At 54.9% G+C, this 276,419-nt stretch overlaps 12 protein-coding genes across 30 annotated transcripts; 7 read left to right on the top strand and 5 right to left on the bottom strand.

Moving 5' to 3' along the window:
• The first annotated feature begins 5,418 nt into the window (after window positions 1-5,418).
• On the top strand, window positions 5,419-12,680 carry LOC134526489 (tRNA-dihydrouridine(47) synthase [NAD(P)(+)]-like). The gene is made up of 4 exons (XM_063358409.1): window positions 5,419-5,613; window positions 9,968-10,405; window positions 11,080-11,121; window positions 11,220-12,680. Exons 1-4 carry the CDS (start codon window positions 5,419-5,421, stop codon window positions 11,418-11,420), a joined length of 876 nt encoding a protein of 291 aa, XP_063214479.1. The 3' UTR covers window positions 11,421-12,680.
• On the top strand, window positions 11,493-25,070 carry PRR22 (proline rich 22). Its single transcript, XM_063358408.1, has 4 exons — window positions 11,493-11,585; window positions 20,725-20,848; window positions 21,104-21,765; window positions 22,075-25,070. The coding sequence occupies exons 1-4, from the start codon at window positions 11,493-11,495 to the stop codon at window positions 23,083-23,085; spliced, it is 1,890 nt and encodes a 629-aa protein (XP_063214478.1). The 3' UTR covers window positions 23,086-25,070.
• A 31,798-nt stretch (window positions 25,071-56,868) lies between these two features.
• Window positions 56,869-137,117, top strand: DOT1L (DOT1 like histone lysine methyltransferase). Of its 9 annotated transcripts, XM_063357793.1 has the most exons (29): window positions 56,870-57,255; window positions 76,329-76,372; window positions 78,941-79,015; window positions 81,240-81,303; window positions 82,857-83,085; window positions 87,055-87,149; window positions 89,754-89,816; window positions 97,902-97,957; window positions 100,707-100,786; window positions 102,427-102,495; window positions 105,456-105,562; window positions 106,543-106,584; window positions 108,008-108,091; window positions 108,817-109,051; window positions 109,783-109,896; window positions 111,308-111,399; window positions 114,225-114,326; window positions 114,920-115,057; window positions 115,704-115,829; window positions 116,650-117,131; window positions 117,397-117,520; window positions 118,280-118,426; window positions 119,783-119,909; window positions 121,343-121,956; window positions 122,683-122,888; window positions 123,658-123,722; window positions 124,205-125,176; window positions 126,302-126,926; window positions 129,269-137,117. In XM_063357793.1, the coding sequence occupies exons 1-28, from the start codon at window positions 57,175-57,177 to the stop codon at window positions 126,889-126,891; spliced, it is 5,223 nt and encodes a 1,740-aa protein (XP_063213863.1). In that variant the 5' UTR covers window positions 56,870-57,174; the 3' UTR covers window positions 126,892-126,926; window positions 129,269-137,117. The 9 variants fall into 9 exon arrangements, 8 of the variants coding, with proteins under 8 accessions (XP_063213865.1, XP_063213864.1, XP_063213863.1 ...); XM_063357795.1 differs by having other exon boundaries at window positions 56,869-57,255; window positions 118,280-118,300; window positions 126,302-137,117; XM_063357794.1 differs by having other exon boundaries at window positions 56,869-57,255; window positions 122,767-122,888; window positions 126,302-137,117.
• Window positions 137,118-138,099: 982 nt separating this feature from the next.
• On the bottom strand, window positions 138,100-146,739 carry PLEKHJ1 (pleckstrin homology domain containing J1). Its single transcript, XM_063358200.1, has 6 exons — window positions 146,587-146,739; window positions 145,567-145,634; window positions 143,679-143,745; window positions 141,964-142,054; window positions 141,707-141,770; window positions 138,100-141,099 (listed from the first exon to the last, which is right to left on the bottom strand). Exons 1-6 carry the CDS (start codon window positions 146,678-146,680, stop codon window positions 141,034-141,036), a joined length of 450 nt encoding a protein of 149 aa, XP_063214270.1. The 5' UTR covers window positions 146,681-146,739; the 3' UTR covers window positions 138,100-141,033.
• Window positions 146,740-146,759: 20 nt separating this feature from the next.
• On the top strand, window positions 146,760-152,637 carry SF3A2 (splicing factor 3a subunit 2). 2 transcript variants are annotated; one of them, XM_063358196.1, is made up of 9 exons: window positions 146,760-146,828; window positions 147,962-148,128; window positions 148,604-148,675; window positions 149,002-149,048; window positions 149,735-149,844; window positions 150,492-150,541; window positions 150,853-150,993; window positions 151,508-151,576; window positions 152,158-152,637. In XM_063358196.1, the coding sequence occupies exons 2-9, from the start codon at window positions 148,003-148,005 to the stop codon at window positions 152,488-152,490; spliced, it is 948 nt and encodes a 315-aa protein (XP_063214266.1). In that variant the 5' UTR covers window positions 146,760-146,828; window positions 147,962-148,002; the 3' UTR covers window positions 152,491-152,637. The 2 variants fall into 2 exon arrangements, with proteins under 2 accessions (XP_063214266.1, XP_063214265.1); XM_063358195.1 differs by lacking the exon at window positions 146,760-146,828 and adding an exon at window positions 147,700-147,865.
• A 1,906-nt stretch (window positions 152,638-154,543) lies between these two features.
• AMH (anti-Mullerian hormone) lies at window positions 154,544-159,180 on the top strand. The gene is made up of 5 exons (XM_063358199.1): window positions 154,544-155,388; window positions 156,419-156,597; window positions 157,596-157,719; window positions 157,887-158,079; window positions 158,245-159,180. The coding sequence occupies exons 1-5, from the start codon at window positions 154,815-154,817 to the stop codon at window positions 159,161-159,163; spliced, it is 1,989 nt and encodes a 662-aa protein (XP_063214269.1). The 5' UTR covers window positions 154,544-154,814; the 3' UTR covers window positions 159,164-159,180.
• A 1,111-nt stretch (window positions 159,181-160,291) lies between these two features.
• Window positions 160,292-195,443, bottom strand: LOC134526371 (nucleolin-like). Of its 6 annotated transcripts, none has more exons than XM_063358194.1 (7): window positions 195,272-195,443; window positions 163,806-163,852; window positions 162,840-162,960; window positions 162,164-162,316; window positions 162,010-162,072; window positions 161,722-161,864; window positions 160,292-161,588 (listed from the first exon to the last, which is right to left on the bottom strand). In XM_063358194.1, exons 3-7 carry the CDS (start codon window positions 162,934-162,936, stop codon window positions 161,046-161,048), a joined length of 999 nt encoding a protein of 332 aa, XP_063214264.1. In that variant the 5' UTR covers window positions 162,937-162,960; window positions 163,806-163,852; window positions 195,272-195,443; the 3' UTR covers window positions 160,292-161,045. The 6 variants fall into 6 exon arrangements, with proteins under 6 accessions (XP_063214264.1, XP_063214262.1, XP_063214261.1 ...); XM_063358192.1 differs by having other exon boundaries at window positions 162,840-163,002; window positions 195,272-195,441; XM_063358191.1 differs by lacking the exon at window positions 195,272-195,443 and adding an exon at window positions 190,585-190,926 and having other exon boundaries at window positions 162,840-163,002.
• A 217-nt stretch (window positions 195,444-195,660) lies between these two features.
• On the top strand, window positions 195,661-199,872 carry OAZ1 (ornithine decarboxylase antizyme 1). The gene is given in 6 exon segments (XM_063358197.1): window positions 195,661-195,866; window positions 198,261-198,318; window positions 198,320-198,406; window positions 198,537-198,709; window positions 199,220-199,305; window positions 199,440-199,872. Coding segments are annotated over 6 exon segments (651 nt in total). The 5' UTR covers window positions 195,661-195,750; the 3' UTR covers window positions 199,571-199,872.
• Window positions 199,873-203,574: 3,702 nt separating this feature from the next.
• Window positions 203,575-207,831, bottom strand: PEAK3 (PEAK family member 3). Of its 3 annotated transcripts, XM_063358041.1 has the most exons (5): window positions 207,548-207,831; window positions 206,648-206,775; window positions 205,736-206,385; window positions 204,853-205,164; window positions 203,575-204,753 (listed from the first exon to the last, which is right to left on the bottom strand). In XM_063358041.1, the coding sequence occupies exons 1-5, from the start codon at window positions 207,652-207,654 to the stop codon at window positions 204,163-204,165; spliced, it is 1,788 nt and encodes a 595-aa protein (XP_063214111.1). In that variant the 5' UTR covers window positions 207,655-207,831; the 3' UTR covers window positions 203,575-204,162. The 3 variants fall into 3 exon arrangements, with proteins under 3 accessions (XP_063214111.1, XP_063214110.1, XP_063214112.1); XM_063358040.1 differs by having other exon boundaries at window positions 203,575-205,164; XM_063358042.1 differs by having other exon boundaries at window positions 203,575-205,164; window positions 206,648-206,889; window positions 207,548-207,622.
• A 5,992-nt stretch (window positions 207,832-213,823) lies between these two features.
• LINGO3 (leucine rich repeat and Ig domain containing 3) lies at window positions 213,824-241,511 on the bottom strand. 3 transcript variants are annotated; one of them, XM_063358186.1, is made up of 3 exons: window positions 240,846-241,511; window positions 228,786-228,889; window positions 213,824-215,824 (listed from the first exon to the last, which is right to left on the bottom strand). In XM_063358186.1, the coding sequence occupies exon 3, from the start codon at window positions 215,785-215,787 to the stop codon at window positions 213,970-213,972; it is 1,818 nt and encodes a 605-aa protein (XP_063214256.1). In that variant the 5' UTR covers window positions 215,788-215,824; window positions 228,786-228,889; window positions 240,846-241,511; the 3' UTR covers window positions 213,824-213,969. The 3 variants fall into 3 exon arrangements, with proteins under 3 accessions (XP_063214256.1, XP_063214255.1, XP_063214257.1); XM_063358185.1 differs by lacking the exon at window positions 240,846-241,511 and adding an exon at window positions 239,491-239,691; XM_063358187.1 differs by lacking the exons at window positions 228,786-228,889; window positions 240,846-241,511 and adding an exon at window positions 239,491-239,691.
• Window positions 241,512-259,832: 18,321 nt separating this feature from the next.
• Window positions 259,833-264,995, bottom strand: LOC134526361 (uncharacterized). Its single transcript, XM_063358168.1, has 7 exons — window positions 264,708-264,995; window positions 262,500-262,586; window positions 261,856-262,078; window positions 261,541-261,683; window positions 261,085-261,201; window positions 260,634-260,903; window positions 259,833-259,954 (listed from the first exon to the last, which is right to left on the bottom strand). Exons 1-7 carry the CDS (start codon window positions 264,714-264,716, stop codon window positions 259,937-259,939), a joined length of 867 nt encoding a protein of 288 aa, XP_063214238.1. The 5' UTR covers window positions 264,717-264,995; the 3' UTR covers window positions 259,833-259,936.
• A 13-nt stretch (window positions 264,996-265,008) lies between these two features.
• LOC134526362 (C2 calcium-dependent domain-containing protein 4C-like) lies at window positions 265,009-266,058 on the top strand. Its single transcript, XM_063358169.1, has one exon. The coding sequence runs from the start codon at window positions 265,017-265,019 to the stop codon at window positions 265,866-265,868; it is 852 nt and encodes a 283-aa protein (XP_063214239.1). The 5' UTR covers window positions 265,009-265,016; the 3' UTR covers window positions 265,869-266,058.
• Window positions 266,059-276,419: the final 10,361 nt, after the last annotated feature.

Raw genomic sequence — 276,419 nt, 5'->3', positions numbered from 1 at the left:
CTCGGGGCCAAGAGCGCAGGAGGTGACCATGGCTCCTGTCTCTCTTCCAGGCGCAGCCACCCTGTTCCCATCGACCGGGCAGCAGCTGCTCTTCCCCACGGCCTGGGCACCCCCAGTGGGGGCGGCCCCACAGGCCTCACCACCAGGTATGGCACCCCTGTCCCCTCTGCCACCCCAACACCATTGGTGTTCAAGAACCCTGGGCACCTTCAGCCTCCCCCTCCCCTCTCCACGATCACCTTCACCATCCCACCTCCCCTGTTCCCCCCCCGGCAGTTCTGGCACGGGGGCGCAGCAAGCCCGGCTGAGTGTCCTTGCCCTCGCCTGCCCAGTGAATCCCAGTTCCTGAGAATTTCCACAATACTTGGGGCCACCTCTCGGGGACGAGAGCCCAGGAGGTGACCGCCGGCCATGGCTCCTGTCTCTCTTCCAGGCGCAGCCACCCTGTTCCCACTGCCCGGGCAGCAGCAGCCATTCCCTGCAGCCTGGGCACCCCCACTGGGGGCAGCCGCACAGGCCCCACCACCAGGTATGGCACCCCTGTCCCCTCTGCCACCCTGACACCATCAGTGCCCTGATGGCCACGGGGGGCGGCTTGGAGGGTGCCCCGGAGGGTGCCCCCGGCCCAGCACGGCTCCCTCCCACCCACACAGGGCTGCACAGGGCCCCATGCGGCTGCTGCTGCTTCGACCCACGATTCCTCCACGTCGAGTGCACCACCACCAACGGGCCAGCACCAGCCACCGCCACCCTTGGCCACGGCGCCACTGTTCCACCAGGCACTGCCCTGTGGGGCCCCGGGGGCTGCAGGACCCTCCCGGCCTGGGCAGCCCCTGGCACCCCCCAGGGACAACACCCACTGCCCCAACTGATGCAGCACCCAGCCTACGGACACCAGGGCACAGCGGTGCCCACAGCATCCCCGCTGCTGTTCAACTCCATCCCCGGACGCCAGCACCTCGAGGGACAGCCTGCAGGCAACAACAGCTCCGGCACGGCCACACCTGCGCAGACACCCCCTGCCTGCCGCGTCCCCACGGGCACCTGTGTCCCCCCCAGACCTGCTGCTGCCCCCCAGAAAGAAGCTCCTGGCGACCCGGATGCCAACATTGATGTGACCGAGGACGTGCTCCCCCAAGAGCCCCTCAGGCTCTTGGGTTCCTCCCCGAACGCAGTGGAGGATGACCAGGACCCTGACACCAGTGTCCCCACGCCTGGGGACCCTGGTGGCACTGGCAGAGAGGGGAGAGCGGTGGCCCCAGCACCCACCGAGCTGCCAACCTCCATCCCTGCCTCTGAGAACGCAGAGGAATGGTCTTCAGAGACCAACAGCTCCAGCAGGGCCTCCTCCGCGCAGACACCCCTAGGCAGCGACATCTCCTGGAGCACCATCAGCCTCCCAGGGCGTGACATCTCCCCAGGGCGTGACATCTCCCCAGGGCGTGACATCTTCTCTGCGTTCAACATCTCACCAAAGAGCAACATCTCCGCAGAGTGTGACTTCTCCCCAAAGAACAACATCTTCTCAGCGTTCAACATCTCGCCAAAGAGCAACATCTCCTCAGGGCGTGACATCTCCCCAGAGAGTAACATCTTCTCTGCGTTCAACAGCTCGCCAAAGAGCAACATCTCCTCAAAAAGCAACATCTCAGAGAGCGACATCTCCCCAGCATTCAACATCTCCCCGAAGAGCAACATCTCCCCAGAGCGCGACATCTCCCCAGAGCACGACATCTGCTCACAGTGCGACATCTCCCCAGAGCACGACATCTGCTCACAGTGCGACATCTCCTCACAGTGCGACATCTCCCCAGAGCACGACATCTGCTCACAGTGCGACATCTCCCCAGAGCACGACATCTGCTCACAGTGCGACATCTCCCCAGAGCGCGACATCTGCTCACAGTGCGACATCTCCCCAGAGCACGACATCTCCTCTGCATTCGACATTTCCCCAGGGAGCAACATCTCCTCTGAGAGCGACATCTCCCAAAAGAGCAACATCTTCTCTGCATTCAACATCTCGCCAAAGAGCAACATCTCCGCAGAGTGTGACTTCTCCCCAAAGAGCAACATCTTCTCTGCATTCAACATCTCACCAAAGAGCAACATCTCCGCAGAGTGTGACTCCTCCCCAAAGAGCAACATCTTCTCTGCATTCAACATCTCGCCAAAGAGCAACATCTCCGCAGAGTGTGACTTCTCCCCAAAGAGCAACATCTTCTCTGCATTCAACATCTCGCCAAAGAGCAACATCTCCGCAGAGTGTGACTCCTCCCCAAAGAGCAACATCTTCTCTGCATTCAACATCTCGCCAAAGAGCAACATCTCCGCAGAGTGTGACTTCTCCCCAAAGAGCAACATCTTCTCTGCATTCAACATCTCGCCAAAGAGCAACATCTCCGCAGAGTGTGACTCCTCCCCAAAGAGCAACATCTTCTCTGCATTCAACATCTCGCCAAAGACCAACATCTCCTCTGAAAGCGACATCTCCCCAAAGAGCAACATCTTCTCAGCGTTCGACATCTCTCCAAAGAGCAACATCTGCTCAGATTGTGACATCTGCCCAGAGCGCAACATCTCCCCAGAGAGCAAAATCTCCTCAGCGTTCGACATCTCCCCAGGGACCAACATCTCCTCTGAGAGGGACATCTCCCCAAAGATCCACATCTCCCCAGAGGGCAAATTCTCCCTAAAGAGTGACATCTCCTCAGAGCACAACATCATCTCCTCAAAGAGTGACACCTCCTGCAGCAGCGACACCTCCTGGGAGAGCGACGTCCCCACCAGCCCCTCTGCTGTCCCCCACAGCCAAGCCCTTGGGGACGCGGCCGGCCACCTTGCCGTGCCCCACAAGGTGCCCATCGAGGAGGCCCTGAGGCTCTTTGACTGCAACCCCAGTGGCACTGGCACACCTGCGCCGCTTTGTGAGGTCGCCTCCCTCTCGCTGCCCGAGGAGCTGCTGACGCCCTACTACAGCGTGGAGGAGACCATGGAGGCTGTCAGCATCCTGGAAGAATTCCGCTCCAGGACAGAGTCCCAGGAACCATGCGGGGACGCGGGGATGGAGCTGCCGCCAGCCCAGCCCACCATGGCAGAGAAGCGGGGGACGAGCCCCCTTTCACCACCACCCAGCAAGCGCAGGGCTCTGGCAGGCAGCCCGGGGGTGGCAGGGGGGAAGAGACCCCCCCCAGCGAGGAGACAGAGATGATGGGGGGCCGAGATGGGGTGCATTTAGGGGGTGGGGGGAGGGTTGTATTTAGGGGAGGGGACTGTATCTGGGGGGGTGGTGTGAGGGACATGTTTAGGGGAGGGAGGGTTAGAGTAGCTTCAATAGGGCCTTTTCTCTCCTGTTTTTCCATTAAAAGTCGTAGCGGGCAGTGTGTTTGGGGAGGTGGGTGTGTTTAGGGGAGGCAGGTCTATTTAAAGGGGGGGGGTAGTGTATTTTGAGAGATGGGGGGGTGAGTTTAGGGGAGGGGGGCATTAGAGTAGCTTTGATAGAGACTTTTCTCTCATCTTTTTCCATTACAAGTTGTAGCAGGCAGTGTGTTTTGGGGGAAATGAGTTTAGGGGAGGGTGGGGCATTTGAGGAGAGGGTATTGTATTTGGGGGTGGGTGGGGGGATATGTTTTGTGGGAGGGGGGCGGATTTGAGGGAGGGGGGCTTAGAGTGGCTTTGTTAGGACCGTTTCTCTTGTGTTTTTCCATTAAAAGTTGTTTCTCCAACCCCACTCCGTGCCTGTCTGGGAGGGGAGGGAGCACAGGGGGGCAGTGGGAATCGGCCCCCACCAGGTGCCACAGCCCCGCTGAAGGGGGATTTTCATTCATACTTGGCCCTTGTTTAACTTGGACGTTCAAACAGCTGAACTTTTTCTGACTTAGTTCTCCCTGTGTACACATCACACTTTCCTGCAATCAGCCTTTCCTCTTCTCCTGACTTGGCCTTTCCCAGCGAGTTCTTGGGTAGTGGTTTTCTTCAAAGCTGCTTTAGTGCTGCTGAAGGATGTTGAAGCGACAGCTCTGGCGATCCAAGCACTCTACTCGCCCATGAAAGCCATCCAGCTCAGGCAGCCGCAACGCAGGACTCACAGCTCCTCGCTCCCCTGGACACGCTTCCAACCTTGCTATGACCCGATTCTATGACTATGGAGCTGGAGAGGCTGCAACCAGGGTCCCAAACACATGGGGAAGATGTGGCAGCTAGAGGGGAGGAAGCAGAGGTCAGCGAGTGCCATCTCACACCAAACACCCCACACTTGTCACATCACTCTGTCTTTCAGTCTGAACTCCCACCCACACACCAAACACAAGGGCAGACTTTGCACTCTGGCCACTCTCATGAGCACCAGCCCTTGCTCGCTGCATTAGCAGCACAGCCTCCTTCATACACCCACCAGGAACGTGTGGCAGCACCAAACATCTGCAGTGAGTTTTGTGTTGGCTACAGCCCATGTCAGAGAACGACCCCAGCCCCCAGAGACAAGGGGGCTTTGTCCCACGGCTCCTCCATCCATCCCGCAGCCTGCCCACAGCAGGAAGAAGGCACAACGGCCTGCACCAAAGGAGGAGCAAAAAACAGTTCCTCCCATGGGCCACCAGCAGCCAAAACACAAAGCCCTCTCACACCTCTGCTGGGCTGAGCTTGAAAATCCTTCCAAGGGGTAATGTGGAAAACCCTGTTGCCGGAGCAGCCACAACAGAATTCTGCCCACGGGACAGCTTCAAGCAGATTTACACCTCTGTGCAACGGGAGACGGCTGAGCCCTGAGCAACCAGGCCTTGCATTTACTGCTTAAAAAAACCACACATTAAAAAAGCCCACACCAAGCGCCCTGCATCTCTGCAGAGAGCTCCACCTTCTCCAGCTGACAGCCAGCAGGAGGCAGAAGAGCCAAAGCCCCAAACCCCAGAACCCCTCAGAGGTCACCAGATGGGGGCCTCTAGGGGGGGTGTTCTGTCCCTCGAGCCAGGATGAGCCCTGCTCCCCCGGCACAGCAGCTGCTGCTCATCCCCAACGCCTCACAGGTCAGCACCCAGGAGGTGCCCCAAAACGGGACGACACCTCTACCCGGTGCAAGGCCCACACACCGGCCGCCCCTCCCCACACGGACAGCCCCTCCCCCGGGGGTCCTGCCCCCACGGCCAGGCCCTTCCTGAGGGCCGCCCCCAGCCCACAGGCCCTGCTCCCCCGCAGAGCGCTCAGAGCCTCCCACAGGCGGACGGACACTGACCTCAGCGGCGCTGCGACCCCTCACACAGCCCGCCCGGCCGCCGCCCCCGGCCCCGACACACACAAACCCCGGCCCCGCCGCCGCTCTGAGGCGCCCTGGCCGCCGCCGGGCCTTTTCTACCCGCCCCGCACACGCGCCCCCGTCACGTGGCCCGCCCGGCCCCCGGCGTCATCCCCGCGTGCGGCAGCATGGCGGCGGCGCGGAGGCGGTCCGCGCCCGGTGAGCGCGGGTCCCGGCTCGGCCCCGACCCTGCTCTGGCGGCCCCCTGGTATGTGCCCCGACCCCCCATAATCCCTCGGTACGTGCCCGGGCTCCCCCATAACTCCCCTCCGATACGGGGAAAAAGGCAAAGGGCGGGAGTCGTCTTCGTAGGAGCCCTCGCGGTGCGGGAATGTCCAGGATGAGGTTGAGAAGGGGCGGCCGTGCCCACCCCACTGCCGCTTTTCCCAGCAGCCGTCCCCCTGCCTCTGCCGGCTGCTAGTGCCCCTCTCCAAGGGACTGCGCCAAAATACTTGGGAAAAGCCCTAGTTTTAACCCAAACCATTTCAGTGGCTCACTTGAAGCCCAGGCCCGCACACCGTCACACCCGCGGGACAGGCCCCGGCTGGGAGATGCAACACCGCAACTTCCCCCCCCGCAACACCAGTAACGAGCCCCGTGCCGCGGGGTGGGAGCTGGGCAGGAGAGAAGCACCCAGAGCAGGGTGCTGGGCACCGAGCGCGTGGGGAAAGCCTCCTACAGACAAACTTACGCCCAGGACTTGATCCCCCCAGACTGAGTTTCCAGGGATTTCTCCTCCTGGGGTGGCCTGACTTGGTTCAATCTCAAAAATTCGCGGCAATAATGACTTTTTCACTCTTCTTCCTCCAAACCCCGGAGGGTTTGAAATTCCCTTATGGTCACCCTTAATTAAAAGCACGGCTCTATCCCTAATCGTTGCCGTAGGGCATATCTAAAGCCCTTAAAATTCCCAGTTGCTTGACTCTTATGGCTTTCGCAGCTTGGATTTTTTTCTTTTATATATATATAAATAAAAATAAATAACTCCACCTCCTGTTTTTGCTTGTGTAATTTTGCAGGCGGCTTTCTCAGGGGAGGAACTTTCCCACTGGCAGCTGCGTCTCCTCCTGCTGCTGGCAGCGAGCATCCCTAAGGGATGCTGCGCCACGGGAGAGCTCTAGCCATGGGCTACCGAGTCCCGGTGCCTGTCAGTGGGAAAACCCAAGCCATGGCACCCCCGTGGAGCTGGACCTGGGCTGCTCCATTCAGGGCCTGACCCCCGCTTTCCCCCCAATGGCAGCACCTCGCTGAATTTTCTCACCATCTTGCGGGGCTCCCCCATCCCAGCTTCACGGGTTTTGCTGCCCAGACTCTGTCCCGACGAGGTTTAACGAGATTTGGTTTGAGTTAACATTAATTGCTACCTTTTGTAAACTGATCCGGGGGAAGGAAATGTGAAATTGGTGCTATTCAGCTTCCAAGGGCAAAAATAGGATTTTCTACAAAAGCTGAGCTCAGGCTGGGCTCCAGCAACTGCTGTGGCCACGGGAGCGCGATGCTGAAGTGGCCAGGCATGGTGTCACCGGTCCCAGGGCCATGTGCCTTCACCGTCCTGTCCCCAAATGGGAGGCAGAAGCGGGCAGGATTTGCCCAGTGTCCAGCCAAGGCCAGGGGCTGCGGCAGCCTGAGCGCAGGCGGCACTTCAGGGTGCCAGGTCTCACAGCGTCACTGCCCCATGGCACGTCCCTGCCCCTCGCCGCTGGCCCAGGGACAAGCGGGGCAACGGGTGCCTGAGCTGGGGCGATGGGTGCCCACGCTGGGGTACCCGTGCTAGTGTGCCTGTGTTGGGGTGACCATGCTGGGGTGCCCATATCGGGGTGTCCCCTGTTGGGGTGCCCTTGTCAAGATGTTCATGACGCCACGCCTGTGACGGTGTGCCTGTGTTCAGGTGACTTCGCTGGGGTGCCCCACGCCAGGGTGCCCCATGTTGGGGTGTCCTTGACAGGATGCCCGTGATGGGGATGCCTGTGCCAGGGTGCCTGCGTCAGGGTGCCCTGTCCCCAGGTGACCATACTGGGGTGCCCATGTTGGAGTGCCCATGCTGAGGTTCCCATATTGGGGTGCCCCATGTTGAGGTCCCCATGCTGAGGTTCCCATATTGGGGTGCCCGTGTTGAGGTCCCCATGCTGAGGTGCCCGTGACAGAATGCCCACGGTGAGGTGCCTGTTTCGGGATGCCCATGCTGGGGTGCCCATATTGGAGTGCCCATGACAAGGTGCCCAGTTCCAGCGTGCCCATTTTGGGGTGCCCTTGCTGGGGTGCCCCATGCCTGGGTACCCTGTCCTGGGGTGCCCGTGTTGCTCCGGCACAGCCCCCATAGCGGCCCCCTCTGTCACCTATCCCGGCCGGTGGACCCTCACCCACCCTGCCCACCCCTGCCCGATCCTCCCCACCCCTGCCCATCCTGTCTGATCCTCCCCACCCCTGCCCACCCTGTTTGATCCTGCCCACCCCTGCCCATCCCTGTCCATCCCTGCCCATCCCTGCCCACCCCTGCCCACCCCTGCCCGATCCTGCCAACTCCTCCCCATCCCTGCCCATCCCTCCCCACCCCTGCCTACCCCTGCCTACCCCTGCCCATCCCTGTCCAGCCCCTACCACCCCTGCTCATCTCTGCCCGCCCCTGCCCGATCCTGCCCACCCTATCTGATCCTGCCCACCCCTGCCCATCCCTGTCCATCCCTGCCCACCTTGCCCACCCCTGCCCGATCCTGCCCATCCCTCCCCAACCCTGCCTACCCCTGCCCATTCCTGCTCACCCCTGCCCATCCCTGCCCACCCCCGACCACTCCTGCCCACCCCTGCCCGATCCTGCCCATCCCTGCCCATCCTTACCCCATCCTGACCACCCCTGCCCGATCCTGACCACCCTGTCTGGTCCTGCCCGTCCCTGCCCGTCCCTGCCCGTCCCTGCCCGTCCCTGTCCGTCGCTCCGCTCCGCCGCCTCCCGCTCGGTCCCCGCGAGATGGCGCCGCCGGCCCGGGAGAGCCGGGGCGGGGAGTGGCGGGGACAGGGACACACACGGCGGGACCTGCCGGGAGTGGTTGGCCCGCATGGGGTGCCCTGTGTCAGGGGACAAGGGGGGACCCGCCTTTGGACGACGGGTGCCCCGCGTTTGGGCGGTGGGTGGCCCGTGTTTAGGTGATGGGTGCCCCATGTTTGGGTGGGGATGATGGGTGCTCATGTTTGGGTGATGGGTGCACATATTTGGGTGAAGGTCGGCCCACATTTGGGTGATGAGTGAGCTGTGACCAGGTGGGTGTAATGGGTGCCCCATGTTGGGGTGATGGGTGCCCCATGTTTGGGTGGGGATGATGGGTGCTCATATTTGGGTGAAGGCTGGCCCACGTTTGGGTGATGGGTGAGCTGTGGCTGGGTGGGGATGATGGGTGCTCATGTTTGGGTGATGGGTACCCCATGTTTGGGTGGGGGGGATGGGTGCTCATATTTGGCTGAAGGCTGGCCCATGTTTGGGTGATGGGTGAGCTGTGACCAGGTGGGTGTAATGGGTGCCCCATACCTGGGTGATGGCTGCCTCATGTTCAGGGCACCTGAACCCATGTTACGGTGCGGGTGATGGATGTCCCATGTTTGGGTCACCCATGTTAGGGTGTGGGTGGCAGGTGCCCTGCGCTGGGTGACGGGTGAGCTGTGGGGTGGGGTGTGGGGTGCAGCTGGTGTCCCCGTGGGCCAGGCACGGAGCAGGGCACCCAGCCAGCCAGCGCTGGGGGACAAGGGACCCATTCAGGCGGCTGCATGCGCCGCGGCTGCTTTCGACTGCTCCGGGCCCCGCGTTGGGTGACTCGGGTCTGGCACCGCGCTGCACACACAGCTGGCATGGCCCCCTTGCCCCCAACCCTCCCAGCGCCTTCACCCCCCCCCCCCCCCCCAGTCTCCTCAGAAATGGGGGTGCAGAGCTGGATGCAGCGGGGACAGTGCCATCCCGGAGCAGGGATGGAGCCCAAGGATTAAATACCACAGCTTCGTGCTTAAAGATGCCACATTTTATTCCTCGCTTGAAAACGGTTGCAAACGATGCCAGGCTGGAGCAGGCGCGGCCTGACAAGCTGGAGGCTGGGGAGACCCCGCCAGACTCTGCGGAAAGCTCAGCACTGGGTGTCCCCAGTGTCCCCACTAGCCCCATCTGCCTTCTGCAGTGCGGGCAGGGGGGGCAGGGGGTGCTGGGCACAGCCGAGAGGCGCGTTGGGGACAAAAGCTGCCCAGCTGCCTGAGCCAACTCCGAGCTGGCAAGCCCGGGAGCGAAGAAGGGTGATGGAGGTGGGAGGCAGGTGCGGGGACCCCCCAGCCCTCCCATGGGACCTGGCTTGGCCTCTGTCCCTCTGTGGGGTCACGGCTGTGCCGGGGGCCGGGGCAGGGCAGAGGGTCCTCGCATGGATCCCGCAGCCCCAGGAGCTCTCCGGTAGCGTGGCGTTGGCTAATGCACGTCAGGGCCGTGGCGCTGGGTGATTCACGCTCCAGCAGAGCCTAAAAGGATGGAATTGGGATTGGCCACTTTAGTGGCCGCACAACCGGCACAGGCGAATTTTGGCCCTATCCCTCATGGGGGCAGCTCCAGAGGCTGCCGCCACCCCACAGGGAGCGAGTGCCACCCTCCGTGACCGCTCACAGTCACTAACACTCGTGGGGACTCATAAATACAGTCACCCGTTTCCTTAGGTGGCAAGTGGCAGTGCGCACCTCGGGGATGGCTACCAGAACATCATCAAGACGGACCTGGCCAAGCAGTGGGAGGGGAAGTCGCTGGTGAGGAACAACCTTTCCAAGGAGCTCCAGCACCAGCTGCGCAAGAGGAAGTTTAGCTTCAGGAAGGCTGACGAGTACCTCCGTGGTCTGGGCAAGCCCCACGGGGATGGTGGGAAGGGAGGCAAAGCCACGGAGCGTTCCACAGAGGAGCAAGAGGTGTCCAACTGCACAACAGCCCAGGAGGGGCTGGGAGACGGTCCTGAATGTCCTGCGCTACCGGAGCAGGGGGGAGATCCCAAACCAGACGCCTTGCAGAGTCCCACCGCCGGTGAGGAGGCTTCCTCCGTGAAAACGGTGGGCCCGCTGACAGAGGAAGATGTTATAAAGCTGCGGTCATGTGAGAAGAAGAAGGTGAGCAGGGAGAGTTTGGCTGAGGGCTGCCGTCTCTCGTGTCCCTGCCGAGTGGTTGAGATTGTGCTTGGGAAGGCAGAAGAGACCTGTTTGCTGGGTGAGAGGCAGGCAGGGGACAGAGCTGCCTGGGGACCGTGTTACTGTCAGGAGAGGGGAAGGATGCGGGACGGTGAGCTCCTGGGACTGTGGTGGTGTCCTCGGAGGGGTGAGAACCAAGAGAAGCTGCAGCCCCTTGCACGGGAAGGAGAGCAGGGGCTCAGTTGTCATGAAGGTGGAAATGATCTGCAAGGAGAGCTTAGTCTGGGGCTGGTTGGTTTGTGAGTACTGCACAGTGCTCTCCTGGGGTGAGAGCATTGCCTCCTTCCTCTCCTCGTCACCTCCGTCCTTGCATCCTTTAGCCAGTCTTGCATCCCTCTAGATCTGTAACTGCTTTGAGTTTTCTCCAAGCTGAGCAGCGAAAACAAACGGAGCGGTTCAAGTTTCTGGTTCTTTTCTCCAAGTGATACATTCTCTTGGAATAGTTGGGGCTCTCGAAGAAAAACCAGTGATTTCCTGGGTTTCCCACTGACATTTAGCCAAGGCAAGTGCTACAATTGCTACCTGGAATATCCTTCTGTTTAACCACTGCTGCTTCAGCTCTCCTAACGTGCTCCTCCATCCTTCTTGTTTTCCAGTTGGAAATCCAAGGCAAGCTCTACTTGGCTCCGCTGACCACGGTAGGTGGATAATTCTCTCCTTTTGTCCAAATTTGCCATTGCCACATCTGGAACAGAGCAAATCTCCTGACAAACCATCTCTCTGCTGTCTCTGTCAGTGCGGTAACCTCCCTTTCCGAAGGCGATGCGAGCGCTTTGGGGCAGACGTCACCTGTGGAGAGATGGCTGTGTGCACAAACCTGCTTCAGGGCCAGTCCTCCCAGTGGGCTCTCCTCAAACGGCATCACACCGAAGATATTTTTGGGGTACAGGTGGGTGCTGTCATCTTGAGAACCAAAGAAATGATAACTCGCTTCTGAGGAGAAAAGCTGCTGCTTGAATTCATGCAACCTGTCCCCCTCTGGCAGCCGGAGGGAGCGTTTCCAGACACGATGACCAAATGCGCAGAGCTCCCGAACCTGACAATTGAAGTGGACTTTGTGGACATCAATGTCGGGTGTCCCATTGACCTGGTCTACAAGAAGGTAAGAAGACGTTCTGCAGCGCATTTTCCCTCCTTCAATAGATGCTTGTCTTTTGCCTCATCTCCTGTTACCCGATCTGCTCCTGCCAGTCTGATCCAGAGCTCCCGGTTCATTTCTGGGCACTAGACCTCAGCGAGAAGGCAAATAAGCTGATCAAGGAGCAGGGAATGGTGAGCTGTGTCTCCCTGGCAGCAGGCAGAAGTTGGAAGGGAAGGGGCTGTGGGGTTTTTTTTGAGTCCCTTTTCTGCAAGTCTTGAGGTGCTGCAAGTCTTGAGATGCCAAGCAGGAAGCGGTGCCCATCCCCAGGTTAGGAGAGCTGAGCGTTTTCCCCATTTTTCATTACCCGATTTCTGAGTTCGCGCAACACAGTGCAGGGAACTGTTTTTCTCCCCACCTACGAGTCCTCAGGCACTGCCTTGACATGACTTCGCAAGCTCAAAGGCAGCTAAAAGGAGAGCTGGAGCAGCCAGCTGCTATTTCCCGTCTCACGGAAACAGAGACTAGCAGAAATAGAGCATGGCTACGGCCTTCTCTGGTTTTGCCAATCCTCATCCCTTTGGTCAGTGCTGGCAACAGCTGCCTGAAACCACGTTACCAGTACATCGAGCGGGATCCGGATTCTTAAATGTCATTTTCCAATGCCCAGCAATAGGGGCATTGTCCTTATCGGGAGGCTGCGTCCCTCCAGTGCTGGGGTTCAGGGTTAAAGCAACCAGGTCTGTTAGCAACCGGATCATTTTAAATCCTTGTTGGGATCCGGTGCCATGAAACCAATTAAACCTTGCAGCGGATATGGGAAGTTGGGATTGTGAGAAACAAGTTCCGGTCCGAATAAAATAGGCTCAGGCAGAATCCTCTGTGAAGCACATTTTTATTCACGTTCTTGCAAGAGCGGGTGACCTAGCAAGTAGGCACACTTCCCGTTCTTGAAACACACCTTTTTATTCCCTAATCCCGGCCGAATTTTTCCCTCCCCTGTTTCCCATTGGTTGGGTACTCCAGGGTTCACAGTCTGTCCGAGGCGCCTAAAATTCTTCCCGCATGTCCTGCCTCTGTTTACTTCTCTTTATGCTACACCTAGAGGGATTATCTGACTAGTTTATTTCTTTCCTTTTTGGTAAAAGATTGCTCAATGTCATTAGCCCTGGTTAAATGTTTGACTCCCCTTCTAGACACTAATCCAGTAGGAATCAGTTTGTCCTTTTGTCTGTGCGATAAGAGATGTTCTACAAGCCTTTGCTGGAGCCTCTTGGTGTTAGTCATTCCCTTATCGTGTCACCTCCGATGGAAACGGCTTTTCTCCTCTGCAAAAGCAATACCTGCCTTTCTTACAGGATAGAGCAAGGATGGACCCTCCGGGCTGGGATCCTGCATGGCTTCATTAACGAGAGGAACCCAAATTAATACCGGACAAGTTCATTTTTTCATTGCTGCTGTTGGATAAAGTTTAGCTGGGAGGACTTTTTAACCTTAAAGCAGATGTCTTCAGGTCAGGGCTAAATTATGCCTCCGCAGGCTGTCATTATATCATGACAGGGGCAGGTCAAAGCTCAGCACCGGAGGCGGTTTTGTGCAGCAGCCCTACATTTTCGGGAGGGTAGAGGCTTGGTTTGACACATCTGACTGCCATCACCTTCGCTGTAGAGCCACAGGGCGACGCAAGAGTGTACAGGTGGCTCTATTGTACTGGACACAAACCTCTCCTTGGTTTTTTTTTGTTTTGTTTTTGTTCTTTTCTTTCTTCTAGTGAGCTGCTGCTGGGAGCCGAAGCTACCAACTTCACCTTCCTGCCTAAACACACGGCAAATTCCTACAGATAGGGCTGAGGAGGCCCTTTCCTGTAGTGTCGGGTCAAGAGGAGGCGTTAGGACGATGCGTGTCGAGGAACGGGGTTGTTCAGCTGCGCTTTGAAATGAAATGAAAGTTTTATGTTTTTTAGAAGTTGCCTTCACGCCCCCAGCATCGGTCCCTGCCACAAGTTACACAGCAGATGGTCTCACGCGATCTTGCAGCCAGAGGTGCCTCGCTAACAGAGAGCAATCTGTTTAATGAACAGGACACAGGCCAGGAGGGATCTCTGGCCTCCAGCTCACGGCAGTTGTCCCGGCTCCCCCACGCCACACGCTGTTCACGTAGCGGGAGCGAGAGGCCTCTGTTCCTACCGGGGTGTCCTCGGTAGTGCCAAATCCTCCCCAGTGCCAGGAGGGGATGAACTAACCCAGTCCCTGGGGTCCTGCAGAGCACAAAGAGACCCAGCATCTCGTCATGGGATGTTGTGCAGAATCCCGGCCTTTTCTGGGAGCATGCAGCGGTGGGTACCGTCTCCTCCCGGTGTCACGCACCCAGGGGAAGTGCAGCCCCCTCCGAGGGGGACCCAGAGCTGCTTGTTTCCCAATGAGGAGACTAAAAGACCCGAGAGCAGGATTTGAGGGAGGGCTGGGCAGGGGAGCGTGCCACCGAGGGATGCTGCGTGACCTTCCCTCGCACCCTCCAGGTCCTTGTTCCTGTCTCTGCGTCACTCCAGGCAGCGCAGCACAGGCGACAGTCACAGAGGCATTTGCCGAGTGGCACAAGGAGGCTGCGGGTGCAGCTTCGTCCCCACAAAGCTCGGCTGAACCAACTTGGTCCTTTCGCCCCCTGAAAAATACTGTTGAAAGCAAAAAGCACTTGCACACAGAGCCCCTGGTAGGAGCCGGGGACACCCAGCCCCCCCCGAGCCCCTTCCCTCCCCAGCAGGAGCTGGGGGGGCTGTTGGGGGGGCCGTTGGGAGGGGGCGGAGCACAGGGAGCCCCAACATTCCATCCTGGAGACGCCAAAGAGTCCTTAGCAGCGGAGAGACTGAGGGGACCCACCATGGCGCTGCCACCTCCGTGGCTCCCACTGCGCGGCCCCCGTGCTCCCCCGGCGCCCCAGAGCCATCAGGCTTTAATGCTCCCACAAACCTTCTACCCCCAAGGCAGGGAACGACCCTGACCCGCAGCCCGGGGACGCTCTTGGGGCCAAGAGCGCAGGAGGTGACCACCGGCCATGGCTCCTGTCTCTCTTCCAGGCGCAGCCACCCTGTTCCCACCGCCCGGGCAGCAGCTGCTCTTCCCCACGGCCTGGGCACCCCCAGTGGGGGCGGCCCCACAGGCCCCGCCACCAGGTATGGCACCCCTGTCCCCTCTGCCACCCCAACACCATTGGTGTTCAAGAACCCTGGGCACCTTCAGCCTCCCCCTCCCCTCTCCATGGTCACCTTCACCATTCCACCTCCCCTGTTCCCCCCCCGGCAGTTCTGGCACGGGGGCTCAGCAAGCCCGGCTGAGTGTCCCTGCCCTCGCCTGCCCAGTGAATCCCAGTTCCTGAGAATTTCCACAATACTTGGGGCCACCTCTCGGGGACGAGAGCCCAGGAGGTGACCGCCGGCCATGGCTCCTGTCTCTCTTCCAGGCGCAGCCACCCTGTTCCCACTGCCCGGGCAGCAGCAGCCATTCCCTGCAGCCTGGGCACCCCCACTGGGGGCAGCCGCACAGGCCCCACCACCAGGTATGGCACCCCTGTCCCCTCTGCCACCCTGACACCATCAGTGCCCTGATGGCCATGGGGGGTGGCTCGGAGGGTGCCCCGGAGGGTGCCCCCGGCCCAGCACGGCTCCCTCCCACCCACACAGGGCTGCACAGGGCCCCATGCGGCTGCTGCTGCTTCGACCCGCGCTTCGGGTCCATCCAGTGGACCGTCACCAACGTGCCTGCGCCGGCCACTGCCACCCTCGGCCACGACGCTGCTGCTCCGTCGGGCGCTGCCCTGTGGGGCCCCGGGGGCTGCGGGACCCTCCCGGCCTGGGCAGCCCCTGGCACCCCCCAGGGACAACCAACACCGCCCCAACTGACGCAGCTCCCAGCATACGGCCACCAGGGCACAGCGGTGCCCGCAGTCCCCCCGCTGCTGTTCAACTCCATCCCTGGACGCCAGCACCTCGAGGCCACCTCCGCGGGAGCACCCCCTGCCAGCCGCGTACCCATGGGCACCTACTTCCCCCCCAGCCCTGCTGCTGCCCCCCACAACGAAGCTCCTGGTGACCTGGATGCCAACTTGGAAGTCACCGAGGACATGCTCCTCCAAGAGCCCCTCTGGCTCTTTTTTTCATCCTTGGACACCGTGGAGGTCTCCCAGGACCCCGACACCACCATCACCACACCTGGGGACCCCGGAAGCACCATCAGAGAGGGGAGAGCGGTGGCCCCAGCACCCACTGAGTTGCCGACATCCATCCCTGCCTTCAAGAACACCAAGGAATGGTCCTCAGAGACCAACAGCTCCAGCAGGGCCTCCCCCGCGCAGACACCCCTGGGCAGCGACATCTCCTCGAGCACCATCAGCTCCCCAAACAGCAACATCTCTCCCAGGAGCGACATCTCCTCCGAGAGCGACGTCTTCCCAGAGCTCACCTCCTCCCCGAAGAACATCACCTACTCAGAGCAGGACATCACAGACTACGACACCATCTCCCTAAAGAGTGACACCTCCTCGAGCAGTGACAACTCCTGGGAGAGCGACGTCCCCCACAGCCAAGCCCTCGGGGACGCGGCCGGCCACCTTGCCGTGCCCCACGAGGTGTCCCTCAAGGAGGCCCTGAGCCTCTTGGACTGTGACCCCGGTGGCACCGGCAAAGCCGCCCCCCTCTGCGACGTCGACTCCCTCTCGCTGCCCGAGGAGCTGCTAATGCACAATTACAGCATGGAGGAGCTCCTGGAGGGTGCCTGCATCCTGGAAGGATTCCTCTACGGGACAGAGAGTGACATCCCCAGCAGCTCCTCTGCTGTCCCCAATTGCCAAGCCCTCGGAGACACAGCTGGCCACCTTGAGAGTGATGTCCCCAGGAGCCCCTCTGCTGTCCCCAACAGCCAAGCCCTCGGGGACACAGCCGGCCACCTTGCAGTGCCCCAGGAGGTGCCTGTCAACGACTTTGGCGTGGAGGTGACCCGGAAGGCCGTCGTCGTCCTGGAAGATATCTTCTCCAGGACGAAGTCCCAGGAGTCGTGCGGGGACACGGGGAGGGAGCTGCCGCCAGCCCAGCGCACCATGGCGGAGAAGCGGGGGACAAAGCGGGGGACAAAGCGCGGGACAAACTCTCCATCGCTGCCACCCAGGAAGCGCAGGGCTCTGGGGGACAGGCCGGGGGTGGCGGGGGGGAAGAGACGCCCCCCAGCGAGGAGACGGAGATGAAGGGGCACGGGAGGGGGGGCATTTGGGGGGTGGGGGGGAGGGTTGTATTTAGGGGAGGGGACTGTATCTGGGGGGGTGGTGTGTTTGGGGGGGGTGGGGAGAGGGACATGTTTAGGGGAGGGGGGGTTAGAGTAGCTTCGATAGGGCCTTTTCTCTCCTGTTTTTCCATTAAAAGTCGTAGTGGGCAGTGTGTTTGGGGAGGTGGGTGTGTTTAGAGGAGGCAGGTCTATTTAAAGGGGGGGTAGTGTATTTTGAGAGATGGGGGGGTGGGTTTAGGGGAGAGGGGGGCATTTGAGGGAGGGGGGGTTAGAGTAGCTTCGATAGGACCTTTTCTCTTGACTTTTTCCATTAGAGGTTGCGGTGGGCAGTGTAGTTGGGGGGAGGGATGTGTTTAGGGGAGGGGGGCGCGTTTGAGGGAGGGGGGGTTAGAGTCGCTTTGATAGGGCCTTTTCTCTCCTGTTTTTCCATTAAAAGTTGTTTCTCCAGCCCCGCTCCGTGCCTGTCTGGGAGGGGAGGGAGCGCAGGGGACAGCGGGAATCGGCCCCCACCAGGTGCCACAGCCCCACACGGGACCCCGAAGGGCACCGAGCCCCCCGCCCAGGGCCGAGTCACCATCACCAGGGTGGCAGTGGTGGGGGGGGGACTCTCCTGTCCCCTTCCCCAGGGGCAGCCAGGACAGACGGGTCCCCGCCGGACCCACGGACACGGCCCCACGCAGAAAGTAGCACGGAGCCCCCGGGACAAGGTCAGACCTTGGGGAGCGGGAGGGGACGGACACACACGACCACAAGGGCTGCCAGGCCTTCGGCTGGACCCCGGCCAGAGTCCCTTCCCGCGGGGACAGGGCTCGGGGCAAAGCCCCCAAAGCCTCGGCACAATCACCCCCATCCGCGGCTCCGCAGCCCGGCTTTGCCTCCCTGCGCTGCCCAATCACCCCAAATCACCCCCACAACGGCCAGGGGGGAGCTGCCGGCCAGGCAGGGACCCTCCTCCCCTTCTCTGCCTGCGCCTTGGCCAGCCCCGACACCAGCCGGGGGGGGAAATAAGGAAAGAAATAAACAAAGAAATCACGGCGGGGGCCAAAAGTGCCTGGAAACCCCATCTCTTTATTGCCCGTTCCCCCTCCCAGCTCCACAGCCCGGGGCCAACGCAGCCAAGGGCGCCTTCGGGCAGCGGCCGCCCCTCTGCGGGTCCGGCGCGCAGAAGGTGTGGGGGGAGGTCCCCGGTCCCCATCAGGGCACCCCCGGTGTCGGGGGGAGCCGCTGCGGGCCCCAGGCGGGCGCAGTCCCCTTGGCCTCGGCAGGGCCCGGCGCAGCTCCTGGCACCGCTGCTGCTCCGCGTCCGGCCTCCCAACCCCCCGCCCCGAGCACCCTCCTGCACCCAAAACTCCCGTCCCCTGCAGCAGCTGCACCGCCACCGCCCGCAGCTCTCGGGGGCCGCGGGGAGCTGCTCTGCGCCAGAGAAGGCGGAAAAGGGAAGAGAAAGACCAGAACCCAAACTGCAGGGCTGACCTCGAGTTAACTGCAGGGCTGCCCAGCACCGCACACAGTGCTCCAGGTGAAGCCGCGCCAGCGCTGAACACAGCGGGACAATCCCCTCCCTTGGCCGCCTGCTTCTACTGTCTTTGATGCCCCCCACGATGCGGCTGCCCTCTTGGTGCCAGGGGACACTGCTGGCTCCTCCTGAGCTGCTCACCACCCCCACCCCCCTTTCTGCAGGGCTGCTCCCCAGACGCACCCTCCCCATTCCCACTGGTGTCGCCGTTACTCCCTCCCTCCCACCTGCAGAACGCGGCACTTGGACTGGTTCCATTTCACGCTGGTCAGGATTGCCCAACGCTCCAAGCCATCTAGAGCCTTCTGCAAGGCCTCTTGGCCCTCAACAGACTCAACAGCACCTCCCAGTTTGGGATCACCAGCAACCTTCCTAATGGGGCATTCAGCTCCCAAAATCCAGGGGAGCAACTCTGCCCACCCTTTTTCTGACAATTTGAAACTCAACCATTTCATGATGTCTGCAGCCGAGACCTTCCCGTCTCCCACGAGTCCTTCTCCGCTCACAACCACCAGGTCTCGGAGGGCATCTTTCCTTGATGGCCCCCCGAGCGCTGCTGACAAGAAGTTCCCATCTCCCACAAACTGCAGGAACTGCCCAGCCCTGCTCCTCACAGCACCAGGGGCTTCCCACATGCTGCCTGGGAAGATGAAATCTGCCAGAAGGAGAAGGGCTCCTGACACAGAGGTGTCTCCTCAGCCCCTAGAGATTCAGAGACTCACGGCCTCAGTGCCAGCATCCTGGCTGGGCGATGGGTCGCAGACCCCCACTGCACCATCGTGGCTGGACCATCAAACCTCTCCTTTAGGTACGGTGCGACCCCTCCACCCCTGCCCTGCCACCCCCCCGGCACAGCCCGGCACCTCCAGCACGGCCCCCCAGCTGTGGGACCGTCCCACCGAGCCCCACTCACCCCGAGGATACCCCAGCTCTGGGAACACGCCAAGGCTCCAGCCAAAGGCACTTGCACCTACAGCCCCCGGTAGCCGCCGGTAGGGGCTGCAGGCCCTCAGCCCCCCCGAGCCCCTTCCCTCCCCAGCAGGAGCTGGGGGGGCTGTTGGGGGGGCCGTTGGGAGGGGGCGGAGCACAGGGAGCCCCAACATTCCATCCTGGAGACGCCAAAGAGTCCTTAGCAGCGGAGAGACTGAGGGGACCCACCATGGCGCTGCCACCTCGGTGGCTCCCACTGCGCGGCCCCCGTGCTCCCCCGGCGCCCCAGAGCCTTCAGGCTTTAATGCTCCCGCAAACCTTCTACCCCCAAGGCAGGGACCGACCCTGACCCGCAGCCCGGGGACGCTCTCGGGGCCAAGAGCGCAGGAGGTGACCATGGCTCCTGTCTCTCTTCCAGGCGCAGCCACCCTGTTCCCATCGACCGGGCAGCAGCTGCTCTTCCCCACGGCCTGGGCACCCCCAGTGGGGGCGGCCCCACAGGCCTCACCACCAGGTATGGCACCCCTGTCCCCTCTGCCACCCCGACACCATTGGTGTTCAAGAACCCTGGGCACCTTCAGCGTTCCACCTCCCCTCTCCACGGTCACCTTCACCATCCCACCTCCCCTGTTCCCCCCCCGGCAGTTCTGGCACGGGGGCTCAGCAAGCCCGGCTGAGTGTCCCTGCCCTCGCCTGCCCAGTGAATCCCAGTTCCTGAGAATTTCCACAATACTTGGGGCCACCTCTCGGGGACGAGAGCCCAGGAGGTGACCGCCGGCCATGGCTCCTGTCTCTCTTCCAGGCGCAGCCACCCTGTTCCCACTGCCCGGGCAGCAGCAGCCATTCCCTGCAGCCTGGGCACCCCCACTGGGGGCAGCCGCACAGGCCCCACCACCAGGTATGGCACCCCTGTCCCCTCTGCCACCCTGACACCATCAGTGCCCTGATGCCCACGGGGGGCGGCTTGGAGGGTGCCCCGGAGGGTGCCCCCGGCCCAGCACGGCTCCCTCCCACCCACACAGGGCTGCACAGGGCCCCATGCGGCTGCTGCTGCTTCGACCCACGATTCCTCCACGTCGAGTGCACCACCACCAACGGGCCAGCACCAGCCACCGCCACCCTTGGCCACGGCGCCACTGTTCCACCAGGCACTGCCCTGTGGGGCCCCGGGGGCTGCGGGACCCTCCCGGCCTGGGCAGCCCCTGGCACCCCCCAGGGACAACACCCACTGCCCCACGTGACGCAGCACCCAGCCTACGGACACCAGGGCACAGCGGTGCCCACAGCGCCCCCGCTGCTGTTTAACTCCATCCCCGGACGCCAGCACCTCGAGGGACAGCCTGCAGGCAACAACAGCTCCGGCACGGCCACACCTGCGCAGACACCCCCTGCCTGCCGCGTCCCCACGGGCACCTGTGTCCCCCCCAGACCCGCTGCTGCCCCCCAGAAAGAAGCTCCTGGCGACCCGGATGCCAACATTGATGTGACCGAGGACGTGCTCCCCCAAGAGCACCTCAGGCTCTTGGGTTCCTCCCCGAACGCAGTGGAGGATGACCAGGACCCTGACACCAGTGTCCCCACGCCTGGGGACCCTGGTGGCACTGGCAGAGAGGGGAGAGCGGTGGCCCCAGCACCCACCGAGCTGCCAACCTCCATCCCTGCCTCTGAGAACGCAGAGGAATGGTCTTCAGAGACCAACAGCTCCAGCAGGGCCTCCTCCGCGCAGACACCCCTGGGCAGCGACATCTCCTGGAGCACCATCAGCCTCCCAGGGCGTGACATCTCCCCAGGGCGTGACATCTCCCCAGGGCGTGACATCTCCCCAGGGCGTGACATCTTCTCAGCGTTCAACATCTCACCAAAGAGCAACACCTCCTCAGGGCGTGACATCTCCCCAGAGAGTAACATCTTCTTTGCGTTCAACAGCTCGCCAAAGAGCAACATCTCCTCAAAAAGCAACATCTCAGAGAGCGACATCTCCCCAGCATTCAACATCTCCCCGAAGAGCAACATCTCCCCAGAGCGCGACATCTGCTCACAGTGCGACATCTCCCCAGAGCACGACATCTGCTCACAGCGCGACCTCTCCCCAGAGCGCAACCTCTCCCCAGAGCGCAACATCTGCTCACAATGCGACATCTGCTCAGAGCGCGACATCTCCTCACAGCGAGACATCTCCTCAGAGCGCGACATCTCCTCAGAGCGCGACATCTGCTCACAGTGCGACATCTGCTCAGAGCACCACATCTGCTCAGAGCACCACATCTGCTCAGAGCGCGACATCTCCTCAGAGCGCGACATCTCCTCAGAGCGCGACATCTCCCCAGAGCACGACATCTGCTCACAGTGCGACATCTCCTCAGAGCACGACATCTGCTCACAGTGCGACATCTCCCCAGAGCACGAAATCTGCTCACAGTGCGACATCTCCCCAGAGCGCGACATCTGCTCACAGTGCGACATCTCCCCAGAGCACGACATCTCCTCTGCATTCGACATTTCCCCAGGGAGCAACATCTCCTCTGAGAGCGACATCTCCCCAAAGAGCAACATCTTCTCTGCATTCAACATCTCACCAAAGAGCAACATCTCCGCAGAGTGTGACTCCTCCCCAAAGAGCAACATCTTCTCTGCATTCAACATCTCGCCAAAGAGCAACATCTCCGCAGAGTGTGACTTCTCCCCAAAGAGCAACATCTTCTCTGCATTCAACATCTCGCCAAAGAGCAACATCTCCGCAGAGTGTGACTTCTCCCCAAAGAGCAACATCTTCTCTGCATTCAACATCTCGCCAAAGAGCAACATCTCCGCAGAGTGTGACTCCTCCCCAAAGAGCAACATCTTCTCTGCATTCAACATCTCGCCAAAGAGCAACATCTCCGCAGAGTGTGACTCCTCCCCAAAGAGCAACATCTTCTCTGCATTCAACATCTCGCCAAAGAGCAACATCTCCGCAGAGTGTGATATATCCCCAAAGAGCAACATCTCCACAGAGTGTGACTTCTCCCCAAAGAGCAACATCTTCTCTGCATTCAACATCTCGCCCAAGAGCAACATCTCCTCTGAGAGCGACATCTCCCCAAAGAGCAACATCTTCTCAGCGTTCGACATCTCTCCAAAGAGCAACATCTGCTCAGATTGTGACATCTGCCCAGAGCGCAACATCTCCCCAGAGAGCAAAATCTCCTCAGCGTTCGACATCTCCCCAAGGACCAACATCTCCTCTGAGAGGGACATCTCCCCAAAGATCCACATCTCCCCAGAGGGCAAATTCTCCCTAAAGAGTGACATCTCCTCAGAGCACAACATCATCTCCTCAAAGAGTGACACCTCCTGCAGCAGCGACACCTCCTGGGAGAGCGACGTCCCCACCAGCCCCTCTGCTGTCCCCCACAGCCAAGCCCTTGGGGACGCGGCCGGCCACCTTGCCGTGCCCCACAAGGTGCCCATCGAGGAGGCCCTGAGGCTCTTTGACTGCAACCCCAGTGGCACTGGCACACCTGCGCCGCTTTGTGAGGTCGCCTCCCTCTCGCTGCCCGAGGAGCTGCTGACGCCCTACTACAGCGTGGAGGAGACCATGGAGGCTGTCAGCATCCTGGAAGAATTCCGCTCCAGGACAGAGTCCCAGGAACCATGCGGGGACGCGGGGATGGAGCTGCCGCCAGCCCAGCCCACCATGGCAGAGAAGCGGGGGACGAAGCGGGGGACGAGCCCCCTGTCACCACCACCCAGCAAGCGCAGGGCTCTGGCAGGCAGCCCGGGGGTGGCAGGGGGGAAGAGACCCCCCCCAGTGAGGAGACAGAGATGATGGGGGGCCGAGATGGGGTGCATTTAGGGGGTGGGGGGAGGGTTGTATTTAGGGGAGGGGACTGTATCTGGGGGGGTGGTGTGAGGGACATGTTTAGGGGAGGGAGGGTTAGAGTAGCTTCAATAGGGCCTTTTCTCTCCTGTTTTTCCATTAAAAGTCGTAGCGGGCAGTGTGTTTGGGGAGGTGGGTGTGTTTAGGGGAGGCAGGTCTATTTAAAGGGGGGGTAGTGTATTTTGAGAGATGGGGGGGTGAGTTTAGGGGAGGGGGCGTTAGAGTAGCTTTGATAGAGACTTTTCTCTCATCTTTTTCCATTACAAGTTGTAGCAGGCAGTGTGTTTTGGGGGAAATGAGTTTAGGGGAGGGTGGGGCATTTGAGGACAGGGTATTGTATTTGGGGGTGGGTGGGGGGATATGTTTTGTGGGAGGGGGGCGGATTTGAGGGAGGGGGGCTTAGAGTGGCTTTGTTAGGACCGTTTCTCTTGTGTTTTTCCATTAAAAGTTGTTTCTCCAACCCCACTCCGTGCCTGTCTGGGAGGGGAGGGAGCACAGGGGGGCAGCGGGAATCGGCCCCCACCAGGTGCCACAGCCCCGCTGAAGGGGGATTTTCATTCATACTTGGCCCTTGTTTAACTTGGGCATTCAAGCAGCTGAACTTTTTCTGACTTAGTTCTCCCTGTGTACACATCACACTCTCCTGCAATCAGCCTTTCCTCTTCTCCTGACTTGGCCTTTCCCAGCGAGTTCTTGGGCAGTGGTTTTCTTCAAAGCTGCTTTAGTGCTGCTGAAGGATGTTGAAGCAACAGCTCTGGCGATCCAAGCACTCTACTCGCCCATGAAAGCCATCCAGCTCAGGCAGCCGCAACACAGGACTCACAGCTCCTCGCTCCCCTGGACACGCTTCCAACCTTGCTATGACCCGATTCTATGACTATGGAGCTGGAGAGGCTGCAACCAGGGTCCCAAACACATGGGGAAGATGTGGCAGCTAGAGGGGAGGAAGCAGAGGTCAGCGAGTGCCATCTCACACCAAACACCCCACACTTGTCACATCACTCTGTCTTTCAGTCTGAACTCCCACCCACACACCAAACACAAGGGCAGACTTTGCACTCCGGCCACTCTCATGAGCACCAGCCCTTGCTCGCTGCATTAGCAGCACAGCCTCCTTCATACACCCACCAGGAACGTGTGGCAGCACCAAACATCTGTAGTGAGTTTTGTGTTGGCTACAGCCCATGTCAGAGAACAACCACAGCCCCCAGAGACAAGGGGGCTTTGTCCCACGGCTCCTCCATCCATCCCGCAGCCTGCCCACAGCAGGAAGAAGGCACAACGGCCTGCACCAAAGGAGGAGCAAAAAACAGTTCCTCCCATGGGCCACCAGCAGCCGAAACACAAAGCCCTCTCACACCTCAGCTGGGCTGAGCTTGAAAATCCTTCCAAGGGGTAATGTGGAAAACCCTGTTGCCGGAGCAGCCACAACAGAATTCTGCCCACGGGACAGCTTCAAGCAGATTTACACCTCTGTGCAACGGGAGACGGCTGAGCCCTGAGCAACCAGGCCTTGCATTTACTGCTTAAAAAAACCCCACATTAAAAAAGCCCACACCAAGCGCCCTACATCTCTGCAGAGAGCTCCACCTTCTCCAGCTGACAGCCAGCAGGAGGCAGAAGAGCCAAAGCCCCAAACCCCAGAACCCCTCAGAGGTCACCAGATGGGGGCCTCTAGGGGGGGTGTTCTGTCCCTCGAGCCAGGATGAGCCCTGCTCCCCCGGCACAGCAGCTGCTGCTCATCCCGAACGCCTCACAGGTCAGCACCCAGGAGGTGCCCCAAAACGGGACGACACCTCTCCCTCCTGCAAGGCCCACACACCGGCCGCCCCGCCCCTCCCCACACGGACAGCCCCTCCCCCGGGGGTCCTGCCCCCACGGCCAGGCCCTTCCTGAGGGCCGCCCCCAGCCCACAGGCCCTGCTCCCCCGCAGAGCGCTCAGAGCCTCCCACAGGCGGACGGACACTGACCTCAGCGGCGCTGCGACCCCTCACACAGCCCGCCCGGCCGCCGCCCCCGGCCCCGACACACACAAACCCCGGCCCCGCCGCCGCTCTGAGGCGCCCTGGCCGCCGCCGGGCCTTTTCTACCCGCCCCGCACACGCGCCCCCGTCACGTGGCCCGCCCGGCCCCCGGCGTCATCCCCGCGTGCGGCAGCATGGCGGCGGCGCGGAGGCGGTCCGCGCCCGGTGAGCGCGGGTCCCGGCTCGGCCCCGACCCTGCTCTGGCGGCCCCCTGGTATGTGCCCCGACCCCCCATAATCCCTCGGTACGTGCCCGGGCTCCCCCATAACTCCCCTCCGATACGGGGAAAAAGGCAAAGGGCGGGAGTCGTCTTCGTAGGAGCCCTCGCGGTGCGGGAATGTCCAGGATGAGGTTGAGAAGGGGCGGCCGTGCCCACCCCACTGCCGCTTTTCCCAGCAGCCGTCCCCCTGCCTCTGCCGGCTGCTAGTGCCCCTCTCCAAGGGACTGCGCCAAAATACTTGGGAAAAGCCCTAGTTTTAACCCAAACCATTTCAGTGGCTCACTTGAAGCCCAGGCCCGCACACCGTCACACCCGCGGGACAGGCCCCGGCTGGGAGATGCAACACCGCAACTTCCCCCCCCGCAACACCAGTAACGAGCCCCGTGCCGCGGGGTGGGAGCTGGGCAGGAGAGAAGCACCCAGAGCAGGGTGCTGGGCACCGAGCGCGTGGGGAAAGCCTCCTACAGACAAACTTACGCCCAGGACTTGATCCCCCCAGACTGAGTTTCCAGGGATTTCTCCTCCTGGGGTGGCCTGACTTGGTTCAATCTCAAAAATTCGCGGCAATAATGACTTTTTCACTCTTCTTCCTCCAAACCCCGGAGGGTTTGAAATTCCCTTATGGTCACCCTTAATTAAAAGCACGGCTCTATCCCTAATCGTTGCCATAGGGCATATCTAAAGCTCTTAAAATTCCCAGTTGCTTGACTCTTATGGCTTTCGCAGCTTGGATTTTTTTCTTTTATATATATATAAATAAAAATAAATAACTCCACCTCCTGTTTTTGCTTGTGTAATTTTGCAGGCGGCTTTCTCAGGGGAGGAACTTTCCCACTGGCAGCTGCGTCTCCTCCTGCTGCTGGCAGCGAGCATCCCTAAGGGATGCTGCGCCACGGGAGAGCTCTAGCCATGGGCTACCGAGTCCCGGTGCCTGTCAGTGGGAAAACCCAAGCCATGGCACCCCCGTGGAGCTGGACCTGGGCTGCTCCATTCAGGGCCTGACCCCCGCTTTCCCCCCAATGGCAGCACCTCGCTGAATTTTCTCACCATCTTGCGGGGCTCCCCCATCCCAGCTTCACGGGTTTTGCTGCCCAGACTCTGTCCCGACGAGGTTTAACGAGATTTGGTTTGAGTTAACATTAATTGCTACCTTTTGTAAACTGATCCGGGGGAAGGAAATGTGAAATTGGTGCTATTCAGCTTCCAAGGGCAAAAATAGGATTTTCTACAAAAGCTGAGCTCAGGCTGGGCTCCAGCAACTGCTGTGGCCACGGGAGCGCGATGCTGAAGTGGCCAGGCATGGTGTCACCGGTCCCAGGGCCATGTGCCTTCACCGTCCTGTCCCCAAATGGGAGGCAGAAGCGGGCAGGATTTGCCCAGTGTCCAGCCAAGGCCAGGGGCTGCGGCAGCCTGAGCGCAGGCGGCACTTCAGGGTGCCAGGTCTCACAGCGTCACTGCCCCATGGCACGTCCCTGCCCCTCGCCGCTGGCCCAGGGACAAGCGGGGCAACGGGTGCCTGAGCTGGGGCGATGGGTGCCCACGCTGGGGTACCCGTGCTAGTGTGCCTGTGTTGGGGTGACCATGCTGGGGTGCCCATATCGGGGTGTCCCCTGTTGGGGTGCCCTTGTCAAGATGTTCATGACGTCACGCCTGTGACGGTGTGCCTGTGTTCCGGTGACTTTGCTGGGGTGCCCCATGCCAGGGTGCCCCATGTTGGGGTGTCCTTGACAGGATGCCCGTGATGGGGATGCCTGTGCCAGGGTGCCTGCGTCAGGGTGCCCTGTCCCCAGGTGACCATACTGGGGTGCCCATGTTGGAGTGCCCATGCTGAGGTTCCCATATTGGGGTGCCCCATGTTGAGGTCCCCATGCTGAGGTGCCCGTGACAGAATGCCCACGGTGAGGTGCCTGTTTCGGGATGCCCATGCTGGGGTGCCCATATTGGAGTGCCCATGACAAGGTGCCCAGTTCCAGCGTGCCCATTTTGGGGTGCCCTTGCTGGGGTGCCCCATGCCTGGGTACCCTGTCCTGGGGTGCCCGTGTTGCTCCGGCACAGCCCCCATAGCGGCCCCCTCTGTCACCTATCCCGGCCGGTGGACCCTTACCCACCCTGCCCACCCCTGCCCGATCCTCCCCACCCCTGCCCATCCTGTCTGATCCTCCCCACCCCTGCCCACCCTGTTTGATCCTGCCCACCCCTGCCCATCCCTCCCCACCCCTGCCTACCCCTGCCCATCCCTGTCCAGCCCCTACCACCCCTGCGCATCCCTGCCCGCCCCTGCCCGATCCTGACCACCCTATCTGATCCTGCCCATCCCTGTCCATCCCTGCCCACCTTGCCCACCCCTCCCCAACCCTGCCCATCCCTCCCCACCCCTGCCTACCCCTGCCCATTCCTGCTCACCCCTGCCCATCCCTGCCCACCCCCGACCACTCCTGCCCACCCCTGCCCGATCTTGCCCATCCCTGCCCACCCCTGCCCGATCCTGACCACCCCTCCCCACTCCTGCCCACCCCTGCTCATCCCTGCCCGATCCTGCCCGCCCTGTCTGATCCTGCCCACCCCTGCCCATCCCTGTCCATCCCTGCCCACCTTGCCCACCCCTGCTCATCCCTGCCCATCCCTCCCCACCTCTGCCTACCCCCGCCCACCCCTGCCCATCCTTGCCCCATCCTGACCACCCCTGCCCGATCCTGCCCACCCTGTCTGGTCCTTCCCATCCCTGCCCGTCCCTGCCCGTCCCTGTCCGTCGCTCCGCTCCGCCGCCTCCCGCTCGGTCCCCGCGAGATGGCGCCGCCGGCCCGGGAGAGCCGGGGCGGGGAGTGGCGGGGACAGGGACACACACGGCGGGACCTGCCGGGAGTGGTTGGCCCGCATGGGGTGCCCTGTGTCAGGGGACAAGGGGGGACCCGCCTTTGGACGACGGGTGCCCCGCGTTTGGGCGGTGGGTGGCCCGTGTTTAGGTGATGGGTGCCCCATGTTTGGGTGGGGATGATGGGTGCTCATGTTTGGGTGATGGGTGCACATATTTGGGTGAAGGTCAGCCCATGATTGGGTGATGAGTGAGCTGTGACCAGGTGGGTGTACTGGGTGCCCCATGTTGGGGTGATGGGTGCCCCATATTTGGGTGATGGGTGTGCCATGTTTGGGTGGGGATGATGGGTGCTCATGTTTGGGTGATGGGTACCCCATGTTTGGGTGGGGATGATGGGTGCTCATGTTTGGGTAATGGGTACCCCATGTTTGGGTGGGGATGATGGGTGCTCATGTTTGGGTGATGGATGCCCCATGTTTGGGTGGGGAGGATGGGTGCTCATGTTTGGGTGATGGATGCCCCATGTTTGGGTGGGGATGATGGGTGCTCATGTTTGGGTGATGGGTGCCCCATGTTTGGGTGGGGAGGATGGGTGCTCATGTTTGGGTAATGGGTACCCCATGTTTGGGTGGGCATGATGGGTGCTCATGTTTGGGTAATCGGTACCCCATGTTTGGGTGGGGATAATGGGTGCTCATGTTTGGGTGATGGGTGCCCCATGTTTGGGTGGGGGGGATGGGTGCTCATATTTGGCTGAAGGCTGGCCCATGTTTGGGTGATGGGTGAGCTGTGAGCAGGTGGGTGTAATGGGTGCCCCATACCTGGGTGATGGCTGCCTCATGTTCAGGGCACCTGAACCCATGTTACGGTGCGGGTGATGGATGTCCCATGTTTGGGTCACCCATGTTAGGGTGTGGGTGGCGGGTGCCCCGCGCTGGGTGACGGGTGAGCTGTGGGGTGGGGTGTGGGGTGCAGCTGGTGTCCCCGTGGGCCAGGCACGGAGCAGGGCACCCAGCCAGCCAGCGCTGGGGGACAAGGGACCCATTCAGGCGGCTGCATGCGCCGCGGCTGCTTTCGACTGCTCCGGGCCCTGCGTTGGGTGACTCGGGTCTGGCACCGCGCTGCACACACAGCTGGCATGGCCCCCTTGCCCCCAACCCTCCCAGCGCCTTCACCCCCCCCCCCAGTCTCCTCAGAAATGGGGGTGCAGAGCTGGATGCAGCGGGGACAGTGCCATCCCGGAGCGGGGATGGAGCCCAAGGATTAAATACCACAGCTTCGTGCTTAAAGATGCCACATTTTATTCCTCGCTTGAAAACGGTTGCAAACGATGCCAGGCTGGAGCAGGCGCGGCCTGACAAGCTGGAGGCTGGGGAGACCCCGCCAGACTCTGCGGAAAGCTCAGCACTGGGTGTCCCCAGTGTCCCCACTAGCCCCATCTGCCTTCTGCAGTGCGGGCAGGGGGGGCAGGGGGTGCTGGGCACAGCCGAGAGGCGCGTTGGGGACAAAAGCTGCCCAGCTGCCTGAGCCAACTCCGAGCTGGCAAGCCCGGGAGCGAAGAAGGGTGATGGAGGTGGGAGGCAGGTGCGGGGACCCCCCAGCCCTCCCATGGGACCTGGCTTGGCCTCTGTCCCTCTGTGGGGTCACGGCTGTGCCGGGGGCCGGGGCAGGGCAGAGGGTCCTCGCATGGATCCCGCAGCCCCAGGAGCTCTCCGGTAGCGTGGCGTTGGCTAATGCACGTCAGGGCCGTGGCGCTGGGTGATTCAAGCTCCAGCAGAGCCTAAAAGGATGGAATTGGGATTGGCCACTTTAGTGGCCGCACAACCGGCACAGGCGAATTTTGGCCCTATCCCTCATGGGGGCAGCTCCAGAGGCTGCCGCCACCCCACAGGGAGCGAGTGCCACCCTCCGTGACCGCTCACAGTCACTAACACTCGTGGGGACTCATAAATACAGTCACCCGTTTCCTTAGGTGGCAAGTGGCAGTGCGCACCTCGGGGATGGCTACCAGAACATCGTCAAGACGGACCTGGCCAAGCAGCGGGAGGGGAAGTCGCTGGTGAGGAACAACCTTTCCAAGGAGCTCCAGCACCAGCTGCGCAAGAGGAAGTTTAGCTTCAGGAGGGCTGACGAGTACCTCCGTGGTCTGGGCAAGCCCCACGGGGATGGTGGGAAGGGAGGCAAAGCCACGGAGCGTTCCACAGAGGAGCAAGAGGTGTCCAACTGCACAACAGCCCAGGAGGGGCTGGGAGACGGTCCTGAATGTCCTGTGCTACCGGAGCAGGGGGGAGATCCCAAACCAGACGCCTTGCAGAGTCCCACCGCCAGTGAGGAGGCTTCCTCCGTGAAAACGGTGGGCCCGCTGACAGAGGAAGATGTTATAAAGCTGCGGTCATGTGAGAAGAAGAAGGTGAGCAGGGAGAGTTTGGCTGAGGGCTGCCGTCTCTCGTGTCCCTGCCGAGTGGTTGAGATTGTGCTTGGGAAGGCAGAAGAGACCTGTTTGCTGGGTGAGAGGCAGGCAGGGGACAGAGCTGCCTGGGGACCGTGTTACTGTCAGGAGAGGGGAAGGATGCGGGACGGTGAGCTCCTGGGGCTGTGGTGGTGTCCTTGGAGGGGTGAGAACCAAGAGAAGCTGCCGCCCCTTGCACGGGAAGGAGAGCAGGGGCTCAGTTGTCATGAAGGTGGAAATGATCTGCAAGGAGAGCTTAGTCTGGGGCTGGTTGGTTTGTGAGTACTGCACAGTGCTCTGCTGGGGTGAGAGCATTGCCTCCTTCCTCTCCTCGTCACCTCCGTCCTTGCATCCTTTAGCCAGTCTTGCATCCCTCTAGATCTGTAACTGCTTTGAGTTTTCTCCAAGCTGAGCAGCGAAAACAAACGGAGCGGTTCAAGTTTCTGGTTCTTTTCTCCAAGTGATACATTCTCTTGGAATAGTTGGGGCTCTCGAAGAAAAACCAGTGATTTCCTGGGTTTCCCACTGACATTTAGCCAAGGCAAGTGCTACAATTGCTACCTGGAATATCCTTCTGTTTAACCACTGCTGCTTCAGCTCTCCTAACATGCTCCTCCATCCTTCTTGTTTTCCAGTTGGAAATCCAAGGCAAGCTCTACTTGGCTCCGCTGACCACGGTAGGTGGATAATTCTCTCCTTTTGTCCAAATTTGCCATTGCCACATCCGAAGGTAATTTTTGGGGTGCGGGTGGGTGCTATCATCTTGAGAACCAAAGAAATGATAACTCGCTTCTGAGGAGAAAAGCTGCTGCTTGAATTCATGCAACCTGTCCCCCTCTGGCAGCCGGAGGGAGCGTTTCCAGACACGATGACCAAATGCGCAGAGCTCCCGAACCTGACAATTGAAGTGGACTTTGTGGACATCAATGTCGGGTGTCCCATTGACCTGGTCTACAAGAAGGTAAGAAGACGTTCTGCAGCGCATTTTCCCTCCTTCAATAGATGCTTGTCTTTTGCCTCATCTCCTGTTACCCGATCTGCTCCTGCCAGTCTGATCCAGAGCTCCCGGTTCATTTCTGGGCACTAGACCTCAGCGAGAAGGCAAATAAGCTGATCAAGGAGCAGGGAATGGTGAGCTGTGTCTCCCTGGCAGCAGGCAGAAGTTGGAAGGGAAATAGATTAGCAGAAATAGAGCATGGCTACGGCCTTCTCTGGTTTTGCCAATCCTCATCCCTTTGGTCAGTGCTGGCAACAGCTGCCTGAAACCACGTTACCAGTACATCGAGCGGGATCCGAATTCTTAAATGTCATTTTCCAATGCCCAGCAATAGGGGCATTGTCCTTGTCGGGAGGCTGCGTCCCTCCAGTGCTGGGGTTCAGGGTTAAAGCAACCAGGTCTGTTAGCAACCGGATCATTTTAAATCCTTGTTGGGATCCGGTGCCATGAAACCAATTAAACCTTGCAGCGGATATGGGAAGTTGGGATTGTGAGAAACAAGTTCCGGTCCGAATGAAATAGGCTCAGGCAGAATCCTCTGTGAAGCACATTTTTATTCACGTTCTTGCAAGAGCGGGTGACCTAGCAAGTAGGCACACTTCCCGGTCTTGAAACACACCTTTTTATTCCCTAATCCCGGCCGAATTTTTCCCTCCCCTGTTTCCCATTGGTTGGGTACTCCAGGGTTCACAGTCTGTCCGAGGCGCCTAAAATTCTTCCCGCATGTCCTGCCTCTGTTTACTTCTCTTTATGCTACACCTAGAGGGATTATCTGACTAGTTTATTTCTTTCCTTTTTGGTAAAAGATTGCTCAATGTCATTAGCCCTGGTTAAATGTTTGACTCCCCTTCTAGACACTAATCCAGTAGGAATCAGTTTGTCCTTTTGTCTGTGCGATAAGAGATGTTCTACAAGCCTTTGCTGGAGCCTCTTGGTGTTAGTCATTCCCTTATCGTGTCACCTCCGATGGAAACGGCTTTTCTCCTCTGCAAAAGCAATACCTGCCTTTCTTACAGGATAAAGCAAGGATGGACCCTCCGGGCTGGGATCCTGCATGGCTTCATTAACGAGAGGAACCCAAATTAATACCGGACAAGTTCATTTTTTCATTGCTGCTGTTGGATAAAGTTTAGCTGGGAGGACTTTTTAACCTTAAAGCAGACGTCTTCAGGTCAGGGCTAAATTATGCCTCCGCAGGCTGTCATTGTATCATGACAGGGGCAGGTTAAAGCTCAGCACCGGAGGCGGTTTTGTGCAGCAGCCCTAAATTTTCGGGAGGGTAGAGGCTTGGTTTGACACATCTGACTGCCATCACCTTCGCTGTAGAGCCACAGGGCGACGCAAGAGTGTACAGGTGGCTCTGTTGTACTGGACACAAACCTCTCCTTGGTTTTTTTTTGTTTTGTTTTTGTTCTTTTCTTTCTTCTAGTGAGCTGCTGCTGGGAGCCGTAGCTACCAACTTCACCTTCCTGCCTAAACACAAGGCAAATTCCTACAGATAGGGCTGAGGAGGCCCTTTCCTGTAGCGTCGGGTCAAGAGGAGGCGTTAGGACGATGCGTGTCGAGGAACGGGGTTGTTCAGCTGCGCTCTGAAATGAAATGAAAGTTTTATGTTTTTTAGAAGTTGCCTTCACGCCCCCAGCATCGGTCCCTGCCACAAGTTACACAGCAGATGGTCTCACGCGATCTTGCAGCCAGAGGTGCCTCGCTAACAGAGAGCAATCTGTTTAATGAACAGGACACAGGCCAGGAGGGATCTCTGGCCTCCAGCTCACGGCAGTTGTCCCGGCTCCCCCACGCCACACGCTGTTCACGTAGCGGGAGCGAGAGGCCTCTGTTCCTACCGGGGTGTCCTCGGTAGTGCCAAATCCTCCCCAGTGCCAGGAGGGGATGAACTAACCCAGTCCCTGGGGTCCTGCAGAGCACAAAGAGACCCAGCATCTCGTCATTGGATGTTGTGCAGAATCCCGGCCTTTTCTGGGAGCATGCAGCGGTGGGTACCGTCTCCTCCCAGTGCCACGCACCCAGGGGAAGTGCAGCCCCCTCCGAGGGGGACCCAGAGCTGCTTGTTTCCCAATGAGGAGACTAAAAGACCCGAGAGCAGGATTTGAGGGAGGGCTGGGCAGGGGAGCGTGCCACCGAGGGATGCTGCGTGACCTTCCCTCGCACCCTCCAGGTCCTTGTTCCTGTCTCTGCGTCACTCCAGGCAGCGCAGCACAGGCGACAGTCAGAGAGGCATTTGCCGTGTGGCACAAGGAGGCTGCGGGTGCAGCTTCGTCCCCACAAAGCTCGGCTGAACCAACTTGGTCCTTTCGCCCCCTGAAAAATACTGTTGAAAGCAAAAAGCACTTGCACACAGAGCCCCCGGTAGGAGCCGGGGACACCCAGCCCCCCCGAGCCCCTTCCTTCTTTTCCCTGGGAAACCCCATCTCTTTATTGCCCGTTCCCCCTCCCAGCTCCACAGCCCGGGGCCAACGCAGCCAAGGGCGCCTTCGGGCAGCGGCAGCCCCTCTGTGGGTCCAGCATGCAGAAGGTGCGGGGGGAGGTCCCCGGTCCCCGACGGGACACCCCCAGCGTCGGGGGCTAAGCCCCTGCCCCAGGGCAGCCCCAGGGACGCCGCTGGGGCAGGGGGAGCCACTGTGGGCCCCGGGCGGGTGCAGTCCCCTTGGCCTCGGCAGGGCCCGGCGCAGCTCCCGGCACCGCTGCTGCTCCGCGTCCGGCCTCCCAATCCCCCGCCCCGAGCACCCTCCTGCACCCAAAACTCCCGTCCCCTGCAGCAGCTGCACCGCCACCGCCCGCAGCTCTCGGGGGCCGCGGGGAGCTGCTCTGCGCCAGAGAAGGCGGCAAAGGGAAGAGAAAGACCAGAACCCAGACTGCAGGGCTGACCTCGAGTTAAAGCGTGTTCTTAAGGGCATTGTCCAAGTGCCTCTTGGGCACAGAGAGACTTGGGGCACCAACCACCTGTCAAGGACGCCTGTTCCAGGGTTTGACCACCCTCTTGGTGAAAAAACGCTTCCTAATGCCCAGGCTGAACCTCCACCAGTGCAGCTTTGAGCCATTTCCACGCATCCTATCCCTGGATGCCCGGGAGAAGAGCTCAGCACCTGCCTCTCCACGTCCCCTCCTCAGGAAGCTGCACAGAGCCACGAGCTCGCCCCTCAGCCTCCTGCTCTCCAGAGGAGACCAACCCCCAGCGCTCAGACGCTCCTCAGAGGACATGCCTTCCAGCCCTGTCACCACCTTGCTTGCCCTCCTCTGCACCATCCGAGGACCTTCCCACCCTTCTCCAACGGTGGGGCCCAGCACCGCACACAGTGCTCCAGGTGAAGCCGCGCCAGCACTGAACACAGCGGGACAATCCCCTCCCTTGGCCGCCTGCTTCTACTGTCTTTGATGCCACCCACGATGCAGCTGCCCTCTTGGTGCCAGGGGACACTGCTGGCTCCTCCTGAGCTGCTCACCACCCCCACACCCCTTTCTGCAGGGCTGCTCCCCAGACGCACCCTCCCCATTACCACTGGTGCCGCCATTACTCCCTCCCTCCCACCTGCAGAACGCGGCACTTGGACTGGTTCCATTTCACGCCGGTCACGATTGCCCAATGCTCCAAGCCATCTAGAGCCTTCTGCAAGGCCTCTTGGCCCTCAACAGACTCAACAGCACCTCCCAGTTTGGGATCACCAGCAACCTTCCTAATGGGGCATTCAGCTCCCAAAATCCAGGGGAGCAACTCTGCCCACCCTTTTTCTGACAATTTGAAACTCAACCATTTCATGATGTCTGCAGCCGAGACCTTCCCGTCTCCCACGAGTCCTTCTCCGCTCACAACCACCAGGTCTCGGAGGGCATCTTTCCTTGATGGCCCCCCGAGCGCTGCTGACAAGAAGTTCCCATCTCCCACAAACTGTAGGAACTGCCCAGCCCTGCTCCTCACAGCACCAGGGGCTTCCCACATGCTGCCTGGGAAGATGAAATCTGCCAGAAGGAGAAGGGCTCCTGACACAGAGGTGTCTCCTCAGCCCCTAGAGATTCAGAGACTCACGGCCTCAGTGCCAGCATCCTGGCTGGGCGATGGGTCGCAGACCCCCACTGCACCATCGTGGCTGGACCATCAAACCTCTCCTTTAGGTACGGTGCGACCCCTCCACCCCTGCCCTGCCACCCCCCCGGCACAGCCCGGCACCTCCAGCACGGCCCCCCAGCTGTGGGACCGTCCCACCGAGCCCCACTCACCCCGAGGACACCCCAGCTCTGGGAACACACCAAGGCTCCAGCCAAAGGCACTTGCACCTACAGCCCCCGGTAGCCGCCAGTAGGGGCTGCAGGCCCTCAGCCCCCCCGAGCCCCTTCCCTCCCCAGCAGGAGCTGGGGGGGCTGTTGGGGGGGCCGTTGGGAGGGGGCGGAGCACAGGGAGCCCCAACATTCCATCCTGGAGACGCCAAAGAGTCCTTAGCAGCGGAGAGACTGAGGGGACTGACCATGGCGCTGCCACCTCCGTGGCTCCCACTGCGCGGCCCCCGTGCTCCCCCGGCGCCCCAGAGCCTTCAGGCTTTAATGCTCCCGCAAACCTTCTACCCCCAAGGCAGGGACCGACCCTGACCCGCAGCCCGGGGACGCTCTCGGGGCCAAGAGCGCAGGAGGTGACCATGGCTCCTGTCTCTCTTCCAGGCGCAGCCACCCTGTTCCCATCGACCGGGCAGCAGCTGCTCTTCCCCACCGCCTGGGCACCCCCAGTGGGGGCGGCCCCACAGGCCTCACCACCAGGTATGGCACCCCTGTCCCCTCTGCCACCCCAACACCATTGGTGTTCAAGAACCCTGGGCACCTTCAGCCTCCCCCTCCCCTCTCCATGGTCACCTTCACCATCCCACCTCCCCTGTTCCCCCCCCGGCAGTTCTGGCACGGGGGCTCAGCAAGCCCGGCTGAGTGTCCCTGCCCTCGCCTGCCCAGTGAATCCCAGTTCCTGAGAATTTCCACAATACTTGGGGCCACCTCTCGGGGACGAGAGCCCAGGAGGTGACCGCCGGCCATGGCTCCTGTCTCTCTTCCAGGCGCAGCCACCCTGTTCCCACTGCCCGGGCAGCAGCAGCCATTCCCTGCAGCCTGGGCACCCCCACTGGGGGCAGCCGCACAGGCCCCACCACCAGGTATGGCACCCCTGTCCCCTCTGCCACCCTGACACCATCAGTGCCCTGATGGCCACGGGGGGCGGCTTGGAGGGTGCCCCGGAGGGTGCCCCCGGCCCAGCACGGCTCCCTCCCACCCACACAGGGCTGCACAGGGCCCCATGCGGCTGCTGCTGCTTCGACCCACGATTCCTCCACGTCGAGTGCACCACCACCAACGGGCCAGCACCAGCCACCGCCACCCTTGGCCACGGCGCCACTGTTCCACCAGGCACTGCCCTGTGGGGCCCCGGGGGCTGCGGGACCCTCCCGGCCTGGGCAGCCCCTGGCACCCCCCAGGGACAACACCCACTGCCCCAACTGATGCAGCACCCAGCCTACGGACACCAGGGCACAGCGGTGCCCACAGCGCCCCCGCTGCTGTTTAACTCCATCCCCGGACGCCAGCACCTCGAGGGACAGCCTGCAGGCAACAACAGCTCCGGCACGGCCACACCTGCGCAGACACCCCCTGCCTGCCGCGTCCTCACGGGCACCTGTGTCCCCCCCAGACCCGCTGCTGCACCCCACAAAGAAGCTCCTGGCGACCCGCATGCCAACATTGATGTGACCGAGGACGTGCTCCCCCAAGAGCCCCTCAGGCTCTTGGGTTCCTCCCCGAACGCAGTGGAGGATGACCAGGACCCTGACACCAGTGTCCCCACGCCTGGGGACCCTGGTGGCACTGGCAGAGAGGGGAGAGCGGTGGCCCCAGCACCCACCGAGCTGCCAACCTCCATCCCTGCCTCTGAGAACGCAGAGGAATGGTCTTCAGAGACCAACAGCTCCAGCAGGGCCTCCTCCGCGCAGACACCCCTGGGCAGCGACATCTCCTGGAGCACCATCAGCCTCCCAGGGCGTGACATCTCCCCAGGGCGTGACATCTCCCCAGGGCGTGACATCTTCTCTGCGTTCAACATCTCACCAAAGAGCAACATCTCCGCAGAGTGTGACTTCTCCCCAAAGAACAACATCTTCTCAGCGTTCAACATCTCGCCAAAGAGCAACATCTCACCAAAAAGTGACACCTCCTCAGAGCGTGACATCTCCCCAAAGAGCAACACCTTCTCTGCGTTCAACAGCTCGCCAAAGAGCAACATCTCCTCAGGGCGTGACATCTCCCCAGAGAGTAACATCTTCTCTGCGTTCAACAGCTCGCCAAAGAGCAACATCTCCTCAAAAAGCAACATCTCAGAGAGCGACATCTCCCCAGCATTCAACATCTCCCCGAAGAGCAACATCTCCCCAGAGCGCGACATCTGCTCACAGCGCGACCTCTCCCCAGAGCGCAACCTCTCCCCAGAGCGCAACATCTGCTCACAATGCAACATCTCCTCACAGCGCGACATCTGCTCACAGTGCGACATCTCCCCAGAGCACATCTCCCCAGAGCACGACATCTCCCCAGAGCACAACATCTGCTCACAGTGCGACATCTCCCCAGAGCACCACATCTGCTCACAGTGCGACATCTGCTCACAGTGCGACATCTCCCCAGAGCACGACATCTGCTCACAGTGCGACATCTCCTCACAGTGCGACATCTCCCCAGAGCGCGACATCTGCTCACAGTGCGACATCTCCCCAGAGCACGACATCTCCTCTGCATTCGACATTTCCCCAGGGAGCAACATCTCCTCTGAGAGCGACATCTCCCAAAAGAGCAACATCTTCTCCGCATTCAACATCTCGCCAAAGAGCAACATCTCCGCAGAGTGTGACTCCTCCCCAAAGAGCAACATCTTCTCTGCATTCAACATCTCGCCAAAGAGCAACATCTCCGCAGAGTGTGATATATCCCCAAAGAGCAACATCTTCTCAGCGTTCAACATCTCGCCAAAGAGCAACATCTCCGCAGAGTGTGACTTCTCCCCAAAGAGCAACATCTTCTCTGCATTCAACATCTCACCAAAGAGCAACATCTCCGCAGAGTGTGACTCCTCCCCAAAGAGCAACATCTTCTCTGCATTCAACATCTCGCCCAAGAGCAACATCTCCTCTGAGAGCGACATCTCCCCAAAGAGCAACATCTTCTCAGCGTTCGACATCTCTCCAAAGAGCAACATCTGCTCAGATTGTGACATCTGCCCAGAGCGCAACATCTCCCCAGAGAGCAAAATCTCCTCAGCGTTCGACATCTCCCCAAGGACCAACATCTCCTCTGAGAGGGACATCTCCCCAAAGACCCACATCTCCCCAGAGGGCAAATTCTCCCTAAAGAGTGACATCTCCTCAGAGCACAACAGCATCTCCTCAAAGAGTGACACCTCCTGCAGCAGCGACACCTCCTGGGAGAGCGACGTCCCCACCAGCCCCTCTGCTGTCCCCCACAGCCAAGCCCTTGGGGACGCGGCCGGCCACCTTGCCGTGCCCCACAAGGTGCCCATCGAGGAGGCCCTGAGGCTCTTTGACTGCAACCCCAGTGGCACTGGCACACCTGCGCCGCTTTGTGAGGTCGCCTCCCTCTCGCTGCCCGAGGAGCTGCTGACGCCCTACTACAGCATGGAGGAGACCATGGAGGCTGTCAGCATCCTGGAAGAATTCCGCTCCAGGACAGAGTCCCAGGAACCATGCGGGGACGCGGGGATGGAGCTGCCGCCAGCCCAGCCCACCATGGCAGAGAAGCGGGGGACGAAGCGGGGGACGAGCCCCCTGTCACCACCACCCAGCAAGCGCAGGGCTCTGGCAGGCAGCCCGGGGGTGGCAGGGGGGAAGAGACCCCCCCCAGTGAGGAGACAGAGATGATGGGGGGCCGAGATGGGGTGCATTTAGGGGGTGGGGGGAGGGTTGTATTTAGGGGAGGGGACTGTATCTGGGGGGGTGGTGTGAGGGACATGTTTAGGGGAGGGAGGGTTAGAGTAGCTTCAATAGGGCCTTTTCTCTCCTGTTTTTCCATTAAAAGTTGTAGCGGGCAGTGTGTTTGGGGAGGTGGGTGTGTTTAGGGGAGGCAGGTCTATTTAAAGGGGGGGTAGTGTATTTTGAGAGATGGGGGGGTGAGTTTAGGGGAGGGGGCGTTACAGTAGTTTGATAGAGACTTTTCTCTCATCTTTTTCCATTACAAGTTGTAGCAGGCAGTGTGTTTTGGGGGAAATGAGTTTAGGGGAGGGTGGGGCATTTGAGGAGAGGGTATTGTATTTGGGGGTGGGTGGGGGGATACGTTTTGTGGGAGGGGGGCGGATTTGAGAGAGGGGGGCTTAGAGTGGCTTTGTTAGGACCGTTTCTCTTATGTTTTTCCATTAAAAGTTGTTTCTCCAACCCCACTCCGTGCCTGTCTGGGAGGGGAGGGAGCACAGGGGGGCAGCGGGAATCGGCCCCCACCAGGTGCCACAGCCCCGCTGAAGGGGGATTTTCATTCATACTTGGCCCTTGTTTAACTTGGACATTCAAGCAGCTGAACTTTTTCTGACTTAGTTCTCCCTGTGTACACATCACACTCTCCTGCAATCAGCCTTTCCTCTTCTCCTGACTTGGCCTTTCCCAGCGAGTTCTTGGGTAGTGGTTTTCTTCAAAGCTGCTTTAGTGCTGCTGAAGGATGTTGAAGCAACAGCTCTGGCGATCCAAGCACTATACTCGCCCATGAAAGCCATCCAGCTCAGGCAGCCGCAACACAGGACTCACAGCTCCTCGCTCCCCTGGACACGCTTCCAACCTTGCTATGACCCGATTCTATGACTATGGAGCTGGAGAGGCTGCAACCAGGGTCCCAAACACATGGGGAAGATGTGGCAGCTAGAGGGGAGGAAGCAGAGGTCAGCGAGTGCCATCTCACACCAAACACCCCACACTTGTCACATCACTCTGTCTTTCAGTCTGAACTCACACCCACACACCAAACACAAGGGCAGACTTTGCACTCTGGCCACTCTCATGAGCACCAGCCCTTGCTCGCTGCATTAGTAGCACAGCCTCCTTCATACACCCACCAGGAACGTGTGGCAGCACCAAACATCTGCAGTGAGCTTTGTGCTGGCTACAGCCCATGGCAGAGAACGACCCCAGCCCCCAGAGACAAGGGGGCTTTGTCCCACGGCTCCTCCATCCATCCCGCAGCCTGCCCACAGCAGGAAGAAGGCACAACGGCCTGCACCAAAGGAGGAGCAAAAACCAGTTCCTCCCATGGGCCACCAGCAGCCGAAACACAAAGCCCTCTCACACCTCAGCTGGGCTGAGCTTGAAAACGCTTCCAAAGGGTAATGTGGAAAACCCTGTTGCCGGAGCAGCCACAACAGAATTCTGCCCACGGGACAGCTTCAAGCAGATTTACACCTCTGTGCAACGGGAGACGGCTGAGCCCTGAGCAACCAGGCCTTGCATTTACTGCTTAAAAAAACCCCACATTAAAAAAGCCCACAGCAAGCGCCCAGCATCTCTGCAGAGAGCTCCACCTTCTCCAGCTGACAGCCAGCAGGAGGCAGAAGAGCCAAAGCCCCAAAGCACAGAACCCCTCAGAGGTCACCAGATGGGGGCCTCTAGGGGGGGTGTTCTGTCCCTCGAGCCAGGATGAGCCCTGCTCCCCCGGCACAGCAGCTGCTGCTCATCCCCAACGCCTCACAGGTCAGCACCCAGGAGGTGCCCCAAAACGGGACGACACCTCTCCCCGGTGCAAGGCCCACACACCGGCCGCCCCTCCCCACACGGACAGCCCCTCCCCCGGGGGTCCTGCCCCCACGGCCAGGCCCTTCCTGAGGGCCGCCCCCAGCCCACAGGCCCTGCTCCCCCGCAGAGCGCTCAGAGCCTCCCGCAGCCGGACGGACACTGACCTCAGCGGCGCTGCGACCCCTCACACAGCCCGCCCGGCCGCCGCCCCCGGCCCCGACACACACAAACCCCGGCCCCGCCGCCGCTCTGAGGCGCCCTGGCCGCCGCCGGGCCTTTTCTACCCGCCCCGCGCACGCGCCCCCGTCACGTGGCCCGCCCGGCCCCTGCCCTCATCCCCGCGTGCGGCAGCATGGCGGCGGCGCGGAGGCGGTCCGCGCCCGGTGAGCGCGGGTCCCGGCTCGGCCCCGACCCTGCTCTGGCGGCCCCCTGGTATGTGCCCCGACCCCCCATAATCCCTCGGCACGTGCCCGGGCTCCCCCATAACTCCCCTCCGATACGGGGAAAAAGGCAAAGGGCGGGAGTCGTCTTCGTAGGAGCCCTCGCGGTGCGGGAATGTCCAGGATGAGGTTGAGAAGGGGCGGCCGTGCCCACCCCACTGCCGCTTTTCCCAGCAGCCGTCCCCCTGCCTCTGCCGGCTGCTAGTGCCCCTCTCCAAGGGACTCCGCCAAAATACTTGGGAAAAGCCCTAGTTTTAACCCAAACCATTTCAGTGGCTCACTTGAAGCCCAGGCCCGCACACCGTCACACCCGCGGGACAGGCCCCGGCTGGGAGATGCAACACCGCAACTTCCCCCCCCGCAACACCAGTAACGAGCCCCGTGCCGCGGGGTGGGAGCTGGGCAGGAGAGAAGCACCCAGAGCAGGGTGCTGGGCACCGAGCGCGTGGGGAAAGCCTCCTACAGACAAACTTACGCCCAGGACTTGATCCCCCCAGACTGAGTTTCCAGGGATTTCTCCTCCTGGGGTGGCCTGACGTGGTTCAATCTTAAAAATTCGCGGCAATAATGACTTTTTCACTCTTCTTCCTCCAAACCCCGGAGGGTTTGAAATTCCCTTATGGTCACCCGTAATTAAAAGCACGGCTCTATCCCTAATCGTTGCCATAGGGCATATCTAAAGCCCTTAAAATTCCCAGTTGCTTGACTCTTATGGCTTTTGCAGCTTGGATTTTTTTCTTTTATATATATATAAATAAAAATAAATAACTCCACCTCCTGTTTTTGCTTGTGTAATTTTGCAGGCGGCTTTCTCAGGGAAGGAACTTTCCCACTGGCAGCTGCGTCTCCTCCTGCTGCTGGCAGCGAGCATCCCTAAGGGATGCTGCGCCACGGGAGAGCTCTAGCCATGGGCTACCGAGTCCCGGTGCCTGTCAGTGGGAAAACCCAAGCCATGGCACCCCCGTGGAGCTGGACCTGGGCTGCTCCATTCAGGGCCTGACCCCCGCTTTCCCCCCAATGGCAGCACCTCGCTGAATTTTCTCACCATCTTGCGGGGCTCCCCCCCCCATCCCAGCTTCACGGGTTTTGCTGCCCAGACTCTGTCCCGACGAGGTTTAACGAGATTTGGTTTGAGTTAACATTAATTGCTACCTTTTGTAAACTGATCCGGGGGAAGGAAATGTGAAATTGGTGCTATTCAGCTTCCAAGGGCAAAAATAGGATTTTCTACAAAAGCTGAGCTCAGGCTGGGCTCCAGCAATTGCTGTGGCCACGGGAGCGCGATGCTGAAGTGGCCAGGCATGGTGTCACCGGTCCCAGGGCCATGTGCCTTCACCGTCCTGTCCCCAAATGGGAGGCAGAAGCGGGCAGGATTTGCCCAGTGTCCAGCCAAGGCCAGGGGCTGCGGCAGCCTGAGCGCAGGCGGCACGTCAGGGTGCCAGGTCTCACAGCGTCACTGCCCCATGGCACGTCCCTGCCCCTCGCCGCTGGCCCAGGGGCAAGCGGGGCAACGGGTGCCTGAGCTGGGGCGATGGGTGCCCACGCTGGGGTCCCCGTGCTAGTGTGCCTGTGTTGGGGTGACCATGCTGGGGTGCCCATATCGGGGTGTCCCCTGTTGGGGTGCCCTTGTCAAGATGTTCATGATGCCACGCCTGTGACGGTGTGCCTGTGTTCAGGTGACTTTGCTGGGGTGCCCCACGCCAGGGTGCCCCATGTTGGGGTGTCCTTGACAGGATGCCCGTGATGGGGATGCCTGTGCCAGGGTGCCTGTGTCAGGGTGCCGTGTCCCCAGGTGACCATACTGGGGTGCCCGTGTTGAGGTCCCCATGCTGAGGTGCCCGTGACAGAATGCCCACGGTGAGGTGCCTGTTTCGGGATGCCCATGCTGGGGTGCCCATATTGGAGTGCCCATGACAAGGTGCCCAGTTCCAGCGTGCCCATTTTGGGGTGCCCTTTCTGGGGTGCCCCATGCCTGGGTACCCTGTCCTGGGGTGCCCGTGTTGCTCCGGCACAGCCCCCATAGCGGCCCCCTCTGTCACCTATCCCGGCCGGTGGACCCTTACCCACCCTGCCCACCCCTGCCCGATCCTCCCCACCCCTGCCCATCCTGTCTGATCCTCCCCACCCCTGCCCACCCTGTTTGATCCTGCCCACCCCTGCCCATCCCTGCCCATCCCTGCCCACCCCTGCCCACCCCTGCCCGATCCTGCCCACCCCTGCCCATCCCTCCTCACCCCTGCCCACCCCTGCCCATCCCTGTCCATCCCTGCCCACCTTGCCCACCCCTGCCCGATCCTGCCCATCCCTCCCCACCCCTGCCTACCCCTGCCCATTCCTGCTCACCCCTGCCCATCCCTGCCCACCCCCGACCACTCCTGCCCACCCCTGCCCGATCTTGCCCATCCCTGCCCACCCCTGCCCGATCCTGACCACCCCTCCCCATCCCTGCCCACCCCTGCTCATCCCTGCCCGATCCTGCCCGCCCTGCCCGATCCTGCCCACCCCTGCCCATCCTTGCCCCATCCTGATCACCCCTGCCCGATCCTGCCCACCCTGTCTGGTCCTTCCCATCCCTGCCCGTCCCTGCCCGTCCCTGCCCGTCCCTGCCCGTCCCTGTCCGTCGCTCCGCTCCGCCGCCTCCCGCTCGGTCCCCGCGAGATGGCGCCGCCGGCCCGGGAGAGCCGGGGCGGGGAGTGGCGGGGACAGGGACACACACGGCGGGACCTGCCGGGAGTGGTTGGCCCGCATGGGGTGCCCTGTGTCAGGGGACAAGGGGGGACCCGCCTTTGGACGACGGGTGCCCCGCGTTTGGGCGGTGGGTGGCCCGTGTTTAGGTGATGGGTGCCCCATGTTTGGGTGGGGATGATGGGTGCTCATGTTTGGGTAATGGGTACCCCATGTTTGGGTGGGGATGATGGGTGCTCATGTTTGGGTCATGGGTGCCCCATGTTTGAGTGGGGGGGATGGGTGCTCATATTTGGCTGAAGGCTGGCCCATGTTTGGGTGATGGGTGAGCTGTGACCAGGTGGGTGTAATGGGTGCCCCATACCTGGGTGATGGCTGCCTCATGTTCAGGGCACCTGAACCCATGTTACGGTGCGGGTGATGGATGTCCCATGTTTGGGTCACCCATGTTAGGGTGTGGGTGGCGGGTGCCCTGCGCTGGGTGACGGGTGAGCTGTGGGGTGGGGTGTGGGGTGCAGCTGGTGTCCCCGTGGGCCAGGCACGGAGCAGGGCACCCAGCCAGCCAGCGCTGGGGGACAAGGGACCCATTCAGGCGGCTGCATGCGCCGCGGCTGCTTTCGACTGCTCCGGGCCCCGCGTTGGGTGACTCGGGTCTGGCACCGCGCTGCACACACAGCTGGCATGGCCCCCTTGCCCCCAACCCTCCCAGCGCCTTCACCCCCCCCCCCCCCCCAGTCTCCTCAGAAATGGGGGTGCAGAGCTGGATGCAGCGGGGACAGTGCCATCCCGGAGCAGGGATGGAGCCCAAGGATTAAATACCACAGCTTCGTGCTTAAAGATGCCACATTTTATTCCTCGCTTGAAAACGGTTGCAAACGATGCCAGGCTGGAGCAGGCGCGGCCTGACAAGCTGGAGGCTGGGGAGACCCCGCCAGACTCTGCGGAAAGCTCAGCACTGGGTGTCCCCAGTGTCCCCACCAGCCCCATCTGCCTTCTGCAGTGCGGGCAGGGGGGGCAGGGGGTGCTGGGCACAGCCGAGAGGCGCGTTGGGGACAAAAGCTGCCCAGCTGCCTGAGCCAACTCCGAGCTGGCAAGCCCGGGAGCGAAGAAGGGTGATGGAGGTGGGAGGCAGGTGCGGGGACCCCCCAGCCCTCCCATGGGACCTGGCTTGGCCTCTGTCCCTCTGTGGGGTCACGGCTGTGCCGGGGGCCGGGGCAGGGCAGAGGGTCCTCGCATGGATCCCGCAGCCCCAGGAGCTCTCCGGTAGCGTGGCGTTGGCTAATGCACGTCAGGGCCGTGGCGCTGGGTGATTCAAGCTCCAGCAGAGCCTAAAAGGATGGAATTGGGATTGTTTTTCCCTGCCAAAGCAGAGCTCTGTTAGAAACCTCCCAGGGCAGGGTGGGAGGGAGCTGTGGGGGGGGAATCCTTCGGCTCCAGGCTGTGCCGCAGCCCCTGAGCAAAGCCCGGTCCAGCTCTGTGAAGCCTGGTCAGCATCTGCTGTGCCGGCACCCGGGCAGAGCTGGATTTTCCAGCAACAACTGAGCAAGTGGGTGTGAAGGGACACAGACACGCACCCAGCAGACGCCTGGTCCACAGATTCCGGGGGATGCACACGCTGGTGAGCCCTGGGCTCATTGCGGATGCTGGAGCCACTGTTTTGTGCCTGCACGTTGCCCTCCACGGCGAGGGAAACCCCTCTGGGGTTTTAACTCCAGCTCAGATGGGTCTGGGCTTTCCCAGGCTGCCCGGCCATGCCACCGCTCGCCCACTGGGTTAATTCCCCACCCATGCGGGGCAGAGCCCCGGGGGTGGCCGTTCGCTCTTGTCCCCACATCCCGCTGCAGCCTGGCTCCTGGCCAGGCCCAGGTGCCACCGTGCGGTGACTCACCGGCACCCGGGCAAGCCCACGCGGCGGCCGGAGGCAACCAGAGAGCACGGAGCCAGGACATGGCTTGGGTTCAGAGGTGCCTTCCTTCGGGCTGCCCAGTACAGAGGGATGGAGCCCGGAGGAGGCTGATGGGAGCAGGGGACATTTTCCTCCTCCCTGTCCCCCTGGCGCCCAGCCCAGCCTGGCAGTGACTCCCCGCAGGAGCAGAGCCCTTAATCCTGGGAGTGCGGATCTGCCCTAAGGCAGTGGAAAGGGGAATGCTTGGGGGGGTCACTGCAGGCTGAGGGGATGGGGACCTGGGGGGACAGCTGGGACACAGGATTCACTGGCAGCCAGGGCAGTGCACAGGGAAGGGCAACAGGAGAGGATGGGCTCAGCAATCATAGAATGGTTTGGGATGGAAGGGACCTTAAAGACCACCCAGTGCCACCCCCTGCCCTGGGCAGGGACACCTCCCACCAGCCCAGGTTGCTCCAAGCCCCGTCCAACCTGGCCTTGAACCCCTCCAGGGATGGGGCAGCCACAGCTTCTCTGGGCAACCTGGGCCAGGGGCTCACCCCCCTCACAGAAAACAATTTCCTTCTGTCCCCAGACTGGGGACATTCATGGCCACAAAGGGCTTTACCCTGCCCAGACCTCTGCTGGCACCAGCGCAGCCGTAGCACCTCTCGCCCTCCCCGGTCCCCGCGTTCACGCCACTTCTGCATCCCGAGAAGAAACTGTTGCATCATTTTGTTGTTGTGGCAACTGCAGCCAGAGCATCCCCGGAGAGATTTGGCCCAGGAAGCTGCCGGGACAGATGGAAAGGACAGATGCTGCTCCATCATGTGGAAGGGAACTCACCGGCGCGACGCAGGATTGACCCCAGGAAATTAAAATGGGGCTTGGAAAATTGCACGTGGGCCACTTTGCAAGGAGGGGAAGGGAAGCTCTGCACGGCCGGGCTCGCGCTCGTGTGGTCAAACGTCCTGCCCTGTTTCACGGGACCACTGAAAGGCTAATGGGGGACTGAGACATGCAATTCCAGCTGGGGTTAAACAGCTTAACGGCTCCGTGAAATGAGCTGTGCAACGGGAGCCATTTGCAGAGCCCGAGTTTTATTGGTCCTACCACGAAACACTGAACAGAGCTTGGCCGTGCTCCAGGCTCCGGGGGGAGAGAAGGAAAAACCACGGACCACGAAGGGCACCAGTAACCCCGTCCCAGGGGAGCCCGAATTAGAAATAAACAAAAAGCTGTGGGCTCCCGGAATGAGGGAAGCATTTTGCGGGGCTGGGGCATCAGAGCGGAGAGCCGGTGTCAGAGCGGGGCGCTGCCCCCCTTCCCTGGGGCTATGGATCACCAGCATCCTCCCCGCCGGTACGGGGGCAAATGCGCAGGGCTCTGGTTGGAATATTTAATCTGATGGGAACAGACTTGCCCGCATCAACCCGCCTCGTGATCCAACTTGTTATTGTCAACTAAATTGGGTCAATACTCGAGATGAGACATCGCTGAAAAGGCAAGTTTCTGGAGAAGCCAACGTGCACCTCCAGCCCCCCGCGCCCACCCCGGCGCCCACCCCGCGGCCAAGTGCCACGTCGGCCACCAGGGTCGATGCGCCCATGAGCACGGCGGATGCCGGGAGCCGATCCCGCAGCCCCGAGGGGAATAACGACAGGGTGGGGGTGAGCTCAGGATGTGCCTTTGCACGTGGCTTGTGCAGGGCGTGCTGGGAGCATGGATTGTGCAATTAATCCTAGAATTATGATGCATTGGTGCATTAACCACAGAATCGGAGAATAGTTTGGGTTGGGAGGGATCTTTAAAGATCATTTAGTCCAACCTCCCCTGCAATGAGCAGGGACACCTCCCACCAGCCCAGGTTGCTCCAAGCCCCGGCCAACCTGGCCTTGAACCCCTCCAGGGATGGGGCAGCCACAGCTTCTCTGGGCAACCTGGGCCAGGGGCTCACCCCCCTCACAGCAAACAATTTCTGCCTCACATCTCATCTCAATCCCCCCTCTTCCAGTTTCAAACCCTTCCCCCTCATCCCGTGGCTCCCCTCCCTGCTCCAGAGTCCCTCCCCAGCTTTCCTGGAGCCCCTTTAGGGACTGGAAGGGGCTGGAAGGTCTCCGCGGAGCCTTCTCTTCTCCAGGCTGAACCCCCCCAGCTCTCTCAGCCTGTCCTCCCAGCAGAGGGGCTCCAGCCCTCCCAGCATCTCCGGGGCCTCCTCTGGCCCCGCTCCAACAGCTCCGTGTCCTTCTGCTGTCGGTGCCCCAGCGCTGGAGGCAGCACTGCAGGGGGGTCTCCCCCGAGCGGAGCAGAGGGGCAGAATCCCCCCCTCGCCCTGCTGCCCACGCTGCTGGGGATGCAGCCCAGGCTGCGGGGGGTTTCTGGGCTGCCAGCGCACGGTGCCGGGGCGTGTGGAGCTTCTCCCCCACCGACACCCCCGAGTCCTTCTCCTCAGGGCTGCTCTTCATCCCTTCATCCCCCAGCCCGGGTTTGTGCTGGGGGTTGCCCCGACGTGGGTGCAGCGCCCTGCACTTGGCCTGGTTGTACCTCAGAAGGTTCACATGGCCCCACCTCTGCATCCCTCTGGATGGCATCCCGTCCCTCCGGTGTGTCAGTCACACCTCACAGCTTGGTGTCATCCGAAAATTTGCTGAAGGTGCGCTCGATCCCACTGTCTATGGCACTGATGGAGATATGGAACAGTGCTGGTCCCAGTACGGACCCCTCAGGGACAACACTTGTCACCGACCTCCATCTGGACATTGAGACATTAATGCCCTCGCTGCGTCCCCCCGTGCCCGCAGGAGCCAGGACCCCTGTTCCGTTCACTCCCTGCCCCCGGGATTTCCTGGCTGCTGGGTGGGAGCCGAGGTGGGACGCGGGCGCTGTGGGGCAGGAGGGGCTGTGAGCCCCCGCAAGGCCGGCTGCCAGCCCCACACCGTAGCTGGTGCCTGCCAGGGAAACCTCCCTTCCCCAGCGCCCCAGGACCGCGGGGAGCCGCACAGCGCTTCCCCGTCCCTCCCTCGGTCAGACCTGGTTTACTGGAAAAATAATTCAGCTCTGAATTGCGCCGGCACGGAGCTGGGAGCTGCAGCCGGAGGGGCCAGATCCCAGAGAAGAGACCGGCACCTCTCCCCCCGCAAACCTCCGCTCCGGCAAAGCCCGACGGCTGCTGATTTCGAAGCCGATTTGGTGACGCTGGAGCAGGTCGGTGCCTGATGCTCCGGAAAGATCCTCGGCTCGTGGAGCCCCGGCAGCACCTGGCACGTCCTGCTGCAGTGTGGGGCCGAGCTGTGGGCAAGCACGGGGGCCAGCAGGCAAAGAAAACCCAAAAAAGCAAAATTTCAGAGGTGTGGGAGGGGACAGAGCGGCTCCCACCTCCCGGGGGGGTGCTCCCGTCTCTCGGGGGCCAGTTCAGCTCACTGAACCGGCGGAAAACAAGCCGCTGCCCTTCGCTGCCCTTCGCTCACTTCCCTCTCTGCCCAGATGGAAAAATCAGAGAAATCAGTGAAAAAAAGGATGTTCTGGTGAGGGCGGGCGTTTCAAAAACGACCTGCCGTCCCCTGCCTGCCGGAAGACACCAGCGCCGGTGCCGAAGCCCCGCCTGGCAGCCGGGCACCGGCTGGGTCCGTCGGGAAACCCTTGTAGCTTCCATTACTCTCCATTAGCAGCCCTGCCTGGGCCACACAAGGACTTTGACGACAAACTGATTAAAGACCAACCTAACGAACTCAAAGAGAATTCTTTAAACGGAGCCTGCTGTGCCTCGGAGAACTCCTGCCATGTCTATTTATTTAAATTTAATGGAATTTTTGTGGTAAGCTAATTAAAAATGAATTGATTATTTAAGAGGCAGTCAGAGCAGTTTAAGCACTGCTGACTTGATGATTTTAGTGTTTTCTTTAGAAAAGTGTTCCGAATTATGTAGCTTTCTGCACGTACGGACATTCAAGGGGGAAAAAAAGGGATGCAAAGAGAAGAGCGGCCACGTTTGGACCAGGACTTGGAGGCGTTTCCGGAGGAGGGGGCAACCTGCGGTGGGGACGGGAGCAGCGGCACGTCCCAGCCCGATGTCCCCGTCGCAGGGCCGTGCTCCAGCAAACGGCCGCTCGCCCCAGCTGAAGGCGGCGACCTCTCAAGAAATACAGGTGTTAAATAACGCACAAAATTCCTTGCCAGGAAATATCCCGCTCCGGCAGTGGTGGCTGCGGGACGTGTTTCAGGCACGGCGCACCCCCTGCCCTCCCATGCCGCGCTGGCGAGACGATGGCAGCAGGAGGGTGACAGCCGCAGGCTGCCACCCCAGCCCCGATGACAGTTTTCAGCCCAAATATTGGACGGCTCCGTGCACCACCGAGGCGGAGGGAGCAGGATCCCGAGGGACTTTGCAGACACCCACCGGACACGGGTGGCCTTGCCCGGCCCCGCAGCTGCAGCCCAGCGCAGGAGAGGGTGGGATGGCACCGAAGCCGGGGCACCGCGGGCTGGTGCCTGCACCCAGCTCCGTTGGAGGCGGCCCCCAACCTCCCCAGCGTGTTCGCGGCTGACCCACATCCTCTCCATCAGGATAAAAGGAAGATGAGATTAACAAACTGGGGGACAACAGCCAGAAGAGACAGATGGCCAAAGCATCCCGCCACGAGCTGTGTTTACCTATCTCTGGCTGAGAAAGTGCGAACGCAAGCGGGGGTGTCGCCAGCCCCAGGCCCGCATTGCAGGGCAGCAGCTCCCAGCACAACTTCCGCCGCTAGTTTGATGGGGAAAGGCTGGTTTTCCTTCCAGAAGCCGTCTGGCTCTGCTGCACCTGGCTGTGCCACGGTGCCCGGGCTCCCCGATGCCTGACCGGGATGTGGCCACCTCCTCGGGATGCTCCTGCCCCGCAGGGATGCTCGTCCCCGGCAGACGTGGGCTCAACTGCTCAACTTCCAGCCCTCAAATGGAAACCAGCACCCGGCACGGCACGGCCGTCCCCCGGCCCCATCCGGCAGCAGGGTGCGAGCGGAGGCGGGTGTGAGGGTGCGGGTGCTGCAGTGGCACTGGGTGCTCTTCCCTTGCGGTCACCTGCTGCCAAGCCGGGGGCCGGAGAGCCCCCATGAGCTGGGCGTTGCAGCCTGGCAACGCACCGGTGCCCCATGGTCTGAGAACCTGCAAAAAAATCACAAATCACCTGCTGGGAAGAAACTGGCTGCTTTCGAAGGTGACAGAGGAGCCTGCAGGGCTCCCAACCGACCTCAGGGTTCAGGTGCTTCACCTGCGAGAGCTCAGGGTACACTGACACGCGCCCCGATAGAATGAGGGGGGGACGGTTTTAAATTGGAAGAGGGGAGATTGAGATGAGATGTGAGGAAGAAATTTTTCACTCTGAGGGTGGTGAGCCCCTGGCCCAGGGTGCCCAGAGAAGCTGTGGCTGCCCCATCCCTGGAGGGGTTCAAGGCCAGGTTGGACGGGGCTTGGAGCAACCTGGGCTGGTGGGAGGTGTCCCTGCCCAGGGCAGGGGGTGACACTGGGTGATCTTTAAGGTCCCTTCCAACCCAAACCATTCTAGGATTCTATGGCACTACAAGGCTGGAAACGCTCCTCTGCCAGAGCAAGGATGGTCTCTGACAGCTCAGACTGGCTCAAGCTGTCACCATGCTGCAAGAGCAGTTGCTGAAGCCCTGCTTCAACCTTCCGCATGGACTCCACCTTCTGGGGACAGGTATTTCTCCGGAGGGTCCCACATGTGCGCCCCAGAGGACCCCGCGGGGCTCTGCAGGCAGACACACGCCCTGCGAGGCACCGGCATCTCCACAGAGGGTGGCAGAGCCATCAGTGGGTGTCGGGGTGCACCGTCCCTTTGCTGAGGTGCAAGCGTGGGGCGAGGTGACACCCATGTCACCCGCAGCCATGCCTGCCCATGTTTCCAGCCCTGCAGGGCTCGCAAGCCACAGCTTATCTGAGGGAGCAGCGTGCAGCAGCATTTCAGCAGCATTTCCTCCTGCCTGAATGATCTCGTCCCTGCAAGCAGAGGAGCCTCGGGAGCAGGAGGCCCCTCGGTCCCAGACAGGCATGGGGCCATGTCCCTGTGTCCCCGCTGTGCAGGGGGATGGAGCTCCGAGGCTCTGCTAGCAGGGGGAGGGAGCCAGGGCCCGCACCCCAGGGCAGGATGGCAAGATGTCCCCGCACCCCAGGACAGGGTGGCAGGGCCCCCAGATGTCCCTGCACGCCAGGGTAAGGTGGCAGGGCACACAGATGTCCCCGCAGCCCAGGATAAGGTGGCAGGGCAAACAGATGTCCCCGCACCCCAGGACAGGGTGGCAGGGCACACAGATGTCCCTGCACGCCAGGGTAAGGTGGCAGGGCACACAGATGTCCCCGCACCCCAGGACAGGGTGGCAGGGCACCCAGATGTCCCCACACTCCAGGGTAAGGTGGCAGGGCACACAGATGTCCCCGCACCCCAGGACAGGATGGCAGGGCACCCAGATGTCCCCACACTCCAGGGTAAGGTGGCAGGGCACACAGATGTCCCCACATCCCAGGACAGGGTGGCAGGGCACACAGATGTCCCCGCAGCCCAGGATAAGATGGCAGGGCACACAGATGTCCCCACACCCCAGGACAGGGTGGCAGGGCACACAGATGTCCCCACACCCCAGGACAGGGTGGCAGAGCCCCCCGATGTCCCCACATCCCAGGACAGGGTGGCAGGGCACACAGATGTTCCCACAGCCCAGGATAAGGTGGCAGGGCACACAGATGTCCCCACACCCCAGGACAGGGTGGCAGGGCACCCAGATGTCCCCACACTCCAGGGCAAGGTGGCAGGGCACACAGATGTCCCCGCACCCCAGGGTAAGGTGGCAGGGCACACAGATGTCCCCACATCCCAGGACAGGATGGCAGGGCACACAGATGTCCCCGCAGCCCAGGATAAGGTGGCAGGGCACACAGATGTCCCCACACCCCAGGACAGGGTGGCAGGGCCCCCAGATGTCCCCACATCCCAGGACAGGGTGGCAGGGCACCCAGATGTCCCCGCACCCCAGGACAGGGTGGCAGGGCACCCAGATGTCCCTGCACACCAGGGTAAGGTGGCAGGGCACACAGATGTCCCCGCACCCCAGGATAAGGTGGCAGGGCACACAGATGTCCCCACACCCCAGGACAGGGTGGCAGGGCACACAGATGTCCCCGCACCCCAGGACAGGGTGGCAGAGCCCCCCGATGTCCCCACATCCCAGGACAGGGTGGCAGGGCACACAGATGTTCCCACAGCCCAGGATAAGGTGGCAGGGCACACAGATGTCCCCACACCCCAGGACAGGGTGGCAGGGCCCCCAGATGTCCCCGCACTCCAGGGCAAGGTGGCAGGGCACACAAATGTCCCCGCACCCCAGGGTAAGGTGGCAGGGCACACAGATGTCCCCACATCCCAGGGCAGGGTGGCAGGGCACACAGATGTCCCCGCAGCCCAGGATAAGGTGGCAGGGCACACAGATGTCCCCACACCCCAGGACAGGGTGGCAGAGCCCCCCGATGTCCCCACATCCCAGGACAGGGTGGCAGGGCACCCAGATGTCCCCGCACCCCAGGACAGGGTGGCAGGGCACACAGATGTCCCCACACCCCAGGACAGGGTGGCAGGGCCCCCAGATGTCCCCGCACTCCAGGGCAAGGTGGCAGGGCACACAAATGTCCCCGCACCCCAGGGTAAGGTGGCAGGGCACACAGATGTCCCCACATCCCAGGACAGGGTGGCAGGGCACACAGATGTCCCCGCAGCCCAGGATAAGGTGGCAGGGCACACAGATGTCCCCACACCCCAGGACAGGGTGGCAGAGCCCCCCGATGTCCCCACATCCCAGGACAGGGTGGCAGGGCACCCAGATGTCCCTGCACACCAGGGCAGGGTGGCGGGGCACATAGATGTCCCCACACCCCAGGGCAGGATGGCAGGGCACACAGATGTCCCCGCATCCCAGGGTAAGGTGGCAGAGCCCCCAGATGTCCCCACATCCCAGGACAGGGTGGCAGAGCCCCCAGATGTCCCCACATCCCAGGACAGGGTGGCAGGGCACACAGATGTCCCCGCACCCCAGGGCATCCGCATGTCCCCAGATAAGGGAAATTAGCACCCAAAAGGCCTGATTTTATCACTCAGCTGCCAGGTGCCTATAGACATGCACTCAGGTGCCTGGGCACCTATAGACATGCAAAATGGAATCGCTCTGCTCCCGGCCACTGCTGGGCACCTATAGAGATGCAAAGTGATGTCGTTGAGGTCCGCCCATTCCCGGGGGGGACACAGGATGCGTTCCTGCACCTATAGAGATGCAGGATGGTGTCACTCAGCCCCTGGCCACCCCCCGGGCAGCTTCCCAGGGCCAGCACCACAGGCTGGGAGAGGGGACAGGGGGACGAGAGGGGACAGGGAGATGAGGATGGACAGGGAGATGAGAGGGGACAGGGGGACGAGAGGGGACAGGGGGATGAGGATGGACAGGGAGATGAGAGGGGACAGGGGGACGAGAGGGGACAGGGGGATGAGGATGGACAGGGAGATGAGAGGGGACAGGGGGACGAGGAGGAGGGACAGGGGATGAGAGGGGACAGGGAGATGAGAGGGGACAGGGGGACGAGAGGGGACAGGGGGATGAGGATGGACAAGGAGATGAGAGGGGGACAAGAGGGGACAGGGGGATGCCAGCCCTCACCCAGGACACTGCCCGGCTCCCTCCGTGCCCACGTGGCACGCTCGCCCATGTGCAAGGGGAAGCCCCCGGCCGTGTCACGCCTTTCGCTGTGACCTTGCGGCGCCGTGCAAAGCTCACACGGTCTCTTGCGTGCGGACTTTGCACCAGCAGCCATGTGGCACACGGGCTCCTTCCGTCGTTTTAGTGAACCGTGCGCACCTTGTGCTGTCACATGCCGAGCTCCAGCCTTGCATGGCTGCCCAAATGCTGTGTGCCAGCCTCGTGCTGTCACATGGAGGGTTCCAGCCTCGCACCGTCACCTGAATGCGGTGTGCCAGCCTCACACCATCACATGGGTGCTCCAGGTTTGCACGGCCACCCTCAGCGCTGTCTGCCAGCCCCATCCCGTCACATGAAGGGTTCCAGCCTTGCAGGGCCACTCAAGCGCTGTGCCAGCCTTGTGCTCTGGCCTTGCACGGCCACCTGAGCGCTGCGTGCCAGCCTTGCACCGTCACACGGGAGCTCCATCCTCGCACCGTCACACGGGAGCTCGGTCCCTGCACCATCACACGGGAGCTCCAGCCTCACACCATCACACGGGAGCTCTGTCCTCGCACCATCACACAGGAACTCCATCCTCACACCGTCACACGGGAGCTCAGTCCCTGCACCATCACATGGGAGCTCCGTCCTCACACCGTCACACGGGAGCTCCATCCTCGCACCGTCACACGGGAGCTCCATCCTCGCACCGTCACACGTGAGCTCGGTCCCTGCACCATCACACGGGAGCTCCGTCCTCGCACCATCACACGGGAGCTTCGTCCTCACACTGTCACATGGGAGCTCGGTCCCTGCACCATCACACGGGAGCTCCAGCCTCACACCATCACACGGGAGCTCCGTCCTCGCACCATCACACGGGAGCTCTGTCCTCGCACCGTCACACGGGAGCTCGGTCCCTGCACCATCACACGGGAGCTCCGTCCTCGCACCATCACACGGGAGCTCCGTCCTCACACTGTCACACGGGAGCTCCGTCCTCGCACCATCACACGGGAGCTTCGTCCTCACACTGTCACACGGGAGCTCGGTCCCTGCACCATCACACGGGAGCTCCAGCCTCACACAATCACACGGGAGCTCCATCCTCGCGCCATCACACAGGAACTCCATCCTCGCACCGTCACACGGGAGCTCAGTCCCTGCACCATCACACGGGAGCTCCGTCCTCACACCGTCACACGGGAGCTCCGTCCTCGCACCATCACACGGGAGCTCCGTCCTTACACGGTCACATGGGAGCTTGGTCCCTGCACCATCACACAGGAACTCCGTCCTCGCACCATCACACGGGAGCTCCATCCTCGCACCGTCACACGGGAGCTCGGTCCCTGCACCATCACACGGGAGCTCCGTCCTCGCACGGTCACACGGGAGCTCACACGGCCGTGCGAGCGCTGCGTGCCAGCCGCGTGCCAGCCCCGCGCCGTGCCATGGAGCGCCCCGTCCCCGCACCCTCACCTGGACGCGGTGCCCCGTCCCCGCACCCTCCCGGGGGTGCCCCGTCCCCGCATCGCTCCGTTCCCGCCTCGCCCCCCCGCTCCCGCTCCCCCCTCCTCCATCCCCCCGCCTCCCCCCCCCCCCCCCCCCGCGGGCGCGCGCGTGGGTGGCGGCGCGGGCTCGCGCGCGCGAGGGGCGGGTGCGCGCGCGGGGAGGGCAGCTGAGGACAGGGGGAGGGAGCGCCAGGCCGCGCCCGCCCCCGCCCCCCGCGTCTGGCGCGTCGGTCGGGCCCGGCCCGGCCCGGCCCCGGCGCCTCATTGTGCTTCGCCTCACGCCGGCCCAAGATGGCGGCGGCGCCGGAGAGCCCCGCGAGCCGCTAACGACAATAGAGGGAGGCTGAGGGGAGCGGGCGCCCCCGCCGGCACCGGCCTCCCCTCCCCGCCTCTCCCCCCTCCCGCCCCCCGCAGCCGCCGCCGCCGCCGCACCTCGCACACGCCCCCCGGCCGGGCCCGGCCGCCACACCCCACCCCGGCCGGCCCCTCTAGCATGGTGCGGGGCCGCCGCCGCCTCCTCCTCCGGCTGCCGACATGGGCGAGAGGCTGGAGCTCCGGCTGAAGTCGCCCGTGGGAGCCGAGCCCGCTGTCTACCCCTGGCCGCTGCCCGTCTACGTGAGTATGGCCCCGGCCCGGCACCTGCCCCCCGCGCCCTGTCAGCGCCGCCCGCTCCCCGGGCCCGGCCGGCCCCGATCAGCCCCGCGGGCCGCCGGCCCCAGCCCGCCTCCCCCGGCCCCTTCCCTTCCCCAGCCCGCCCCGGCTCCCCCCCGAGCGCTTTCTGTCACTTGTTAATCAATCTGTTAATGGGGGTCCTTCCCCCGTTGGAATTGGCGTTATTTATCCGGTAGCGCTTCCCCGGCGGGAGCAGCCCCCCGGCGGCGGAGGGTGAGGGGCTGCCGGGCTCCCCCGGCCCGGGGGGCTGCTGCTCGCCGGGAAGTCAAATCCCCAATTTCTTTTTATAATTGGTTGACTAAACTTAAGGGCGGGGAGGAGGAGGACTGGTTAATGAAAAGTTTTCGTGTTTTCCTGAGCTCGGCTCGTGTAACTGGTTAATAACCGGAGCGGGGTGGCATCGAGAGGGCTTTCTGGCGGATAAATATCGCCTAAATTATCGATGGTTTGGGGTGGTCGGGGCGGGGGGGGACGACACCCCAAAAAAGCAGTGCGAGGAGTGGAAATAAGCAGGGGAGAAGCGTTAATTGTGGTGGGGACCGGGCTGGTGGGGTCGGTGCTGCTGCCTCCCCCGAACGGGTGCCCTTGGAGCTGCTCTTATTTCGCCTGAGCAGAATTCAAGTCAGGTTTGTCAGTTGATGGCAGCCGTATTCCGCATGCTTTCAAATAAAATGTCACTTGTCCCCGCTTAGTTACGTGAGCGGCAGTTTTTGGTGGTTTTTTTTTTTTTTTTTTTTTCGAACTTGCCTGACTTTTCCCTGAGCTCCGAGCGAGAGATGTGTGACCTTGATAACAATGTCCGTGTTCGAATTAGTGAAAATCTCACGAGAGGCAAAAGGCTTGAGAGGGTTGGTTTTTGTTTTTTTTTTTTTTGTATGAATGTAGGGTTCGTGCCAATCCTTGAACGGTTTCTCACCCTATTTGTAGCACCTTTGAGAACAGTTTGTAAAGGGAAAAAATTCTCTCTCTCTCTCTCTATATATATTTTACTTGGCCCGAGTCCTGTTGATTACTCCTTGTGTTTCAGGCTTTGCTGTTGTACGTGTGCTGCTTCGCGGGGAGAACGTGCTGGGACACACAGGCTGGGGCAGCTGATATTGCTGATATTGTTGCTCACTTGGCAATCGTAACGCGCTTGTGTGTGTCAATGATTAGAAATATATCGCTTGTGGCAGGGGAGAGATGGCTGTGCCTTCATGTCTGCTGCCTGCCTTTTGGTGCTGTTGCTGTATCCGTGGTTTCCAAAACATCCTCCATGTACGCTGGCGTGCTATTTTCATCGGCTGCTCCCGGAGCCTCCAGCACACACTGGTTAATGCAGCCTTTCCTGTTTGGGCAGCTCTGTCATTCGTGTCTGCGTGTTGGCGGGCGCGCGCTCTGCTTAAATTGACAGAAACTGAAAGTATAACGATGACCGGTTCAGTTTTCTTCATGCCGTCAAATATTAACTTGTGTCTCCAAGCGGGTTGTGTGAAGCGTAGGTTAAAGATTACATAGGTTAGGGATTAATCTGGAAGGAAGGAATGGCTTTATGTTTATTCACAAAACTTCCTACAGGCTTAAAAAAAAAACCCAACACCCCCCCACCCCTTAAAATGTGTGTTTTAATGCTGTTTGCAGCGTGGGAAATCAGGATTTAGTTAATTTAGGAAAACTTGGGCAGACGGTTCTGGAGATGGCAGAATACATAGATTTTCTTTTCCAGTTACTCACAAATGCAACGGGCAGGGGCGCTTATCCATATGTGCTATCTGCGTGTATTAGGAAATACCACAAAACCCGAACATCCTGCCCATTAAACTGGCCTCTTTGCCTTGCAAATTTTTCCACCGTCGTACAGAAGTGGATGGTTCATCTGGAGCCAATCAATATTCCCTCCTGCAGAAATTTGGTGAGAAGATCACGCCCGCGTCCTAGAGAAGCGTGCGCTTGCGTGCGGGGGCAGGCGTGCATCCACACACGCACGCCGCTCGCCAGCGCTGGCCTTTGCAGCAGCAGCAGATGAACTCTGGAGCTTTAGAAATAAATCCTCCTCTCTACATGGCAGCGTTTGGCCTGCTAACATTGTACTCTGCTGAACCGGAGACTTTCTTTCCCTCGTTGGCTCAGCCTGGAGTTGGCAGCAAGGCTGTATGTACCGTTGTGGTTTTAGAGCTTAGCTCTGTTTGACGTAAGCAGAACATTTCTTAGTTTCACCACTCTTTCTGCTGCGCGGCTCCTAGGAAGCAAGGTGGGATACCTGTGTGTGTGGGTAAAAAATAGCCTTCAAGTAGTTTTATTTAGCAACATTCTTGCTGCTTTTTGTTGTATGCCGTGAGATATGTTTTTCCAAAGAGAGCTGGAGAGAAAGGGGAGGGGAAGCTCCCAGTCCTTGCTAATTATTTTTGGTGAGAGGGCCAGGAATGGCAGGGAATCATCTCTCCTAACGTCAGAGGCTGAGTGGTGTTGTAGACCTGCTGTGGATGGGCGCCACTGCGTGATGTAACCCTGTATTGAGTAACTTGGTTATTTTTATGCTTTTACTACATCTTAAATTAGCGGCATCGGTATTGCTGCGTAAAAGGCTAAGGATCTAATCTCGTATTAATGGATGCCTGGATTAATAACGTGTCTGTTTATTGCAGGACTGCTGCTTATTTCATGTTTAATAGGAAAAGTGGGGTCTCTTCAGACTGCTGAGTTTGCATAATAGCTCAGCTGACAAACTGGTGCTTGTTGGGATGCTAAAAGAGCCTGGGAGGGTGATGTGAAACATGTATTTCCCTCCGAGTCTAATTAGGGCCGTGGGAGGAGAGAGCATTGGTGTTGCAGATACAGCCTCCCACTGGCTTACACACAAAACTGAAAGTATGACTCTTTCCCCCGCCTTCTGCTTTTCTCAAAGGAAAGGCCACGGTTTCCTAATGAATACATGGTGAGCAGTTCTGTCCGTAGCACACTGTGATGAGTAAGTTGAATAGTGCATGGTGAGTAATCTCTCCTCATGACTCACAAAATATTTTCTGATGTTGACCTCTGTTTTTATGAGTGCCCCGCTTAATCAGAGCTGCAGTGAGTTTATTCTTTTGTATGCCGTTTAACTCCTTGACTCCCACATACCTGCTCCATTTTTCCCTTGTGTTAGGTTCTCAGAAACCTGTGATGCTGCGTTAAAAATTTCGATTTTGATATCGGGTGAGATACAGGCCTGGATAAAAGGAAGTACGCGATGTGCTCAGATGGGTGAGCGAGCAGAGTTAATGGATCTAAGTAGTTGTAAATAGGCTAATGCCAATAGGGTATGGCATTTGTAGTCATACTTCAGGTATTGATGTGCACGACTCGGTACTTAGTTCTGATGGATACAAGGGGTGAATGCCCCTTATAGTTCTAAGACTTTCAGATGTTCAGGTTTATTCCAGAGAATTGTCCTTAAATTGGTTAATTCTCTTGTCTCTGACTTTTACTGTAGTTAAATATGCATCTGTACTAGATTTGAACATTGGGATTTTTCATACCATGATAAATTCTGCTTAATCTGTGAATTGTCTGAGGTTGTACTTTGAACTCCCCTTGACAACAGTTGCTGCTTAAAGAATCCCAGCCTACTGTGTGTGTGGGGAAAAAAAGGTGTGGGGGGTGTATTTCTTATTTCTTCATTATTTTTTAAAAAATCTGGATCAGCTCTGCAATCTGATCTGGCATGGTTCTGCTGATATATCTCTGGCAGAGGGATTGCTTTCATACAGAACTGAGCGACAGGAGGCTTCAGAGCTGCTGAAGCTGATTATTGTCACCAAAATCGATGTTTGCTGAGCTGCACCCCATTGCCACGTAGGAGTTTGTGAATGTGGAAAAGCCTGTTCTCTGGTAGCACGTGCATCAATAAGAGGACACTGTGGCTCATTTATCTCCTCTCCTTTAGGCTTGCGCTGAATGGGTTTGCAGTGTGATCAAAGTAAGCATTGGTGACAAAGGGGGGATGGGGAGGCACAGCCAGGTGATGAGAGCAGGGTGCGACTGGTGTTGACTTTGAGTGGCTGACACTGTCGTGGCACTGTGTCCTTCACCTGGATGGCTGCAAATGACTCGCTGCCTGTCATGTTAAGTAGTGTGCAAGTCCTTTCAAGTTCCAGAATTAGACATCTGCCTGTCTTGCCTTGCTCTTTTCTCCTGGTAGGCCTTCCTGTTGTTCGCCTGCTGAATAGCATTCCCCTGAAAGATAACTGCAAACCTCCCTGTGTGTCGGGTTTTTGTTTGTTGTGTTCCCTCCCCTTCCTGTTTGACTTCTTGTGATAGTGCCTGGGAGCTCCTCCTGCAGCCCAGGGCACTGATGGGCAAGCCCCTGTGGAACTCGGTAGGCTTATGCTCCAGTATCTTCTACCATCTTCCAGCCTGGAAATCTCAGGCCCTCAACTCTGTCCCAGGAGGGGACAGTCCCGGTTGTGCACATCTTACCAGGGTGAGGTACCTCTGCCATGAGCTGCTGAAGCTTAAGCCTCCAAATTAGTAACTGTGATGCTAAGTCTGGCTTGAATAATTCATTGATTTGTCTGTGTTCCTTCTCTTTGCTGCTGACTTTCCACTCAGCTGTAATGGCAAAAAATTCTCATTTGCTAATTGAGCGTTGTCCAAGCATCACCCTGCAGCTGTTTGAGAGGTGTACGTGTGTGCTGCTGAGGAGGAATGGGTATGAGCCTGAGAATACTGGACTTTGTACAGGTGGAAGGGCGCAGAGCATGTGTGTGGGGTGGGGCTTTTTCTTTTCTTTCCTCTCTCCACTGGTGGGTGATACAGCTGATACCGTTCTGTCACCAAAGGAATGCGCTGTGCTCAAAAAGCTCAAGGGCAGGCAGTGATAATGAAAATCACAGCCCAGCAGGGAGTGTCACCTTTAAAATTAAAGATCAACGGTAGAGGCGAATAACAAACCTTGTTTAAGAATTTAATGTGTTGTATGTGTGTGTGTCACTCAGCTTTAGTGGGAATAGTTTTTCTGATGACTAGCTTTGACTTTGGAGACAGTGAGGTAGATGTGGGAGCGGTCACTGAAGTTGAGTGCCATAGCACAGTGCAGTAAGATCAATTTAGGAAGATCCTAAATTGGACCTAATTGATCCCTTCAGTGTGTCACCCAACCTGCTGGAGCTGCAGGCCGCTGCTGAGGGCGGCTGCTCTTCCTTTCCCCCGGCCGCTTGCTCTTGCTGTTCCCCCTGCACGGATGCGGCCCTTCCTTAGCACACACTCTGTTACACCCCGGCAGGATGAGCTGCTGGAAACCAGTTTCACATTTTGCAGATGTGTGTGGTTTTTCCCTTTGGATCAGTTTGAGCTGCAGGACTACAAAGATGCTGAGGGGACTGGAACATCTCTCCAATGAGGAAAGGCTGAGGGATTTGGGTCTTTTCAGTCTGGAAAAAAGACGACTAAGGGGGTATCTTATCAACGCTTATAAATACTGAAAGGGGGGGGTGTCAGGAGGATGGGGCCAGGCTCTTCTCAGTGGTGCCCGGGGACAGGACAAGGGGTAACGGGCACAAACTTGACCATGGGAAGTTCCATCTCAACACGAGGAGGAACTTCTTTGCTGTGAGGGTGGCAGAGCCCTGGCACAGGCTGCCCAGAGAGTTGGTGGAGTCTCCGTCTCTGGAGACATTCCAACCCCACCTGGACGCGTTCCTGTGCCACCTGCTGTGGGTGACCCTGCTGTGGCCGGGGCTTGGACATGATGATCTCCAGAGGTCCCTGCCAACCCCTATCATTCTGTGAGAAGGTGGGGTGTCCCTTTGCCCGCTGTCCCCAGCCGCCACACGTGGTGGCATCCCCTCTGTGGTGCTGCTGCTGTGAAGCTGTGTGTGGGGTGTCTCTGCGAACTGGATCACTGAAAATATCTGGGCTGGAAAAAAATGTTCCAGTGTTTTCACAGCCGGCCCCCCCTCCGCCCTGATCTGTAATCTGACTCATGCTGCCTTCCCAGGGCAGCCCCGCTGGTACAAAGGAGGGGGTGGTGAGCGGAGGAAACTGCGGAGCTGACTTTGCCAGGCAAAACCTCCTCACACCCTGAGTAATCGCCCAGATATTCGGCAGTGGTGGCAGAGGTTAGGGGATTTTCTCTGATTTAATAGATGCTGTCGATGCAGCTTGTTGGGAAATGTTTGTGGGGATGACTAATTACTTACAGAAACTTCTCTAGTGAAGAAAAGGTTTGAAAATTTTAGCAGACTTCCGATTTCTCAACACTCCTCTGCCCTCCCCAGTTGTAGAAAAACCTGCAGTGGGGAGAGTGAATAGTGTAAAACTGGGAAATAATTGACTCAGTCATTTCAGAAGTACTCGAGTTTCTCTGCTGCCCGGCAGATAAACAGAAGCAAATGACAGAGTTGGCACAGTTGCATCATTTTTTTCTGTACTTTTCTGCTCTCACAAATGGCAAAGGGAACCCAGCAATGTGCTGCTGGGAGGTGAGGTGGCCTCACAAGGCGAGGAAGACCGTAACCGTACAGCGTTTAATTGCCTAGCACGTGGTTATTACAGAATAGCAGTTTTCTTCTGGGCTTTACCCTTTGAAGTGTAACTTGCCATGAGTGACAATCAGTACTTGTTCAGTTTTGAGACTGGCTTTTGTTCAAAGCTCTGACCCGTTGGATACAATATAAATCATGAGTTCAGTTAACGTATGCTTCTTTCCTAGTATTTCTGTATGAAAAGTAAAGGTTGTTCTCTTGTATTGCATCTTAAGACCACAGTACTCTTTATCTCTTTATTTTTCATATAACCGAATTATCTGGAAGGTGGCTGTTGAAAGACAGAGTAGCTGTTCAAGATTGCTTTTTTTTTCCCCCCTCCTCTTTTTCTATCAGCAGATGAGTGAGGATGAATGTTCCTGTCCTGGCCAGAGTTCCAGCTCAGACAATTCAAATTTATCTACCTAAAATTCACCCATCAGTTACAGTTGGACACAGCATTGAAAGCTTTTAGTGTGCCAAGGGAAATCCATGCCACCATGTCCAACTCCAACTCTTGTCCTTCATGGCAGCCTTAATATATATGGAGATGATTATCCTTTCAAGTCTCAGATATGTGACTGAATTGTGTTTCTCCTGGGAATTTAGGCAAAATATCTTACCTCTTGGTATGCAAGATTTATGGGAAATTTAATCACCCTTCTCCCCAGACGTCCATATGTCTACTTTTCTACTCGTCCTTCTTTCTTTTTTACCCCTTTCATGCTGCCTTGCTTTTTTTCTTCCTGCTTTGAGTTAACCTTTGACTGTCTGATTAAAGCTTTTTACTGTAATGATCAAGACAAGGACCAGAGGTGGGGTGCCTTTTTTCCCCTTACAGTGTATTTGTCACAGATGGATAATCATAAAATGTCTCAACACATTTAAAATATTTTTCCTTAATTTATTTTCTCCTTCCTAACAGAAGGATCCACAGGAGCAAGAGAAGTTCATGTTAGGAATCATGAACATAATGTATTTACTTTTGTAATACTTATTAAAGATGATACAAAACTAACTCTGAAGAGGAACAAGAAATAAAGCTGAACATACGATAATATTTGCCACATGCTGCTATAGATATCAAATTGAGTAGGCGCTATTTTTAGAGCATAGGAAGAGGGTGAGTATATTTTACAGCAGGAAATGATGGCTTCATAGATAGGAACAGATCTATGAATAACGAAAAAGTTCCTGTTCTGAGTATTTTGTTTTGTTTCATTTCATGAGTGAATGAGAGTTTCCTAAAAATCTACACTGAAAGAACTTTTTAGTGGTAGATACAAAATCTAAGGAACTACCGAAGACAGCTAAATGAAGCATTGGAAACTTAAAGTTTAAAAGAACAAAACACTATGGAAAGTTCTGAATAAGGTTCTTAGTAAAAGTTTTAATACTGTTTCTGTGATTGAGAGACTTTCTGATATTTTCTGTGTAGTGTGAAGGGCGGTTTCCTGAGGTTTTGGCATTAACTTATCATTTACTTCTTAGAGCTCAGCCGTATTATTAGCGTTTGACAGTGTATACTTCTGAAATCCTAAAAAGTCTGAGCTTTTGAGGCTGCATTTTCATTCCTCAGCGGGGTTTCTGTGGGGGTGCGGGTGATTCCTGCTTGTTTGCCTGTCTGGTGGCAGCCAAGCCCTTGGGTACTGAGAGATCGGTGCTGGCGCAGGGTGGTCCCCAACCCGCTGAAGCTGGGGATGGAGTCTGCCTTCATTCTGCTTATTCGAACAAATAGTCATTTGCAGTGTAGGAAGCATATGTTGTAATATTGTAGGGTCATTTACAAGTCTTTAAAATGGAAGCTTTTAAAAGTGGTTGGCACTTGGAAGTTCATGTGTACGTTTCAGAATCTGCGCTGGGCGTAGCCCGTGTTGCTGCTCTGCAGCACATGTTGAAGCGTAGGGGGGGCACACCATAACCATTCGTATTCTCCTTTTGTACCTCACAAACCAGCTTTCTTTAGGAACTCAGTGGTCTTCGGAAAGAATGCAAGGTTTTATTGCGAGCTTCTGTTAAGTAGAATATTTATGCGTGTTAAGCAGGAGCCGAATTTCTAAGCTGCCCAAGACTGAGTATCTTTACAGAATGGGAAGTGGTTGTTCAAGGCGGTGTTGTCCTACAGGATGCTTCCCCTTGGCCGGCTGGTTTTCCCTGCAGGAGGTGGGGACCTGCTGTTCAGACAGCAGATGCTGACCCAAGAGCCAGGCAGTGCCATGAGCTTCCTCCCAGCACCCACCAGCGATGCGGGAGGACTCTGGGCTTGAGAAAAAGATGGTAGCCACTTTTGGCAACGGCAGTTTTGGGACCGGGTATTCATTTCTACCAGCAGTAACCCTTTGCTTAGGTTTCATATAAAGGTTTGTTTCTGGCAGTGGGGGTGTATATGGCTGTTTTCTTTTCTGCTTCTCCCACCCATGCTGCATTTATTTGCACAGATCGTGGTTCATGGTTATGTGAAAGTTTGAAACAGCATGCTAAGTCTGCAAGTCAAAATAACGCTTGCCATCTCTGTCCACTTGCTGTTGTGTCTTAAGCTGCTCCCACACTTACAACAGTGCATCTGTACACTGGTGCGGTGAACTGGTCTGCTTGAAAGGTAACTGAGCCTTTAATTTTAGCTCAGGCCTCCCCTGAATTTGCTGTGCGTGTGTGCGCAAGCACTGCTGGCCCAAAGCAAGAGGTGGCTTTTGGGGAGGTACTGGCAAAGCAGGGGGCTGTGTTGGCTTAAACTGTTTGTGAAATGATGGTAGGGCCACCTTTCTTGTTGGCTCGAGTGAAAGCCCAGCAGCCCACTCCGTCCCAGAAGAAGCAGCCACTGGACTCCTTTGCTTGCACACATAGTGCTTCAGCATCCGCATGCTCCCTCCAGCTGTCCTCATGTGGGAACAGTTTATGATTGCCTAAAACTTAACTGAAAGGGCAATAATACATACCAGTGCAAGGTACCATTTTACCAAAATGGCCTTTTACCAAGGCCAATTGTATGAGGTTTAATAAGGCTAAGTGCCGGGTCCTGCAGAGTCTGGGACCAGAGTCCTGCTGGTCTGGGGCAGAGTGGCTGGAAGGCTGCCCAGCAGAACAGGACCTGGGGGTGCTGGTGGAGCCAGCTTAACATGAGCCAGCAGTGTGCCCAGGTGGCCAAGAAGGCCAACAGCATTCTGGCTTGTGTCAGGAGCAGTGTGGGCAGCAGCAGCAGGGAAGTGCTGGTGCCTCTGTGCTCGGCGCTGGTGAGGCCTCACCTCGAGTGCTGTGTTCAGTTCTGGGCCCCGCTGTACAAGAGGGACATTGAGGTGCTGGAGCGTGTCCAGAGGAGAGCGACCAGGCTGGGGAGGGGTCTGGAGACCAGGGCATGTGAGGAGAGGCTGAGGGAGCTGGGCATGTTCAGCTTGGAGAAGAGGAGGCTGAGGGGAGTCCTCCTTGCCCTCTACAGCTCCCTGAAAGGAGGGTGCAGAGAGGTGGGTGTTGGGCTCTTCTCCCAGGGGAATAGTGACAGGACCAGAGGAAATGGTCTGAAGCTGCGGCAGGGGAGGTTTAGATTAGATATCAGGAAGAATGACTTTGCTGACAGAGTGGTCAGGCACTGAACAGCCTGCCCAGGGAGGGGGTTGAGTCACTGTCCCTAGAGGTGTTTGAGAAATGTCTAGATGTGGCACTTCAGGGCATGCTCTAGTGGCACAGATTGTAGGGGGTTTGGGTTTTTTTGTGTGTGTATGGTTGGCCTTGATGATCTCAAAGGTCCTTTCCAACCATGAAGATTCTATGATTCTGTGATTTTAAAATAGTTGCATTCCCCTATGTATTCTATTATAAATATTTTGGATTTTTTTTTAACTAGTCTGTCTCTTTGCGTAATAGAACTGCTTCTTACTTACATCTGGGCTGTGTCTGGGTTACGCAGACTAAAGCTGGTAGGTCATCCTGCTGTAACTGTCCCATGTGGATGTGGCCTTACACACTCCTGCAGAGCGATTGCACGTCAATATATTTATCCAGCCCCTCCTCCACTCGATCATGGGAACCATTCCCTCTGGTGTTGGTGCAGTGCCTGTAGCCACAGTTGGAACTGCTGTGTGGAAAGGCAGAACGGTTTTATTGTGGTTTAGGTACCGCAATGAAAGCGCGAATCCCTGTTGCAAACAGATCCACAACTGTCTTGTCAACAAATTCTGGATCACCTGTCCTCGCAGTATACGAGGATTACTCGGAGCAGTTTGGACCTTCTTTTCTAATGCCTCTTTCCTTTGTTAACTTGGTAGTTTGAGTTTATTTTGAGTATTGGGCCAAATGTGTGAGTGTGTGTTTTTTTTTTTTTTTTTTTTTTTTCTTTCCCCTCTTTAGAAGTCCTTGTGTAGCCATTATGGAGGCCATAATGCCCTTCACGTTTTCCATTTAGTTTTGTGTGCCAGTAAACTTACAAACTACTGAAACTGCTTCAAACTTGTCTGCTCTTGCTGTGTGGGAGATGCGTTTCAAAATACAGTCTTGGTAGCTCTCGCTTCCCTCGCTGCTTCTCTGAGGCTGGGAGGGAAAGAATGGACACAAGCTGTTCATTGTAGATTTCTTTTTATACATACTGATATATATGTATACTTGTGAATGTCCTTATGCTTTCTTGATGTAAGGCAACAACAGTAATCGGATGCTTCAAAGAAGGTTTTTGGTCCTTGTCTCACTCGGTAAGAAGGCTTGTGCTTTAGCTTGTGGAAGCTAAATGATGCTATCCTGATTTAGGATGAAATCAGATAATATTAAACAAAGTCTAGCTATAACGTATGAAATACGGCACAGAGCAGACTTTCCCTTTTCCTTACTCAAAGTGTAACGGGCATTTGAGCATGAGGCAAAGACTTTAAAATGTGAAGGGATTGAAGGCACACGCTGGCAGGACTGTGGATCTTGAGATCATTCCCACTGTTCAGCTGGCCCACAGGCAGCTCTTTGCCACTGCAGCAGCTGGAAGTACTTTGGTTTCAGCTCTTCATGGGCTCTTGTCACCCACTGTTTGCAGGTGTATGGAATATGGATGTGCTCTGGACATAGAAGCTGCAGTGGCGGATCTTTCTAGACAGGGTGTAAATTAAGCGAAGCCCTGGGGAAGGAGGAATGCGAACTTCTGAGAGGCTGCAGGCGGTGGTTTAGAGAGGGCACCCGTGTGCCACGCAGAATGCTGGATGCTTTCCGGGCTCCTGGGGGGAAGCTGCAGTAGCTCACGTTGCCTTTCTTGGTGTGTAGAGAAACGCTTATCGTGCTCCACAGATGGAGGAAACCTAGGGGACGTTAGAGGCACTTGTCCCACTAGTCTTCTGCAAGATTGATTGCCTTTTCCTAATCCATCTTTTTGATCTCTGCTAACCATCTTGTCTCCAGCTGTAACATCCTCTGCTTTGGATTTATGGACCCCTGCCTGGGGAAAGAGCTGCCACTACAGGCAACCAAGCTGTTCTCCAAAACCAGGGGCTATCGACACTGACCTCTTTTGTTCTGCAAGTTGAATGGATCAGTTGCAGATCAGAATTTGGCAAATTAAAATGACTTCTGTTAATACTTGAGTGGAGTACTCGGGAGCCAGTGTTGGATGGTTGGTGTTGGAAACAGAACAGTATCTAAAGACAATCATTAAAAGGTACATGAGTGTTGCCGTTGATTTATTTTCAACTAGCTTGTTTCAGGTTTTGTTTTCTCTGAATTGTTTGGACTCGTGTGGTGGACAGTGGAAATTGTAGAACGTCTCTTCCTCCTGCTTTGTAAATGCTTGACCACAGCTTGTTCACACGTTTCTGAAGAGCTGCTTTGGTCACCTGCCCTGTTTTGGGGGGAGGAAGTGTGGTCTGGCGAGTCAAATGCGAAACGGGCTCTGCAAAGGTAAGAATTGCTTTTGCTGTGGGACAGTTCAATCCTGGGCAGTCAATTCTATGCACAAAAACGTTCATGTCGATCACGAGTAGCTAAGGAGTCTTAAAGTTCTGCAAATGATGCTTCGAGAGCTGTTGACTGAAGATCAAGAGAAATACAGCTTATGCATAGCTGTATTTCTCTTTTTCAAGACCACATCCAGATTTTCAAACCATTTGTTCTCTCAGGTTTGCAGGTTTGGGCTCTGTAGCACTGTGGAGACTGATCAGATCTCACACGGATCCTGCTTTGCAAGTGGGGAAATGAAGTTCAGAAAAATGCAGTGTTCGCTCCCAAGCCCCAACTTAACCTTATCCCCAAGAATAAGCATAGTTTCATAAGAAGAACCTAAATATAAAAAGATATGAATTTGGAAGGGCACTAGGGTGTTGTTCCTTGCTGCAGGCGATGACGGCTGCCCAATTTAATTCAACATGTTCTTTGTGTTTGAGGAAGAAACGTATAATGTTTAAATCTGTTGCTTTAGGTTAGGGATTCACTTTAGAGTATGAATCGTTGCAGTGTGAGGTAACTAGTCCGGGACTAATACACCCGAGAGTCTAGGATACAGGACCGAATACAGAATTATATCAAAATAAAGCCATTAATATATCCTAAGGGATGTTAACTTGGAAAAATAATGTAGCCAAACCAGCCATGCTTGGTGGAAGAGTGTAGTGCTTTGTATTCAGTGTGAATTACAAGCCGTGACAACAGCTAGCTCGTGTTGTGGCAAAAATGTAGCAAATTGTCATTTTCACTTCCCCTGGCTCTCGTGGAGCCTGCTGCAAAAACTTCGGCTTCAGCTGGTTTTATTAGAGATTTGGTGCTTCATAGAACCAAGTTATGTGTGGATAACTGAAACCTGCCTGGTGCGGTTCGTGTGATGCACAGTACGACCGCGCGTCCTTTAGTTTTCTTGTGTAAGTGTTACAGTAATAGCGGTGATTACTACTGAGAACTTATAAATTATGGTCATATTAATGAGGTTTTTTTTAACTTGGATTAACAGAGTATGTGATCATAGAAAATGATAGTGATTGCACAAAAGTACATATTTGGAAAGAGCTTTTGGGCACTACTGTCTTATTTAGCCTTTAAAAACTAGTGTAGGGCTTCTCCTATCTGCAAACTACAAAATGTCTTTGTGCAAAGAGAGCTAGCTGACCGAGTATTGAAGCGTGCAGAAACATTCATTACCCCTTTTTTTCTTTTCTTTTTTTTTTCCTCCCTGTGATCAGAGAGCTGAGCCTAAACTGCAGGAAAAGGTCCTAAAAGAGAACCATCAGGATGGGGTACTTTTGGAGAAGAGGTGAAAGGAAAGATCAAACTCTTAAAAATCGCTTGGTGGCCAAACCTCTGTGCCCTAAAGGGCAAAACCGCTAGTGCAGCTCGTTGGCTGCTGCGGCAGGACTCTGTCTGCTCGGCAGGGTGTGTAAGCAGGAGTCGGGCACGCTGGTAGGGCTTCTGGGCACTAGTGTGCTAAGAGTAATAGCGGTGGGTGTGTTTCTGGCTTCAAACTTGAAACTCCTGTGATTAGAGTTGTAGTAACATGTGGATGGAGAAATCTGTTGTAAGAATTGGAACTGTGAAGCTATTCAGTTGTGCTGGCTGAAACTCTTCTCCACTGTTTTCCATAGAAAATTGGATTCTCTTATAAGTGACTTTTGGGGAAAAAAAAAAAAGAAAAAAGAAAAGGTCTGCTTTCTTTCCATTATTTTTCCAATGAAATGTCGTGGCAAAAACTACTGAATTTTCTCTGGGAGCTCACGTTTCAGTTTTAAATTGAACGTTTAGGTTGAAAATAAGAACCCTTGATTATAAAGTTCAGCTGGAGAGAACTTACTGCAATAACTAACTTTTAATATGTGTTTAGGGTTTTTTTTTTATAAACTTGTTATGAATAGCTTTGGGCATTCTCAATAATTACAATGGACTGCAACTTTTTACTTTAAATACTTAGTGCGTAGACCACATTAAAGAGATAAGGTCTTGTCTCATGAAATAGCTTCCATTTATGTGGCCCAGAAGGGCCTCTCAAACGGCATAAATATAAGAAGATTGCAAAAGTACAGCCAGGCCAAGGAGCAGCACGTAGTTGTGCTTCACATCAGTGTGCAGGGGAGGAGGGGGGGGGGGGAGGGAGAAGAGCTTGGAACAGACTCGGGAGGATGAATGGAACTGCTCTTCGTGACAGAGAGTACCGTGGCATCATCTCGTGACTGCGAACATGCTCCTTGAGACCGGTCCAAAAGGCTTCTGCACAGTGTATTTCATGATTGATGGCCAGTCGGGTTGTAGGAGGCTCTTTACCGGGATACCTTACTGACGAAGCATTGCAAGCGTGGGTGCAGATGCAGCGTAAAGCTGTGCTCTCCAGTATAACACAACGTGCTTGTATGAGGTGCCTGCCCCAGAGGTGTAGCTGGCATGCTGGTGTTGGTCACTGCAGCTTGAAAAATTAAAAATAGTAGATGTCTGAATTTGAAGAGCTTCAGGCGGCCTTTGAGAGTGTTGGGCTGTCTGTTGCTGCGGGGCTCAGGTGTGTCACCCTGCTGAGGCTGCATCAGAGCCACTGGGAACTACTGGCGCTCCCTCCCAACCTGCTGGTTTCGGTGTTCATGCTCCGGGTCTGTGAAAGGATCTGGGTTAAACCTGCTGCACAGAGCTCAGCTGTGTGTCTGGCCAAAACCAGCACATCTGCTGGAAGGGCTGATGGGCAGAGGCTGGCGCTGGTCAGAGTGGAGCCTGTGGTTTTGGTGAGGTTTCTATTCAGCTTGCTGTTGGAGCTGCTGAAGACTCTCTATCAGTGTCATAAACTATTGCATGAATACAGATGTGATGACTGGTGCTGTTTAATGTCTATTCTTATTAAATCTTACAACTGTAATGTTGAAATGGGACCAAAAGTGTTCTCTAAAGAAGGGGAAACCGCTCTGTATTTCCTTTAGATCTTCTTCCCCCCTTCCTCCTCCATTTTCCATGGCCACCTCTGCTTTGAAGAAATGTTAGGAGATCATCTCTGATTTTGTTTGCAAGACTTGCACGAGATCGTGGGAGCTCTGCCCAGACGAAGTCTGTTAGTTATAGAGTATAGCAAATTTGCTAAGTATTTCAACATGAGCAGATTAGCAGCAGTAAATGTGGAACTTCAATAAATGTGGTCTTCAAATTCGTTATTCCTAGGTAATGCCTCAGAAAGGACCCTTCTGGCTGGAGTTTCCACTTGAGGTTGTGTTAGTAAACTCACTTGCTTAAATTGGATGATTTGTAGTTGTAGATGTGCATTGTGGGTTTGTTTTTTTTTTTTTTAAATTTAATTTTCACTTCTTAACCCAAGACAAAGGACTCTGTTAATTAGAGCATTTTTGGGCATTTTCATGAAGACCTATAGGACAAGGGGTTTCTCCATATGTTCTGCTAGCACTGTCACTGGCCAAAACCATCAATGAAGAATATAACTTCTTTGGAGAAAATGGTTATGCCAGAATAAGCGTGAATTCACTTTTCCGGTATAATGTGCTTATGTTGATAAAGCACATTCTTACTATACAGGAACACCGTTTACTGGAAGAGCTAGATCAGCCCAAGGGGTTTCTACTGTGATAATTCTGTGTGTAGCGAAAGGTGAAAATTTATAGGGGATGTTTATGGATGAGCTGACTGTCCTGGGTTATTTTTATACTTTGCAGATAAGAAATGAGAAGAAAGAGAAGTCCTCCTCCTCTATGCTCTTTCTTTTATATGTGCACTGGGAGTCAGGGGCAGGTTTTAGTTCTGTTGCTTCCCTGTTTTCTAGGCCAGGATTTATCAGTAGAATGAGTTACCTGACATTTCTGAATTTAAATTGGGTTTATTGGTGCTGTTGGTTCCTGTTGGGTTTGGGCTGTCCCAGTCCAGACCCTGAGCAAACCCCGTAGATGGGAGGAAGCACAACCCCAGATCTGTTCCGCATGGCTTGTGGTGTTCAGGGTGTTTGCGTAGCATTGGCACGTTGTTAGGAAACATCCCAAGTGTCCCCACTGCTTCTATGTTGTCTTTTTCTCCTTTTTGAGACTGTAACTGGAATGGTTTGTTTTTCTTTGGTCAGCCTCTCGTGTGACTCCTAGGTACAGGGTTAACTTTTTGCATTCTGAAAATAAAAGCTTTTCCTAGTAAAAATACAACATGTTCCTTCATACCTTTACTGTAACAGACTTCAGAAATGTTTGCCTTATTTCTATCCCTCCCAGTCATAGAATCATAGAATCATAGAATCATAGGGTTGGAAGGGACCTCTGGAGATCATCTAGTCCAACCCCCCTGCCAGAGCAGGGTCACCTAGAGCAGGTTACACAGGAACACGTCCAGGTGGGTTTTGAATGTCTCCAGAGATGGAGACTCCACCACCTCTCTGGGCAGCCTGTTCCAGTGCTCTGCCACCCTCAGGGTAAAGAAGTTCCTCCTCATGTTTAGGTGGAACTTCCTATGTTCCAGTTTGTGCCCATTGCCTCTTGTCCTGTCCCCGGGCACCACTGAAAAGAGCCTCGCCCCATCGTCCTGACACCCACCCTTTAAGTATTTATAAGCGTTGATAAGGTCACCCCTCAGACGTCTTTTTTCCAGACTGAAGAGACCCAAATCCCTCAGCCTTTCCTCATAAGAGAGGTGTTCCAGTCCCCTAATCATCCTCGTAGCCCTCCGCTGCACCCTTTCCAGCAGTTCCCCGTCCCTCTTGAACCGGGGAGCCCAGAACTGGACACAGTACTCCAGGTGCGGTCTCACCAAGGCAGAGTAGAGGGGGAGGATGACCTCCCTTGACCTGCTGGCCACGCTCCTCTTGATGCACCCCAGGATGCCATTGGCCTTCTTGGCCACAAGGGCACATTGCTGACTCATGGTCATCCTGTTGTCCACCAGGACTCCCAGGTCTCTTTCCACAGAGCTGCTCTCCAGCAGGTCAGCACCCAACCTGTACTGGTGCATGGGGTTGTTCCTCCCCAGGTGCAGCACCCTACACTTGCCCTTGTTGAACTTCATAAGGTTTCTCTCTGCCCAGATCTCCAACCTGTCCAGGTCTCTCTGTATGGCGGCACAGCCTTCTGGTGTGTCAGCCACCCCACCCAGCTTGGTGTCATCAGCAAACTTGCTGAGGGTGCACTCTATCCCCTCATCCAGGTCATTGATGAATATGTTGAACAGGACTGGACCCAGTACTGACCCCTGGGGAACACCACTCGTCACTGGTCTCCAACTAGACTCTGTGCCCCTAATCACAACCCTCTGAGCTCTATCTTTCAACCAGTTTTCTATCCACCCCACTGTCCATTCATCTAACCCACACTTCCTAAGCTTCCCTATGAGGATGCTGTGGGAGACCGTGAGATTTTTATCCGGGTATCTTAAGGGCTGTGTGGAAGTTTCTTGGAATGAGAACATCTGCAAGACTGGTTGATCTTGAGTATATAAACTGGTTATACACGGGGAAATCTGTTTCCTCGTGCAAATATAAAAGCTGTGATACCTACGGAAAAAGCTTCTATTTGGCTTATATCATGTCCTTCCATGTCCTGAAGAAATAATCCCAGCCGTTTTCTGTCATCTGTCCATTAGTGCTTCTCTCCTCCCATTCCCTTCCTTCCCCTGTCCCCAGTCCTCTGCCTTCTGTGGCCTGTCCCTACCCTTTGCTGTAGAACTGCCCACGGGTAACTCTACAGAAATGACATTTCTGCATTAGAAGACAAGGGAAATTATTTGAGGGAGAGTGAGCCTTTACACTTCCAACTCCAGAAGGTCCCTAGATACTGGACTGCTAATTAAAAGGTCAAAGCGACTTGAAGAAACAAATGTCTGGTAGCTAAGGCTTCACACGATGGATACAACAATATATACAGGAGCTCTTGGAACTTCCCTAAAATAGATTTTTTTGTAGCATGGTGCATATACGAGCAGCTCCAAGGGCTTTATTAGTACGAGTTTGGAATGGCTAAACTTGCTTGTGCTCCTGAGTAAACTCCCAAATGAAAGTCGACAAACATCTGTGCCTCACAGTCTAGCTTATACTTGTAATGCACAAGGTTTAATGTGTTTTGTGGATGTGTCTCTTGTTTTTCCGTTCATGAAAAGGTCCGAGTATGCAGACCCCCTTTTCTTTTTTGTGTACTGTGAGGTGGTTTTTTTCCCTACGCTGATACCCACTCCTGCTGCTTATTTGATGCTTTATTTTAGAAAGCCATTTGCGGTGCTAGAATCGTAGTGCCCATATGGAGATGTGAGCACGTACCAGATGCTGGGGCCATGAAATCAGCTGTTCATTGTGGAACTTGCAGTCAAGTACCTACTGCATACCAATAATCCTCAAGGGTATCAGCTACACAATTCCCGATTTCAGAAAATGACAAAGAAATAAGTAGAATGACAGTTCCTTCATGTAAATCTTCTGCTACTCCATAGAAACTTGACAAATGTATTTCCTTAAGCCTTATTTTTTCTTAGAGGGCTCGTTTTAATGGGTTTAATGGCCTGGGTGGCAATCAAAGACTCCTTTCCTAGTATGCCTGCCATTTATATTCTTAAAAAGATTGTGATTCCTGTAATCTTCTGAAACACGGCACACCTGATGTCTCTTTGAAAATGTCTCTTCTTTTCTTTTTATTTCAGGACAAACACCATGATGCTGCTCACGAAATTATTGAGACAATTCGGTAAGTGTTGAATGCAGACATGGCTGGAATCCTTTCCTGTGTCTTACTGCATCTCTGTCAATGGGTGTCTTGAGACAAGATATAAAGGAGAGCAGCAGTTATAATTGTAATTTAGCAGCTCTGAATTATTTTCTAAGCGGAATTGATATTGTTGCAATACAAATCTCCCTGTCAAATAGACTTTTTTTAACTTGCCATATTCTGTTCTTTTTTGAACAGAATTAAAAATGAATAGTGATATTCAACTTCTGGGGCTGCATGTAATGAAGATTACAATGCTTCAAGGAAGCTCTGCGTCAGTAACCAGAGACAGCAGGCTGTATTCGATCTTTAGAAAAGCAAGGTTAAGAAAACCTCATTGGCATGATGTCTTAAGTTCTGGTCTTGCATATCCTCTTCCCCACCCTTTTCTTTGCCCTTGTTGCTGTGGTGTTGCAGCATTGTTAGCATTTGCATTAATTTGCAATGATGTCCCTATTAGCATTCCTCTTAATTCTACTGGTAGGGTTGGACAGATGTGGGGAAAATGGGAGGATAAAGGTGAAAAACAGATAAGAGAGGAAGTCTGAGCATTTCCCAACACAGGCAGTGGTTATGCCATGGCTTGCTGTTATTTCAGCAGGGATAGGAGGTGACTTGCTGTAGAACTTTTATTAAATGCTAACACAAACTCCCCAAACACCTGAGGTGTGTTAATGTATTATCCACATTAGGTTGTTTTAAAGCTGCTCTTGATAACTGTTTTAGATGCTTACCATACAGGCTTCCCTTGTCTGGGGGCTGTATCTGCAGCAGGATTTAATGGTTGGATGGTGCAGATAGAGGTGGGGTACAAAGAAGGGTGTTTTGTCTGCAGAGCCTCCTGAGCTTGAAATTGGGTCGGTCACGTAGGGCCTACGGAAAGGTAGTGAATCTTGTTTGCTCCCAGCACAAGTGTGAGAGACAAGTCCTTGCACGGTGGGGTGGATAATATCACTTACATACATGAAATCATAGCGTTTTCCCATGGGCTGTGGTGGGAGGGAAAGTGTAATGGGGATTAGGGGCTAAAGCTGAGAATTTTTCTTAGAAATTTCTTTTTCTAACTACAAAGCCTTGACACAAGAGGCACTGCCACTTCCAGTTCGCTTGTACCGATGTTGCTAAGGTTCTGTGCCTTGGGAACTTGTGGCATCATTTGTCAGTCTGATTATTGAGAAGACCGTTTCTGAAGGGATTTAAACAGACGTGGTGCCAAAAGGGGTTGCCGGAGTCCTCGGTGCTTTCCATGCCACGCTGGCTGAAGGCGAGGGGAAAACTGTGTTAGAAAGCGGTTGGGCCAAAGTAATGTTTCACAACTGCGTTTTAAGCAGGATTGCAGCGAATGCAGTGTGTTAGCAGGCTTTCACGCTGCCTTGGCCTGCCTTGTGCAAAGTAACCGCAGTGCGGTTATGAAAGCGGTGGTAGAAGAATGCAAAGAAGTATTTGTCTCGTCAAGGCAGTGGTAAACAGCTGCTGACTGTCCATTTCCCTAATATAAGAGACAAAAATTTGCGGAGATCAGACTCCTAACAATTTTAGGGAGATGGGAGGTATTAGTCAGAAGAGACTCAGTCATAGATGTAGAAGTTCTATTTTTTACTTGCCTATATATTTCTTTGATAAGAGCGAATCAGCCAGAAGGAACCAGAACTGTTGGATCTTGAGTGATTTTTTTTTTTTCTGTTTTCCCCCCCATTTTAAACGTGAAGCATGCATCAAGGTGCGCCAATCAGGAACGCTGCCATTCCTACTGGAATTCATCCTGTGACATGCTCTGAGGTTTTTTGATGATGGTAGTGCTCTCCCGTTTCGATGCTTTTGGAAGAAAGCGTGTGCAAAGCTTACGTTGTCGTTGAAAGGAATTAATCTTCCTACATTGCAAGAGCAAAGATCTGCTCTTCTCTGAGCTGCCGTTGTCAGCTGGCTGCAGGCGGGTGCGTGCTTTGCCATTTCCGATGGCAACAGCACACGGGGCTTTGTTAACTCCGCAAGTAAAAGGGATCTTTTCTCCAAATGACTTTTGAAAACCTGTTTTGGGTTGGGTCATGGGAGGTGTAAGAGCAGTTTAGAGCACTACCCAGAGGGGAATATCCTCGCAATGCTGGCATTGTTTTGGGGTGCTGTTGGAAATGTCTTCTCTGCATTCCGCTTTCTCAAAGCTTGTTACAGTATCAGAATTCTTTCAGAATTTTGCACCTCTGCATTACCTTTTGTGTTAGATTAGCATCAGCCATGGCTTTTGAGTATTTTTAGACACATTGAATACATTTATCACCTGGTTTTGAAGTTGTGCCATTTCAAGAGCTTTATACTACTGCTAGTGTCTGCAGGCACCTCACTGTTTCTTCAGTACAAATGTGAACTATTGCAGCTTTCCAATTAGCGTTTTGTCCTGTCTGCTTTACTCCTAACAATATCGTGATTTTTCAGTATGCTGCTGCAGTATACCGTCTTAACATATAGCAGTGCCAGTCTAGAATTGAGACAGACTGCCTTATTATACTTAATTGGAGATATTTTTATTCATTAGTTCTTCTCTTGTTGCAGGTGGGTCTGTGAAGAAATCCCAGATCTCAAGCTTGCTATGGAAAACTACGTTTTAATTGACTATGATACAAAAAGGTGAGAGGAATATTTTATTTCCCAGCAGGAGGACAGGCCAGCACGGTTTATAGTGAGTCAGTTTGTAACTGGTTATTCTTAGACACTATGAACTGAAGTTTTTCTTTTAGAACTGGCTTCAGACTCTGCAGAGTTATTTTGGTAGGAAATGTGTAACAGCAATATTGGCAAAGGCTGTTGGATTAAGGACATAATTGGAAACTCCACACAGCAGAAAGTTGAGCTCTGGTGTACGTTGGAATTACTCACTCCGAAACAATGATCGGTATCTGCGCCATTGGACTGCGTCCAGTCTTAGGAATCTGAATGGCACTGAGGTTTCTACTTTTGTAGTAACTAAGAATTCCTGTTCAGAAAGTGGCATGCCAGAGCTGGCTGTCAGCGCCACGTCCTCCGCCTGCGCTGCTGGGGGGAGGTTAGCCTTCCCCGTCCCTCCTCTGGGTTCAGCGCAAGTGGGATGCGGTTTAGGTGGGGGGCTAAATTAAAAGGCAAACTACTCGTACCGCTCTTCTGGGCAGTTAGAAATAATTTTAAGATACCTGTAGTGATATGTGAACACCTTTTCCACAAACAGCTTACAATGAATGTGGCATTCACCTTGAGGCCGGGAGAGGCAGCTCCTGGCCTGCAGTCTATCTGTGGAGAAATCTGAGGTTCTGCGTATTGACTTGGCTCCACTGAGACTGGAAAAAGAGATGACCCTCAAGCTGCAGTTTACAAAAGCCTCCTTAATTGGCTTTCATGGCAAAGACTGAATTTGTTCAAGTCCACAGCCTGGCTAAACTTCTCGAATGAGGTTTACAGATGAAACTGCATCGCTCTAACTAATAACTGGCAATTGTCCTGAGCACAGACACTTGTATCATGATCTGCTTAAGCTATTGCTTCCTCCTCTCCTAATATTGTTTTAGTTGCTTCAGTGCAAGACTTGGTAGTCCCTCTCTTCCTCCTGAAAAATTCAAAAGGAGAAATCGGGGTTGAGCATCCCTTGTCATCAAATCCATTAATTCAGATTTGTGGATTACTCGCAGTCACTGCAATACTGTACTGTTGTAGTTCTGGCACCCTCACCGGGCATGTTGGACTGGGTAGCATCAGTGTGGTCGGCAGCAATACCGAGTAAAGGAGAAACCCATCTGTTCCCCAGAGTCACACCCTGCACCTTTCTGCTTCTTTTCAAGAAGTTACAAACCTGTAATTTTGGTAATGATTTTAGTCTTTTTACTTCCTTTGAAAAAATTTGTCAGAAAAATTACTTGTGATAGGTACTGATGCGTGGATGAGAATGAAAAGCAGCAGATTATAGAAGCGCAGGTGCTGTGCAGACAAAAACCCATTTCGGCCTCTTACTTTGCCGTAACGTGGAATTGACCGTGGGCAGCTGAAAGCTTGTGGTGGGAGCCAGCCACGCGCCTCGGAGAGCGTCCCAGCCAGCACAGAGGCAATGGGGGTCACAAGAGACTGCAGAGCCACTTCCTTCTGATGTCCCCTGGTCCCCCTGCCCCTTCCTGATCTGGGGATGGCCGTGATTTAATTATCTTGCTCCTGCAACTCCTTGGATTGTTTTTGGTTTTTTTTCCCTGCTGTTTTGTGGGTCTGATTACGTAGCAGATGATGTTCCTGGTAATATCTTCTCTTTCCTGGCCTGAGATGAATTTGTTTAATCCTCTCAGCTGCTGTCATTAAGGCATCTGCCTGAATTGCTGTAATCCCAGCCAACCCCTGAAGCAGTCGGTATGTGTTTCTGGTGGGTGAAACTTCAGATTGTGTCCTGGGTCTGCCTGCATTTTCAGTCCCAGAGTTAATTTCTAGAAAAGCATCTACTTGTCCCGGGACTGATTATCATGGAGAGATGATAGAACAAAGGAGAAAAATTTACAGATGTCTTAAATTTCTGTGCAGTTGAGAATCTGGAAAGTAATGGACTATAAGAATACAAGCTTTCTAATAAGTTGTGCTTTGAGTTCAGTCCTTTTTCCCTTAATTAAAGAAACTATTATTATTTGTTGTATGCTCCTGGTCTACTGAGGAATTTTTTTAAAGGGGACAGTATGCAAAGTCCTAAAGCTGTGTATGTAATTACGTGTTCTGCAAGAAACAAACCCTAAATAGCCACCTACTTACAGCAAGTGCGATGACAAGAAAACCACAAGGTTGTACTTTCAAACCTGCCTTTTGGAGTTTTCTGTTTTTAACTGACCCTGGGTTCTTTCTCCCCACACAGCTTTGAAAGCATGCAGAGGCTTTGTGACAAGTACAACCGAGCCATTGACAGCATTCATCAGTTGGTATGTGTTTACCTTCCTTACGTGCCGTGATGTTTCTCTACCTGGTTTGAATTCACAGAGAGTGAATAACAGCCAGAAAGCAGTGAGCGATTGAGTGCTGGATGCTGGTGTTAGCCTGGTTGCAGCACCAGTATTCAGCGCTTCCATACTTTCAGAGATTTAATAAGTTTGATATTAAACCCTGTGTTCCTGATCCCACCTGGGCAGTCAAGGAGTTGGTATTGGAGGAGCATTCTTATAGGAAGGAAGGAAAAGAAAAATATTTTTTCCCCCCAAACTGCAGATTTGTAAGCTATTACTCTTTAGTGCGCACTTCTGGCACCGTTGTTTTGGCGCTTTGAAACAGCTGAGTTATCTTTAGGGGGAAGAAAAGGTTTCTCCGCATTTAGCGTGTAGATGTTTCACGGGGATTTATCATATAGATTTACGTTTGCATGGGGAAATCTGTGGCTTATGGGTACTTAAATAATCCATATGAACTCTCCTGTGTATTGTGGAAGTGATCCACGGCTTAGGAATTTCCTCGCTTGCCACTCAGTTCTGCGGGATCACTCTGGCAAACTAGAATGTAATCTCTTTTCAGACCAATTTAACAAGCTTTTTGGTTTTCCCACCTCTATAAAAGGTTGAACTGGAGGAAGCGAAACATGAATGATGAATGAATGTTACTATTCTGTTTAATTTTAAAAGTATGGGTGGTTTATTTTCTCCGCTGTGCTTGTGGGAATTATTTGAAGTGTGCAGTATTAATGGCAACAAGACTTTTTTGCAAGGATTTATTTCACTTTGGCCTACAACTCCTCCAAAGTTGTGCTTGTTTGGATTCAGGCATCTTCATGTGTATATCAAGTAATAACTAAAAATTTGAAGGTACTCGGCATTTGCAATTTCTGTCTGAAGTGGCAAACCTGCCTGGTTTCTTCTTGCCATCTGAATCTCAAATAGAGGAATGCTTAGGAGGGATCCTGGAGTTGTCCATTTTCTGCTTGTTTTTCCTTATCAAAGGGAGAAGTAAACATTTTTAAAACTTAACAACTTTTATATTTAGGACAGTTTTTTTTTTTTCTGAAGAAGAAGAAAGGAAGCTTGATTTCCATCTCTTTCCTGCCGCTCCCTGTTTGAGTACATCTGATCCCTCCCATCCCATGGTTCCTGCAAGAAAATGAAACTGCTCTTACACTGACAGCACAGTCAACAGCACTCCAGTGGGGACCAGTAAATACAAAATGAGTGAACAAGCTTTTACAGCTACTCCAGCTATATTCAGTATTAAGCTTTACATTGCCTGTTGATTTTTACATCTCTTTAATTTCCCCTTTACCTCCTATTTCCAGCAGGCGTATTTGGAGTTACCTATTGGTTGAGGTGAGACAAAGTACAGAGCAGTCGGTGTTGCGTAATTTCTTTAGTTTCGTTCACTGGTTTTACCTTTACAGAGCACGTGGGAGGGAATTTCTCTCAGTTCTTCGTTACGCCAGTGCAGACTTGGTTTTGGTGATAATTCCCTTGTCCTCATCTCGGGTTCATTTCTTCTTCCTCCTCTTTACCTTTAGTGGAAGGGAACCACCCAACCGATGAAGCTGAACACTCGTCCCTCCAACGGGCTCCTCCGGCACATCCTGCAGCAAGTGTATAACCACTCGGTGACCGATCCAGAGAAACTCAACAACTACGAGCCCTTTTCCCCAGAGGTTTACGGAGAAACGTCCTTTGACTTAGTGGCCCAAATGATAGATGAAATTAAAATGACAGAGGATGATTTGTTTGTTGACTTGGGCAGTGGTAAGTGACCAATAATTGTTCCTCTTTTTTCTTTCTGCTCACTGTTTTTTTCCTTTCTTTAAAAAAAAAAAAAAGTGAAATTCATATTTGGAAAGTAAACCAGGACTAAGGATTGTGTTACAGGGTAAGCACCTTTTCTAGATAATCCCCACTGATGCTCTTGCTTTTTACGACAAGATTAAATACACCAAAGGGACATCCCAGACATTCTTCCCCGTGCCGTTAGTGGATTGTCAGTCTACAAATGCAATAAACCCTTATGATAGAAAACTCTTGTTTTCTGTTGCTATAACACTTATAAAGAGGAACAATATTAAAAATGATGCTTGAAAGATAACAGTAGCAGTTCCCTTTCTAAGGTTTCTTCTGTTTTCAATGGATTCAGTTCATGCCCTTCATATCTGAAAATGTGGGATCTTGACCCTTCCCGTGCCGGCCTGAAACGCTTGGTACGGAATCTGAAAATTAAACAGTTTTTTTTCCTCTGACATACTTCTCATCTGCCTTGTGAGACCCCACAAAATCTAGCTTACAACTACAGCTGCGCATCGTGAACAAGTTAGGGTTTTAAAAGGAAATAGATGTTTCTAGTTGGTAAAGAAACTAGATGTGACTCAAACACATGTGGAACAGATATACTGAGTAAGAAGACGATGTTCTTCTTTTTGTTGCTAAAATCTGGTTCAGAGCAGGAAAGGAGTAATGAGAATTTCCCCTTTTACTGGATGAGTTGTAAAGTTTTAGATGAAGTATGTTTTGGTTTTGTTGCTGGTATGATGCAGGACTTCTGGGGAAAAATATTTTAAAATCTATTCAGTTGTTAAAAACCAAATATATTTTTAAATTTAAATATAGCAGGACTGTGATTTCCTCCCCCCCCTCCCCGATTTAATATATCTTCAGTGATATCTTTTTTTTAAAATTTCTTCTTCTTTTTTTTTTTTTTTTTTTTACCCCCCTTCCTCAGTGGAACTTTTGTCTGAAGTTTCCTGTTTGAATGACTTGTGTTCAGTCGAGACATTTAGAAAGGCATCAGATCTGACAAACTGTTTTCCATCTGGAAGAAAAAAATTGCCATAGATGCTGGCAATTGTTTGTTCAGGAAGGTTAAAGAAGATCATATCTGAAGTTCTGCTGATTATATAAGAAGCTCAAATGTTAGATGCTTTTACCCAGTATCACCAGAAATAAGTAGTATTTATTGCTAACCTCCCCGCTTTCATCTTGGAGATTGACCAACGGTATAAAAATCTGCAGTCTAAAAAGCCTGTGTGAAAGAAATGGTTTAAATTCAGAAGTCTTTGACTTTTAATGTTTGGAGCGCTGAAACAATTAAAACCAGAATATTGTTGTTGAGTCTGTGCTGAAGGAATAAACTTGTTGTAAATTGTAATCGGTGCGGTATTGAGTGCCGTGTAAATGAAAACACTGTCACAGCGTATTATTTCTATCAGTAAATTTAATGCCGTCCCAATAACTCCATGCGTACGGCAGGGCTAACACCCCCCGGCCGCCGTGGCTGCTTTTCTTAGTTTTGTGTGTGATGCCAGGAATATGGGGCTTGTTGGAGGAGGAATTTCGGGAGGTATGCATCATCATTAGGCAACTGAAATGACAATATGGTTAAGTTCTTGCAAAAAGAAAAGCCAAAGACCAATGAGATTAATAACTTCTTATGCCATATCATGTGATACCTGACAATGCAGTGTGTTCTTGATTGTCCCTTTAGTCTTCGTCCTCCTTGCTCTTCTGCAAGGTCCTGCTCTTGGGATATGTGATAGAGAGCAGCCCTGCAGAAGAGGACTTGGGGGTCCTGGTGGGTGAAAAGCTGGACATGAGCCAACAATGTGCACTCGCAGCCCAGAAGGCCAATGGCATCCTGGGCTGCATCAATAAAAACCGTGGCCAGCAGATCCGGAGAGGTGATTCTGCCCCTCTGCTCCGGTGAGACCCCACCTGGAGTGCTGTGTCCAGCTCTGGAGCCCTCAGCACAAGGAGGACATGGAGCTGTTGGAGCGAGGCCAGAGGAGGCCCCGGAGATGAACAAAGGGCTGGAGCCCCTCTGCTGGGAGGACAGGCTGAGAGAGCTGGGGGGGTTCAGCCTGGAGAAGAGAAGGCTCTGGGGAGACCTTCCAGCCCCTTCCAGTCCCAAAGGGGGCTCCAGGAAAGCTGGGGAGGGACTGTTTGCAAGGGCATGGAGTGACAGGACAACAGGCAATGGTTTAAACTAGAGCAGGGCGGGTTTAGATCAGCCATTAGGAAGAAGTTCTTTACACTGAGGGCGGTGAGACACGGGCCCAGGTTGCCCAGAGAGGGGGTGGAGGCCCCATCCCTGGAGACATTCAAGGCCAGGCTGGATGAGGCTCTGAGCAACCTGATCTAGTTCAAGCTGTCCCTGCTCACTGCAGGGGATTGGACTAGGTGGCCTTTAGAGGTCCCTTCTGACCCAACACATTCTATGATTCTCTGATTCATAAATAAGAAACAATAAAACAGTTCTGTCTCAGATCTTTGATTGTCCATGTTCCCTGCCACCCTGAAACTTGTACATCCATATTTCCATGTCTATAAAATATGCATGTGTATGCAAAATGGGAATTGGTAAAAAAAAAAACCAACCAAAAAAACAAACCCAAACAAAAAACCAACCCAAAAAGCCCCAACAACGAACCCCTCTGTCAGCACTGCAGTTCTCATTGTGCCAGACAACGTTCTAGTGGGGATGGTTTGAATGCAGGAGTTCCACCCCTGCAATTACCAGCGCCGCTCCCCGCCGGCAGCCAACGACATGGAAAACGGCAAGATGTTTTCTGTGCGACTGGGCTCTCCTCTCCCCTTCCCTCTTCTCTCCCATGTGGTCATCTGCGGAATGATTAAGTGCCCTGGTGAGATGAGAACGCGGTTTGTGTTAGTCAGAGACAAAAAGTGATGCATTAACGGACTATTGATGAATACGGGATGTTTTAAGAAAATCTGAAGTGACTGCTGTAACAAATGTGGAACGACGTTGCTGTAGTGTGCGCAAAATGTGGGTTGCTCACACAGAGAGAAATCGAATGAATATTTTGTCTCTTTTCTGTTTAACATAAGCTGGGATGGGGGAGAGGGAATGCATTCCGGCAAGGTGTAGAAATGGCAGCTAATTATACTGCTGCGTCTGATGCAGGTAGAAGTTCATGCATTTTTAAGTACTGCTCAGCTTTGCCAGGGTGGTTCCTTTGAAATCTTGAGTGTTGAACCCTGTACTATTTTCTGCAGTAGTATTCTAAAGTAGCTCATATATAAATAAGCTTTACGTGTTCTCAGACTTTGTGCTGCGTTTCATGGTGAAAACCAGTGCAAATATTGCTAGATTATGACAAACATTTTACCCAATCTTTAAATTAATGGCATAGGTACGTGACCAACTAGTATTTCTTTTGAGATGTGGTAGGGTTTGTCTGACTCTCTGATTAACTAAATAGTGAATTGCAACGTAAAACCCGTAGATTTGATGAAATGCATATAAAATTTGTGGATAAAAACGCAGCTATTCTGAAACCTGTGTGAATTTGAAAAAATGAGCCTGTAATATTTAATAGAAATCGCCATTAACAATACAAACCTTGCTGTAACAGTTGTAGTCTTTTGCTATTATCATAAAAAGTGCTCAATATATTGAAAAATGTAAACCTCAGGACTACAATGCTAGAAATTCTTTTCTGTTAGAGAAGTGGAATTGCACTGCTTGCTTTCCCGTTAGGATGTAAACCCTTTTTACTGAAAAGCAGGCTCTTAACATTTCACATCTTGTAGGAAAATGGGACTGACTTTATTAATGCACCCTGAAGCCTAGTCCTGCAGATTTACCTGTATTTTTCCTGGTGGCCTTTGCTCCAAAAGCCCTTCTCTCCCCTTGCAGTGGTTTTCTACTGAAACTTCTTCTCAGGTTTGTTTGTTTTTCTTTTTTTTTTATTTATTTTCCTGCAGGTGTGGGTCAGGTGGTGCTTCAAGTGGCTGCAGCCACAAACTGCAAACATCACTATGGTGTGGAGAAAGCTGATATTCCAGCCAAATATGCTGAGGTGAGGTGTTTTTGAAGCGAGCTGTGTGTATACGCCTTATTTGCAGGCTGAGTGGTTCAGGATTACTGTTAAGTGCTGTGTTCAGTCCTGGTTGCTTTTGCTTCTGGGGTCAGTAAGACCTGGAGCACGGCATGCTTGGGGAAAGAAGCGTATCTATCTAATCATTTGCCAGCGGTGCTTGCGGAGGGCACAGAAGGAGCATTACCATGTTTCTGAAGTGATTTCAGGACCGGGAGACGTAAAGCCCTTTTCACGGGGATGGCGTGGGACCTATTCAAGAGGAAGCGCAGTCTAAGCTTCACCTAAACACCCGCAATCATTCTGTGTCTGAAATGGCTCTAATAGGCGGCTTCCAGAGACCATAGCGTCAAGCAAATCTAGGAATGAATTCACCAAACAAATAGTTCTTAAAGGCTATTTTCTGCTTACGTCAGCAATGCCCCTTTTTGCGGTCCTAAATCTGAAGTTCAGCTTAGTTATTAAACTGTTGGAGGCTAATTGATGAGGCCTGCGTTGGGTATCTGGTTAATAACTGCTTAGTAGGCACCTAACTGAAGTCTTGCTATAAGAAAACCATAATGTTTAGGCAGACAGTTTTCTTTACACCTCTAATTCTGTGCCAATGGAGACACACAAAGGTAATCGGTTCCAAGACAAACCTGGAAGGCAAACAAGCTACAAGCAAACAATAAAGGTTAGTCAGGCCTTACCGTAAGAAGTTGACTTTCTTCAGTAGACTGAACAGAAACTTATCCCTCCGTATTGTTAAAACAAGCTGACTCAGCCTCTCCAGGCTGGAAAATTACATCTTATGAAGGGAGGGGGAAAAAAAAATACAAATCCTTGATCCTCCTTTTCAGTGGTGTGGGCAGAAATGCATAAACAGTGGCGAAGGGGATCAGACAAGCGTCTACAAATCCATTTTGTTTCCCCTGCCATGACCCAGTGGAAATTTCCAACTGGAGCGTGCTTTGTAGTCCCTCTGCCTGAGTTTTGTGGTTTCATTAGGGAGTCCCTTGCAAGGCCTGGACTCCCGCCTGTGTTTACTAGTAAACTAAAAGATCAGTGTTAAAGAGGGAAAGTTAAATTGTCACTTTGACTAATACCCCTTCGTGTCACCGTGCAAACACAAGGCTTTAGTAAAAATGGTTAGCAATCAAAAAAAAAATTACACAGAAATACGAGGAGTGTTAACTCATGGGGTACCTTCAGTTTCAGAAGTACACTGGTATTTCCTAAGACTGCTGGCGGAACAAAATATACCGCATTATTCTTCTGGTTACAGACAATGTCCTGTCAGGTTTAACAACTAAACCGCTGCTGCAGTGTCAGAGGGTGTGAAGCTGCCTGCGTACAGCTGATCTGCCTTGTGCTGGGTGTAATGGAGCAGTTTTCCTCCCCACCTCTGACAAACATGGGTGGAAAGGATTGGATTAAGTTGCTAGTTAAGATTGGCTGTAGCAACACATCTCTGGTTACTATGATAATTAATGCAGACGACTTTGAAAAGCTTCAGTAAAGAGGAAGAACGTTATGGATTTTAGTCAAGTTGTCTTAAAAAAAATATAATATTAAAATGTAAGTTCACACAGCATAGGAAAATACTGAAGATTTTTTTTGTGAGCTATCCTACTAAGCTTTGGAGTGCTTTTGAAACATAAAGAATTTAAAAACGCATCTGTCAGCACACACTGTTTTATTGACCTGCTGATGGAGGTCCCCACCATCTCCATGTTGTCAGCAAAGCCAGAATTCCTGCTCTGCTGCTCTCCCTTCTCTCCTTTCCCTGCTGCCTCCAAATTTGGGCCCTCCCGTATGTGGAGTCAAATCTTAAAGATCCAGGAGGGGTTTTTTTTTCCGTCTTCCAAGGCCTTTGAGTTTCATTTTCAAATGTGTTGGTGTACAGGTGTAGCTGGACCCTCACTGCCACTCCGATGATTTATGCTGCATATTATTGTCAATTGATATTGAGGACAAGATTTTGTAAATGTGGAGATGCATACGTACATCAGATCTTGATGTATGGGGCTTGGGGTTCCTTTCTCCTGTAGTTGGGTGATGGAAATCTGGTGCCAGCTCCCTGGTTGGGTAGTAGCAGCCTTCCGTTCTCTGCAGCCCTGGTCTCTTCAGATGTAGTTTGAAGCGTTCTTCCTGGCGAGCGCGATGCTCTGCATGCTGCTTTCTGTTTCTCAGTCACCCGACCAGACCTGTCTTTATCCCACGTCTTCCCTTGCTCTCTGGGCTTAGACTGGGCTACATTCGGTGCCTCCCACTGGCTGCGGGATTACGTACCACAACGCAGCAGCTACTTAAGGTTGCACAATTTTTAGTGTCAACCCAGATTGCCTGGTTTATAACGTGTAACTTTGATACCAAGGTGGGAGAGAAGAAGCTTTGTTTTTAAGGAAACTAAACTAAGTTGTCTGTCTGCGTATCCTTTGAGTGCTAATGGTAAAAAAACCCCAGCGCCAAAACAAACAAATAAAAAAAAAAAAAGTCTTGGGGGTTAGTGAACACTGTCAGAGCTGCATCTCCTTTTATTGCGATGTGACTGGTAACACAAGATGTCCTAACGGGTGGTTTTGTTTTTCCTCCCTCTTCTAGACGATGGACAGAGAGTTCAGAAAGTGGATGAAATGGTATGGGAAAAAACATGCAGAATACACAGTGAGTGAAATTCAGCTGAAAAACTTTGTGATCCATGCTGATGTCCAGAATTTGCAAAGTCCTCTTCAGCCTGGCGCCAGCCAAGCAGCAGCATGGCTGCTGTCGTATCTGCTTCCTGGCTTTTGTCTTGATCCTGAGGATGGTGTTCTCTGAGGCATCCTCCCGGGCTCCTCTCTTTGTGTTGCTTGACATGTGATATGGTGTTATTGGGAGCACTTTCAGGTCTTTTCAGAAGCTCTTGGAAGATTTATTCTTCTAAAACGTTGTCGTTTTAACTGGAGCTGCCATGTGTCTTTTGTTTGTATTAAATCTCCTTTATTTTTCTCCCCCCTCTCTCTCTCTCCATGGTGCGGGGGTTCTGCTGGGTAGACTGTTGAAAATGGCAGCTCCTCCTTGGGTTTCTGAAACCTCCTGCTAGAAACAAAAGCTGAAGCTTGGCTTGTGCAGGCAGGTGGAGGTGTGGTCGCCTGGGACGGGTGGTGGAGCAGATGGGATGGCCGGGGTTTCCACGCTGGGGAGCACGGGGCTGAAGTTCTGGGTGAATGCCAGCTCTGTGAGATGAGAGCAGAAAACCCCAGCCCCAATTAACAGGGTAGATGGTTTGTGGTTGGAGGTAAGGGGTGGGTTGTGGGCTCAGGAAGGATGGTGGGTGTTTAGCTCTGACTTGGGAAGGTTGGGAATTACTCCTGGAATTTACTCCTGGGAAGGAGTAAAGGGGGCGTCACAGGGCATCTCTCTACCTGGGGCTAGGGACACATAGCTTTCCCCTTCCTCTGGATGCTATTTCATCATTGTGGATGTGTTTTCCACTCTGTAATGATAGTTTAAAGCATATGTGGAGTCATACGCAATCTTGCGTCATTCCTTCCCCTTTTCCTTTTCTCCCCCTTCTTAAAAGTCATCAAGAAAATCTACTCCCTAGTTAATCACTCCCCAGTGAGGACACGTATGTAATTGTAGTACAATAGGAACCCACTGGGAGTTCTGAAAGTACATGTATTTATGCTGCTCCTACCACTTCCCGATGGTCAGGGAAGAGGCTGGATGGATGAGGGTTGTTCTTCCGTGCCCAGAGAAGTTGGGTCACTCTTTCCTGCTCAGAAGTAGCAGCTGGCAACGTGTGCCGCAGTGGAAGTGCGAGTGTTTGGGGAACTACTACTTCATTTTCCTTTTGCACAGAGCCATTATTGCTCCATTACTGGAATGGTTTAAACTACAGCGTTCCAGCAGTGTGGGATCAAATGGCACGTCCTTGATGGCTAGCCTTTATTTCCCAGTTTTCTGTGTCTGCTGGGATCCCTGGTGCTCTTTAGAGGGCTTATCTTATAACGAAGGATGCTACAGCTTTCCCTTCGGGAGGCAGGCAGGCGAAGGTGACGGTGCCACCTGCCTCGGTGCGCTTTCTTCCCGAAATGCCTTTACTCTACAGCACGATTTTCTTCAGAGGGATGCTGGGCCTGCTGTGGGACTAGTTTGTAGCAGGATTGATATCAGGCTGCTAACTCTTTCCTGCTGTGGAAAGACTGTGAATGCTTTACTTTTCATGAAATGGCCATATGGCATTTTTCCATTGTGTCACCCAGCTGGCATTACATGAAAGGAATTGTTACTGAAGATACTCCGCTTATGAGCTGTGTAATTTAAAGAATAGGGTAGGAACTTGGACTAAAATATTGAAAGCATATTGATTGCTGTAGGCAGCGAGCATTTCCATATTGTGCATTCCAAGTGACAGAGTCTGGTGCTATATGGAAAAAAAGCTACTTCTTTCTTGCTTAGGTTCTTTGGCTTTTATAACTCTGTTTTCTGAAAAGTGTTTAGAGTAAAATTTCTCTCTCTTAATTATGCAGTCTGCTTTTCTGGGAAGAGTTGAACGCTTGCAGCACTTCTTGTCTTAGGGGAAGTTGGTTTCTTATCACCTTTCATGGTGATGCTCGAAGTTAGATTTTGGTCTGTTACACAGACACACAGGGCAGATGTTATTTCGTTTTTATTGCTTCAGCGAACATCCTCGGCTTACATTTGCTCTTTCTTGCCAAACAGTGTATTTTCTTTAGTAACTCCTTAGACAGCATCTTCTATAGGTGACTATCATTAAACGAAGAGCAAACTTGTCTCATAATGCAGCTAGAAGACACTGGAAGGCACGGAATTAAAAGCTTGGTATCATTATCTTTCTGGGAAACAACTTTGTCTGTGCAGAATGCTTAGTGGGGTCCCAAAATTGCGAATGTTGGAGACAAAATAAGCACAAATTGAAATAGTCTGTTATCAGCAGAGCTTAACTTGTGAATTCCACCCTAATGTTTTAGGCAGTCGTATGAAAAATAAATATTTTGAGAAGAATAAAGTGTGGGAGGAGGGACACTTGGCAGAAGTTCAGTGGGAAGAAGTCTCAGATCTTAACCTGCAGCTTTGCCTGAATAATGTAGACAGTGGGTTTGACTTCATGCACGTAACGGCTGCCTTGCTGTAAAAGCAAAAACTGTGGTCCATGAGGCAGCAGTAAATCCTGGAGCTGGGCCTGCAGGGTTGTGATGTGGTGGGTTTCTTTTTTGTTTTTTTTTTCTTTTTAACAGCCAAGAGCCTAGTACAGTTATAGGTTTCCAGTACAAATGGATTTTTGCGTTCTCACTGAAAAGTGATCTGCTGCTTGTCTTAAGTCTTGTCACTGTTTTGGTGAGGCACCAGTTGATGCCATTACCAGCGCTGCAACCATTGGATTCGCTTCCTTGCCTTCCCCACCGGAATGTTCTTGTTACTGCTGGAAGTTCTGAGCTTGCACACATGAATTCTGATGGGCACAGTCCAGTGACAATATTTAAAATAAACCCTGATTGTCCAGGTATATTTCCAATCTGTTTTGCCCACAATCATAGAAGAAGAGGCTCCTTTGAGAAATGGTTCCATACAAAATACTCAGTCACACACATGTGCAGATCTTTTCAGTAAAACAAAACGTGGTTGCGTAGTCCCTTTCAGGTGATAACTCTCCAGTAGCTGATGGCAAAGTGTCCTGAGGCATGTTGGATACCTGAGGCTCCTGCCAGCAACAGGTCATGGCTGCAGCGTTAGAGTGGGGAGGTGCATGTGGGGCACGAGAGGAGCGGGAGAAAGGTTGCTCATCATACATCGGCCTGTAAGTCTCCTGATCTCCAGCTGTCGTAGGAAATCGTATCTCATAATCCTGTTAAATGAACTGAGTTTCATTTTAAATGACAGGCTGTTCAATCTCGTGATTCTAACTGGGGGGGAGAACCCAAAAAGAGAATAACACCTTCTGATAAGAATCTTTCTTAGTTTTTATATCCAATTGATATGGTTCAACTTGCAATATTTACATTCCTGTGCTAGTGTTTAGGTTCAATTGCTCCTCAACTTCCCTGATGTCTTAATTCCTGATGGGTTTAGGGATAATCGTATTCTTTGCATTCTCTGTTGTATTCAGAGGGACTGCGTTATATGACCATCATCAGCTGCTTCAGCTTTTTGGCCTAGAATGTCCCACTTCCAACACATCTCACTTTATTTCAACTCCTTTGATCTTCCTGTTTCTCTTCCCATGGAACTCAGTTTCCAAGATTAGCCTTACCCCCATTCTTTTCAAGAAAACTGTTGTCTGAAGGAAACAGGAGACTTTTCTTAGGTCGTTAGGCCTAGATAATTAGAGAGTCTGTCTTGGGGAATTTCTGCACATGTGCAGTCATCAAATTAAAAAGCGGTATTGCAATTAAGAGACAGATGGGGTTTCATGGTTTCTAACTGTAAATATCCTCATGTGGCCTCAAAATCAGAGCCATCTCCAGGTATGTAGGGCACGATGCTGAGATTGCTGTGAGCAGTAAGTGCTTCAGCGTTCTTCCCGGCGTACTCTTGAAGAAAGTTTCCAGTGTGTCCTCAGTCCCTGTCGTCCCCTTCTGCTGGGGGAAGGTATTGCCCAGTCATCTGTTAGAGCAGGTCTCTGCAAGAGAAGTTGGTGGAAGCTGCAGTCGCACACTGGACTTCTGCTGAAGACAGGGATTTGGTTTTGTTTACTCGGGGTTCTTATAACAGAATACCTTCCTCTCTTCCATAAAAGCTTGTTCTAGCAGTAGGTGGAAATCATCCACAAGTCTTCAAAAGAAGTGCAAGAACACACGGGTCGCCGTTGCTAAATGCTGGCTGGACATCTGACGCGCATGCTGTCTGCTCAGAGGAACCCCAGTAGCTTCTGCTGCTGCAGGTGCCCCGTGGCTCAGCCCCGTGCATTAGAGGTGATTTTTGCTGAGCACAGATGAGTGGAAGCCTGGCATCTGTAAGCGCGCAGGCTTCCCTCTGTTTGGGGTGCCCTGTCTGGCTTGTTTTCCCGGAAATCTCCGTTCTGAGCAGAAGCAGAATGGTTTGTGTAGGAGTAGCATTGTCTCTTGTTGCCCGATAGCAGCTGATGGTTTGTGGGGATAACTGACATCACCTGTACTTAAAATCTTCCACTGCTTACTGGTACACCGCAGCTGAGGAAAGGGCGAGATAGCTGTTTGTCCCAGATATTTTTGAATGCCCTATTTCAGCGGGAAACTTGTTGTTTTGGTATTTGAAAAGCCCTCCAAACGTCCCCTGTGGCTTTGAAATGATGCCACATTTCGGAGGTTTGGATTCATGCCTCCAGTTATTTTTGAAAAGAACAGGAACCTAAAAATAACCATGTGTACTTTTCCAGGCAGAAATGACTGGGGGTTTTTGGTGAGCCAAGAGTTTGCAGGGAGGCTGCTGGAATGAGACATTCTGTGTGTGAATTTATGGCTTTGTGTAGCCAGTCAAACGGAGCGTTACCGGAGAGATCCCAGCCCAGCGCGGGGGCGAGGATAAGGACGGAGCCCTCCTCTGCCGCCGAGGGGCTTGACCTTCACAAACTGTTGCTCTGCTACGTGATGAATGTACTCGCTGGAGTCCACCTCTCCTGCTTCCCCCAGGCAGTGACCTGCTGCTTTGCTTCCAGTTACAGGGATCGGATGCCGTTGAACGTATTTCTGCAGTCTCTGTCGAGCAAATTTATCTGTTTAAAAAAAACCCACCCTGAATAAAAACCTGTTTTGACTTCTAAATTTAGAAACAATGCAGGCTGGCAGCTCTCTGAAGCGGATTTCACTGAGCTAATTATCCTTTTAGATAAAGCAGGTCTCCTGCATTGTCTAATCAGATGAAAATATCTGCATTACAGATGGTCCCTTCCATTCATTATTCACTAAGGAGATTAAGTTTCGCAGAGAGAGGAGGAACACGACGGGGGTGGGGACACTGGTGGGAAGAGATTGAGTCCCCGTAGCTGTCACTGCCGCTTTGCATGTGCCACCACCTCCCTGCGTGACCATAATGGACCATGTTCTTCTACTGGTTTAGCTACTGCAGCCCTTGGACTCCAGTTAGCTGGAATTTCCTTACCAGTTCTTGTTTCACTCTCAAAATTACTGTCAACCACAGAATTGACTGGGATTTTGGGGGAATTTTGTTGGATTCCCTGTGTCAGTAGATGGGGAAGACCCTGCTTTCCTCTTTCTTGGCTACCATTTATTGATTGCTGCTTCCCAAATATAGTAGGCGAAGAAACTGGTTGTGAGTAGTCAATCAGGTAGCTTTGTACTCTGTTTTGAATTCAGCAGACCGCTGGTCCAGGAATCACCATCTTGCTTCCAGAGGGGAAAAAATAACCAATTTTCTCCCAGCCACGGTTGACCATCTGATTATTTCTGTATCCCCCGCTATTTTTCTTGGTGAGATTTTTCCCTCAGCTATTGGCTAAGGATGAGCTAGGGCAGCATTACAATATAAAAATAGATGGGTTTAAACAGGGCTGTGGTTTGTTTGAATTGTAACACGGCTATATCTTGCAAAAGTAGATGGGGGAAAAGTCTTCAGCCTCCATGTATTATACCAGGTTAAAGCACAGAGGTTTTGGTTATAACTGGGCTCTTCCTAACCACAGAGCCAAGACAAACATATAGCGTAACTGGATGCCAATAAAGTATAACAGCCACTTAGCTTAGATTTCAAGACCTTTATACGAAGCTTAGTATTTCAAAATACTCTCATGTTACGCTGGTTCTTTGTTCTCTTGTTAGACGATGGCTTTGTAATCGTGCTTCCTTATTTCTCAAATGTTTTTCTTTCTCCTGTTAGCATATGAAAACCTCATGTAGATGTTAGAAACTGACTGTGTGGTGTGGAGGACTGCGATATAGGAGCTGACTTGCAAAACTTGTAAAATAAGTATCATTGCCTTGCCTGTGGCTTTTCTTCTACTACGTCTTGGTTACTCAAGCATGAAACTATTTCCTACAAGAACAGATAAGACTTTGAGACAAAATTCTCTCTTAAAAATAATCTTGAGATGGTCTCCGTTCACAAATGGGGCATCTAGAGACCCAGAAAAAATGTTTCAGTTTATGAGGTGAGAAGAACTCAGTACTCTTTAGAACTGTTCTGATGTTTCATTGAGGTTCTGCTTCAGATTTTGAAAATACCTACTAGTACATTGTTAGGTTGGATCTCTCTGAACTTGGTCTCCAACGTGTGCTTTGTTTTTCCTATGGTGGGGACATCGAAACACGCGTCCCCTCCCAGCAGGCAGGAGAGCACAGGTAGTAATTCTCTTTTCAAATTTTATTTCCACCTGGCTGTTTGACGGAACAGATAACTCGGACTAACTTCAGTTACTCTAACCTGCCATTTTCAGCGTGTTTAGCTTCTACGACTTAAGGCTCTTGGCAAAGTTCTTGATCTCCTTCCTGAGAACCGTAGGTGTTCACTTCTCTCAGACCTCTTGCGCAGCGTGTAGCAGCAGGGCATTTAGGGCATTTGGACAACTTCTTTTTTGTTTTTCCTCCTTTCCTCCCAAGAAGCAGACCCGCTCCTGCTGGCCACTGTGGCTTTCTCCTCCGCAATGGCTCAGGCAGGTTTACCTCCATTTGTCATCCCTTCTGTGGCTCTGAGCGGCGTTGGGTGCTCCGCTGGGAAGAGAAAGCGATGGCGGGAGACGCCGGGCTCCGGTACTTTGCTGGGACGGGGATCCTGGCTCAGCGAGCGAGGTGTGGAAGTAGCTGGAGCGTGTCCGCATTGCAGCGCAGGCACCTCTGTTGGAGTTGTCACTGAACGAGAACAAGTGCTGGCAGGTGAAACGCTCACTTCTCTCTGTACAAAGGAGCAGACGCAGAAAAAGGATGCTAAGCAGTCACCGTCGTTGCTTTGATGTTCCTGAGGTTCTAATATAAGCCATCATCTTACTTGCCCCTTCAAAGTGCGTCATCATCATTAATTACAGTCGCATATTATTTTTTCTCTCCTCTTATCTTCCTCCCCCAACCTTCCTTCTGCCTCGCTTGTGGCACAGCAAAACAGCATGGCCATAGATTCCGCTCTCATCTCGAAAAGAGCAAGTGTTAATCTGTAGGAAAAGCTTGTGGGTATTAACCTGGCACTTGATGTGGGTTCATCAGAAAGGCAGTGTATAACTCACTGAAGGCATAACTATAAATATTTTCAAATAAGGCCTTTGTGTTAGTTGTTTTCCAACTTGAAAGTGTTAGAAGCATTCAAGGTTTATATTTAGCACCGCAGAAAAATCAGATGCTTGTCTGCCTGTTGTACTAAGATGTTTCAAGGCGGTGTTTCCCGCACGTGCTGTGCCGAATCCCCGCCGCTATCGGAGCTGGCTGGACCTGGGGGCCAGCGGGGATGGGAGGGGGCATGGGGGACCGTTTGTGGGACGGGTGCTGTATGGCATTGTCCCGTGGAGCACAGTCTCCTTGGGCACGGCTGATCCCCAGAGACCCTTCCCCGTTCCTGCGGTGGCAGGGGAGCGGAGAGGGTGGGAGCAGGAGGGGGGGGGGCACCTCTGGGATGGGCAGAGCCAGCGGCCGAGCTCTGGGGGCTTCGTCTCCTCAATATTTCCTAAAAAATTCATTTGCCCTTATTCGTAGCAGTATCACTGAGTTGGTACAGAGTGTTTGGCTCTCTCCAAAGGAAAAGGGATACGGAGCGGAAAGGAACAATGTTAACTCTTGTGTGTGTGTGTTTTTTTTTTTTTTTTTTTGTTCTTTGTCTTTTTTTAAGCTGGAAAGAGGTGACTTCCTCTCGGAAGAATGGCGAGAGAGAATTGCAAACACAAGGTACAGTACAGCCATTGAATGCTGCTTTATGAACTGAATATTTGGGAGTTTATATAATGGAAATTGGGAGGCTGGCCAGCTTTTTATATAGAATTTCCATAGCAAATACCGAAAGCCTATCTGCCAACTTTTGTACTGGCCTCTTTAGATCCTGTTTTCTGACGAGAAGAATGGGTTTAAATGCACGTCCCATGATGTTACATGCAAGGGTGTATCCAAGATAAATTCTGGTTATACAGAGAAATATAAACCTCTGTTTTGCATATCCTTGTAGTTCGTGTCAGTGATTCTAGCAAAAACTAGTTATCTTGGCTATTGGTGCATACAGCTAAGCTTGTTTTCCATTCAAAAAAAAAAAAAGAGACCCAAGTGAGTCTGTTCCAACTTAAATTGGGAATTCATTTAAGCCGAGTGTCTTGAGGATTTATTTCTGTGAAGGTCTGTACAGAGCGTCAGACTCCTTTTTGATGGTATCAAAAAGGGAGTAAATTCGTTAAAAGCAATAAAATACTCTTCTGTATTTTTCAAGGCTTTGCATCCTTTCAGCCTTTATGGACGGAAAATGAAGTCTTTATTTTTATACGACCTTCTGGGCCACGCAGTTACGTGTGGGAATGGAAGCCTGTTGTCAAAGAGGGCTCTCTGAAAGTCTTCAGCCTTGTGGCAGTGTATGGATTGCTTCCAAGACACTGGTTTAAGAGTACTCCATCAGGAAGGCGTCTGCCGGGCTGATGATTTTTGTGTTATTATGCACCTCGGTTAAACTTCTGGAGGTGCCTTTTAATTTGTGGACAGCCTTGTCCCAGCCTGGCGGCACAGGGGGTTTTGCTTTGTTTGCTCTTCCGAGTGCACACTCCTCTGCTGTCTCTGCAACTTCCCTTGGAACAAATTTAATTATTTTTTTTTTAATTATTATTTTTAGCTGAAGTACATGCAGAAATGCCGGTAGATGTTTATTTTGTTATGGTATGCGGCTAATTGCACGCCTACCGCTCCACAGCCACCTTGCTCTCTGATACAAAAATTCAAAGAGAAGTAGGTTTTTGCACACAACTGTTAGCTGTTGGTGTTTGTTCCGAGCCTGCCAACCGTTCAGCGTCTGCTCTCTCTGACGAGGCTGCAGGTTGGCTGCTCAATTCCCATCGGGGCCACCCGCTCTCAGCATGTAAGTGGAAGCGTCACCCTTCCCGTGAGCGGGGACCGATGGCCAGGCTCCGGGGAATGAGGCGCTTCTGCCCGGCTGAGTGCTGGGATGTGCGCAGGCTGTTAATAACTGTACATTACTCTTGTTAGTAATTGTACATTATTCCTCTTAATAACTGTACAGTATTCCTGTTAGTAACCATACATTATTCCTCTTAATAACTGTACTTGTGGCTTAGCAATACGTGCTGGAAAGAGAGCTGGAATCGAGGTGGACCGGGGGCTCCTGTGCTACTGTCATGTGCACACAAAATACTCGGCCAGAATGAACACTTACAAAAAAATAAATCTAGCTGGCAAGCTACGTCTTTTTCCCTTCCTTTCCTGGATGTTTTCTAGTCCCGTTAATATGCTTGGCTCTTCTGCAAGGCCCTTTTTGGCACATGCTGGGAGGGAGGAGGAAGAAACCCCTGCTCGCCTGACTTGCCAGGCAGGGTTTCCCAAATTTCCAAGAGCAAGGCATAGCAAGAATAAATTATTATTTTTTTTTTTTTCTTGGTGTATAAACATTTTTTTTTTCATCCGTGGTTTTTAATAGCTTTGGCTGCTGCTCTTAAACTCAGTGTCCTTGTTGAACATGTTTAATGCGTGGAGGCACTGGGAAGGGAATTTTCTTGCGAAGAAATGAGTTCTCCATGTTGAAGCAATACGTGGGGCTGGCGCTCACGGTTCCCGCGAGCGGGGCCTCAGCGGCTTCCAAGGGATGTTGAGGACTCTTGTTGGAAGCTGGTAGGAAACAGGCACCAGGGACCATTAAATCCCAGGCTCTTAAAAATAAAGGGATATTTCTTTTTTAATCTGTGACGTGTTCTGTTTCTTTCCCAAACATTTTTGTCATTTGGGTGATTCTACCCATGTGCAGGTTTCTTTGTGTCCATGTGACTGGGATTTTTTTTTTAATCAGGAATAAACCCCCCCTCATTGGATTTCTGAACACAGAAAGATGCAAACCCTCCGTTGTGGGTCAGGGTGAAGTGCTGGGGTTAGGACAGGGAAAACCTGCTGGGAGATGTCAACTGCCGCCTTGCAGTATGGGGGAATTCAGAGCTAGAGGAGAAAATATATTTTGCTGCAATATTTTAAATGCATGTGAAGAAGGAATGGGATGAAACGTGTGTCTGTTGTGTTGGAATATTGCTTTTCCTGTGCGGATTAACTACTCTAAGTGTGTTGGTGTTTGATCTCACCATGGCAGAGGGGTGAAAACATTTTGCACCTTGTTTTTATGTTGAAACTTACGGTGCGAAACTCAGCCGAGTGCTGAGAGGAGCCGTCGGAGCAGGACGCCTTCCACGTTTCATAGGTGTAATGACGTGGGCAGTGTCTGCGAATGCTTAAGGTGAGGTGGTTTGTGTCACTGTGCAAGGAGAAAGCGTTTTGTTAGATGGAAATAGCTGTGCATCAGGGACAAGCAGCGCTTTGCAGTTTCCCAGGTGGCTGTAAAGGCTCTGAGTGACCGTGACTTGTGGTTCTGGGGGTAGTTGTGTGTCTTTACTTGGCTGCTGTTTGCCCGTCCCTGTTTATTAACAAAACCATTATTTTGCAGTGTTATTTTTGTGAATAATTTTGCCTTTGGTCCTGAGGTGGATCATCAACTGAAGGAGCGATTTGCGAACATGAAGGAAGGTAACAAATCAAACTTAAAACCTTTTTCCATTGCTTTCCTGCCCTTTTTTTTTTTTTTTTTTTCCATTGGTTTTCCAGCTGCTGGTGGTAAGGGCTTAGTTACAGCCGTCAGAAGCCAGATGGGTTTCATTTTGTGCCTTGCGGGCAAGTGTCTGCACTGCGATGGTTATTTCTTGGACTTTTTATTTCCCATCTACTCTGACCTACCCCATTACTGAAAGAGGGGAGATTGAGATGAGATCTGGGGAAGAAATTGTTTGCTGTGAGGGGGGTGAGCCCCTGGCCCAGGGTGCCCAGAGAAGCTGTGGCTGCCCCATCCCTGGAGGGGTTCAAGGCCAGGTTGGCCGGGGCTTGGAGCAACCTGGGCTGGTGGGAGGTGTCCCTGCCCAGGGCAGGGGGTGGCACTGGATGATCTTTAAGGTCCCTTCCAACCCCAACCATTCTGTGAATCCTGGGAGGTAGCTCTGCATCTGCAGACTGTCTGCGGGGCTCTGCTGGGACAGGGGGAACTCTTGGTCCTTTCTTACCTCTTACTGGAGCCAGCAAAACATGCAACGGTCAAGACTGCAGAGCTTCCTGACTGCACAGGCATGGCTTTGTGTATCCAGTTTCTGTAATTGCATACCGAATTCAGTTACTGGATTCTCCTGTTTAAAATTGTCACATTTAGTACTGGATGTTACCTAATAAGTATTAAAATGGGGACACTGTCACTGGGTGTCTTGTTTACTTCTTGAGACGCTGCATTGCGGACACTAGTGACTAGGGATGTTCAATAACCCCTCTGTGGCCCTTACGTTGCCCGAGGTGTCTTTTGTCTTTCCTCTTAACCGCTTGGATAAGTAACAACTTCATTTGGTTATGGCAGAAATTACAAAAATAAGGATTTCTGAAAAGAAAAATGTGTGGCACGAACAAAGCAGCTGTGGCTTCCCATAGCATGGCCTCGTGCTGAAGTAAATAATGTGACTTTTGGGCTCTGATGCAAACTGTAAAACCCCAAAACATAAGCTGTTTTCATTAACTGTAGTGGTTGATTTTTTTTGTTTTGCTTTTAAAAACTGTTGTTTAGCGGTGGCTGGAGAGGATTGGCCAGATGGGGAAGGTTCAAGAGCTCTTTACAAAATGAAGAAACCTGAGTTCTCTTCCCAGAAGGTGCTCGGGCTCCGTGCCCCGGGCTGAGGGACCACAGGGAGCTGGGACGCGGAGACTGGCCCTTTTTTAAATAAAAGGGCTTTGGGGGCTTGTGTATAAAAGGCACTAACTAGGAATGAGATAGCAGTGTTCCTAATTGAAATTTCTACAGATTGCCACTGAGAATTAATGCACTCCTTTTTTTTGGAAGTGTTTTAAGATCTGTCACTTCAAAGTGATCCTTGAGGTCACTTGAGGTCCATAGCTACCTGAAGGAGGAACAGATTGACTTTCTTGGATGCTGTTGGAATGAGCTTTAAGTAATGTATATTTTTCTTTATAATGATACACAAGTAGTAGTTTTATTAGGGCTGCTCTTTAGGGCTCTGTACTGGGTTATATTTAATAAGTAGTCATTTCTAGAAGAAACACTCGTAGCTGACTTTGCTGGTTTTGACTTTCTTTTTTCTTTTTTTTTTCTTTTTTTTTTTTTTTTCTTTTTCCAGGTGGGAGAATTGTGTCCTCAAAACCTTTTGCACCTCTAAATTTTCGAATTAACAGTCGAAACTTGAGTGGTATGATGGCCCTTTTCATTCTTCATTATAATTGTGCTGTATTCATTATCTGAACATGTCTGGAGCGGGGGTTTGTTGCTCTTCAAAGAGTTGTGTAAGCAAGTAGAAAACTGCTGTTGTATTATTACACTATACGTGCCAAAGCGACATGAATTTAAAATCACACAAACACAAAAACCCCACCCAGCACTGGAACAAACAGCCTCTTTTTATGGGGTTCATCCCACGGTGGTTAGATGTCTATAAAGTTGATGGTTCCCTGGCCGGGCATGTTCTATAGTTGAAAAAGAATAAGGTGTTTCGAGGGCGTGATTCATTTCTTTAAGTACAAAGAGCTGCAGTGAGTAACTTGTGGGCAGGTTCCTTGTACCGGAGCTGTCTGAATTTGGACAGGTAAATCCTCTAGTTGTGATTTGCGAGGCTCAGAAGCTGAAACGTTCAACTTCGCCTTGTCTTCTGTACTGTAAGCTGCTCAAACAGACCTATCCCACAAACGCCCAGTTGCTGTGTCTGTTTTATTGCCAACGAAGTTTTGTGTTTCTCTTCTCTTCTGACCGTAGTAGACTTGCTATTTGCCAATGTTGTCCTTTGCGAGTGTGGGAACTGCAGCTTAACGAGCTTTTGAGATCACTAATACCCTGCGTTGTTGGTTTTGCTTCTGACCCTTTTTTTCAATTTTTATAGTTGAAATTTTTCAAACAAAAGAATGATCCAAGCTGGGTTTTTACGCGTGTTTACTGTGTCCAGTGCAAAACATTCCCTAAATTTAAAAACCGCCTTATTCCCCTCCTTGTGCAAACATGGCAAGTAACACACTGAGTTACAAATCTCAAGCTGTGCTTTCTGTTTTGGCCTGACGCTCATGGCAAACTGCTTTTCAAGAATAGTAGTTTGAAGACTGTCGTTAAGGCGTTTCACTGAAATAGTGCTATTGTGAGTTATTTTTACTAAGGTTTGAATTGTTGTGAATGTCCCGTGCATCGGACACCCAAAACTGCCCTTTTCCTTCCCGTTTGATACTTTTCTCTGTGGCATCTAATTGTTTGGAACCTCATTAACCATTGGGTCCTGGTTTGCCAACCCTTTGGAGACAGGTACTTGAAAATAAAAGGGGGGAAAAAAAAAAGGCAGAACGGTACTTGTGGAAATCCTCGAACCTCCAGAGAGCTGGGATCAGTCTGTCAGTTTGCTGACAGACAAAGAGCCCCTCAGTAAAGCTGCTGCCTCTTCTGCGGCGCACTAGGACTAGATGAAATAATAAGGCACTTCTAAAGTTTCAATTAGACCTGCCCACGTAAAAATACATTTTTTTGGCCTCTGAAGCCTTTTCTTTCCTGGCTTCTGACCATTTATTTATCTCTTTTGCTAGGTTTGGGCGACTGCTGTTATAAAAAAAGTGGGGGGAGGCAAAGGGGCCAATGTGTTTTAGTTTTAGTTTTTTCACGTAATAAAAGCCCTGATTCTGACTATCAGTTGAGCCAGTTCTTTATCCCGTTTCAGCTTTCACCCCCGTGTGCATTCAGTGGGAATAGTTTTCTAGAATGATGAAATTTTATATATCAACAGTTATTCAATGCTTAGCGTGAATGTTGATGTTAAAATTATATAGAGAATTGGGAGAATGAGATTGCTTGGCATAAGAACAGATAATAGCTTCGGCTAATAGGAAACTCTTCCAGGGATTCAGATAAAAGGTCCTGAAAAGAAATTACCTTTGTGTGCTACAGACAGGGGGGGGAACAATTGTGGGAATAAATTTTAGGTCTTAATCCCATTCTGTGGCCATCTCGTACTTGGGAAATACCAGTATGAAATGGAGAGGCCTGGGATGGGATGGGCCTGGGGCTTGTTCCACTCTTGATGGCCCGGTGTAAGGGCCACTTCCAGGGACACGTCATCCTCAGGGAGCTTGTGGCATCGAATGTGGCCGAGAGCCATCACGTTCAGAGGAGATGTCACTCTGCTGCGCCAGCATTACGCTGCTGCCCTGTGAGGTTTTTCATAATGCTTTTATTCAGCAGAGGGTTTTTTTTTTTGTGCCTGAGCATGATTGGAGTCCCGTGGCTTGCCTGTCTATCGAATGTTGCAATCTAAAGTACGAACAGTTATGCAAGTAAATAATTTAATTAAATTACAATTTAAATAATTTAACAAATACAGTGGAGAAGATAAAGTTTTAAGAGGCAGGCAGCCTTTTTTTTTTTTCTCCTCAATGCCATTTTTGTCCGTAGTAGTTCCAGCTGGAAAAAGGAATGGAAATGTGGAAAGAGTTGGGACAAACCAAAACAAGTATTAAAATGTGGTTAAAATGGTGGTTGAGGTTGCTGAATCCTAAACTTTGCTTTTTGACTCTTCCGGGTAATTTTCTATTTAATTAGAAGTGTGCCATGATTTCTTCGGCAGTCTTGCCACTCACTGAGTGCGCGGTGCTTATGGAAATGCTTAGACACATCCCATACCTATTAATTCTAGGGAACAAAACAAATACAGGCAAGAAAGCAAATATAAAACATGTTTGTCCCCAGTCCAAATATAGTGCAGTTACAGTTTACATGGCTTGGCTCTAATGACGCTCGGTTACTGGTTCTACCTAATTAAATCCTGCCTGTTACTACAGATGTGTTGTCGCTGGGCTCCTCGTAAACGTTGTCTCTGAGACACGGGAAAGTTCTGTTTGTTAAAAGCTTGCGCTAGCCCTTAATTTTACTCTAGAATGGCTGACTCTGAAGAGACAGAAGGTAGATCTTTCACATTTCTGAAGTTTTCTGTAGGGTGCGTGTCGCAAGAGAATCAGAAATTGCTTTTTAAACTCACTGCAGTGCTTTCTTCTGGGACGTTGCTATCCGAATACCAAATTTATCTGTTTGGTTTGAGTATGCCTGTCCTGTTGCATGGCTGGTTTCAGCCGAGTAGAACTGAGTGGCAAACTTTGGTTCCGTAACCTGACTTTTTTCCTTTAGACATTGGCACTATAATGAGAGTTGTGGAGCTATCACCACTGAAAGGGTCTGTGTCGTGGACCGGGAAACCAGTTTCTTACTACCTGCATACTATTGACCGAACCATAGTGAGTATAAACACGAGCCAGTAGATCTCGGGCTGCCTTACCTGCTCTGGAATCAACATGCCAACTTCAGATCCATTCTTCTCGGGGATTGTTTTCACATTTGTTTGCGCACCTAATTAGAACGGGTGCATTTCCCCGTTACCTGTTCAGTCCCGCTGAACGTGCAGATGGTACCACATGGCGTAGCCTCTGGCTGCTTCGGGGTAATTAGGGGCGGTGCTACGGTAGTCTGTTAATTAATTGAAGGTGCATAGATTTGCTAATGTAATTCCTTCTTGTGCTCCGGAATATGCAGCTCTGCAGAATGGTGGTTTTGTGCTACAGCTTCCACACTGAGCAAAGACGCGGTGGGTCTTGAATTCTTGAGTTTGCTCTGTGCTGCACAGACCATGCCATTCTGTGCTATTCGAGCAGTAAATCTCAATTTTAGTTGAACTTTCAGTTGCTGTAGAACCAGCTAAAGCTCCGTAACAATGCCGGTGCACTCACTGTTGGGTTGGTTTTTTTTTTTTCTGGTTAAAGAAAAAGAAACAAGCCTGTAGAACTGTAAACTTTTGTGGAGAAACAGTCAATTCCCACACCGAGTTTTTTTGCAATCCGATAGTAAGACTATTTTTCGAAGTCTGCTTTTTTTAAAGAATATGCTGGAGCGCAGATAAATATTTTAGTGGAGTACAAGAGTGAAGTAGCTTCATTGAAAATTACCTTCTGCTGGGTAGAGATATATGACACAAAAAGCTTTAAAACAAGGATAGGCAGTGGTGAGATGATAAAACCTTGTTGAGGCTTGGATTATGTCTGGCTACACAAAGTGTCTGTGTCGCTAAAAAAAATTAATGTAAACGGCTTCTTGATGAAGCTTATCAGAAGAAAACCAGTCAGAATTTCTGCAGTTCTGCATTTGTCTTAAGCTGATATTTCGTTTTTATGTATTCTTCTGTCGTGACTTTGAAAATGACTATCTTATCTTCTATTTTCAGCTTGAAAACTATTTTTCTAGTCTCAAAAATCCAAAACTCAGGGTAAGTTTCAGTCATTTTCTGTAGAAAACTCAAAAGTACTGGAGTAGCCACCGTGAGGAATTTAGTCGCTTGTTAAAGATGTTAATTGGTAGAAAGTCAAATTTCCTTGATAAGCAAGGAAAAGGTGGGTGTGGAGCTAATTGAAATGAAGCATCACTTGCCATCGAGCACTAATACAGTCGTGTTCAAGAGCTTTCGAGTAGAGAATTAATGGGGCAGCCACAAAGTGCATTGGGGGTCTATAAAGAACTATTAGTTCATTAAAGAATTGAAGTTAAAGAAGGAAACGATAGTTTGAATCGGTCCCAGTGAAAATGAAGCGGAAGAGCACTCTGGGATGTTCCTTTTGGGACACGAAATGTGTTGTCACTTGCTGCAGTCTGTGCTATCACACGTGGAATTAAAATGCCAGAGGATTTTTGAGCCTGTGCTGGGCTGGATTAATCTGAACCAACCCATGGGGCTGGTATTCCCAGTAAGAGAATTAAGTGAGGCCACTTAAAAAGTTCAGGTGAATGTTACTCTTCAGAGTGACTTAGTGTTGAAAACAGATTAACGGTAGCTTTGAGATGGGGTTTTTCAGATGGCTGAATTCAAACTTGGGAGGAAAAAAAAAAAAAAAAAGACTTTTTAGAGTCAAAAGAAAAAATGCAGCGTGGCATCCATATACTCTTGAACTTCTCTGCTTGTCATGGTGAGACTATTAAGTCTTCCATTTCCACGGTCTGGTTGATAACGTGCTTAAATTGAAGAGGGGTTGGAATTGCCAGAATTTTTATGCAAATGAAACCTCACCTGGAAGGTACAAGAAAGGCTTTGAGTGAGCTTTTCACCATTCTGTGTCCTTACTGCCTAGTAGAAAATCAAGCTTAAAAGCTGCTGCTTGTGTTGTTTTTAGTCTCCTCTACAGAATTGACTAAAATTGAATTTGATGATAAATGGCTTTGCCATTTCAAGTCATGTAAGATTTTTAAAGTGATGTAGCAACACATGAAACGTTTGGGATATAGGTGAAGCTACTGAAATACTTTATACTTTTTTTTTAAAAAAAAAGCCAAACCCAAACGTATAACACCGGTGTGTGATCTGGGGGTGGGACTGGGGGGGGCAGAACAAGGGAAGAGGTTGGGGGTTAATCCCCTTTGCCCTGTGGCTGCGTGTTTGAAACCTATTTGTGTAGGTAACGTGCAAAAGGGGGACTTCCATTTATCTTCCTTTTTCCCCCCCGTGTTGCCTGGGGCAGGGTAAGCTTTTTCCCTTGCTGGTAACAAAAGGGAGGGTTGTTTTTTTTTTTCATTAGGCATTATATGATAAGAGCACTTTCACCTAGCTCTTGTGGAAGTCTAAGCAGAGAAACACAGTGGTCTGTGTTAAGTGATAAATATATGAGCAAATTATTAAGTCTATTAAAACATTTATCCAGGAGGAACAAGAGGCAGCTAGACGTCGTCAACAAAGAGAAAATAAGAGCAACACAACTACTCCAACGAAGGTTCAAGAAAACAAGGTGAACGTCCTGCATTTTTGTAGAGTGAATGTGTGTTCTCTTTAGCTGTGCATGAACTCAGGATCTGTCAGGAAAAGCCTGGTTCTGTGGGAAGACTGTCTGTGTGTGTTCTGAACACGCAAACTGGTGTAGCTGCTGCTGTAGACAAAAATACGATGGAGTGACTTAAAAGCTGCACTTGGGAATTGCACCACTAATTCTGGAAAAAAGGGGTTTGGAAGATGAATAGAACAGTTGGGCGTCCACCCTCGCGTACCTTCAGCACCAGCTCACTGAGCTTTCCCTGAGTCATAACCCATTGAATGGGGTTCAAAGTGTGCTGAGTCTCTTGCAAAGACTCATTTCCTTTCTCATTCTGTTGCATAATACTCTTAGCAATGCAGGGACTCTTCAGGCATAGAGGTATCACGTGTTGAATGTGCTTTGACTTTTTGATGACATTCAGTTGAAGAATACAGGGTGAGTGATCAGTTTTTCTTAGACAACAGTTACAGATTTCCTTTTCTGGAATGAGTAAGTCCAGAAGACAATGAGCACAACTCCTTGGGTGTTGGGGACAACTCTTACCCCAAGCAAGTCTACTTCCCTGGCAAGTTATTTAACTACAGTGCATCAGTTTTCTTTCATAATATTATTAAACAAAGTTATGAACGCTTACTTAAAAGGAATGCTGCAGATGTCGGTATAAATGACTATTGAGCTTTTGGCTTTTAAAAATCTCGTAGGATTCTGGTGCTGAAGAAGAAAAGGCTGGGGCAAATTCTGTTAAAAAGCCATCTCCCTCCAAAGCACGGAAGAAGAAGTTAAGTAAAAAAGGAAGGAAAATGGCAGGCAGGAAACGAGGACGTCCCAAGAAAATGAACACTGCAAATACAGAGCGCAAGACCAAGAAGAACCAAACTGCACTAGAACTTCTGCATGCTCAAACTGTTTCACAGACATCTTCATCCTCTCCTCAGGGTGAGTTCAAGGCTGAGGGTGGAAGAAGCCTCTCCAGGCCATATGCAAGGGCATGTAGCGACAGGACGAGGGGCAGTGGTTTAAACTAGAGCAGGGCGGGGTTAGATCAGCCATTAGGAAGAAGTTCTTTACACTGAGGGTGGTGAGATACTGGCCCAGGTTGCCCAGAGAGGGGGTGGAGGCCCCATCCCTGGAGACATTCAAGGCCAGGCTGGATGAGGCTCTGAGCAACCTGATCTAGTTCAAGCTGTCCCTGCTCAGTGCAGGGGGTTGGACTAGGTGGCCTTTAAAGGTCCCTTCTGACCCAACACATTCTGTGATTCTTCTATGATTCTATATGAGTGTAGATAAGCCTCTGAGGCTCTGAATGCGTGCTTGGAAGTTGTTCTTCCTTCCTTGCTGGGTTGAGTTTGGTTTTGTGTCATAACTTCTCCCTTGCCACCAAAGCAAAGCTCCCTTTGAGGTGGGGGGATGCCTCTGTGAGAAGATGGTGCTTGAATCTGTCTGTAGGTACTTGGCCAGGAGCTGGAGCTGAGCCGTGGCTGATTACTTGTCTCTGCTGCTGCTGGTGGCAGGATAAACTGTAGATATCCTTCCAGACTCTTTTAGTGTGTTGATCTAGCGAAGTTACTGAATCTTGCGTTGTAAACGACATGCTTTCTAGTGGTAAAGTACTTGCCAGAAACACTGACTTCCATAATCTGAAGGGTTTTCTCTGTTTGCCTCTTCAGATGCATACAAGTCACCTCATAGTCCATATTACCAACTACCTCCTAAAGTGCAACGGCATTCATCTAACCAGCTACTGGTGACACCTACCCCACCCGCACTACAGAAGCTGCTAGGTAAGACTGTAACGTCACCGTCTTTGTCATGGGAACCTCCACTTCGAGGTTTCTGAACGCACGGTAAATCAAAGGGCTACTTTCCAGCCACTCTGGAAAGCTGTGTATTGAACAGGAGAGGGGGACAGCTTCTCCCCCGTCTTCCCCCCCACGCCCTACTTCTCTTGGCATCACCACGAGGTCTCTTCTCGTGCTTGCTGCTGAAGCTGATGTCTTGGTCTGCATTTGTTTTTTGACATTGTTTCAGCTCTCGTTTGGCACAAAAGGAAATAAGCTTGGGTTTAGCAGAGATCCAAAATAACTTTAAATGGAAATGGCTAGTCAGAAATAACTTTATTTTAAATGAAACCATTCTCTTATTCTTAAATGATACAATCTTGGAGAACACCACTCCGTTTTCTCTGCAAAGCAAAGTAAATGAGATGTTGCCTGAGTTTTTGAGGTCACAAAGGTGGTGTGGTTGGAAAATATGCTCCATGTGCAAGAGGTGATTTAAGGGAAAACTTGGGTGTTTTTTTGGGTCTTCTGGTTCCTTCCCCCCACAGCTGTTTCTGGCCTTTGGCATTGGGCGTGAGCCAAACTGGGATCATCTGGGAAATTGGTGTAACGTTCCCATCTGTGTAGAGACCAAGGGCATCTGTGATGTCCTTAACTCCTGCTCTCTTGCTGTGGTGTCTGATTGAGTGAGTTAGAGGGATGTTTCATTGTGGGGGGTGGGGAGAATGACACTTGTGTGGAGTAAACCTCGCTGCAAAAGCCCGTCTGCCGGCTCGTACACGTTTTGGCTGCCTGTGATTGCAGCAGACTGGGCTTAATCCTGGGGTTGGCTTTATGCTGAGAGGGCCCCGGTGGTGAGGGCTGGGGCGAAGGAAGGTTCACTGTGTAAAAGGAGACTGGAGGTAGAAGGACAATGAGAAACAAGCGCTTCTTGGAGGTAGAGTAGATGTGGGTGGAGAGTACATCTGTCAGGAGGTCGGAGGAGCACAGCAAGCCGAGTCTTGTGGCTCTGGGAGAATGAGTGTTCTGAGCTCAGGGCTGATTTTGGCTGTTAAAGCTCATCTCTCGTATTGTTTCTACTTACATGGCATTAAAAGCTGTTCAGCTCCTCTTTCATCATGCAAACGCACCATTAGCACCCATCATCTTCCTCTGCGGTTTTGAAGGCGTTGTCATGGCTTCCATCGGGGTACCTGTCAGGGGTAGCTAATGGATCCAAGGGTTCAGCTTGCATCAGAAGATGGATTTTCAGCGTGCTCTAAATTGATCTTTAATGGCTTGGGCTGACCTGCAGTCCAAATAAAAAGCAAGAGAGAGCAAAGGAGGGAGAGGTGTCAAGGGAGCAAACAGGGGTAAATAGGAGCATTGCGCTTTCGCTCACTTGAAATGTATCATCTCCTTATTTATTTCGCAGACTCTTTTAAGATCCAGTACATGCAGTTCATGGCATACATGAAAACTCCTCAGTATAAAGCAAGTCTGCAACAGTTACTGGAGCAGGAAAAGGTAGGTCTCACTTTTAACATTTCTAAACAAAATTGCTTGGCTACCAGATACCTTCGATGTGGGGGGGAAAGTGCTGGAGATGGGAATTGTGTACACTTCACACCAGTGCTGCACGAGGCCAATTACAGAGACTCCACCGGAGTAACACTTAGGCTGAATGACTGTCCCTGGGGATTTTATTGATAACTTGGTCAGTCGTTGCGTGCTTCAGCTTCCCATCTGCAAACTGGGAGAGACGTACCTTCCCTCCGGTGCCCCTCCACCTGGTATGTCTTACTTCAGTAATTTGTTTTTTTTTTTTTTTTTTTTTTTCTTTATTTTGACATGAAGCTGTGCACACCTACGCAGGAAGCTGGTGTCTTGAACCCTCTCCTTTTCTCCCATTTGGGATTGGCAGCTGCTTTTCTTCTCGAAATGTCTCTTGGGTCAGTGGAGCAGAGGCGGTGGCCATCCTCTCCAGCAGCATGCCCTGCCTGAGGCCATTCCTGCCCTCCGCTTAGGGGTGGCTTCCCTGCAGGGATGCATCCTGCGCGAGCTGCTGGCCAGACTGCTCTTAGATTATTAAATTGTCCTTAATCTGGCTAAAGATTTTAGCAACTTTGAATGACCACCTTGAAAAACACACCGATACTAATTTCTTGGAGCTGAATTTTTTGGTTTTTGACATCCTATTCTTTTCCCACTGTAGGAAGGGCTAAATGAATTGAGTGCTCTGGCATCAGGATGTCTCACTACACTTTTAACAAATTCAAGTATGGGATTAAAAAATCCAAACAGTCATTACTGACTTAATGAAGCATCCTTAGTATTGGTAATCTTAACGTCTTACGGTTACACTGGTGAACAAAGTGTAAATTTACCAAGTTGGGGGTTGAAATACATGGAAAGATGAAGAAAACCCTGCAGCTGTGAAGCGTGGCGTTTTTCTCTGCTATGGAGCCATCTCCCCAGCAGAGGGAGGAGACTGACTGGCTAAATGCTTTTTCTTCTTGTGTTGCTTTACCTCAATTAATGAGTAATTTAATGATGAGGGAGACTGTGCTTGCTACTTCTGCGGAGGAAGCTTTACCCATAGAACTCAACAAGAATCTTTGACTTCTGGCCAGTTCTAGCTTTTGGTAGCCCCCGTGGAAGCTTTCCTTTGCTCTGTGGCCTTTGTGAAAGTGTCAGTGTGAAGCTGTAGCTTTGTTTCCTGGGGCTTTCCATAATGGGAACTCTTTTTCCAGATGAGAGAAACTAACTTTGTTACTGAGAATTGCTTCGTGCTGATGTGATGTTCATGCAAACCTTTTTTCTAGGGTTGTTCCCATTTGTTTTCACTGTCAAACAGCACTTTGACTTTTCAACTTTTTCCTTAAGCAGCATATTTTTCTGCTTGTTCTGTATTTGTGTGGAAAGTCAGCATAAAGTTAATTTATCTCCTCACACAGAAAATAGCATGAGAAATGATAGCGTGCAAAGATTGTGCTGAACGCTGAAAGTATAAATTGAGGGTGTGGAAAAGTAATCACTTCGTCTTGGTGTCTGACAGCTGGTTTGTGCTTTGAGACATTCGGAGGAGGGATTCAGTATGAGAATAGTTTTTTAATGGAGTGTTACGCTGAGAGCACGGCGAGTTAAACTTCACTAAAGCAGAAGCAGAAGTTTGCTGGAGGAGGTGCTGTTGTATGTTCTATTTAAAGAACTCCCTCTTTACCTGAAGGCTTTTCAAGTACAAGAGAAACACTTCTGGAATAGGATTTTAAAATACACAAGGTGCTGTGGGCTGCCAGTTCACCACATTACCCTTAGATGGAGCTGTCAGCTCCTCCAGGGCTCCCAAAGGCTGAGTGAAGGGAGTGATGCTGAAAAGCATACATGATTTTTTTCAGCATCACCTATGGCAGCCCCGTTAGCATTGCAGAGACTCAACTGTTTGCCCAAGTCCTTGGCGTAAGAGGCAAGAAAAACTGTATGCCAGGCCCTGTGTTTGCTGACACACTGGGCTGCTTGGAAGATCAAGCTGCTTTTTGCCCTTGTCCTCCACTTTTTTTGGAGTGATGGCTCAGTTTCTGCAAGATTCCTGTTTGGCTTCAGCAGCAAAAGTTGGAGAAAAGCGTAATCTCCAGAGCCTGCTCCTCTCACTGTGCTCGTCTTTCAACTGGGAACTGAATCAATGAGACTTTTAGCCAGTCCTACCCTTGCCCTTGCTGCTCACGTAGCGCACGACCATGAAATGAGTAATCAAGTATCTAGTTAAGGGACGTTATGGACAGGAAATGTTCTGCGAGTGGAGGGGTTGGGTGGGCTGCTGAAGGAATTTTGGCATTAGAAGTACAAGTGGTTTGTCTTATTTATGACTTTCTTCCTACCTCCCCCACAGTGTATTTTCATTTACTGCGTGTCTTCCATGAGCATTGTGTAGGAAAACTCTGAATTGGGACTCTGGAGATTTAGATTCTGTTCCCAGTTTAGTAACAGATTTCATACAGATAATCTTTTCCAGTTCCATTTCTGCTCTGTAGGATGTGATTATTACTACCTCTTTACAATGTGCTAGGAGGATAAAAATGAATTCTTAAGACTGTCCTGATTATATTTTACCATATAGCAGAAAAAACGACTTAAAAGCTCTTCTCAGCTTAATTAACTTCACCAAGCGTTGAACGCTAACAAATCCCGGCCCACAGAAGTCTGAGACAGAGCTGGATTAGTTCATACAGCTCCCCTCAGAGCTCAGATTCACTCCCAACTTGTGATACCAACTGGGTGTAAGCATCTCACTGAGATGGGACCGTGCTGCAGTTGATGCTAAAAGTGTATTTTCTCACTCTTCCCTCTTCCAGGAAAAGAATGCTCAGCTACTGGGGACAGCACAGCAGTTATTCACCCACTGCCAGGCACAGAAAGAGGAAATCAAACGGCTTTTTCAGCAGAAACTTGATGAGGTAGCCCTGATCTGGTGGAAGTGGATGTTTGTTAGTCATCTGCACGCAAACGGTTTTGATAAAAATAAGTGAGACCAGAGTAAATCTCAGGTCTTCGGCCTCCGTTTTGCAGCAGATCGTGCTAAGTAATGTGGAATCTGTATCACTCTTTAGCTGGGTTTTTTCCTTCGTTGTCGGAATTGTTGTGTGCCAGTCTGTATCCAGGGGAAGGGGGTGACAGGCCACAGACACGGTGGTATTTTAGTGAAGGATGCATCCCCTGTGGGTTGAATGGGCCCTGTGTTGCTAATGCGAGTTCAGAAGCGCAGAAGGAAACGTGGTGGCTCTCTACAAAAATAGTGTTCTTTTGGCTGGCAAGCAACTAAATGCCAGTTTTAAAGTTGAATTGGAAAGGCAGATCCAAGTGAGGCATTTCTGTCCTTGTTATCCCCTAGCAATGACAAAGTGCCTGTGAGGGTGCTGTGGGACTTCCTGTGAGCTGCGTAAGTTCTGTGGATCTCCTCAATGTCACTTTTGAATGTGACAGTCATCTGGAATTAGGGTGTCAAGGCCTTATTGAATGAGCTCTTACTTTCTCACCCTTCGTCTTGTAGTTGGGAGTTAAAGCTCTGACATACAACGACCTGATTCAGGCTCAGAAGGAAATCTCTGCTCACAATCAGCAGCTGAAAGAACAGACGAAACAGCTGGAGAAGGACAACAGCGAACTCAGGAACCAGAGCTTACAGCTGGTGCGTACAACGCTGGTGTCCAAGTAGCGGGGTGATGCTCCCGTTTGTGTAAGGAGGACAGGTCAGGAGCCACGGGCTGCCCCTGTCCTCAAGGTATCTTAATGAATAAAAAATTATCCAGCTGCTGTAGCTCCTCTGTACCAGAGGAGAATGATGGAGGAAAGAATGAAGGTGGTCCTTTTTCTTGGTGACCTTTATTTACCTCTAACCAAATGCTGAGGTGACAGTTGGCTCTGGCCTCAGCCCTGTCCCGTCAGCAGCTGAATGTGCACTTTGTCACTGAATCTGGATCTCGCTGGCCAAGAAGTCTGTCCAGTCCTTGCTTTGTGGTGGCCGTAACTTGTGCTGTTCATCCTGGTAACTCAAACTCTTAAGGCAGGTGAGGGGGAAATCTGGATGTGGGAGCCCTCGGGGAGGCTGGGTGATAATGCTGTTTTCAGAAAGAACGAGGCCACCTCCTGCCACGTTATGTGGTGACCACAGGACCGTTTTGGTGGCATTTGGCTTAAGCTGAGAGGAGTTTTCAGTGGGCTGAGAAGCTTCTTGCACGTATCCAGTTGAAAGGTGCGTGGCTTTCAGCTTGCACCTTGGGTGGTGTGAAGTGGTTAAAGTTGTCTTTTGATCTGTTTGTCCGGTGTCTTTGCAGCTTAAGGCACGGTGTGAAGAACTGAAGCTGGACTGGTCAACATTGTCACTGGAGAACTTGCTGAAAGAGAAGCAGGCATTGAAGAATCAGATTTCTGAGAAACAAAAGCACTGTTTGGAATTGCAGGTAGAGAGCCAGAAACGAATCTAGAGTCACCAGTTTGGGATAGCTCTTGGGCAATGGGCCAGTTAAGGGTATTTGGCGAAATATGATGTTAAAGGATAAGCTGGGTGACTGCTTTTCTTCCCCAACACCTCTCCCCCAGAGACTATTTTTTTGTGCTTCTGGGTTTTGTTAAGCTGGAGAGATAAGGATGTAAATAACTTTTAAAGGAAGTAGGTGCTATGACCTGATTCCTTGGTAATGCTGTGGAAGAAGGAATCATGGTTTATCATGAAATAGAATTAAAAAGCATGACTGGGTGAAAAGAAAGGTCCTGCTTGTTTGCATAATATGTGGCTTCACATTGTCTTCTGTGTGCTCTGATATCTTGAGTCAGGAATCGTTTCCCACAAAATGTCACTTTCCGCAGTGAAAAGAAATTAAACTCCTGTGACTGAAGAACTTCTCTTTCCCTGTGAGATTAGCACTAGAGCTAACCCAGCCTTTGGCTGGATGCCTTGCCGTGGAGTGACTGTTTCCTTCAATGGCTGGCAGTACCGAGTTACTCCATACTCTCTATATAAGTTGGTGATATTTTATGTTTGCTCTCGAGATCGGAAAGGTGCTTTCTAAGAGTCTCCGAGCCATTCCCCTTACCTGCGCCTTTTGGTCTCAAGCTCAGAGCAGCATGTTGAAATTTGTTTCTCAAGTTTTGGGTCAATCGTCCTGCCTTGTTCCCAGAAATGGGGCCGCTTTTCCTGAGAAGCACATCTAGGCAAAACTCTGTAATGTGATAGAATTGTTAAGTGTGGTCATTAATCATTGTCCTCCTCTTCGTTTAAAGATCAGCATTGTGGAACTTGAGAAAAGTCAAAGACAGCAGGAGCTCATGCAGCTGAAATCGTACACGCCGTCTGATGAGTCACTGTCAGTACAGCTACGCAATAAAACCCATTTGAGCCGCGATCCTGAGCCTGATCACGGCAGGTTCCAACTGGAGCTTGAATGCTCTAAGTTTCCTATGCCCCACATCAATGGCATGAGCCCCGAACTGTCCATGAATGGCCATGCTACTCCCTACGAAATCCATAACACTTTTAGCAGACCCTCTTCCAAGCAGAACACCCCGCAGTACACGACCTCTCACCTGGACCAAGAAATAGTTCCGTGTACCCCAAACCACAGCAGCAGACAGAAGGCAGACAAGATGACGAGCTTGTCCTTACCTGATTACACCAGGTTTTCCCCAGCTAAAATAGCACTGAGGAGACACTTGAATCAAGACCATGCAGTCAATGGAAAAGCAACAACTAATGAGATACAGAGGTGAGAGTGACCATTTCCTGGGATGGGAAAGGAGGGGTAATACTACTGCTTGTTTTTAATAACAGTGGTTTGCTTGGATTGTGGAAAAAATATTTTAAAAGTGGTGTTTTTTACATTTTTGAAAGTTTTGCGTCAGGAAAACCAGCAGTGGCAGCTGATTGGGTAGATAAGGTGGTACAGCGCCTTGGGTTTGGTGGAGGAATTCCTTGCGAAAGAGAAGTCGTTCGCTTTTGTATCCTAACCGTCGTAATCATCTCTGTTCCAGAGCTGACCATGTCAAAGAGAATGGCCTTACATATCCAAGCCCTGGTATTTCAAATGGCATAAAGCTGAGTCCTCAGGAAACTCGGCCCTCTTCCCCAGCGGCCTTACCAGTTGCAAGCGAGAAGGTAAGAGATCTGCGTGTGCTCGAGTGCGGAGATGGTAGAACAAAGACAAAGTTGGCCACACTAGGGGATGCGGGCAGGCTCCTTTCTGTGGTCAGCTTGGCGTGGAAAATAACACGAAATACAATAGGTGTGGTACAACCAAAAGAAGGAGCTGGCTAGAGGAAGAGAACACTGTGCTCGTGAAAGATGTGCTTACCTCTGAGTTACTGGTTTGCGTGTGAACTGGACCAGTAATGCAGTAGGACTTCTTTTTGATCTGGTGTGCGTCTACGTGAAGTTGAAAAGTAGACTCCTTCATGGTTTAAAAAAGTAAAAATAACACAAAATTGTCCATGTAATTGGTCCAGCCATGAATCATATTGGTGCTCATCTCAGAGCAAGCAGGTGCCCTCCGATAGGAGGTTACCATGGAAATATTTCTGGCTACTGCGTCTTCTGCGTTACAGAGGGCCTCAAGATAGGAATTCTGTCAGATGTGTGCTTTTCACAGAGCTCTGACAAAGACACTGGGAAATGCACTTGCCTGAGGCAGCCTTTTCCTTGTGCTTGGGGCCAGCGGTAGCTTTATTTTACATATTGCTCTGCTGTTGGATATTGCTGTCCGAGCCAACTTTGCTATATAATCATTACACTTAATCGTGCAATTCTCTTTTTTAAAAAAAGGGAGGGAATATAAATGAGCAGGTTACCATTAATTTCAAAAGCCTTTTCAGTAATAGCATGTCGCTAAGATCATTACTGTCTCTTCTGCGTTTACAGGTTTTGAGAGAGAGAACCTCTGTGAGTAATGGAGAAACTATCACCAGCCTACCTATCAGTATTCCTCTCAGCACAGTGCAGCCCAATAAACTCCCTGTTAGTATCCCTCTGGCCAGCGTAGTCCTACCTAGCCGTGTTGAGAAGGTGGTGAGTAAGGGATTGTCAACACTTTCCATCCCTAACTAAAAATCACACCGGGCAGTAACGGGGTGCCGTGCACCAGGATCCTTAGTGGGCTGCTAATCTCGACTGTCCATACTTCGGGGGAGGCTGCTGTTGGGATTCGTCCTCTTGGCTCTTAGTCATTCTGTAGATTTTTACTCTCTTTTGTCGGTGGGGTGGTGGGATTTGAGCCAGGAAAGGGGAGTAAAGTTACATGCCTCAAGAGATCCTAGGCTTAAACGTCTGGCCAGGTGGAAAAGCCACAGAGCCTGAGAGTTTGTGGCAGTGGAAGCAGAGAGTCACATGTGTCAGTTTGTTCTTAGCCCCTGCCTCCTTATGTCACCCTGGGAGACACATTGGTCATTTAAAATTGTCTTTCTTTATCACGTACGTGTGTAGGATGAACTTGAGTAGTGCCTTCAGGCTGTAAAGCCTAATGTGCGAGTGACTGCTCTGTAGCAGCAGAGAGCAAGTAGAGAACTTTTGGGGCCATCTTTTTTTTGAAGTCCTGATAAGTCTATGCTACTCAGAGTTTAAAAAAGCCTGGTCCAGTTTCTCACAAAAATTTGTCACAAAAGTGTTACAGTAGAGAACTGAGAAACATTTGCTGCTTTCGCGTTAGAGCTGTGAATTTAGAATCCATCCAGAAGCGCCTGCCTTAACAATCCCACATTTGGAAAACTGGAGTTGTTTCATAGTATTGAATCCATTATCTTTTCCCAGCTGCGGAGTTTTAATTGTAGCAGAACTATAGTCTGCCTGGCTCCGAGCAGAAGCCCTATGTCCTCAGCGAGAGAGAATGTTAGCGCTGCATGGCATCTCTCCCTGCAACACATTGTTTATTCAGGCTACCACTTCACATTTGTTTTCCTGCTTTAGGAAAACGCCGCTTGTTGGTCATGCCCTCAGATAGCGTACCAGAGAACACAGCCTAATGCATTTCATGTTCCGTTTGGGGTTTTTTTTGGAGAACTTTGTATGCGCAGGCTTGGGGACATGATACAACCATTTCTTTCCTTTCCGGCTGTCCGTGAAACAGGCATTTGTTCTCTGATCGCAGTGCTGTCCTGAGCCTAAACTTACTGGGACGACGGGCCTCTTGTCCCTCTGTCTGCATGGTGTCTGCTGTGTGCTAGATACTATTGCAGTGTAATTAATCATATATTTATTTTTGTCCCATAACATGGCGATCTATGGTTTTCTCAAAGCAAGCAAAATCTAGGACACTGAGCAAGTAGAGCCACTTTCCTTGGGAGATCTACTAATGCATGTGAATTTTGTTTAAACTGTTGGCTTTTGGGTATCCTTCCTGTACTAAAATGCCTGTTTCTCTTCCCCCAGAGAAGCACACCTAGCCCAGTTCATCAGAGTAGAGACTCGTCGACACTTGAAAAGCAGTTTGGTGCTAGTTCTCATAATGGCGTAAGCAATGCTGCTGGAAACAAGCCACTGGCTTTGGCTACCTCAGGTAACAGCCTCATCTACGCGAGGGCGCGCTGGCCTGTCGTGACAGCACCCCACGTGCACGCGGCGGAGTTTTCTGAGCACTTCTTGTCAGGTCATTCAGGCAGTAGAGGGCTAGATAAATGGGTGTTTTGTAACGAGACCAAAGAATCGTGGATGATGATGCTTTGAGACAGTATGTGCCTACAGCTTTGATGCATCCTGGCATAAAATATTGGTTTGACGTGCCTCTACCTGAACGGCGGCACCTTGCAGTATAAATAAATAATTGCTTTCAGAAATTCTCCTACGTGGATTAAGAGACTCCTGCCTGTACAATGTGGCAAACCAGCAAAGTGTTGCATGGCTATGCTATGAGCTGATGATCTGGCTTTAAAAGTTTTATTTTACAGGGTGGTGGAGATTTTTATGATAGCAAAATTAATTGCTTGATGGAGGTCACAATGGTGCCTCGTGAGCAGCTGTGAAGGCACAAGTACGTGGGTAGGAAGGAAGGTGAAAGGGGAGAGGGCGGGGATACCTTTAAGTCCAGACGTTGCTTCTGAACTCACTCGTCTGTTGAAATTGTGGCCCTTAGCTGTTCAGGCTGTGGAAACGTCGTGGACCAGGCAAAGCAGGTTCTGGCATACAGCAGCTATTCCACAGCCGATCCCTCAGCAGAGAGTGCGTTCCTTCTTAGCATTTACCACCTCGAGGGGCTTGTGCTGTTTCTAGCATCTGTTTTGCAAAGAAGAGCTTGGCTGCAGTTTTCTAGAAAACCAACAGAGTATTTAACAAACCCTTGTTGTAAAACAATACCATGTTCCTTCTACCCCTTTCATTTAGACAGCCCAGAGACAAGGCCTTACTAGAGCACTAAAGCCATTTATGATACACCATGACAAATACTTAATTCTCTTTCCAAGCGTCTTCCCATGTGGCATTCTCCTGCCACAATTTCTCTGAAGATCCCCTGTCACTTCCTAAGCCACAGCCTTTTGTTTAATTTTGAGAAGGAGGTGGGCTGTATAGATGACACAACCCCTTCTTTTTCGGGGAAGGGAACAGGCTGAATTTGGCCGTCTGTTTCCTTGACGGTAGGAAGGAGTTGAGAGAAGAGGAGCCCTGATTCCAAAAGGTGTAATAGCTCAAAAGAAACACACTTGAATTCCATTTAAAAACGTAGCAGAGCATAGGGTATGTCCATATAACACATGAATTTTCCTGAATTGGCAAAAGAGTAGTGAAAATCGTTCGCCCTTGACTGAAATTGTCAGCGCACAGAGCCACGTTCTCAGCTGCACCGTGTAAAAAGCAGCCGTGCAGTTCCCGCGTAACGCCCGGCTGCTGGCTGCTGGAACGCAGGTAGAGCTGAAACCGCTCCCGGTCATCCCAGCAATCTAGCACTGTGAACTATCGCTCAGCAGAAGCAATGATGTATACTTTCCCTTTCAACAGGTTTTTCTTACTCTTCTGGCTCCGTGGCAGTCAATGGAAATCTTACAAACAGTCCAGCCCATCTTAACCATAGTGTTGATCAGGCAGCTCTGGACGACTCTGGGAGTCTCTTTAACTCAGTAGGGTCTCGGAGTTCCACTCCACAACATCCTTTGCTAATGATGCAGTCAAGGAACTCTGGGCAAAACTCCCCTGCTCACCAGCACTCAACAAGCCCCAGGTTAAATGGCACCTCCCAGAGCCTGGTAGGGGTATTGCAATATGCAGATGCTCAGAAGATGTTTGCCGAAGGAACAAAGGGGGATCTTCAGTCTGATGCAGCGTTTTCAGATCCTGAGAACGAGGCCAAGAGAAGAATCATCTTTACAATCTCTCCTAATACAGGACATGTAAAACAATCCCCTTCCAACAAGCACAGTCCGCTGCCCACGAGCGCTCGGCTGGACTGTGGCCAAGCACACGCGCAGGATGGGAAGAAGCGAGGCCGGCGGAAGAGATCCTCCACCGGGAATCTCAGCGGGAACTCCGGGGTCTCCCCTAAACGCAAATCCTTACCTACTGTGTCTGGACTCTTTACGCAACCGTCAGGTTCACCGCTCAATATCAACTCCATGGTAAGGGCAAAAAGAAGAGCTCTGGCAAGCGAGAAGGGCTTGGGAAGCTCTTTGAATTAGAAATAAGCTTTAACTCTTCTGTTCTTTAGCATACTCTCAGGCCGTTGGAGTGCTAGTAGCTAGAATTGGTGTGAGGACCCTTTGTGAAAACGGCCCCTCTGAGAGGCGAGAGAATTGCTGAAAAATTGGGGAACTATTTCTGTATAGGTGGAACTTCTGCAAAGAGTTCTTTGCTGTCAGAGCATTACAAATGAAAAATAATCTCTTATGACAGAAAGCTTGTTTCTGCAGTGAAGTTGATTTTTTTTTTTTCTTTTTTTAGGCTGTAGGTTAAATATTTTGAAAATAGTTTAAATGAAGATCGACTAAATAGCATAAGAGTGCCAGAAGCATATGGCATTCTTGCATAATTAAGCCAGCTATACAAGTTGTGTTCATGTGATCCTGTACTTGGAAAAGAAACGTGATTATCCAATGCCTTCATTTCTGTGTTTAAACATAAAATCAAAGAATGAAAACTAGATATTTTTCCAAGCCCTATTTAAGCTTTCATCCCGGGCTGTAACGCAGGGTGGTGGGGTATAACAACGGCAGTGCTAAACGAGCGGCTGTTGGCATGTCCTGAAGCCGAGCAAGTTAAAAGCCTGCTTTTAATATCCTCAACAAGATGCCTTGTTTCTAAAGGGATGCTCTCATCTGTAACTGCTTTCTTTCCTTCTTGCCCAGGTCAATAACATTAACCAGCCTTTAGAAATAACAGCCATTTCCTCTCCTGAAAACTCCCTGAAGAACTCTCCTGTTCCTTACCAGGACAATGACCAGCCCCCGGTGCTGAAAAAGGAAAAGCCCCTCATTCAGACCAACGGCGTTCATTACTCTCCTCTAACGTCAGACGAAGAGCAGGGATCTGAAGACGAGCACAATAGCAGCAGGTGAATACCCAGGCATAGGTTTCAGGATGAGATTTCTCTGAGAGTCGGTAACGGGGCTCTATAAACCGGAGAGGTGCGCGAAGCCGCCTTTGTCCCCTTTGCCTGCAGAGCGATTCCATTACGCTCCGCCTCTTACGCGGCTGAAACGGCGAACCGGGAAGGTCCTTGAATGTGGGAACCTGCTGTTGCTGTGTTTGCAAGGCTGACAGAGTCTGCCTTCTGAAAGAATTACTGTAGAAATGATTGTTTTTTTTTTTTTTTTTTATTGCGTTGCTTTGTAGGAGTACTGAGGCTGTGCGTGTAATCTTTAACTAAGAATCTGTCTCCCCTTCACTCCCAGTTTCAGCTTGATTCAAAATTCCTTGCTTCCTGCCCCAAACTGTTGACGTGTGGCTCTGAAAATTGAGCATTTGCCACCCTTTGCCTGCCTGTGGGGTGCAGTTTTTTTACTTGTTTAAGGTGCTGGCAAAGTAACTGCTGTAGAAATGTGAGCAACAGCCTACTGCTTCTTGATAAAGAGCAGCAACAGTGAAGTCCTGTGAACATGCACTAGTCTTGGCAAAGAGCACAAATTCTGTAATAGCTTCTACTTAAAGTTTGTGGTGGATTTTTTAAGTTCCTTTAGTAACATTCAGCTTTCTGGCCGACTTGGCTTTATATGCTCTAGTCAGCTGTTAAGACGTGAACGTGCGGAAGATGAGGGTTGTGAGGGGGAATGTGCAACGAAAGGTCTGCAGTGAGTGCTATAACCTTTTTGTTTTCCCACTAGAATTGAAAGGAAAATTGCAACCATATCATTGGAAAGCAAATCTCCACAGAAGACTGTTGAAAATGGTAGGTGTGAGGAACATTAATGACTTGTTGTCGCGGTTGAACTTGGGAACGGGTGTCTGCCACTGACTGAAGTTGTTAGTCAGGAGCGGGCTCTTCTGTGCTGCTGAGCAGAGTGCAGTTCTGCCAGGGCTTTGCATAATCATAATTAAGACAGGGCGCTGATAATTACAGATTTTGGGGTCGGTTCTTTCTGTAGTCACAGGTCACCAAAGATCTGACCAGTTTTTCTCCTGGCTCGGGGTGTGGGGAGGGACGAACAGTACAAAGGCTGAGGAAAGAGTAGCTCAGCGTTCTCAAATGCTTTCAGGGCATGAAACTAAATTGTAAAGACTTTTGGAGGCTTCACAAATATTTCTACCTTGGGATCAGAAATAGAATTACAGACTGATAAAATGTGGGTGTTGAAAGATAAACCCCTGTCCTTAACGAGCAGGTTCAGTGAATGCTGGTTTTTGATGTTTATACATTTTCTTCCAAATTAGGCGGCAGCTTATCTGGGAGGAAACAAGCACAAAGCAACGAGAACATGAACAGCAGTAAATGGAAATCTACTTTTTCACCAATATCTGACATCAACCTGACCAAAACTACAGATAGTCCCTTGCAGTCGGTTTCATCTCTGAGCCAGAACTCGCTGTTTGCCTTCAGGCCGTCCTCCGAGGATGGCCTTGCCATGGACGCCAAGATCACCGCACACGCGAGGAAGAGCATCGCCGTGCCCTCGGCTGGGGCAGACGGGCTCAGCCCCGGTACAAACTCCACTAACGGCTTCACATACAATGGTGGACTGTCAACAGACATTGGTTTACACAGCTTTATCGATGGTGCTTCTCTTCCGCATAAAGCTTCAGACGTGACGACTTCCAATTCCTCCCTGGGTTTCCAGTCGCAGCGAAGCAAAGATGTGGGGGTATCGGAAACGAATCCTTTTTTGAACAAGAGGCAACTCGAAGGCCTCAGCGGCACGAAAGGAGAAGACTTAAATCGGTCGGGGGTCAAAGGCAAAGAGCTCGGCGAAATAAGCATTCGTGCTGGGGGTTCTTCGGAAAAAAACTCTTTGCAGCATAACGGAAAGGTCGGCAAAGGAAGGGACCGAGATGTGGAGTTTAAAAATGGCCACAACCTTTTCATTTCTGCTGCTGTTTCGTCTGGTGGCCTTCTGAATGGTAAAAGCCTTTCTACTGCTGTTTCTTCAGCAGGCAACCCAGCATCTTCTGTTCAGGCGCACCATCCTTTCCTAAACACTTTGACCACTGGATCGCAGTTTCCCCTCGGCCCCATGGCCTTGCAAGCAAACCTCAACTCGGTGACAAATTCCTCAGTATTGCAGTCCTTATTTAATTCCATGCCAGCTGCTGCCAGTCTGGTCCACGTGTCATCAGCTGCAACCAGACTGACTAATTCTCACACTATGGGGAACTTCTCTCCTGGGGTTACAGGTGGAACAGTTGGAGGTAGGCAGAACTCTTTCTCTGGTATAAGACAGGGCCTAAAGGAAAGTCTGACACTGCCTCTCCAGGGGTGAAACCCTTTCATTTCTGCAGGATGTGAAGCAGATCTGTCCCACATAACCGGTCTCCTCTATCTCTTGGAAAAATGCTAGGATGAGTTCAGTTCCCCACAATGCAATCTCATGAGCTTTGTCTACTAGATGAGCTTGTTGTATCACCTTAATGAAAGAATACACCCAGACTTTGTGATTTCATAATGTATGCTTGTTCAGATGTTGCTGTGTTGGAACCAACTTAGGTCCGCCGGCAGGTAAAAGATTTCGCTTGTCTCATGGTACCAAGTTAAGGATCTCTAACTTGTCAACTTGAGTAAAGGTTGAGCTTAGGCCTTGAATGGATTTAGCATGATCCAGGAAGAGCAAAACATCAGTGCCTCTTCAGAGGAGATGGTGTTGAGAATTGCGTAGCATTCTGGCTCTTGAACGGACACGAAGAGCGTTTCTTTGCCAGGAAGGGCAATGCCATATGCACCTTGCGCTTCTGGGATTCTGCACAAGCTTGGCTTCAGTGGCCCAAACCGGAGACAAGCTGGCAGGACTAGAAGATAGTCTGAACCTGCCGTTTACTAAGTGTCCAAGGCAGTTTTTCTTACCTGTCCATAATCATTCAGGCACCATGTCGGGAAATCCTAACTCTCACATCTCTCAGCACGTAGATTTGCTGGAAATACAATCTCCCCCCTGCTGCCCTGTAAGTGGGGAAGCAGGAGGGTGGGGAGGGAAGAGCAGCAGTTTGAGTCTTCAGATAAACAACTCTAGAGACCACGTAATCTCATCAAAAGTCTACCCGTGTGGTGTAGAACTGACAGTTCTTGGGTCTGACCATTTTTCCTCGTGGCATTTAGAGGTTGGCAGTAGGAAAGGTAAGTGAAACCTTTTGTACCTCCTGGCCTGCACCATTATCTCTCATTGCTTGCTGCCTTCTCATGCTGCATATTTTTGTATGGGGCTGTAACTATTATAATTTTGCTTTTTTCTTTTTTTTTTTCTTTTTTGTTTTGTTTCTCTTGTCACTTGAGACTGTACAAAGCCCATCTGTTGAAGCTGAGTTTTTCTCTCCTGTTTGCAGGTATTTTTAACCATGCGGTGCCTTCTGCCTCCTCTCCTCATCAATTTGGAGCCAGTTTCAGCAGCAGTGCTGTCTCTAGCAGCACAGTGCTAAGCTTAAACCCTCTGCAGGCTGTTGCCAGCACCTCATCCTCATCCTTCCCACCCCCTTCCTCTAATTTAGTAACATCTAGTGAGACTAGATCTGCTCAGCACCTCAACAGAGCGCCAGTGCAATCTGTTTTCCATTCCCCTCCGCCCCCTCCTAACGTTTCCTTGCCCCCACCTCCTCCATTACTTGCTTCTAACTCCGAGCCTGCGCTTCTGCAGAACCTGCCATCCATCCCACCTAGCGACGCTTTTTTGCCATCCTCTTCTGCCGCTTCTGTCCAAGCTGCTAACGCTTCTTTGTCTATTAAGCTAGCTTCTCTCCAGCACAAAACCTCCCGCCCCTCCTTTACAGTCCATCACCCGCCTCTGCCCCGTTTGGCGCTGGCCCAGTCCGCGCCCATGATCACGCAGTCCAACGCAGCCGGCACCTCCGCTATGTGGGTTACACTTGGCATGCAGTCTCCTTATGCTTCGCACCTTTCTGGGGTTAAGCCACGATAAAGAGCTTGCTTAGCTAACAGTTCTTATTTTGTAAGGTAAGGCTAGAGAACAAAAAAGAGGAGTTTTGTACGAGATGCTGAATGATGCTTCTTCCTTTGCAGAGATAGGTTGGGGGTGGGCTCTGTGAAACAGAGAAACCTCTAAAATGTGGGAAGCAAATGATCTGATGGCAGAGGATGGAGAGTCTTAACGCTCTCTGTTCTGGGAGTCAGGATTTCTCGACAAGGAGTGCTTGCAATGGTAACTCTGCTCTGGCTCATCTGACATTAGGATTGTGTTCAGGTTGGGATCACTTTATGAAAATGTTTATTTCCAAAGATCAGCAATCAGGAGGAAATGTCTATTTTTAAGTATGGTTTTATACACTTACGGGAAGTGGCTGTTGCCTACTTTGATTCCCCCCTCCCCTCTCCGACGCAGACTGTTGCATTTCCACAAGCCCATGTTCGCGTAGCGTTGGGACGCGGGATGGTGCTGCTTTGTGACTGTACGTGGCAATGTGGTGGTCTTGTTTTCACCCTCAGCCAACAACAGCTGCTCTAAATAATCCTAACGTCAAAAATCTCTAGGTTACAAGCTGCAGCTTTGTCTTGGAGAGCAAATGCACTGATCTTGCGTTGCAGTTAATGTGCCCCCTGCATCACTGGAACACACAACCGCAGGTAGCAAAGAGGGGTTGTAATTTCTCTGTGCACTGCAGCTGTATCGGACTTGCCTGCTAGGGCTGACAGAAACCACCAGATGCTGTATTTATGCAACCACTGGCTTACTGGGTAGACTGTGAATGAGAACGCAGGGAATCTGCAGGGTTAACTGGTCCATGCTTCATAAAGGCTGGGGCCGTAGAAGAGAGGAGAGTTTCCGCAGACTGTATGCGTTTCTACTGAAGCAAGTATTTAAATGCCTTTAGAGCAACTCCCGAATAAAGTGTACCACCACAGAGTTGGGTACTGTTGTTAATGAAAATACTCTGTGGCATCCCGATGTAACGGCTTGCGCTTGCGAAGTTCAATCAGTGTGTTAGGCCCCAGAGCTTGCTCCATGCTTTTCTTGTAGGTCTTTGATGTTGTTGCTGTTCGCTGATACCAAAGCTACGTACAATTTATGGTTGAATACTCTTTGCCGCTTATAAAAACGTATGACTCAAATTACAATATACCTGAGAGATTCTTTTGACTGTGCATTGTGTATAGTGTCTTCATCATCAAACTGCTCCATGAACAAATCCTTGTTAGGCTTTTGTGAGGCACGTAAGTATTATCTCCGCCCTCCTGTGCAAGAAAGTGAGGCTGAGGAAGAGTTTTGAGTAACGTGGTCCCTGTGTCCCTGTGTGATGCCGTTACAGAAGGGGCATGGAACACCCCGAATAGAAAGAAGACGGGGGAGAAACTTGACCATGGGAAGTTCCATCTCAACATGAGGAGGAACTTCTTTGCTGTGAGGGTGACAGAGCCCTGGCACAGGCTGCCCAGAGAGGTGGGGGAGTCTCCGTCTCTGGAGACATTCCAACCCCGCCTGGACGCGTTCCTGTGCCACCTGCTCTGGGTGACCCTGCTCTGGCAGGGGCTTGGACTGGGTGATCTCCAGTGGTCCCTGCCAACCCCCACCAGTCTGTGGTTCTGTGAGAGGGGAGAGGGTTAAGCTCGGGGCCTTGTATATGTGAGCAGCTCAAGTGAGAGAAGAGCGTGGAGCCTTCTGCTGAAGCAGTTGCCCTGCCTGGAACTGGGGTCGTATTGGGCTGGACTCCGTACCATCGGATGGGACAGTCCCTGTCACAAAAAAGTTCTGAGTAAAATAGGCACAAAAGTGACACGCGGAGAAAAGTAGCCGGATGACAAAGCTGGATTGTGGAGCAAAGAAGCAGAAATAACGCTGCCAGGAGACGGTGCGTGACAGACGTACTGTCCCGCTGCCTGTGACTCTTGAGCATAGGTCAAATATTTGAGCAGTTTCACTGACTTTGGTGTGAATACGGGTGCTCAGAGTCCTTGATGAACCAGGGTTGAAATCCGGAATCAGGGGCTAAACTGAATTTCTCATAATGTTGCTCCCTCAGGTTAATAAAAAATTCAAAGCAGGTTAGTGTGTGCTAGAAAAAGGTGAAGTACTGAGTGGAGGAATATGTTTTCCCCCCCGACTCGAGGGCCGTCACAGGAGGACAGAGTTCAATACGGTGACACTGTCAGAAAGCTCTAAAAACTGCAATAGCCGGGAGGGGCCGTGCGTCACGTGGAGACATCCTTTCTGTCTAATTGCGGTTGGGTCGAGAGTTGCTCCCGAGGCCTTGGAGCAAAGTAGAAATGATTAACGCATCTAACGCACAGCAGATTTTTCTCTTTTATTTAGATGAGTCTCTTCCTCTCCTCCTGTTGTGCAGGTAACTAGGATTTCTACCTCAACCCAATGTGACCTATGCAAGGACAACGTGGACCAACTTCACTCGGCTTCCACTGAAAGGTGCTCACCTGGCCTGTGCAGGGGTTTCTACTCTCTTACTACTGGACAAAATAAAAACATGAAAAGACCTAAACGACAGAGAAAATATTTACTGTGAATCTGAGTTTAAAAAAAAAAAAAAAGGCAAAAAAAAAAAAAAAAAGGCAAAAGAAATGCTTAAAGCTCCAGTTTGTATTGTTGATAGTTTAGATAAAGTATTTATCTTTTTTTAAAGTGAAAACAATTTTGACTTATTTTATTCCACCTAGAATCATAAATACAACTTATTATTAAATTCTCTGAATAATAAAGGACTGGCACACCAGCAGAGACGTAAAGAGCCTCCTCTCGGTGCTATTTCATCCGTCAGAACTGTGCCTCTAGTTTGAATCCTGGTGCTGAATTCGGAGGGTTGACCAACGCCAAACCCAGTTCTCAGAAAGGTCTGCAGTTTATTTATTCAACTTAACTCTGTTCATATACCAAAATCCACCTGGCTGGCAGCGGTGTGAGCTGCAGGGAAAGGCAGTTCTCTCTCGAACGCTTTGTTTTAATCTGAACTGAGCCAGGCGCTCTGTTAACTGGGTGGGTTTGAATGGTGTCCGTTCCGAAGGAGGACACGGGGCTCCCCTCTGGAGTGGCAGCTGGAGTCCCTGGGGTGGCCCTGGGCGACTGGGACGGCGCAGGCACAGTCTGAACACAAGAAATGCAAGTCCTGCCCCATTGGAACTACTTCACTGGGCCATTTGCAGTTGCTGGTGGCACTCAAGTCACTGTGAATTTTGGTAGCTTGCCTGGGAACTGGTTTTGGGATGTCATTGGCATACCAGGGTGCGTAATCCCTGGTGTTGGTCAGGCCCTTGTTACCGACCTTGGGAAGACTGAACGTCGCGCTTCTGTACTGGTGCAGGTAGCAGAATTTCTCAGCTTGTTGTTTTCGTTCCAAGTACGATGTATTTTGTTAGTAGGGTTTTGATACTTGATTCAGAAATGGCTTGGCCGTGTACATTTATTGACAAAAGTGCGTTTTGCTTTTGTATTCCTTTGCTTTAAGTAGGTCTAAATGGTAGTTCACAAAAACACCGCAGTCTGGCTTACCGTGCTGCCACGCTATCAAACTGGTGCAGTTAATTGTATTGTGACTTGGTGTTCTGTGTACAGAAAGCGCCGCTCGCGGCAGCGGCTGTATTTTATAGAGATGTGATGAAAATTTATAAATTTCATATACTTTATTTCATTTATTTTTTAGATTGTACAATGCACAGTAAACTTGTAAAGACTTATTTATTCAAGTGCACAAAGTGAGGAGAAGGATGATCCGTTAAGTAGAAATCACGCTGGTCTGTAGTTCAGCCTGGACCGAGCACCGATAAAGGAAACTACAGTAAAAGAAGGGGAATTGCAACAGCAAAATGACTAGAAGAAAAATACGTTTAGGTTTGGGGAAACATCTGCCTGCTGGCCCTGGGCTCGGAGGGGCGGCACTGACCGCTCCGCGTCAGGCGCTCGCTGGCCTCAAATCCCTTCCAGGTCGCTAGAGCTCCTGAAGGAGTCTCCCACCTCCAGCAATGGGGCAGTCACCTTAGACCGGAGCCCTGCCCCGCCAGCCCCCTGATGGAGCATCCCGCGGGCACAAAAAGCTGGGCATTTCAGTAATTGCTGCGTTAAACACGCAGTAGGTGTTTAACTCCTGCCTCTGTGCTTGAAGTCGGCAAGATACCTCTGCCCTCGGGTGCTCTCTCCTGCTCCCGGGATCCGGGAGGGAGGGTTGTGAGCGCGATGCTGGTCGTGTTCTCGAGAGCGGTGGGGGAGAGGTGCCGTAGCAGCCCCCGCCCTCTGCAGACGTCACTTGAGCCCTTTTCTCTTGTACCTCATCCATCGTAGTAGAGATTTAGGACAAAGTGCAGTTATTTTGTTGATTCCGAAGCATGTCTTCCATAGGCAGCCTTTGTGCGCGGAAACCGTTGATCTAACCTTGCCGCCTTCTTCACTGGGAAGGGATTGATAGCCCTGGAAATTAGGGACACTTTGGAACTGTTTTCTGCTTGGCGTGTGGGAGAGGACTTGACAGCGGTGCGTCCTGCTGAGTTATTAACAGCAAGATGAAAACCTGGAAAAGGCCAAAAATGCTCAGAGGGTGAGAGCTGAGAAACATCCAGTAGCTTCTAGTGGAAGCCGTACACAGTTTATGTCCTGGAATCCAGGAAGACAATGTAACCCAGATGTTTTGCAGCTGGGAGTTGGGCAGCTCCAGCTTCTTCCAGATCCTTAGGTAACTGGAAGTTGCGGAGCTGCCTTAGCATCCTTCTCAGCAAGCGGCAGAGCGCTCGGGTCTCGGAAGGCTTTAAATCGGTCGGCTGTGCCTGAGCAATTGCTGGAGGGGCAGCAGCCTTAATTGTGTCTCCCCCCTACTTTTATACCCCCGGTGAGAGAGGTGAGCAAATACAAGTAGAAGCTTTACTTCCCCTGCTTTTATCAGATCCTTTTCTGAAAAGGGACCAAGATACGGTGCTCCGTGGGCCTCTTGTGCCCACCCTTTCATCTGAAACCACAGAAGACATCCAACGAGAGAACTCGGCCGCCATCCCTTTCTCCGTATGGGGAAGGTTCCCTGCTGCTCACACCCAAGGTGCTCACAGGACACGGCCAAAGATGTCCTGTTTGGAGGAGGAAGCGATGTCCAGAGCTCTGTGGAACCTGCTGTGCTCTCCGACACCTGCTGGAGGCCGGTATCGCCCCGCTGCTGCCGGGGATGGCCAGGTCCTTGCTGCAGGAATGACTTGCTTTGCCCCGAGGTTCACAGCGTGTCAGGAATCGGTGTCTGCGGAGCAAGACAGACAAGGATTAGTGGTGGACTTTGTAGTGTCAGGTTTACGGTTGGACTCGATGATCGTAAAGGTCTTTTCCAACCTAAATGATTCTATGACCCCTCTGAACAAAGGCCCCAGGCAAGGAGTTTGTCATCTTCTCGCTGCTGGATGTTGTGGAAAAGCAAAACCCCCTCTGTCCCGCAGTGTCCCCTGTGGTAGCGGGTGCCTTGGCGATGGGTGGTCACCTGGGGTCTGTTGCAGGACTTGCTCAGGAGCAGCCACCCGGGATGGGCTGCACGAGCCGCTCAGCACGCGTGCGCTATCAAGGCATTTTCAATGACCCAACATTTTGGAGCCTGTGACTCTCCAGCTGTCAGCTGGGAAGGCCAGAGGAAACCAGACGCTGACCCAAGAACAAACGTGTACTTGGGACGTACTTGAAAGGGATTTGGCCTGCTGGCCAACCTGCTGAGCATCTGCTTCAGCCTCCCGGGGTCCGCTGGGACCGGGCCTTCATCTACCTCTGCATCGCCTCAGTGCTGTCATTCCCAGTGACCTGACGTTTCCATCTTGGCAGCCCATGCTGCAGGAGCCTGGGGCTGCTCTGGCCTGGCCAGTGTCTTCCACCCTGGCCTGACCCCGTTGGCACCTTCGCCTTGTGATCCCCACTGAGATGTGCTTCCAGGAGCTAACGCTTGGAGGGAGCAGCGGGAGATGGGACGCCAGGCGAGTGCTGGTTTTGGACCGATGTCTTAGTGTTGCGTTAGCTGGGAGATGTCGCCAAGAGATTTGTGTTGTCGTCTGCCCCACTCCCTGATCTTTTATCGCTTTACCATGATCTTGAGCAAGTTCAACTTGTTTCTCCTCTGTCTGCAACCCGGGGAGAGCCTTTACCTCGCTGTAGGGCTGTGGAAGGAGCAGCTCTTTGAGATGTGAAGATCTGATCCATATGGCTACAAGAACAAGACCCTCGTGACACTACTGTAGGAGCGCCCTGCCAGAGGTCTGAAACCTGTTTTCAATAATTGGGAGATACTTTTGAGTAATCAAAGCCAAACAGCCAGTTCCAAAAAGGAATTCCTTCTGTGTTACCACATCCTGCCGGGTCCAGTCCTTTCGTGGCTGTCACACGTGTTCCCTCTCCTCCACGCCGCCGCTGCCAGCGAGGGACTCATCAGGAAGCTAAAATACATCTTGTAGCGTGTACGTTGCCAAAAAAAATTGGAACTTCCTGAGCGTTGTGCTGAGCAAAACCTGTGCCCCGCTGCTAAATGTCAGCCCTGGGGAACGAGCCTCCTGCGCTCTTCCTTTTTTGGTGATTCGCTACCTCTGGCTGGAGCTTCTCGGGTCGGGTCCATCGAGACCCACCGTGCTGTGAAGCTGGGAGAGCTCCAAGAGCACTGAACCGAAACTCCCCGTCTGCTGCCGATTAGTCACTCGGCAACAATCCCTCCGTTAGCCAGGGGCTGTGGGGCACCCAGCAGTCACATCTCGCCGCTGTGCAAGGGGGCTGAAGGAGAAAGCGGCCGGGAGAGGTGGAGGGTTGGGCTGCTGAACCCGAGCTGGTGTGCAGGGTGACGACGGGGAAGTCGAGCTGTCCCGGTGTCACCTCTTGTTTTGGGGCGAAGAAGGCTGTTTCCTTTAGGAAGGCATGGATCGGGCTGGACAACCGGAATGATGGGAAGCATCTTCACCCCTCCTCTTCCGGTTGTGGGTGCAATAGGAGAGAGGTGGAGCTGCTTTTTGGAGAAGCTGCCGACAACAGGGCTGTAGCCCATCCTAGATGTATGTGACACTTGGAGACAGAGCGCTGCCTCCTACTAATTTCTTCTAATAGCAGGAACTCCTGTCTCCTTGGCCAAAGAAGTATTTTTTTGTGCTCCCGTCTCATGTCCTTCCTTGCTCGTGGCGATAGCCGCTTTATCTTTTAGCGCATGGTTTGTGGTCACCCTGCTGTTGGCGGGGGTTTGGCTCGGCTCGGCTCGGCTCAGACTGGGTGGTGAACCCCGAGTTCCCCCGGTGCCAGGACTCACTGGTGGGATGGGGATGTGGGGATGGAGATGAGCTTGTAGGGTCTGGATCTGCGATTGAACCTACAGCCGCTGGAGTACCCCGGGCAGGAAGGTTGTATCACTTGGTCGTGAAGGGATCTACCAGTCACTGGTTTTGTGACTCAAGAGCTTTATGCTCCTCAGCCTGACACTCACCCACCTGTTCGTCACATGTTGAATCTCAAGTCAAAGTGTTGAGTAGCTTTTTTCTGTCTTTGGTCAAACTTAACCAAGCGAGTAACTTCTTCGCTTGACATCTGCTGAGCAGATGGGTTTCAGGCTTGATAAGCTCTTCCATTGCATCCAACTCTAACATCTCCAAAGGGAGCATTGCCTCCATGCTGCTTGGCCATCGTGGCGGGTCGGGATTGACGGCGTGGCTCGGTGCAGCGGGGTCCGGCGTGTGGCTGCCTGTAGGTGCCTGCCCTCACCCTGCTGGGGACAAGAGTTTCCTTCTGAGAGGCACTGGTGACACTTCTTCCTCAGCCCCCTTCTTCGGGGGTTGGACCAGACGACCTTTAAAGGTCCCTTCCCACCCAGGCTGGTCTATGATTCTCCGTGCAGACTTAGCTGGGATTGTCGCTTTGCCTCGGAAGATAAATGGGAGGTGGGTGTGAGCCAGACCTTCCTCTTCTGCTTCTCTTGGGGTGCAGATTCATCCCGGACGCGGTAGGGCCACAACGGCGTTTGCAGGTTGGGTGCTCCACACCAGGGTGGATGTACTCCCCACGGTGACCGCGTTCTGCCTCACCCCAGCCTTCCTGCGGAGGAGGCTCCGTCTTCCCGCGGCTCCGTCTTCCCGCGCTGCTGGGCTTCCCCTGCTGGGAGAAGGTCTTTACTCTGGAGTGACGAGGCCATGGACAGGCAGCTTGGGGTTGTCTCCAGGGGACCCTCGTGGTTTGATTCTTGCTAGGATTGTGTATTTAGAAAGCAACATCTGCTCCCCACCCCCCCCCCCCCACAACCATTATTTTTCCACTTGGAGGAGGGTGGGAGCGGAGGGGGCTGAGCAGGGGAGAGCATCAGTGGCTGCAGAGCTGGTATCTGCCGTGGGGCAGGGGGCAGAGTTGGCTCTTGTTCAGGTGATGGTTTTTGGTGGGACACAGAGTCACTGGCAGCAGTTTGAGGGCCACCATGCACTTCCATCTATGGCTTTATTCAGAGGGCCCACCTTTTTGGGACTCCTGTGGCCGCGCCGGTGGCCCCGGCACAAGGAGCTGTGGGACCTGTGCCCTCGTGATGCTCCTGCAGCAGGGACTCGTTGCTGTGGGCAGCAGGGTGGCTCTGCGGACCCAGGGCCGGGGCGGGGTGCAGGATGGGACCTTTACATGACACAAGGCTGCTCCATCAGCCCGGGTCCCCTGCCCCACTCCAGGTCTTGCCGCATTGCTGGGAGAGGAGACGTCCAGCGCCGGGAGCTTGTTCTCAAGCTGCTGATGGTGACTCCGCTCCCGGCGGGGACTTCCCCGTCTCCTTCCTTCCCCGCCGGGTCCGGGGTTGGTGCTGATCACCCCGAGCACGAGTAACAACCGCGGTCCCTCGCTGGGGCCGATGGCAGAGGAGCCCTTCGTTAGGACTCGGCGATGTTGTCCTAGCGCCGACGTTGGGCGGCTTGGGTCGATCACGTCCTTTGTATCAGCCGTTTGCTTTCTGGGCTGCAATCAGTCCTGAATACGACAGGGTAGGGAAACCCGACCGTTGTTGGGGTTTGGTTTGCTCTGGGAGGGAGTTGCCCCAGCTCAGGGGGGGCCTGGCCGGGGAAATTCTGCTGCTCTTGGTTTGCCTGAGCCAAAGGCGTGAAGCGGTGGAGCATCGGGAGCTCGGGGGCGACGGTGTCGTCAGCCCCGGGACGGCCGTTGTACGGCGGGCGGCGAACCAACAGGAACGGCTCTTAAAAATCACAGTTTGGGGGGAGAAGAAACTAGACAGTGTTTTTGTGAACTATCTTTGCAGCACTGAGGAAAAAAAAAAAAAAAATAAAAAATTGCAAGAATTGGCTTTTTTGGAAGCGCAGATGTGTGGTCAGCGGGCGAGTATTTGAAGTTTTATGGCTGTTATAAGTTGGTTTGGTTTTTTTCCCCCTCCTTTCTTTGCTCCAACACTTCCGTAGCTTGCATATCAGGTTTTCACTGAAAGACGGATTACCAGTTTTTAAAAATGTTGTTGTGCCATATTTTATTTATCCTTATGCATTATAAATATATAAATATCTATTTAGTCTGAACATTGCAATAAAAGTTGCTGTTATTGTGAACTTCAGGGTTTAAACCCGAGACAAAAGAAAAAAATGGGAAACGCTTCTCCCGGATATTTGCTGTTTGCGACTCTCTTTCGGAAGAGGTTTCGGAAGTTTTTTTTTTTATCGTTTAAAATACAAAATCACATCTTAAAATTCAAAGCTTGACGCTGTTGACCCTGAAGTTCTCAAGTTTGTGATCCTTTGGGTTTTCCGTGGTACATCTGGCGGCTTTTCGGGTGCAGTCGAATCATTCGCGAGCAAGGTCTCGTTTCTGGCGTTGCTGAGGTGGCAGTGGGTCGGTCCATCCTGCTTGGCTTTTTTGTTTTAACCTATTAATTGTTGAAGCGATCCATTTCCAATTAAAAAAAAAAAAAAACCAACTTTTTAGGTCTCTGTTCTACTTAAAACTTTTTAGGAGTGAGCGCCTGCCCTCGCTGAGTGGGACTTCGATGGGGAAAGCGGTAGATTATGAGGTTGCTGTTGCTCAGGAATTGATTAGTAAACTTTTAACTACTAATAAAAATCCATTTTTCAATGGATTTTTTAAAAAAAAAAACAAACCCATTTTCTTAGAACAGTGATATGGGATGTTTCCTAGTGAATAGGAATTAGTTTATATAATTTAGCCTATTAAACTGAATTATTTAAAATTCAAACTTCCCCTAATTTATCTTTTTTTTTTTTTTTGGTTTGGTTTTTTTTTCTTTGGTTTGGTTTTTTTTGTTGTTTTGTTTTTGTTTTGGTTTTTTTTTTTTTTTTTTTTTTTTTTATACCGGTAAGTTGTCCTGTCATTCCTTTCATTCTTCCATAGAAGTAGCGTGAATTCTTCTGGTGTGTATATATGTATGTATAATATATATATTTCCACCCTGCCTTTCTAATTCTCCACAATGTAAGAGTTAGGGTTTTTTTCTCCCCTCCCTCCACTTAATTTCTTGTGTCTTTACCTTGATTTGTAATTGAAACGATGCTTTGGAAGTTTTGTCTTTATATTAAAGTGTATGTATTTTAATACACCGTACTGTTGTGGAGTGTCACTGCGGCAGCCGGGGACGGCCCTCGGTGGCCGCCGAGGAATGGGGACGTTCCGCGGCAGCGCCGGGGCAGCCCCCGCTTCCCCCCGGCCCGGGGCGGCGCTGGGGACGGTTGAGCTCTGGGGGTTTATCACGCCGGTGACATTACACCCCACCCCGGGGACATTTCCCGTCTTCCCTTTTAGCCCGTAATTTCACCAGCGTAATGAAACCGAAACCAGCCAGGTGACGGATTTGCACTTGGGAAGGGATGGGGCCGAAAGGCTTCCCAGGTGAATTCGCCGTAGGATTCCGAAAACGAGCGGAAGCCCCCACTTCCCTCACACGGCTCCTGGCGCGAGGCAGGTTTTCAGATGGTTCGAGGTTGACCCAGCGCAGCTTCCTCACCGCGTTCATCACTCGAGCCACAGCCAAGCGCTCGGCTCCGGTAGCAAAAGGCCTCTAAAAATCACGTTACGGAGCCGTCAGCAGCCGGGGCTGAAGGTGCAGCTCCAGCGCAGCCCCTGCAGCTCAGAGGCGATCCCGGCTGTGCCGACCCCAGGGGCTGACGGCCACCGCCCTGGCCGGACCCCGAGCCCGCTCCAGCCACCCCTCCCCGGCCAAGGCTGGGGTTTCACACACCACCTCCGACTGCCACAAAAGATTAAAACAAGTTTTTATTGGCAATGGTCACTGTACAAGAGAGAAACGGCTTCAGTCCACAGTCAGGGAGCCTGTACGCTGCGCTCCTGGGAACTGACATACAAAACGCAGTGACCAGAGTGTGAAAAATAAACAATTGTCTATAAATCACCAGCAGTTGATGCAGATCTCGAAGTGTCTAGAAGTACCATCGTCCCTCACTCCTGAAACCTACCCCAGTGTCCTCGCGCTACTCTACAAGTTGATCCAAGTACGTTACTGGGCCTGCCCCCGGCCCGTGTAACTCTTCACAGCATTTGTCTTACATTCAGTTAAGAAATGTCATTGTTGCTTCTTAAATAAGTGTTGGGATTATCTCTCACTCGCCCAACTGTTCCCCAGAACATCTTAAAAAAAAAAAACACCAACCCAATAAATGCCCATTGTACGTACAGTGGAGCTGGTGGGTGTCAGCTCTGAAAGGCGCGTAGGGAGTGACAGTCCCGAAGGCACGCGGGTGGGAAGCGCTGAAGGTGGCTGGCAGAAACGGTGACCCTTCGCTGTAGCACTAGGGGTTTCTTTGCTAGAAATGGCTGAACGTTGGCAGGACTCCCGGGGTTTCGTTTCTAGGCGGGCTGACTTTGCGTATGGAAGAATTCACTAATGCTGAACCTTGGGGAGCCGAGTGGGGGGACGCGGGTGTTCTGCCCCTGGACATGGCTGGCAGGAGCTGCGGCACCGCTCGCTGCTGGTAAACCAGCGCCGAAGCCGGAGCTGGGAGACCTGCGATGGGGAGCCCACGTCGGCCCGGCCCAGCCCGCGCTGCCGGAGAGGGAGCAGCGGCTGCAGCGCAGCTCTGGTCCTCCTGCCACCGCGCCCGGAGCGCGTCCGTCCGTCCTCTCTCCAGCGACCAGACACATCCCTCTTTCACAGTAAGTAAAGCTGCTGCGTGACCCCCCACCAGCACGGCAGGAACGTGCCCCTGTGCTGAGGTAAAGCAGAGCAGGCTTGTGAGGATTAAAATGCACTTTGAAGTCATCTGAGGACACTAATTCCCTAAAGCACAGGCTCTTGAACCTTCCTGCTTTTAATCCCTCATTGCTGCTTCCCCCAGAGTTGCCATCTGTCTTCAAAACTGCCCTATTTTCTCCTGCCACCCTGTCATGCCTCAGCTTATTATGCAGGACAGCTGCCCCTCTGCTTATTTTGGTAATTCTGGAGCAAGCACCTGGAACCATCGGAGGGAAAGGGAAAAATCTTGGCTTTGAGGTTAAAAATAAAGCATCAGTGACATCTGCCACTCTCCTGGTACCCAGCAGCATGAGGTAAAGAGGAAAGGCCAGGCCACTTAAAGCTCGCAATATGGGCTCTTGGTTTGGTGTCGATTCCCGGCCGAAGGGGAAGAGACCCAAAACTGCCCTTCAAGCCCAGAGCTGCCATGCCCAGCGCTCGGGCACTGCCCTTCTGCTGCGGTCGCCTGCCCCAGCAGCGACTCGAGTTCCTTCCGTCATCAACTGCCTGACGACGTTACCTGGGACCTTCCCAAGGGGCCTTTCCTGGAGCTTTTCCCAGTCTAGTCCCAGGGCTGCTGCTGCAGCCAGCTGCACCCCTGCCGCCGCAGGGAATGTCTCTCTGTCCCTGTGGGGAGTGTCCTTCTGTCCCTCAGCGCTGGGCGCAGCTTTCCTTCCTGCAGCCGGAGCGATGGCTGACGGTGCAGAGCCTCCAGGAGAGACTTTGTTCCTTAACGCTTATCTCTCGGTTACAGGAGCCCCAGGGAAGGCAGCCCTTGTTCCTGGCAGCTCGCCGTGACCTTGGCGCAGTTTTCTGGTCTTTCCCTTTGGACGCTCACAAAGGGGAGAAAACCTGCAGCGGCGGCTCAGGGAATGAAGCGTTAATGCCCAGCCTTCGCGCGCTCCCTGGGCTTAACTTCGGCATGCCCTGAAGCTCAACCACCCAGCCAAAGCGGAGCAGTTCCTGTCTTTGCAACCCCCTCCATCTGGCTTTCCTCTCCGGGAAGCCAAGTGCAGGGCTTAGCCCAGCCCCCAGCGCTGCAGAGGGAAGCAGGATCACACCACAGAGCGCTCAGCCCTGGCTCGGCTCCCTTGCGCTTCGCAGCTTTGTTCTCGAATGCATCTGTGAGAGTGCTCTAATGGTTTGGAGCGCGAGCTTCATCAAGCCTCTAGGAATTAGCACCGCCTGCCCAGAGAAGGGAAAAGAAGAAAATAACCCCAAGAGGCAGGTGCTGGTGGCTGCACAGACACTGCTGCCTTGACAGGGGGGAGTGGGTGCCCCCTCCCTGCCAGCCCGAGCTGTGGCTGAGCTCTCCCCGTGTTAAAGGAAGGCTTCCCGCTCCTCCTTGCTCAAAGGCTTGGCCATCAGGCTCTGCCTGCGGGTCTCGGCAACCGAAATGGCTTTGGAATGAAAAGAGGGCACGACAGGGTTAACCCTGCAAGCACAGAAACGCAATCAGCTGGAGCATCCTCTTACAGCAAGGGGATGAACAACCCGCCAGGGCTGCCCTGCCTGCGGGAAGATCCTGAGCCAGAAAAGCCCAGCAGCTCCCTGCAGGAGAGGGCCAGGGAGGAAGGGGAGGGCCGGGGCTGGCTCAGGGCCTGCGCCGGAGCTGGAGGACAGGACAGCAGGTGCTGGGAGCTGCTCAGTCCCTGCCTCCCCGGCTCTGGGTTTTACTCCCACCGCTGCAGGAGGGCGGTGTCGGCTCAAGGGCACAGGCTGCAGGGAGCAGTTAAGCCTGGCTGACCCCACAGCTGGGGCAAGCGGGAATGTGCAATGAATTCCCTTTTTAAAAAAAAAAAAAAAATCATACAAAATTATTTGGCTAATAAATTAAAAAGTCACTTGGTCACCGCTGTGGGGAACTGCTGCTGTTCTTCCTGGGGGAGCTTGGGGGTGACCCTCCGGGGCAAGAAGCCAGTTCAGCCCAGGCGAGGGGGTTATTGCTTGTGTGTTCCCAGCTGGAATCGGGCTTCCTCGGAGATCCCGTACTGCTCCAGGGGGTCCTGCAGCAAGGTACAGGGAAGGCACCAGTGAGACGAGACAAGGGGGGAGCCTGCAGCTGGGGCTGGGCTTGAGCCGGGCACTGATTCCCGGCTGCGTGCTGGATTTACCCCAGTCCAGCCCCTGGCTGCCGTTTCTGGTGCAGGAAGTGCAGCAGCCCTCAGGAGGACAGCGGATAACCGGGGTTCATGGGCTGTATTCAGCCCTCTCTGCCCAGGACGCTCCGAGGAGCCTGGCAGAGCTGTGAGCAGCATCTCAACCCACGTACGCTCTGATCTGGCCAGAGCTGCCTGTGACCTCTTCCAGAGCACCCGTGGGAGTCTGCGCTAGCCCAGGCCAGACCCGTCCGGCTACAAACCTCGGGCTGCTCCACCACTGGAAGCGTGCGCGTACAAGGGCTGGAGCTGAGCACGACAACGTGGGCTGCTCGGCAGAGGAAGAGTCTCAGGTCTGGCTGACCATGGCTCCAGGAGCTGGCTTGCTACAGGATCGCTTTCACACACACGGCAGCAAACAGCCTTGCGCAGGGCCGGGGGCAGGACCGGAGACCACCAGGTCCAGTCCAAACCCACCGGTCACCACCTCACAAGCTGACTTCAAGGGACTCACCTTCCCTGTCATTTTCTGGATCTCGTTCCGGTAGAAAATCAAGCACCTCCTCATGAACTCATAGCTGTAAGACAGGAACAGAGCATGCGGCAGGCTGAGCAGAAAAGGATGTGGAGAAGTTTCAGATGCTATTTAGAGCTGGAGGGAAGCTTGCTTGGGAGGAGACGACCACTTTCTGCCCCGGGTTCACCACAAGTTGATCCCAGAAAACAGCACAGAGTGCCGAACGCAGAGCTCGTGCTGGTGGCTCTGCCTACCTGGCTCGCTTGAGTGCCTCGATCCACTCCTGACACTGCTCCTCACTGTCACATTCGAAGCAGTATTTCCTCTCCGGCTCCTCAACGAAACCTGCCAGGGATAAGGAAAAGAGATGTGGGAGGTCCTGGTGGAGCTGCCTGCGCTCTACTCTCTCCTTCCCTGGCAACAGCCAGACTCTGCCAGGCCACAATTAGCACCTCTGATCAACTAAGATGATCTGTGAGCGAGTTGGTAACCCAGGCCTCTGTCCCTTCCCCCTTAGCCTGGGTGGCTCGTGCCTGGCCCAGAGCGGCTGCCCACAGTTTATAGCAGCCAAAGACTTCGGAAAGGAAAGAGCGACTTCTCAAACCGAGAGCGACAGCTTGGAACCGAACCAGACCAGCAAGGCCAGATTCGGGACTGAAACTCCCCGCGCCTCCTTGCAAGCAGTCACCAGAGATTTAGTAACCGAAGTGGAAAATGGCCCCGAGGAAGTGATTTCGATATACGCAGAGGGCAGCCATCTGAGGAGTTCAACTGCACTTGGAGAAGGCACCGACCTGTCTTTGCTCGAGGCTTTTGGGAATTTGGTACTGTGCACAGTGGAACGCAAGTCCCCATGCAACTCCAGTTCTTTACCAAGACAGAATCAGGACATCTAATTAATTACATTGTCCCCAGAGCTCTGCTCTTTAGTACAGAGTCCACGGAGATCTAGGCTGCTGCCGAGAAATAACTGGGTCAGGCTGCATCAAACCCCTCAGGGCTACTGTGCAGAGACACAATCTGACACCAACTGCCATCGGTTTTAACACTTTTCTCGTGAATCCTCATTCACCAGAGCTCCCAAGAGTCCTAAACCCCCAGAAATTCGGAGCGCGGTGCTTAGAGAGATCGGTACGTTCAGGCTGTTTGAGGGTCCTTTGGAGAGAGCGAGAACACCACCTCTCCCGGCTGAAAGAGGAGACAAGGCTCTGCACAAAAAAGCAGCTGTGCCCGACAACCAGGCCAAAAGATACGGGGATGGCCTTGGAGAAACATCCTGTTATTTTCGCCACATACCTCTCGCACAATGATTAGTTGTTGGATGAAAGGCTGCTTACAAAGGACGACACACCACGAACCAGCTGGAGCCACGGCTATCAACACAAGGACAAACGGCGTGGCGGGAGGACTGGTGCTAGATTAGCCCGACAGATGGTTTATCTGAGGCTCACTTTTTTTCTGATAAAGTGCAATAGCACAGAAGCAGCGATCTGTCAGCACCGAACCCTCCCAGAGAGGGATTGCCACAAGCCGTTGTCTCGTCTGTTGTTACTGCTTCTCTCCTCACGTGCAGCTGCGCGAATCACACCGACTGTTTCAGCCAGCAATGAAACGCGGCTGAAATACAGCTGTATGAAATACAGCAATGAAACGCGGCTGAAATACAGCTGTATGAAATACAGCAATGAAACGCGGCTGAAATACAGCTGTATGAAATACAGCAATGAAACGCGGCTGAAATACAGCTGTCCTCGGGATGGGGGACGCAACGCCAGAGGAACAACCAGCAGCTGAGGAGGAGAGGGCTGAGGAGCACAAATCCCAGTGAGGAGAAGGGCTGAGGAGCACTAACCCCACTGTTACCAGAGAACCCGAGGGAAAAGCAGGAACTAAGCAGTAAAATATTTCCTTTCACGTAGCACTATTTGCCGTAAGGGGAACGCAAAGGGAATGCATCCGTAGAACTCACTGATTGAGAAGACGTTCTCCTCCTCCTTGATGATCCTGCAGTGCTCCAGCAGCAGAGCTCCAATGGGCTGGAAATGACACGGAGAGAGGGTTTAACTCGCGCCATCCACCAGTGGGACAGTGCTCTGAACCCACAGAGTTTGCCTTTTAAGCAAGTTTTATAACCTGGTGGTACTTTTAAAGTAATTCAGTCTAATTGCATGAAAGTTCCATGTTCTTTTAATCAACCTTTTTGTGTCTGCTGACCTGCTTCGTTGGGCTAGTCTTACCTGTAACACTTTGCGCACATTAATTAGGTGTTAATCATTTCTACTTGCTCAGATTCAGTCTGGGCTTTAGCATTCATTTCTGTGATGCAAAGACAGCAAAGAAGTTTGCTTCCTTGCTCAGTAAATCAAATGAAGACGAAATATTTAACATGACACACAGAACGACTCCCGTTGTGCTCTGTGAGTCCTGAGGCCTTGCAGGAGGTTAAGAACAGCGTGTCATGAACTAGAACAGCTCAGGACAAACAGACAAATGGCAGGAACTATTTGCTACCCAGCACACACTGAGCAAGGACAGGAGAACCAAAGGGTGATATAAGCTATAAACAAAAGCAACCCACAAGCGAATTCTTTTGTCCAAGCCAAACAAAATGCGAGAGGCAAATAAGGCAGCAGGGAAGAGACTGAAAACCCTGGTTTATGGTGTATTTCTGGTACAATGGTTTGACATCAGCACCCTCCAGCTACCTGCTGAACTCTTTTTGATCCATTCAAGAACTCACCTCCCACAGAACACACACAAGTGCTTACAAATAACCAGCAGAAAAGAAGAGAGCAGAGGAGCCAGCGGAAGAGACAGCGAAGGAGACGGGCCGTGTCCTCAGAGCCTCGTCCTACACCCGCACAGGAGCCGCAGGCACGTGCCAGAGCGACCCCTCAGCGCCTCGGCCCCAGCCAGGGAACCACAACTGCAGCTCAGCGAAGCAGCAATTAGTGACTGTGCTTCGGCAGAAGGAAGAAAAGGGTATTTCTGAAAACAGGAGCTCAGCCTTTATCTGGATAAAATATTCATGATGGAGTCAGTCTAAAAATGCCACTAAAAGCTCTCCAGTCCCTTTGTTTGTAGCACCAGTGTGCACACAGTAGCTTTCTTTGCACGCATTATTAACATTGCTTTTATATTCATTTTCGGACAAGAGAATCTTTAGCAACAGTTACCAAGGGATTCGTTAAAAATCAACAGATCTCAGCAGCGGCAAAGCCAGAAACGGAACCCCAAGGTCCCAGCCCTCATTTCTGTTTTTCTAGAATTATAGAACCCCAGGATGGAAGGGACCTCAAGGACCATCTGGTCCAACCTTTCTTGGCAAAAGCTCGGTCTAGACAAGATGGCCCAGCACCCTGTCCACCTGAATCTTAGAAGTGTCCAGTGTTGGGGAAAGACCCAAGCAGGGCTTCTGCACGCCCAAAATAACAATACAGACAGGGTACGGCCACAGAAGTTTCCCAGTAACAATCAGCATTGCACACAAGTTAAATTCCTGGCATAAAAAAAGAAGACATAAGGCTAATTCTTTTCCTGGGAGAGCAAAACATAAGCTTCCCCTCACAGTTTGGCACAATAAGGCACAGTCCTACAAACAAACATTACAGACTCCACCTTTTGCAGTTTTGGGGCAATGTTTAACAGATTCATTCCAAGCTCATGGGAGAAGCACCTGGGTGCGGGGAGATGGGAGTGCTGCTTCTCACCCCTACGAGTTTTCACTGAGTTGATGGAAGAGGAAACGTGGGTGCTCTGTCCTGGCTCTGTCCCTGTACCCACACAATCAATTCACAGAAACAGGAGAGAGAGGCAGGAAAACAACCAACAACAACAACAAAAAGCAGATTCCACACCTCTGCTTCGTCTGTCCGGAAGTAGAAGAGAAAGTTGACAACGAGCTTCACGAGGCGTTTCTTTAACACTGCAAAGAAAAAGAACGTTGAGGTGGGCGGAAGGGCTGAGCCAGCTGGGGCAGAGGGAAGCCCCTTCCACCCGTCAGTGCCCAGCATGGCACCCAATCAACCAAACCACAGGGTGACAAGGCGACAAAGTCACTCTGCAGCTTCTCGAGTGGCCTCTGGGCAGACAGAACCCATGGCACCATGTCATGGACACACACAGGGCGCGGCCGACGGAACCTCGGCCACCCCCAGGGAACACTCCAAACCCTGGGGGAGCCCCTGCCTGGGGCTGCCAGCACAGATGTCACCTCTGAGGGACACAGTCCAGCAGAACGCTGCAGGTCCTCGGGCGCAGGAAAGGCCCAGGACAAGGGAAGGAGCTTCTTTAACACTTGTACTCCAGTGCTGGTTTGCAAGGAAATTTGCTGGGAGACTTCAGGAAAGAGCTTCCTCCGATACCGTGGCCTCTTGTGGCCCCAACCAGCCACGCTGTTCCCAGCCGCACCCCCCCCCCTGCTCCAGCCCCCCTCGATCCTGTACCCCCTGGTCTACGTGCCGCCACTCCTGCTCCCCACTCCTACACACCAGTCCTCCCAGTCTGTTCCCAGTCCTGCCTCCCAATCCCCCAAAGTCCTGCCCACCCAATACAGCCAGTCCTACCCCCTGTCCAATACTCCCAGTCCTGCTCTGGTCCCACTCCCAGTTTCCTAATCCCGCTTCTCTTCTGGTCCTGCCGCCCAGTTCTCCCCATCCCTCTCCCCCAGTCCCCCTCTATCTCTGTCCCACAACGACTCCAGTCCCGATTCTCCAGTCCTGGCCCTCCGGTTACCACGGGTCCTGCCCTACGCCCCTACCAGCTTCCCCCCATTCCCGCCTCCCCCCATTCCCGCCTCCCCTCGTCCTTCCTCTCAGGCCTTCCTCGTCCAGCCCCCTCCCGGCCCTTCCCAGTCCTCCCCGCCAGCTCCTCCTCACCGCTCCCCTTCTTGGGCAGCCGCATCAAGATCTCGGCCGCCTTCTCGGCGGGCTGCCGGGCCAGGAACAGCAGCTCCCGCTCGTTGTACCTCATGGCGAGACCCTACGGCCGCCCCATCGCCCCGGCCGCCCCCGCCCCGCCACCCGGAAGCGCTCCCGCCCGCCCCGGAAGCGCTCCCGCCGGAAGCCGGAAGTCGCGCGCTGGACGCAAGCGCGACGCGGGAGCGGGGCCGTGGGCGCCGGTACGGGCCGGGGGGGTGTCGGGGGGTGGGGGAGGGTTCCGTCCGTGCAGGGGGGCGCTTGGGGAGTGTTTGAGGGGGCTTTGACTCTCGCTAAGGGGTTGAGGGTGCTTGGGGGGGTTTAATTCCTTGATGAAGGGCTGGGCGGTGGTTGGGGGGTGTGTGTGATCCTTGCTGTGGTGGTGGGGGATGCTTGGGGGGGGTTGACCCTTGCTGAGGTGTTGGGGGGGGTTTGGGGGGTTTGACCCTTGCTGGGGAGCATTTGAGGGGGGCCTTGACCTTGCTGAGGTACTGGGGGGGGCTTTGACCTTTGCTGAAGAGTTTAAGGGTGTCTGGGGGGCTTCCACTCTTTCTGTGGGCGTTTGAGGGGGGCTTTGACCCTTGCTGAGAAGCTGGCAGTTTTTGAGGGGGGCCTTGACCCATGCTGAGATACTGGAGCGGGGCTTTGACCTTTGCTGAGGAATTGAGGGGTATTTGGGGGGGCTTTGACCCTTGCTGGGGAGCGTTTGAGGGGGGCTTTGACCTTGCTGAGCAGCTGGGAATCTCCCTGGTCTTCCTTGTTGGAGGGTGGATGTCTGTGTGTGGGGGGGCTCTGTCCTTTGCTGAGGGAAGGAGGGACTCTGAGACCTCACTGGGTGGTTGGGGACAGTGTGCAGAGGCCCTGGCCTTGCTGGGGGGATATAGGAGGAGCCTCTGACCCTCACAGAGGGTTTGGGCCTGTGGGGGTGGCTCTGGGGCCTTGGGGGGGCGTCAGGGTGGTGGGGCAGCACCGAACCTCAGTGGTGGAGAGAGGCTTTGGCCTGTGGCAACTTTTGGGGCTGCTCGCTATCGAGGTGGAGGGTGATGAGGGGTGCTGGGGGGAGTCGCTGCGCATTTTGGGGAGGAATACGTCTCTTTGGAGAAGAAGGGGCTGTGAGGAGATGGGAAGGGCTCTGGGGACCTGTTATTTTGGATCATTTTACTTCTACTCAACTTACTGTGTCAGTGGTACAAGACCAGCTCCGTTTGAAATTGCATTGCGTGGGGAGTTCCAGGGCATGGTTTGTGGTGCTCCTGATGGGTCTAAATAGTGGTGTGAGCTCCAGGGTAGGAAAAGCGTTGGTTATCACTCATGTTGCTTTTCCTCATTTTTCCAGACTCTTTCTCCATAAGTAGCTGAAGCACAGAAATCCCCATCATGGATTTTCAGCATCGTCCTGGAGGTAAAACTGGAAGCGGAGGCGTAGCCTCTGCCTCAGAAAGTAACCGAGACCGCAGGGAGAGGCTCCGGCAGCTGGCTTTGGAAACCATCGACATCAACAAGGTGAGCCCTGGCCTCTGCCTGTGCAGGAGAGAAAAGACACGGGGCTGCCGTCCTGCAGACCGTTGTGAGGACAGGTTTAGAGCTTTGCCTGAGCGAAATAGCAAGAGATTTAGTGGATTGAAATTAAATATTTCTGTTTCTGGTAATGTGTGAGCCAAACGAGAAACATTTGTGATGGGGCTGACCAGAGAGGTGCCAGCATTTGCATATTCGAGTAGCTGTTACGACATTATTTTCAGTCTTCTCGGGACTGGATTGTATTTTGCCGTTTCTTGCCTGCAGTTGGTATGCTGTCACCAATTAACAAAGCTGCTCTTGTTTCTCTCTGTTTTCATAGTCCTAAAGCAGTGTTATGCTATTAATTTAAATCTACAAACTCAGTTCTTCCGGTGCAGCAAAAGTTGGGCAGTATTTTGATTATTCTGTTGTTTTGCCATGTATTTTGCTTATAACGTTTTAACAATTCTCTTTCCAGGACCCTTATTTTATGAAAAATCACTTGGGCTCTTATGAATGCAAGCTTTGCCTAACGCTGCACAACAATGAGGTGAGTTGAAGAGCTGTCTGTCTTGATCGCGGCAGCAGGTGTTTTAGAATAATAGCAGCTTCAAACGCAAGAACCGGGGACGTGCCTGATGGCTGACTGCTGAAGAGATGATGGGTGGGTACCGGCTCGTGTGTGTGTTAAGCCTGACAGTTTCTGACAGTTCGGCACTTGAGAACATTCTGCAATTTTTGAGTAAGATTCCTCTTTCCTAAGGATTAAAATATCCTTGTCAACGTGTGATATCCTCTCTCCTGTGACAAGTATCTGTCAGTGTAGGAACAGTCCTGTCTTCGTTTAACTTTCTTCTGCCTTGTTTTTTATTTCAGGGAAGTTACTTAGCACATACCCAGGGGAAGAAGCATCAGACCAATTTGTAAGTCATTCTGCACTGTAGCTTTATTCTCCAGTATTGAAGCACTTTAAAACAATGCCTGCGTGCATCTATAAATCTTGAACTCCGTTATACAGTAGCACATGGTGCTCAAGTGTTCTCTGACTGGATTTGTTTCCTAGTGAACAGCCTGGCACTAGCCAGGAGGTACAGCCTAGATCTGCTCCAAAAAATGCCGCTGACAAGCTCCATTTTGAGCTCAAGTTCAAAGCCAGTTGTGGGATTCCTGAAGGAAGGGGGAGAAGCAGTTCTAAAACCGTCTTGAGTCTAGTTACAAGCATCTGGTTTTGTGAATACAGGTTGGGAGAAGCTTGTAAGTTTTACATTAAGAAATCCAGTTTGGTTTGGTTTAGATGACTAGCTTGTGGGTTTTTTTTTTTCTTTTTTATTTCAAGAAGTAAATCTTCTCAAATCTGTCTGTGGAGACGGGCACCAAGGTCATGTTGGGGGTGGATGACATAATTGAGATGACAGCCTTTAGTCGGGGGAGGGCGCGGATACAACTGGCCTGTAGCGGTGCATGTGGAAGAGAAAATGCAGGTTTTCCTGGCATCCTTTCTGTGAAGCACCGAATATTCCGTAGCGAGGGATTCAAACTGCTCACTGCGTATCCTTTAGAAGCAAGTGTGGCTACCCTTTTAAATTTGGCACATTTCAAATGAATCCAGGGCCCGTCGAGCTGCCAAGGAAGCTAAGGAAGCCCCTGCCCAGCCCGCACCAGAAAAAGTCAAAGTGGAAGTGAAGAAATTTGTGAAAATTGGACGACCGGGTTATAAAGGTACGTCAGGGCTGTCTGTCGTCGGGGACACCTAATGCCTGCTGGAGCTTGCCTGAAGTGCAGTGCTGTGGGTGTGAATTATTAATTAGTCTTTTTAGCAGATCTGTCCATGAATAAGATATGGGCTTATCTCCTGACGTCCTTTATTGTTTAAATTACCCGTGGAACATCTCTTTATTGCTGACAGCCGAGTGAGAACCGTTTTAATAATAGATTGGTATGTCTCAGGCTTTCAGCTCTTATAAGTAGTCATGCAGGAGACGATGACATTATTTCAGACTCTCTTCTTTTATTGTGCTGGACCATCTTTCACTAATGCTCCTAAATCACTCATTGCATGTATAGCTCAAGTTTTTTTGCTCTGAACTCCCCATTGTTTTGTGTTGGCCTTCAGTACAAAACTTGGCTGCTTTATCTCCCAGCTTTGCTCTGCAGCGCAGAGCCTTTGCCCCATGGCAGCTGAATTTTGCTAGAGATCCTTAGTAGCTTCGGTTAAAGACAATGTGGCAGGTTTTTTTTTTTTAAATAAATGGGAGAAAAATCTTGTAATGCTTTGTTGTTAGAAGCTTTATGTGTTTCCTAGGGCAGAAATAATGTTGCTCTAACCCTGCTATGTGATGTTCTGAGCTTTCGTATTTTCTTTACAGTGACCAAACAGAGAGATCCAGAAACAGGCCAGCAGAGCCTTCTCTTCCAGGTAGGGCCGCTGTTAAATTCTTGGTGTTTGGGTTATCCGAGTGCTGCTAAATGAGCAGTTCTTTGCAGGATTCATGAAATAAATAAAATTAAAAAAAAAAAAAAAAAAGAAAGGCCTTACCTTGCTAGTCCTCTGCTGATGATGGTGTCAAGCAAATCCACGATGGCAGTTGTTGGGCTGTTTCCTTTGGTGGCACTAAGTTTTCTGTTTGGAACTGACCTCACTGTGCTTCACAGCTGAGGGATTTGTTCTGTATGAAGGGAGAGTGAAAAGGGGATGTTCCCCTTAATGCTGCAATATCACCCCAACAGATTGATTATCCGGAGATTGCAGAAAGTATCATGCCTCGCCATCGGTTCATGTCAGCCTACGAGCAAAGGATCGAGCCCCCCGACAGACGCTGGCAATACCTGTTGATGGCAGCGGAGCCCTATGAAACCATAGCTTTCAAGGTAAGATTTGGGATTAACCGATTATTGGGAAAGTTCCCAATAATCCCATGTTTTCCAAGACATTAATTCCCAGTGAACATTGTTATAGACTTCTGTTCTAGCCCTCAGGGTGTTAATGGAGTGGAAAGCGGGGGGTCAAGAAGACATGACTGGAAGTCATTAAACCCTGCTGAGAATTAGTGGAGGACTCTGGCATGAAAACTAGGCTGTGTGCTGCGCTCTGGGGAGCCATTGAATTCGCGGTGTCTGGCACAGAAAGGCGCCTTCTGGGCTTTGCTCCTCAGCCTTTGTGCAGATGTTAGGAGAGGGTTTTTTGCCAGCGCACTTGTCCTTGACCGATAGGGAGGTAACTTAATTCTTTCCTGTCCCCATCTCTATCTAATAACATCCGAGACTAGTGCATCTCACAAAGGCCTGGAATAGCTGTGCTTATCTTGCAGGCTCTGGTGCTAAAAAGGGCCATTGAGCTAATCTGGTGGTGCTAATAATAGCTCCTTCTTCTTTTTTGTTGCAGGTGCCAAGCAGAGAAATCGACAAAGCAGAGGGAAAGTTTTGGACCCACTGGAACAGGGAAACCAAACAGGTAGCTGAAGCACCGCAACGTCTTTCGTAAGGGTTAAAGAGGGAGCAGGGGGCAGAGCAGCTTGGGGGGAAAGGCAGTGCAGGGAGAGGGCGCATCCGCTATATCCCTGCTGGCTTTGGTGCTAAAAATCTTCATTCCTTCAATGCAATTGTGCAGTCGCTCCTCCTGACAGAAAGAGCTTCCTGTGTGTGATCTGTGTGGGAATTTAACCTGGGAGGTAGAATCCTCGCTTGCTGCCAGCAGCAGCGGAACGGTGCAGAAACCTGCAACGGTGTCCTCCCTGGGGCTCCTCGCTGCATGCTTCCTGCACCCAGGTCTCGGGTGAGCCTGCGGCGTGGGTGTACTCATTGGGTGTCGCATGTGAGAGCAGGGGACGAATGCCCGGGGGGAATACTGACCCCATCACGGGTAGCTTAGTGCTTAGAACAAGTTTCAGAGGAGTTAAAGTACTGGACAAGTCTGGTGCAGGTCGTGAATGCTGCCAGGGTGGGAAGGCAGCCGTGGTCTGCGGAGGTCAGGAAAGGTCTGAGCTGTCCTGAGGATTAATGGTTCCCTTCTCTTTGCTTTTCTCCCCTCCCCAGTTCTTCCTTCAATTCCATTTCAAGATGGAGAAGCCCCCGGCTCCCCCAAACCTCCCTCCAGGGCCCCCAACTGTGAAGCGGCCTCCTCCACCTCCGCTGATGAATGGCTTGCCCCCAAGGCCACCTCTGCCAGACTCCATGCCGCCGCCTCCTCCGGGAGGCATGACCCTGCCTCCCATGCCTCCCTCTGGACCAGTGCCGCCGCCCCCAGTGCCACCTCAGTTGCCACCAGCACCCGGTGTACCTCCCCCTGCTCCTCTGCCCCCCATGATGAGGCCACCTCTCCCGGCGGAGGGGCCGGGCACTATCCCCCCTCCGCCTCCCTCCAACTGAAGCCCCTCCTGGACTCGGTCCCGTTGGACTCCTTTAGCTCGTATCTTTTTATATGCAGATCACGACTAATTCTGAGAAATATTCCTGTTTTGTATGCCCGTGAATTTGACTAGATCCCGTAGGTTCATTAAAAGGTTTTCAATTTTCCTGCGTCTTGGTTAAAAATGTTGCCGTCTGTTCGCTTTCTTTAGCTCTTAAACATATAAAACATTCCCAGTCTGGTTACATTTTGGAAATTCTCCAAAGAGGAGGCAAAGGATTGGAGATCTCCAGGCTCCTCACCTCATTCTAACTGAACAGCCCCATCGGCCCGGGCTCAGCTGTGTTGGCGTAAGGTGTTGCCCCTCTTGGAGTGTTTCATGTGCGTCGCAGAAATCACCGGCCAGTTCAGCAGTGGCTATTCAACTCCAGCCCGCCATCAAGCCGTTCATTCGGTGGTGGGGAGACTTGTCGTCGGCGCACGGCGAGGACTGTCACTGCATCCCCAGTGATGGCAGCGGTGGGCAGATTGGAGGGCAGGCAGAATTTCTCTGTGTTCCTGCTGGATTACGGTTGCGATGGGAAGAGCATCGCTCCCGCTGCATTCGGAAACCTTTCTCAGCCCGGTGCCAGGGCACCGTACTCTAGCTCCGGTGCTGCCAGCTGAAAGCTGGAAACATCTCGATGGAGGAAATGGGTTTGACCTGTGTCTCGGGAGTCCTTGAAAAGCACCAGCCAGGATTTCATTGACGGTTTCAGAGAGGCACCCATCCCCATCCTTCCCCAGCACGCAGCTGCCCGGCTGCCCCCCGGCTGCTGGCTGGGCTGTTCATGCCAAAGGTGGGCTCACAAACGCAGCCCCGGTGCTCTCCTCTGCGGCGGTGGCAGAGATCTCTGGGAATGTTTAGTCAAAAGAAATCACCAAAGCTGCAGTGATATTAAGTCTTTGTTTATTACTATAGTTCATTAAATGTTGTCCGTAACGTTACGAAGCACCTGCTGTCATGTCTGATTTTTATTGTATATATCCTCCCACGCCTAGATTAGTTTTGGCAAGCTTTTAGTCCTCTGTGGTTTTATTTATACTAAATACTTCCTTCAAACTATCATTTGGTTCCCATTCAAAAGGAAAAGAAGTTCTGAGATTTCTCCCCTCTGTCCTTTCCAGGATTGATTTCGCTGAACTGGGACGTCTCGCCGTGGGATGCTGGGGTGCCTGGTGGGGGACGGGGTGCCCGACCCGGGCTCTTGGCCAGTGGCTGGCTCATTTCACGGACCGCAGGGGAGGCTTTACTGGCCACAGTCCTGCAGCTGCGTGCCCCTTTGATGGAGGAATCGAAGGCTTTGGCTCTTCTGCTGGCCTGACGCAGGTCGCGCCCGGAGCCGGGCAGTGTGTCCAGCCCCTCCTGGCTGCCCCAGAAGCGCTTTGGCTCGAGCGGAGCTGCCCGATGCCCGAGTCAGCCTCTGTGGGTCTCCCCTTTGCGTGTCCTTTGTCAGCTCCTGGAGGAGAGAGAGGTCCACCCTCACCAGCCCCGTGGTGTGGTGCCTTTGTCCCCCTCCAGTTGGGGTGCGCAGCCCATTCGTGACGTGCTGCAGCCAGACCCTGAGCTCCAAACTGCAAAGTTTTGGAACCCCAGAGAAGGGTCCGAGTGTGCTCTGGAGCTTTTTTGCAGGTACCTTCCCCCCTGCCCTCTGTTGCCAAAAAAAGGCGATACCTTGGGTGGGGGGGGAGGTTTCCCTGGGATGGATTTGCTAATTCCAAGTGTTAGAGTGAGTGCTGGCATCTTAGAGAGGGAAAAATCCTTATAATACGTGTGTCGTGAGAATTTCTAAGTCAACTCTTCAGTGTTCAAACTGCAGCGTGCGAGGTGCCAGCCGCGGGGGGAGAGAGGCCGGCGCTTTCCATACATTTACTTAGTTTCTGCCCATTATCTGGCTTCGTCTCCCTCCTCCTGGTCTGGCGAATTCTTCCCTCCCGGTGTTTCACTGCTGATGGGAATAGTATGTGCCAGTCCCCATGAAGATCCAAGTCTAGACGTCCATCCTCCTTTAGAAAACATCTGAAGTCAAGGACGTGCGTCCCTACGAGTGAGGGAAACAGCTTTAATTTTTTTTACATTTCCAATACTAGATGCAAACCCAAAAATAGAACCAAAAAAGTTTCTTCGGAACATCCCTCCCTCTTCTCCGGCCTGACAGCCTTCAAGTTTCTCGAGGGAGGTGTGTTGTCAACTCAAGGCCACCGGTTTTTAAAAGGGAGACGCCGTCCTCCCCTCCTGCCCCAGTGCTCTGAGATGCGCGTGAGCCGCTCGAGCGACTGCCTGGGGAGGAGCTGAAGTGGGACCATGAGGGCTGTTCTTGGGGTGCTTTTGCCCTGCCTGGTGCTGCTGCTCCCCTCCGCAGCCCTGCCCAGGAAGGGGAGCGCGGGGGAAAGGCTTTCGGAGGAGCTGGGACTGGAAGCGGGGGAGAGCGAGAGAGAAAACGTGAGTTTACAGGAAAGAGCGAGACCCAGCTCGGCGGCAAGATCCAGGATGGCTGTGGCTACTCGCCTCTTGTCTAAGCCTGACCCAGGAGAAAGGTGCCTCCAGGGGATGGCTGAGGATGGGGCCGTCAGCTGGGCCAGCTCCAGCCTGCACCCGTGGCCACTGGGGGGGCTGGAAGGGCCCGTGTGCAGGGTGAAAATGGACCAGGACGGGCCGACCCCGAGGCACCTGGAAGTCGTGGGTGTTCTCACCCACTACGAGAGCACCTTCATCAAGCTGTTGAGGCAAGGCAGCAGCTGGGACGGAAGCCACCTGGAGACCTTCGGGCTCTGCCCGGCCGGGGCGGCGGGTGCCGCTCTCCATCCCCTCAAGCGCATCCACGCGCACGTGCTGGAGCCGGGGCAGGACCGATTCCTCGTGCTGCATCTGCAGGAAGGTTGGTGCGAAACCCCCGCGCCCGAGCCTGGCTTCGGGCAGGCCGACGCTGTTTCCTTGCCCTAAATCAGACATTTAAACACAGAATTAAATGGGCGGGGTTGGGTTCCTTTGAAAATTAGGCAAGCGGTGCCGTAAAATGTCTTTCCGGGTACATTTTTAAGAAGCTTTGGTAGTGATGACAGCTGGCGTGCAGCAGGGTGCCTTGTCCCAGCCCGTGGCTAATGCCCAGGTGCCGCAGTCTCGGCGGCGTCTGCTCTGCTTTGGAGATTACGAGTGTTTCTCACTTTCTGCCTTAATGAGGTGGGTTCAGGCCCCGTCCCAACTTTGCCCAATGGGGAAAAGTGAAGAGAGGGTCGGATGGGTGGATCTGGCCGCTCCTTCTGTGGCGTGAGCCCCGGCTGGTCGCGGTCGGCTGCAGCACATGCCGGGCTCTGGCGCTCGGTGCCGCCGGGGAGCGCGGGGTCCAGCTGCCCTGTAGGGAACACAGCAACGTGCACCCCGCCGTCCCGCCGCAGTGGTGAGTGCAGTGCGCGAGGGACGGCACCCTGGCTGACCCCTCAGGTTTAATCCTCTGTAGCAAGAGGGTCACGGTTGTTCCTCTCTTGAAATCTCTTCCTCCCCTCCTGGATTTTGGGTTTTCGGCTGAACTCGCCGGTGCTGGGCAGGTGGGGAAGCGGCATTTCCCCAGGCAGTGCTGCTGGCTGCGACGCAACGGCCGCAATGTCCCCGAGCCACCGGTGGAGCTGCCGTGGGAGAAGAGAATTCCATGGGGATCTGCCCGTGAAAATTTGCCAGAGCCGCTCCGGGAGCGAGGCAGCCCCCGGCTCGCTGGGGTTTGCCCCATTGACCCCCTCCCTGAACCCAGAAAGGGGATTTGCTGGGTGCCCCCACCCTGTTGGCTCCTGGGTGCTCTGGCCACCGCGTGGGGCCGGTGCTCGGCCCCGAAGCCCCTTCCTCACCCATCGCCCTCCGGGATGCCCACAGCCACCGGAGGGGAGATTCACCCCGCTCTGTCTTCTCCTCTCCAGTGCAGTGGGAAGCCCAGGCCAAGCTGTCGTTCAAGCTGGTTTTCCAGGCGGAGGTGGGCCGGTCGCTGGGAGAGCTGCGGGTGGCTTTGCTGCTCTTCTACCTGGGCCGGCGAGAGGGGCCAGGGGCCGGGCACCGGGAGGAGCTGCTGGCCACGGGCACGGGGCTGGCACGGGAGCAGGTGGGTTGCCGTGGCCGGGGGGGGTCTAGTCCTGGGTGCAGGGAAGGTGGGAGGGGGGTGTCTGAGCTCTGCTGGCCCAGCACCTTTGCCATCCCCTCCAGTCACTTTTCCATCCCCTTCCAGTCCTTTTCCCATCCTTTCACAGTCCCTTCACCATCCCCTCCCGGTCCCTTTGCCATCCCCTCCCCAGTCCCTTTACCATCTCCTTCCAGGATCTTTTCCATCCCCTCCCGGTCCTTTTCCCATCCCCTCCCAGTCCCTCTGCCATCCCCTCCCCAGTCCCTTTACCATCTCCTTCCAGCACCTTTTCCATCCCCTCCCAGCCCCTTTCCCATCCCCTCCCGGTCCCTTTGCCATCCCCTTCCCAGTCCCTTTACCATCTCCTTCCAGGATCTTTTCCATCCCCTCCCGGTCCTTTTCCCATCCCCTCCCAGTCCCTCTGCCATCCCCTTCCCAGTCCCTTTACCATCTCCTTCCAGCATCTTTTCCATCCCCTCCCAGTCCTTTTCCCGTCCCCTCCCAGTCCCTTTCCCGTCCCCTCCCAGCATCCCTGCCCTGTCGCACCCTCCCGCCGGGCCAAGCCGTGCCTGAAGATGGTGCTGTTGCCCTGTCCCCAGCTGCCGGCAGGGCCGGAGGGACGGCCCGGGGTCCCCAGCCCCTCCTGGGGGTCCCGGCTCCCCGGGGCTCTGCAGCCTCCCCGGGGGCGGCAGCCGCGGCCCCGCTGCCGGGAGAAGCGGGTCCGGGGCCGCTCGGGGCTCTTTGCCCACCCGGGGGTCCCCCCTGCCCCCCACGGCTCCCCGAGCAGCTCTGGGGCTGGGGGGGAGCCCCCCTGCCCGCTCTGCTCCCGGTGGTCCCGAGCCTCCCACTTCGCTGCACCCCGGGCCACCGCGGACTGGGTGACCCGGAGCCAGCGGGGACCACAGCGGGGGGCTCATTTGGGTGTCCTCCCCCCGTGACGCCTCACCCACGGCCTCGGTGGGTCTTTCGCCTCCCTGCAGAGCCTCTGCCTCGCCAGGGACACCCAGTACCTGGTCCTGGGAGCCACCGTAGCATCCGTCGCCCGCAGCAGCGAGCAGCTCAGCTTCCAGGCTTCCCTGGCCATCAGGCGTCGCGGGGACGGAGGTAGGGACACGGGGAGCCCGCGGCGGTGGGGGACACCGGTGTCCGTGCCCTCTGCGTCCTGCCTTGGGCATTTGGGATCCTCCCAAGCCCGTCTGTAATGAGGGGCTGCGGGGACGTGTGGGAGATCCCTGACCGCCATCCTCCCCCCCGGCTCCTCTCCTCACCAGGTGCCCCCCTGTCCCCCACGGAGACCCAGCAGCTCCTTTTCGGCTCCGATGACAAGTGCTTCACCAGGATGACCCCCGTGCTGCTCCTGCTGGCCAAGTCACGGTGGGAGGAGGAAGAGGAGGTGGCTTTGGCCCCTTCTTCCTACCTCTCTGCCGACGGGGTGGTGGACATGGCTCCGTACCCGCAGCTCAGGTCCGTGGCCCTGGCCGCAGCCGTGGAGAAACGCAGGGGCTGGGAGCTGGGGGGAGAAAGGGGCAGCCCCAGCCCTTCTGCCGTGGGTCAGCGGTAGGAGGATGTGGGGCAGGGACCCCTGGGGTACAAGGGGACCCTGTGACCCTCGCTGTGTTCTCCTCGCAGCCCACCCCAGGCTGGGACGGAGGAGCTGCTGTCCCCCACCGCCCCGAGCCAAGCCAACGCTTCGTCCCCGGCGCCCGGCAGCAGCAGCGGCCAGTTCCTGGGCATCCTCACCCAGTTCATCCGCCGGGTCCTGAGCCCCTCCAGCGAGCCGCCCCCCCAGCCCAGCTCCCGCCACTGGCTGGACTTCCAGGTGATGGAGACCCTCCCTCACCAGCTGCTCAACCTGTCGGAGGAGGCGGCGCTGGAGCGGCTGGTGCAGTCGGAGGAGCCCTCGGTGCTGCTTTTCCCCCAGGACAGCGGAGCCGTGCTGGAGCAGCACTTGGGGGACTGGCAGCCGGAGGGGACCGTGCTGCAGCTGCTGATGGGCAAGCTGCAGGCGGTCATCCAGGAGCTGAGGGACATCCCGGCTTTCCAAGCCAACACGGGGCTTTTCCAGCATCTCCTGAGCTTCTGCTACTACCCGCCGGGGCCGGGCGAGGGTCAAGCCGTTGAGCGGCCGCCCGGCTCCGGGAAGCTCCACGCGCTGCTGCTGCTGAAGGCCCTGCAGACGGTGCGGGCGCGTTGGCAGGAGCGGCGGAAGGTGCTGCGGCAGAACCGCAGCGCGCGGCACCAGGCCCACTGCCGCCTGCAGGAGCTCACCATCGACCTGCACGACCGCAAGTTCATCGTCATGCCCACCGTCTACGCGGCCAACAACTGCGAGGGTCCCTGCAAGCTGCCCCTCTCCACCCGCGTCCCCAGCTTCTACTCGCACACGGTGCTGCTGCTGGGCATGCAGGAGCGGGGCTCGCCCCTCCAGCGGGCTCCCTGCTGCGTGCCCGTCCGCTACTCCGACCAGCTCATCATCAGCCTCTCCGCGGAGGGGCTGGAGGTCCGCAAGTTCCCCAACATGGTGGCAGAGGAGTGCGGCTGTCGGTAGAGCCATGCCTCCCCCCCGCCGCCTCCCCGCTCGCCCTGGCCCTGCTCCCGCTCCGTTTCGCCCTCGCAGCCGGGGAGCTGGTGCTTTTCTCGCCGAGACGGGAGCTCCCCGCCTCTCCTTTCCCCGCGGTTTGGCTCGTTAGTATCGCTCTAGTTCTGGGTTCTGTAGCCGTGCCGGTCCCTGGGGGCTGCTCCACAGCCCGGCATTGCCCCATGCTGGCTCCCAACGCTGGGATGCCCCAGGTGCCCATGGGGCCGTGCCGCAGCGTGGCTCCGACCCCGTGGCGGGGTTTGGGCTGGATGCGGCACCGCAGGAGGGCAAGGCTTGGCTGATCCGTCCAGGATCGTGCTGATTTATCCCTTGCCTTCTGCTCCTGTCGCGGCTGGGCAGGGCAGACGTTGCTTCTTCCAAGTTCCCCCCTTGCAGCATCCTCTGGCCATTTCCCAGCCCTCGGCCTGTCTCTAAGCCCCCGCCGGCCATGTGGCTCCACCTGCGAAAGCAGAACAAGAGGCAAAAAATCCCCCAAAGCAGAGACCAGCTTTGCCTTTCCCTGACCTGTGTGAGCCAGGGGCCATGGAGCTGGCGGTGGCTCGGGGCTCCCTGCTGGGTCCCGTCTGCGTCGCACCCCACTGACCCCGCTCCCAGGGGGCTGCCAGAGTGGGGGACGAGGGGAGGGAGGGCTGAGAGAGGGGAGCGATCCTGTTACACCTCCCGGGCTGCTCACGCCATTAATAGGAGAGGCTGCAAACGGCTGCCAAAGCACCTGCTCCGCGTCCCCGCCGGCGTCGGCACGGAGCCCGCCTGCCCCCGGATCATCTTCCCAGCTCAGCCCGGCCCCTCCGCAGGGTCTGATGCCCTGGAAAGCAGCTCCTGGGCTCGTCCCGGCTGCAGCCCCGCCGGTGCTGGGAGCTTTGGTGCTTTGCAGTGTCCCCACGGGGCTGGCGGGGGCACAGCACACACCGGGCCCATCCCGTAGCCCACACAGGGATCCACTAGCCCTGAGCCCCTGTGTGCTGGGGATGGGGGTGGGGGGGCACAGAAAACACACAAACATAACCAGGGCCAAGATCTTTTCTTGTTTTGTTTTTGGTTTTTTTTTTTTTTTCTTTAAAACATTCAATTTAATACCTTATTAAAAATGAAAATAGTTTATTTTAACCTCTATTGATTTAGCAAATACTGAAACCTGCCGTGGGTTGGGGCTGTGAACGTCTCCTGTAGTTGCTACAGCGCTGCGTGATATTGCACTTGTGTTCCGTTCCTAAAAGCGACTCTGGGAAGGGAAGGCCCGAAGGGATCCCCGGGTGATGGGCTCTCCAGCCCTCTTGTGTTACCAGCAAGCTTCGCATCACCCCGCAGCGATGGCACCGGGGTCCGGCGAGGTCATTCCCCCAACATCCCTCCGAGGACGGCTGCAGCCTGGCTTCCTTAACCCCGAATCCACTTCTCTCTTGATTTGCTTTAAATAAAACCATTAACTGAAGCGAAGAGCTACACAGTCTGGAGCCAAACTCTGTTCACGGGGATCCCTGTGCCCACTGCGCCGCCCCGATGCCTTGGGGACCGCGAGTGAAAAACCAGCTGCAAGGGGGATTTTTGGGTGGGGATGGAGAAATAGCATGAAGCCCAGACGAAGACGCTCCTTCCCCCGGTCCTTTCAGGTTGCCTTTGTGTGTTTAATCCAGGGGGGCCCAAAGTCCCTGGGGAGGCTTGTGCCAGGCTCTCGGGCCGCTCTGCCGCTGCTCGGCGATCCTGGAGCGCTGCCCGGGGATGGATGTCCCTGGAGAGCAGGCAGGGAGCAGCAGGGTGCCCTTGCTGGGGGCGGCAGCGGGGTTGGACCCCCCTGGATTCAGCATCATCCAGCCCCCCGGTCGCCCCAGCCTCAGTCGCGCCTCTTGCCCTCCCTGTGCCTGGCGGTGCCGTCCTTCCCCGGGGTGGCCACCGGCTCCCAGGGCTTCCTGCCCTTCTGCTGCCGCCAGTCCCGCTTCGGGCTCTCCCTGCCGCCGTCGGTCCTGCCAGGACGGCCCTTCCACCCCTCCTTCCTGGGCTCGTCCCGCTCCCGCTGGCTCTCCTTCCCCTCCCGGCCCCGCTTCCTCTGGGGCTGCTGCTCCGGCTCCCGGGGGGCCCTGGGGGCTCTGCTGGGCTTGTCCCCCTGTGCCCTGTCCTTGGCTCGTGCCTCCCTCCGGCTGCTCCGCTCCGCCTGGGCGGCACGACCCTCCCGGGCCTTCTCCTCCTTCTTCTCTGGCTTCTTCTCCCGGCTCTTCTTCACCTCCATCACAGCTGGTGGCTCCTCGGGGACATCCACAGGCTCTTCATTCTCATTCTCATTCTCATTCTCATTCTCATCCTCATCCTCATCCTCATCCTCATCCTCATCCTTTGGTGTTGAGCGGCCAAACCACTTCTTGAAGATCCAGGGCTCTGCCTGGGGGGCGACAGAAGGGACCAGGCAGAGGTGATGCAGCCCAAGCGACTGGGACCTCTCTCCATCTCTCCCCCCATGGATGAGATGCTCCCCCCCTAAGGAAGCTGCTTCTCCCCCCACCCTGGACCCGTACCAGGTTGCTGTCAGCCTCGTCGTCATCATCGCCGTCATCACCAACATCATCACCATCACCGGCCTCGAACATGCTGCTCTCCGGCTGGGCAGGCTGGGCAGTCACCACTTCTTGGACCTCCTCCTCCTTGGCGCTGACCACCTCTGGGAGGGGAGAGGGACAGGCCACCCTCAGCCGGGGACAAGGCTGTTCGGGTGCGATGTCCCAGCCACGGGGTGCCAGGACCACCCCACCCTGGGACGTGGCCCCATCTTGGGGATTGGGGCAGCCTGGAGCATCCGAACCCACCGTGAAGGGGAGGCGGTGGAGGGTCCTGCCTGCCACGGCTGATTCCCTCCCTGGAGCATGGCGCTGGAAGAGAGGAGGGAGAGGAGGGAGAGGAGGCAGGAGGTGGCAGCAGGGTCTGGCCACCTTGTCCCCCTCCGTCTGGCTCCCGGCTCACCTTGGAGCACCTGGAAGGTGACGCTGAGCAGGGCGACGACGGAGGCCACCAGGATGCACTTGTTGAGGGTGAGCCCTTCCCAGAGGAGCGGCTCCTCCGCGGGGTCCAGGCTGGGGGGCTCCACCTTCCTCTGCACTGGGAGGCTCCTGGGGACTGGGGAACCCCCAAGGGAAACAGCGTTACTGGGGGAGCTGGGAAGCGGCAAAGGGCTCCGTGCTGGTGGGTTTGGGAAGGACATGGGCAGGGGCAGGAGCTGCCGGCCCTACCGCTGCCAGCATAAGGCGTTTGCACTGCAGGGGTGGGGAAAAGGGTGTCATGGGGGGCTGGGGCTGAGGTGTTTGGGCCACTACGGCGTTACAGCCCCCTGGGGCTCAAGCGGGGAAAGCCTCTGCCCTGCTCCATGCTCCTGCCTCTGCTGCTCCCTGCCCGGGGGAGGAGAAGGAGGAGGAGGAGGAGGAGGTGAAGGAGCAGAGTTTGGCAGGTGGATGGGAAGCCCCATCTCCATGTCACTGAGCTCCCAGGGGACTGTGGAGAGCAGAGCTCATCCCGCCACTGCTCCACGGCCAGACCGCGCTCCTGGGCTGGCCGGGGACACAGGACAGGATCTATGCCTCTGTGACCACGTGGGACCAGGCTGGCCATTTTGGGGCAGAAAAGGGCTTTTCCGCACACCTACCTGGAGGCGCAGTAGCGCTGCCTTTGGCTCCCACCTTCTCCGCCCGCTTCTTCTCCGCCACTTTCTTGTCCACGCCGAGAGGCGCTGGCTCTGGCATGCTCAGCTCAGGCTCGTCCGGATCCTGCTCAGAGACACCAAGCCGGGTCCTCGCCTCCTCTAGCCCCTGCGGGGAAGGGGGCGAGCGTGGCCGGGGGTGTAAGAGCATCGCATGGCCCCGCGGGGAAGGGAAGAAGCGTGGCCGGGCAGGATGGGGGACACAGTGCATGTCTGTGCCCCCTCCCAGAACAAGGGGTGCTCAGGGACCCAGGGGTCCCCTGGGTGCTCCACGCGTCCCCCAGGGCTGAGCCGATGCCCCTGCTGACCCCCAGACAAGGCTCATCTCCGGCTCCTCCAGCACCCAGCCCCAGTGCGTGTATTTGCATCGACAGCCTTAAAATCACGTTGGGGTGATTTTTTTTTTTTTTTTTTTTTTTTTTGTCTGCTAAGATGGATTTAGCCACTAGCTGGCTCCATGCTGCAGAGCAGGCGCCGGGGTGCGGCTGCTGACCCCCCGGGCTGCGCTTGAGCAAGCCCACCCCAGAGCAGCCCTGGGGCCGGATTCGCCCCCCGATGAGCAGGGTTACGCACACCCGCCGAGGGCAGCGGGACGGATGCAGGGCACGCTGGCTGGTGGGGTCAGGGCACCACGAGGAGGGGGTGCATGCAACGATTTGGGGGTCTGGGCTCGGTGCTGCCGGGGACGGGGGGGTTTGGTGGCCAGGCTGGCTGCTGGTGTGTGTCAGCGGATCGGTGCCCCGAGGGAGAGCTGCCCACCAGCACGGATCAGTGACAGCGACAGCTGAGGGACACGGATTTCGGCTCCCCTGGGACGGACACTCTGCTACACCCTGCAGAGCCCTCCTGGGCGGAATGCCACCGCGGGACAGTCCCCCCCCAGCCCCCGGCCCCGGGGTGCTGCGCACTTACATGGGCTCTACCGCTCTCCCCGTCGCTGCTCACCGGCGCGTCGGCATCTGTTAAAGACAAGCACGGTGCCGTTCATTAGGTGGGAATCACCAGGGGCTGGGGGCGAGGGGTCTTCCCGTTGCCACCCAGCCCACAGAGCGGGGACATCACGGCCACGTTTCTCCCGTTAGCGCAGCCGGGTCACCCCTGGAGAGGTTTCAGAAGACAGGCAAAAAGCCACCCGGCCATCGTGGCAAGGTCGGGGTGTAAGAGCGGAACCACACAGGTCTGTGGCTGCTGAGCCCCAAAACATCATGGGACTCAACAGACATGGCTCAAGCCCATATCATCCTGGATGTCCTTGGGGAGCTGCAGCCGAGGGGGACGGTGACCTCCGTGCCGAGACGCACTGAGGGGGACCAACTGCCCAGGGTGCGTGTGGACACCCTGAAAACACGTGGCTGGAGGCAGCTCGGGCTGTAGCCAGGACAGTAGGACAAGCTCCAGGCACCGTGGAGCAACCAGACCTCAAAGAAGACTTCAAGCCACCCAAGAGGACCACGAAGCGCAGGGATGACTCTCGGGGCTTTTCCCAGTTGTGAAGTGGGGGAGAAAACCGGAGGGGTCCCGAGGGCTCTGCAGGGGTTCGACGCAACAAAGGGCTGGGGAGCGTGCTGGGCTCCCTGGGGGTCTCTCTGCCCCTGGCTCCGGGGTGGTCTCTGGGGGGGGGGGAGAATGCACCAACCTGCCCCAACGCCAAGCGGCCTCAGCCCTCCCGGCACCTCCGGGCACAGCCCTCGCTCCGCTTGGATTTGGATGCCGCATCTTTGCAAGCCCTCACCAGAATTTTTGCCCCCTTGGAGCCGGATTTAGTTTATTTTTCCCCCGGTGGAAGAATGAACGCTGAGAAAAACCACCAGCTCCCAGGATGGAATCTAAGACACGATATTGGAAGCAAAACAGGTAAATAAGAGGAAGCCTTTTGGCTGGGGAACCGCGGCCTGAAAGGTCTTTGCTTTCAAGAGGAAATAAAAAAAAAAGTCTTCGGCTTTGTTTTAGCGATGGTGAGTCTGGTCCTTTCTCTGCTGGGAAGCGAAGGAGCTGCCCCAGGAGTCTCGCGTTGGCTCAGGGGGTTCCCAGCCCCAAAGAAACAACAAAGATGGTGAATTTTTCCCTAAAGAGTTTTTCCCCCAAGTGCCTGTCGTGTTTTTGAGCTACACGCTGTTTCTGAGCAAAGATGAGCCCGAGGAAGACGGAGGAGGCGATGAGCCTCCCTTCCTCTTCGCCCTGGCCGTGGCCGATGTCCCCGTGGGGTCGGTGCCGTGCGGGTGCCCCTCGATGTCCGAAGTTGCCTCTTGATTTCACTGCACCGCAAAGAGCCGTCTCTGCCGTGCCGAGCCCTCTCCTGTGGGGCTTCGAACACCGTGGCAGCGGCGCTTGCACGGCCACAGCCGGCACCTCCTGGCCACCGACTCGTGGTGAGGACAAGGTACCTTTTCTCCCGTCCTTCCTGGGCTGCCTCTGAGGGCTCCCCACCTGCCCGGGCAGCTCGTCGGTAGCCTCGGGGCATCCCAAGTCTTTCTCCAACACCTCCCGGGAACCCGCTGCCATGTCACTTCGAGGGACTCTCACTAAACCGAGAGGGATAAAACAAACGGCGGGCGGTCAGCAGTGCCCCGCGGCACACGGCTGTCCTGCCACGGCCTCGCCGCGCTCCCAGATCCCCGGCCGGGCTGTTCCCACACCTCCGTCCCTCGGGCTGCACCAGGACGGAGGAGCCCAAAGGAGGAGCCCAAACCGCCTCCAGCCCCCGAGGTGCGTTTCCAGGTTGTGCCACAACGGCTGCAGGGCTCCGTGACAGCCGTGCCGTGGCCGGGCAGGCAGCCATCCTCCCCCTGCAGCGAGCTCCCCGCGGGCGTTAACGCGGTCCCAGAGCCGACCGGCTCCATGCCTGGGGCTGTTCCCCCCAGGGTGGGAGGTGGGGTGGTGCCCCAGCAGAAGGCCGATGCATTTCAGGGCTCTACAGCCCGCGCAGGATCCTCATCCCCAACCAGGATGGGTCATGTCACCCGCAGGACCAGGTTTCCCGGGGCTGGTTCCTATGGGACCAGCTCCAGCACCGACGTACCAAGCAAGCGGCCACTGCCCAGGCCAAGCAGGGCAGGGATGCCCACCAATGCCAGGGATGGCCACCAATGCCAGGGTCGGCCACTGATGCCAGGGATGACTTGCCCATGTCACACAGCCCCAAAGCCCAGCTCCAGCCCTCGGCTCACACTGACTCCTGCTCAGGAGCCCTCCCGTACGACCACTCGCCACGTCCATCCCCTCCCCGGCGCTGCCCACACTCCCACTCCCTCGGACGCCATGCTCCGCACGCCAGATCTTCTCTTAAATGCACAAAACCACAGCCATTCAATGAATAAATCGGCTCCGCTCCGCCATCGCTGGGACTTTTCCTGCACGAGCTCCGGAGGTTGCCTCTATCGCTGACTCACTTCAAAGAAACTTCCAAAAATAGTCCCCCCGCCTGCCCCACTCTCCCTGTGCGCGCTCGCATGGCAGCGCCGGGATGGGGCCCATGGCCCCCGACCCACTGCTGGCCGGCAGTGGGGCGAGCACTGCCTTCCGGGCTGTGCCCGTGGGCTGCCCCACATCCAACTGAAAGGGTTAAAAGCCAGAAAAAGTTGTACCTGGTGCTTGACCACCGCGACTGCTGCCTTGCCTCCAGCCCCCCGGCTGGCTCCGGCTCTCCGGGGTAATAAACAGCAACAGCTGCCGGACGGTGCCGGAGCAAAATAGCACCCAATCACCAGGAGCCGGAGCACCCGCTCCTCAGCCCCAGAAAAGGCAGTTTAGCCCCAGGCATCGAAAGCAGGGGCTGCCGCCGGCAAGGCAGGCACAGGGGGATGCAGCTCTCCAGGGGACGCACCTGGGACATGGACTGTCCCTCTGTGAGCACCGCCGGGTGAGCACGAAGGGGGGAGAAGGGGTCGTTTGCTCCCCAACCCGGGGTCTCTGAGCCAGCTGTGGGATGGACACTGTGCCAGGAATAGAATCATAGAATCATAGGATGGTTCAGGTTGGAAGGGACCTTAAAGGCCACCCAGTGGCACCCCCTGCCCTGGGCAGGGACACCTCCCACCAGCCCAGGTTGCTCCAAGCCCCGGCCAACCTGGCCCTGAACCCCTCCAGGGATGGGGCAGCCACAGCTTCTCTGGGCAACCTGGGCCAGGGGCTCACCCCCCTCACAGCAAACAATTTCTTCCTCACATCTCATCTCAATCTCCCCTCTTCCAGTTTCAAACCCTTCCCCCTCATCCCATGGCTCCTCTCCCTGATCCAGAGTCCCTCCCCAGCTTTCCTGGAGCCCCTTTAGGGACTGGAAGGGGCTGGAAGGTCTCCCCGGAGCCTTCTCTTCTCCAGGCTGAACCCCCCCAGCTCTCTCAGCCTGTCCTCCCAGCAGAGGGGCTCCAGCCCTCCCAGCATCTCCGGGGCCCTTTGCTGGACCCTGGATGCAGAGAGGCAGATCAGACACCAGGCACAGTTAAGGAGGTGGTGCAAGAAACAGGAGGAGCAACCCCCTGGGACCAGCAGTGCTTAGACAACCCCAGTGAAAACCACTTTTTTGCCAGTGTTTAGAGCAGGTCCTTTGCTCTCTGGCCCCTCTCTTCCCACAGCCAGGTCCCCAGGGGCTCTGCCACAGCCACCGGCACCTCCTGGGGACGCGGGGAGGGATGTGGTCCTCAGTGCAGCTTCCCGCTCGCAGGAGGTAGCGAGGAGTTGAAGCATCTCTGATTTGGGGAGCTGAAAAGGACCATCGGGCTCCGGCCCTGCCTGTGAAGGTCACCCAGGGTCCCCAGCTCAGCCGGGGCAGGTACAGCCTCAGGCAGAAGCGCCTGTCCCTGGGAAGGTGGTGCAGCCATGGCTGGTACCAGCCCGGATCATCCTGGAGGCATCCTGCCTTGAGGACATCTCTCTTACAGAGCGCCACTTCTGAAAGACTTCAGGATTAAAAAAAAACAACCCCCAAACTGTTGACGTTTCACGCCTGCAGTATTAACATTTTTCTTTAGCAGAGATGTGAAAGGGCTTTGATGGCAAGATGTAAAGCAGGAATAAACCGGGCACTGGCATCCTGGAGGGGACTCAGCCTTTTTCCAGGGCTCCGGCCACCCGGTGAGACTGGGTCACGGTCCTGCGTTAGGACCATGCAGCAAATGAACCCGGGAGCAGCCCTCTGCTTTCCAGGGCAGGGATTTCCCCTCTTTGGCGGAGACAGGACCGAGCACGCCGTGAGCCCTGCTGCGGTACAAAGAACGCGCCGCAGAAGCCGAACGCAGATGGAGGAAGGGATGGAGCCGTAGCCACAGGCCACCCCCCCACGCCGTGCCAGGGCTGCGGGCGCACACGCCAAAGGTGGTTTTCACAGTTTTATTCCTGCCCCAGTAAGGTCAGGGCTATTACTGGCAAGGCACGTTTGCTTCATAGGGACATAATGAACGCAGAAAATCATAGAGGCCAAATAAAAATCCCTGCTTCTCCCCATTAATCGTGTGTCCCATGGTGCTCGCAGCTTTGCAAGCTTGTTCCTGCCTCCCGGGACGCCCAGGAAAGATCCCAGGGGTGGAATGGGCAACGTTTGCATGCGCAGAGCTCAGGCAAAACACCTTCCCGCTTCGTCCCTGCATGGGGCCACGGGACAGAGAGCTCTCCTCGCCCTTTCCAGGACCTTTCAACACCCAGTTCCTGCAGCAGGGAGGGACTGGGAGCATTTTTGCCTCCACACGTTTAGCTCTGAGCAGTTCCCCGCCGAGCTGCAAAGCCTCCATCTCCATCGGACAATTTATCCCAGGCAGGTGGAGGAAAGAGATTCCCAGAGGCAAATTCTTTCCTAATCCCTTGAAACCCCTCCCCAAATCTCGGCTTCTCCCTTGCCCCGAGACTGATAAAAGTGTCTCTGGGACGGGGTTAGCTCGGAGAGGGGGAAACACGATCCGGCTGCGAGACCAGGCGGGGAGAAGGCTGCTGGTGGAAAAGCTCGGGAGGGCAATCAAGCAGCATGATGGACGGGGGCCCGGCTGCACACAGGCTGCGCTCCATGTCCAAGCTAAATATTGACTCTCTGGCTTTGGCTTGATAACACAAATCCGTCTTCTCTGACTTCCCAGGCTGTCAGCTTGCCTGGGATTCACGGGGGTGCGTCCCTGGCCGCCGTGCTTGGCCGTGGCTTCGGGGTTTGTGGTCCAGGCAGACTGAGCTGTGCTGCAGCATCCCCTCGCTTCTATGGCAACGCTCATTTATCCTCCCACCAGGACATCGCCTTCTTTCTCCCCGTCTTTAATAACTCGCAGTTAAAAGGCAATCACAAAGACATAAAATTAGTCACTGGTTATTTTCGGCACAGGTTAGTTCTGGGGATGAATTTTCTTTTTCTCCGTGCAATTCTCCCTCTCCCCAGAGCCCCTGCTGCTATGGCAGCCCCAGCCCCACTCCTTCTCCTCCTGCCACGGGGATGCTCGAGCTGGTTGTGCAGGTGGGTTTCCTGCTCTCCTGGCTCTTGGCCCCAACCCACTGGCTCACAAGGCTGGCTTTTTCCCCCAGATTTCATCCCTGGCTCCACCAGACCTGCCCAGCCGGGTTCCCAAGGCTTGGGACTCAAAAACACCCTTCCAGCCCTTGAAGTTTTCATCCTCCAGCCCCTCACGGAGGCAGGTTGGGCTCTTGACCTGATTTTAAAGACGGGAGTTTGGATGCTGTGTGCTAAGCCCAGGTCCCCTGGGCAAAGCACAGCTCTGCAGGTCAGTCCCTGCTCCAGCAAGAGCCCCGTCACCTCCACGCTGGCACCGTCCCTTTGCGCGGCTGGGGGTGGCAGTGGGTGACGGCTGATCCGAGGCTACACAGGTGAGTGTCCCCCCCGCTGCCGGCACCAAATACCTGACGGAGATGCTCAGGACAGGTGTTGCACGGGCTTGTTGGAGTGCTTTGTATCTCAGAGCCCTCCACCCTTCTCTCAGATGTGGCTGGAGGTTGCCACCGGGCTGAGATGCCATCGGAGGGGGGAGCAGGGCTGGCAGCTGGGAGAGAGGATCACGGAAACATGATTTCTCAAGGAAATCAGGTGAAAGAGCATCCCAATTCCTTGCACAATCAAAAACCTAAAGGCACAGGTGTCCCCATAGCAACCTGGCCACGTCCCAGTGCTGAGAAGAATATTCTGCTGACCCAAAATTCCTCTTTCAGTTGGATGCAGCATCCATCAGCTCTTCCCATCCTCGGCGGTTGTGCAATGTCTGGGTGCTGAAACACAGCTGGTGCCTCCTTACCCCGAGGTAGCAACACATCAGCGTCAGCCAGGGAGATTATTTCTCCACGTGATTGCAAGAACCACAGACCTTTACGAGCACCGGCGTTATTAAGAAGCGCTCGGGAAGTCACAGGAAATGAAGAGACGTCTTCCCTCCGCCAGCTGTGCTTCTCCTGTCAAGTCACGATCTATCATCACGGGAGATTTTAGATACGTTGAGCTGAGCAATATCCTGGTGGAGGTGCAGCTAATTGAAAGCCCGGAGCATTTTGGAAGCTGGATGTTCTCGTGGCTTCACGCCAGCAGGCATTGCAGCGGGGCCGGGCAGCGCTGCCCGTGCCGGAGGGAGCCAGCGAGAGACGGAGCATCCTCTGCACAAGCCGATGGCCGCAGCTGGTACCTGGCCGGGCTCCGCTGCCCCGGTGCGATGCCCTGGCTGGATGCTTGCGGGTCACAGCCCCGCTCTGTTCAGCTAATGGAAAGCATCTGATAGCGGAGAACTCAGACCTGGGCCCTTCCCCATAGCTTCAGTGATTTGGGTACCCGGGAAAACCCAGCTGAGGGTTGTCTTTTGCCTCCTGTCCTGGGGCGAGGGTTTGACATGGTGTGGAACTGGAAAGGGAGAAGATGGGAACTCTGTGGGACAAGGACCATCTCAGGCCAGCCCCTGGTTTAAAGAGTCACAGCTTGCAGCATCTTCGAGGACCTTCTTCCTCCTCTTACCCTGAGTTTTTAGCCGTGGGTGAGCCTGGTGGGACGACAAGCCAGAAACACTATGGGTCTTTGTTTGAAGGCAAGGGGACATCCTGCGTATGGCCCAGGCTGGGAGGACACACCACCACGGGGTCTTCAGGAGCATGACGTTGCAGACCAAGCACCAGCTTAACCACCTGTAGGCATATTCGTTCAGCCCAGGACGGCAAAGGTGATCACATCCATCAGAGAAACACTCTCCCATGTCACCTCTGGCTTTCCAGCCTGGAGATACAGCTGGCCATGGAGGGACAGGGCAGCGGCCGTGCCAGACACACAGACCTGATCCTGTTCAGGGTCTGGGTTGTCTCATCACCTTTCCCAGTGGCGATGGAGGAATCGTGCTGGGGAGAGGCCTCAGCTTGGCAGAGCCGAGCAGGACAAGGAGCAGCCACGTTCCTGCCCTCAGACGCTGGCCCCTGCAGGACGGGCTGGTGCCACTCAGCACCGTGACAGAGATCAGGCTGGCAGGGGCAGAAAACACATGTCTGTAAGCAGGGAGAGCTGTGCAGATGTGCTCTTAAATGAAATGAGCTTGTTAGGTCTCTGTGAAGAGCAGAAGAGGCGACAAGAGGGGATGCGGGAAGCCCTTTCTGCCCCGCACCTCCTCCCGCACTATGACACCCATGTCTGGGCAGGGACGAGCGCGGCACGGGGATGCCATGCTCCTGGCCCCGTTATCACACACGGCTGATAACACCTGCACAAAGCGCCGCGGTGCCGCCGCAGGGAGAGTCCTTCAGTGGGCTGGCCCCGTCACCTTGCTAAAAGCCGTCGGAAGCATCGGTCCCTCAGCGCCGTATGATCTATAGGTGTTCAGAGTAGCTCTACATTAAAGCCAATCTGATCACACTCTAATCCACGTGCGACCTAAATACTCCAACTTACGAATCTCAGAGGTTTTTGCTCCCTTTGCCTGGCAAAAGGAGCAGCATTCAGGTCAGCGGGAACAGAAGACGCTGGATCCCATTAAATGCTACTTTTAGTCTCCGCTGCTTTCAGTAATTGTTCCATGATCTGTTTTCTCACAGCCCAGCACTGCTTAGGGCTAATCATTATTCTCTTTGAAGATTTACAGCTGTTCGTACCTCCGAGGAGAACACAAGCACACGACCGTGTTTGAACACGACATTTCAAACGCGCTGTCCTTGGAAGTGCCATTTGGGACCCGGGAAAGCGGCCGCGATGTTTGTCCCTTGAAGGGCCACTGCTGGGGGTTGTTGTCTGAAACAGCCATGTCAGGGGAAACTGAGGCAAAAGGAGATTAAAGGAAAAGTGGAGCTTTGGGTAAGGAGTGCTGGGACAGCCTGGGAATATCCCAATGATCACAAACCTTCCCCGTTTTGACTTTCCTGCAGGAGGGCAGCAGCTGGTTTGTTGGTGCCTTTACCCAGTGAGGTTCGGTCCCCCCCGGCTGGCACCGAGGGGGCTGCAGATGCCGACCCATTCCCAACCAAACCCCAGCCAACGAAGGAGCCGCTTCCCTCTGCTCCGAACAACACAGGGCATCGGGAGCCAGAGAGCTCCGCTACCGGAGCTGCCCTGGGCACGGGGCTGTTCCCTCGCTCCTCACAGCAGCCATCCTCTCTGGGACGATGGCACCCCACCGCAGAGCAGGTCCAGGTTGCCCTGACACCATTAAGAACACCATGAAGCCCCAGTGGGAGCGAGCAGCTATTTCAAAAGCAATCAGCCCGTGCCTAGAGAAATGCCTTTTCCCCCCTCTGCCATCGCGGGGGGATGCTCGGAGCCCTCAGCAGTCTCGTCCCCAGCACCCTCGTGCCGGCTGGGCGACATGGCAGCGGGAGGAGATGGCCCAGGCAGGCTGGCTAGAGGTCTTTGGGGTTAGAAGGGTCACAAAAGTACAAAGTCCCCCGCAAAGTACAGCAGAAAGCGATGCAGCGACAGCAAAAAATAGCAGGAATTTCCTAATCCCCCCCAGATCCTCGGCTGGGGTTTCCCAGTTTGCCAGTGCCTCCCTGCCCAGTTCCCCATTTCTCTCTCTCTTATCAGACACGGATTTCCCAAGTTAAAATTCAGCAGACTTCCGGAACCACGGGCAAAAGTTTCATACACGCCAGGCTTGTGTGTTCTCTCCTCCCTGCCTCGCACCACATATTTCTTGGTTTCTTTTTGACAGTGAAGGAAGGCTGGAGAGGTTTGGGTTCCTCTTTCTCTATAAAATCTCCCCCTTGACAAGGCCAGGACCGGCTGCTCTGGTGCTGCCCGTCCCTGTAAGGCACTTGCTGGGGTCCTCACGGATGTGTTTTGTCTCCTCTCCGAGGTTTGGAAACTTTGATGATGACCTTCCTTCTCCAAAATCATAGCTGGTCTCCAAACTGCTCTGTTAATTATAAGCAGCGCAGAAAAGGCTGGGACCTGGGGACAAGGTTTTTGAGTGAAGCTCCCTTCTGCTCCAGCTTTCCCGCCCCCTACTTGCATAAAGTGATGCCAAATGAAATATATTATGTGATAGTAACAAGCAAGAAACGAACAATTTAGGCCTTAAAATAGCAGCAAACTCCCTTTCCCAAAGCCACATCCTTAATTATTCAGTTTTCTCTCCTTTTCACCCACCACCCTTAGCATGATCCTGCAGACAAGGCTTTGGCCAGTGCAGGCAATTCCACCGCAACAAGGCAAATATATAATTTTTTGCACCTAACCTGCTCGAAGCGCTGGAGGAACTGTAGAGCTCTTGGCTCTCATCCTCCTGGGCTAAATAAGAAGACATCAAAGCTCCTGATCTTTAATGTCTCCTAGTCCTTTCCCAAAATCACAGAATCATAAAATGGTTTAGGTGGGAAGGGACCTTAAAGCCCACCCAGTGGCACCCCCTGCCCTGGGCAGGGACACCTCCCACCAGCCCAGGTTGCTCCAAGCCCCGGCCAACCTGGCCTTGAACCCCTCCAGGGATGGGGCAGCCACAGCTTCTCTGGGCAACCTGGGCCAGGGGCTCGCCCCCCTCACAGCAAACAATTTCTTCCTGAGATCCAATCCAAATCTACCTCCTTCAGTTTGAAACCCTTCCCCCTCGTCCCATGGCTCCCCTCCCTGCTCCAGAGTCCCTCCCCAGCTTTCCTGGAGCCCCTTTAGGGACTGGAAGGGGCTAGAAGGTCTCCGCGGAGCCTTCTCTTCTCCAGGCTGAACCCCCCCAGCTCTCTCAGCCTGTCCTCACAGCAGAGGGGCTCCAGCCCTCGGATCATCTTCGTTGCCCTCCACTGGACCCGCTCCAACAGGTCCATGTCCTTGTGCTGAGGGCTCCAGAAGTGGACGCAGTGCTCCACGTGGGGTCTCGCCAGAGCAGAGTAGAGTCCCTGCTGGTCATTTGTTCCTAAACTATGTCCCGCTCCAACAGCACGCAATGAGATTTCTATTGAAAATAAGGCTTGAGGCTCCCCACAGCCGTGACCAAACTACCAGAAGCCTGTGGCTGTGGCTGGCTGAAGCAAAGGACGGGCAGATGGAGAGAAAAACAGACAGACAACGGGGCATCCCCCCCCTTGCCATAAACCCAGCTTCTGCTGACCCCACACCACCAAAAACTTGGAGCCCATGGAGCCAGCACCCTACTCTGCCCCGCCAGAGCCAGCGTGATTTTGGCTGGAGCCGACGGTCAGCAGCCAAGCAATTAAATTTCCCCTCCACCCCGTAGCACAAACATGAAAGCTTTCCAGGAGCGTCGCTCTGCTGTTGGCACCCGCAGCCGGGAGCTTGCGCAGGGCCCATCCATGCGGCGCTGAGAGGGGAGATGCCGCTGTCGTTCACACTCCCGAGGTCACTGTTGATACCCACAGCCTGCAAGGGCATTGCTGAATCGCAAATGCATCACTCCAGATGTTGGGTTGCAGGCCAGGAGGAGTGCTGCTGGTGTAAATCCAAGGCAACTTCTCTGAATCCATGGGGTTATGCTACATTGATGAGGAAATTATGGAGCTGTGGCTCTTTGGTATCAAAAAGGCCCATCTTTAGGACTGATGCTCGTTCACAGCTCCCTGCTGCCATCAGAAGAAAGTGAATGTCCTGGAAAAGCCAGCCTGCGATCACCAATGACCTGATCACCAATGATACAGGCTTAGGCAGAATTTTTTTATGAATGACAGAGCAGAAGATTCAAGAATGAACCTTCAGTGGAAGTGGGCACCTTGAGTGGAAGTGGGCACCTTGAATGGAAATGGGTTCCTTGAATGGACATGGGCACCTTGAATGGAAGTGGGCTCCTGCCCACCTGGCTCGGGGAAGGTTTTTAAAGGGACCTGGACCAGCACCTCCACCCGGGTGGCTCCCGAGTTAAGCAATCACTCAGTCTGGAGCACTGCCCTGGTTTTTATGCTGTTTTCTGGAGCACTGCCCTGGTTTTTATGCTGTTTTCTCACCAATACCACATGGCAATGTGCGTACCGAGGCTTGTTCTGACTACTGACCCTTCTCTTTTCCCTCCTGAAGAAACCAAACCACTTCATTCTCACTCCGGTTTCACGCCCATGCCATATTTCGGGGCAGGACGCAGCCCTCCATGATCACGCCTTGGATCACCACAGCAGAGTTTGGCACAGACGGAATTAGTTCCCATGATTGTCTACGCCACCAGTCTGGTATTTCTTGGCAAGAAGGCACAAAGTAATGAAATGCGCCCCGGGATGGGGCAGGTAGATGCAGAGACACGCACGGGAGATGGCAACATGCCGGCGTTTGCTTGCGTGCACAGCCAGCGAGGACTCGAGGCAGGAGCCTGCAGGCTCTGGTAGTAACAGCTATTTAAAGTGATGATGGAATTATTAAAAAATGGCAACACTGGTGCGTGAGTGGGCAGAAGAGCCGGAGATGAGCCGCTCCACAGCCTGCTTCCAGCAGCAAGGTGCTCAGCATCCCTGCCAGCCAGGCTCCGTCCCCCGGCTGTACCCTCCCGTCTCTTCTCTAGGGACTCCTCGAGCGACCACTGAAGATTTTGTGACTTTGGTTGTACATCCCAACTAAGGGACCAGGGACCCGGATCGAGGTGTAGGCTCCATCCTAGGAAGAAAACCCAGGCACAGAGCTGGAAGGGGGGGTTTTGGCAGGGCACTGGGCAGGAATTGCCTGGTCCTTTCCCAGCTCTGGGGCAGGCATTTGACTTTGAAGCGCGGCTGCCCTCGAGCGGTGTCTCAGGGGCAGGAGTGAAGCCCATTAAAGGGATGCACGCTCGCAACACAGCTCCGAGACAAATGTTTAAACACGAATACCCGTAGTTTCCTCGGTTCCCCTCTCTCCTCCCCGTCCCACATGTGCCCAGCCTGCTTCACGCTGGGAGGTATGAAAGCAAAGCCAGCTGAGTCCTTTTGCTGGTTTTTTTATTTTTTTTTTTTTTGTTCCAGTGAAATGCAAACAACAGCCTGAAAGAATTTCCTCCTCAAGCCCCAAGTTAGGCCCCAAATTAGCCGTTCAAAACCACGAGGGGTTTCTTTCCATAGGAAACGCTGCGGGAGTCCCAGGCACCAGCAGCCCCCAGTCTCCAAACGCCACGTTCGCCAGGCTCAGGCCTCTGCGTCTCGGGAAGGAGCCGGGTCCCATCGGCACAGCAGAGCGCCGTCCCCAAGCCAGCCTCGGGTCTCTGCAGCTGATTTTGTATTCTAGGCATCTGGGGATTTTAACAGCAAAAGCAAGAAGAGCACAAGACACACACCCCCTTCAACCACCTCTGCCCCTCCAGAGATGTGGGGTGGAAGAGCCCCCGCCATCCCCATCAGCTGCGGGCAGCGCTGGATGGATCCCAGACACCACCTGTAAGTCACGTAGGTGACACACACGTCTAACAGCTAATTAACACTCATTATTTCCAACCCTACATAACGCAAGGAGGGGGCTATAGAAATATGTGTGGGGCGAGAGGCAACTCCCCCCTTTCATGCCCACAGAAGCTATCTCCAGCTGTGGCACCAACCACCCCCAAACTGCTCCATGGTCACCACGGGTCTCCTCTGTCCTACGGTGATCAGCACCAGCAACAGAAGCTGTGGTGGCCCAGTAGGTGAGGAGCAAGAGAATCACAGAATGACAGAATGATAGGGGTTGGAAGGGACCTCCGGAGATCATCGTGCCCAAGCCCCTGCCACAGCAGGGTCACCCACAGCAGGTGGCACAGGAACGCGTCCAGGCGGGGTTGGAATGTCTCCAGAGACGGAGACTCCCCCACCTCTCTGGGCAGCCTGTGCCAGGGCTCTGCCACCCTCACAGCAAAGAAGTTCCTCCTCGTCTTGAGATGGAACTTCCCATGGGCAAGTTTGTGCCCGTTACCCCTTGTCCTGTCGCCGGGCACCACTGAGAAGAGCCTGGCCCCATCCTCCTGACACCCCCCCTTTCAGTATTTATAAGCGTTGATAAGAATGAGGAAGAAGCTTGGAGAAACCAACCAGCCCACGCCAGAATCCCATTTGGAGTGTTTTGCTCCTGTACTCGGAGGTGAATGATCTCATCGGAGAAGCATCAAAGGCACCGAACCATTTCTGCAGGTGAATGAAGAGCAGAGCCAGGCTGAGAACGGCGGGACAAGCCGAGACAGGTCGCGGCACAAGGCAGAGCTGGGGTTTGGCCGCAGGGAGCTTCCCAGCTCTGGGCTGCCTCGTGGGAATTTCTTTTGAAGTCAGGCTGGGGAGGAGCGTTGGTGAGTAATTGCTCCACGGCAGGTCCAAGAAGTGAATAATTTTCCAAGAATAAAGGTTAAAATCTTAGAGACTCCAATGAAAGGCGCTCTATAAATAGGCCCAAGTAGGCAGAGCAGTGGGAATAACGGGCAAAAAAACCTAATGTGGAAGAGGGGTGGAAATGATCTGACGCCCACGTTGCGATTGGACACGTGTCCGTCTCTGCCAAGCAGATGTTTTACATAAGCTAACATTGCAAAGAGTTTTGGGGTTTTTTTTTAAAAACAACTTTTAGGCACCGCTCTGAGAGCACGTCCCGTTGCACCTCGTGCCCGATGACCTGTCTGAAACCATCCTACCCCGGTCCAGCGATACCTGACTTGACTTGTCCCTGGACCAGAGCATCGTGCCGGTGCGTGGGGCAAGGCACCAGGACAGCAACCGAAATTTGCTGTTGGTCAAACTATCACATGGGACGACTTCTGCTGTGCCCAGAGGAGTTTCCCACCCATTTCTGTCCTTTGTCCCCATCCCCGCCGCCCCTCATGTCCCTTGTTGGGGACAAGCCCAGGCTGGGGTGCAGGCAGGAGAGGGCAGGGAGGCAGGGACAGCCTTGCTGCCCTCCTGGGTGCTACTCAGCGGAGCCATGCCTGCCCTCCCAGGCACAGACATGAGGATCCGCATCTCTCTCTTTCGCTTAAAGAGGGAAAAATATCCACCCTGGGGACATTTATCCCTCCTTCCACTTTACCTGTTGCTGGTCAGTGCGTTCTACAGCTATTAGAAAGCGGGGTGGGGTGGACAGCACGATCACGTACGCTTTGGCTCTTTAAAAAGCAATAACCCATCTGCAATTAGAGGCTGTAAATGAAGCTAACGCTGCTCAGAGATCTTCCAGTCACTGTGGATGTCACTGTGCAAATGTCAGCGCGGGGTTTACGACAGTAAAAAAGGCACCCCGGGGAATTGCGGTGAGTGGTGCAGATGATGCTAGAAAAGCCCATCCTGTGTTTGCAGAAATCCCCTGCGCACCCACTTCTCGACCGCTGCCACGCTCGCCTCCGAAAAGACACGGATAAGGAAGAAAAAGGGGGTGGGTGCGGGAGCAGATGGTGCGTACGGCAGAGCTTCCACACGAGGAAAGAGTGAAGAGAGGAAAATGTCAGCTTGGAAGAGAAACAAAAACCTGAGAGAGCTCCGGAGAGGGAGCAGTTACTCTCTAATTCACAACGCACAAAAACTGGGGTCCCAGATGGGATTAGCGAGCGACAGGTTGGAAACCAGCAAGGGTCTTCTGCACGGACACGTCAGGGAGTGGTGGGTCTCCTCGCCAGGGGATGCGCTAGGAGCCAAGTGAGGATGTACTTCGGAAAAGGGTTTAAAAATCCCACCTGGAGGACGGGTCCGTGCCCTGGGACTCGAGAGCCCAAGTTCAGACTCGAGAGCCCGAGCCTGGCCGGCTGCGGCGCTGCTCACCCGCTTGGCCCGGCTGCGCCGGCTCTTCGGCACTTACGGGGCAGACACAAATCCAGCAAAGTCAGATGATTTACAGGAGCTTCGCAGTTGCGTCCAAGGCTAGAAGCCAGGCCCAGATCTGCACATCAAAACAGATTTCCCATAAATTACTATGTTAAGGCTTTTCATAAAAGTTGAACAGCACGAAGTATGATTCATGAGGAACCTGTAATGTTTAATTAAAGGGGTGAAACTGATCCTGCTGTGAAAAACTTCCAGATCCCATGCCAAGCTCATCATTGACTTAATTTACGGGACATAAACAGGCCAGAAAATGGCATAAGCGGTAAAATCGTGTAACTTTTGCCAATCCGGGATACAATAGCTGCGCAAAGGGAGGCTGATTGACAAACTAAATGAGACGAAGGCGGAGGTGTAGCAAGAAAACAGTGAATAAAGTCCTGGGCAGCGCAGGACGGGAGGATCTAACCTATGCTCTGCTCCAGCTGCTCGTTTTGCTGCTGCCCTGGTTTCTGCCTCCCGGCATGAAGGTTGCTGATCTTACACAGCCACGAAATTCCCCATTGGCTTAAATTACACGTTGTCCTTCAGGCTTCTAACCCTAGATGTCAAACCGTCAAGGCTGCCATGTCAGTGGCACGGACGTAACTTCTGGGCTAACTCCAGCAAAACTGATAGAGTTACTTTGGACTTAGACCAGCCCCAGCCCCCTGCACCCACCCGCCGCCGGGCAACGTTTCTCCAGTTTCCCCGGGGCTCTGGCTGTCTCGCCCCGTGCATGCCTCTCGGTGTAACCGTGCCCATGGCGGGATGCAACGTGTGCCCAAAAAGGGATTCTCGGGATTATTCATACGGAAAAAATGCTGTGGGATTGCTTCCCTTCATGTAACTAACTGGTCCCATGACCTCAGTTTCACGATTCTTTATTTCTCGGAGTGAAATAATTTCCAGTACTGAGAAGGGAGAGGCTGCCGGGTTTGTGGGGAAGGCAGCGGGGAGGCTGGAGCGAGGAATTGCTTGCCAAAGAGCCTGGCTTGGGAGCCACACCTAAGATGAGCTTGGCTCCAGCCCTGCCTCCCCACACCATCTTTCTGGTGGCTTTTTAGCAACCATGAGGAAGCCAGTGAACGGGGACCCTAAGAGAAACAGAAACCTCTTGCTGGAGACGCCTTTGACGGGGCGTTCACCGGTCCCTAAATAGAGCAGCTCTCCACTTACGTGGAAAAGGGGGAGGTGAAGAATTCAAAACCAAGAAGGGAGAGGTCACTGCAGAGCTGCTCAGAGTTCAGCCGCAGTTTCCCAACCGCTTTAAATATCGCTCCCTGCTGTCCTGCCCAGGCCCGGGCAGGGTCGAGAAAGCTGAAACAGCTCAAGGTCTCAGGGGGAAAAAATGGGTGAACAGAGAGGAATGACAGGAGCTCCCTGATCGTAGCAGGAGCTGCCTCCAGCTCTCTCCCTTCCCTCGCTCCCTGTGGGAATCAGGATTTTGCCACAAACCTGAATCTGGGTACTAGAGAGTGAAGGAACTGACACAGGAATCAGGTGGCTCATGAACCATCCCTAAAAAAAAATCCCACGGGCAGCCCCAGGCTGCAGCGCCGCAACTTGGTACCTGGGATGAAAACCAGGCTGCTCCTCTTCCGTCCCCGCCTCGGGAAGAAGGCTCTCACCAGGCTTCAGACAGACGCCGGCAGGACACCGGGGATTTCAAAGCAGAAGAAAACAAATGGAAAAGGCAAAAATATATGCAAAAAAGCCCAGCCCAAGACTCTTGGGTGCAAAAAGCATTGCAGGTGCCAGGAACACCTATGCGAGGGGAATGTTTGAAGACAGGCACCAGCTCACACCACGGGTGAGGGAAGCTCAGCCTGTCGGGGCAGCTCGTTGCATTCCTGCAGCAGGACGGGGCTGAAGCGCACAAACCAGAGGAAATGGTGCAGCAGGGTGTGGGGCAGAGCCACAGGCTGACCGAGGCCGAGCACTGAGTCCAGACCCGCTGCGGGCTCTGGCCGGGGACAATCCCAGCCCCTCGCAGTGCCACAGCCTCCCTTTCTGTAAATAGCGGGAATAACATTTGCCATGCTCCCCGCATCACTCAAAGGTAAATAAATGCACTAAGATGGGTTGTAGAAGATCCTAGATGAGTTTACTGGAGTACTTTGCATTTTTTCTTGCCAGGTTTAATCCTAAATCCATCGTCCCCAACTATACAATGGTATCTTCCAGAGCTTTGTTCAGTTCAGTTTCCAGCGTCCAAACAACAGGTTTTTGTGTTCCTTGTCTCAAGATACGATCCACTGCTTGCCACATCCCACAGCCAGAAATCATCCTCGACACCCAGGCTATAATTTCCATTTATTTAGCTTAATGCCTTTCACAATACATCATCCGTGCTGCCGCCTTCCTCCTTCGGGCGCTCACCGCTTGTGACTTGCTACGGCACCGATCGCCTGGCCGACCTGCAACAGCTGCCCCCTTCTTCCCTGCTTTTTGGGGACAAATCCCAGCCCAGGACAGAGCTTATCCCAGGAAGGTTTCTGCCCTGAGCTTTCCCACCTCCATCCTCACAGTGCAGATAACTGACGGCAGCCGGCGGGGCTGGCGCATGTCTCGCAGCACCGGGGATGGGCAGGGGAAGGGAGTGCGGGGCAACGCGGGGCGGCGAGGGAAGGAATGGTTTGCACAGGGAATAAAAAAGCCAGCCCCGTCAGCCCCGATCATTAATGAAAACCTCGCAGCCGTGTATTGCTGGGATTTTCCTTTTCTTATACCCAAGAACGTTGTGGTCGTCAGGACCACAAAGAAAACACAATGAGAACGAGAGCAGGAGATAAAGAGGAAACCTGGGATAAAGAGGAAAGCTGGGCAGCACCGGGAGTGGAGGGAGGGGGGAAATGTAAAAAGGAGAAGGAAAAGAATAAAGGACGTGGGCGAGTGAACGAGCCAGAAATTCCGGTAAAAAAAGGCAGGGTCTGAAAAAGGCAAAAAAAGAAAAATGGAGCACCATGGCAAAGCAAATCCGTGGGGAAAAGTCAGGAGGAGAGTGACCGTCCCAAAGGCCAAGAGCTGCAGAAGGGATGGATGGATGGACAGACCCCCAGAGCTCCTGGGGCAGGTTCATGGGATGGCGACTGGCAGCCTGAGCACCAGCGGGTTCCCGTGGCCAGCACCTCACCCCATGCCCAAGTGTGTGCCCCCGTGTCCCTGACATCGCTCTGCCCAGGGAAGTGCCCCCCGCCGCAGGGGAGCCCGCAGCCGGTGGGTGCTCAGGACCGGCAGTGGTGGCAGGGGGACCAGCAGCAGGACCAGCAGCAGGACCAGCACCCTCTGCCGCGGCCCCGCCACGGCCACCTCTCCCATCTGTTTTTGCTTGTGCCAGATGGGAAGGGGAGGGAGGGATGGGGGGATGGGGCCGCATGGCTGGGATGTTGGGGATTCATTTCTTTCTATTCTTTTCCCAGTGACATTTAAATGGCTGGCCCCAAAACGCTTTCTGATTGCTGTGTGTTTTTCCCAATGACACAAAGGCGAGAGTCTCTCAGAATAAATCATTTAGAGGCAGAGGGAAAAAAAAAAAAGCAGCAGCTCCGACCCCACAAGCACATACACCTCCCTCCTCCTCGCCCTCCCCTACAAGCATGTTTTGGAGCTGCTCAAGTGAAGGGGAGAGAGAGCAGGAGTAATTTTCCACGGATGCAGGGAACAATTGAGCCCCGCATGGTTTTCATCGTTAAAATGCTTCCCTCCAGCAGTTTATGTTCACCCACACCAGACAAAGGCGATACGCATGCAGAGACCAGTTCAGTCTTGCTCCACCCGCCGGTGGTGAGGAGTGGAGGTGCGGGGTGATGGGGAGGAGGAGTGGGGGAGAGATGCTGAATCGCGAGGTGGGACCCGCTCCAGCTCCTCTCCCAGCGCGGGCAGGGGATGGCTGAACCCAGCTCTGAGTCACCCTTACTCAGCCCTGGCACAGCCTCAGCTGTGCCAGGGCTGGTTTGGGGAGGGGAGAGGGGACGGGGCAGCTCTGGCACGGAGAAAACCAGCGCTTGAGTTTCGGGGGAAGCGACGCTCAATGCTGCTGGTGCGGCACCATCCTATCTGCAGGCAGACAGGAGGCTGGGGGAGGAAGGAAGCCACTTCGCAGCAGTGCTTGCTTCAGCCTCATGCCGCCGGCCCGGCTTCTCCTGGGATCCAGCCCCTCCACTCACACAGGGTGTCCGGCCACCCTACGGCCACGGGAGGCCCTTCCTCATCTTCCAGGCAAACACCAGCCGGCAGCGGGATTGCTCCCTGCAAGGAGAGCGCGTGCTCGTGCTGAGGATGGACGCTGGCACCACGTTGGTGCTGAGAGGCTTTAGAGGGGAGCAGGGGGACGTGGGCATCCTCGTCTCCACGATGCTTGTCTCCCGGGCAGCACAGCCCAAAGGGGGCTGAACACCGCTGGGGCTGGGGGCATTAGACTGGGGAGTGGAGCCCGAGCCCTGAAGCACAGCAAGGCGATCCCCAAGTCATGCAAAGCCTCGCCACGATCCTTTTTCCTCTTTGTCCTCGAGTCCCTTCCCATTCCCACTCCTTTCACATGGAGGAATGTACTTCAGTCACTGGCAAGCAGTTCCACGGCTCTGAGCATCACCCACAGCCCCCCCAGGAAGAAGGAGGATGGGGTCTGAGCCCTCAGATGTCCCCTGCTCAGGTGTCAAACCTACACACGACTATGAAAAGCACAACTGTTCTTTATAGCACAGATCTGCACAAAATAAGAGCTCCAGGTCTTTGCAACTAAGAGAGTTTTTAAATGTCCATCTCTAGGACCTGCAGGACAGCAGGACGCAAGTTTGTGGCTTCACTGCTCTTGCACATTAAATCACAGTATCGTTTCTGAGCCCTTTTTGGCACCTCTTCCCCGAGTGGTGCCAACTAAACCCACCGTCCTCAGAAACCTGCTGCTCACTGGGAGCGTGTAGGGCTGAAGGGGCAATACCACCAGTCTCGTGGGAACCATGTCAAGAGGACCTCTAGCTCTGAGTGCGAAGAAAGATGAAAAGCGACCGGTTTTCATTAAAAAAAAAAAAATATTTTCAAAGTTCCTTATCAAAGATCAGCACATAGGAGCTAAACAGACTCAGGCCCAGACTGGTGGGAGATCTCTAAGCAACATTTTTGTGGTGCAGAGGCAGGTTTTGCCAAACTCCTTCCACCTAGATACTACCGAGCCAGTGGTTCAAACCAACGTCTCCCTCTGCCAGACCACTGAAGAAGGCTTTCAACAAAACATCAAAGCAGAGACCCAAATGAATCACAGGATCCAGCACTGGGGCTCCAACAGCGCTTTCGAGAAGCACAACAGCCTAAGCCCTAGCATCCTTGTCGAATTATAACCCACCCCCCCTCGCCCCAGGTAGATGTGCCAAACTTTTCATTTCTTGTTCTGCTTGGACGTATGTGCTTTTAAAGCTCCTTTTCCAACATCCAGCAAACACAGTTATAAATAGTTGGGGTTTACCTAAGAGGCGATGGCACTTACATGGTCATGGAGAGATGCTTTACATATATAGCTTGTGTGGGAAAGATTTTGGATGGCTGAGATGCTTCCTTGACATGAAGCATAACAAGGAGAAAAGAAGATTTTACAGCAGATGATCTCAGTTTGCTTAGCCTAACAAAACAAAGGCCAGAAGGGGAAGGATTGCTACACATAAAAGCACCCAAGAGAGAGCCGAGACGCTTATTTAAGCGTAAGGACAATGTTGGCATTAAACCAATTGGGAAAAAAAAATTGGCTACAAATAAATATAACTGGGATTTAAAAGGAGCTTCATAACCCTGAGAGCACTCAGGTTATGGAACGGCCTTGCGGGGGGGGACACTGGAGGCTGAGGGTGGAGCACTGTACCTTCAAGAACGGGATCCTAGGACTGTGCATGGACAGTCTGGATTTGACTCAGAAGGTCTCTCCTAGCTCTATGCCTCCACCAGTAAAGTCATCCCACATGTAGGTCTCTCAACTGGGAAGCTAATCCTCGCAGCATGGGGACATCCCAGCGCTCAATGTCCCCATAAAGCTGTGCCAAGAGCTCTTGAAATCTTCCCAGATGAAAAGTCAATCAGAGAAGACAGATGAGCTGAATCCCCTTGGATTGCGTGTGCCTTGAGATTGGGAATGTTTCAAAGTACTATAATGAGCACGGATCTTAGAGAGCTACAACAATAGCTTATTTTCAAGGAAAATTAAGAACAGCTTGTTTTTCCTAATCTTACAGTTTCCTCCAAACAAATGTGTCACAGATGTTATACCTGGAGGTCATGGAAAAAAAGGTCTCATCAGAACTGCTGCGAGAAGTATTTTGGCCAAAGAAAAAGAGTTTGAATGTGTCCTGTATGAATGCATTGAGGAGAGACCAAAGAGAAACTGTCCTCTTTCCCATGGTAACAGAAAGCTGAAGAGCAGTCACAAATTTAAGGGGGAAAAGCCCTAACACTTTGTAGTTGTAAAGACAGAAAAGTATTGGAAGAAATTGCCTAGGGAAATGTTGGCCTCCCTGTCGCTGAAGAGTTTTACGAACAGGTTATACACATCCGTCAGGAATGATTCCTGAAAAGCCGATCCTTTTTTGGGGCAGGAGCACAGGTTATATAGCCTTCTGAAACGGCAACTGTTATCATCTGTGCTAATAGCTCAGCACCAAGGTGAAGACACCACCATCCTCTCCGATCACCTATGTTCAAGGCTGCCAGTACGAACCCAACAGGCCCTCCACGTCCCACTGCAACCCAGAGACAACAGTCCTAACGCAGGTCTGACCTCCTCGATCCCACCTCGATTCCAGTCTGAACTGGAACGATAAAGGCTTAATTAAGCCTTACATATTATTAAACTTTATTTGCATTGCTTTGCATTCAAGGCTCAGGAAAGGCTTGTCGTTAAAATTCAAAGAGTTTTGAAAGTCCCAGGGACACTGAGAGTAGTGACGCAAAAGGGGTGATGTGTCCAGGCCATCGTGTTGGCATTGCCTGACGAAGACACAAGCTGCAGCGATGGTGGTCAGAGCCGCGCAGAGGTGACGGTCACGTCAATCGACATCACTATGAGAACGCTAAAATACAAAAAATATAGTTTTGTATAAACTGAGATCTCGTGGCCACCTCCGTAACGGTTCCTGGGGAAAACTATCCGGTTACCACAAGCAAGCGTATTTCTGAACCCATTTAAAATCTTAAAACCACAATACATAAACCTAACAATACCAAATGGCAAGACATCAGGAAACCATTGACAGAAAAGCCCAGTGTAATAGAAAAGAGAATGAAACATGACTATCATTGCCAAAGAATAATCTCCCATAAATATTTTTAAAGGCAACAAAGACGATTATCAATGAGAGCTGAGACAGGATAAGGACAGATAATTTAGGTTCAAGAGATCATTTTGCTTATTTCAAAGGTTCTTTGAGGTAACTAGACCTTTTAAAAGCAACCTAAACCCCCTAGTCTCACAGGATTCGAGGTCAGAAGAGGCAGCCTGAAGGCAACAGAGGTGCGAGACCTCTGCAGTTCCCATCTCAGCCTGAGGCCGGTCCTTTCTCCCTGCCTCAGTTTCCCAACGCACGGTGACACAAGCGCAGTGAGTCCCAGCCTCCGACAGGAGCACGAGGGCTGCCAGGACTGAGAGGTACCACTGGAAGCTTAAACATGTAAAACACGGATCCTATTTTCAGTGTCTAATCAATACAAGCGGCCACAGGGATCTGCTGTCGTGACACACTCCGATCTCCGCAGGGATCGGTTTGAACGTGCGTACTCCAGCCCATGGAGCCCGTGACTTGATTCAGCAGAATGACCGAGCTGCTGTACTGTGCACATTGTTCTGACAGCTGTTAAGGACTGACCTGCTGACTCGCATTGCTTCCTGTCACATCCCGTTCCTTGAAGGACAGCTGATTACATTTTCCTCCCTAATGAGCTCAATGAGTCTGAAGATGGGCTGAGACGGCACAACTGGCTAGTGTATGATCTTTGGCTTCCACTCCTGCCTGACGGCTGGCAGGCAGAGATTGAGGATAAGTCTGTGTGTGAAGCCAAACAAACACGGGAACGTCACGGGGAATAAGGAACCACGAGCTGAGAAATTCATGCGCCGCAGGACGGAAGTCCATGGAAACATCAGGAAGGCAGGGCACCGATACAATCTGCACTGCGATCTGGAAGGACATCCCCACGAGACAATCCAAAATGGAAACTCAATGACCCAAGAAAGGACAAACGCTTATATGGGCATCAGATGTCCAGAGGAACAGAAGGAAGAGCTTCAGTAGCTAAAATATCCCCCAAACAAATTTCGCAACTAATTCTCCATTCCTGTCCAGTTTATTTTCTGTAATCACAACTGCTCCCTTGCTTTGCATACACCTCGGAAGCAGTAGGTTTTCAGATCGTCACCTGAGGTACTTGATAAAAGTCACTGCAAGCAGAAAATCAAACTAACTAGGTCATCTGTCCAATCCAGCGCAGTAATTTCAAGGTTTCCTGCCTTCCTTATGCCACCTCTTTATCTTCTAGCACCTTAGGAAATCAGTTGGTCTTATTAAGAGTTATGAGCACATGCTCAGCTCAGTGTGGAAGCACAATTTTGCACTCTCCAAAGATTAGGCTGCCCTGCCTCGGCAACGGGAAGCCCCATGGGTCGAGTTAGCATATCTGTGTGAGATTGCTGGGCTTACCCGCAGCAGGACACACAGGAATAAACAGCTCCTCTAAAGCTTGGTCACTTTGGAAACTTAGAGGTGGGCACCACGATGCTCTTGGGAGCGCCTCTGGAAAATATTGCAGTGCACCAAGCAAAGCACACCTTTCCAGCAGGGTAAGCAATGAACCCTTCAAATCTCAGCTTCTTCTAGAGTTAATAACAAACAGGAGACAGGGTAAGTTAATTTGTACCTAGAATGGCTTCATAAATAAAAACCTCTTGGAAAACTGGAAAATCCTAGCAATGAAATAGAGCTGCCTTCATTTTAAAGCTTCCGCCCCTAAGCTTGTTGACAACCTGGTGGCTTATTTGATAGCAGTTTGCTGTCAATCCCTTATAAGCACCACAATAACACCGGCTGTCTTTAAATTTCAATTTGTCACTTACAGAGCAAGCGGTGGGGAGATGCTGAGCCCCCCACGGGCTGAGCGGCTGCTCCCCACCCACTGCTCAGAGGGGTTTTCCTGGATGAATCATAGAATGGTTTGGGATGAATCATAGAATGGTTTGGGATGGAAGGGACCTTAAAGATCACCCAGTGCCACCCCCTGCCCTGGGTAGGGACACCTCCCACCAGCCCAGGTTACTCCAAGCCCCGGCCAACCTGGCCTTGAACCCCTCCAGGGATGGGGCAGCCACAGCTTCTCTGGGCAACCTGGGCCAGGGGCTCACCCCCCTCACACCAAACAATTTCTGCCTCACATCTCATCTCAATCTCCCCTCTTCCAGTTTGAAACCCTTCCCCCTCATGCCGTGGCTCCCCTCCCTGCTCCAGAGTCCCTCCCCAGCTTTCCTGGAGCCCCTTTAGGGACTGGAAGGGGCTGGAAGGTCTCCGCGGAGCCTTCTCTTCTCCAGGCTGAACCCCCCCAGCTCTCTCAGCCTGTCCTCCCAGCAGAGGGGCTCCAGCCCTCCCAGCATCTCCGGGGCCTCCTCTGGCCCCGCTCCAACAGCTCCGTGTCCTTCCTGTGCTGAGGGCTCCAGAGCTGGACACGGTACTGAAGAAGTGCAGCGGGTGGGCAGGTCGGAGGGGGTGTGCTGCATGGGAAGCTTGCGTTGCCATCGCTCTACCTGCTGCGTGGGTAAAGGCTCACCAGAGCTGTCAAGCTGCCACCTTTCACCAGCCTGAAATTCAAGAGTATGTTTAAAGAAAAAGGTAAACAACCCGAGCTGCTAAGCTGGCCTGATGGCTGGTTCCAGCTCCACTCTCACTCGGAGGGATTGCTGACTATCTTGGTACACAGAGCCGTCAGTAAATATTGGTTCAAACACAGATAGCTCGCGGGCAAAAGCACAGGGCTGCATGTAGCTGAAATGAGCAGCCTGGCAAAAGCGACGGTTACCAGGGCTAGAGCTTCCCTGTCCCTCCTGCGGCACCCCAAGGGCTGCCCTGGCTCTTAGCGCAGCTCCGGGTGAGCTCCGGCCAGTGACTTTGCGCTGAATCCACAGGGATTATACCCAAAATAAAGCGGCGTGCAACACAAACATACAGCTGGAAGAAATCCCACTTGGCCAATTCTGCTGGTCAGAGGCTGTTCTCAGGCTTAAAGCAAAGGGGCGAACTGGTTCCCTGACTCGCAACTCTCTAAAGGACGAGTGTGGCATATAACTTATTGCAGGTTAAATAACCTTCCCTGCCCTCGAGGCTCATTCATTTTATTTATGGGGAAATATGCTCATTAATGCTCTTATCACAGGAATGATCTAATCGGGGGGGGGGGAAGTCTCCTTTGAATATATCCATTTTAATGAGCTGCTGGGCGAAACGTTTAGGCAGGCAAAATTGACTCTCAACTCGTTTCTGACAGAGCAGATTCTGCACAGGTCTTAACGCTCATCCTGCTGGCATCTGTTTGTTTTGATAACATTTCTAAACGAAATTACGAGTTACAAAAGCTGAGCTGTACTCTGCACTTCCTTGTCCCTAAGGTTGACTGATCCAAGCACAATAGGAACTGAAGGAAAATAAAGCACGCCATCCAGCTCACCTTCCCGACACAGAGCCCGTGAAAGCGGCCCATCCTGTAAAGAAACATCAGATGGTGCTCAACTCTTCTGTAAGAGAAAAGGGAAGCTAAGCAAAAAAATAAACAAATAAATCCACCACACAAAGGCTCTCCCTTAAGCAAGCGAGGGAAAGGGGTCAGCAGAGAAAGAAAATGTTTGCGAAAGAACTCCAGAAAGCCACTGCACACCAAAATGTGGATTACATGTGATCGCAGAGAGGCACGTTTCCTCAGGACTCGGCTCTGCGAGGTGCTGCGCACCCCTCCACTCTCTCCCGTGCTGATGGGAAGGAAAGTGCTCCGTCTCCTCTCTGAGTTGAACCCTTTACAAGGACCTTAATCAACTCTCATTAACGTGGGGAGGGGGAGCGGAGGGAGAGGAGGGGAGGCAGATCTGAGCTGCCTCTGGTCCAGTGTAAACGAAACAGAAAATGGATTGTGGAAGGGAGGATGTTGCAATGCCTTCCACATTATTGTTTTGTAACTACCTCTGAATTCCTCATGCCCATGTGTTCATAACTGGCAGCAACACCCAGAGAAAAATCAATACAAAAATCAAGCTTGTGGAACATTACTCTTAAATTACAAAACTGTAACGACAAACTGCACGAGCACACTTCTTTTCCCAGCAATGTTAAGGTGTCAGCCTCCGACCGTATCTCGTGTCTCTTGCTGTTGCTAACCCCCTCTCGAGCTGACTGCGTTTCCTGTTCTCACTTCAAACATTTCCCCTCACCCCCACATGATTTTTATATGGAAACCGAACCGCAATGCCTGGTAAGTTTGATCCTGCAGACTTAAAGAAAACAACCCAGCATTTATCAGGTGACCAGCACTACGTTGGATTACACCCCTGAATCAGATAACGAGACTTTAAAGCATTTTAAGCATCTGTTACCTCATCTGCATTCAATATATAGTCCTCTTCATACCAGCTGCTTTTAAGTGAGAAAGCAGAGATCCAAAGTTTCTTTGGTAAGAAGTACAGACATTTGTTGGCCTGACGAACTAGTGACTGCTTTCTTCTAGTTCAGTATCTCGCAAAGATCTCGGAAAATAAATTCTTCCTTGTGCTGGCAAACATCTAAGAATTCCAGCTTAACTTCGCAGTGGCACGCAGGATCTCCTTCCAGCACAAGTGGGTCTGCAGAAAACCTGACCTTCAAATCAAATCATTCTTGCACGGATGACAGTGAAAATGAGGAGAGTTTTCCAGCTAGAAAAAGTGTTCTAATTACATGTCCCACAAAGATTAGAATAGATTCTAACACACGAAATAGCATTTTTAGTGGGCGAGTATTTAAAATTAGATAACCAGTAGTTAACTGTTAACTGTAAGGAAATGAACCATAAGGTCTAAGGAAGAAGATGGGCAGACTTCAGAGCCCTGCTTTATAAGACTTATAAACTATAGGTCTTATAAAGTTTAGCAATAACACTGTCCAGTGTTTTGATAAAGATCTCACAAGCTTTTGCTGTACATCGTCTCCACACAGAGCTGACCAAGATGGACATTTAAATTATTCTGGGACTCAAACCAGCTAAATTACAGGGTGGAGAAGTCATGACACACAACGATGTCTGCGAAAACACATCACGATGGACATCTCTGCCTCAGATTCGGTCCTGGTTTGGTGCTTGGCCACATCTCTAGATAAGTCTTAAAACTGTGAGAATAAGTAAAGTCCTCCTGGAGTGGAAATAGAGAGAATGGGCAATCAGAAAGACTCAATTTCATAGTCAGTCTCCATTAATTAATTTATTTTTTTTACCATTTTTGTGAAGTTACTAAGTGTGTACTGCTACGCAAGGACTGCACACGCTTTAAAAGAGAGCTCATGTTTTTCTTTCTGTTGTACTTCCCTAGTCAGCAAATCAGAGAGAGATGAATTCCCATGATGCTGCTAAATATCATAAGCATCTATTTCCACATTCAAGAAAAGCTATGACAGCATGATGCAGCTAAGCAGAAAATATACAGGGGTTTCTGCTACGTGTCGAATAGCAGGTTTTTTTCCATTCACCTTCACCGGAGCTTTGTTACTCCTCTAGAACATGGACACAGGAGCTGCTACAACGAAGCCTGCAGCAGCCCACTCTTCAACAACCTCCTCAGCGGCGGAAAAAACACACCACAGCACTAATATTTGCAGCCGTGTTACTTAGTTATGTTTTAATTGCCTAAACAACGGAACGGTTTCGCTTTCCTTATCTAAAGGAAAGATGCGATAAGGCATCGACGTGCAGGATTTCAGAACCAGCAAGTCTTATGAGTGTTTCAGGTCCTGTACATCTTTCTGAGCACTAGTTCCGTGTCATTTGATCACAAACACTTGCAAACCTGGAAAAGGACAATGAAGAGGAAAGCCATTCAGTTACTTATCCTTATTTCTTGCTCTAATATCTGTCTACATCAGCTACCAATTTTTAATTTGACTTTAACTTACTCCTGTGCTGCCACAAACTCTTCTTCCAATCTCTTTCAGAAAGTAAAAACTATAAAAGCTTGACAAAGAATCATGACAAAGAACTGGTGATTTTGACTAATGTTTGAGACCTCATTTGTTAAAAGAGGCTGAAAAGCATGCTGAAACAAGCTAGAGAAGGAAAACGAAGTTCTAGAAAATGAAACTCCTTGGCTTTCCTGAACTGAATCGATTTCAATTTAGATTCCTAAAGTGGAGTTCAGTTGTGTTGCTTCTTCTGTACTTTCTCTGTTAACAGGTCTGGTTATTGAGTAACTCAGACAACGCAAGATATTTTCCCAGGTCGTTTCTGGGAAGTGTAGCCTAATTGCTGCGACCTGCTTGTGTGAGAACACAGAACAGCTGGGACTCGCTGCACGCCCTCCTCTGAGGAGTTCAGCAGGCAGTTCAGGAGAGAACTGAGATAAGCTCCGTGCTGCATGTCCTGCTTTGGGGACTATGCCAGTCCTTTGAAACACGTGTTTTTTGGAGATGGGAAGCTGGGGTAGTTGGGAGCCAGCAGAATGAGGGGGACTTTGACAGTGTATTTGTAGAGTTGGGATGAACTAGAGCCTCAGGACTTCGATGGATGCGATTCTCGATTTGCAACTGTCCATCTTGCCTCTGGTGCCACAGCAGACATGGCCAGGTAAGAACGGATGCCCCCGCATCGGCTGTTAGGGTTCACTGCCCGGTATATTAGACAATACCAGGGATGGAGATGGGTTTGGACTACGATGCCAAACTAGGAATGCAGCTGGAACAACTGAGACACCAACACGCAGTTACTTCTGCCTGCTCTGCTGCCACGGGTAGGGTCATCATGGCAAACCAGTGGTAAAAAAACAGCTGGAGATGGCAACATCTCAAACTGCCTCAGCTGTTAATCCCAAAATTGTGAGTCAGAGCCTTCTCTGTGAGGATTTATGAATCGCTGTCACTGCTAAATTGGAAGTCAGGCTATCTCAGCAAAACTGCAGCTGGAACTAATCCCACATCATATTTAACGCACAAAACCAAAACAGGTTGATTTGGCTCCTTGCAGACTACAGAGCAGCACAGCGTTATCGGGGTCACTCAACTGTAAAATGGAATGATGGCCCATTGAGATGACAGGTATCCAAAGGACAAAGCTGTTTCCAGTGTCACAGTAAAGAGGAAAGCTGCTGCAAAGATGATGTCCTCTGACACAGTGCCATTATAAGGAATTACAGTCGGATTACTACATAAATAATAAATGCCATTATTAGAAACAATGAAACATATCAGAAAATGCTAAAGCAGTCCTTCTATCAACTAACACATTCATTCCCCCACCAGGAAAACCTTTCTAAAACAACACACAAAACACAAACTGCTAAATCTTCTCTGATGTGCTTCATTTGGTCCGGATATTCCTGAATTGCAGCTATCCTATTGTTTCAAGTCGGTCTCTGGGTAATGCATTAAATAGCAGTCATCTTCCCCTCCATAAATCAACAGCCAAATCTAGCGAAGGGGGGGTGAAAGCAAGCACTAATATCTCAGTTATGCTGTGTTCTGGGAGCTAAGAGCAGATACCTGCAGCAGGAAAAGGATTTTTTCTCTCGTACCTCTTACTTACCATGACTCCCAGACTAGTCACTGGCTGGTGGCCAGGCTAGGCTTCTCATCTAAGCTGCAGGAGAACAGACAGTGTTTTCTTTTGGCAATACACTTTGCTCGATCATAGTCAGTCTGAGCAGTTTCGGGACACAGAAGGTGGGTGGGGATTTAGACCCTTTAATCCTTGGGCAAAGTGGAACCGATCAATGGAATATCCATGTGCTCAGAGCTCCTGGATGGGAATATTTCAAAGCAAATAAAAATGAGCAAGATAATAAATAAAAAAAAGAATGCCCAAATGCTATGGTAGCTGAAGGCAATAAAATAGGTGTGTCATAGCCTGAGTTGAATGAAGAAAAAAGAACACAATGCTTTTTTTTAGAAAACCATGATTCTGAAAATCATCACAACAGATCTTTAGTAGTTTTCTTTGTCTCTATAAACACCTTTTTCCACTTAATGCACAAGGCATACCTGACTGCAAACTTGATCCAGCATCATTTAAACCACTATTCTGAGCTTTCTTTCCATATAGGATAAGATCCACTGTTCAGGATGTGCTCTGACTTTTGTGATGTGCTTCCAACCGGGTTTTCAGAAGAGGGATGCTCTCACCTAACGTGTAACAGGCTGAAATGTTCAGAAACAGCTGAGTCAAAGATCTCCCGTCATGGAAATTGTAACCTTTTGTACACATTTGCTGCTTTCAAGATGAATTTTGAAGGTTGCCTCTCCCCCCCGCCCCCCCCCCAACCCCCCCCGCCAAAGGAATGAATCTGTGTTTTCATCAATATTGTCCATAAAGAAGTGGAGTGTCCGATTTTCAAATTCCCACCCTTCCCTCCAGACCTTGTTCCTGTCCCCAGGCCTCAGATTTCCAAAATCCTCGCAGGAGATGAAAAGCTGAGCCGTGAGGGGAGTGGTACGGGCTGTGGGTTATGGGGGTGGGGACGCAGAGCAACTTCTGCCACATAAATAACCAGGATTTATTCACTTTCTCATGAAGGTGCAGCACAAAGCCTTTTTTTTTTTTCCTCCATTCAAACGATTACCACCAACCATTCCCCAGACAACCGAAGCTATAAATTACTGCACAACACACAGGCCGAGGGAAACGGGCAGACGCTGCCATTGGGAGGCACGGGCCCCCCCCCAAACCGCCTCACAACTTCATCTCCTCCTTTCAGGGGCCCCCTCCAGCACTTGGGGGAGTTTTTTTATTTTTTTATTTTTTTTTTTATTAAAGTTTCTCTCAGCGTTGAGCCGAAAAGCGCTTTGGGTGACAATTCGGAAGGTGGCGATGACCCCCGCGCCCACCGGTCCCCACAGAAGGCCGCGCTGCCGGGAGGCCGAGCCCCACCACCACCGAGCGGGCAGCCCCGGGGCTGTAAAGCCCGACGGTCCCAAGGCGGTCCACGGCCCCTTCCCCTCACGCCCAGCGGCCATGGGACTCTCCGGCCGCCACCGCCCCGCTCCTCCCGCCCTTCGGCGCATGCGCGGGGCCGGCACCGGCCCCTCCCCTCCGCCGCAGTTTACCTCAGCCAGGCGGGGGCGCGGACGCGGGACTCGAACCGGCGCCTCTGAGGGGAGTGAGGGCTGCGGCGCCGCGCCGAAGCCTGCCGGCCGGACCCTGCCAGACACCGCCCACCCGCAGCGGCTCTAGCCAATCACAGACCGCTATTTCCCCCCGCTCCGTCCAGACGCTCTTCTAACCAATGCTGAACCCCCTCACGCTGCCAGCCAATAGGAAAAGAGCTTTCCGTTCCGCCCCCCGCGCTCTCTTCAGCCAATGGGAAGGGAGTATTTCTAAGGGACAAACAAGCCGTTCACCGCACGGGAGCCCTTTCCCGTGGGGGGCGTGGCCCGAGCTGAGAGGCGTGGCCTAGTCGGGGGCGTGTCCTAGGGAGGGTATATAAGGACCCACTGCGGCGGCGCTGCCATTTTGTGTAGCAGCGCCTGGAGAGCGGCCGGCGGGAGGCAGCGGAGGGTTTCGGGGTTCGGACCAGAGCGGCCGGATGGTGAAATCCTCCCTGCAGCGGATACTCAACAGTCACTGCTTCGCTAGAGAGAAAGAGGGGAATAAAAGCACCATCATGCCCGCTGTGCTGAGCCTCAGTACCGGACAGAGCAGGTGAGGGGCCGGGGCCTCCCTCAGCCTTCGCACCGCTGGGGCGCTCGCCGCCTCCCCCTTCCCTCCGGGCCCGCCCTGGTCCTTCTCCTCCTCGTCCCTCCAGGGCCGGTCGCCTCCCCCGTGACCGGAGGGGGGGGAGGGGTGCTCCGTGGCGGGTGGGGGAGGGGCGGCCCGCGCCGTCGCCTCAGCGCTGGGCGCTGCGGCCTGGCCTGCTCCCCCGCAGAAAAAAAAAGGGGAGGAAAGGGGGGAAAAATAATTTAAAAAAGGGGGTTTTGAACGCCTCAGTCGACGCCTCCGTTTCCCCCTTCCCCCCCCCCCTCCCCCCGCGGTGTGACTCGCCGTCGTGCTGGCCCACACGTCCCTCACCCCGGGCGTGGCGGGGGGCTGCCCGCCGGTGCCACCCCCCTCAGCCGCCTCGCAGCCCGGGCGCCTCCCGCCCTGTGCCACGTTAGCTGCCGTCCGGGGAGAGCCGCCGCCGCATCGCCGGAGTTGTCACAGCCCTGCGAGGAAGCCTGGAACAAGGCGCACCAGGGCCTGAGGCGGGGGGCGGCTGCTCCCTCCGCCGCTCCCGAGCAATAACGGGCTGAAAAGGTGCCTGGAGACAAAAGCCGAGCTGGAGGCAGGGCCTGGAGGTGCCGCCTTCGTACCGGGAGGGGGAAAAAAAAAACCTCACAATTAGGCAAAGATCTCAAGGATTGAAAGCTGTTATCCCCTTATGTAATCGTAGATATTCTTGAAAACTAATCGAGGGTACTGAGCCTAAAGTAGAACATTAAGAATGTTAGAGCTGTTAGTTTAAAACTCAACCAAAAGATTAAACAATCCCGGGAGATGCTGGGACGAAAATACCTGAATTGGGGTGGCTGGTGTAGGGTGATGGAAGCTTAGGACATCAGTGTGCCTTGTATAAAGGAAGCCGTGGTTAGACCTTGTATGAGGACTGTGAAAGGACTTTTCGAATTTTTTGTAGAAAGGCATTTTTATACTTTTTTTTTTCAAGAGGAGTAAGTGCACACAAACACCACTCTAGAATGCATTCTCTAGTTGCGAAATGTTGGTAGCCATTATGCGCTGCCTTTCATTGGGCAAAAGGTGTAATCGCATAAAGGATTTCCACTGCACACTTCTGAACAGGGTGCTTAAAGGCTCATTTTTAAGGGTAATCGGAGCTCTACAATCATTCTGAGATAAAATAAGTAATGCTAGTACCAAAGAAAAGTGTCTCTCTTTCACAGAGCCTAAAATAATGGATTGAATACTCATTTAATTGAGAGAGCACAATTTTAAATTTTTTTAATAAAACCTTGCAGTTGCTGTGCTTACTGATGCCTTCCAGCGTATAATATTTGACCTATATGGCTATTTGGTGCCTTTTTAATACGGATTATTCATCACAAGTTCCAAGCTCATTAAAAAAAATAATTAAACTCGGGACGAACGAGTGCAAAATGGTGGATTATTTTGTACATGTTTATTCTGATTTGCAAATGGCTGCTGGCACTCACAGACAGGACGATTGTGAAAATTTCCCTAAGGGCCTCGATTGCTGCATCTGCTGAGATGACGCAACTCAAGAGTGAGCCTGCAGGGTGAAGGATGGTGCAGAGGGAGGGGCCAGGCAGCACAGCCTTTGCTCTTCCTACGGTAGAAGGCTTATTCGCTTAAGCGGCCATACAAGAAATACGTTTCATACCTTAAGAGTATCCCCTTGAACCTTCTTAATAACTGGGCTTTGCCGAGCGGTGTAAAATTGCTCTGAAGAATTCAACAGAAAAGCTTGAAGGCTTTCAAATATTCAGGTGTGGTCCCTGGCGAGGTTGCCTCTGAGCATGGTGTGAAGACATTTGAGGTAGTGACATCTGTGAGACTATTTTGTGTGGTTTTCTGACCTCAAGCCAAGAATGGTGATGCAAAGTTCTAGGGTAATTGGGGCTGTATATCACAGGGAAAAATGATCCCTAGCTTGCTGGGCCAGTGTGATCATGGTAACTTAGGAGAACAAGGTGCAGGAGAAAATGGGATCTTGCGTATGTGATAGAATGGTTCTTCTCTTGAGATCAGGTCAGTCATGCTATTGCCTTGGTGCAGAAATACATCTTTCTCAACTTCAAGCTGAGAGTATTTTCATCTCCCAAGTTAGTCTTCCCTTCAAAATACTGCAGTAGTAGCTTTCTGAGCCTTGTGGGTCTGGGTGTGAGGCAGGGTTCCTGTCCTTGGTCTGGAGAGGTTCCTTTGTCTTGCTACATCCGTAGATTGCAGTGGGAGGAGGTCCCTTGGCCTAGGTTTGGGTTTTTTTCTTTAAAATCCTTGCCATTTGATCACTGTTTAAAGCCTAGAATTCACAGGGTTCTCTGTCTAATGCTGTTTGCCTCTCTAACTGTTATCCCTTTTTAGTTCCAGGGTTCCCTTCAATTGCTGTAGTAACCTGGGTCCGGGGCCTCGGTGGTGCTCCTGATGTCCCTCACCCACCCCTGAAGATCCCAGGTGGGCGAGGGAATAGTCAGAGGGATCACAATCTTTCAGCTAATTTATTTTATTCGGTGAGTATGAATAATAGTAAGCAGCTTGCTATGGTGAGCTTGAACGCATTTCTTGCCTCAAGCCTATTAGTGGGAGTTATCCCTTCTCCAAAACGAATTGGAAATAAATTTGCACGTGTTATTGCTACAGGATAATCGGCTGAATGTAACAGAAGAACTAACATCTAATAACAGGACAAGAATTCTGAATGTCCAGTCAAGGCTTACAGATGCCAAACACATTAGTTGGAGAGCAGTGCTGAACAACAACAACCTCTATATAGAGATTCCCAGTGGTGCTCTGCCTGAAGGGAGCAAAGACAGGTACGTAGAATAAAACGCGGCTGCGGTTTAACTTGTCACTGTTTTGAAGGCCTGTCAGTGGGGTGGAATAACACTTTACTGTTGTTGATATTCACTTCCATTGTTCTGAAAGTAGAAATGCGATTATGGTGCTTCGGGCTGTCTTGTAAGAGGCTGCAACTAAGTGATCCTGGCCTGAGGGTGCCTTCTACCTGTTTTATCAGGCAGAACCACCCAAAAGGTCAGTGATTTCAGGCCGTGTTCCCAGGTGCTGAGTGGTTCTGAGTCAGTCACTGCAGTTCTCCCTTCAGCTGCAACACAAAAGCATGTTTTCTGTGTTACTGAAGGCTTAGATTTCTGCCCTCAAGTTAAACCCTAGGGCTCAGGGATTTCCTGTTGGTGTGTCTCCAACCCTGGCCTCTTACTTAACGCCGATGAATTCCTGTGCAGATTGGCTCCCAGGGCCTTGCTAACTCTCTCCGAAGGAAGCGCTTGCTCACGTGCATTGACCACCTTGTCTTTGTCTTGTAGTTTTGCAGTTCTTCTAGAGTTTGCTGAAGAACAGCTTCGAGTTGATCATGTGTTCATTTGTTTCCACAAGAACAGAGATGATAGAGGTAGGTGTTCACTCGTAGCCCTGTGTCTCAGAGTTGTGAATGCAATATTTGAAGTTAGTTTTGGTGGATGCTTTAACTGTTGTTGCAGTATCAAATGGATGAAACCTGTTCTCTGCTTTTTTTTTTTTTTCTAGCTGCATTGCTCCGTACTTTCAGCTTTTTGGGCTTTGAGATTGTGAGACCAGGGCATCCCCTTGTCCCCAAGAGACCAGATGCTTGCTTCATGGCCTACACGTTTGAGAGAGACTCATCAGAAGAAGAATAGATTGCAATGTTTGCCTCTTAGAGCTTTCTTGTTGTCTATAAAGATGATTCTGTAGAAATTTTGTCAACATCTATTACAGTATATATTATAACTCTGTACGAAACGTTGTGACCAACTGCTCTGGTGGTGAGATGTTGAAAATTTCAGACTCCACATCTTTTTCTGGATTTGTGCGCATGTTGTGGTTGTGCAAATAAATGCTCCCTCCAAATTAGCAGTATATTTCTTGAAGTTTAATATTGTGTTTGTGATACTGAAGTATTTGCTTTAATTCTAAATAAAAATTTATATTTTACTTTTTATTGCTGGTTTAAGCTGTTTAAGACTTGCACATCTGAAGGTGGCGTTGGAACTGCCCCGACCATTAAAGTTGCAGGTACGGAAAGGCGTTGGTCATTCTTTGCTTAGCTGGAACTCATGGATACGATCTGCCAGGACTTGAAATAATCTAGCGATCCTGAAAAGCCCGCTTTTAGTGAAAGAATTAGCGGGTTGTCCACTTCCACTGGTAATTAGGGTCATGGCATCTTGGTGTTTCGTAGGGTACTGCAGGGGGTGTGTTAGCTGGGAGGTCGCAGGTGAGATGAGGAGCATGGCTCATGGCTGCCCTGAGGTTCCAGTCCGTGGGTATCAAATATGCACCTTTGATACCCGAAGTCTCAATGTTACTGGTGACAGTGGGGTCTTACACTGGTGTGTTTAGCACGCAGGATGGCTTGATGCAAGTTCTTTAACTGTTGTGAAGGAAGGCGTGTGGCACTTCTGTGGCTACATACTGTCATGGGGGCTGGGCGGCCTCCAGAGCTCTGCTGGGGAGGCGGGTTGGGGTGTAAGAAGGGGCTGTTGTTACACCGTGCCTGTCGTTGGGGTCCACAGATACCTGTTGGTGTTTGGGACATGGAACAGAAGGGAAAATGGCTGTTTGTGCAGTGCTGGAATTAAAGCTTGAGCTGAAGCTACTAGAGAGAAGTCTCCAAAGGACTGGACTGCATTGTGCTGCATTTTTTCCCTCCCGTATTTAACATTTGCCACTTTGGAGGGTTCTTTGGTGCCATTTGAGCTGATTAACCTTTCTTTGTAGCAGTGAATCCCTGGATGGGGTTATTTTACCGGGCTGTTTATGCTGTGAGTAGGTGTCAATAGAAGCACACGATAATCTTCACGGGTGTGAGCTCCTCCAGACACCCCCACTGACCTCAGCTTTAGGAGCTCTGTATGTAGTGGAAATGAGGGGGCCGAAGGATCCCCCCCTCGGGTCATTCCTAGGCGATGTTCCAGGCTGAGCAACACTGGAATCGCGTGGAATACACCAAAATCTAATCCCTGAAACTCCTTTCTCGGAGATGTCGCAGGGAGCAGATCCTGCAGTGTATGGCACCATGTTCCCAGAGAGCCTGGTGTTAAATGAGCAACACAGTGGCAGGTGGATGTTCTCGATGGTCTGTTTAATTGGCTTCAGTTACTTATATCAGCTTCTCGCTGACCCTGCCCCAGCTCGGGCTGTGCTCTTCCCTCGGCTCCCTGGGCACAGCGTCCCCTTTGCTGGGACCACGGCTCTGCCAGGGCTCTCCTCCCCATAGATCTCTTGCCATTTTTTTTTTTTTTGCGGCTGTACAATCGTGCTCTTCTTGTGGGGTTGGTTTGGTGTTTTTTTTTTTTTGTTTGTTTGTTTGTTTGTGTTTTTTTTTTTCTGGAAAGCTGCAAAGTTGCTGTTCTTGGTGTGCCAGCAAAGGGGAGGTGGGCATGGCCGGGGAGAGGGTCTTCCTCCTTCACTCAAAACAGGCTGAACTTCCTAAGCCGGTTCTCTGGAGAAATTCCTGGTTTCCTCTGGGAGGCCGTGCCTGTGCTGCAGCCTGCTTTCTGCAGGGACGTGCGAGTGTGGAGGTGTTCGTGGTCCTCTGTAGGCTTTTTGCTGACCTTGGGTGCTCCAGGCTGCTCCTGGCAGGAGGGGAGGGGGTCACCCAAGGTGGAAGCCAGAGACAGGGGTGTGGGGGGTGCTCGGCGGTGCCGCCCTGGGGCTGGGGTCTGGCCGAAGCAGGTTTTTGTCTGTTTTTCCAGGATCGGATGCCCAAGCTGGCTTTGGGCGAGCTGCTGCTGTGCCACGGGCTTTACTGCCATCTTGTAGCCACGCAAGATACTACAGCAGAGGTGATGGGGACAGCAGGGCTGGGGCTCACCCAGGACAAACCCCTCTTGGATGTTTTTTGGCCCAAAAGCCCATACTGAAATTTGAATGGCAACTCTCTGGACCGGCCGCACTTTGGTGGTGACAGTGTCAGGGTTTTTCTGGCTGGGGAGCTTGTTTGGTCTCCCCCCGCCTTGCTTGTCCAGCCTTGACGGGGGAAGGTCACGTTGCCAGGTTTGGGTGCTGCTCCAGGAGGGGACAGTCCGCCACAGAGGGGCTGTGGTCTCGGCTGGGTCTTCGCCTCCCCAGTGAGGCTGCTGCCTGCAGAACCCACTGACCGGGGGAGCTGGGACTGTGCTGCGCTGTGGTTCCACCTGGCGGGGGTCACAGCTCCATTTTAGCATGTTTTCTTTATTTTAGCTTGTGGACTCCTAGGAGGAACTGTCCCCAATCCAGCCGTGCCACGGGCAGCGGTGGCGGCCTGGTGTGCCACTGCCCATGTCCACAGGGATGCTGGGGCTGTGGGGAAGCCAGGGAAGGTCCATCCTGCTGTGCGCAAGCTCTTGCTGCTGACAGGTGATAACAGCTGTGAGTGGATTAATAATTACTTAATTAATAATTAATTGAGTGCACCCTCAGCAAATTCACTGGTGACACCAAGCTGTGTGGAGCGGTTGACAAGCTGGAGGGAAGGGATGCCATGCACGGGGACCTGGACAGGCTGAAGAAGTGGGGCCACGTGGACCTCATGAAAGTTCAACCAGGCCAAGTGCAGGGCCCCGCACCCACGTCGGGGCAACCCCCAGCACAAACCCGGGCTGGGGGATGAAGGGATGGAGAGCAGCCCTGAGGAGAAGGACTCGGGGGTGTCGGTGGGGGAGAAGCTCCACACGCCCCGGCACCGTGCGCTGGCAGCCCAGAAACCCCCCGCAGCCTGGGCTGCATCCCCAGCAGCGTGGGCAGGGGGGCGAGGGGGGGATTCTGCCCCTCTGCTCCGCTCGGGGGAGACCCCCCTGCAGTGCTGCCTCCAGCGCTGCGGCACCGACAGCAGAAGGACACGGAGCTGTTGGAGCGGGGCCAGAGGAGGCCCCGGAGATGCTGGGAGGGCTGGAGCCCCTCTGCTGGGAGGACGGGCTGAGAGAGCTGGGGGGGTTCAGCCTGGAGAAGAGAAGGCTCCGCGGAGACCTTCCAGCCCCTTCCAGTCCCTAAAGGGGCTCCAGGAAAGCTGGGGAGGGACTCTGGAGCAGGGAGGGGAGCCACGGGACGAGGGGGAAGAGTTTGAAACTGGAAGAGGGGGGATTTAGGTGAGATGTGAGGCAGAAATTGTTTGGTGTGAGGGGGGTGAGCCCCTGGCCCAGGTTGCCCAGAGAAGCTGTGGCTGCCCCATCCCTGGAGGGGTTCAAGGCCAGGTTGGCCGGGGCTTGGAGCAACCTGGGCTGGTGGGAGGTGTCCCTGCCCAGGGCAGGGGGTGGCACTGGGTGGGCTTTAAGGTCCCTTCCAACCCAAACCAGTCCGTGATTCTAATAATAATATAAATGACGTGAGCAGGGCCTTCAATGGCACTTCACTGTGATTGTCACTCCGCAGCCACGTGGTTTTGGGGACCAGATCCCGCCTGGTGCTGCGTGTTTCATACCAAGCAGCAGATGCAATGGCCCTGCTTTGGTGCAGGCAGAGACCGACCCTACAGCCCGGGCCCGGCCGCAGCACCCGTAAACTGACCCGAGCGATTTACTAGACGTCATTGAGGCTGTTGTGGCGAATCACCGCCGGGCAGCGGAGTTCGGCTTTGTGTTTCCCTCTGGGTACATCACTGGGGTGTGTAACGCTGTCAAAGAAGCACATAAAGGACCGGTATTTAAGAGGTTCAGCTCTGGGTTTTATTGAAGCTGCGTGGCTGCGATATTTTCCCCCTTTAAAATGTCATTTATATTTGCGGCTGTGCCACAAACTGTTTCTAAGGAGAGGCGGTTGTACGAGGTATTGTATTTCTCCTTTGCTAACGGTGAGTTAAGGTGAGCTGTAAAGTGTGGCTTTGTTTTTCCACGGTCAGATCATTGTTATTAAAAACAGCGAAAGCCTCATGGCCGTAGGTGGGGTCTGAGGGGGTTTTGTGCAAAGTCCAAGCCCCCTAAACTTTGGATAATCAGCCACTAAAATTGGTGCTTGATCCTGTGGCTTCCATCCAGCCGTCTTTCCTGAGATGCTCTGATAGACTGGACTCAAAACATCAAAAATCGGTCAAGGGTGTAAAAACACACCCCGCGTTGTGGGAGCCACGGGTGGGAGCTTGGTCCCAGCTTCATCGTTCACGTGCTGTGGGGGAAGTGGGTTTGGGTTCGCAAACAGAGTTTTCCCAGCCAGGACCAGCTTAGGTTCCTTGTGAGCTGCTCCAGGATTTGGCCAGGTCCTCATGGCCTCTTGGCTTCGAGGAGAGTTTTTGGGTGGGCTGAACTTCAGCTTGCCTTCAGGGAGCGTAGAGAGCCTGGGTGACTTGGTAGAGTGTGTGTTCGGTGACCTCCTTGAAGTACTGGCAGCACAACCACTCCTCGAGGCCAGGACTCCCCGCCACCCCGGCCGAATTCTCCGCAAACTTCAGGAGCAGCAGAGCCCTTTTCACCTCCACCCAGTTCCGGAGCAGGGTGAGGGACTTCTTACTCCTGGCGAAGAGCTCCTGGCGAGGCCCCCAGAGCAGGACCTGCAGGATGCTCCTTGCCTGCTCGATGGAGACCCTCTTGCAGGGATCTGTGTGGAGAAGTAGCATGGCCAGGCGCTTGAGTCCCGTGGAATAGATGGACAGGGAAGGGATTTCAGGAAGTCTATTGCTTCTGAACCCCAAGGTGTTCTCCAGAGAGATGTCCACGTGCAAGATCTGATAGATCAGCATGCCTACGTTCAGCTCGTCTGCTACTGGGGTGGGTGGTGCAGCAAGCCCCTTAGTCCACTCCTGCTCTTGGCTGGTGGAACAAGATCTTTGCTTGTCTTTAACTTTGAAGAAGCTGCTGATGAGCAGCCTTGGAAGGGACAGCCCCAGGGATGCCTCCTTGCCTTGCTGGCTCTGGGGAAGACATGGGCACTGCACCAGCAGCAGGTTCTCGGGGCAGAGGTCCCCCTGCCCCATGTTCTGCACCTGGAGGTGCTCCAGCCCCATGCACACCTGCAGGAGGAGGAGGCAAGCCAGGCGTTCGTAGTGCCCAGGGCTGGTCCTGTGCAAACTGTGGGTTCCCTTCACAAAGCCTGCCAGGGTCTGGTAGGGAACCTCAGGAGAAATAAAGACCTGCAGGACAGGGCAGGTGGGAAGATGGGCTGGCTCCTCTCCGGAAGGGGACTGACTCTGCTCCTCGGTGCTTTCCGGGAACACCAGCTCCCAAGGGAGGCGGTCGGTGAAGCGGCTGATGAGGCGCTGGATGCTGCAGTGGGCCCCGAGGGAGCTCTGCACCCCCAGGCTGGCGCAGCACGGCTTGGGGACCTGCAAGGAGACACAGGGCATGGCCAGTGCGCGAGGATGGAGCCACGGGGTGCCTCGTCCTGGCCCGGGCCACTGCCTCAGCTCAGGGCCACCAGCTCTGGTCGGACCCACACAGGGTGCTGGTCTCCCCTCACACCCTCTGAGCCCATTGGCACCCACCAGAATGGTTTTGGGCAAGAAATGGGAGAGGAGGGGGGGGTGTAACCCCCAGGCGAGCTGCAAAGCTGCTTTGATGGGTCTCATCCTGAGCCAGCTCTGCTCCAGCCTCTCCTTTGTGTCCCCTGGTCCCTCGAGATCACTTGCCAGGGCATCTCCCCCAGCGCTGCCGTTGCCGTTCTCCTTGATGTGTCCTATGGACCCGTGGGAGCTGCCGCCCTCCCCACCCCACCGCGCGCCCGCAACGCCGTCCCGTTTCGCAAATGCAGAAGTAGGTGCAAAAAGGGGAAGCGCCTGTGTGACGGGGGTCAGCGGAAAAGCCGGCGCTCCCGCTCCACCACGCTTTGCCCCCTGCGCCGGCAGGAGCCGGCTCCCCCTGCACCACCCGGGGCGTTTTCCCCCATTCCCCGCTTACCTTGGCTGCGAACACCAGTTGGCTTTGCTCAAAAGTGAAGCCCACTGGGAAATACCAGGCGTCCCCGCTCTGGCAGCACGGCTCCCGCTCCAGGACGCTGAACGCTGCCCAGCCCTTCCCCGCCAGCTCTGCCTCCAGCAGCCGCTGCCGCTCCTCCGACCCCAGGAGCTTCTCCTGGATGCGAGCCGAGAGCCGGGCCAGGGTGGCCACCTGGCACCCCAACACCACCCCGCACACCCCGGCCGGGCTCTCCAGGAGCCGCCCCAGCTCGCCGTCCGCCGTCCCGAATGTCACCTCTGCCGGGCTGGGCGACGGGCTGCTCCGGGCCACCGGTTCCCCCAGGCTTTGGGACTTGGTCAGGGGCCTCTTGGGTCCCCAGGAGGGTCTATCGCGCGGGGGGATGGAGCTGGGAGCCCCCTCCTCGTGCGGCGGATGGGGTGGTGGGATGCTGGAGAGGCTGCTGGCGGCCCATGGTGTGGGGTCACCCTGCCAGTGCCGGGATGGCCCCTGCTCCGGGAGGGACTCGGCTCGCTGGAGCTGCTTTTTCGGCAATGGGGGAGGCAGGGGGTCCCGGCTGGGCTGAGAGGGGGCTCTCCTGGCTCCTTCCCCTCGGCTAGCCTTGCGGGGGACGAGGTGGGCCCGCAGTTCTCCTGGGGAGGGAGGGATGGAGATGGCAGGGCTGAGACTTCCCCGAGGCGAGAGAGGGGGAAGAAAGTGGGAGATGGCGCGGGACAGGGGTAAAAGCATGTCATTACTTGTCCCACTGCATATTTCCAGCCCCAAAGCCATGCCCAACGCCAGCCGGGGGGGGGGGGGTGACGGCTGGGTACTAGGGGAAGAGGATGGGGCAGCAGCGGGGTCCGTCCCCGCCATCCCCAGTGACCCCAGGGGGGCAGCGGGGCCGTCACTCACCCACGTTGCTGTAGATGAGGGCCGAGGCGGGGGGTCGAGGCGGGGGGTCCCCTGGGGTGTCCGGCATGGGGGCTGGTGGTCCGGGGGCTCCCAGGTCCAGGCTGGCGCAGCGGGCGCGCACGACGGCCCTGCGCGGGGCCGGGAGTCAGCGCTCGCCCCCCCGGGGGGTTTCTGGCTCCTCTCGGTGCCGGTTCAGGGGAAGGATAAGGAGAAAGGGGAAGCAGTGGCCTGGGGAGCCCTGGCTGCGTGGTTTTGGGGTAAAAGACAGGAGTTTGGTGGCCCGGTGACTCCAGCTCCTCCCCTGGGGGGTTGCTCCCGAGGGGTGGGGGGGCTGCCTTGGGGGCTTCACATGGGTGCAGAGGGGAGGGTGTCCACCGGGGCTGTGTCTGCCCCACGGTCCCTGCCAGGGGGACACGATGGTGTGGGACATGAGTGGGAAAAGCCTTCGACGCCCACCCCCCCCCCGCCCCAGCCCTGGTCTGCTGGGGGGTGGGGAAGCAGGACGGGGTGGGGGGCTGTGTGCAGGGAGGGAAAAGCGGGGAGCAGGGAAGGAGCCGAGCAGCGGGAAGGAGCCGGCCCCAGCCCCGGCCGGGGTTTCATTTCCCCGTCCTGGCCAGGCTCAGCGCAAACCTGCAGCGCTGGCCCCGCCGCCGCCGCGAGCAGTACTGAAAGCAGGGTGGCTTTCTTTAAAAACCCCGGTTTCTGCTGAGGACATCGCTCCCTCAAAGTGCAGGCTTTGCCCCCTTTTTTTGCCCTGCTCGGCCCCCGTTGCCCCCCGGGAACCGGGGATTATCGCCCTGCCTCTTGCTGTGGTGCAAACGCGGGGCTGGAGCAGCCTTGCCAGGGGGATGCTGCTGGGAATCTCCATTTTTGGGCCCCATTTGCAGAATTATTTGTTACCTCTGAGTTTTTCCCGGCAGCGGCGGGGGTCTGGGGGGTTCCAGCTCCATCTCCCGGCTCGGCAGTGGCTCCCGCTCCCCGGCCCAGGTTCCCCCGGCGCCGGCCATGCCGCTGCCAGGGAATGGCCTTGCCCAACTCCTTGCAACCCCGCTGGCCGCAGGATGGTCTTTCAAAACCTGCCGCTTGCAAGCGGGAAGGAAGGCGGAGGTTCGGCCTGGCTCCCCGCACGCTGCCCGCCGAGGCTCCGGCCGCCGCCGCAGTCATTGCATCGCCTTCGCCGCAACCCCGTGTTTTGACCCCCACCGAGCCGCTCGCGGAAGCACCGCTCTCCTCCCGGGCTGCTTTCCGGGGGGGCAGCTGTATGGAAGGGAGGGGGGGAATTTCCACGGTAACTCCCCCCCTCAACAAACCACCTAATTAATTCCCCGCTCTCCAGGTTGTGTTGCCCTATATGGATGGGCGAGGTGAACTTTTTTTTTTTTTTGGTTGTTTTCTTCACTTTTTTTTTTTGGCTGGGGTTTCCTGCAGCCGTTGCACAAGGGGAGCCCAGTCGTTAGAAAACACTTCCCTCCCCCCCGACAGAGCTTTGCAGAGACCACAAAGTGACACAACTCAGCTGCTGAAAAAAGAATATGCCCCCTCCGTGTCTGTCCTCTCTAGACAAAAGTTGCTCTTTTAGCAGTCTAAACCCCCAAATTCTTTAATATCTGCTGCCTTCTATTCAGTCTTTGAACTAATTAGCAAATAACTAATGGCACCCATTAGCACCTGGCCAGGGTGGGCGGCTGAGCCCCTCTGCTGAGAGCTGGGGGAAGCCGGCGTCAGGCATTTCTCCCGACGGCACGGAGGCCGGGGATGGGCAGGTTTTGGGGGACGTGGATTTACAGGAGGAACGTGGCACCATCCACGGCATCTCCCCCGTGTGACCTGGACGCTCCAGCCCTGGCGGCAGGGCGGGCGCCCACGGGATGGGCACCTCCAGGGCTTTGGTGTGTGGGGGGGTCGGTGTGGGGCTCAGCAGATGCCTGTGAGCCCGGAGCCGCCCCCAGCGGGGAGACCACCCGCCTCGGTGGTTTCCTCACCGGGTATTTTGCAATCCGTATTTCCTTCTTGAAGCCAAGCCAGCTGGCAGGTCTGTGACTGTTGGCCCGCGGCGCTTGCCAAGGGCCTTTTCATAGAATCATAGAATGGTTCAGGTTGGAAGGGACCTTAAAGGCCACCCAGTGCCACCCCCTGCCCTGGGCAGGGACACCTCCCACCAGCCCAGGTTGCTCCAAGCCCCGTCCAACCTGGCCTTGAACCCCTCCAGGGATGGGGCAGCCACAGCTTCTCTGGGCAACCTGGGCCAGGGGCTCACCCCCCTCACAGCAAACAATTTCTTCCCGATATGCAAGCTAAATCTACCGTCTTTCGGTTTGAAACCCTTCCCCCTCATCCTATCATTAGATTCCCTGCTCCAGAGTCCCTCCCCAGCTTTCCTGGAGCCCCTTTAGGGACTGGCAGGGGCTGGAAGGTCTCCGCGGAGCCTTCTCTTCTCCAGGCTGAACCCCCCCAGCTCTCTCAGCCTGTCCTCCCAGCAGAGGGGCTCCAGCCCTCTGATCGTCTTTCTGCGGTGCTGAGGCCGTGTGCTAGAGCTGATAAAAATACGTGTCGGGGGCTGAGTCACGTTTGAATCCGGCTCTGGCTCGGGGAGGACGTGCAAGACCTCTGGAGATGACAACCCGCCTCGGGAGCCGTGCGGTCCCGTCCCTCGCTTCTGCCCACTTTCCTGCCGGAGCCGCTCATCCCCGCGCCGGGGCTGCAGCCCAGCCACCAGGTTTGGCACCACCTCATGTAGGGCTATAATAAAAAAAAAATTAAAAATAAAGGATATAAACGGACTATTTAAGGTGCAGCAGGAGCCTGGGCTCATTGATGGCGTTCAGCAGCGGGCTCAGTGTACGTCCCTCGTCCCAGTAAGTCATTTATGTTAACGACTGGAACACAACCAAGAGTAGATCTACTAGAAGCATCAATATTTTTCCCTAATGAGTAACATTACCTTCCGGATACGAGACCATTAGGAATAAAATCGCAGAATTAAAGCCATGAACGTGACCCTCCCAAGCTAGAGCGAGGTGGCACGAGCCCGGAAGAGGCAGGAATTGCCTTTTCCAGGAGCATTAGCTGCAAATTTCCTGATGCCTCTTATTATAATAAAGGTGACAACGCCAAGTTTAAAAGCAACCTGAGCCCTTAGAAAGGCCTGTGATTTTATATTGCTGAGTCCTGCAGGACCAGTTTAAAAAAAAAATAAAAATGCTGATTTGCTTGTCCAAGCTGCAGGACACCGATGACAATCACAGTGTCTGGTCCAGGGGGTGCCCGGCCCTTTGCCTCCCCCCCTCGCCAACACATCTGCGCAGGCTGGGATTTGGGGACCGCAGGGAAGTTTAACTTCGCCCAAGTCTTTTTAATTTGTAAGGAAATTGGTTTCTCTTCCCAGCGGGAGATCCGAGCTTTAAATGCAGCCGCCGGAAAATTGCATTTTTCTAATTGTCTTTATTTTTTTTTTGGGTTTTTTTTGGTTGGGTTTTTTTTTTGTTTTTTTTGTTTTTTTTTTCATCGTTAGTCTCAATACAGCGCTGCTGCGGGGACTGCGGGCTGAGGGCAGGTCGGGGGGGGCACCTGCGGGGCCGGCGCGGGCACAGTGGGTACCGAAGCCACCCCAGCTGGGGTCTCAGCATCGCCCGTCCTGGCACCCCCCCATCCATCCGCCGGGGGGGGGGTTGTGGGTGGGCTCAGCCCTGGCTCCCGGGGGTGTCCCATGGGTGCACCCCAACCCTTCATCACAGGCATGAACTGTAACCCCAACTTTAACCTCCCAGGTGCTCTTATGCCACGTAATATTTTTTTTTTCATGCAGAGAATGAGAGAAACCCCCCAGTTTCCTCTTTTACTCCCAGGAGAGCTCTTCCCCGGCTTGCGGGGGGGGTGGGGTGGGGGGGGTGCGGCAGGACGTCCAGGGTGCCAGCAGCACCCCGGTTATTTTGCACCCAGGGCCACCCTCCTTCGTGTGGGTGCCGGGATCCTGCCCAGGGAGCAGCGGGGTGGGAATTTCGGGGTGCCGAGGCTGGGAACCGGCCCAGGGCCCTTTTCTCCAGCAGATGGAGGCCTTGCTTTGCTCCCACCGCCCCACGGGCTCCCAGTCCCCATCCCAGTGCCACGCTGGGAAAGCCAGGACCGGCATGGGGGCAGCCACTGAGCCTGGAAGGAGAGAACTGTGTGTGGGGGGGGTGTGTGGATTTCGGGGAGGTGTAGCAGCGCCTTTGCTGGGGACACAAGGACAGAGGGTCCCCAGCCAGCTGGGCACGGGGACACCGGGGTGGCCGAGCGCCCCATGGACGATGGCAGCTCAGTCAAGGGCAGGAACGGACTCGCATGGGCGTCCCCTGGGGTGACGGGACAGGGAATGTGATCGAGAGGGTCACTTCAAGACGGGCCCCCCCCCCTCCAGTGCCACTGGCTCCTGCCCCTTGGCCCTACTGCAGTGCCCCTCCGTGCCTCAGTTTCCCCAGGCGGAGAGCTGGGGCGAGGCGCTGGCTCTGCACCCTTCAGCTTAAGGGCATCCTTATAAACACCCTGTTAATAATTAACAACAGATTAACAGCGGCGGCAGTTTGTTAACACACGCGCATTAATCATTTATCAGTTATTAATATGGGCTTTAGTGCCCTCTGAAAGTTGGCTGAGCATCGTTTATGAAGGGCTTTGCAGGGTGGACGGTGGCGATGGCTGGGTGATGGGCTGCAAACCCCAAGCCGAGGGGGCGCGGGGGTGACCCCCTGCTGCCAAGTCCCCAGTCGCCGCTGCTCTAAACCCCGGAGATTCGCTCCCAGTTCCTTTGTCGCACGTGGGTGAATTTAATTTCTAAACGAGGTTGGTCAAACATCATTAAATTGGGCTGGACCCTGCTCTTCGGCATCCAAAGGGTCCTCACCTGCGGCAGGGGATGCCCTGGGGTGCTGCTCTCCCAGCTTTACCAGACCTCCAGCCCTCCCAGTTCTCCTAGTTCGGGTTCTCCTGCTGGTTTTCCGGGATGGATGATGATCCTAAACTGAGCCGTGGGGATTTACCAGCTGCCTGAAGCCCGGGAGTGCCTTGGGCTGGAGCAGGGCTGGGGAGCACCATGGCACAAATCCTGCTCCGACAGCCCTTTCTGGTCCTGCCCCGCTCCACGCTCGCCCTCAGCCCCACTCGGGCTTTCTCCGCTGACTCTGGCTTTTCTTATTTGAGCCACACGGAGAAGGGAAGGGGGGAAAAAGGAGAAAAACCAAAGAAGCCACAAAAGTCCTTTTTTTTTTTTTTCTTTTTCTTTTTCCCCCGCAAATACATTTCACATGCTCGTTACATAGAAAACTGTGCCAGGTCTGCACTGCCCAAACCTGCCTTTGCTGCCGGCTGCGAGGGTCCGTGCCCGACTCCCTCCCCCCCCCCCCCCCGCCACCCCCCAGGTAAAAAAACCTCAGACACCGAACAAGGGTGACGCCGGTGGGACCCCTGGTACGACACGGCATGCACGGCTCGGGGGGCGAGGGGGCACCGGGCATGCGAAGGGCAACGGCCGGACCCACGGCAGGGGATGGGTGGGCAGAGACGGGCAGCACCCCCCCACCCAGGTCGGGGCCCGATCCTGGCAGTGGCCGGCTGCAGCCCAGGGAGCACCTTGGGGCTGGGTGCTGAGCCCGTCGGCTCCTTCGCCCCTCTCCCCCCGCCAGGGCTCAGCCCGGGGCTGGGGGGCACCCAGCACCCGCGGGATGCAGGAAGGGGAAGCGGGACGGGGTGCAGGGGACGACCACAGCAGTCGTGCTCACTGGTGCCCCATGCAGCAAAGCTCATGGCGGGGGGCCGCAGCCCCGACCCCTCCAGAGCTCCTGCCTCCAGCGCAGCCCCGAAGGCGCGGGGATGCCCGGCAGGACACGGGCAGCTGCCTCTTCAGCTCCCGAAGCCAGCATGCCCAGTCAGACCGCTGCCGGCTGGGAAGGGACATCCGGGGGGGGACATGCCCATGGGAACGGGGAGGTGGGACCTGCAGCAACGCTGGGGGTGCACACGGTGGGAGGAGGAGGAGGAGGAGGAGGAAGCAATGGGCTCCCCAGCCCACCTAGGTCCCGTCCAGGCTCTTCCCTTCCAGCTGTGCCAGCTCTGCTCCTTCTCCCACCCCAAAACCCCACGCCCTGAGCCGAAGCCAGCGCTGCCCCGGGCAGGGGTGGTGGGGAAGCTGGGGACTGTCCCCAGGGCTGCAGGGAGCAGAGCCCAGGGACACCAACCCACAGTCCCCAGCGCAGGATCCGGGCGGATACGATGGAGGTGCCAGCTGGGACCTTCTCCCAGAGCTTTTGCCGTCGGTTCCCAAGCTGCTTGTCCCGAGCCTTTCTCTCCTCTTCTTTCCTGGGCCGGACGGCCTCCCAGCGCAGGACGAGCCAGCTCCTGCTCTGTCGGAGACTTCCACTTTGCAAGACAAAGAAAACGGAGCCCAAAATGCCTTTTGCACCCTGACCGCCCACCCTTTCACCCCCACAGCTGCTGCAGTGGCTTGGGACGGATGCAAAGCCGGGGCCTTGCATCCCCCTGGGGCTGCTCCTCCTGATTTCAATGACCTTGGCCTCATTTTGCCTTTTTTTCCCCGTTTTTTCCTTGCTGACACCTCCTCAGAGCCCGGCCTTGGGAGGGTTATTATTGCTTGTGCAGGAGTGTCCCCGGGGCACCCGCCTTTGCAGGTGCCACCTCTTAAATCCGCCGATGGGAAGCTCTCAAGGCTCGGCTGTGCCCTGGGGGGTCCGGTTTTGCCGAGGGGCTGGGGGACACCCCCAGCTCGGCACAACCTCCCCCAGCGCCCCAGTCCCGCATCGCCCCGGAAGACTTTTCTCTTGGAAATTCATTTAAAAAAAAAAAAAAAAAAAAAATCATTGGACCAAAAACCCCACAACCCAACAACAAGAAAAGAGAAGAACCATAAACAACCACCAGGAAAGTTTTCCGGAGTCTCTTAAAAAACAATGGGAAAGGGAGGAAAAAAAAAGGAAGCTGGGTTTTTTTTTTTTTCCCCAGGTCCAAACGCTGCTGGTCTCTTGGCTAGAGAAATGCATAGTTGGTAGCAAAAAATGTTGGCTACATCGGGAGCCCCTGGAGCCGGGACAGCCCCCGGGCCCTGAGGGCTCACCATGGGGCTGGGACAGCCAGGATCACCGCTCCCCAACCCTGAGGTCCATGCAGTGCCGACCCCGCTGGCTTCCAGCATGTCTCCGGCCACATCCCAGCACAGCAAGGTCCCGCCGCCAGCCCCGGGACGTCACCGGTGCTCCCACGCACCCCCTGGCCCCGGCCCACCATGGCCGTGCCCAGGGCCGGGCAGCAGACAACTGTTCTCCTCCGGGAGAGGTTCAGATCATCTTCATGTTGAACTTCCTGGCTCCTCCTTGGCCGGTGGTGGTGGTGGGACCGTCCACCTTGCGGAAGGAGTACTCCACCGAGAAGTTGTTCTTGTGCTGCCCTCGGCCCCGGCTCCAGACGAAGAGGAGGAGGAAGCAGAAGAGCACCACGCCCAGGAAGGTGATGCAGCCCATGGCCGTGGAGACCAGGATGGTCTTGAGGTCCAACGTAAACTTCAAGAAGACTTGCGTGTCGTTGTGGGAGGTGTCGTTGAACTCGCTGAGGTACAAAGTCCGGTTTGCGTAGTGGGATCCATCGGCCGGGCGCCCCTTGACCGTCAGGGTGGCGAAGTAGGTGTCGTTGCCCCCTGCGTTGCTGGCGATGCAGATGTAGGTGCCGCTGTCCTGCACTTGGGCGAAGCGGATCTCCAGGGTGCCCCCGGGCAGCACGGTCGCCCGCCCCGTGCTGCGGGTGGTGATCATGCGATGCTGGGGGGACACCCAGGCGATGGAGGGGTCCGGCTCCCCGTCTGCCCGGCAAAGGAAGGATACGGACTGCCCTTCCCGGGCCGTCACGTGCTGCAGCTTCCGATCTTTTATCTTGGGCTTCTGGCAGGTGAAATACTCGAAGAGCACGGAGTCCGGGAAGTCACGCAGGGCATTGCCCTGGATTTCAGGTGGCGAGGAGCACATGGGCTGCTGCCCATCAAAGTTGAGCGTCTTCCGTCGCTGCAGGATCCAGAGGAGGCGGCAGTCGCAGGCCAGGGGGTTCCTGTCCACCCGCAGCGTCTCCAGCGTGTTGACGGAGTGGAAGGTGCTCTCCTCCAGCGTGGAGAGAAAGTTGCTGGAGAGGTTGAGCAGCCGGATTTGTCTCAGGCCGGAGAAAGCCTGTGGCTCCACAGACACCAAGAGAGCGCCCACGATGTGGAGCTCCTGGAGCCGGATGAGGTCTTTAAAGGAGCCCTTCAGCACAGTGCTAATGGGGTTGTAGGACAGGTTCAGGTACCGGAGGTACACCAGGTTCCTCAAGGCAGCGGCGGGCACTGCTGTGATGTTGGTGTAGGTGATGGAGAGCGAGGTGAGGTTCAGGCCCTGGAAGCTGGTGGGGGAGACGTCTTCCAGCAGCGGCCAGTTGTCGATCTCCAGCTGCAGGAGGTTGTAGAGTTTCTTGAAGTTTTGGTCCTCCAGCGCGGAGATGCTGAGGTGCCGGAGCCGCAGCACCTCCAGGTTCTGGAGGTAGGAGAGCGACTCGGCCGAGATGGAGGTCAGGTTGCACTTTTCAATGGTCAGCTGCTCCAGGCCCAGCAGCCCCGAGAAAGCCCGTTGGGAGATGTACACCAAGTCGTTATCGCCCACCTCCAGGCTCTTCAGGTTTCGCAGGTCCTGGAACATGTAGTCCAGCAGGATGACGAGTTTGTTCTCGCTGATGTCCAGGAGGGTGAGGTTGGTCAGCTTGGTGAAGACCCCCGGGGGGATGAGCTTGAGCTGGTTCCCCCGCAGCCGCAAGGTCTGCAGGTTGAACAGGTTGCTGAAGGCGCCCGGCTCCACATTGGAGATGATGTTCTCGCTGAAATCCAGCTCTTCCAGCAGCGGGTACGGGGAAAGGTCCCCCGGGTTCAGGCAGCGGATGCGGTTCTTGTTGAGCTCCAGGATCTTGGTCTCGGTGGGGATGCCCTCGGGGATGGAGGTGAGCCGCTTGCGGTGACACACCACCGACTTGATCTGCGGGGCGCACTCGCAGCGGGCAGGGCAGGCTGCCACCCGCGGGGGGCTCAGCAGGACCAGGTGGAGGAGCAGGACCAGGAGCCACCATGTCATTGTGTAGAGCATGGTCTTATGGGGGGCTCACTACCATTCTCCCATGCGCCTGGAAAGGAGAGAGATGCGGAGTCAGCGGTGAGCCCAGGGGAGGCTAACAAAGTCCTGCCCAGGCCCAGATCACCCGTCTGTGGGTTGAGACCAGAAAACATCTCCCAGACCATGGTCCATGGCCCTCATAAGATCCCAGCTCCCCCAGGAAACGCTCTGGACACCTTTCTCAGCACCAAACGTGTGACCTGGTACGCTACGCAAACCCGGGCTAAACGAGCCTCACCGCCTGCAGGCACCGTTAGGAGAGCAGGGAAACTGAGGCAGGGAGCGAGATTTGCGAGAGGAGACAAGGCTGCAGGCCCACACAGAGTCACAGAATCGCCTAGGTTGGAAGGGACCTTTCAGATCATCGAGTCCAAACCATCAACCCGACACTGACAAAACCCACCGCTAAGCCATGCTCCTCAGCACCACGTCTGCCCGCCTTTCGATGGTGCCTCAACCGCTGCCCTGGGCAGCCTGTCCCAATGTTTGGTAACCCCGTCAGTGTAAAAAGTTCTCCTAATATCCATCCTAAACCTCCCCTGGGGCAGCTTGAGGCTGTTTCCTCTTGTCTCATCGCCTGTTCCTTGGGAGAAGAGCCCGACCCCCCCTGGCTGCCCCCTCCTTTCGGGGAGCTGTAGAGAGCGAGAAGGTCTCCCTCAGCCTCCTCTTCTCCAGGCTGAACAGACGTGCGGTGGCACCGAGATGGGCTCGAACGTGCAGCGATGGCACGATGGGCTTGAGCAGCCACAGACATCACGTCCTCCTGTCCCCACATCCTGCTGGGCTCCAACTGCCGCTTTTGGGGACCCCAACAAGCCCAGAGGGACAGAAGGGAGCGTGCGTGGGGGGGCTTGGGCAAAATAACCCTTGAAGCGATGTCCAGCACTCCCTGGAGCCACGGCTTCGGCTTCCCCGAAGGCAGAAGGGCTGAAGCCGCCTGGCTGCCCCTCGGGTACCGCACACCAGTTTGTCCCAGTGCTGGACGGGGGGGATGGGACTTGGCCTCCCGTGCTGGAGGGGTTGGTGCCCCTCCAACCCATCGGTCTGGCCGTGCTGGGGCGTTGAAAATTTGGAAAAGCGTGAAGTCCAGGATGCGAGTCTGTGCGAATGGAGACGTCCCATAGAGAGGCAGGTTTCGCCATGAGAAGCAGGGCTGGCACGGCGAGAGCAGCCGGAGCGCGGATAAACGCTGCCGATAGCGAGCAGATGGGGAAAGGGATGCTCTTGCTCCTGCCCATGAGGTGCAGCGGCCAGGAGACACCTGGGAAGGCACAAAGCAAATAAATCCTGGCAGCAAGGAGACTGAGGAGTCGGAGGTGGAAGAGGATGAGGAGGAAGAGAAGAAGGAGGGGGCTGCTGGGCCATGGTGAGCATCTCCCCATGCCAGGTTGGACTCCCCGCATTGCTTTGGTGGGCATCCTGCTGTGACGTGGGTGGTGATGCTCTGCCCAGGCTCTCGTCCCCGCGCTGCTTCGGGGACGGGGAGGGGTGAGGCTCCAACCCCAGGAGATGTTGAACCACTTTGGGTCACATCAATTGGCTCATTTTGCCCAGAGAAGCTGTGGGTGCCCCCTCCCTGGAGGGGTTCAAGGCCAGGTTGGATGGGGCTTGGAGCAACCTGGGCTGGTGGGAGGTGTCCCTGCCCAAGGCTGAGGCGGGGAATGAGATGGTCTTTAAGGTCCCTTCCAACCCGAACCACTCTGTGATTCTGTGATTTGGGATATTTTCTCTTTGGGCCTTTCACCGCCAGCACGGGTCTGAGACCTGGCCCACTCACTGCACCTCCTCAGGGGTGGCTGGAGCATCTGATTCTGCTCTCAGTGCCCCCCACATTGTCTGCATTCCCTCGCGGGGCCCAGAAACACCCTGCAGCACCCTGACCGAGCAGCTCTGCCACTTAATTAGGTTAATGACGGTGCTTCGTTATGGAAAGGCAGCTGAGGAGTTTGCAGTGGCACAGGGAGGCGCGTGTCCAGGCGCGGTGGCAGCCCGGCAGGTCTGGGGCACAGAAGGTGACAGGGAGCAGGGAAGGGGAAGCAGAGAACAGGGAAAGCGGCGGTGAGGTGCTAATCCCTGGAAAGGAGGGCACCGCGCCGCGCAGGGTCGGTGTTAATCCCTCATCCGCCAAGATTGTGCCCACGGACGCCTTAATCTCCGCTCCGAGAGGGCGACGCGGGGGACGGGGACGGGGGGACCGGTCCCTACGTGTGGCACCAAGCATCCCCTGTCCTGCAGGACCTCGCCGAGCCCTGGGCCTGGGAAGGGTTTGTGCCGCTGCATGAGACCTCGCTGCAGCCGCACGGGGAGCTGAGGGGATGTGGCATCCCACCTGTGTCACAAGTTTGCAAGGCCTCTGGCTGCATCTGTTTGCACTTACACTGCCCTGGGGCGGGGGGGGGGGGTTCTGTGTCCCCCGTTATCCCAGGGCGCTCGTGCTCATGGTGCCCTACATCTGTGTGTGCACCATCGGTGGGACGGAGCAGGTGTGAGCTGGTGGCAGGGCAGAGATGAGGGAGCTGGGGGTGTGGATGGAACTTCCCATGGTCAAGTTTGTGCCCGTTACCCCTTGTCCTGTCGCCGGGCACCACTGAGAAGAGCCTGGCCCCATCCTCCTGACACCCCCCCTTTCAGTATTTATCAGCGTTAATAAGATCCCCCTCAGGCGTCTTTTTTCCAGGCTAAAAAGCCCCAAATCCCTCATCCTTTCCTCATCAGAGAGGAGTTCCAGCCCCCTCATCACCTTGGCAGCCCTTTGCTGTCCCCTCTCCAGCAGTTCCCTGTCCTTCTGGAACCGGGGAGCCCAGAACTGGACCCAGCGCTCCAGCTGTGGCTTCCCCAGGGCAGAGCAGAGGGGGAGGATGACCTCCCTCCACCTGCTGCCCACGCTCTTCTTGATGCCCCCCAGGATGCCACTGGCCTTCTTGGCCACAAGGGCCCATCTCTGGCTCATGGTCACCCTGTTGCCCACCAGGACTCCCAGATGTCTTTCCACAGAGCTGCTCTCCAGCAGGTCAGCCTCAACCTGTCCTGGTACCTGGGGTCCCCAAACACCACCAGGGCACCGGAGCGGGGATGCGGCTGGAGCTGCTTGGCAGCCTCTGCTCACAGCCGTGCCAAGAGCCATTTTGCAATGGCTCTGCCTGGCTGGTGGCCTCGGGAACCCGAGCCAGCTCCAGGGCGAGGGAGGGGATGGCCTCACTCGGTCCCCCCGGTTCCAAAGGCTCTGCTTCTTCTCTGCCGTGGGGCTGGATGGGAAGGATGCGCCCAGGCATGACCTACAAACCCACAGGAAAAAAAAAACCCTTCCCATTTATTGTGACGCTTATTTTATGTAGCGTCTCTACGCTAAATAAATACACGCAGGCACCTCGGCCAGGCTAATGGTCTCCCATGCCTTGCTGTATCCTGTGCCCGCCATCGCGTCCCTCTCAGGGGTTGGTGGGGGGATCCACCCCCTTCCCCTCCCCTGCCCGTGGCCACGCTGGCTTCTTGCCGTGTTCATTATGAATGAGCCCGGGGTAACCCTACCCCGCTTTCGGTTACTACTTTGGCCACCTGATCCTCTAAGCAAAGGTATGAACCCGCTGGCGTTGTTTTACCCGGCAGCCGGGGAGCGGGAGCCGCAGCCCTGGGCTCTCCTTCCCCCACCCCGCAGCCGGAGCAGAGCATCGGCTGCCCCATGGGTGCCACGGGGGAGCCGGGCACAGCCCTGAAACCCCCAGCAAACCCCACGGAGCAGGGGGTTCAACAAGGGCAAGCGTAGGGTCCTGCACCTCGGGAGGAATAATCCCCCGCACCAGGACAGGTTGGGGTTGACTCGCTGGAGAGCAGCTCTGCAGAGAGGGAGAGGGACCTGGGAGTCCTGGTGGACAACAGGATGACCATGAGCCAGCAATGGGCCCTGGCGGCCAAGAAGGCCAATGGTCTCCTGGGGGGCATTAAAAAGAGCGTGGTCAGCAGGTGGAGGGAGGTCATCCTCCCCCTCTGCTCTGCCCTGGGGAGGCCACAGCTGGAGCGCTGGGTCCAGTTCTGGGTTCCCCGGTTCCAGAAGGGCAGGGAACTGCTGGAGAGGGGACAGCGGAGGCTACGGAGATGCCCAGGGGCCTGGAGCACCTTTCTGCTGAGGAAAGGCTGAGAGCCCTGGGGCTGTTCAGCTGGAGAAGAGCAGACTGAGAGGGGATCTCATCACTGCTCAGCAAGAGCTAAAGGGGGGATGTCAGGAGGATGGGGCCAGGCTCTTCTCAGTGGTGCCCGGGGACAGGACAAGGGGTAACGGGCACAAACATGACCATGGGAAGTTCCATCTCAAGACGAGGAGGAACTTCTTTGCTGTGAGGGTGGCAGAGCCCTGGCACAGGCTGCCCAGAGAGGTGGGGGAGTCTCTGTCTCTGGAGACATTCCAACCCCGCCTGGACGCGTTCCTGTGCCACCTGCTGTGGGTGACCCTGCTGTGGCCGGGGGTTGGAGGAGATGATCTCCAGAGGTCCCTGCCAACCCCTCCATTCCATGATTAATGGGTGCTGGATGAGCTCCCTCCCAGCAAATCCAGGTGGATAGGAGCTCCGGAGCAAGGAGCCGAGGTGGCCAAGGTTGGCTGTGCCTCTGCAGGTCTCTGCTGGCCCCAGGACATCCTGCAGAAGCCACCCCAGCTGTGGAGACCCCGTGTCCCCTACAGTGACAACCAGACCCCTGCATTCCCCATCCGGCCCTGGCAGAGCCGAGCACAGAGCCGAGCAGCGCCGTTTATTAATAGCTCATTACTGCGACAGCGCGGCCTTCTCGGGGGCTCGCCTGGTCCCTGGGGAGCGAGGCCAATTAAGACTCCAGTTGAAGGCCTAGATAGAGGCTCTTCTTCGCATTTAGTTTATTTTTAAAAATAACACGCCTGCTGCACACAGGGCTGGAGAACGGAGCCCGGAAAGCTGGCGGCTGCGGGGCTGCGGCATGGCGGGGGGAAGCAGAGCAGACCACCTTTGGCCACGTCTGAGCCCCGCTGAGAGCAGACCCCTCCCTCCCTCCCTCCCTCCCCACCAGGACCTGTGGCCACCGAGCCCGTTTTGTCCCAGCCACCGGCAGCACGGTGCGTCCCAGCAGGCAGAGATCGGAGCGGAGGAAACAGCGTTCTCCGACCATCCGGCTCTTGGATGCTCAGCCGTCGGCTGACCTGGCTTGCAGGGGGGGGTTTCACTCCCTTGCACCAATTCTTAGAGAAAAGGAGGTGGCAAAGTCTCCTCCACCCCCTTCAAATGGCTCCTGCTTTGGTGGCACACGCTCGGCACCGTCAGCTCCTCCAAGAGCAATTGCTCCTCAGCTGCCACTTCTCCCTTTTTTTCTGAATAAAGGTGGGAAAACAAGCCAAGGCTGACATTTCTAGGTTCTCCTGTTTTGACATCGCGCAAGTACAAATACTTCAGTCAAAGCAACGTCTTGTTTTAGTCTTCCATTGACTTGCAGGATGCGCAATGGTCCTGCTGAGACCTTCTCCTTCCAGAACCCCTCGAGCTGCTGCTCGAGGCCAAGCCCATGTTACCCCTCCTTCCCGGGCTCTGCCCGGGGATGCCAGGAGCATCCAGGGGAGGTTCCGTGCTCAGGATACGGGAAGCTGCTCCACCTTTCCAGGGGATGCAGGGGATCACAGGGAAGGGTGAAGACCCCCAGGTAGGGAGGGAGTAGAAAGCGACGCTGGGATCTTCATCCTCTAAACACCAATGGGGGGAATAATACAAACACCCCGACACACAGGTGACAGGGAGGTGGCAGAGACTTATGTCAGTTCCAGCACGTCCCAAACCTGGCACAAGACAGGAGAGGGCTCCTACAAACACCCATGGCGGCCAAACGCTGCTGGAAACACCCCGAGTGATGCCTGTTTGCTGCTGCCCGTCTGAGAGCTGGCAGCCAGCCCTGCCCTGGCAGCTAATCACAGAATCACAGACTGGTTGGGGTTGGAAGGGACCTTAAAGCCCACCCAGTGCCACCTCCCACCAGCCCAGGTTGCTCCAAGCCCCGGCCAACCTGGCCTTGAACCCCTCCAGGGATGGGGCAGCCACAGCTTCTCTGGGCAACCTGGGCCAGGGGCTCACCCCTCTCACAGCAAACAATTTCTGCCTGAGATCCAATCCAAATCTACCTCCTTCAGTTTGAAACCCTTCCCCCTCGTCCCGTGGCTCCCCTCCCTGCTCCAGAGTCCCTCCCCATCTTTCCTGGAGCCCCTTTAGGGACTGGAAGGGGCTGGAAGGTCTCCCCGGAGCCTTCTCTTCTCCAGGCTGAACCCCCCCAGCTCTCTCAGCCTGTCCTCCCAGCAGAGGGGCTCCAGCCCTCCCGGCATCTCCGGGGCCTCCTCCAGCCCCGCTCCGACGCGATGTGTCCCAGCTGCCTGCCCACGGCCGCCCTCGCTCCCAGCCTGTGCCGGGCTCTGTGCCAGCGGCAGCGAAGGCAGCGCCAACCACGGCTCCGCCGTGCAGACGGTGGCACCTCCGCGCTCGCCGGGGGCTGTGCCAGCACCCTCGCAGGCATCAGTGCCCCACTTAGGGCTTGGGCTGGATTTGGGAGGCGGATGGAAGGGCCGAGCATCCCCTGGTAAAGCAGAGCAATATTTCCATGGGCTCATTTCCAGCCTGCCAGGATTGATTGCTCAGTGCCAGACTCTCCATCAGCGCGAGCTCCATGTGCTCCCCAGTCCAACTGGGGGAGGTACCAACTAGCCGAAATCTCACTCAACAGGAAGGGGAATCAAGCAGGCTCGATGACTTGTCTGGGGCTCGAAGCACCCAGAGCTGGTGGCACGGGCTCAGAGCGGAGGACGGACACCCTGAACGCAGATGCCAACACCTCCCGCAGGCGGGTGCCAGGCTGAGCCCCGTCCCCGGGCTCCATCCCCGGGCTGGGAGCCTTGGCCCAGGTCTCCGGGGAAGCCCGGAGCCAGAGCCGCGGGACAGAGCTCCTCTGGACCAGAAACTGAGCCCAGCTTCCCCATCCCGTGCCAAAGCCCGTCCAGACGTCAGCTCCTTCCTCCCCGCTAGAAAACCCCAAGCCCTCGATTACACCTCCCAACACCGAACAGCAGCAGCAAAAAAAAAAAAAAAGTCCTCCCCATATGTTTTTTGGGCTGCAAAGGGAGAAAAACAGGACCCCCGGGAATTCTGCTTTGTGCTCAGCTCTCGCTGGTGATGCTGCCCACATCGACCTGCGGCACCCACGGGCTGACGTGGGTCCCCGGGGGGGGGACTTTTAGGCATTTTTCAGAGGTCACAGAGCAAACTTCCACGCCTGAAGGAAGAGTCAGGGATTTGAACTGTGTTTTTCCAGCCTCTGCTGCGGGTGGCTTTGCTCCAGCAGAGCATTAGTTTCCAGGGACATTTCTGGGGGCACTGAAATGAGGACCGAAGGTGACCCGTGCCGCTCAGCATCTCCGGGGTTTCTTGTGCCACCACCCCAAAATAAACCTGTGGCTCCTGCGGCTTTATTTCACCCATTGCCTCGAGTCTGCAAAACCAGCGGGTTTGGGAGGATGGAGGTGCTGGGGAGGAGCCGAAGGGACATCCCCAGGACCTTCCCTGGCTCCAGGGGTGACACCAGCAGGTTCCTCCCTCTGCTTAGGGGAGCAGAAACAACCCAGCTTATGCTGGGGAGTGGAGGAGATTAAATCGGAGCTGAGGCATAAACAGAGAGGCAGAAAACTCGGAAGGTCAGAGGAGGCCAGCGATGTCCCCGTGCCTTGCTCTGACGAGGCTCTAGTGGTCAGGCAATTAGCAAACCAAGCATGAGAGTAATCCAGCTGAAACAGGGAGAGGAGGAGAGAGCTGGGGGGTCGGAAGGAAGAAAATCAATCACCAGCCCTAATGGAGAATTATCTAGCAGAGAGTTATTCCTAATCCCATCAGGGTCTGGCTGGGAAACAAATTCTCTGCCACTCCGGGCACGCACAGAGCACGTTTTTCCGTTTCTGGGTCAGTTCGTTTCCCAGCAAAGCGGGGCCAGGGTGAGCAGGAAGGCAGGGCCGGAGCAGCCGAGGGGAGAACTGAACAGCAGGGCAGCCCCGGTGGCAGGGGGACACCCGGCAGGTCCCCTCTCACCGTGGTGGCTCGTGCCTGCAAGACCTGGTGGCCAGGGGTCCCTGGGTGGCCGAGCGACTGCACCCAACAGCCACAGGGCTGGGACCCGTGGTGGCCGTGCTCCCGAGTCACCCTCGTGTCCCTCTCGCGGCTGCTCAAAGAGAAGCAGATTTCCTGACGACTTGCAGAAATGAGAAGAGAAAGCGTGAAAGGAGAGACGCCTGCGCGAGGAGACAGGCTCCCGCCGGGTCCCGGCAGCAAATGTCCCCAGGCGTGACTTCAAGGGGCTGCTTCAGAAGCATGAAAACCCTCTACAGAAGGGAGTTATTTTGGTGAGCGGCAGCTGCTGCATCTCACGCGTCTGCCCCTGCTCAGCAGCCCCAGGTCTCGGGGACAGCCGAGACCATGCTGGAGCTCCAAGACCACGTGAGCTTTCAGCGGAGGCAGGATTTACCCTTCCCACCCAGCAAGCACCATGACTGACGTCTTCATGGAGCCGTCTTCCCACCCCATGATCCCATCCCGAGTCCTAGCCGAGCCCTCAACAACCACAGGACTCTCCACTTTCTTCCCACGTGGAAACTCCCAGCCCTCGCAAATGCTGCGAAAAACCCAGAAACAAGGATTCCCTGATGAGCTGAGACGCCGAGGAGACAACTCGAAAGAAGCCACCGCTTATTTTTAGAGACAACCTTATGATCCTTGAGCACGTGGCCCAGGCAATACTGCGCAGGCAGCCACAGATTGGCCGCAATCTGCTTCTCTTCTTGATAGACATCATGTCTGAATCTCTATCTCCACGAGATGCTCCCCGGAGAGAAGACATTTAGATACGACCACAACGTACAACATTTCCAAAAGGTCACCGCGTGTACTCAGGAAGGAGGCGCAGAAGCCGCTCATCAGCAACAGGGGCTTTGGGGAGGTATTTAATATTCCACGAGCATCTTTATTTCTCTACCAAGGTGAATAACTCCTCTAAACCGAGCGTTTGGGAAGGGGGAGCAGGACAAGTGGGTGCTATACTCTTATTTTGACTCAAGCAGTTGCACCGAACCACCTTTTCCTCCAGCCAGATCCGAATCTGAGCTGGGAAATGTTGGCTGAGAACAAACCTGACCCGGATCTCAACAACTCCAGCACCTGCTGGGCCACTCGGGAGCTCGGGCTGAGCTTTGACTCCCTGTCTTCAACTGTGCCCAAAAACTCCTTGTTGCCAGTGAACCGTTCCACCGGCGCCCGGCAGAAACACTCCCGTTGAACCTGGCTTTAGCCAATGGCAGTGGTCCCCGGATGGGCCATTTTTTGAGGATTCCCAGCAAGTTCCTGCTGCGCAGTGGGAAGTTTTAATTAGCTGAAAAGCCCGTTACCATCCTGAGCAGGATCATCAAATAGAATCATAGAATGTGTTGGGTCAGAAGGGACCTCTAAAGGCCACCTAGTCCAACCCCTGCAGTGAGCAGGGACATCCACAACTACATCAGGTTGCTCAGAGCCTCATCCAGCCTGGCCTTGAATGTCTCCAGGGATGGGGCCTCCACCCCCTCTCTGGGCAACCTGGGCCAGTGTCTCACCACCCTCAGTGTAAAGAACTTCTTCCTCATGGCTGATCTAACCCTGCCCTGCTCTAGTTTAAACTGTTCCCCCTCGTCCCATGGCTCCCCTCCCTGCTCCAGAGTCCCTCCCCAGCTTTCCTGGAGCCCCTTTAGGGACTGGAAGGGGCTGGAAGGTCTCCCCAGAGCCTTCTCTTCTCCAGGCTGAACCCCCCCAGCTCTCTCAGCCTGTCCTCCCAGCAGAGGGGCTCCAGCCCTCGGAGCGTCTTCGTGGCCTCCTCTGGATCCGTATGATGCGGATGACGAGGGTCTGGAAGACAAGCGCAGGCTGACAGCCTGTGTCCCCAGGACTTCCTCCGATATTTTGCCATCATTGTCTGTCACGGGGACCAGCTGCTGGCCGCATCCCCCGTGGTGTCTTTGTCCCTGAGCACCCACCCCGCTGGGAGAGCACCCAGCAATGAGCCCGGAGGCAGCCGGGTCTCAGAGACTCCCCCTGTAAAACCACCTTCCTCCTCTCCCACCAAAGGGCAGGACAGAGCCCAGGGGCTCTGGGCATTGCAGAGCTCCCCCGCCTGGACCAAAGCCACCTCATCCGAACCCCGGTTTGCCTGTGCTCCCATTTCTTCCCGGCCCAGCACCCGGAGCGGGGACGGGGAACCCGAGCCCCCGGAAAATGTCCTCCTGGCATCTGTCGGTTTGAAAGCCCACGCCACGGCGTTGCCGAGAGATTTACAAAACACAAGCCCGTAACAGCCCCGGCCGTCACGGACGTGACAGTCAGGCACGCACGTATCCTGGCTACAAGCAGAGCATCTTGGAAAACAGGGCGATGCTCCCGGCAAGGGCTCCTGCCCCCACGGCGACACAAATAAAAAGATCATTAAATGAGAGAAGCGGAATTATCTCCTTCTCCTGCAGCTGCTTCCCACTCCTGCCTCCCGGGGACCGCGGCGGCTTTCCGAGCTCATCACTCACCTCCTGCACCAAACGCTGCCGAAATGCAGCCTGGGAGCAGCACCCCGGGCGCAAAACCTCGCCAGAGGAGAGCACCGATGCCATTGTGCCACACGTGGCCAGAGCCACCTAGAAGGGGATGGAGGGACCTCGCCGGAGCCCGGCCAAGCGGGACATCCCCGGGCAGAGCACAAGCGGCGCTGGGGCTGGTGGCGGTGACACCCCACGCTGTCCCCCCACGCTGGGAGCACCCATGTCCCGCAGACACATCACCCAGAGGGGCTCCCAAGCAGCGGGGAGACCGTGCCACCTCGTCACATGAAGGGACCCCGCGCCGCCTTCGCTCCTCTAACCCAGGCAGCTCCGTAATAAATGGAGTACAGGAGCAGGATGATTAATAATCGTAACAGAAAAGCATACGCTGTAATTAGCCACCTTTCAGAAAGCTGATTGATGACGCTGCTCGGGGGCGTGTGGAGGCTCGGGCTGGCACACATGGAGCCCCCCCCGGGTCTGGCCACCGGCACCCGGCAGAGCTGGCCCAGGACCTCGCAGCTGCCGAGCTCCAGCCGCTTCCCCGCAGGCTTTGCCCCAGCGAACGACCTCGTTTGTCCACCTGGTCGAGCACAAGCAGGTCGTGCATTAAGCTCAGCATCTTGGTGACACTGACCCGGCCCATAAATCACGCTGTGATGGAGGCCTCTAGCTGCCGGTGTCGGAGCTTTGGTGGCAAAGCCCAATCTTAATCCTTCACCTGAACGGCGGCGGGTGCCATCATGGCTCCAGGCGTGGCACAAAATGAAGTCAAAGCAGTCCCGGCCACCTCGCCGAGGCTCCCGGATAAAATGACAGACGTTTTCAGACCCGATCCTCAGAAAGGACCCTGTTCCTGCGGGCTTGGCCCCACGGGGTGCCTTCACCCACGGTGGGGGGTGCAGGGGTCCCCTGCGTGCTGGCGAGCCTGGCTTCCCTCCGGAGAAGGAGCCTGGAGCCCCGGGGCTGCCCTGGGAGGGGCACCGCACCTCGGGAGGGCGAGGCATCATTCCGGCGGCTTTAATTCGACCGGACTCGTGGGCAGGAGGAACAGACGGACGAGCCAGACTGACGGACAGATGTCTGCACCGAGGCCAGGGCGGCAGAGGCAGCCATGGATGGAAAACAACCCCGTCCCGGCAGGACTGCTCGGCTTTCTGCAGGAAAACGAGCTCATACTCTGCGAGGAAACCTCTCGGGGCGGGGGGCAGAGGGGTGAGAGGTGCCGATATGGAGCCCCCGATCTGCTGGAAACCCTGCCTGGAGTGGGAATCCCAGGCAAGGGGAGTGCGGAGCAACAGCCTTCCCTCCGCCTTTCAGCTCTGCTCAGCATCATTCCCGGGCGGAATGCATTTTTTAAGACCTGTCTACAGCTGCTGCATTGGAAATTTTATTGCTGTCCCAATTATGATCACGGGAGCAGTGAGCAAAGAAAGCAAAATGCCATTACGGGGTGAAATAACGCTTGACAATTGCAATCTAAACCTGGTTCTGCCCGGCGGGAGTGAGACCAAACACCCCCCCCCATAATAAACCCTTAAGAAGGGACAGGGACAGGGCACTTGTCCCAGCCCTGCCCGAGCCCTACGGAGAGCAGATCCCAGATCGCTCCCAGCCTCGCCGCTGGGATTTCGGAGGGGGCCAAATGGGTCTCGGGGGGGTCCAGCTGCGCCGCCCCCACATCTCCTCCAGGCTGGAGATGGCAGCGAGCGGTGACATTTGGAGCGAGACACGCTGGCGTCGGTCCCCAGCTCTATGGCTTCGGGGCGTCAGCTGCGGCTGCGGGACCAGGGGAGCATCTCCTCTGCCACGCGCAGCCCCAGAGAGGCTCCCAAAAGCCAGAAATCCCTGTGGCGGGAGGGGAAGGGGACGGCAGGTCCGTATCGCTTCACTCCCCGTCCGGCATCTCGATAGCTCCTCTCCCAGGACAGAGCTGGTGGACCTCCAAAGCCCTGTCTGAACCCCGAATCGTCGCTCTGCAAACCGATGCTGCGCACGCGTCCCGGCGCGGCCGAGACTGGGGTCCCCGCTGCTCTCTGCCAGCAACCTCGGAGCGGGTACCAGAACCCCTAAGCTTCGCGTCGCGTCCCCGCTTGAGTTACTTCTTGCACATTTTGGGGTCAAGGCAACGGGCAGGAGATTTTCTCAGTTACGTGGGATAAATCTCCGGCTCGCTGGGACCGAGTGCTCCACGCTGCGAAAAGGAGGGTGGGGAGCAGGAGGGAGCTGATGCCACCAAGCAGGGATGGCCATGAGCTAAAAATGAGCTGGATTTCAAGCGTCCCAGTGCACAAACCCCATGGAGTGTGAGGGCAGGGATGATGCTGACCCCCCCGCGCCGACCTTGCCCCGCTCGAGCCCCGGGAGCGCTCACCGTTCTGCAGGTCCGGGGCCGCACCGACATCTGGGTCTGCTGTGGCATCTGAGACCGGGGATATTTAATCGGCAAAGTGTCCGGCGCAGCCAGCCTCGGCTCCTCTGAACAAAACAGCACAAGGAGATGACTGTAAATCACCTTTCCACAGTGTCCAGCACAGAAATCCCAAATAAATGCCCCCAGCACCCAAGGACACGGAACACAGGCACCTCCCGGAAAGGAGAAGCATCCTTAGTGTTGCTCCAGCCCGATGTGTGACCTGACCATTGCAGCTTGCCTAGTTATATATATATATATATAAAATTATATAGCACTTCATACCCTGAAGGATCCTCTTACGAGCCAGGGAGCATGTGAGCCCGGCACCGCCGTGGCCCGTTCTGAGGTGGAGAAAGGGGAGCCGCAGCAACGCTCCCCGGCAATCACAGGTGGGGATTTCAGGAGGAGATGGCACCCACCCAGCGAGTGCCCACCGCCAGCTCTCCAGGAGTCCTCTCCTTTTGGGAGATTCCACCCGAACTAGGAAGCAGAAATGCTGCTGGCTGGACCCCGCACCCCTGCAATCCCTCCCCATGGGCACTTTGCGGGGTCAAGGGATGCGCTCCCAGCCCTGATGGCTGCTGCAGGGGACACAGGACACGACAAATGACTTGCTACGGTTTTGCTAAAGCGTTTTGAGCTCCTTGGATCAAGTTTAATTTGCCTGTAAAAGGAAGGAAGGAATTTAAATAACTCCATAGCTCCTTCTGGGGGGAAACACAGCTCCTCCTGGTTAACAGACCACAAATGGTCCCAGACTCGGGTCCTGCCCAGCTACAACTGGGCAGAGATGCTGCTGTTACAGCTCGACGGCAGCTCTGGCCGCTGCTCAGGACCCCGACCCCTCTCTGTCCCCTGCTCCTGCCCGGCCGAGCTGCTCGGAGGCAGCAGAAGCAGCCGGGGAGGTTAATTCCGGCTGAGAGAGGCTTGGGGAGCCTTCACCAAAGGAGCTTTCCCTCGTGGGGATTTGCTGGAGAACAGCGGAGAAACGAGGAGCCGGCTCTGCAGCAGCAGCCGGAGCCGCTGGCACACGGCGTGTACCCCCTTAGTGCTCTGGGGGACATCCCTGGTGACACCGGGGGGCCAAGAGCCGACGCCAGGAGGGTGGGTGCCGCCTGCCTGGGCAGGGCTGGCCCTTGCAGCCTCCCCGCGCGCTCCTGCGAGCCCCGTCACCGTCCAGGTGCTGCTTATGGGTGGGGAAAACCCCCAGTTTTGGGGTCCCTGGAGAACTGACAGTGCGCAGAACTCTGGAAAAGCTACAATTCCTCCAGGAAAGCATCGCTCTGGAGATCGTCTCCTCCAACCCCCGGCCACAGCAGGGTCACCCACAGCAGGTGGCACAGGAACGCATCCAGGCGGGGTTGGAATGTCTCCAGAGACGGAGACTCCCCCACCTCTCTGGGCAGCCTGTGCCAGGGCTCTGCCACCCTCACAGCAAAGAAGTTCCTCCTCGTCTTGAGATGGAACTTCCCATGGGCAAGTTTGTGCCCGTTACCCCTTGTCCTGTCCCTGGGCACCACTGAGAAGGGCCTGGCCCCATCCTCCTGACACCCTCCCCTTCAGTATTTATAAGCGTTGATAAGATCCCCCCTCAGCCGTCTTTTTTCCAGACTGAAGAGACCCAAATCCCTCGAAGCGGATTAGTCCTGCACCGCTGCGACGTGTGTGGGACCTCGCAACGCTCCGGCCCCTCCGTGCGTCGCGGCAGGGGTGGCGGAGACGCGACGGGCGGCGCTGGGAGCCATCGCCACCCAGCAGTGAGGTACAACTGGGACAGAGCAGCTCGGCTTGCTGCTCCCCGGCGGCTGCCGGGGATGGATAACGCAAAATTTAATCCAAATTCCAGCAAGCTGGACGTGCCCGTATATTTCTTGCAAAGCTGCTGAAACCAAATCGCAGGAAACCAAACTCTGCTCAACTCCCTGCGCTTATCGGCTCCTCTCCTGCTCTCCCTGCAGGCAGGAGCACGGGGCGGCTTTGCCTCCGGACCTCCCTGCACGTTGTAGATGTGGCATTTAAGCTCGTTTTAGAAAGCGCCTGGGTTTGGCTTATCAACCCCCCCCCCCACACACACACACACCTTCCCTGCGCCCGCCGTTCCCAGCCCTCTGAACGATGAGGGTCTCGGCTGATGGTCTTGGCATTTGTTTTTTGGCAGCTCCGGCGTCACTTAGCAACCTCCGTTTCAGGTTACTTTGGGGTTTTTTTTGTGTCTGCAAATGCATTTTAATCCCCGTGAAACGGGACCCACCAGCATGTGGGTGAAGTGGCCTAAAACCTCCTCCGGTCCCACATGCCACCACCACCACAACTCCCCAGCGCTCCGTGTACTCGCCCCACCAGAGCACTCGCCACCGTCGAGCCCCTGTGCCTTGTATTTTAAGGCACATATACTTAAAATTTGGATTTTAACTCTTTTCTAGAGCAATTTGATGTAGGAACCGGGGAATGAGTCTGCTCTCCCGGGCACCACACGGGACCTGCCTCTCCATCGAGGTGGTTCCAGTGCAAGTTCTGCGCATGGGAACCTCTTGAAGAAGAAGTTTGACAGCGAAGCCAAAGGGGGACCCAGGTGTCCTGTGAAACCAGCAGAGACACTTGTACCTCCAGAGGACCAGACCAGGATGCCCCGAGCCAAGCTCCTCTAGGGCAGGAGCATCCCTTGGGATGCGCAGACCAACTCTCCCAGCCGGAGCCTGCAGACGTGCACGGCAGCCAACCTGCAGCTCATCCCAGCCCTTGAGAGACCTGCAGCCCCCCAAACCCACGAGAAACCTGGACCCCAGGAGCCCCTCAACACCCTCATGCAGCCACAGGACACCCAACGGTGCCCAGGGTCCGGCCAAGCCAGCCTCGCATCACCTCAGCATCTCAGAGAGCAGCACGGAACAGTAAACCAGAGACTTTTGCTCATTAGAGTAATTAACATCAGACTTCCCAGCCAGCCCGGCTTCCATTTGACCTTTAGTTATTGAAATATGAACAATAAAAGTGACGTATTTTCATGGAGGGGGAGTCACGGGCCATTTACTTGAAATCCACAGCGAAATCACTCTCGGTGATGTGCCCTCAAAGAGCATCTTTCTGCAAAAATAAATGGGAAAATTTAGAAAACCATCAGGGAAGGAGGAAAAATTCACCTCCACTGGTCCATAGCAGCATCCCAGCAAGGACATGGGGTCTCCCAGCTCCTGGGGGGACACACAGCCAGAAACGAACCCAGGGAGAGAAACGGAGAAATGGGGCAGAGCCGTTAAAAAATGAAACAGGAAAAAAAAAAAAAGACCTGTTTCTTTAGAATCTTGGGAAAGTGGGAAGCCACTGAGATGAGGGCAGCCGAACCGGACCCTGGCGGCACAGTCGGAGCCCACCCCAGCCCCGAGCGGTCCCTGCACCGGGGACAACTTTGCCTGTGTCCCTGCGTGAACTGTAACTCACGGGCCAGCAACAGCCGCGACCCGGCCAGGGCTTCAGGGCAAATTCATGGGAAAAACCCCAAACCTGGCAGCCGGGACAGGAGCGTGGCCGGTGATGGATGAGCATCACCATCAGATCACAATCCCATTTGACGCAATGAACAACTTGGGCCTGAGTTTCCAGAGGTTGCCAGACGTCGGTGCGAGGCTGAGCAAGGGCGGGGGGGGAAAGGCAGCGGTGACGAATCCCGGCGGGACACTCCCTAGGCTGGAAATGGCTTTGCCAGAGCGATATCGCCGTCCTGGGGCTGGGGCTGGATGCTAAAAAGCGTCCCTGAAGGCAAGAAGAGAAACGGCTCCCTGAACTGATGATGGAAAAGGTCCGGCCTCCATGGACCGACATTCCGTTGGGCATCGGGCACGGTTGGGAGGGATGTCCGGCAGCACCAGCTGCGCTTCCTGGGAGCGGACCAAAGGCTCCAGTTCCACATCAGCCCTAGGCACGAGGACTAACGAAGGCAGGATTATTTTTCACCCCCCCCCGCCATTTGTCACACTTAGTTAATACTCCTGCTTACGGAAAAAGGTCACAATTTAGATCTCATTTGTGTCACTTCATCTTGGGTTCGCAACGGCAGGGCCCTGCTCGTTTTCCGTTCCCAATTAGCGTTCAATAACGGGGGCCCTGCTCCACCCCTCCTCATTGCTGTCATGGAAAGGTGAAGAGACGGAGGTCCTGGATGTGCGACCTCACCTGGGTGTCCAGCGAGGAGATGCCCCGCAGAAACCTGACCCGAGAGCAGCCTTTTTTCCTCCGGCAGCACGAAGGCAACCAGATGGACTTTCCTTCAAATGAGATTTAAATGGAAAAATACAAAATAGCTCATTCTGGCAATATTGAAGAGTTGGTGCCCAGCTGTCCTCGGCGCGGGGAAGGTCAGACCGGGTGACCCTCTGGAAAAAGAGGCCAGAAGCACCAACAGCCCTCACGTGGTTCCTCTGGCTGCTCCGTCGGGACCGGGTCCGAAACAGCAGGCAGGGCACGGCTCCGGGCACAGAGTGCAATACCTCCCATGGAATAACACCCAACGGGAAACAAAACCACTCGCCTAATTTGAGTTGTTATAGTATCCATAAGCCAGAGTCACCGCGGAGACTCGGCTGATGGGGTTTGGATGGGATGCTCGGCCAGAGCCGCTTTAGGTGCCCGGCTCCGCGCTGTGGGACGGTGCTCTGCCAACCTCTGCTGCTCACCGACCCGCCAGGAGCATCGCGAGGACCTTTTGAAGATGGAAAACACCTTCTCGAGCCCGCCTGGGTCCTACTCAGTCCATCCCCGTCAGTTCCCCCCACTTCGGTTATTTTACAGCTGCCCGACACCTCCGCGTTACAGTCAAAGCTCCTCGTGCCGCAGGGCCAGCTGAGCCAGCCCCACAGCGCGCAGCCCCTCGACCCCCCTCTGAATTATTTCAGCCTCCAAACGCACCCTCTCATCCACCCGGACCGAAACAGCATCCAAATCGAGTAGGAAAAGCGAGCGGGGCCTGGCGGGGGGGGACTTTTCTGAGATGACGAGGACGGGGGACGAGCCGGAGGTCAGGCGCATCCCCCCGCCCCGCTGCACTTCCACCTTCCCGCTGCTCCGTCCCTCCCGCGTCTGCCTGCGTTTGCCGCGTGAAACAGCCACGATGTCCCCACGCTCGCGGCTCGGAGGCCAGCAGGGGCTTTGCCACCTCCACGGTGACGGGTTCCTCAAGCCCCAGGCAGGAGCAGGAAGGTCCCCACCGCCTGGGTTCATCCCGGGCCCCACACGACCTCCCCGAGTCTGCTGGGAGCATCGGCGTGACGGGGGCTCAAAGGCGCCCAGGGCAGCGAGAGGGACAATATTTGCTTCAAACATTTCTTCTATTCCCTTCCTATTAAATATTTTCCATCTTCCTTTCCCAGAACCTCCTTTATTCCTCCCCGTCTCCCTCTAGCAACAGTATCTGGGGGAAACAATGAATTTTTAATAGGAGGGGGCAGCGGGAAGAGGGGGACCCTAAGGCAAAGAGATAAAACACCGATCTGTTAGATAACCTCATCATCATGAAACCACATTTTAGGGAGCAGGAGCTGCGCGAGGGACCCCGCTTTGCTCCTCACCCGGGGACAGGATGGATGCTGCGTGGGAGCAAGTTGTGGACAGGGTAAATCCTGCCCGGAGGGGTTTTCCCAGCCACGCCACAGGCACTCGGCCATGGCTGAGGTGGGTCTGGGCATGCAAGATGCCAAAGAGACCGCGGCACAGGAGAGGGGAACCTCCCCGCGCGCCCGCCCCGCAGCACCGAGGGTTGTCCCTCCGCAGCATCTCCAAGCCGTGCTGTTCCCATCGCCTGGTCCCCGCATCCCCCCAAATCCTCCCCGGGCTCTGCAGGGACAGGGCTCACCCTCGCGGGGCCGAGGATGCCCAGCTCACCTCCCGCGGCGCCCGGCCCTGCCTCCCCATCGCACGGCTCGACCTAAATATAGTCCCCGGTTCTCTTTTCTTGTAGACACAACCGGTGCTCCGGGTGAAAGTCCTTTCCCATGAACTCACTGGTGCTTAATAAAGCGCAAACCCTCGGAGACCTTAATGCCGGGATCTGTCATTTTAATTCTCGGCGACACTTGTTTCTCTCCACTCTGGTATGCGGCCGCTGCTATTTTGGCTGGCACATCGGGAGCCGAACAAGCAGCTCCGGCCGCTCCAGGTCCCAGCCGTTAAGAGCTGGGACGCAGCTTTAAAAAAACCAAACCCCTATGATGGATGGGGCTGCAAACTGCGGCGAAGCTCACGGTGGCATGAAAAATTCAGGGGGAGGAAGGCAGGAAAGGAAGGAAAGAGCTGGGCTGAGCCAGCCGAGGGCACGTGCCAGGGCTGTGGCCGCCTTCACCGCTTGGGACCGAGCCGCTCGGCGAGACGATGCTGCCTCCGCTCCCCAGCCTGGCACCCGGATCCCGGCCACTGGGTGCCCACGTGGATGCCCAGGCACCCCGGCAGCCTGGGGATCGCAGCCCAGACCCTTCGTGGTTAGCTTTGGGGTTTTTTAACTCCTCCACGGGGAAGCCGTTTCTCGCGGTTTGCCCAAATTATCCACCCTGTTTGACCGTGCTGGGGTGAGTTTGCTCCTGTCCCAGTTTGCCCAGTTTCGATGAAGAAGAGGGAAGGGCAGCCCCTGTTCGGGGCTGGAGAGGGCTCTGCTCGCCGATGACAAGTGTCATTTTCCCCCTCTGCCACCCACACCAGCCCTGGCCCCACATCCCGCCCCACCTCAGCCCCCACCTCCGACACCCCGTGGGGCTGGGGGGCCAGCATGGGGGTCCGGCTACAGCCCCAAAGCATCGCGGCTTAGAGCAAAGGGATGAAACGGAGGAGAAACCAACGCATGTCATTGCCGATGGCCACCCAGCGCCCGCTGCCAGCGGCCGCGTGATGCTGCGGTCCAGCCGCCCCCGCATCCCCGGAGCCAACCCTCGCGGATGCATTTGCTTCGTCTTGCACGGTAAACCCTACATAAACTTCAAAAATAGCCTGACAGAAAAGTCAGCCGACAACTCCTGAAGCCAAATCAATTTCCCTACCGCGGCCGGCGAGCCGGAGCGGCTCTCGGCATCTTTTCCAAATGCTCTCGCGGGTTTTATTGCTTTCCTTCATCTCCTCTCAAATCTCTGCTCTGAACATTTCTGCCCTCGCCTGTTCGTTTTGGTGTTTTTCCAGGACTCACAAAACGGCCCTTTGGGCTCCGGCGGCACCTCCAGCGGCAGCACCATCCGCCCCCGGCACTGCAGCCCCTGCCCAGGGCCGGCAGAGACGCCGCGTGATGCCCCCTCCGCCCTTCTCCGACAATTCAAGCATCGCTTTACAGCCGTGGACACAGACAGGCAGCAAGATTTGGGCCATCTGAGAGAGCGTATCAACCTACAAAGCCAAGCCTCCAGACCATGTGCATTTACAGACAGGGAAACTGAGGCACGGGATGCATCTTGGGGCTTTTTTATAGCCACCTGGTGATTCAGCACAGCAGGGGACAACTCATGGTCGGCCTTGCTCGCCCCCCGGGTCCCTTAGCTCTGAGATGTGGGATCTGGTACTCAGAGAGATGCTGCTGGCGACGGACATCCCACCCGGGCTGCCCACACCGCAGCGAGCCGGCGACGCGGGAATTACCACTGCCCACGCAAAACCCACCCGTCCACGTGCTTGACGTTCCCGACGTTATTTCCAGGGCTACGGCAACAGCTCGCTCCCGTCCCGGGGAGGCAAACGCAGCAGCGACGTGGCTCGTAGCTGCCGGAACAGCCCGGCTCCTCCGCGCCCGCCTGCTCCTTCTGCCTCACCGCAGCTTCGGTTCCCCGCGCGCTCAGCAAAGAGGGGCCACCCGCTCCCCGGCGGGATGCTCGGGGGCCAAAGAGCGGTGAGCCGACAACCAGAAGTCGGGCAAAAAAAAGTAAAATAAAATAAAAAAAAATCAATTCCAACAACATCAATTTAAAGCCTTTAAACGCTGAGAGCAAATACAGATGGGCGCTCTTGTCTGGGCTTCAAATTCCATGTTTAATTCGGGCCCGTGCCGTTGCTCGGAGGAAAAGCGCAGTGATTAGGTTTGGGCCTTGGAGCGAGGGATGCGTTATCTTGTGATGCAGGATTAACACAGCTAATAAAAGCAGACATTCCTGAGCTCAAAACGCTCCAAAAAAAAAAAAAAAAAAAAAAAAAAAAAAGGAAAAAAGCCCCCAGCCCTGCTATCTTCAGCGAGGGATGGGCGTACGTGTGTCCCCTGGGAAGGGCTGAGCCCAGCAGCAGCGGGAGGCGGTGCAGGATCCGGCCGTGCCTGGGGGATGCCTGGGCTCTGCCACCGCCGCGAGTCCCTCGCTCAGCCCCGCGCAGCCGCTTCCACCCCGGGCACCGACGCCAAGGGGCAGCTCCAAAGGGCAGCCCCAGAGCAGGGAAACGCAACCCAGCCCCTGTTTCGCTGGTCCTCCAGCTCCCTCCTCCCAACAAGGCCGGATAAAAGCAAAAACTGCTCATTTTTTAAGCCAAAAAACCCAACTCTTCCATGAAGCTGCTTTGCCTCCTGCGTCCCTGCACCGATGGGAACGCGTTTGCTCCCTGCCCTCGGGGCGCTTCTCCGGCTGTTCTGCAGAGCATCTTCCCCCGAGCTCAGCTCAGCCCGGCACCGAGGGCTTTGGGAAAGACTGCAGACATCCAAGCGGGATTTTTGCAACCTCTGAAAACCACAAGAAGCGTTGGAGGTGGTGGGGGGGGTGGGATCAGCAGCCACCTCTCCCACCTGCCCTGGCCAAAACTCACCCAGCGCTACCAGTCCTCCAGCGGCGAGAGGCAGCGACTCCGCTCCCTCCCCTCCGCCTTAACGAACGCCCGGTGATAAATACATTAGCTCAAATTAAACCGGATCGATCACAGGCTGTCAAACTGGCAGCTCCCCAACACGTCTTGAATGATTCTCCCGTTTAAAGGGCATGTGCCACGGTTCTTGCCGTGCCCCGGGGCGCAGGCAGCGGGGACCGTACCCCCGTCTCCATCCTGCAGCCAAAGGGATGGTGAAGCAGCGGCACAAAGCTGAGCTTTGGGGTGCAAAGCCCCAAGCACCCCCTTTACCAAGGGGTTATCGCAGGTCTTACCGCCCGCATTTCTGTATTTTTAAGGCCAGCAGCAGAACCCAGCCCCGGCTTTAAAGCCACACGTGAGTATCTCGCACCGAGCAGCTGCTCGGCTTGCTGGGAGCTGCTGGGCAACTCTGCTTTTTCAGGTTTTCTCTTTTTTAATTCCTTGTGGTTTGGTTGAGAGAGATGCTTGTAGGAACTTTCTCTCTCTGGATGCGGCTTTTTTCGTGGCGTCTTGCCGGCAGCGGGGCTGGACCTGGGTAAAGCAGGGCCCCAGAAGGACACCCCCTGCCCGCAGGCAGCGCATCCCCAGCCAGGGCAGCACCACCTCAGCAGCCGTGACCAAGCAGCAAGTGGGAGCTCTCTGAAAGGCCCAGGCTGGTCCTCACTAGGCCACCGAGGGTCCCCAACCCCGATCCGTCCCCAGGTTCCAGCCTCTCCACCTGCAGCGGATGCTCTTTGCTCCGAAGGGCCGGCTCTGGGCGCTGCCAAGCTGCAGATCCACGCACCGATCCGCTCTCCATCTATTTTGCAGGCGCTCAGCCTGCTTCTGCTCTCCTCTCTCCTCCTGTTTGCTCTTTTCTCCTTCCCAAAACCTCATCTCAGGGTAAGGCTGGGCACGAATTTAAAGAGCAGCTGCTCTTCTGCCATCGCTCCCTTGCGCAAACGCTGTGGGAATTAGAGCACCTTTTGTCAGGTTTTAGCTCAAGCCGCTTTGCAAGTGGATTAAGAAACTGGCACAAAAGTACTCTGGATGTGGAGTAGGAAGAGGCAGGCTGCTATTCCAGAACGGCGACAGGAGCCGCGTATGCTGCGATTGCTGCCTGCTCCATTTCCCTGAGAAACACAACCCCGGTAACATTTGCATTTAAACCAGCCCTGGGATTTTTTGACAGGAGAATCCGCCTAGCCCTAAAATCAAGGATGCTGAGAGAAGGGGATAGGGAGGGCCCCGGGGCGGCGAGGAGCGAGAACCTGCAGGACTAGGGGGAAAAGGGGAGCGATGGGAGATGGGGGAAGACCCTTCCTGACGCCTGGCGATGCTCAGACCCGCTGGGGTCTGCCGGGGAAAGGCTGGGAGCAGCAGCCCCAGCCCTGCCGGCGGGGAGGCTGCAGGCACCAGCCCTTCCGAACACCGGGGCCGAGGGCAGAGCGGAGCCGGGCGGCGGAGGATGGAGCCGGGCAGGTTCAGGGCTGGACCTCCCGGTGCAGCTCCGCGCCCGCTTGAGGCCATTTAAATCCCCGGTGCCACGGGGGGCGACAGCCGTGTCCGCCACCGCCCTCTCCTAAAACCGCCTCCCCCCCACCCCGGAGCCAGGGCTGAGCCCCCTCTCCCGGGGCACCAGCGGGGAGCGGAGGGGCCTTGCAGCCCCGGGCGGTGGGCACCGGCCGGGCAGCCCCGGGGGTGACGGGGACAGATGGAGGAGGGTGGCCCCAAGGGGGGGGGACGTTCGCGGCCGCATCCCCCCCGCACCCACGTGTGCGCCCCCGCCGGGCTCTGCCTCCCCCGGCCCGGCGGGGTCCGCTCCGGCACGACACGGTACAGCACGGCGGCGTGTCCCCCCGCCTCCTCCCCGCCATTCCCGGGACCCCGCACTCACCGCTCGGCTCCGGCTGCCGGGCTGCCCATGGCGCGGCGGCGCGGGCAGAGCCGCAGCCCCGGGGGCGGCAGCGGCGGCGGCTCCGGAGGGACCCCGGCCCGGCCCCGGCTCTTCCCCGGGGGCGGCGGCGGCGCCCGTCCCCGCTGCCCGCCGCGCCTGGCCGTGCGGCGGCGGAGCGGCCGAGGGAGCCGCCCCCCGCGCCCCCCGCCGGGCCGCGCCGCCCCGGGAGCGCGGGGGAGGGACGGGGACGGCGGCGATGCGCGGCCCCGGGCTGGCGGCTGCGGGCGGGGGAAGGGGCAGAGCCGGCGGGGAAGGGCACGGGGGTCCCCTCCCTGCGCTGCCGTGCCCAAAGGGGAGGGGACTGGTTCCCCCCGGCCAGACTGGGGTCCCCCAGCCCCGGGCTGCCCTGCTTGGGGTCCCCGACCTCATGCCAGCATGCCTGGGTACCCCCACACCACCCTGTGTGGGGCCCCCAACCCCGTACCACCCTGCCTGGGCTCCCCCCAAGCCCCAGGCTACTCTGCCTGGGGTCTCCAACCATATCGGCATGCCCAAGTACCCCCACGCCACCCTGCTTGGGGTCCCCCAGCCCCACACCAGCCTGCTTGCCTTCCCCCCACCCTGTGTCACCCTGCCTGGAGCTCTGACCCCATGCCAGCATGCCCAGGTGCCCCCACACCACCCTGTCTGGGACCCCCAACCCCATGCCAGCAGGCCCAAGTACCGCCACAAGCACACTGCCTGGGCTCTCCCAGCCCCACACCAGCCTGCTTGTGTTCCCCCCACCCCGTGTCACCCTGCCTGGGGCTCCAATCCCATGTCAGAGTGCCCAGGTACCCCCGCATCACCCCGCCTGGGCTCCCTCAGCCCTGGGCTATCTTGCTTGGAGCCCTGACCCCATGCCAGCATGCCCAGGTACCCCCATGCCACCCTGTCTGGGCTCCCCCAGCCCCACACCAGCCTGCTTGTGTCCCCCCCACTCCATGCTACCCCACTTGCCCTGGGACAGGGTCCAGCTGCCCACCTCACTGGGGGCTCCCCTCTCTGCACTGGAGGCCGACTCCATGGGGGTGATCATGGACCACCAGGGCCATTTCCCCCCTATTCTACAGGGAAACTGGGACAAACCGGGCACAAACAGCACTGCGGCACCCGAGATGAGCACAGCCCCCAGCCCAACAAGGGCCACTGCATTTGTGTCCCCACAGAGGGCTCTGCCGTCCCTGGCAGCGATGCCAGGCTCACAGGCAGGCACAGCAGGGCTGGGAAGGTGCCCGGCTCACTGGGCAACGCCGTGGTTCAACTCCACTCCACACCCCACCAGCACCCACATCCCACGCAGGCCCAGCACTCACCATTAGCCATTCCTCCTGGAGCTCCCTGCTTGCCCCTCTCCGCTCCCACAAATGCAGCTGATTTGTTTAATTAGGCTTTGAGGATGAGAGAGGCCAATTCCCTCGTTAGGGCTGACTTCCTTCCAGGGCAGAATTGTTGCTTTTCTCCGTTCGTTGCTGCTCGGTCCAGGCTGGCGTTAGCCTTGTCACAGGGCTGAGGGGACGTGGGCTACTGAAGCAGAGTGTCCTGTGCCCTTGATGCGTTGCGTGACAGCCGACGAGCATCACCTGAGCAATTCAGTTAACATTTTCTGCAAATGACAGCGGTTTTCAAGCAGGGTTTGGCAGCGTGTCCTCCATTTTACAGATGGGGCAACTGAGGGAAGAAATCAGGGGTAAGGAGCAGGGCAGGGTGCTGAATCCCAGGCTGATTTCATGCCGGGGGCTCCCCTATGAGACCATCGTGCCTGAATTGGCTCCGTTTGTCCAGGATGTTGCCAGGAGAAATGCCAACAGCTCTCCCGGTTTGGGTGTCTTATCGGTTCCAGTTGCAACTTCCACCCCTTGCTGCAGCCCAGCGCTCCTGCCGATGGAGATTTCTGGCTGCCTCCTACCGCTCGTTTGCTCCGGGGATGTGGATTTATAATTTCATTGCAGGCACAAGCATCTCAGGCTTTCCCATTTGAGTTTCATCCCCAGCCTTCTCCCTGGCTCTGCAGTTAAAACCGGGAGATTTACACGGGTGTGAAGGTATTTCATGCTGGTTTAAACAATAACAATTTATCTGCTTAATAAAAGATGAAAAAAAAAAAATCCAAGCGTGAGAAATGCAACTGGTTTCGTTGGAGATGTATTTTTAAGAGGCCGGCGGGAGGGCGTGCTGGAGCAATCCACGTTTCATTCCAATTCCCCAGGATGGAAAGGTGATTCTGGCTAATTTGAACCTAGTCGTTAAGCCGCTGTTTCAAAAACACGGAGTCAATTAAAGCAGCGCGTCCCGCCCCCCCTGCCCCCAGCCCTCGCTCCGCAGGCCTGCCTTGTTATTAATCAAGGGATGGGGGGAATCGCTTCATCCGTACGGCTCGTGCTCCTGTCGCTGGCAGCCGAGCGCCGAGCTGATTTTGTCTGATGGAAGATGCTTTCCCACCTGCTGGCGGGGGTTCACGTTGCTTTTTGGGGGGGCAGAGGGCTGGGAACGCAGCGGGGGAGCTGGGGGAAGCCCATGTTAGAGGGGGCCACCTCGTCCTCGTCCCCTCCCCAAGCCTCTCACCAGAAAAACAAGTTAGTTATGTCTCGCTGTGTCCCCTTCGTACCATTATTGTGGCTGTGCTTTGGTTTCCCCCAAATTAAGCGGTTTGCCCAGGATAAGGGAAAAGGCAGGTTGTGACTGAAGCCCCTAACGTGGGTTTTAACTCAGCTCCCCCCCCCAACGCCTCCGCCGAGTGCGCCCCCGTTGCCACCTCCTCCCGTCAGCTTTGATGCCCCTTTAGCATCGCTTTGGGCTTTAACCACGGAACAGGACAAAAATGCAGGGAAACGGTGCCAGGCTGAGGTTACGGCTCTGCTTTCCCCGGCTGCGGCCCCGCAGCCCCGCACTGGACATCGGGGGAACCCCGCGGCGCCGTGTCCCCGTGTTTTGCTCTGCCATTAATTCAAATCGGCTGCGATACGAGCGTTAATCAAAAAGAACCTTACGCCAGGAGACAGTTTGGGGCCCCTGTTCTCTGCGCGCCTGGAGATGGCTCCCTGGTGGGGCCATGGCGTTTGGGGTGCTGAGATGGGGCCGGTCCCCTCCTTAGGTCCCCTGGACCTGTCACCCTCGTCCCCAGAGCCTGACCCTGCGTAAAATAGCCGTCCCCCAGCAAATGAGGATGGGGACCCATAAAACACATGGCTCCAAACTCTGCCTCGCGCTCAGCATCGGGACTGAGGATGCAGCGGGGCCAGCTGGGTCCCAGCTGTCCCCTGTGAACGGAGGGGAACAGGAATGTCACCTCCTCCTGTCGAGGTGTCCCTGTCCCCAGCTCGGGGCCGGGGGGGGAGCTCGGGGGGGGGGCTCGGGGATGGCTCCCAGCCAGCGCTGGGAGCGTCTTGACAAGTTTTACTGCTTTCTGGGGCATTTTCACACAGACTCAGCAAAACGATTTTTTTTTTTTAAAAAAAAAAAGAAAAAAAAAAGCGAGGGAGAAAGAAAAAAAAAATCACAGCTGCTCTGGCACACGCTCAAAATCTCAAAGAGTTTTTGGCAGAAACGTGCCAAGGGAAAAAAAAAAATAAAAAAAAATCCAATAAATAGGGAGGTAAACTCCTTTTTGCCCCCATTTTTGCCTTCCCACAGTGGAAGGCGGGAGCTTTCCTTGCTGGCGCGGGGGCCAGGGCTCTCCCTGCTTGCTGGGGGGCCGTGCCAGCCCCCAGTATTGCCGGACGCGCTGGTCCCCTGCCAGCCGAAATGCAGCACTCCAGCGCTGCCAGCTCTGGTGGCAGCCAGCGATTCCCCCCGCCAAGGATGCAGCAGTGGGAGCCATGTGATGGCTACAGCCTCTCGGTGGCTGTTAATTTTGGCTAACGGAAACCTCGATTAACTCCTAGAAGGAGCCGGCCGGCCGGCTCACGGTCCCCGTGGCAGGTCCAGAAGGAGCCAGTATTTGACCCTGCAGAAATGGGGTGGGTGGGGAGCTCGTTGACCCCCCCTTTGGCGCTGGACCGATGCTCGAAGGGCTCGGGGATGCCAAGGAGCTGGTCCTTGCTTGGCAGGGTATCACCCCCAGGGGTGGCTGGAGGGTCGCCCCGACACCCCCAGCCCCACATGCCGCTGCACCAGAGCCAGCCAAACCACAGGGACTGGGGACAGCACCGTCCCCAGGACTTGCACCCCTGGGACGGACGCTGCTGGGGCTGAGCCTGGGACGTGCCACGGTGCCTCTTTCCTGGGTGGCTCCTGGGGTTATTCACCCCCCCAGAGATGCTCTGGTCGGAGGCTTTGCAGAGACCCAAACACGAGTGGAGAGTGACACCGCATGGCCGGAGGCAGCAAGGCCCTGGGTGCCCCGGGGACACCACCCCATGTTGTCCTCTCCTACAGCTGGAAGCGCAGGAGGAGCCCCGCTCCATCGCAGGTTCCCAGCCTGGAGCGACCTCCTGCCAGGGACGTGCCGCCGTGGGACCCGCAGTGCCCGGCTGCGAGGTCCCATGGGCTTGCTCTGGCCGGGGTCCCCCATCGGCACCCCAAAACGCAGCCTCCCCCCACCAAGTGTCACTTGGGCAGAGGGAGGGCATGGCCCGCTGCCCCCGCTCCTGGGGGTTGAGGGGGGACGGGGTCGCTGTACGTGGCCTCCTCCGCCCGGAGTCGGCGACGTTCCCCCTACAAAGCCCATCTCCTCCTGCTCGCTCTGCCCTGACCCCGATGTTCCTGTGGCTGCGGTTTTGATCTGCTTCAGAGCAGGAACCCCCTGAGGGAAACCACCTCAGCCTCCTATTTACCTACAAAGCCCCGGACATATGTACCTGCTCCGCAAACACAGCCTGAGCCCATGACTAATCCTAGTTACTTTTAATAAATATTTGGTAACTGCAATGAAAGTTTCTCGGGCCAAGCACCTGCTGTTCTGAGCTGGCCCCAGCAGAAACACCATCAGGAGAAAGGTTTTAATCCGAGCAGGAAGGAGAGGGACCTTTCCCCGCTCCGACTGCCAGGGCTTCTGGTGACCGCGGAGCTTGGCTCCTCACCCACCCTTTAGCAACCCCTAAGTGTGCCCTTTTGCTGTCTGGGTCAAGATGTCTCTTTTCAGCCCAAGGTGACAAAGTGCCCCAGAAGGAGAATTTCCCCCAATCCCATTTTTTAAGGTCCATGGGTCAGTTTGGCACCAAACACCAGCAGCAATAGGCTTCAGCAGGAGCTTTGCGCGCTCGACGGCCCTCAAAACCAGCACACCTGGGTGGATCAAGCGAATTATCTCCAGTATCCCAGCACAGGCTGCGTTTCTCCCCCCGCTGCCCAGCACGATGCTGGTTGTGGGGCTCTGCCCGCCCCGGGTCCCCTTCGCGAGGCCATCGCTTCTGCGGCCGCTCCGCACCCAGGTCCCAGCATCTCCCCGTGCTCACGGAGCCCATAACTGCCCGGCGTGGAAACGCGGGTGCTCCGGGTGCTGCGTGTTCACCTGGGGGGGCTGCTCGCCCCCCGAACTCATCTCTCGGCCCCACTGCAGTGCTGAGCCCGCAGCTGATGATTTATTCCCCTGGGAAGGTGGGGCCAGCGCTGCCCGGCTCATTTTCTCATCCCGGCAGCTGAGGGCTTTCTGTTTGCCCTGCTAATCCAGGGAGGTGCTCGCGGTACCAGGATTCATTCACAGAGGAATCGCTGTGAGAGGACGTGCCCCGGTTCCCCCTTCCCGCTGTGATCCTCAGCCAGGCAGGATCAAGGAGCTGCCTGTGTCCCCAAGGGTCCCCAGCCTTCGGCGGGGCTACAAGCACGGTGTGGTGGGGAAGGTGCAGTGACACCATGGGGTTGGGGGGGTCCCTGGGGTGGGGAATCACAGAGAACCACAGAATGTTGGGGTTGGCAGGGACCTCTGGAGATCATCTCCTCCAACCCCCGGCCACAGCAGGGTCACCCACAGCAGGGGGCACAGGAACGCGTCCAGGTGGGGTTGGAATGTCTCCAGAGACGGAGACTCCCCCACCTCTCTGGGCAGCCTGTGCCAGGGCTCTGCCACCCTCACAGCAAAGAAGTTCCTCCTCGTGTTGAGATGGAGCTTCCCATGGTCAAGTTTGTGTCTGTTGCCCCTTGTCCTGTCACTGGGCACCAGTTCCCTGGGGAAGCTCGAGGAACTGCCTCGTGCCGGGATCCCTGCTCAACCCAAAAGCAGCGAGGAGCAGGAAACTTCAGGCTTGAAATCCAGCTCTGAGCACAGCTGTCCACAGCGGCAGCGCATCGCCATGGCTGTGCTGGGGGGCAACGGCAGGCAGCTGAAAATGCTTCCCCCACCCCACCTGGCCCTGCCTGCAGACCTAAACCTCACATTTCCATAGTGCCAGGACCCTCAGGGTTCCCCCAAGCACTGGGCACACCCGGAATTCAGCACTGCAGTCACTCTGCTTCAGAGTGAACAGGCAGCGCATGTCCCTTCCCACAGCATTGGCCGTGGCTCTTGTAAGGGCAGCACAGGCAGCCGGGCTCTCTGCTTGGAGGTGGCAGACGCCATCCATGCTCGAGGAGCGCACCTGGCAGCTGCCCACGCAGTGATTTTTCTTCCCGTTTCTTCTCCTGGTTCACGGCCCCGCGTGGTACTGCGTGGCCACCCGGCGTGTCCGTTGACGGCCCCCACGCCACGGAGCCTCTGCTCTGGCCGAGCCAAATGGGACTCTGCTGGTCAGTGGGCACAGGACAGGGTGGAGGGCATCTGGCAGTGCCGATGTGACCACTGCCAGCAGAACTGGCCGAGACGTGGGCTGGGGTCTGCTTGGGCACCGTCGTGTGGCAGTGACCGTCCTGACGCAGACGGGCAGGGGAAGGCGTGATGAGCAGCACCGGCACAGCAGATTTTTCACCAGACACTGCCCGTTTCACCTCCTCCCTTCCTTGTGCGGCAGAGGTGGCTGCTGGAAGGTCCAAGGTCGCCTCTCCATCCCTGAACAAGCACAGGGGTCCATGCCGGAGCCATGCCCAGCGGGATCCCAGCGCTCCCCACCGCCAGAGAGCTGGGGGCGGCCGCTCCACCGCCTGCTCGCTCCCGCCCCGCTAGGAAATTACTCCTGATGAAATTCAGCCCACATTTCCCTTCACTCAGCTGCGTCGTGCGAAACGCGCTCCCCGCCCCCGTCTCCCTCCGGCGCGCATCCTGCCTGCCTTTATCTGAGCGTGGCATCGAATCCCTGCCGGCAGCTCCGAGCTCATTTTCAAATATCATTAGAGCGGCTGTGCAGGCGATTAGGATTCCAGGCACTGCGGTGCCGAGGACGGCAAACACGCCATCGGCACTCGATAGACGGAAACCGTCCCCGGTGCCTTCTCTGCCCCGTGCCCCTGCGACCCCGGCGTCTGTCTTCAGGCTTAATTCAGACAGACCGGGTTCTCCTCTCCTTAATTCATCAGCTCAAGCCATGTCTGCTCACAGCTCTGCGAGCTGATGGTTCCCGGTTGGACACGGGGACGTTGCAGACAAGTCATAGAATCCTAGAATGGTTTGGGTTGGAAGGGAGCTTAAAGCCCACCCAGTGCCACCCCCTGCCCTGGGCAGGGACACCTCCCACCAGCCGAGGTTGCTCCAAGCCCCGGCCAACCTGGCCTTGAACCCCTCCAGGGATGGGGCAGCCACAGCTTCTCTGGGCAACCTGGGCCAGGGGCTCACCACCCTCACAGCAAACAATTTCTTCCTCAGATCTCATCTAAATCCCCCCTCTTCCAGTTTCAAACCCTTCCCCCTCATCCCATGGCTCCCCTCCCTGCTCCAGAGTCCCTCCCCAGCTTTCCTGGAGCCCCTTTAGGGACTGGAAGGGGCTGGAAGGTCTCCGCGGAGCCTTCTCTTCTCCAGGCTGAACCCCCCCAGCTCTCTCAGCCTGTCCTCCCAGCAGAGGGGCTCCAGCCCTCCCAGCATCTCCGGGGCCTCCTCTGGCCCCGCTCCAACAGCTCCGTGTCCTTCTGCTGTCGGTGCCCCAGCGCTGGAGGCAGCACTGCAGGGGGGTCTCCCCCGAGCGGAGCAGAGGGGCAGCATCACCTCACGGCAGTCTTGTCCCCAGCCAGTCTGAACAGAATTGTACGAGTGGAGCGCGTAGTGTGGTGGCAATAAAAACCCCAGAGTTGTGTCCATCTCTGCTATGGGATGGTCCTTGCTGCGTTCTCGCGCAGGGATGCTGCAGGTACACAAGGCGCTCGCTGAACGTGGGTGCTGGTTGCGTGGGCAGGAGGGAGGTCATCGCCCAGGCTGGGGACCCCAGGGGCTGCTGGGGCCATGGGCCAGGAGACGTCCTCCTCACCCATTTCTAATGGCATGCTCACAATTAGGCAGCAGTTCTGATCCATCGGTCACTCCACGAGACACTGTCCTGGGAGAAGAGCTGCACGTTGGTGTAAAGCGCTCAGGGACGTGTCCCCTTGTGCCTTGCCAGGCTTTTCCCCGTGTTTGGAAGGACTTAGCCCAAAGCACCGAACACGCAGAGGGGACCACCCTCACCCCAGGCTCGGTGACCTCCTCCCTCCCAGCAAGTGGCTGCCTGGCCCCTCTCCTGCTCTGCCGCGTCCGGTGGCAGCTGGCAGGAGACAGGGGTGACGATGCATTTCTCTAGCCCTTTTCTCAGCGGACGTGCCCTTTTCAGTCCCTTTCATGGCTCAGGGTGACACTGCGGTGAGGTGCCAATCCCCAGCGATTTTCTCCCTCTTCCCTGTCCACACATGTACCATGACCGGAGTATGACCTCAAACAGCGAGGGAAGAACCTCCCCCAGTCCCCGTCCTTTACTGCTCTGCTGAGCCCAGCACACGGGGTCCTGCTTTTTTTTTTGGCTGCCTACTTTTTCTCTGCGTCCTCTGAGTGGGACGGGAGCCGTTCTGTTGAAAGCCAAGACAAATTACGCTGGTATGCAGTGATGGTAGAGCTGATTCATAAGCCAGGTGGGTCTACAAGGTCTAATTTGGGATGGAAGATAGCTGACGAGTTCTTCAGTAACAAGGAAGACTTGGGAAACTATATTTTCCTTGACAAGCACATCATTATCTACCAGCTTAATGCTGCTGCCTAAGCGCTGGGCTTCCGCAGGCCAGCGAGGAGAGGCTGGCATGGTTACGAAGCAGGTTTTAAAGAGGAAATGTTTTAATAGGAAATGGGAATAGAAAATAGGAAATGGGAATAGAAAACTGGAAATGGGAATAGAAAAAAGGAAATAGGAAAATTAATAGGAGGATCATCCCCCCCATCCATGCGTCTGTCTCCAGGGGCATTAGCCAACACCATTTTGAAGATGGCAGATTCTCCCTCAGAGAATCCAGGTGTTTCCAGCTGTTGAGAGTCTCTTCTGGCCCACATATGAAGCTCTGCAGTGCCGGCCGCATTTCGCCTGCCAGAACACCCCTCATCCCTTCTGTGGGGACCGGGGACGGGTGCCAGGGTGCTCTGGCTGCCCCGACGCCAAGCGATGCTTCAGGGCTGGGCACAGCCCCGGCGCTCGGGGCGACTTCTCCAGCTTGACGCTCCGGGAACTGGCTTCGTTACAGCCAGGCAGGAAATTACAGCCCCGCTGGCAGCCTCGTCCAGATGCGATGGCCTCAGAGACCGGAGGAGAAAGACTCTCCTTCGGCTGTTGATAACTCAGCACCGAGGTCTGTGTGCCTGTCTGGGGATGGACACCAGCACGGAGGGGGCTGTGGGAGCATTTTGGGGAGCGTCAGTGCCGGAGGTGAGAGCTGGCGCTGCACCGGGCACCCGGCCAGCGTTATTAGTGTCGCGCTCCTGCAGGCAACAAATCCACCCACGTCCTCGACGGAAGGAAAAACTGTTTGGAAACAAGATCTCTACCTGGCACACGGAGCCAGAGACGTTCCTCACCCCGCGCCTCCCTGCCCGAAGGTGTCTCACCCCGCAGCAGCCGGCTCCCTGCGCCGCGGCATGGGCAGGAGAGGGGCAGCAGTGCCCAAGGGACCACAGTTCCACCGTGACCGTCCCCGCCGTGCTGTCCCCCTTCCCTCCCCATCATGCTGGTGACAGCTCTCTGCACCTCCCAGCACTTAATATGCGAGAGGGGGCGAAGATCGCTGCACCCTGCCTCACGCAATGAATTATTAACCCACCATTAGACAGGTTGGAGTATTAAATCTTCCCCACCAGCCGTTCCTGGCTGTCCCCCAGCATGCAGGGACACGGGGGCCGGGTTGTCCAGACCCTGCTGGGGGAAGTGGGCAGAGGCCGAGTGACCCGGGCCAAGCGCAGTCCACCCTGTCTGGATACGGTCTCCCCCGACTGAGACGCGGGGAATCCAAGGTTGCTCTCACCCCTCGCCCTGCGCCAGTCTCCTCCGCTCTGCCCCAGGGTAAATCCTGGACCTAACCTTGGGATCTTCCTGCCATGTGCTGGGGTTCCTGGGAAGGAGAGGGGTGCAGGGCAAGGGTGCTGCGGGTGGAGGGGGAGCTCCCAGGGGTGCAGCAGCGCACGGGTGCTCGCCGCGGCTCAGGGAGCACAACGCAGGGCCCGGGGCCATTGCACGGAGCAAGGCAGGTGGGTCCCCAGCCCAGCTCCCAGCACGGGGACAACTGCGTGGGGCAGGTACCAACACCGGGGCTGCCCTGGGCAACTCAGCAGGGCAGAGACTGGCTCAGCTCCTGCGGGACGGTGCTCTCCTGTCCCTGCGGTGCCGACAGCGAAGCCCCAGCCCCACCTGCGCCTTCTGCCGCCGAGCGCTCGAGCATCCCGCAGAGGAAGGGCAGGTCCAGGCTGGCACAGCTTGCACCACCTCCCCTCTGCGGTGACAGATCAGCCACCCCCGTGTCCCCCGCGCGGCTCGCGCCCTCCTGTCGCTCCGCGTTTGTGTCCCTGCTGCCGGCGGGCTCTTCCCTGGCAGCTGCCAGCCTCCTTGGCGGGGGGACAAAGAGGGCTGCAGGCAAAGGGAAGCTATTGCCGAGTTTTGCATTTTTTCCCAAGCTGTTGGCTCTGTTAGTGTCTTCTAAGCACATTAAACTTGGATCCCAGGCAGGGCAGCCCCATGCCCGGCTCACCAGGCTGCTGGGGGCAGAAAAGGAGGCCGGGGGGGGGTTCTCTGAGTCTGGGAAGCAGGAAGAAATTTTTTACGCTGAGGGTTGCCCAGAGAGGGGGTGGAGGCCCCATCCCTGGAGACATTCAAGGCCAGGCTGGATGAGGCTCTGAGCGACCTGATGGAGTTAAAGATGTCTCTGCTCATTTTAGGGAGCTGGTCCGGATGGCCTTTAAAGGTCCCTTCCAACGCAAACCATTCTGTGATTCTATGATTAGTGAGACCTGATCCTTCACTCGGAAAGACCCAAGTGCAAAGATGCTGATGCTGTAGCTGCGTATCGGAGGTCACTGCACCCACCCAGGGGCTGCGAAGGGACGTGCTTTGCTCAGATCACACAAGCCTGGGCGACACATCCACGTTGGCTGATGGCCGGCGATGCTGAGCCAAGCTGTCCCTGCTCCACCTTGCAGGGCCTGGCCCACCTCCAGGCTCTGCTCCACCTCGGTGGCTCCCGGTGGGCAACGCCACCTCCCTCAGCCCTGCCCCTTCCCATAGCGAATCTCAGAGAGGTTTGTTTCAGCCAGTCAAGCCCCAGCATTTGCTAAACCCCCCCAGACATACCCATTGGTACAGATGAGAGGAAGAGAGCAGGACGAACCAGGAGCCACGGTGCATTACAGCTTAAGCAAACACCCAAAGAAGCATTGTCTCTTTGCTCTCCACGTCTGACAAAAACTACTAAAGCTTTATTAAACTTTAGGAGTAACAATAATCCATCACACCGTTGCTGTCATTAATCCTTGGTAATTGTTTCTATAATTAAAAGCCCCATTGTGTCTTGTCTCTCCAATATGATTTATCAGGTAGGGACCACTCTTGCATGAATGATGCATGGCTCTTGGGAGGACATCTGCCTCCGGGCTGCTTGCGTTTAAGAGAAACGCACAGTGCTTGCCTTCAGCGCCTGTTGTTCCCTCACCGTCTCCATCCCCCGTGTGCACCTCAGGCTATCCAACCCCGGGATGAAATCCCCATGATCCGGACACCCCTTTGCTGCCTGGACGTCAGGAACCAGATTGTTTCGATCCTTTGTGCAAAGCTCCCAGCCTCTGATCCGCGGGTGAGCTACAGGCAAGGCCAAAACTAGCTCATGAGCGAGACCAGCAAGAGAGAAGCCACCTGCTTGCCTGGAGGTGCCAGAGAGCTGGATTTCATGTCAGCAGATCACGCTCCTGCCTCTGACGTGAGCTGCTTTAAAAACTCAAAACAAGGTGGGAGGACCTACTCTTTGCTGGTGATAAACTAAGCGGTCTCCAGATTCCCTCTCTCTATTAGAGACTCCGGAGCTGATGAGGGAACTGGCTGGAACGTGCAGTAGAAGATGCGATCCCCGGTTGTTCCTCGGTTGGACGGAGCTGCGCTGGCCATGAAGTTTCCTTGGCTGTAGGCTCCTCCTGAGAAAGCATTTTTGGTGATAAAGCCAGGAGCTGCTGAGGAGACTGGAGGAGTCGCTGAGGTCTCAGCAGACTGCCCACCTCCTCCGTGCTCTGCAAGAACACCAGCCTGGGCAGGTCCCCCGAGCCCCTGGAAGCGCCGCTCACAGCGAGGGGGACACAGCCAGCCGGGATGAGACAAGACGAGCAGAGCGGAAAGTCCACCGGGGACGAAGCAGCGACCGACAGCCTCGTCCGCCCCTTCGATTGCAGACACGGTGCCCGGACCTCCCCTCCCCGGGTGGGGCTGAGATATGGGGACACAACAGGAGGAGAAGTCACCCGCCGCGGGCAGAGCAGCGCCCACAGCTGCCGCTGAGGTCCCTGGGGAGAAGGGGGTGTCAGAGGAAGGAGGGGATGGGCAGTGATCTACACTCCAGCCCTGTCGGTGCCCTGACTGAAGCCGCAGGTGCCTCTTCCCGGGCAGAGAGATCCAGGGATGCCAGAAAAGAAACTCGGCACAATCCTTGGCGCCTTTGGTCTCCTCTGCACCTGGAGCCACCTCTAGAGCACAGGCACCAGGAGATCACGCCTTAGCGCCACCAGATCGGCTCGCTGGCAAGGACCTCGTCCTTCCTTACCTCCGTGGGGTTGGGATAGGGGTTGTCCTCGGCGCTCAGCCTTCCCCGTCCCCTCCCGTTTTTCTAAGCTAATATCTTGCAGCATCTTAAATGAAATAGGAATAAATACAGTGAGTTTTAGAGAGTTCACGGATGAAGCTAATCGGACCTGAAAATTACTCTCCTTTCTTGTGTGAGTCACACACGTAATGCATGTGCATATTAATGCTCGCAGCACGCTCTCCTTCCCATCTTTGTTTTCAAGAGCTTTCACTGGGGGTTTAGCTAGAAAGACACACACCACAGCCGCCGCGGGAGAGGCGCCGCTCATTTCCCAGCTCAGCCGAACACGGCCATTAGCGTGGGGGGGTCTGGCCCGATGGATCTCATGACTTTTCCATCACAGCGTGACAGGCAATAAACCTCTGGGGCTCAGCTCTCCATCTCCCAGCTGGACGTCAGCCCAGCCGTGGCATCCGGCACGGCACCGGTTCCTCCAGGCCACCCAGCTGTGACCAACAGCTTGGCTCCGGTTCAAGAGACTGCAACAAGGGCAGCAGCACAAGTGTTGGCTCAAGGCCTTTGGAAAACTTCGACATTCGGAGCACACATGAGCCAAAAAAAAAAAAAAAAAAAAAAAAAAAAAAAGCCTGGCCTGGAAACTGCGCACCTCATCGGTGATGGCCAGGAGCTCTCTGTTGCTGATAACCTGCTCCCACTTACACTCCTGGGAGCAGCCCTCTCCACAACAAGCGGGCTGCATGTCCAGATCAGGGCTAAAACACCGATTAGCTGGTTCTTGGACCCTCGGATCCAGACAAACCTCCGGCAGCGGTGCTCAGCCCTGATGAAAAGCTCCCACCGGCATCTGCCAAACCCCCAAAGGGCACCTCGAGGCAGCCGGGCTGGGTCTCACCCTGCGCACCCCTGAGCAAAGCCCAGCCCAACACTGACCCTGCCTCCAACCCACCACATCCAGCTGGGACCACACTGCGTCCTCAGAAAAGGCAAAAATTAATTCCCTGGTTGCCCAGGACCGGGAGCCTCATCCTGTGATGCCGCCGCCCAGAGCTCTGTGAGATGAGCAGATATGGGGACACTTATTTCTCTCTTGACCGTGCAGATGTGCAGCTGCAACGCCAGCTGTAAAACCTGCCGGTTTTAGGGCAGCTACAGCGCTCCGGCACTGGTTGCATCGTGGAGGAGATCCAGGTCCTCGGCCCCGCCTGGAGCTTGTACCGAGCTCCCCAGGGACATGTCAGAGTCTCCCTCGTTGCTGCTGCTGTTGCAGCGTGAAGATAAAGCCGGGATTATCGCTGCGAGCTGCAGGCAGGATGACAGCACTGAGCAGGCATCTGCCCGCACTGCTGAGGGTTTGCATCTCCTCTGGAGGCGGTGGGAGGCCAAGGGAAGCCCCAAATGACCCCTCTGCCTGCGAGGAAGGAGGCGCCCGGGCCCCTGATGCTTTTCAGGAACTGTAGCACCAGCTGCCTGCTCCCTCACAGCAGGGATACGGGCTTTGCTGGGGCAGAGCTGGGACCATGCTGGGCACAGCACCACAGCCCAGCGTCTCCTGGGGTTCACAAGCTCACGCGTTGCTTTTCACACAGCAGCGTCCCTTAGAGAGCAGTCATGCACAAAAGCTATTGCAAACTCAACCCTTGGGGCTGGAAGGAAGAAGAATCATGGACTGGTTTGGGTTGGAAGGGACCTTAAAGCCCACCCAGTGGCACCCCCTGCCCTGGGCAGGGACACCTCCCACCAGCCCAGGTTGCTCCAAGCCCCGGCCAACCTGGCCTTGAACCCCTCCAGGGATGGGGCAGCCACAGCTTCTCTGGGCAACCTGGGCCAGGGGCTCACCCCCCTCACACCAAACAATTTCTTCCCCAGATCTCATCTCAATCTCCCCTCTTCCAGTTTCAAACCCTTCCCCCTCGTCCCATGGCTCCCCTCCCTGCTCCAGAGTCCCTCCCCAGCTTTCCTGGAGCCCCTTTAGGGACTGGAAGGGGCTGGAAGGTCTCCGCGGAGCCTTCTCTTCTCCAGGCTGAACCCCCCCAGCTCTCTCAGCCTGTCCTCCCAGCAGAGGGGCTCCAGCCCTCCCAGCATCTCCGGGGCCTCCTCTGGCCCCGCTCCAACAGCTCCGTGTCCTTCTGCTGTCGGTGCCCCAGCGCTGGAGGCAGCACTGCAGGGGGGTCTCCCCCGAGCGCAGCAGAGGGGCAGAATCCCCCCCTCGCCCTGCTGCCCACGCTGCTGGGGATGAGCCCAGGCTGCGGGGGGTTTCTGGGCTGCCAGCGCACGGTGCCGGGGCGTGTGGAGCTTCTCCCCCACCGACATCCCCGAGTCCTTCTCCTCAGGGCTGCTCTCCATCCCTTCATCCCCCAGCCCGGGTTTGTGCTGGGGGTTGCCCCGACGTGGGTGCAGGACCCTGCACTTGGCCTGGTTGAACTTCATTATGGTCACACAGGCCACCTGTGCAGCCTGTCCAGGTCCCTGTACATGGCATCCCTTCCCTCCAGCGTGTTGACCACACCACACAGCTGAAATGCTGTGCCGTTTCCTTGCAGAGCTTCATGGAGCAGAGGAGCTGTGGTTACACCAACCGCTCTCCCACAGCGGGGTTTTTTGCAGCTGAAGCACCTGGGGAAACACCTCAGGCCAAGCACAGCGATGTCCCAAAGCCCAGCACCCATCCAGCCATCCCTGATGGACAGATTTGCTCCGACAGCTGCGCAAGGAGGGACGGATGAGAGTCACAGCAGCCCCCGGCTGTGAACCCCAGCCCTGTCCCTGCCCCATGCCCACAGGAGGGTGATCCATCCCAGGGCTGGCATGGGGAGGGGGGGCTGGAAAAGGTGGGGGATTGGGCCCAGGGGGTGCTGAGTGCCTGCTCCTCACTGCTGGAGTGGTGTGAACAACCTGGGACCAGGAGACTGAACAGAAAAAAAAAAAAAAGAGAAGCCCAATGAGAAGAGAAACACTGTGGTTTCATGTTTTCCCAAAATAGAGGAAAAAAAAATAAATTTGTAGCAAAAATGATGACCCATAAAGATGGTTGTGCTGGAAATGAATGCGTTGGGTCCCTGGCAGTAGTACGCATGTGATAGGAAAGGATTGCCTCCTGTAATTTTAAGAACTTGCACTTAACCTCGTTATTTCCCGTGTGCCAGAGCAGGAGCGCGTCCCCCCTCCACAGCCCCCAGGCACACGGGGAACCCAGCGCTCACCCCTAAAGGACAAACAGGACCAATTTCTCTCTGCTCCTTGTAGAGAAGAGCAAAACGCTCCTTCCAGCCCTGCAGCAAGCTTGGAATAGGGTTTCTGACCCTCTCGATTACCAGCTTTGAGCAGGCGGCAGCGCCGGCGTTTGTTACGAAGCTGCTCCGCGGGAGGCGATTGCTGCTCTGCCCCTCAGCCCCGTTACCGATGGCTCTCCCCTCCGCCGAGCAAATCCATTTCTCCATCCTAATTAGGCTCCATCCAGGGCGCAGAGCCAGCAGCCCGAGGAGGAGAGGATGCTAATGAGCGCCAGCCCCGGGGGAGCGCCCGCCGCCCCCTTCCTGCGCCGCCCCAGCCCCCCGCGCTCCCAATGACAGGCCCAAGGTAACCCGCCCGTGGCTCCTAATTGGATTTGCTCGTGCTAATTATGATCATTTTTGCCTCAATTAAGCCATTTGTTTCCCACGCAACTCCCTTGTCATAGGTCTAGCACAGAGCCCTTTGCAGGCTCCGTATGGACCACATGCTTGGTCCACATGTCCCTGGGGACCCCAACCATCAGGGTCACCTTTGCTTACCCCCCCCCAGGCTCACTCAAGGGCCATGATTGTCTCTTCGCCCCCCCCCCCCCCCAGCACTGCATTAACCCCTCACTTTCTCTCCCGCTCCCCATCTTCCTCTCTCACAGCACCTGGCCTTGCTCTTTGGTGGCCCTTATCCAGGAGTGGGACTGGCCCTGGTGTCACCCACAATGCCACCAATGGACCCTGGGGCTGGAGAAGGTGCAGATCCGGGGCCTGGAGCCTGTGTGGTTCCCACCATCCCAACCCCTCTGGTCTGCAGGAAGAGGCAGGGAAACATGGCCTGAAAGAGCAATGACTGGAGATTTCCAGGGTGGAGGAGGAAGGAGGGAACATGATCTTCAACAGAGTCCTCCGCCACAGCCCCAGCACCCCGCTTCTCACCATGGCCACCCCTTCTGCCCGGCTCCTGGCACCCAGGGGAAGGGTAAGGGGGGATCACACAAAGGCTGGGCTTGGGCGATGCACAACACTGTGCCCAAGCCTAGCAGATACTCAGCCGGGTACATCCCGCATCCCATCTTGGGCCTTTTCCCAGAACAGAGGATGCCAAGGAGGACTCAGAACATCTCCACCCGACCAGAGTTCAATACCGTGCTCCATCAGGCTGCTCCTCGCATCGTTCAGCCCCAAACAGAGCTGGGCTGCAGTCCCCCTGCGTGGCCCAGGGCACATCCCTGCGCTTCACCTCCCCGCACCGGGGGAAAACACAACCAGGAGAGGGAAGAACAGCGACGATGAAGAGGAAGGGAAGCGACACTCAAGCACGCTTAGCAGGGTCTTGCCTTTTGGCAGAAGGACAGACTCTCCCATCCCTCCCACGCTCTGCTCTCAATCCCCACCTGGGTCCACCCAGCTGTAAAGAGGGGCCAAGTCCTCTAAAAGCATCAGGTTCTGTAACACCACATCCCGGTGACCGGGCTGGCTGCAGCACCACTGAACCGTCCCAAACATGTATTTCTGGGATGTACAAGCCGTATCCTGCTGCAACCAGATGAAGCCCATGAGCAAGCAGGTATTTGGGGCAGCTCACTCGTGGCCCTGCAGCCCCCGTTACCCCCAGCAGCGGTGACAGCCATCAGGCCACCAGCGGCCACTGCCACCTTCAGGCACCTCCCGGGCGATGGGTCGCCTCTCTCCGGGCTGAGCCTTCGCACACGGGCAGCAGTGTGACCATCAGCTCCCTCCTTTTCACCCTGCCTCTCCGACAACGCGAACACGCGCCACCGACTTACTCAGGCTGGATTCAAGGTGATGACCTTGGGATAGAGCAGCTCTGCAGCTTGTTCTCACTCCACCAAGCCATTTACTTCCTCCATCTCCTCCTCTGAGGTCTCTTCTTCCTAAATCGGGGCTTAAGATCTGGGAAGCTTTGGGCATGCCCCTCATCGCAGGCAGCTGTGCACAGAATTCATTTGCAGGTGAGCTCAAAGAGCCAGATTTAGTGCTAGTTGCTTCCTCCCTACATTTTTAAGGCATAATCACTCTGCAGCCTGGCACCCAGGCAACGAACAAAGCCTCCTCTTTATCTCCCCATCCAGTGCTACTACAGCTCAGGAGCACGCAGGAAAAGCCTGCACAGATTTCAGAAAAAAAGCCCTTACCTAGCTACGTGCCACTAAAGGATGTTTTATTAATCTCTGCTTTGAAAACGCTGGCTGCAGACAATGGGAAGAGCTATCAAACACAAACGAGGAGCAAGTGAATTAATGCAGAGCCCAATATAATAGCCAGGAGTTCCAATATCAGCTCCTTTAGCAATCTTCAGAAAAAAAATCTTGCTATTTATTCAGCAGTAACAAAACCAGTGCTATTGTGGTTGCAGATAATGGCAGGTAAGAGGCATACCTGCGTTTAAAGAGACACTGCCACGGGGAAGGACGTCGAGCAGCTTTATGACAACTTGAGCTTCACGACTTGGGGCTGTTCCGCACACTGATGGTGCGCCAATAACGGGTCTCACCTGGGAGAAAGATTGCTCTGCCTAATCCAAGAAGCAGAGGTACAAGGAGCCAGCCCCAGGTCCCCGGTCAGATCTTGGAAAGCCAGCTTTCCAGTGCCAGGGAGGGTTTTTAAGGGCTGCAGCTCAAGGAGAGGTGTCCTGACCCAGCCACCAGCCCAGAGTACAAGATTTTCTTCCTTTAAACGGTTGACTGCTGGCCAGAGCAGCCCTTCGCACAATCGCTGCAGCCCAGCAGGAAAAGCTGCACAGAGCACAATGTGCCCCAGAGCAGCTTTTAACAGAAGAAACAATCTTTAATTAGAAAGACATTAGCATCCCTGATCACAGCAGGGGTCTGGGAGCAACGGCACCTCCATCCTTGTTACTGCCCTGCCTTTCAACTCCCTGGGATTTTTAATTCCCGCCCTTCCTTGCGGCTCACATGAATTGGGAAACACAAGAACAAAACCTCAGGGCATCTCAAGATCTCCCTCCCTTCAGAGCGCAGACATTACTGAGCTGGTCGGCAGCAGCGGCTGCCGTGCTCGGAGCGGAGCTGGCCTGGCCCGTCCGGGTTAAAGCTGCCCAAGAGCTCAGCTCGTTCAGCACAACACCCCTGCTGCAGGATGCCACGGTTATTTTTAACAGTTGGAGCGTTGTTAGTCCAAGCGAATACACTCACAAATGCAGCTCGAGGCAGACATCCATCAGACACAGCCTCCAGGCACGCCCCGAGCCAGGGATCCAAACACCCGGAGCCGTTCCCATTTTTACACTCACATTTGGAGGAGTTACTGCTCTTTGCAGCTCCAGGTACTGTGACTTGGTCCAGGCAACAGATCAAGCGTTGCCCAATCTCAAGTCGCTCCAGAGCTCTGGGTTGCATTCGGGCAATTTCTGATCCCAACCTGCCTTTTTCCAGACCCTGAATCACCCCTTTGCTCCACTCTTGTACTGAACCAGGGCCCTCTGTAGGATCCACGTGGAGGAGAAGGCTCTATGCAGAAACACCCAGGTATAAAGAAGCCACAGAATAGACCAAAGACCTGCAAGTGCTCACTGAGCAACGTGGGCTCCACGTGAACTTGGTTGGTTTATCCCAAGGACAGAGACTTCCTACCTCCTGTATTTCTAGGGAGGTCACACATGTGGAAGGGGGTTCTGCTGAGGCACCTGTCCTGCACCTCTGCAGCCAACCAGCCCAGGGTCATCTGGGGGTTAGTCAGTGTGGCCATGCTCAGGTACGGCCACACGGAAACCCTGCTCTACCCAGCCTGAGCCTGCAGCTGCACTCCCTGCACCCCTCTCCTTCCCATCACATATATCAGCGCTCCCAGACTCGTCACGCTCCCAGAAGCCATGAAGATCCTCTCCACAAGGAGGAAGAGAAGGTCTCACTGGCAGCCCCATACCTTGGGCTCCCAGCAGCAGTATGTCCATGCCATCTGGTGCATGGGCAGGACCTGCCAGCTCTAGGTACTGACAGCCAATTGCATCCCGATTCATGTGAAAAAATAGGGTAATTTTATTATAAAGCTCAAAAATTATCAACATAGCATTTAACTGGACGTCTTACTCAAGGACACAGCCATCCTAGAGAATCAGGCACTTTTTAGCCACAGCACAGGCCCAGCTCCATGGGTCAGGGTTCCTGCTTGTCCTAGAAAACACAAGAGATTTTACCCGTAACACCGACCAGCCGTCATTGACCCCGGGGAGTGAGCTGCTGAGTACGACCCAACCCACCCCGCACCTCTCCTCACCCTCCACTTCCCTGCCAGCCAGGCAGCCGAGCACCAGCTTCTTAGGAACTGGGAGGGTATCCATCAGTGCTTTGGCGACAGATGGGTCTGGAGCAGTGAAGGGCCCCATGCGAATTTGCTAATGATGAAGACTCTCCCACAAATCCTCCCCGTTTTAAAGCACAAGATATCCGGGCCAGTGAGTCATGAAGGGCTCGCGGTGACCTGCTGGTGGTAGAGGCTCTGGTTCAGAGGTGGCTTCCCTGGGTACCAGCACAATGTATTCAAGTGACATTTGGTACTCCTGTCGCTCCAGGGCGGTGATGCCCATGGCACTGTGCACACCCAGCATCATCTCAACAGCACATGGGGACTGGCGTTGTCTCTTTGCACAGGGAGAAGAACTAAAGCCCCTCCAACCCTTTCCTAGCTCACTTGGCAGCAGAGGGAATGGAGAGCTGTGCCACAAAGACTCAGAGCGTGGGGACATCCTCCAAGGCTGAAACATCTCCGAGCACAGACAGCTTGCGACACCTCCCCTGCTCCGCGCTAAAGGAGGGTGGGTGGGATTGTGGCTCAGCACAGAGGAGTCCTTACCTCGTACTGTGACAAACTGCTGCTCTCATTGCAGTCTGCGTCAGCTTCCTGCTCACTGCCGTCCCCACTGCTCACACCAGCTTGTGGCTTCTGGGCATCATCATCATCACCACCACTATCGATATCTGGAGCACCTTCCCCACTGCTGGACCCAGCTGGATCCTCTGGTCCCAACTCCGTGCTTGCAGCCAGCGGCTCTGGGGCATCACTGACCCCAGCACGTTGTATGTCCTCCACCCGCAGGGACAGGGGCATGGTCAGGGCGCAGCTCTGTGGAAGGGCAGCACAAACCCCATGAGAGATCTTATGAAATTCAGATTAGTCCAAGTAACCCCAGACACCTCTCCTTCTGTAGCCAAGGGAACAAGGACTGAAGTGCATCCTTCCAGCCCAGTATTTGCAAATCTACCCAGGACAGAGTGTGCAGCCCACGTGGGGCAGGCCCACTCACCTGGAGATCTGAGGAGTCCTTCAGCATAATGGTCCCATCCTGTTCTTCAAACTCCAGGTCTGTCTCAGTGTCATTCTGGGACTGGTACTCCTCGCTATCTGTTTCCACCTCCAAGAACTATGGAGAAAAGAGGCAATCTGAGGAAAGACACACCAGCCCCATTCCCAGGGGGAGCCACGGCCAAACAGCCAAGGGTGACGGAGCTGCTGCTTTGCGGGGACATCAACCAAAGGGAAACCTCAGTGCTATGGGATGAGTAGGGCACCCGGCCCTTTCAGAAACCAATGAAGGGATGTTCAAGTGCTCTTTGGACGGCCTGCAGCCCTCAAAAAGGCTACAACAAACCGCCGCAGCCCTGCGCTGTGACACTCCCGGTCTAGCAGGGACACACAGGGGATGAACCTAATCATCCCCCAATTGCTCAGCCGAGGAACAAACCTGCTCAGCACGTCATACCTCATACGTGGGGTCATCAGAATCATGCTCCGGCAGGTCCCTCTCCAGTACCACCAACAAGGACTCCTGCTCCTCCAGAGCTACGTCATCCCGCTTCCTCTTGTTCGCTTTCTTAGAGGGGCTGATCCCACCTTCTCGGATCTCTGCAGGGATGCGTAGGAGGCACAATCACTACACATACAGAATGAACACATACATCTGTCTCCCACCTTTCTACCCAGCAGCAGAGTTTCAGACCTAAAGTATTTTGATTTCGGTTTTGCGTGCTTCTTAGCTGCAAAGCCTTCAGGTGTTCCAGGAGGCCACAGTTCTTACCCTTGGGCATGTTGCTGTGGCCCCAGTCTGCTGGCAGGTAGCCCAGGATGTTCTGAATCCTGGTGGGGACAACAGAGAGGAGGAGGCGCGTTAGTCTCCCCCGGCGCTTCTTGGCAAATCGTCTAGGCCTGGCGGGAGACGGGGTGGGGTAGACTTTGCTGATAATGGCCTCCACAGGGACCACGAATCCAATCCAGACTGATGCTTTCTGAAGGACCTTCATCTGCAGACAAGGGAGAGCTACATCAGGTCATGCGAGAACTTCCAGCTATCTCAGAGCCCTCAGTGAAAAACCTTAAACCCTGCTCTGTCCCAGCGTGGCGCTGAGATTGGGACCACCTTCAGAAAGGACCAGTGAGATTGTGCCTCATCCCTAAGGGCCTCCCATCTCTCCTGGCCCAGAGAGGGAGAAACACAAACGCTGCAACAGGCTTTGGCAGAAGGGGAACGAGGCAAGATGGAACCAGGCAGAGGGCAAAAGCTGGGATGACGAGGAAAGCAGAGGGACAAAGCACAGGGCAGAGAGAAAAGACTGAAAGAAGAGAGAATACATGGCAGGGAAACCAAAGGAACTGCCAGTATCAAGGTTTTATCACCCCATCCCCTTGGCCTCAGGCTCCTCCAGCAGCAGGAGCATCACCTACCAGGTACTTGACAAAACTCAGCTGGAGGATCTGGCACAGGAACCTGCTGGAGAAGGAGCAGGGCTCATCGCAGGTAACCAGCCTCCCCTAGACAGAGAGAGAAAGGTCAGACATCCTCCACCTCAGCTCTGACAGTGCCCCCAGCAGGAACAACCCTGTGGTACCTCCTCTGAGCTGGTGCGTGGTCTCAGTTGCTGCTCCATGAAGCTCAAGAGCCCAGACTAGACAGAAAGCTGGCTTAGCTCAGCCTGCAGCCCTCGGGCTACTTGTAGCTACTGGCCCAGCTGCTCCTCATTGCGCTGACGAGCTGCTACCAGCTTCACTAATCAGTGGGGCAGCCCAGTGCCCTCCCACGGGGGTTCCCCTGGTTTCTGGTTTCCCCTGGACTCATCGCACTGGTCCTGGTGCCTTGCTTAAAGGCCGGTGGCTCTCAATTAGGGGGTTATTTTCTCTCACTTTGGGGCGCCTGTCTCCTCCTGGGGGTTGTAGCTTGCCAAGACTGATTTGGGATATCCCCCCTCCCTCTGTGCTGATGCAAAGAGCTGAAGGCGGAGGGTGATGAGGTGCCAGATAAACCTGCAACCCTGAGCCCCCAGTGACAGGAGAAGCTGGACCCCAGGCGAGGGGAGGTCCCGCAGCATCCCTCCGGGTCTGCACCCTCCCTTTGCTCCCACACTGTGGGGAACCTGGGGCTGGGATTTGTTCTAGTCAATAAAGATGAAAGGAAGGGAGTAAGCCTGATGCTTTGATCAGCAGTAGCCGTCAGTCCTGTGTGCACACGAACACACACACACGCACCCCTTCGTAAAACAGCCTTAGCTGGGTCCCCAGAAGCACCTTCCAGAAGCTGCTTCACAGCAGATCCTCTGCTCTGGGCACTCGCTGAGCTTTTAACTTCATGCAGACCGTACACCCAAAAGCTGTGCTGGGCACCGCTAGGACACCGCGGCTGCTGAGCCCCGTGTCCAGCTCAGCACCCATCCCGCCCCGTCTCTGCGCTTGGCCAAGCTGGGCACCACGACGTGCAGACGGGCGGGAGTCACATCTCTGACCAGTTCAACTATTACGAGGGATTTGCCGCTGTTATTTCTACCAAGCAGGTGGATTTGGAGCAGGGAAAAGCATTTAATGTTTGGCTGTCACTTCGCCCTGGTGCAAGGTAACAGACGCCCTGCTGCAGACGCCGGCAATACGGCGTGTGGGCATCGCCCCGGGGGTGAAGGGAACAGTGTCAGGATAACGGGGCACCCACCTCCCCGCTCCATCAAGCTGAACAGGGCGTCGTGGCAGAGGTGACCCTGCAGAATGGGGACCTGTACCCAGCATCTGCAGATCCTGCTTGTACCCCTGCCACAGGCCATGCATTTGGGGGCAGACGCGACCCCCCTGCTCAGCGGAGCTGGGACATGGCTGTTGATGCTCTGAGATGGTCTCCTGGGCTTGTCCAGGCTCCCAACCCCCGTTTGTGGCAAAACAAGCCTGAAATCCACAGCAGAGCCTCTTTGGTTCCCGGTACAGGACAGAACGTGGCACGTTACAGCCACCCCCAGCTGCCTCGCTGCGGGGACAGACCCTGCACCGCCCAGAAACGGTGCTGCTTTTCTCTCCGCGTCGTTTGCAGAGCAGGAGCCAAGATGAAGCAGCCGTTATCCACCTGTAGCGCAGGAGGCTTCCTTAGCCCAGGGGAGGGTGACAGGGCAACCCGTCCCCGCAGCTCTGCCCCTGCCCGGCCACGGAGGGGGAAAAGGCCAAGCAGCCTTTGGCTGAGGCTCCGCTGGGAGAACGGTTTCGTGCTCCCACCTGGAGGACGCACAACGCCTCCCCTCACCGTGGCCTCATGCCTGGGGGCTGCCTGGGATCGGTCCCTGCCGCAGTTCCATCCCCAGCAGGGACGGGAGCGTGGGGATGCGGCAAGAAACAAGCCGGCACGCAGCCTTAGCGACAGCAGAGGTGGGAGGAGGGACTTGGGGGCCCCAGTGGTTAAATTGTTGATTTCCCTGGGTAATTGCGTGGGCCAAGGCGGAGATTTTCCTGATGGGAGTTTTGCTAGACAGAGCTGAAGTGTTTGTCTCCCGCTTTCAGCTGCGGCTGCCCCTTCTGCGCAGCTCCGCTTGGTGCCCACGGACGGTGACTCATCCTGCACGGGCCACCGCTCGCTGCTCTCGCGCCCGGCTCCCTCCCACCCCGCGACCCGCAGCCCCGGCTCACACCGCTCATCCAGCTCGTCTTCTCCTCTGTTCCCCCCGCAACTTCTCTCTCGTGGGTGACAGGAGCCGGACGGTGGCCCTGCACGTGAGCAGGACCTCACAGAGCTTGGGGACAAGTGTCTGCTCGCCCGTCCCCCTCCGTCTGTCTCCCTTGTGCCCAGGCGGGTGACAAATTGCTGCTGGTCCGGAGGGAGCAGGTGCAGGGACCCGGCAGCCGTCGTCACCGTGCGTCACCGCGCGGAGAGCAATCAGGGCTGGCTGCAGAGCATAAATACACAGCGCGGCTCCAGGGAGCCCCGTCGGTCCCACCATGCCGCTCTGGGAGGGGATGCTCTGTCCCCGTGCGCTCCAGGGCAAGAGCTCCAGGGACATCTTCCTCCACGTGGTGACTCCCGACCGCATCCCACAGTTTACTATTCCCTCTCTGGACATCCATGACAAGCAGGGGCGCTCAGGCAAGGAGAAGGGGCAGCCGGAGGGGCTGGCCAGGAGGAGCATCTCGGACCCAGCAGTGGAGGATGAGCACGGCGTGCCTGGCTCTAGCTCATCCTGCTCGAACGCCGGGCTCGCTGTCACTGCGCAGGCTATCCCAGACCCCACCGCTCGGGCAGCTCTGTCCCTGCCCCATCTCCCCATGGTCACCACCCCATACGGCTTTGTCACCCTGGGGCAGAGTCCACAGGTCACCAGCGAAGAGGCGATGTTTTTTCACCCGGGCTCAGGTTACCCTCGAGGTCCTGCTGCTGAGATACGTCCTGGTTGGCAGGAGGAGCCAGGATGCCGCAGACGCCCCGGGATGGATGCTGCCAGGGGAGAAGGCTGCTCCCAGACTGATGGAGGCCTGAGGAACCGCAAGCAGCTGAGTTCCCATGCCACCGGTGACAAGGACAGCAGAGGCAACCAGACCTACAGGACTCCAGCGGGGCTTCCCCTACCCAGGAGATGTACCAGCCCCCTTGGAGACATCCGGATAACGGATGTTCTGGAAAGCAAAGAGGCAGAGAAGAGAGAAGAGAGGCTCCTTGGGGTGGGCTATCAGAGGAGCAGCTCCAGCCTGGAGCTCCCCGCTGGGACACCCAGGAAGAACTTGCTGCAGAGGATCCTCAGGAGGCACCTCGCCCACCCTCGGCAGCTCAAGCCCACGAATTTCACCCTCCACTGATCTTGCACAGCAGCTCTGAGAAACGGAGGTTCCCCAAAGATTTGGGAAAGAGAGACTTGCAAATGCCTCAGCCCGCCAGGCTCCAACATGAGGGCGTCAGATGCGTCACCGCACCTGGAGGAAAAGCCTTGGAATGTCACTGCCCCTGGCTGGGAAACCAGGCTGGGGCTTTGCCGGCGGCAGCAGGAGGTCCATGAGGCAGGGGGGGCGGCAGCAGCGGTGGTGAAGTTGTGTGGGGCAGGCTGGGGGGCTGCAGGTTTGTAACCGTACCGTGTCTGAATAAAAGCGAAAACATTTCAATTGACCCTTTTCGCCTCTGCTTGTTTCTTGCCTGTCCCAGCAGTTGGGTAGCAATAGGATATTTTGGTGCAGCCCAGCGCTCCCTCCTATTGCAGCCCCAGTCTCAGCAGCTTCTGCCCTTCATTTCCAGGCGCCAGCAGGTTCTCGACGGGCTGAAACTGCCGAAATGCAGCGCAGGAGGCTGCCTGAGCCCCCCAGGCCACCAGCTGGAGCAGGCTGGGAGGGAAGAGGGGTGCTCACACCCACTTTACAGCTGGTTTCCAGTTTTGTGGGTGTAGGGCGGGACGTTTGCAGGTGTCGGGGTCCCTCTCCCAGCCTGTCCATTGCCGGCCGGACCTCTGCTGTCAGGACACAGCAGCTTTCCTGAAATAGTTACTCCACAGGGTACAGTTGCCAACTGCTCTTAACCAGCTGCGATAAAGCGAGTTTCACTTTATTGGCCGCGCTCTCATAAATCGCTTTTTGCTTTTATTGAGAAGCAGAACCTGCAACGCCAGAATTAAAGCCTTCATGGTCAGCAATGTTTCGGGGCTAACGGAGCGGAGCCTCCCGGGTCAGTAGCTGGGCTGCTGCCACGTTCGCTTTCAGGGCTCTTAATTCTCAATGAGGATCCCCGAGAGGGGGAACTGGGAGGGCTGGTCCCAGTGCAGGCTGGAGTGCAGCCAGCCGGGGGGTTGCTGGGAGTCAGCCCAGGTCCCTGCAACGCGACCACACGGAGCAGGCAGCAATCAGGTTTTGCATCAGGGACATTAAACGGGGGGTTTATTAACCCAGTCTGATTCCCATCCCGGCCGGGCTGCCTGCGTGACCTGGGCCACATCCTGCTCTAGCTCAGTGGCTCGGTTTCCCCCATCTCTTCAGTCGAGTTCGACTATAAGCCACAAGGGAGCTTTGCCCGGTGTGTCTGGGCATCACCCAGCACCCAGGATGAGCAAGAAGTGAGACGCGGGGCCCCAGAGTCCCTGCTCTCCTCCAGACGATGCTGCATGAAAGCACCGGTACCCAGAGGACCTCAGCGTTGGCGTGAAAAGGGGGTGCGGAGCTTTTCATAGTGCAAATCCCAAACTTCTCCAGGCATATACATGCCCCGCCGAATGGCTCATGGCATGGATATTAAAGGCTCTGTCTCCAGCACAGGAGAATGTGGCAGCCAGGGCTGCTAGAAAGGGGGCTGAGATCAGTTATGCGACAGAAAATCCGCTCAACGGTAATTATAATGAGCGCTGGCACTATGGAGCGAGTCAGGGACTAGGGCTTCCGAAAATTTAAATTGATCTCCGGCTCCTGAGGGCATCATCTCTGCTCATCACTTAGGGCTGAGAGGGCAGATAGAGTTACCAGAGATTAATAAACGAGCGGTTATCAGTTACTTGAGTTGTGATATCTGACCACGTGTGTGCTCCGAGCTGACAGGCAAATGTGAATTAAGCCACGCTCCCGTAAACCTCGCTCCTTTTTCTTTTGATGCTTAAGCTCCTACAGAGTAGCGGCTCTGCCGAACCGCCTCATCATCTTCCATGGAAGGCGCCGGGACAAATCCTCGATGGCAGCTCACTGAAATGATGAGCCTGCTGTATTTAGCAATTAAACCTGGAGACTGGGAGCTAGGACTCCGGGGTTTTATTCCCTGCTTGGTGACCTTCCTGAGCTCCCGCGAACCCTTTTGTGCCCCTTACCTTGACTGCAAAATAGGAAGAAACCTGCTCTGCTTCACAGGTGGATTGCGGGGCTTCATTCATCCTTGTTCACAAGACATCCCTGGTGCCCTTGGCAGGATTTCCCAAGGGAAGAAATATTATGATACGATCTTACAGCCTGCCGTGGTACGAGACTCGTTTCCTCCGGATGTGCCAGCGTGGGGATTATCAGCCTGGACAGAATCACAAATTAAAGGTTTGTTTAAAATGGTTGCGGTGGGGATTGCTGCGCGGCAGGCGCGGAGGCCAAACTAGGAAAGAAACATCAATTCCCTGCAGCCCAGCGAAGGGGCTCTGCGGTGAAACGGTGCCGCGCTGCCATATTTCTGCCGGCTGCCAGGTTACAGCTCAAGGCGTCTCTCCAGCCCGTGAAGTGAGAAGGACAATATCTCCCGCCGGAGCAACGCGCCGCGGAGATTTACAGGACGCCCTTTCTCTGCAAACCCCGTGAGGACATTACGACGGGAGACATCACTGATGTGGCAAGATAAATAGTCGTTACCAGCCACTGATTATTCTGCCCGGGCCTGGTACGTTTTCTAAATGCCGTTTTTTTTCTGACTCAGAATTTTGTTCCAGCCTCCTGCAGATACAGACAGCAGAAAAGCTCGGGGCTAATTATCCACTTTTAATCCCACGTACAGCGGTTTAGGCAGCACTAACCACACTTGGCTGCAAGTAGGTGGAATCAGAAAAGTAACCGGTTCAAATCCCCCGAGCGCGAGGGGCTGGACGGGGCCCAGCTCTCCAAATCCTCTGTTCCCGGGCGGCCAAAGGGGCAGGTGCTGCCGCCCCACCGTGGCTTCCCCCAGCCCCGTCCCCAGCTGGGACTCTCTCCTGTGATCCCAAGATCCCTTTTTAGCTCCACGGTGACACTTCTGAAAGGTCAGACACTCCAGATGCTGCAGGGGCCAGTTTATTTGCAAGAAAACCAGCCAAACTGGGCTCATTCCTGCAAACTCCGTAACAAGAAAAATAAAAAGACCTTCCCTTTGATCTCAGTGGATCTAGTATATCTCTCAAGGTCTCTCTGATAGTGCTGTCCCCCCTGTTCTTTGGCATTTCAGAGAATCACAGAATGGTTGGGGTTGGAAGGGACCTTAAAGATCACCCAGTGCCACCTCCCACCAGCCCAGGTTGCTCCAAGCCCCGGCCAACCTGGCCTTGAACCCCTCCAGGGATGGGGCAGCCACAGCTTCTCTGGGCAACCTGGGCCAGGGGCTCACCCCCCTCACACCAAACAATTTCTTCCCCAGATCTCATCTCAATCTCCCCTCTTTCACTATGAAACCCTTCCCCCTCGTCCCGTAGCTCCCCTCCCTGCTCCAGAGTCCCTCCCCAGCTTTCCTGGAGCCCCTTTAGGGACTGGAAGGGGCTGGAAGGTCTCCGCGGAGCCTCCTCTTCTCCAGGCTGAACCCCCGCAGCTCTCTCAGCCTGTCCTCCCAGCAGAGGGGCTCCAGCCCTCCCAGCATCTCCGGGGCCTCCTCTGGCCCCGCTCCAACAGCTCCGTGTCCTTCTGCTGTCGGTGCCCCAGCGCTGGAGGCAGCACTGCAGGGGGGTCTCCCCCGAGCGGAGCAGAGGGGCAGAATCCCCCCCTCGCCCTGCTGCCCACGCTGCTGGGGATGCAGCCCAGGCTGCGGGGGGTTTCTGGGCTGCCAGCGCACGGTGCCGGGGCGTGTGGAGCTTCTCCCCCACCGACACCCCCGAGTCCTTCTCTTTCTCCACTACAACCCATGGAAATCAGGATACCTCCCTTTTCTTTCCAAACAAGCCCAGCTTCCCCCTGGCCAGGCTGCTTCGATCACCGGTCACATTGGCGCTGCAGCCTGCCTTAGGCTCTGTGGGGCAGAGCAGAGACACGCCGAGGGGACACCAGTCTCTCGCTGTTGACAACCTCGGGTGCCACAAACGTCACCTATTGCATGACGAGGGCTCTTTGCCGCGCTGGGCATGGAGCGGTGTTGGTCTCACGGACACCAGGCCCTAAGCAGCAGTGGGAGTTGGATGGGAGCAACGAACATTTCTCTATGTGATTTTTATGCGATGGAGCACTTGGCCTTCCCGAGATCAATACCGAACCGCTGCCTTTGCCAAGAATTTTATAGTCAGTGTCCATGCCTGCTGGATGAGATAAACCCCTCCATGTGCTCATTAGCTGCACAGCTCCTCGCCCAGCTAATTGGTGCTGGGAAGGTCAAGCTCTGGCTATGAGACAGTCTGCCGCAGTCCGGAGTCCCAGTGTGGGAAGCAGGGATGCACAGGGGGCTGGAGACTGGGATGTTCTTCCCCTGACTCTGGTGGAGTTGGGGATGCAGTTTCCCATCTGGTTTCCCAAGTGAGGGGAACCGTGGGCATCTCCCTGCCCAGGCAGAGCCCGGTTCTCCCGCATTCCGCCCTGCTTGACCCCTCCTGGAACACCCCCCGCTGCCCCCCAGCAGCGTCCGTGCTCTCGCCACCCCGCTCCACGCCGCCAGTGCCTGGCTGGTCTGCGGACTTCTCCGGTGCCTGGATGCTACGAGGATAACAGCTTCTCCGGTGGGTTAGATTTCACCTCCTCAGCTGGCAGGCTGTTTGTGACCAGGTAGCGACTGCCTCCGATTTAGCTGTTATCCTCATTTGTTCCGCGAATGGGTTTGTTTACTTGTTTCCATTACGGCAAACATCTGACAGCCAAGCTGTGCCGGTTATCCGCGCGTGGCACGGGGAAGGGCTCAGCACCCCCGCCGGGCAGAGCCGTGTGAGCCCCTGCGCGGCACATGGCAGCAGCTGCTCTCCGCTCAGCCGCGCTTCCTCCGGGAAACCGCTTTTCCCCCCGCCCTGGCTCAGCAGCAGGATCTCCGTCCCCAGCCGCGCTCTGCAGAGGCACAGCTGCCCGCATCCAGGTCCTTGCTTTTCCCTTCAGATGCTCCCAGAGAGCCAACCGTGGCGACATTGATCCACCCGTGAGGAGCAGAAATACGAGCTCTGTCTCCCTCCTCGGGGTTTACTTTAAACCCCAGGGGGATAATCTGTTGCTCGTCACGAAGAGCTGAGAGTCACATCTGAGTGATTTTCAAGCAGCGCCTCTTGCTTCGAATGTATTCAAGTATCTCTAGAGACGGGGTTTATGGTGTGCAGCTGGGAGGGTGTGTGGGGGCAGCCGGCGCACAGGGGATGTGACGTTATCTCTGGACATCGCTGCTCTACTGCCGGAACCCGGCTTAATGGAAAAGCAAAGGCGAAACGGCTTCTGTGCTGTGAAAACAAGGAGGAAAATTCCTGGCTGAGCCCATTGCAGGACAGCAGCTGGGAGGTGGCAATCGGAAAGCAGGAGCTTCAGGGCAGGGAAAAGCGCGGTGGGGTTAGTGATACAGCCAGGCAGGGCAACGGAGAGCCAGGCTGCTGCAGAGCTGAACCTGCCTGGCAGGACAGGACGGGCAGCATCCCCCGGGGAAGAGGTGGGCTGGGACCCAGGACACACCGCACGCCTCTGGGGAGAGTGTAGGTGTGTCTGCGAGTGGGCACAGGGATGGGCAGGAGAATTTGCCCCATGGAATGATGTTCACAGAATCACAGTATGTCAGGGTTGGAAGGGACCTCTGGAGATCATCCCCTCCAACCCCCGGTCACAGCAGGGTCACCCACAGCAGGGGGCACAGGAACGCGTCCAGGCGGGGTTGGAATGTCTCCAGAGACGGAGACTCCCCCACCTCTCTGGGCAGCCTGTGCCAGGGCTCTGCCACCCTCACAGCAAAGAAGTTCCTCCTCGTCTTGAGATGGAACTTCCCATGGTCAGGTTTGTGCCTGTTACCCCTTGTGCTGTCCCCGGGCACCACTGAGAAGAGCCTGGCCCCATCCTCCTGACACCCCCCCTTTCAGTATTTATAAGCGTTGATAAGGTCCCCCCTCAGGCGTCTTTTTTCCAGACTGAAGAGACCCCAATCCCTCAGCCTTTCCTCATCAGAGAGGTGTTCCAGTGCCCTCAGCATCTTGGCAGCCCTTTGCTGTCCCCTCTCCAGCAGTTCCCTGTCCTTCTGGAACCGGGGAGCCCAGAACTGGACCCAGCGCTCCAGCTGTGGCCTCCCCAGGGCAGAGCAGAGGGGGAGGATGACCTCCCTCCACCTGCTGGCCACGTTCTTCTTGATGTCCCCCAGGATGCCATTGGCCTTCTTGGCCACAAGGGCACATTGTTGGCTCATGTTCACCGTTAATTTCCACCTGTGGCCATATAATTTCTCCCACAGCCTCCCTGGAGAAGCGGGCATGTCATTTCCTTGGCAAGGCAAGGAGGGCTGGGGGCGGCTGCATGGCTTTGCTTCCAGCCCCCATGATGAGGGGGTTGTTCCCAGGCTGCAAAAGCTGTGGGCTACCCCCGCTGCCCATGAAGGCGAGGGGCAGAGCGCGGCGATGCTGTGCCCAGGGCTCATCCGTGCACATCCAGCATCCTACACATCTCCCTGGCACTGGGAACCACCTTCAGCAAGCCCAGGAGGACCAGGGCCAGTGGTGGTGCACCTCACGCAATCTTCTTCCTTTGCGTCTTCCCGTCGTTTGCTGTCACTTCTTCCCATGCCGATGGCACCTGCCAGGACAGGGACCATTGTGCCGAGACAGAGCAACAGAGTGTGGCCTGTTGTGGGAGATGCCACAGTCATAAATCTGCCGAACCCCAGCTGGGGTGACGTATTGGGGGATCCCCCCCAGTGCATCTGCACTGGACCCCAGAGCTGTGGTTTCTGGTTCCCACTCAAGGAGATGCCAAATTTCCTCAGCTGGAGATTTTCACCTGATGCAGGTGCTGCCCCGGGTGCCGAAGGGCGACTGGAGAGCTGTGGCAGCAAGATGGATGGGCAGGAAAGCCACGCGGGGGTTCATAAAGGCGTTGTCCACTACTTTTGTCCACCTGCAGCTTGTCTGACCAGGGTTTGCTTGGTCTCGCTCCTGGATAATGTCCCTCACCCGTGGTTTAGTTGTAGCTTTTAGGCCACACACCACAGGTACTTGGCTCAGCCTCCTCTCCAGGGCCAGCAGTGGGACACGGTGATGACAAGCTCAGCAAGAGGCAGACCCGGTGGCTGTGCTGAATGACAATCTCCTTTAGCCGTTCTCCAACGCTGCACCTCTGGAGAGCAGCAGGACGCAGGGTGGTGAACCTGGAGATGATTTCCCACTGGAAACGGCAGTCCTGGGGATGACTGATGGCGGCTCAGGGCTTCCTGGGGTTCCTGCAGGGGGTGTTCAGCCTGGAGAAATGGCCTGAGAGACGCAGGCGATGCTGCCGCTGATGGCAGCACAACCTCGACGGTGCCTCCGCGGGAAGAGACCTCAGTTGTGACCCTCAGATCAGGACTTGTCTCAAACACAGCGGTTTTGGCTGCTTTGCCTTCTTGGGTTCTCCACACCACACGGGCTTCATTCCGACAGCACGGGGGAGAGCAGGGCCGGCGGTGTGCGGTCCCTCACCGGGGCTGCTTTCCCACCCGCCCCGCGGAGACGCAGCGAAGAGCCCTGCTGGCAGGGCTCATCCGAGCGGTAACAAAGCTGCTCCCTCTGCTAAGGCTGGAGTCGGCCCAAACGAGACTGCCAGCTCAATTAGAGGAAACACACGGAAGGCATCTGCAGGGATAGCTCCAGTTTTCGGCACAGGGCAAAGCCAGGGAGCTATATTTTCATCTTGTTTGTGCTAATTATCCGTGTAGATGAAACAAGCTGTTAAAGTTGGAAACCAAACTAATTTTCTTCCATACGCTGCCTTCGCGCCTCCCAGGATTTGACCTTACTGAGGAGCAGGGAGCTGCTTTGTTCATTTGTGGGTATTTTACTTCCTCCTGGCGCCTCTTCCCAAGAGCTTGTCTAGACACGGCAGAGTCACAAACCAAAGCCTATTGCTGTGCCCACCCTTGGGAAAACCAGCATTTGCAAGAAACAGTTTTCCCAGGCTTGGGGTTGTTTCTTACGCAGTGTGTAAACCCTTCCAGGCTCAGGCCAGAAACAGACTTAAATACTGAAAGGGGGGGTGTCAGGAGGATGGGGCCAGGCTCTTCTCAGTGGTGCCCGGGGACAGGACAAGGGGTAACGGGCACAAACCTGACCATGGGAAGTTCCATCTCAACACGAGGAGGAACTTCTTTGCTGTGAGGGTGTCAGACCCCTGGCACAGGCTGCCCAGAGAGGTGGGGGAGTCTCCGTCTCTGGAGACATTCCAACCCCGCCTGGACGCGTTCCTGTGCCACCTGCTGTGGGTGACCCTGCTGCGGCCGGGGGTTGGAGGAGATGATCTCCAGAGGTCCCTTCCAACCCCGACGTTCTGTGATTCTGTGATGTGTTGGAAAACCTCTTCTCGTGCAAGGCCGGCGGGTGTTGCAGGTGCACGAACCCCGGGAAGCTGCGTGTCGTGCTGCCAGCGCCGACTCGGGATGGGGGGTCTTGCCAGGACCGGCTTCACAACACCACATGGTTGCCCATGGACGGAGAAAATGAGGCAGATGTGCGTTACTCAGAGTCAGCTGCTGTTTTTCTTGTGTCCGACAAATCAATAAACTGTGGCTGAGAACAAAATCGGTACTTGCTTCGCCTCCTTTCATGTTCATACCCAGCAAGGAGCTTGAAACGCCCAAGGAAAGGGAGGCTGATTGCTCCAGCCTGGTTTGTGGAAGCGGCTGGGCCGGGGCAGAGCCATGGGGATCCCGGCCCAGCTTGGCCGCCAAGGTCATCCGGAGGGTGACGGGGCTGCGGACCCCACCGGGGCACTCAGGTTCCTTTTTGGAAGCCAGGAGCAGAGACGAAGTGAGGGAATTCGGAGCAAACCCGTATCAGAGGAAGGAGGCAAACTCTGCGCGCCTGGTACGCGATGGTGGGAGTGCGAATGGAAACACGGTGAACCAGTTTTCTTGGTGAACAGACGAACCTACAAAGCAGCCTTGTTATTTACACCAGGGGCTTCGGCGCAAATGCAAGCGGCAGAGCTGTGGTTGCTACACTCAGACTAGATCCCCGCTGTGTCCGGTCCGGTACAAACACAGAGATAGCCTGAACTTCACTGCAATCAGCATCCCACATGGACAAACCTTTGTCCAGTTCACCAGTTATGAGACCATTTGAGCTCCGGCAACCGCTGGGTAATTGGACCTGCAAAGCAGGACCAGCCCGAGAGCTGAAGGAAGGAGAAGGGAGAACAAAGCACCGGCTCCTCGTCATACAACCCAGCCCGCAGGCTGAAAAATTAAAGGCACCTGGTTTGCAGATCTGGGGCCTTTCTCTGAGTTATCTCCAACCCCCCCAACGCCTCCTGTTTCAATGGTCCTCAGCTGCCACTCTCCGCAGCTGCCGTCTCCTCCCTCTCTGCGGGAGCCCCTGTGCCAAACCGCTGCCCTTCGGCCCCTGCTCTCAACAGCACTTCAAGCCCTTGGCACGTCTTCACGTGGCGGCAGCCAGCAAGTAAATTTAGATGATCAGCAAACATGACAGTCGCAAATCTCTTCATCAGGAAGGCTGAATAATGCTCCCTCCGACGCCACGTTCTCATCTTCTACCTCAACCCCTTCTTCACATGGGCAACCGCATGGAAAGTGCTACTAGAGGCTTATAAACCAATATTGTTTTCCCCATCAAAAACTACGAGTCACGTCATTTTTAAAAGCTACAAGGTTCACCTTTGTATCCGCCTCAAGCTAATTGCTTTAAAAAAAAAATACGGAGCAGGATTCATTACGTTTCTTTAATTGCCCTCAGGGCTGGGCGTGCTGTGAGGGCGAATTTAATTTAGCTAGGAGGGGATTTTCACCAGGGGATAGAGGAGGAGAGAGAGAAAGCGGTGTGTGCTGTCCTGTCCCTTAACAAAACAATACCTGGGGAAAGCTCTTGAGCGCTCGGGGCTGGGCTGCGTGGGAAACGGACCGCGCTGCCCCAGCTCCCTGCTGCATCCCCAGTAGCGAGAACCCGCTTGTTCCAGGGGCTGGAAAGTCCTTGGGATATCAGCGGGACAGGAGCGGACAGGGCAGAGTGTGAAACGCCTCTGCGCGCAGGGGCTCTGTGGACGGACGTTGCCTTCAAGCAGGACTTACAAGGGAGCATCGTGTCCTTCTGCCCCGGAAAGGCTTCACCCGCACAGCTCCTCGGCCGGGCAGGGAGAGCTCCACCTGGCCGATTGCAGAGACATTCAACATTTCAGGGAAACTGAGGCACAGAAGGTTACCTCGGTCACCCAAAGCTGCCCAACAGGAAGAACGTTCTGCATCGCCACTAACTGCACCAGGAGGTTTCCTCCCTTGGGGGCCGATTTCCTAACCGACCCTGGGTTTGCTCGGAAGGAATGCCTGTCCTTGGAGCTGCACTTGTGGGCTCTGGTTCACCTCCGAACCGCCCACGCACACGGCAGAGCTGCCGTCCTTGCCACGGGGCAGCTGCCCCAGTGGACGCTCATTTGCAGGAGCAAGAAAACGGCTGTTCCTCGGCGGCGCTTATCAGAGTGTGTCCACGCTGGGCTCGTGGCCTGCAAGAACAGTGGAGGTTTTCACAGACTGGTTTGGGTGGGAAGGGACCTTAAAGCCCACCCAGTGCCACCCCCTGCCCTGGG

The sequence above is a fragment of the Chroicocephalus ridibundus genome, chromosome 22, assembly GCF_963924245.1.
Source record: "Chroicocephalus ridibundus chromosome 22, bChrRid1.1, whole genome shotgun sequence".
Lineage (NCBI taxonomy): Eukaryota > Metazoa > Chordata > Aves > Charadriiformes > Laridae > Chroicocephalus > Chroicocephalus ridibundus.
The sequence above is the reverse complement of the archived record's forward strand: the minus strand, read 5'-3'. Positions and strand labels throughout refer to the sequence as shown.

Coding starts and splice junctions, on each gene's coding strand:
- PRR22 (XM_063358408.1), top strand. CDS start 11,493: ATGACCAAATGCGCAGAGCTCCCGAACCTGACAATTGAAGTGGACTTT. Junction 11,586..20,724: donor TTGACCTGGTCTACAAGAAG/GTAAGAAGACGT, acceptor GCTGCCCCCCAG/AAAGAAGCTCCTGGCGACCC. Junction 20,849..21,103: donor TGACCAGGACCCTGACACCA/GTGTCCCCACGC, acceptor ACATCTCCCCAG/GGCGTGACATCTTCTCAGCG.
- PEAK3 (XM_063358040.1), bottom strand. CDS start 207,654: ATGGCCGGCGCCGGGGGAACCTGGGCCGGGGAGCGGGAGCCACTGCCG. Junction 206,776..207,547: donor CTGCCGGGAAAAACTCAGAG/GTAACAAATAAT, acceptor GGCCCCGCGCAG/GGCCGTCGTGCGCGCCCGCT. Junction 205,165..205,735: donor AACTGGTGTTCGCAGCCAAG/GTAAGCGGGGAA, acceptor GTCTCCTTGCAG/GTCCCCAAGCCGTGCTGCGC.
- LOC134526489 (XM_063358409.1), top strand. CDS start 5,419: ATGGCGGCGGCGCGGAGGCGGTCCGCGCCCGGTGAGCGCGGGTCCCGG. Junction 5,614..9,967: donor TCTTCGTAGGAGCCCTCGCG/GTGCGGGAATGT, acceptor CCGTTTCCTTAG/GTGGCAAGTGGCAGTGCGCA. Junction 10,406..11,079: donor GGTCATGTGAGAAGAAGAAG/GTGAGCAGGGAG, acceptor CTTGTTTTCCAG/TTGGAAATCCAAGGCAAGCT.
- SF3A2 (XM_063358196.1), top strand. CDS start 148,003: ATGGATTTTCAGCATCGTCCTGGAGGTAAAACTGGAAGCGGAGGCGTA. Junction 149,049..149,734: donor AAGAAGCATCAGACCAATTT/GTAAGTCATTCT, acceptor AAATGAATCCAG/GGCCCGTCGAGCTGCCAAGG. Junction 150,542..150,852: donor AGCAGAGCCTTCTCTTCCAG/GTAGGGCCGCTG, acceptor TCACCCCAACAG/ATTGATTATCCGGAGATTGC.
- LINGO3 (XM_063358186.1), bottom strand. CDS start 215,787: ATGCTCTACACAATGACATGGTGGCTCCTGGTCCTGCTCCTCCACCTG.
- LOC134526371 (XM_063358188.1), bottom strand. CDS start 165,395: ATGGCAGCGGGTTCCCGGGAGGTGTTGGAGAAAGACTTGGGATGCCCC. Junction 163,853..165,277: donor CAGGAAGGACGGGAGAAAAG/GTACCTTGTCCT, acceptor TGTCTTTAACAG/ATGCCGACGCGCCGGTGAGC. Junction 161,589..161,721: donor ACGAGGCTGACAGCAACCTG/GTACGGGTCCAG, acceptor GTCGCCCCCCAG/GCAGAGCCCTGGATCTTCAA.
- LOC134526361 (XM_063358168.1), bottom strand. Junction 262,079..262,499: donor TGAGTTTTGTCAAGTACCTG/GTAGGTGATGCT, acceptor CCTTGTCTGCAG/ATGAAGGTCCTTCAGAAAGC. Junction 260,904..261,084: donor AGGACTCCTCAGATCTCCAG/GTGAGTGGGCCT, acceptor GCCCTTCCACAG/AGCTGCGCCCTGACCATGCC.
- LOC134526362 (XM_063358169.1), top strand. CDS start 265,017: ATGCCGCTCTGGGAGGGGATGCTCTGTCCCCGTGCGCTCCAGGGCAAG.
- AMH (XM_063358199.1), top strand. CDS start 154,815: ATGAGGGCTGTTCTTGGGGTGCTTTTGCCCTGCCTGGTGCTGCTGCTC. Junction 155,389..156,418: donor CGTGCTGCATCTGCAGGAAG/GTTGGTGCGAAA, acceptor TCTCCTCTCCAG/TGCAGTGGGAAGCCCAGGCC. Junction 156,598..157,595: donor CGGGGCTGGCACGGGAGCAG/GTGGGTTGCCGT, acceptor GCCTCCCTGCAG/AGCCTCTGCCTCGCCAGGGA.
- PLEKHJ1 (XM_063358200.1), bottom strand. CDS start 146,680: ATGAGGTACAACGAGCGGGAGCTGCTGTTCCTGGCCCGGCAGCCCGCC. Junction 143,746..145,566: donor TCCGGACAGACGAAGCAGAG/GTGTGGAATCTG, acceptor TGTCATTTCCAG/CCCATTGGAGCTCTGCTGCT. Junction 141,100..141,706: donor TCCAGAAAATGACAGGGAAG/GTGAGTCCCTTG, acceptor ACCTTGCTGCAG/GACCCCCTGGAGCAGTACGG.
- DOT1L (XM_063357793.1), top strand. CDS start 57,175: ATGGGCGAGAGGCTGGAGCTCCGGCTGAAGTCGCCCGTGGGAGCCGAG. Junction 81,304..82,856: donor TTGACAGCATTCATCAGTTG/GTATGTGTTTAC, acceptor CTTTACCTTTAG/TGGAAGGGAACCACCCAACC. Junction 117,521..118,279: donor TACCAGTTGCAAGCGAGAAG/GTAAGAGATCTG, acceptor CTGCGTTTACAG/GTTTTGAGAGAGAGAACCTC.